The 209,734-nt window shown below is 35.3% G+C and overlaps 7 protein-coding genes and 3 long non-coding RNA genes across 15 annotated transcripts; 5 read left to right on the forward strand and 5 right to left on the reverse strand.

The window, feature by feature from the left end:
- The first annotated feature begins 11,751 nt into the window (after window positions 1-11,751).
- Window positions 11,752-21,749, forward strand: LOC104898572 (DEAD-box ATP-dependent RNA helicase 38). The gene is made up of 8 exons (XM_010685665.4): window positions 11,752-12,085; window positions 12,185-12,478; window positions 13,016-13,249; window positions 13,920-13,985; window positions 14,477-14,878; window positions 14,965-15,076; window positions 19,031-19,116; window positions 21,192-21,749. Exons 1-8 carry the CDS (start codon window positions 11,849-11,851, stop codon window positions 21,249-21,251), a joined length of 1,491 nt encoding a protein of 496 aa, XP_010683967.2. The 5' UTR covers window positions 11,752-11,848; the 3' UTR covers window positions 21,252-21,749.
- Window positions 21,750-29,874: 8,125 nt separating this feature from the next.
- Window positions 29,875-34,926, forward strand: LOC104898573 (uncharacterized). Its single transcript, XM_010685666.4, has 3 exons — window positions 29,875-30,238; window positions 33,892-34,222; window positions 34,324-34,926. Exons 1-3 carry the CDS (start codon window positions 29,994-29,996, stop codon window positions 34,411-34,413), a joined length of 666 nt encoding a protein of 221 aa, XP_010683968.2. The 5' UTR covers window positions 29,875-29,993; the 3' UTR covers window positions 34,414-34,926.
- A 12,818-nt stretch (window positions 34,927-47,744) lies between these two features.
- Window positions 47,745-96,668, forward strand: LOC104898576 (protein SHOOT GRAVITROPISM 6). 4 transcript variants are annotated; one of them, XM_010685669.4, is made up of 51 exons: window positions 47,745-47,903; window positions 48,027-48,117; window positions 48,209-48,263; window positions 48,365-48,496; window positions 48,908-48,979; window positions 50,885-50,975; window positions 51,083-51,178; window positions 52,410-52,485; window positions 52,573-52,636; window positions 53,487-53,590; window positions 53,854-53,959; window positions 55,931-56,020; window positions 57,525-57,602; window positions 57,846-57,913; window positions 57,999-58,098; window positions 58,188-58,343; window positions 60,131-60,220; window positions 60,319-60,384; window positions 65,058-65,156; window positions 65,228-65,302; window positions 65,981-66,040; window positions 67,563-67,652; window positions 68,163-68,284; window positions 69,235-69,364; window positions 69,467-69,546; window positions 70,364-70,499; window positions 72,036-72,117; window positions 73,551-73,696; window positions 73,815-73,895; window positions 74,324-74,424; window positions 82,575-82,813; window positions 83,494-83,603; window positions 83,705-83,833; window positions 83,925-83,999; window positions 85,782-85,915; window positions 86,010-86,082; window positions 86,187-86,318; window positions 88,505-88,686; window positions 88,773-88,895; window positions 88,972-89,032; window positions 89,139-89,234; window positions 90,681-90,781; window positions 92,457-92,562; window positions 93,449-93,562; window positions 93,655-93,729; window positions 94,336-94,434; window positions 94,549-94,620; window positions 94,816-94,901; window positions 94,984-95,077; window positions 95,666-95,773; window positions 96,064-96,668. In XM_010685669.4, the coding sequence occupies exons 1-51, from the start codon at window positions 47,864-47,866 to the stop codon at window positions 96,208-96,210; spliced, it is 5,133 nt and encodes a 1,710-aa protein (XP_010683971.2). In that variant the 5' UTR covers window positions 47,745-47,863; the 3' UTR covers window positions 96,211-96,668. The 4 variants fall into 4 exon arrangements, with proteins under 4 accessions (XP_010683971.2, XP_048503893.1, XP_010683972.2 ...); XM_048647936.2 differs by lacking the exons at window positions 85,782-85,915; window positions 86,010-86,082; window positions 86,187-86,318; XM_010685670.4 differs by lacking the exons at window positions 47,745-47,903; window positions 48,027-48,117; window positions 48,209-48,263; window positions 48,365-48,496 and having other exon boundaries at window positions 48,928-48,979; window positions 51,091-51,178.
- A 1,166-nt stretch (window positions 96,669-97,834) lies between these two features.
- On the reverse strand, window positions 97,835-100,055 carry LOC104898578 (UDP-glycosyltransferase 73C2). The gene has a single exon (XM_010685671.4). It carries the CDS (start codon window positions 99,490-99,492, stop codon window positions 97,993-97,995), a length of 1,500 nt encoding a protein of 499 aa, XP_010683973.2. The 5' UTR covers window positions 99,493-100,055; the 3' UTR covers window positions 97,835-97,992.
- Window positions 100,056-123,651: 23,596 nt separating this feature from the next.
- Window positions 123,652-127,367, reverse strand: LOC125499415 (uncharacterized). Its single transcript, XR_007276291.2, has 2 exons — window positions 125,461-127,367; window positions 123,652-124,701 (listed from the first exon to the last, which is right to left on the reverse strand). It is a non-coding gene; the product is annotated as an uncharacterized LOC125499415 (long non-coding RNA).
- Window positions 127,368-130,461: 3,094 nt separating this feature from the next.
- LOC104898579 (UDP-glycosyltransferase 73D1) lies at window positions 130,462-132,821 on the forward strand. The gene has a single exon (XM_010685672.4). The coding sequence runs from the start codon at window positions 131,216-131,218 to the stop codon at window positions 132,689-132,691; it is 1,476 nt and encodes a 491-aa protein (XP_010683974.2). The 5' UTR covers window positions 130,462-131,215; the 3' UTR covers window positions 132,692-132,821.
- A 1,206-nt stretch (window positions 132,822-134,027) lies between these two features.
- LOC109135583 (uncharacterized) lies at window positions 134,028-136,829 on the reverse strand. Its single transcript, XR_007276290.2, has 2 exons — window positions 136,094-136,829; window positions 134,028-134,853 (listed from the first exon to the last, which is right to left on the reverse strand). It is a non-coding gene; the product is annotated as an uncharacterized LOC109135583 (long non-coding RNA).
- Window positions 136,830-142,315: 5,486 nt separating this feature from the next.
- Window positions 142,316-154,441, reverse strand: LOC104898580 (probable pectinesterase 15). Of its 2 annotated transcripts, XM_010685673.3 has the most exons (5): window positions 153,781-154,438; window positions 149,440-149,611; window positions 145,566-145,772; window positions 144,091-144,341; window positions 142,316-142,663 (listed from the first exon to the last, which is right to left on the reverse strand). In XM_010685673.3, exons 1-5 carry the CDS (start codon window positions 154,188-154,190, stop codon window positions 142,450-142,452), a joined length of 1,254 nt encoding a protein of 417 aa, XP_010683975.2. In that variant the 5' UTR covers window positions 154,191-154,438; the 3' UTR covers window positions 142,316-142,449. The 2 variants fall into 2 exon arrangements, with proteins under 2 accessions (XP_010683975.2, XP_048504660.1); XM_048648703.2 differs by lacking the exon at window positions 145,566-145,772 and having other exon boundaries at window positions 153,781-154,441.
- A 4,006-nt stretch (window positions 154,442-158,447) lies between these two features.
- On the reverse strand, window positions 158,448-183,899 carry LOC104898581 (hypothetical protein). Of its 2 annotated transcripts, XM_010685676.4 has the most exons (23): window positions 182,362-183,892; window positions 182,095-182,166; window positions 181,795-181,999; window positions 181,578-181,686; window positions 178,976-179,059; window positions 178,674-178,772; window positions 178,390-178,482; window positions 176,616-176,708; window positions 176,320-176,412; window positions 176,075-176,167; window positions 173,642-173,723; window positions 173,500-173,559; window positions 173,367-173,419; window positions 173,110-173,276; window positions 171,977-172,187; window positions 169,904-169,961; window positions 168,168-168,224; window positions 167,806-168,051; window positions 166,893-166,957; window positions 166,741-166,797; window positions 166,559-166,652; window positions 158,912-159,052; window positions 158,448-158,828 (listed from the first exon to the last, which is right to left on the reverse strand). In XM_010685676.4, exons 1-23 carry the CDS (start codon window positions 183,373-183,375, stop codon window positions 158,721-158,723), a joined length of 3,354 nt encoding a protein of 1,117 aa, XP_010683978.2. In that variant the 5' UTR covers window positions 183,376-183,892; the 3' UTR covers window positions 158,448-158,720. The 2 variants fall into 2 exon arrangements, 1 of the variants encoding a protein (XP_010683978.2); XR_007276397.2 differs by lacking the exons at window positions 158,448-158,828; window positions 158,912-159,052; window positions 166,559-166,652; window positions 166,741-166,797 and having other exon boundaries at window positions 167,806-168,071; window positions 182,362-183,899.
- Window positions 183,900-189,373: 5,474 nt separating this feature from the next.
- On the forward strand, window positions 189,374-191,292 carry LOC130592221 (uncharacterized). The gene is made up of 3 exons (XR_008970476.1): window positions 189,374-189,586; window positions 190,033-190,089; window positions 190,982-191,292. It is a non-coding gene; the product is annotated as an uncharacterized LOC130592221 (long non-coding RNA).
- The last annotated feature ends 18,442 nt before the right edge of the window (window positions 191,293-209,734 follow it).

Consider the following 209,734-nt stretch of genomic DNA (forward strand, 5'->3'; position numbering starts at 1 on the left):
TTAATAAACTCTTGGGCTTTTAGTTTCCTCATAAAAGTAGGGTAAAACTTTTCTCTTAAAGCAGCAATAAAGGATTCCCAAATAAACTCTTTCATAATACCGAGTCTAGTCTCATTCTCTTTCTACTATAAGTCAGTCTCATCTTTCAAATACAGTATAACTTGACCTACTTTCACACTCTCAGGACAGTTCACAGCCCAAAAATCTTTTCAAACGCCCTAATCCGACTCTCTAAGAGGATAGGGTCAGCTTACCCCTTAAGGTACATCAGTTTATTCTTAGCTAGTCTCTCCAACATGTCCCAGCAGAATCGGGACACTCAACTTTTTTCGAGTCGAAATCTCTGCCAATGGGCGAATAGCAGAAGCTAAGGCATCATTATTGTTTGACACTCTACTTCGCAATTGAAACTTAACGTAACTCTACTTTAGGTTCCAGCACACTTACATGTCCATCTAATAAGGCAACATTTGATTTGATCATTAAAGATCGCATCAACAAACAATTCCACTAAGTTCCAACATGAAGTGTTCTCTAATAGTCACGTAATCATCCATGTAAAATCTATTCGCATCAACGTGCAAATAGAAACAAGCAAGCAAGAATATAATCACATAATGAAAAATAATTAAATAATAAAAAATTTCCCATCACGTGCGTAGAATAAATTCTTACTCACTCATATAAATAAATAATAGATTTCATTCCTCAATCGATAATAAGAATATTCTCCCAATCCAAAATAACCAACTTATTCCTCAACAATATCAGAATAAGGAAATTTAAACCATTATAGCTTGACTACTTTTCAACAACTAATCTCAAACCATAAATAGATACTCTATGGAATTACACCATCATTCTCATCCTTATTTCCTTTATATGAAGTAACATTTCATCTTCAAGGTCTCCATAGTCTTCACTATAATAATATTAACGGTTTTTTCACCATATACCCCTGACAAATTTTTTTTTGCACCATATACCCTTTCGACTTTTGAAATTCACCATATACCCCTCACTTTTGAAAAAATACATCCAGTTACCCTTAATGACTAACGGCGTTAAACTCCGTTAGTCATTAACCCCTAATCACCCTCTAATCCTACTTAACTAACCCTAATCCTAACCCTAATCCTAACCCTAACCCTAACCCTAACCCTAACCCTAACCCTAATACCCTCTCCCTAATACCTTAACCCTAACCCTAACCCCATCCCCCACCCCATCCCCCACCCCAACCCCAACCCCAACCCCACCCCTGCAGTCCCTATCCACACCACCCCCGAAGCCCCTCCTCCGCCACCCACAGCGCCGCAACCCCCTCCCCTTTCTGCCGCCCGCAGCACCCCAAACCCCACCGCAACCCCCTCCACCTTCTAACACCCCACAGCACCGAAAAAGTCTCCCTCACCTCCCTCACAAACTCGCGCAACCCCCCCTCCCCTGCAAAATTGCGCAACTCCCTCCCCGCAGCGAGGATGGTGTGACATTTTTCAGTGAGGTGCGAGGATGGTGCGAGGGTTTAGGGGTTTTTGGGTGGTGCGAACGGTTTTTGGGGTAGTGTGAAGGGTTTTCAGGTGGTGCAAACGGTTTTTGGGGTGGTGCGAACGGTTTCTGGGGTGGTGCAAACGGTTTCCGGGTGGTGCGAATGGTTTCTTGGGTGGTGCGAACGGTTTCTGGGGTGGTGCGAATGGTTTCTGGGTGGTGCGAACGGTTTCTGGGGTGGTGTAACATTCTCAAGGTGGTGCGAGGGTAGTCCGAGTATTTTTAAGGGGTGGTGGTGGTGGGTGGGCTTCGAAAAATTGAGTGGTGGAGTTCACAATGCAAAAATCCGGTGGGGTGGGGGTCACAGGTGCGAAATTTCGGTGGGTGGGGTGGGCGAGGTTGCGGCTGGGTGGTGGGGTGGTCGTCTGGTGGGGGTAGGCGAGCTTGCGGCTGGGGTGGTGGGGGTGGTGGTTTGGTGGTGGTGGGCGAGGTTGCGGCTGGGGTGGTGGGGGTGGTGGTCTGGTGGGACTGGGGGTGGTGGATGGGCTGGGGGTGGGCTGGGGGGTGGGCTGGTGGGCTTTAGGGTTAGTTAGGTTTTTAGGGTTTCTTATTGTTATTAGGGTTATTTAGGGTTTAGGGTTTATGATAGTTAATTAGGATTAGGAGAGGATTAGGGCCTAATGACTAACGGAAGTCTAACACCGTTAGTCAAAAGGGTAAGTTGATGTATTTTCGAAAAGTGAGGGTATATGATGAATTTGAAAACTTGAAAGGGTATACGGTGCAAAAAAAAATTTGTCAGGGGTATATGGTGAAAAAACCGTAATATTAATAACAATAATAACTTGAGTTCCTAGATCTAGTAGATCTTCAAATACTTTTGGATTGATGTCCATTTCATCCATCTCTAAAACACTCACATCGCTCAGAAAGTCTCCAAATAACATTGTAGATGTCCTTTAAGTTTGCACTCTAGTACAATCAAACTTTTGAATTACTTCTATATCGCTAACAGGATACCTACTTTTACCCATAATGCATAATGATCTCCAGGCTAATATAACTATAACTTCGAGGCTCATGACATCGAACATTCTCATCATCACTCAATATAATTGGGTTATGATAGCTTCCTAATCTATTAACTTTGCCTGACAATTCTATTAACACTTCTGGCAGACATGGTTAGGGATCTACAACAAATAAACCATAATGGTCTAGCACTCTCTCTAACGTGTTCCCACCAATAATCAAAGGGTAAACAAAAACAAAGGCATGAAAAATATAACACCTTAGCAGGCAAGAAAAATAAACAGTTAGCAGGGAAGAAAAACATTCATGCATTATTAGCAGGGAAGTAAAATAATAATGCACTTATTTGCAGGGAAGAAAATAATGATGATGCTGAACTAACTTTTCAATGCAGGCATATAATATTTCTATCCTATATGCCCTTCTTATACTACCCATTCTCACAATGCCATTCTATAAACCTCAAAGGCATGAAAATAATGCAGACAATTTTTACAAATAACATTATTTTTGTGCCTAAAATAATTTTTTTCGAAATAATAATAAAAAAATTTCGGACCCCAAGGTTACACGAAAAAAAAATTCCACTTCGAATTTTTTTTTTTTTTTTTCGGACTCAACCAATTTTCGAAAAAAAATTTCGAACTCGTAAAATTTTCAGGAAAAAAATTTCAAACCTCGAATTTCCGTGAAAAGAAATTTTCGGTGCCTATCAAGAAAATTTTGGTTCTCAAAAAAAAAAATATTTTATGAAACATAGGAGCAATACTAAGGTTTCTTCAAATAACCAAAGCTAGGTAACTTAAGAAGCTAAAGTCACTTAATAAGCTAGTTAGTTAGGCGCCTATAAGTCTTAAACTAACCTAAAGCTCCCAGATACCACTTTGTAACACCCGATAATTCTCTCTTTCTAGAAAATACTTTTATAACAAATCTAGAGAATTACCCAGGCATTATCGCCCGTGTGATAACGTTTCGGCTTACTCAGAATTTTGCAGCGGAAAACAATTTACTAAAACCAACTTTATTGAAACTCATTAAATAAATGACAAGTGTTTGAAAACTAAAAACACACCAACTAAATAAACCTCAAACTTAAGTAAAGATGTCCCTACGAAAACAACTTAAACTATGCTAAGTATAAGCCTCTCCATTCCAGATTCCAATGTGATGCATCTGCGAACCTGTAATGTCAATGCAATACTGACTCTGCTCACCAGAAGGATCATCACAGGATCAATAGGCAAAGCCATGATCACACACACAAACAAGCACGTAATCAGCAAAGCTGAGTACTACATATCAGACATAAACAATCCTAAGCATGATACTACAAACATAACTTGCAGGAATAAATAATAACATAAGTAAACAATACTCTACAGACAACTTTTACTGAACTACATTGACCCAACTTTTATTACTTTAATGGAATAGTTATTGGACGAGTTGACCAACCAAAAATAGGAAATACGGTCATGACTCCGTAAACCAGAATGACCTACGATATCGAGGAACCTTTGAACTAAAGAGGAACGGTGATCAATCCAACCCTCGAAAATACATATCACGGCGGACTATGTATCCCAACCCTTAGTGTCTAACTCTAGACGTGCACCAGTCTAAAGTCTATAACTTATTCTCGTTTCACTTTACGTTAAATATATTTTATTACTTGTGTTGACACCCAAACCCAAATAACACACAATTCAATAATCACACAATCATAACAACATTCTTTTTATCTTTGGATTAACAAGTGTTCACAACTTATCAATCAAGACTCCTTTTATTTCTTTTTATCCTTTGTTGAACCTAGCCAACAGAAATCCGTACCTTTATATAGGTATAATCCATACTTACCAAATAAGATCCACGGTTCTTATAAGATAAATGAATAATCTCCAAGAAATCTATGTAACACATGATTCCAACTCACTTACATTTATTCACTCACGAATTAATACCAAAAACTGAACTTATCTGCTTGCATCAAACTTCCATACAAATAGTTATACTCATACATATTCTTAGTTCACATGTAGCACACAGGCAAGTAACATGTAAAGCAATTTCAGTAAATCATATATATGAACCAAGGTCCTATACATGATACTAATAAATAAAAACATCCCTAAGGCATGTTTCTAAACCATATAGCACGTAGACTATGTACGTACCTTGTGTAAACGAAACGGTAGGCCACTTTTTCGATCTAAAAGTCCCCTACTATGAATTCTCCGCCTAGAAAAATAAAATAACCAAGAAAATACTTAAACTAACTTTAAAAACGTCCCAAACCCTTTTAAACGTCTTTAAAATCGTTTTTATGTATTAAACCTTCGTTATTTTTAATCCCTAGTATAGTACGACTATTCTTGTGATTAAAAATCATTAAAAACCTTTAAAATACAAACTTTCTGAAATTCCAGCATTTATAAAAATTTATAAACCTTCTGAAAATATATTTATTGCATATAAAAATCATATTTTCATCAAAACTCATATTCATACTTTAAACATATAGTTTCTAGTGATTTAAAACCCTAAAAACCATATCTTTCATAATAAAAACTGAAAATAATAAATCTGAAATTATTATTTTTATACATATGAAAACCGAAAATATATTGTTCATATAAAATCATAATTAAAATCATAAACATGCTAATAACAATAAAATAATGTAAAAATTAATACTTTAATGGAATCTTAGAGAAGAAGAAAAGAAAACAACCACAACAAGGAGGAGGGAAGAGGCGCCGGCAGCGTGTGGCAGCAGCAAGGGTGGCGGCAGCAAGAATTTTTGGCTTCAAGAAAATATTTGTGACGTTTCTTGTTCAACAAGAAACGTTACTTAGCGAAGAAGAAACGATTTTTGAGAGGAATATGGAACTCACGGCACAAAGGAAGAGGAGAGAGAAAATGTCGAGTGAGAGGAGGAAGAAAAATATGAATGGCGTGATATCTATAAAATAATTGGGTGGGATAAAATAATTGGATTTTAGGATATTTACATAAAGGCTAATCCTTTTAGGTTTAGGAAAAGAGATAAGATTTAAAAAAGATTTGATGACTAATAAGATAATCATCTTAGGACTTTAATCATCAATAGGACTCTTTTCCTTTAGATCATTTTAGGAGTTTCGATTCCATTAAACTTCTTTTTCAATAAATACTTTTAATACTTAAAGCTTTTATTAAGACATGCTTAATTAAAACATTTTCAATTTTATTAAGCTATGAAAATATTTTTAGTTGACTTTTAAAAATAGTCAACCCTTTTAAAAGTCAAATCATTTTCCAAACTCATTTGAATTTAAATATAACTACATAAATACTTTAATATATTTATGAAAATCCTTTAAAAATGTGGGGGATTACACCAAAGCAGTAAATGGTTGTCATTAGAGATCATCAGCCTTAATCATTCATCTGCAAATCATCATCGTTTATCATCCGCTGCACCACCGCACCGAACCGCTACGTCGCCGCGCTACACCTGTATATACATAAAAAAACCCAATTAATCCAAAACATTAAATCAAAAATAAAGAAAAATCGAAAAAACAACGAAAAAACATCTACCCAGAAAATTAAACCGAAAATCCCCATAAAAAACCCCTAATTTTCGACCATATTTTCCCAAAAAATCGAACCCATTTTTCCCAAAAAAATTCAAACCAATTTTTCCCAAAAAACTCGAACCAATTTTTGTGAAAAAATCGAACCTTTTTTCCCCAAATTTTGAAACCAGAAAAGCCCCCAAAATCAACCCAAAAAACACCAAATTCAACCCAACACAAACCCTAAATTCGACCCAAGCAAAACAAATCCTAAATTCAACCAAGTTCCGGATAAATTCGAACCAATTTTCCCAAAAAACAAAGAGAGATGAGAGATGAAGGAGATGAGAGAGAATCAACATAAATTATATATCCACACATGTTCATATATAAATCAGAAATTTCATAAAATTGTAAGCGAAAATGACAAGCAAACCATAAAACTGAATAGAACCGAGAAATTGAAAAAGGAGAATGCAAGAACAAACATAAACGAACCCCAAACAATTGAAAAAAACAGAAAAATTGAAAAACGCAATAAAAAATGAAAGAACAAACATAAACGCACCTGAATAATAGGGTTTCATAACTGAGGGGGAGGCGAATCAACGACACTAAGAGAGAAAAAGATCGGAACCAATCTCGCCGGAAAGTTTTCAAGCACCGGAGAAATATGGCAAAGAGCAGAGGAGGAGAGATAATGATCGAAAAAACCGCAGAAGAGAGTGGTGTCAATTCACTTAACCAGTTCAGTTCTGGTTTAAACCAAACAGTTCAGTTGACTTCAGTTCAGTTAATTCAGTTTATTTTTCCGAACTTAATTGATTCAGTTTAAACTTTTTCGGTTTCAGTTTCAATCCATACAATTAATTCAATTTTCAGTTAAGTTCAGTTCAGTTTACAGTTATCTTTTGGTTTGACCCGTACAATTTTGGTTTAAACAATTGGCTTTTTACGGATTACTATCAGTTAAACAGTTATTTTCGGTTCGGATTCAATAATAATAATAATAATAATAATAATAATAATAATAATAATAATAATAATAATAATAATAATAATAATAATAATAATAATAATAAGGGCATGTTCTCTTCGGCATAAAACAGCTGAACTGAACTGAACTGATTTGATCTGAACTGAATTGAACTGAACTGAACTGAATTGAACTGAAATGAATAGTGATATGTGAGAGTAAAAGTATTGTCAAGAGCTGAACTGAACTGGTCTGAATTGAACTGAATTGAGCTGAACTGAACTTTTCTGAATTGAACTGAACTAAACTGAAAATAAGCTGGGGAGAACAGGCCCTAAGAGTAATTAGTAAAATAAATTATACTAACATAATAATAATATTTAACAAAATGGTTATAAAAGAATGGAGCTGAACTGAACTGAATGGAGCTGAATTGAACTGAACTGATGGGAGCTGAACTGAACTGAAAATAAGCCGGGGAGAACAGACCCTTATTTTCATAAAATTTTTTTAAAAAAATCCTTACTACATAATGCTCATATGATGCTCAATCAAGATATAAGGATTTCACAAAAAAAAAAACCCAGAGAACACCAACGATAATTCAGCAGCGATATAGTGGTGGTCCAAACTCGAAACAACACGCAATAGCCCGCAACAGGTAGCATATAATTTTTTCGACTGGTGGCAGGACCAAACCCAACAGCAAATTTAATCAATGGAGTTTTTGAGTGAGCAAAAATCAATGAACCCCAAAGAATTGAAGATAAGGTCTCAAAACTTCCATCCAATTTCCTATCAAATCAAATCCCAAAACAAAGTCCCTTCAAGAAAAAAATCCCAAAACCAAGTGAAGATAAATTTCTTATAACTCACATATCTCGTCTATATTGTTAGGAGGTAAGATAAGATATGTATCTTCCTTCAAAAAAAAAAAAAAAAATAAGATATGTATCTTATAATTAGGGTAATTAGTTATCTAGTTTCCTAATTCATATGGGAGTCGAAGATTCATTGCTTGTATATATAGATGCTTTGTACGCAGTTTCAAGATTAGTATAAAACACAATCTTCTCAAATTACTATTTCTTTATTATCAATGGCGGACACCACAGAAGCCACCATCACCGCACCATCAACCGAGCCGGAAACTTCGTCGGCAACTTTAACTTCACCGTAACTCAATCCGCCGGAAATCAAACGGTCTTGGGGAGACGAAGTAGATGATGAAGAACTCACCATCGATTAACTCTCAATCAAAGAACGCAAAGATTTGGACGAACATGAGGATTCCATCATTCGAGCGGTATTTCACTCTGAATTCGATCATTAACATCGATTTTGGTCGATTTTCGGTTGTTTTTTTAGGGTTTATGATTTTAATTTGTATAATTTTGTGAGTAATTAATATTAAAAAAACGAAGTAAAGTAATATTACTTCTACTGTATCTTTTAGTTATTACATAAAATAAAAATACATAAGTAATAAAAGAGGAATTAAAAAAAAAAACGAAAACCGCAACAACGGCCAATGGTCGACGGCGATGGCGCCGGTTAGGTGAAATACGAGAAAAACAAAAAGAAAACCAGATCTAAGAAGAAGGATGACGAAGGCTTCGTCGAACCCTCTGGTCGCGTCGAACACGAGAGGCGAAGGTTGAGAGTGGCTTCGTCGCGTCGCTGCTCCGCTCGAAAGATTACGGGCTTCGTCGCTCCTCCGTTCGAAGGCTTACGGGCTTCGTCGCTGCTCCGTTCGAAGGCTGACGGGATTCGTTGCGTCGCTGCTCCGTTCGAAGGCTGACGGTATTCGTTGCGTCGCTGCTTCGTTCGAATGATGACGGGCTTCGTCGATGCTCCGTTCGAAGGATGACGGGAAGCTGAGAGATGAAGAGAGATGAAGAGAGATGAGGCATTGAGAGGGTGAGAGAGAAGTAGGTTGAGAGGCTGAGAAGTAGGCGCTGAGAGGGTGAGAGAGAACGAAGTAGGCGCTGAGTTTATTGGAGGAAAAACCCTAATGGTTGTGATTTATATTTTTTTAAAATAATATTGCTGCGGTTTCTGACAAGAACCGCAGCAATATGTTAAAATATTATTTTTTAATTTTATTTTAATATATTTCTGCGGTTCTTTATATAAACCGCAGCAATATATCTGGTCAAATAATCGATTTTTTCAAAATTTTTTTATGTTGATACAATATTGCTGCGGTTTTAGGTAGAAACCGCAGCAATATCTTTATTTTATATTTTATGTTTATTTTTACGTGATATATTGCTGCGTATGGGTAAAACCGCAGCAATATCACCGCAGCAAATAGCAATTATTCTACTAGTGTAGTTTGGATTCCCAAACCGCTAAATTAAAAGTTGAATCTTTGACGACAGATTATGCTATAAGATTTTATATTATACAAAAAAGTATTAAAACTAATATGCAAAAGAATTTATCAAGGGCCAGACCCTTGACAACACAAACTAGGATTTTCTAATGTCTTTAAGTAAAGAAATTTATTTGTTGGTGGTAATGATTACCATTTCGTATCGATTTCAAGGCTTGAACCAAATACTAATGAAAGTAACCATTTTTCTACCCTTTCACTCCTCAATTTGATGATTTTCCTTTTCATTTCTTGATTTGAACCAAACATGCTCTTAAAAACCGAGGAAATATGATCATAGGCTAAGAGAAAACCACAAACTAATCTAATCTATGATCTATCTTTTCTCTATGTTCTCCCCCAAAATCCTAGTTTCTTTATTAGCCTAGAGATTGTCACCTATTTTTTGGTTGATGGTAAGCCTTAACTCTCTTAATTTTTCCCCCGGCCCGAATATGTTTTATGTCAATTATAAATTTCCATACATATACTTATTGGAAAGTTACACTACCCAAATATTAGGTTAATACTATCCACCTATTGGGTTTTACAAAGAGAGTTTGGCGTCATGTTCTTACTTTCGTTTGCAAAAAAAATTTAATACGTTGATGAAGATTTCAGTGATGATGCAATAGCTATATAATTTACATCTGGGTGAGTGATCTTGTCCGAGGGCAGGTTAGAGGAAATTCATCTTAGTATCTTACCACGGGATTTCCGAAAGGGGCCCCAAAAAAATTAAAAATAAAAGATAGTTGTTACTTTTATATTGATGACATATTTTATTTTTTTTTGATTGGGAAATTAAGTCAGCCCAAGGGCTAACCCCTACCAAGGCTACTAGCCTTGTAGGAACTACCAGCACATTGGTAGGTAAAGCATGCAAAGCATGCTAAGGAAATACCCCAACATAATGCTGGGAGTAAGGATCGAACCCCTGACCTCAAGGATCAGAGGGGAGTGCTCTACCACATGAGCTAGCTCCTCATCCTTATATTGATGACATATTTAGATTTAACTAACAACATGTTCTTTGTTATATCAATAAATTGTTCTTTTTAATTATAAATAAACCTATAGATATATATAATCATATCATCTTGAACAAAATGGTTAAATATTATTCTAATATCGTTGTCTTGTTATATACTTCCTTCGTTCCATAATAAGTGAACCACTTCGATCTCTATTTGATGTGAGAGCTTTTTTAGAGAAGTGTTTCATTTATTATGGAATGAAAGAAGTATAAATTTTGTATTTAAAGATAAGTTGAAATTCTTTGTACGGGAAATTTTAAACGTGATGCCAACACCATTAAGTTATCTCATGCTATTCATGTATTATATAAACTAATAACATATAATTTATATTATTCTACCAAAATTATTTTGAAAAATAAACATCATATACTATTGTCATGTTCGTTACATGTACAACATAAAAAAGAACATAACATATCAAAATTATTAATTAGAACAAATACATAAAAAAAACATTCTTCTTCTTGAACACAAATAGCTTCAAATAGTGATATCAATGACATTTATAATAAAACCAATGACATTAATAATAATTACCAATATTAATAATTAATAAGTACAACACCGAAAATAATAATAATCTTTTTGAATAAATATAGTAGTAAATAGTAATATTAATAGCAATAATAATTGTATAAAGTAATATTAATAGTAACAGTAATAATAATAATAATACTAACAACAACAACAACAACAATAATAATAATAATAATAATAATAACGATAATAATTATTAATATTAGCATTAGTAATCATAATATTCATGATAATAATAACAATAATAGTAAGTTTTTTAATATAAGCATAATATGAACTTATCTGATCTGAACATATTTTTTTTTTTATTTGATTTGGTTTGATCTGATATGATATGGTCTGGTTTAATCTGATTTGATATGATTTAATCTGAAATAAGTAAAAATAAGACGAACTGAATATAGTCAAAACAACGATGTGATGAAATAGATTATATAAAAGTGTCAAATCTCATATACAACGATTTAAATTTTGCCAGTTTAGAATTTGATTGAATTATAATTATTATATATTTTATTAAATTTTTATTTTTATTGTAGATTCTATACGACTCTTTCATTAATGAATTTATTTTACATCTAAGAAAAACACAGAGGTAATATTACCTTTCATTTTGAGTACAAAATTGCAATTAAATCTCGGAGATAAAACGTAAACCCCATCATTTCCGCCTTTTAGCGTCAGAAAGCAGCAGCTAAATTGAGGCGGCAAATACGTTTTTTTATAAACATAAAAAATCCTACTGCTTTATTATTTTTCACATTCATTCTACTCTCTCTTTCTCTCTCTTTTCAACTCATTTTCTCTCTCCTCTGCTACTACATACTCATCAATGGCGGACACCACAGAAGCCACTATCACCATACCCTCTACCGAGCCGGAAACTTCGTCGACAACTTCAACTTCACTGGAAATCAGTCTGCCGGAGATCAAATCGCCGGAAATCAAACCGCCGGAAATCAAACGGTCTTGGGGAGACGAAGTAGATGATGAAGAATTCACCATCGATCAACTCTCAATCAAAGAACGTAAAGATTTGGACGAACCTGAGGATTCCAACATTCAAGCGGTATTTCACTCTGAATTCGATCATTAACATCGATTTTGGTCGATTTTCGGTTGTTTTTTTAGGGTTTATGATTTTAATTTGTATAATTTTGTGAGTTAGGTTACGACGGGCGATACGCCGTATACATCGGCGAAGAAATTCGAAGATTTGAACTTGTCTGAGGAATTACTCAAGGGATTGTATGTAGAGATGCGTTTTGAGAGACCTAGTAAGATTCAAGCTGTTACTTTGCCTATGATTTTGACACCTCCTTATAAGAATTTGATTGCGCAAGCTCATAATGGATCTGGAAAAACTACTTGCTTTAATTTGGGGATGTTGAGTCGTGTTGATCCCAAACAACGAGTTCCTCAAGCTATTTGTATCTGCCCTACCAGAGAACTCGCTATTCAGGTCGGTTTCGATTTCGCGGCTCGGTTTACTTCTTGTAGATATTAAGTTCATTTTAAGTGTGCACATTGCAATGTAGGAAACTGGTATGAGACTGTCGGTTTTTTGTGAACTGTCTGCTTGCAGTTATGTGAAGATATAAGATTTCTTCTCACTAGTAGTTGAAGTATAAGTGTATAACCTTCACATGTTTAGAGTGAATTAGCTTTTAGAATTATACAATATTTATAAGAACGGTATAGTAGCTATATTCGCTAGGTACTGTGCCAAGCCGCCATTGCCTTTCGACTATCAGAATCGGGATTAAATTTCAAGATTGCTCAATAATTCTACAGTTCATTTAAATGTAGTTTGCAATTATGTTATTTTTTTTTCCTGGTCCAAATGAAATTAGCAATGTACTGCAATATATGCAGGACAGAAATAAGTTAAGGGAAAGTTTATGTGAGAAGTAGCATTTAGACTACATTGCTGAAACTGAGGCAATATATTATTTTTATTTTTGATTTAGTTGAAAATGACATAATAGTTGGATGACAGAACTTGGAGGTGCTGATGAAGATGGGGAAGTTTACTGGGATAACTGCAGAGAGAGCAGTGGCAGAAAACCTGGACAATCCAGCTCATATATCCATATATAAGCGGCCTCCTATTACATCTCAAGTGATAATTGGGACTCCTGGTACAATTAAGAAGTGGGTTTCTACAAAGAAGTTGTCTTTGGTTCATATGAAGATCCTTGTTTTTGATGAAGCAGATCACATGTTAGCTGAGGTAATTCAGATACTCTATTTCACTATTCGTCTGTTGAATTTGTTTCGTTTCCTGGCCGATTTTTCTCAGAAATATTGAAATACTGGAACTAGTTCTAGGGATTGGATGATAACCTGCTGACCATAGAAAACCAAGTGTACCACTTATATGGAAATGGAGGAAGTATATGATGGTTATAAGATAAAGTAGGATTCTAGTAATGATCTTTTCAGTTAACTCTGAGCTGCTAAGAGAACATGGAGATCTTGATGGTTGATACACAATATTGTATAAACTGGTTCATGAGTCATGACCATGACCATCAGACGTGTATAAGGGATTTCTCTTATTGCATTTGTTTTTTATTGATTTAGATTCTTTGGACTTTCAAGGGCCTGTGTAAATTGTTCTCCATCCATATTTGGGATCATGTCTATATTTCTCCGGTCCATATCTCATATTTTGGCTCTGCTGTTGTATAAACTTGAAATTGATGGATAGAAATAAAAAAATTTGACAGTTTGTTTTAGTCCTGCTTTCTGAGTTGTTTTTGTTGCTGGGGATCACATCATGTTGATTACATTTATGATAAGTTGTTAATGCAGTTGAGGTGTTCTGATGAGACCTTAAGATGTATGTGACCTTCATACTTTCACTTGGTGGAGATTTATGATATTTTCTGCCTTTTCAGGATGGATTCAGGGATGATTCTCTTAAAATCATGAACGACATCAAGAGAAGTGCTCCTAAATGCCAGGTTCGTTATCTTTACTGGGTATTGGCTTGCTCCTGATGTTTCTCTCTGGCACATTTTTTGGGTGATGTAGTATTATAAGTTAATGAAAGTGTTGTAAGTTAATGGAAGTGTAGTCTGAAAAAAAAAAATTAAATATGATTGCTGCACTTTGCATTAAGTTGTTAACAGAAAGGGCGAGATGAGGTTGGGGAACTGGAAATGCCACAGGCTATATTTTGCTTGTTTGAGATTAGCAAATAGTTTTTGTGGGTGAAAACTGGAAATGCTCCTTTCCTTTGCACACTCTTTTTCTTTTTAAAATTTTTGGATTAGCCAACTGTCTCTGAGTTCATTGCAAGTTCTGTAATCATTCTATTGTGTATCGGCTTGTGCAAAATATGTAGCTTTTGCTCGATCTAGTTGGCTTTTTCAGGGAAAAATTTCATGTAGTAATTTTATGGACCCATGTGCTTAATATTTTTTTTTTCGGTTGGTGATGTAACTTTTTTCAGGTGTTACTATTTTCTGCCACTTTTAGTGAGAGGGTGAAGAATTTTATTACAAGGACAATTACTGATTACAATCAGCTTTTTGTCAAGAAGGAAGAGCTATCGTTGGATTCTGTGAAGCAGTATAAGGTTCGCTGTCCTGATGAGTTGGCAAAAGTTACAGTTGTCAAAGAAAAAGTTCTGGAGTTGGGTCAAAAGTTGGGCCAGTCAATAATATTTGTACGCTCGAAAAATAGTGCAAGTTATCTCCATAGGGCGCTTGTTGATATGGGTTATGAAGTAACCACCATTCAAGGCGCTCTTACGCATGACGACAGAGACAAAATAGTGAAAGAGTTCAAAGATGGGTTAACGAAAGTGCTTATATCAACTGATCTTCTTGCTAGGGGCTTCGACCAGTCACAGGTGAGCAATCTTCTATACATATTCTTTTGTGTTTTCTCTTATCTACGCACAATGTGATGTAGTTGCTTACTTATTGCATCATGTAGGTCAACTTGGTGGTTAACTATGATCTTCCAGTGAAACATGATGCTCGGACAGAGCCTGACTGTGAGGTATATTTGCATAGAGTTGGGCGAGCTGGACGTTTTGGCCGTAAAGGTAAGTTCTTGATCTGTATTCCTCATGATTCTTCATTGTTGTGAAAATGAATGCATTGTTTAGTGCTCTTTCTGGAAGTTCTGCGTATGAGCTTTTTCTTCTTTAATATGCAGTTATGCACTATGCACTCTGATGTCTTAATGGTGTTCAATTAGTTGTGGCATCCCAAGTAATTATTATGGTTGCGTAATGTGTTTTTGAAGCCATAGTTATTCTTAATCAGTCACTAACTCACTATAGTGTCTCATACCTTTTGACCAAATCCCTACTCGAGGAAGTGGTTTTTGGTTTAATTTAGAATATCCGAGTGGAGTTCCACTTGAAAATATTTTCTGACTAGATCTGTAGCACGCGTATGTGGCAGAATTTGCTCTTCTGGTCTGAATAGTTGGAATCTTGAGAATTTTGTTGATTATATGATATCATATCATTCTCAAATTTCCCATGTCTTATTTTTGATTGATATGCATGTGATCCTGGTGAAATTTTTGTAGAAAGCTTGACATCCATGGTGATGTTTTTATCAATTCTGAAACTTTTGAGTATGAATAGCATATTGAAGAGTGAGACTCGTATTTATAGACTAGTGACCATCTTTTTTTTACTACTTTCGGGGGGGTGGGGGTGGGGGAGGAAAACAGAGAGGCTTCCTTTGTGCATGTTGGCTGTTGTGCTGTAGAACTTGTGCACTTATTGAGACATCAAAGCATTGGAATTAAGCCTTCATGATGTAAGATTGAGTCCATCTGCTCATGGTGCTATCCCTGGGTGATCCTTCATTTTGGAGGCATGAGAAAGCATGTTCATGGATAACTGGATGTTTACAAGTAAATGTAAGGTGAAGTTTCTCCTTTTTCTATTTCTTGCTTCATGCAGAAACTTGACAGCCGAGTGGTAGAATTTATAAAACACAAAAGGTCCTAATCTCTTATGTGGTACTAGTTTCAGCCTGGAACATGCTACTTGAACACGGGGATATGGTTCAGATCCATGTTACTTAGATGCGGATTAAGTGTCTACTCGAATATGGGTGTCTAAGCGTCTGACTCGGCTGAGGGGATAACTCAGCAGAAGATCATTCTGCAGGAAATGCAAATTTCTGGCTATTTTGTTGAAAAAAGTGAGTTTAGAAGACCACGACTGATCCTGAAAGGAAATGAATGGAAAAAAGAGCATGTCGTAGCAATATAAATTTCGGAGAATATTTCATTCTTACCAAATTGGTACAAAATTCTATTTGAATTCTTGAAAGGGAACGAGAGCTTTTAGTTTAAATTGATTATCCAAGTAAAGTATCCGACACCCTGTTTTTGAGGTAAATGAAGGTGTCGGAGTAAAATAGCTTTACCTTTGGATTGCAAACTCTAGGATATGGATTATGGAGAGTTGGAGACTTGGTTAGAAAGATCCAAGTGATCACTCCTGAAAGAAATGTTAAGAGAGAAGGAAGATTCTAGAATATGGTTAGAAATTCTAAATTATACATGGAAAATAAATTGTTATTTGGAGTATGCAAGAAGTTGCCGCTATCTGGGTTATCTCAGTCAGGGTCATTATTTAGCTATGTTTCTGGATATCTTATCAGGAAATTCAATATATCTAACTGTGTAGCCCATTGATTTATGAGGTCCAGATGGAAGGTTGGTCGTCTAAAAATGAGGATCTAGATGATCAATTATATCTATGACTAATCTTTTTGGGTAATCCCAAAATTTACTCTTTTGAATTAACTCCTACCTTGTTCGCTTATTCGTCCCTTCTCTCTATCCCCTCCACATTCATCTGTCCGAGGGTGCCCTTTGTGAACCATCCTAATTCCAGCCACTGCGCATCTTGGCAACAATGAAACCAGTTAGGGTTTTTTCCTATGAGTTGAAGTAAAGGTCTTACTGGGGCTTTTTCGTTGTCAACTATATCTGCAGTTTTATATCCAAGGCTTTTGGAGAATATGCAATGCATCAAGGCATTGGCCGCAAATCTGATTTTCAAGTGCAGAAGAGGGTATCCTAGAGTTGCCTCTTCCCGTCAAAAAAAAGAAAAAGAAAAAAGACGAGTTGCCTCATGATACCATATGTCGTGTGTGTTGGAGCGGGTTGCCAGGCTGACACTCATCACACTGAACATACCTTGCAAGATGATTCAGAGTTCAAATGTTCCATGGATCGATAATTTTTTTTGTGTATGAGAAACAGGGCATTTCAACATGCTTAAATGACAAATAACTAGATCTTCTGATGGTTACTATAAGCTGCTGGTGCTTTTTTATTCCAAGAATACCTCCATCATGATCATATTCTCAATAACTTTACAACTTGTTTATTCCTTTTCCTCTTATGTAGGGAACTACTTGCATTGTAGCTCCATTTTAGATGTCCCATATATTTACATTGCTTGACCTGTCAAATAATTAGTGTCCACTTCAATCATGGGAAGATATTTTCTAAAATTGCTAATTGAATTGATTTTTTTGGTCCTATATATGAATATGCCCCAGTGAAAAGCTGAATCATATTAGTAGTAACATTATTATACTGGTCAATTCGGACAATCGTAATCAAATGGATGATATTGCTTTGCAGCCCATAATACTTGTGCCTCAGTCGTTAGAATGTATGCTATAGTCAAGATTGAGTGGATTAGAGCTGTAGAGAATACTTACATACGAGTTACAGCTTTTGACAGTTAATATAACTATTGAGTAATTTTTCCAAGTCAAAATAAAGTAGTTTACAGTTGGATTATTAGTAGTCTCAAGCTAAGAAGATGAAATGGAGTTACCATTGGTCTAGTCCTTTGTGGAAAAATGTAGTTATAAAAGGATGTCAACAAGAAACAATTACTTCTTTGGCCCCAATTTTATCTCCCACAAAAGCTCTGGCACACTTGTTAAGTAAGATGATCGTTTGGTGATTATACAAATATGATCATGGAAATCTAGCGGTTTAGAATGATATGTGATTAGTTTGGACCATTAGATTTACCATGTTTGTATTATTATGGTCAACTAGAAATTTCCATGTAGGTATGATTGAATAAAACATTTGAAAGTGGAGTTGTGAAAGAGATAATAAGAATGATGACAAAAATAGAGTTGATGTGATGGGGAGAAAAAATAGCAAGAGAGAGAAGGGTTGGGGCCCAGGTTTTGATTTGGACAAATGAGGGTTTCCATCCATAAGAGGAAGATTAAAATGCGGTGGACCAAAATGGTTAGATTGAAGATAAATTTGGGACGGAACACAGAAGCCGGAAGGGGTAGCGTTAGTCAAAAAGCATAGGACTAATGTTAACATTTCTGATTTTTTTTTATAAAAATATTAATGAAACAACGGTTCTTGTTGACCCTATCCTATTTTTGGGCTCTTTTTAACTGAATTTTCATATTAACTTTAAGTTTCCAATATGTTAGACTCTATAATCGATACCCAAGTTGGATTCTTGTAATGTTTGAATCCAAGCATCATGTTCATGTGTTTTTCGGTTTGTATGGGTATATGGTGTTAAATTTTGATTCTTAAAGAAGCGTCAAAGTAGGGAAGGCATAAATGGTGTTCTAAAACTACCGCTTGTGCTCCTCTGCTGTTGCTCCTTTTCCTTTCTAGATTTCATTGTGTGGTTTAGCATACATTTATAATAAAAGATGGTTATAATGGACTATAGGTCGAAACAAATGAATAATGATAGTGCCTTTTGTTTTGGTCATTTGTGTGTTTGTGTGAGATGCTGAAGTTTTTGTGGTTTTCATTGGTTGGAGATTCCTTTTATTTGTTGGTGGCCGTTAAGAAACGGTTAGGAGTCAATCTACGTAGTTGCTGTTCCCGATGCTTTTACAGGTTCCGGATGTGCTGTTCCTAAATGATTTGAATCTTTTGGGTGGATGTTGATAAAAACTTCTTTACTAACTTGATTGGCCTTTCTTTGAAGCATATAGCTGATATCTTTTGTATATTGCAGGGGCTGTGTTCAATTTGATCTGTGATGAGAGAGAAAATATGGTTATGGAGAAGATTGAGAATCATTTTGGAACCAAAGTAGTTGAGGTAATGATAATGTCAAAAAAAAATTCTTCTCTTTCTGTTAGATCTAGAATTTTAGGCGAAATTTATTTCCACTAAGTTTTCATTGGTATGGGATAAGGACATGGAAGAAACATTGATCACTGGATATCTGTTTATATCCCAGAGAAAATACCTGTGGTGTTTATCTAGTGTGAAGAGAATGGTTGATAACCAGTTTTCATGAATAATTTAAATAAGGGTTAGGTGGGGAAAAGGATACTCTCCAGTGTCCAGTCTATGTATTTACTGGAAATTCAAGTTCCTAGAATGTAAACCAAGCATGTAGCCTTTCTTCAAATCCAAGGCTTAGATTAGTTTTTTCTATTATAGGCCAACAAAGAGCCTCCGTTTCTCCGTATTTATCTTTTCTTGTTGAACTGCCATGGCTATATGCACCTTCATGCTTCCATCTTCCATCAACAATGATCTCGTCATCTGCAGATTTCAATTAAAGAATTGGAGGTTCTGGGCTGTGGTATTTTAATGAAAATCTCAAAGTTTTGGTGTTTCCATCTCTATCTTGCTAATTGGGCTACTGTGTCATGATCTTATGCTCAAGAGTAAAACTTTTTTTGAACAATCCATCATGGCTCTTTTCAATTCCACAAAGTTTTACCGCTTTTCCAAAAGGGTTGACAAAATACCTTCTTTCACCCTTTTACTTAGGATTTTCTAATGATCCCCGTGGCGAACCGCTGAATTACTATCTAATCAACTTTTTTAAAGGCTGATTGAGTTTGGAAGGTGGTGCCTACTGCCTAGTTATGGTGATTGCAAGAAGATAATAATGCAACGAAAACTTCACTCAGAGAGGTGAGCCTAGGTGTGAGATATGGACTAAAAAGAATGAGATCTTAGCCAATAATTCCTTCCTATGGCATGTAGTGGTTCTTTATTGGATCTGGATCTTTCCATCCTGAAGGGAGCCTGAGAGAAACTGGTTTCACTTGGTTGGGGGGGGGGGGTTGGCAGTGGAGAGTTCTTTTTTGGTGGAACTAAAATTATCGTAGTTCAGATGAACTAGAAGTTGGATGTTCAGTTCTTTTATGTATACTGTTTATGTACTGATAAATTTTTTTAGTGTCGTAGCTGACTTCAATAATAAGGTGTTTCTATGATGAATATGAGTGGGGATTGGTTATCAGAATTTCACTTGTATTTTCCCCTAGGGAATAAATGAAGGTTTAGATTGTGAATAACTAACTAATTTAACAGCAATACAGCCAACCTTGGTAAGAATGGTCTTGGTTGGTGCCTTTTAAATTCCCAATCCCACCCGTCCCATATATTTTTGGATTCCATAATACAAATACGGTATTCCTGGGATTTGTCTCCTTGTCTCAAATTTATCAAAATAAACATCCTCTTAGGCTCTGTTTGGTTAGGATGGAAAAATGATTCTTGAGAACAAAAATATTCCTAGGGAAAATGGAACTGTAAAGATAATGGTCGTTGGTAGGGGTCGTTGTTGGGGGCCTTCTCAATCCCCAATTCCATCTGTTCTATATATGTTGAATTCCGTAATACAAACATGATTGTCTCCTTACTCCGAATGTATCAAAATAAACACCCTCAGTTTGGTTAAAACATAATGTAAAATGTTTTTTCTTAGTTTTCCTTTGGTTGATTCATTCCAAAAAAAAAGAAGTCAAGAGAGTGAAAAGTGGAAACAAACAAGAGGGGATGGATGGGGAGGCTGTAAAGAGGAACATCAGAATCAGAAAGAAAATTGTTTTCTACCCTTGAGATAATTATTATCTGTCCGTGGGAAAACTATATTCCACTCTTTACAAATCATAGAAAAAAAAAAGGCGGGTTGGCTTTGCGAACCACCATTCGTTTTTCTATATCCCCTCAAGTAGCTTTACAGTACAGTAGTAGTTCTATCATGTCGAAGCTTTTATTTATGGAAAGGATTGTATGTAAGAAGCGGAAAATGGGAGAAATGAACAAGTATTAATAACGCCAAGGCGTGGTTTTGTCATAAATTATTGTAACCTTTATATATTAAAACTGTTTATTATATTAAATATATAAAAAATGTGTATCCCTTGCAGGTGCCTTCGTTGAGCGATGAAGACTTCGAGGCTGCTCTCAGAGAAGCTGGTCTTTTGTGAGGCTTGAGAGGGAGTGATGAAGAGTGTAGGACACGAAAACTGAATGATGATTTTATTTATTTATTTTGTTTTATTGTTCTCCCCTTTGTGTGGGTATTATCAATGCCCCGTCTCATCCCCGCGTCCCTGTCTCGCTGTTATTGTATTTTTTGATGGTGTTTTTGTTTGAGGCATTTTGTAGCTTTTTTTGGTTGATTATCGATCTATTGGTTATTGGTGGTTTTGGCCGCAAACTGTATCGAGGTGTTTTAGTTTCAAAGCATGCATAGAGAGGCTAGTCTACAACGAGTTAAAAACTTGGATTGCTGCGAAGTACTGTTGGAATGGTAGTTCTTTGTGGAATACATTTGAGAATAGCGTATCCATAAAGAAGCAAATTCGAAGGAACTTAATGTGATTGTCTGTTGGAGCTATAGGCATCAGGTCAAGATTGTAAATATAATACTGGTTAAGTCCATATGTATTTATTTCTCTTCAATCTACCTGTATTATTACTAAGTTTCTTTCCTTTTTCTGCCCTTCATTTACCCGAAGTTTGTTGCAACAAAATTGCATGTTATACATTGTTCTTCTAATTATCTGTTTATTGAACACCACCATAAGAGAATTTGACTGGTTTATTATATTAACAGAGTCAAAAGGTCTAATTTGGTATAATATCCCGTTTAAGAAACGGGGCTGAACCTTTTCTTTTTCATTGGCAATTTTTTTTAAGAGTATAAAAGGACTAAAGTTATTTTTTGAATATAACGATTAGTTAAAAAATGGTGCACATGTTCGGATGACAAGTACTTGCTAGTTGTTGTGTGGGCCTATCTAATTAAGGCGGCATTTGGTTCGCACAATATAAGTATGAGGTATGGGTTTGAAATGTGTAAACTCATACCAAGTATTTGGTTAGTAAAATTTCTTTATCAAACCAGTATCTTAAACCTATCAAGTATGTGGTTTAGAAACCCTTGGGTCATGGGTGGAGTTGAGTTTAGCTTATACTAATTTCTAGGTATCGATTTGTTTAAAAAAAAAACAAGAGAATATATTGTCGGAACGAAAAAAAAAACAATGTTGTTAGCTTCTCTATCCATTCGAGCATTTTGAAAAGCACACATAATCCTTCTTTATCGGTTTTTTCATTAATTACCTCCGAGTTTTCACAAAATCTACGAGATAGTCCCAACTTTTCAAAAATACACGGGGTACCCCTAAGTTTCATACTAATACACCAAAATTTCCTTAATGACTAACGACTGTTAACTACGTTAGTCTTAACCTTAATTAAATCCTAATTAACCCAATTAAATCCTAAAACATAACTCCTAACTGATCCTAACCTCTAACTTCTAAACCTAACCCTAACCTCCCTCCCCCACACTCCCACCACCCCAGCAGACCCCCCCACACCACGTCGAATTCTCCCCTCCCCCCACAACCTCGACGAATTTCCCCTCCGTTAACCCCCCATCGAAATCCTCCTCCGCTAACCCCCGTCGAATTCAGCCCCCCCTTCCCCTAACCCTCGTCGAATTCCCCCCTCCCCCACCCTCATCAATTTTTTTCTTGGAAGTGGAACAACCCAGTCGATGGGGTAGGGGGGCGGGGCCGGAATTCGACGGGGGTTATGTAACACCCCGATAATTCTCTCTTTTCAGAAATACCTTTATAATATAAAACTTAGATAATTACCCAGGCATTATCGCCCGTGTGATAACGTATTGGCTTATTCAGAATTTTGCAGCGGAAAACAATTAACTAAAAACCAACTTTATTAAAATTCACTAAGTAAATGACAAATGTTTGGAACTTAAACAAACCAACTTAAATAATCAACCAACTGAAATAAAACATATTCCTACGAAAGCAGAAATTAAACTATGCTAGATACAGTCTCTCCACTCCAGATTCCCAATTAGATGCACATCTGCGAACCTGTAATGTCAATGCTATATCGACTCTGCTCACCAGAAGGATCATCACAGGATCAATAGGCAAAGCCATGATCACACACACAAATAAAGCACGTAATCAGCAAAGCTGAGTACTACATATCAAACATAAACATTCCTAAACATGATACTACATAACTAATATGCAAGGATAAATAATAATATAAACATTTAATATTCTGCAGACAACTTTTACTGATCTAGACTCTAAACATCATTTCTTCCTTTAAATGGAATAGTTATTGGAACGAGTTGTCTTGCCTACTAATGTGAAATACGGGCGCGACTCCGCATTTCAGAGTGACCTGCGATATCGAGGAACCTTTGAAATAAAAGAGGGATGATGATCAATCCATTCCTAGAAAAGCTATGGCACGCTCACCATAACCCTAACCCTTAATGTCCAACTCTAGACGTGCACCAGTCTAAAGTCTATAACTATTCTCGTTACACTTTACGTTATTTACATATTATTACTTGTGTTGCCACACACATACAAATAACACATAAATAATAATCAACCAGTCACAACTGAACTTCTTTTATCTTTGGATTTCACAAGTGATCACAACTCACAATCCAAGACTACTTTAATTCCTTTTTACCCTTAACTTTCTTTACTTGTTGAACCTAGCCAACAATAATCTTACCTTTATATAGGTATAACTTGTAAACTTACCAAATAAGGTCCATAGTCCTCATAAGATAATAAAAATAATACTTCTCAAAGAATACATGAATAACATGATTCACTTTATAATATATACTAATTCTTATGCGAATTAATAAATAGACTTTCTTGACATGCTTGCATCAATTATTCCATACAAACATATAATTCTATATTCATAATAACTTCCAAGTCACATGTTGCACATAGGCATAAAACATGTAAAATACTTCCAGAAATCACATATATGAACAAAGTAGGTTCCTATATATGATACAAAAATTTAAATCTTCCTTAGAACATGATACTAAGCCACATAGCACATAATTATGTACGTACCTCGTGTATACTAGCCTGTAGGCCACTTCTAATCCTTTAAAATTCTCCTACGATATTCTCCGCCTAGAAAACAAGGTAACTAAAATTAATAACTTAAAATAAAAATTACAGCAGCTTTAAATAATTTAAAACCCCTTAAAACACGTTTAAAAAATCGATTTTAGGTGTCAAATTCGAATTATTTTTAATTCCTAGCATAGTACTACTATTCTAGCAATTAAAAACTCTATAAATAACCCTTTTATGAAATTACAACATCTTTAAAATTTAATAACCCTCCTTAAAACATGTATAACATATTTAAAATCACGTACTAAGTAAATCTCATAGTACATAATATACTACTTTAGTTTTCTAGCAATTTAAAACCCTAAAAACTCATGTTTTCATGATAAAAAGTAAAATATAATCATAATAACAAATCTGAATTTTTCTTTATTATATAAACTATAGATGAATCGAAATTACTTAATAAAACAGTAATTAAAACTAATAAACATGATTAATAATAATAGAAACAACATAAAAATCTAGTCTTTAATGGAATCTTAAGAAGGAAGAAAAGAAAACAACCAACAAAAGAGGAGGAGGAAAGGCGCCGGCAGCAACAAACACCCACAGCAGCACGGCGGCAGAGAAATCAGTTTTTTAGGAAGGCTTGTGACGTTTCTTATTGAGGAAGAAATGTTACTTGAAGAAGAAGAAAAGTGATTTGAGAGAAAAACCAAGAACGACGGACGAAGAGGAGAGAGAAAACCGAGGGGAAGAGGGAAGAACGTGAATGGCGTGAATGTGGAGAAAATAATTGTGTGGGATAAAATAATCAGGTATTAGGATATTTATATACAGGCTTCCCTTTTGGGCTTAGGAAAAGAGAAGGTTTTAATGAATATTGATGATCAATAAGATGAATAATTTAAGACTTTAATCATCAACATGACTCTTTTCCTTTTTATCCTTTTAGGATTTAAGATTCCATTAGACTTCTTTTTCAATATACTTTAATATTTAAAACTTTTATTAAAACATGCTTAATTAAAATATTTTGAATTGTATTAAGCCATGAAAAAATAATTTCATTTGACTTTTAAAATAGTCAACCTTTTTAAATAGTCAAATCATTTTCCAAACTCATTTGGGTTTAAATATAACTATATAAATACTTAAATATATTTATAAAATCCTTTAAAATTATGGGGGATTACAGGTTAGTGAAGGGGGCGAAGTTCGACGGGGGTTAGGGGAGGGGATTTTCGACAGGGGTAAGGGAGGGGGTTTTGACAGGGGTTAGGGAGGGGGAATTCGATGGGGTGGTGGGGAGGGGTGCAAGGGTGGGGGAGGGGCTGCTGGGTGGTGGAGGGTGGGGGAGGGGGCTGCTGGGGTGGTGGGAGGGTGGGGGAGGGGGGGGTTAGGGTTAGGTTCATGGTTTAGGGTTAGGATTAATGGTTATTTAGAGCTTAAAAAAGAAAATTAGAGTTGATGACTAATGTCGTTAGTCATTAAGAGTATTTAGGTGTATTATTATGAAACTTAAGGGTACCCCGTGTATTTTGGAAAGTTGGGGTAGCTCGTGAATTTTCTGAAAAATCAGGGAGTATTTAGTGAAAAAATCGTTCTTTTATTCCATCATCTTAAGCATCTATTATTCGCATTGTTTTCTCTAGCATCATTTAGCATACAACTGTTTTCTTTTCTATTTCTTCCAAAATAATTTTGTATATGTTTTTAAATTATTGTACTCATTGACCATTGTTGTATTGATGTTTGCAACTCCATTTCTTCCAAAATAATTTTGTATATGTTTTTAAATTATTGTACTCATTGACCATTGTTGTATTGATGTTTGCAACTCCATGTTATCCAATTTTTTCTCCAGCATTGTTTAGCAGACAATTTTCTTTTTCTATTTTTTCTACAATTTTTTTTTATATATATGTTTAATTCATTGTATTTGTACTCAATGATCATAGTTGTGTTGATCTATGCAGTTCTATCTTCTTCATAGTTTCCTTCAGTATCGGTTTCTTTTTGCGATTCTATTTTTGTATCTTTTTTTAAAAAAATTGTTATACTTGCACTTGTATGCGTGATTAATTATAATTATTGTTATACTTGATTCCAAAAAAAAATTAACAATAGAGTAACATTACGATATTATATGTGATTTGCTAAAAAAAAACATAGTAACTTTGATTTGATTTCGAATTCCAACAAGATTCAACCAAGACATTAGGTGTTAGGAGTCAAGTTTTAACCCTATACATAGGGGTGTGCAGTTTTGGACTGGACCGGTGGCTGCAGGTCCGATTCTCGGTCCTCAAAAAGTTTGAAATCCAATTTTTCTATCTGGTATGAAAAATCGTTTATTTTAAAAAATGTTTTTTTTATATACAAAAGCTTCATTGAACTTTCAACCAGCTTATACTAAAATTATGAAATTATATTAGAATTATTATAAAAATGAAAGTATCATGAAATGAGGTTGAAATAGTTCATGAATGAGTATTAGGAAGAAGAATAAGATTATACTCCCTCAAGTCTTCATTAGTTTACCCGTATTCCTTTTTGGGATGTCCCTTATTAGTTTACCCCTTTTTTTGTTTCTATTTTTTGATTGGGACCACTAACTTTTCATCACACATACATTCAACTTTAATATAAAATAATAGTTTCTCTTTCTTTTGATGACCCACAACATTATTTCTCCTAAAACTCTGTGCAAAAGAAAGGGGTAAACTAATAAAGACCGGAAGGAGTACAAGAGAAGGAAAAAACCGAAAATTTGCAAAAATCACAAAATCTGGTCCAAAATTGGGAGAGGACTGGACCTGGCAGGTCTGAACCAGAATCGAACCAGATAATTCCGGTCCAGAAAAAACTGTGTTTCTGGTTTCGATCCAGATCGGTTCCTGTCCGGTCTGCTTTTGGACCGGGACACAACCCTGGCCTACCTATACCACCTTGGTTCTAAACCTAGTTCCAAAATCATACCAAATTGAGAACCAGACACCCTCTAATGAGAATCAAGGTTGAATTGGCTCATTTGGTGCAGATTCCACCTTATGACCTCAAGGTCAGGGGTTTGAATCCAACTAAGTGGAGGGGGGGGGCAGTTAGAGTACGATTCCCTTATATATTTTTCCATCCTTCCAAGTGTCTAGACCTCTGGGTTGGGCGTACCATGCTTTGTAAAAAAATCATCAATGAGCAAACTTCAAATAATTTTGGGAAAATTTCTCAGGTACCCTGGAGGTTTGGCGTAATTCCCAAATTACCACTCACATTTGAGGAATTTCTCAGATACCCTTGAGGGTTGTGTTTGTGCTCAAAATACCCTTACTCTTGACTAAATTCTAACACCGTTAACTTTTTCTCTCCCTCTCTTCAGTTTTATCTCTTTCCTCCCACCATCCACCGTTGATTAACCTGCAAACCTCTGAGTGTTCTCTCTCCTCCTACCTCCATGCCTTTCTCCCTCCTCTCAATCTTTATCTTCCTTTGTCCTTCGATTTGTTGATGATTCGATATACTTTGCGAACCACCAACACACGACCACCACTAGAGGTGGCACCACCACCAACGAATCAGCAGGGGAAAGAGAGTACAAAACGCAACAATAACACCGGTGGTAGAAGCAGCAGCATGGGCGAGAGACACACGCGAACAGAGGAGAAAGAATCCGAGTAGCAAACGCAATTTCAACGGTGGCTACAACAGCGGCGAGAGAAGAGGAGAGAGCAGCGACGCTAAGGGAGCAACGACGTGGAAGAGGAAGAATCTCCGGCGAGCTCAGTGGTCAGCAAAAATGGTAGCAAAGGGAGGAGAAAAGAGAGCTGCGAGGGAAGATGGTTTTAAATTAATTTTACAAACTAAATATGGTTTTATTTTGTTAATTTAACAAACTACTCGAAAATTCAAGAAAGATAATAATGGAGAGACTATGCAAACTAGGCATAATAATATCTATCTCTAATATATTAGGAATAAGAGTCCTAATAGGTGTGGTGTGGGGTGGGAAGGAGGGAGAAAGTGGTTGGGTGGTGGTGGTGGTGGTTTTGGGGAAGGGAGAAAAAGAAATATTTTTTTAAAAAATAATTATGATTAATTAATGTCAATTAGTTAGGGTTAGTTATAGGGTTAAAAAGATAATTAATAGAATTACCCTTAATGACTAACATAGTAACTTCCGCTAGTTATTAAGGGTATTCTGTACATTTTTTAAAAGTCGGGGGTACATGGTGAATTTTTGAAACAATGGGGTATATGATGAAGTAATCGAATTTGTCAAGGGTATAAGGCGAAAAAACCGTAAATTCAATATTTATTTTTCAAAGGCTTATACAGAAAAAGAAGTATACGACCTTTTAACTATTCAAAGAAATGTATAAATTTAAAACAATATTTGACCCTCAAATTTTTTTATTAACTATCTTAACTAAAATACTTGTGGAATTTGGAGTATAATATAAAATATTAGTTATATTTTCTCTGCAAAATATATATTTAAATCAAATCCCTACTACTATAAATAAAAACAATTAATTGCCATAAATACAACAATTCAAAAATTGAAAAAGGAAATAAGAAATTAAAAACATTGGTTTACTATTTTATCTTATGCTGTCTCTATTATATAAGCCAAGGGGAGCTATGGTGTCCTCCAATGAAATGTCTTTTCTTATCCTTAGCTAATTACTCCCTCCGTTTCCTAAAGATCTCTCCTCTTTCTATTTAAGGGTGTTTCCAAAAGATCTCCCCTCTTTTGCTTTATTCCTTATTTGGCAAAACAAATTTCCCTATTTACCCTCTCATGTCACTATCATATGGTCCACCATTACATTATTAATTCAATTTACTCCATTTCTCTCTCCTACTTTAACCCCTTTTTATTTGTTTATTTATCTCAACCCTTTTCTCTCTCCTACTTTACTCACACCATGCCCCACACAACTTGATTTTCCTTGGTATCTGTAGGAACAGTAAGTGGGAAGATCTTTAGGAAACGGATGGAGTATATGACTTAATTGGATATTCAGATTTTGTACAATTATATCCTTTCCTATTTTAAAGAGTGGTAAAAAATCACAATAATAAACTAAATAAGCATTAACAAAGTAGTTTGATTACATCTAAATGTTAATTTGACTATAATACTTTTCATCTAAATGTTTATATCAAATTCTAAAAACTTTATAGATTACCGTAGTTTGTATAACAATAATTATAAATCACACTTCTATAATTATATTTTGATGAAATTTATTAAGAATAGACCCAAACAATCGACGCACGCATCGCGTGTATAGAAGACTAGTTATTATATATACTCCACTTAGTCTTTATTTGCTAGATCGCCACATATAAATCTCAAATGTTATTTGTAGTAACGTTTTACAATATTCACCTATAATATACTCTTTACTCCTATTCTCGAGGTTTCCCTCCTATATTTTGAATCGAAAAAATAATCTACTCTAACCACTACCCACTACTCGTTACTACAATCAATATCATGCCAAATACTCGTAACTTTTCAAACTAGTGTTTTGATCTTGTCTAATAGCTATCCGTTACTTAAAAAAGCTATTATTATATAGGAGCGATAAGTAAATATGGGTGACAAATAGCGTGACGGTAAGAGTGGGGCGGTATTATAAGCGAACCCCCGAGAGCCGCGTGTATTCGACCACTGCCTCAATTAGAAGAAAGAAAGGTCTCAATTGTCAGTCGAAGAGAGTGAAAGAGAGCGAGATCAACTTGGAGTAGCTCTGGTGTTGCAGCTAGGCAGCCATGGCATTTGCGACTCGCACCGCCAAGACAGCCGCTTCATCTCTCGCACCATATCATCGAATTGCTATTTTTAACCCTAATTGCAGACGACTCTCATCATCATCATCATCTTCGGCTGATTATCTATCATCAACAAATCAGAAGATGAAGAAGAATAATTCAACTGAACGATTATCCGCAGTAATTGACGCTGCTAATGATCGCAAACTCCCTCCTCAACTTCGTGGCCAACGCAACAATGTCAGGTTTTTGTTTCTCTCTCTTTAATCAGATAAACTTCGCTTGAATTTATATTCCGATGACGAATTACTACTATCTTTATTGTGATAATTGTTGATGTTTTATGAATTGAGTTCCAATCTTTCTTGGAGGTGTTTTGCATGTTTTGTCACCGACGAAATTCTGTACTACTGTAACAGGAGGAGGGTTAACAACTGGTAAAGTAGTTAGTTAGTTAAATTGCCTTTAAAAATGTGAAAGTTTGTTGTAAAATTCTGTTAGTTCAGTTTGTCTGATTTTCCTGAACAGCTTTTCTTAGGCTTTTTCCTATAAATACAGAACTAATCCTCAATGTAATTCATTCAGAAAATTGATACAAATTCAGCTACACTTCTCCCTAAATTCTTAGAGGTTGCCTCTATTGTACCTTGTTTGTTAAGGAGGTTGCCTCCCTTTTAACCTTGCAATGCTATTATAAGCTTACTGTTACAACTACTGCCTCCGTCCATATTATAGTGCCTGATTCTATTATTGCACGGGTATTAAGGTTAATATAATCTAAGAGGAAGGTAAAGAGTGTTTATGTACTGGAAATAAATTTTATGGGAAAAAAAAGCTGATTTAAGGAGAGAGATTGACAATAAGTGGTGAAAGAGCATCAAATGTATGACTAATTCAACCCTGTTTTAAAGCAAAAAACAATTTCCAATAAGCAAATAAAAAATGGTGGCATAACTTTTCTAGGAAAATCATGGAAAGGTGTAGACTCAATAAAGGAAGCAAGAATCATATTTTAGGACACTTTAAAAGAAAAGAAGCACTATATGGGACGGAGGGAGTTTTTTTTTATTTTCTCCTTGGTAGCTTGCAATTTTGGCTAGGCTTTGAGGTATTGATATCATAGTTAATCTGAACTCCTGAATTTTTACTGACTCGTTGGCGAATGCGCGAAAATTATGGCTTAGGTATACCCGGGAACATAATGGACATGCTGAAGGGTGAAATTAGAACCAAGCTCTTTAGTTTGGTGTTGGATGTCCAACTATATCTCTTTCTTTATAATAATGATATATCTAGCAAATTGCTTATTTCACTTATTTCAGAATGGAGGATGTATCTAGCAAATTGTTTGTGCTATCTTAAAAGCTACGTATAAGCTATGAGAATTGATTTACAAAGAAGGGATGCAATGACACGATTTTCTTATCCTATCAAAGGACGTTGCAAATTGTCTGGCTGTCTAAGTTGTTCATTCATCCTAAATGACCAACATCTCTATAACAATGGGCTTTATCTGTTTCATGATGTTCAGTGAGAGTCGAATTACAGTGAGCCACTAACCAAGAGCGGAATTGATATAAAAACATTTAAAATTATTAGGGAGATATTACTAGTAGGAGAATTTGTATTACCTTCTCCATTCTATGCTAGATCTTGTTTAACAATTAAGATTGTGTACAAGGTTTTAGGTAATTTAGTTATTGCATTAGTGTTATACCAGAATTGACAAGTAATTAGGTGAGAGTGAATTATCTTTTGTTAATTTAAGTTTGGTATCTATGTTGTATTAGTGGCTTACATCTTTTGTAGTAGTGTAAACAACATTTGGAACTTTGAAGTAGGTGTCTCAAACTCTGAACAATGACAGTATAGGTGACGTTCAGAAAGTTTTGAATGATGTTGTATAGAAAAATTGGTGGTGCTATACAATGCTTGTTAAAGGTCTCAAAAATGTTGTGTGGTGGATGAACTTCGTACTTGTTAAAGTTGTAGCCATCCATTCAGTCTATAGGTGAAGTTAAATCATTATATCTTGAAAGATTTCAACTAATCTCTTTGATATCTGCATAGCTCTCTGATGTTTCCTTTTCTACTTGGCCTTCTAGCTTATGTTATTTTTCATCTCTTTATTTCATGATAGCCATCAAACTTCACACCTTTAAGGAGGCTGTCGTTGAACTCCTATTTCTGGTTTATAATTTCCTGTTCACTTTTACTCGCTTGTATGCTACTCAAGCTCTGGAATTTTCAATTCCTTTTTTCGCTTTGTATTTTTGTACATACGAATGTTTTATCTGGAACCTCAGGGGTAGGGTTTGGTTTATGAATGTATTGATCTGCTTCTTTTTTGTTGGTTGTTGCTTGACTTGCTTCATAAGTAACATACTTTTTAACCTAGTTTTATTCCCGTAACAATATCTGTCTTCTCAGCATCTATTTGATAAGGAGATCACTGTGGAAACGAAAATTTCTTTACTACCTTGTCTTTGTTGAATTATTATACCAGGGAAGCACATGATAGCTTTCACCTTTCATAGTGGTAAAGGATGTGTGGGTTTGGCCTTTGGTCTTGATTACATTTTTACAACCAACTTCCATCTGAACCTTGATAATGACCTTTTTCCTTTCAACTTCATACACACTCAATATTGATATGCTAGGTTGAGTTGTATGAACAATTTAAGGTATTTCAAACCAACTTTTTGTTTTACGGTCACCCTTGACAAATTTTTTTTTGCACCATATACCCTTTCAAGTTTCCAAATTCACCATATACCCTCCACTTTTCAAAAAATACATCCACTTGCCCTTAATGACTAACGACATTAATGTCCGTTAATCATTAACTCCAAATCCCCTCCTAACCCTAATTAACTAATTTAAACCCTGACCCCCTCTAGCCTAATTAACCCTGAACCTTAACCCCCTCTATGCTAATTAACCCTAAACCCTACCCTAATCTCCCCTCTAACCCTAACATACCCTAACCACCTATCACCCATCACCCCTCCCCCACTCACCCCTTCCCCCCCCCCACATCGTAGCCCCCCTCCCCTTTCCCTGACCCGCCACATCCTGAACCCAACGCCACCTCACCAACGAAACCCGATGCCAACACACCAACAAAACTCAGCAACATTGACACCTCTACCACTATGCGATAGTCACCAGCACCGAAACTCTCCTCATCATCGCCTTCAACATCTCTCTCTCTCCACCTTGAAATTTTCACGATCTTCATATTTCTCTCATAAATGTCATCGAGCAAGCAAGTCGTAGGAGAATCGCTTGAATCCTTGAACTCGGGTGCGGAATAGAACTCAGCAGTTGCTTGAATCCTCGAACTCAGGTGCATGGAAGGGGAGGGAGGGTTGTGGGACTGCTGGGGTGGGGTGATTGAATCCTTGAACTCAGGTGCGGGGGGAAGGGGAGGGAGGGTTGTGGGTCACGGGGGAAGGGGATTGCAGGTGGGGAAGGGAATTGCAGGTGGGGAGGGGGGAAAGTGGGGTGGTGGTGGTGAGGGAGTGGTGGGGCAGTGGAGGAAAAGGATGGGGTGGGGGAAGGGTGGTGGTTGGGTTAGGGTTTAGGTTAATTAATCAAGGTTAGGAGGGGATTAGGAGTTAATAACAAACAGACGTTAACGCCGTTAGTCATTAAAGGCAAGTGTATGTATTTTCTTGAAAGTGGAGAGTATATGGTGAATTCGAAAACTTGAAAGGGTATATGGTGCAAAAAAAATTGTCACGGGGTATATGGTGAAAAAAAAGTTTGTTTTATGTCACTCTTTGCTTGTCCCTATCAGTGTGATATGCATGTGCATTGGTGGAAGCTAATATCTCCGACGGTCTTTGAATAAACCCATGCATGTTACATGACACACCTTCTTTCACTTGAGCAGGTCAGAAACTGACATAATCAACATTGTTGAGAAAAGAATATGGCAGTCCATGGAAGAAGGCCATTTCGAGAACCTACCTGGCAAGGGAAAACCTCTGGATCTTAGTACCAATCCTCATGCAGACCCTGATGAAGACACACTATATCGAATTCTCTCAAGGAATGGGTGTGCTCCAGAGTGGGTTGAACTCAACAAACAGATTAGGAGTGAAGCTGCTGAATGGCGGTCAGCATTAAAGAAAGCTTGGGCGTACAATCTCAATGGAAATAATGCCAAATGGACGGAGTGCTCAGAGGCTCTGAAAGTTCAAATGAGAGCTATTAATAACAAGGTTAACTTTTGGGGTCCTGAGCATTCTGTATTCTTGTTTAGCTCAAACTGCTTCTATTTTTACTTGTGTTCTGACAAGTACTTTGTTTGTGGAATATACAGGTATTTCGCTATAACCTAGTTGTACCGTTTGGTCGCCAGATGTGTGGTATCAAGTGGGAGAAAGAATTGGATCGCCTAAGAGAATCATGACATGCAACTTTCCAGCGTTTACAATGCAGTTGACTAATGAAATTGTCATCCTAGGGAAAAAAAAGGCAGGTTTTAAGAAAGTTGCATATATTAAGTGGAAATTAGAAGAGCTATGAAACTTATATAGAGTGATTAGTGGGAGCTGAATTATACAATAGATTGTGTTCGACTTTCGTGCCTTCACTTCAAAATGTATCTCTCTCTTGATTTCTTTTTCACTTGCAATAGTATAATCTGTGGTCATCATACATTTTTATAACCATTAGAGGAGTTAGTTATTAGATAAATGGGTTATGGAAATTCTTGAGCAAAGTTATACACAGGTTTAACTTGGTGTGTTAAATAAAGTGGGAGTGATAACAACTATGAGAACTACTTAGATAATACACTTTTACTATATTGTACATAGTTCGCATAATACTTATTTAGACGTGGAAGTTCTTTTCATGGATTTATCTTCATCTTCCTAATTTGTAATCTAGCATTTATATGATAACCATGAATTTTCTTTTATATTTTTGTCGCCTTTTCATGGGGGGAGTTTGAACTGGGATTTGTGGGGATTGGGCGTTGCTTGGTTTGTATGTGCTGAAAATGGATTTGCGAGGCTTAGGCGTTGCTTGGTTTGTATGTGCTGAAAATGGCAATGAGGCGCGTTACAATATACCACTACTAGAATTTTTTGCACGCGGTGCGTGCTTGAATTGTTTTCGAAACAGAAACTCGACTTTCTACGGCATAAGAGTCAAAATTTGAACAATAGACATTCGAAGTATAATTGCTTTTACTTGCAAAAATTGATTGGTTTAGTTTCTGTCACTTCAGTCTCTCACCAATTTTTTTTTTTTTTTTTTACTTTTCAAAGTTAAATTCTATGAACAAAATAGAAATTTCTTTGAATTTATTTATGATTTCTGATATTATAATTTTTTAATTGATTTTTGAATTAAGTATAATACTTCATAAATTGTAAAGAAAGTGTACACTTTGATTTCAAGTCAATTTTTTCATAGGTTGTAGTTTGTAATTGAATTTTTAAGTTTTTGTAAAGTTTCCTCATTTTAGTGATTTGCATAACGTAAATTATGCAATTTTATGATTTTAGTTGTCTTGTGAGTGATTGTTATAATTATATTTTTGGTATTTTTGTTTGAAGCCCCCATTGATTTCTAAGTGAATTTGTAATTTAGAATGGGAAGGGGGCAAAATAGGCATTTCAAAAGAGGAGACCATTGCTCCTCCTTCCCTTATATAAAAGAGATATACTGTTTGACACAATGACACTCATCTTCTACGCCCCAATATTCAGCTATGTGCACTATATGTCTATATTTATAAGGGAACTATTTAGTCTCGGCCTCTTGGGATTGCATTATATCTTACGCCTAAATGAGAACATCAGTAGCAAGGACTCACGAGTGAAACTGCAACTCTTCCTCATTTTCCGAAACTTCCAGGAAAAAATAAGTATGAACATAACTTTTTACTCATTTTCTTTCCTTCCCAGACGCAAAAATAGGTAATAACCATGAATAATATGAAAGCCACAAAATACTAGCCTCCCCTGACCCCTACCCTAGCCTCCCCTCTCTTTTTCTCTCTCTCAAACCCTAGCCTCCCCCACCCTTTCTTCATCAATTAGGGGCTGTCATGGATGTTTTCATCCATGGTAAGCCCCTTTCCCCTTTTTATTTCCAGTTTTTAATTCATTTTCTTGTTTTGTTCAATAAATTAGTCTCTCTTCATGAGAGTTTCTCAAACCCTTTTATGGGGTTTTTAGTTTCTGTTTTGTAAATCTCCTTCTCCCCTATGGGAGTTGTGAGTATGATTTTTTTGTTTTTAGGTATGAGAAATTATTCCCATTGGTTGAAGTTCGAGACTCAACATGAAGGTATTGGAATATCGGATGCGGTTAACCTGACTCGATCAAGAATGTTCTTCCCAAACTATATCAGAATGATAGACTTCCTCATCAATAGCTGCTTGATTCAGCAAATACAAGAGGGCAGTGTTGTATTGTTCGATCTGGTTCATTGTAGTTTCTTCGAAGACGACTTTGGTTTAGTCTTGTTTAATTGTATCTTGTTTTACTTTAATACCTATTGTAGATGTCGTTTGGCCTTCAATTAATGAAATTTCTCTTTCAAAAATAAAAATGAAAGCCACAAATTATATAAAAAAATCTGATTATTATAATTTTATTTTTTAGAATTTTATAATTATAAAATCTTGTTATAACAAAATCAACTAAATAAAAATAGTTATAAAAATTTGAGATATTACAGTGCCTAGTTTTTATAAGTATATTTTCGCATATTAGAAAGTATCAGGCCCGTCTCGAACTATATAGAGGCCCTGTGCGATCTCGTATTTGAAAAATTCAATAATGTAATAGCTCATTCATACTTCACATAGTCATATTAGGGAAAAAAAATAGTCCAAATAAGTAGATAAATTTTTCTTTTTACTACTTGAACTTTCTCTATTTTGGGGCCCTCATAATTAAAGAGCCCTGTTCCATGGAACATGTTGAACATGCTAAAAGCCGCCCCTGGAAAGTATAATTTCATATTTTATAAGGTTTATATTTCATATATCGTGTATTTTTTGTACTGTATATTTCGTTGTATAAATTTCGTATATAATTTTGTTTAAGAAAAAGAATTAACAATATCAGTATAAACATAAATTAAGAATAATTTCATTTTTAATATTAGTCGATGTATATATAAGTAAAATAAAGAGCAGCTGACATGACACAATTCGTGACTCACATTTATTTATTACGGTAATCTTTCTTATGAGAAATCCATCACAAAAACATCATATATACGCCTCTTAATTCTTAAAACTAGTTAGTTATTAGGTACGGGCTATATCCCAGGTAAGAAAAAATGAAATTTATTAATGTAATTCTTTATGATAATAATATGAAATACAACTTAGTCTAGTGGTTAAGACTTTAGTATATGTACTTGAGGTCTCGGGATCACACCTTGTACTATGCAATTTCTAATTTTTTTTTTATTGTTCATGGATTACATGAACTAAAACTCCCTAGGGAGAACGCCACGTGTAACACCCCCAAATTTCCCTCTTTTGGAAAACTTATTTTAATATAAAACTCCTTGAGAAACTTGAGAGTATTACTGCCACGTGATAACGTTAAAGGCTTTAATACTAACTACTAACTAAACTTTAAACTAATGCAGCGGAAATAACTTAAATAACTTCTCTTTATTAATATAAACTTTATTGTACAACTATATAACAATACAAATAAAGACAATAAAATAACAACTTCTTGACTAATTATGATTCCTCACTAGCTCCCCCATATGAAGTATGCATCAATCAACCTGTAAATTCTGCTCACCAAAAGGGTCATCACAGGGACAAAGCCATAAAACAAAACAAAACGCGTGTCAGTAAAAATACTGAGTACATGTATAATATTAAACTCTTTATTTAATTAAACTTTTGAAATATTTAATTTCAAAAAAAACCTTTCTTGGATACTTGATAATTCTTATATAATATAAATATAACCTTGATAAAAATCCTTTTTCCTTGCCTAGGTACCTTGCCTAAAGTGTGCACACCCCCCAAGTTTAGTATTCCTTACTGAGTCTATTACGAGGGGAACTACCTTGTCCACATGACTTATACAAAAAGTACATGGGTAAATAATATAATAGCTACCGTTCTTGCTAATAAATAACAAGCCGTGGCCTCTTTATAAATGTGATCATAAAAGATCATATAACTAATAAAAATCCTTCGGAAATAATCCTCCTTTAAAAAGAATAATAATTCTTATATAAAACTTTAGCCATATAAAGGCATAAATAAAATAACTTGCTTAAGGGTTAGCCTTTGAAAAATAATAATAGTTGAAAAACACTCCTTTTTAAATATGAATCAAAAGATCAAACTCCTTCTAAAATATTTGAATATAAATTCAAAGATCAAACTTTATAAATATATTATACGAAAGACATAATTCAAAGTTCATAAATAAAATTTATAAACATTCAAACATGTTCATATAAAACAGATGCAGTTCATAATAAAACTCATAAAAACATATATTTCAATCCAAAGTATTTTACTAAAAACATGATACTACACTTGTAAAACAATTATTAAAGATCTACAAATACACGCACCTTGAATAATTAATAACTACTAGGGAGAAAAGAAAAGGTAGGCTAAGAGGGAGAGAGAGTTTAAACTTGAAAAAAAAGATTTATTTCTCAAATTTGGTGTGAAAAATATGATGGGTGGAGAGTGGAGACCCCTATTTATACTAGTTGGAAAAGTAGAATCGGAATAGGATTAGGAAACTAGAAGATAGATTTAGGAAAAAGATAAACTAATCTAGTTAAGATATAACTAATATTTACGCTTATCCAACTAAGATTAGGAAAAGATATAAATTATCCCATAATACATAATTATCTAAGATAAAATAACTAAAAAGATAAGTTAAAAGGAAAATTAATAAAAACAAAGTAAACAAAGCTTCATCAGATAAGGCGTGAGAATGCGCTGAAATTTTTTCTTTCTTTTTTTCTTTTTCTTTTTATAAATCCTTTTTCTTTAAATCTTTTGAAAACCTTTTTTTTTTCTTTTCTAAACCTTTTTAAATTTTCTTTAAAATATTTTTAATTTTATTTTTAACAAACTACTTGAATATAAAACAAGAAAAGTTAGGCCCAAAATACATTTGGGGTAAAATTTATTTAAAATACCCAAAACCTTTCTTATAAAAGCCTTTCTAATAAATAATAAGCCTTTTTAGTAAATAAAACCTTTTTCAAAAACTAAAACTTTTATAAAAATATAAATAATAACTTACTAAAAATACGGAGTATTACACCACGGGACTGATCGGGACTCCTTTTAATATATTTGTATAGATAGATATGATCTGAGTTATTGGTTAATTACTTTGCTATGCACCATGCGTTTCATTTCTTATGCCAGTGTTGTCTGTTTTACAAAGTCATGTAGTGAGAAGCTAGCTTGTGTGCATGCAGGTTACTAGGTCCTACTAGCTACTCATGTCTATTCAGAACAATCAGATAAGTTGCTACTACTAGTTGAGCTGATATATAAACAACCCATGAGACATGCTTCTTTAGTTTGATTGATGTTATAAAGAGGTTTTACTTGTCTTTGCTGAGTTGTCTTGGTATGCAATTCTGCTTCTGTTATGTGTTGAAGCTGTTGGAGCCTTGTAGATCGACTTATCCTTTTTTTTTTTTTTTGTTCTAGGGGTGTCCCATAACTTTTTTGACGATTAGTTTCAAATGTTACCATAACTTTTCCTTACTAATTAAATTAATACTTGTGGTATTTTGAAAGGATTTGTCTAGAGAACAAGCATAATTTGTTCGGCTAGCATTGGAGTGATTTAAGTTTGTGGGATAACAACTAACTTCTCTTTCATAATAATTTTATATATTCACAGGATCAAATCTCATCAAGGTAATTGTAATAGGTTCATTAGGTCATATGAAAAAAAGAAATGTTGAAATTTACTGTATTGTTTTTTTCTTCTTAAAATAGAATCACAATTCACAGCACACTTATTTTTACCATTTCCTTTTCTATCTGTCATGCTATATTAACTTTAGAATAATAATTTAAAAAAAATCATGTCCATTATTGAAAAGCCTTCATATATACTCTTATACAATGTATTTCGTCAAATTTGACTATATAAACTTAGGCTCGGTTATGATAGAGTCCATTTATGGTACACCCGGGTGTACCACATGCTCATGGTACACCCAGGGGCATTTATGTAATTAATTGCAAGTTAAGGGGCACACTGGTAATTTCGGGAAAATAAATGACAAAAAGCAAAAATCTGAATCCAATTCTTCTTTCTCGCTCATTTCTCTCAATTCTTATTTCAGGAAAATAAGAGAAGACAACGTATACATGTTAGAGAACACAATACATTAGAATATAAGTTCAAATAAAATAAAAAAGAATAAAATAAGATAAGATGATAAGATAAGATATGATCAGATAAGACCTCCGTTTCATTTTATTCTACACACTTACACTTTTCACGCATGCATGTCAATGCAAAACTTTAAGACATATATCTTCAGTTTTGTATTTGTAAAAATTATAAAAAGTACATATTAATAAAATACATACTAAGACGAATCTAACAAGATCTCACGTGACTATGTTTTTATTTACGTATAAATCACAAACGAGGATCAAAGTGCAATTTGTGAATAGTGTAAAATGTCAAAGTGTAACAATTAAAATGAAACGGATGAGAGTATAAAATAAGATAAGATATGATAAGATAATATAATATCTGAACTTCTATTTATCGCCCCCAAAACTACTTAAAATCGCCCAAAAATTATTTTTTAGACAATTTTACCCTTTTTTTTCACACCACCCACCATCCCCACCACCACCTGCGACCCCGGCTAGCCGCTGCCATCCCCGCCACCCCTGCCATCCCCTACCTCCCCAACACCACCACCTTCGCGTCACCCACCACCACCACCAACCGAAATTTTTTTAGAAAGGGCAAACGTCCGGCCAGGACGATCGCCCATGGCACGAACGTCCGGCCAGGACGTTCCGGCCATGGGGCGATCGTCCGACCAGGACGTTCCACCCATGGCCGGAACGTCCTGGCCGGACGTTTGTGCCATGGGGCGATCGTCCTGGCCGGACGTTCGCCCTTTCTAAAAAAATTTCGCCTCTTCGAAGACACCACTGGCTCATACGTTTCACCAAATAATCCTATGGCAGTCAACAAATTACTCCGCAAACAACTGAAAGACACCACGATGGCTGCCCTAGTCGTCACGCCTGAGTAAAAATATGATCTCCAACTCTTGAAGTTGAGGAGCGTCATTGATCCGAAAAGACATTATAAGAAGAATGATAATAAATCAAAGACGACATTGCCCAATATCCTCTAACAGTGGCGGTACGCTGAAGGAGAGGTAATTCTAATGGAGGTGAAGGGTGGTGGTGGTGGCATATGTGAAGGGTGGTGGTTTAGGGAAAAAGAAGATGAGAGAGTGGATGAGAGAGAAGAGGGTAAAAAATCAGAAAATATAAATAAGGGTATTATGGTATATTCATGTGAAATTTTGGGCGATTTTAAGTATTTTATAGGCGATGTTTAACAATCCTCTATAATATAAACAAAATAAGTCGAATCAAATGGATCCTAGACAAGTCTTAAGCAATTCATTACCAGCATAAATATTTTTTTATTGAAATCATAAAAAAGTACTACATCTAACCGATAAATTAGTAAATATATTGGAACCAAAAACATCATGTGATAATATACCTATAATCAGGCTATAGGTTGGATTTCAATATACTTCTTTTTTCTCTAAATTTACTTCAACTTTTTTGTAATAAATATACTATTTTATTTTTTGTTGAATATATATCACCAAAAAAATGTTTTGAACAAAAAATGATAAATACAGTTCAGATTTAAACATTTCTCAACTTAACCTTCACCATTTTCCCATTTGTTTATATAGGTCATCAACATGAATTTTACATACATATATATGGTTGTTATTGTTGTTTCTCTTCTAATAATGCAAGCTTAAATTTGGATTGGCAGCTTTTCTTTCCTAGAAGACCAGAATGTCTAACAATACTCCTTAATTCCAGATGCGAAGGAGGGTATTTTTACTATGATATTTGATAAGGGCCATCATATCAGAGAATTTCTTTTTTGTACATAAGAACAATAAGAAGGCAGCCTAATATTTGTCTACAAAGCGGAAATAATAAGCAAGATATTTAGCTGTATAACTTTTGATCCCAATCATTGATCAATCGTCAAATTGAGTGCATGGTGTTTTGTATATACTACTTTCTCTAGGACAAGCATCCTCTTGTCCAGAATAATATATTGTGAGATAGTTGTACTGGAAGATTTTCTAGATTTGGGTGAGAATATTGGGAGTCTTAAGAGTAGTCTTGAGGGGGAGTCTTACGGCAAGATTTAACAAGACTCAGCTATATTTGAGTAAAGTCTTGGATAGAGTCTTGAGTTGGGTTTTGATATTCAATACTCCTCTCAAGACTTTTGCCATGCAAATGATATATTTTTTGGCCAGTAAATGAATGCCATGTGTCTTTTTTTTGTGGAGTGAGTCTGTATAGAGTCTGAAGAATAAATTATAAAGTTGAAATGAGTCTGAAGTGAGTATATAGAATTAAAAATTAGTGGAAAGCTGATGTGGTATAGTCTGAAGTTTGGAGTTGAGTCCGAGGGATATACTCACCCTAAGGATGGGAAATGAATAAAAAATCTCACTTTATATGTTAATTACAAACTTCATTATCTCCCCTAAAAAAACACTTAGTGCAGAAGAAGTGCGGATCTATCTCATTGTATTAAACGATTCCAATTATTTTATTTCTGCTCCCCCCCCTTCTCGTACTAGTTATCCCAAATGACGGGTTCTATTGATAAAAAAAATAGATTTCCTAAGTCCTATATCCATTGTAGTATGAACTGACATATTTTTAAAAATTGTGTACTTTTCACAAATTTCACGAATCAAACAAATAATTGCAGTTTATAATCACGGCTTAGGTGGATACTTTAGGTAGCGGCTAATTTTCAAAATCTAAAACAATCGCAAATTAAGGTTCTCTCAATATTATAAGAAAATAACTAGGAAAATAAGTTTCTGAATGCTGCATGGTAAAATTAAAAAATCTTTTTATATCATTGAAGAAAATCATTCACAATTTGAATATAAAGCATATCCGAATTTTTTCCTTGGATAATGCAAAATTGGGTTTTAATTCCCAAAATATGCCCAAAAAAACTAAAATTCCCTGCGTATCGTCCACGTAGGACGGCACGCGAAATTTAATTTTTTTTTAGTAAAACCGCAGTAGCGGTTTTACAAGTGCCGAGAATTTTTTTTTTTTTCAACTTAGGTAAAACCGCTACTCGGAGTAGCGGTTTATTATGAAAACTGATATCTGCTTACCATATTTTGCGCAGGTAAACCGCTACTCAGAGTAGCGGTTTATATTTATAAACCGCTACTCCGAGTAGCGGTTTATTTTTAAATTAAACCGCTACTTTGAGTAGCGGTTTCCATGGGTCAAAATAAAAAAAAAAAATTTTCTCGCGTGCCGTCCTACGTGGACGGTACGCAGGGAATTTTAATTTTTTTGGGCATATTTTGGGAATTAAAACCCACTTTTGCATTATTCAAGGAAAAAATTCAAGCATATCCCAATAGCCTTTTTAAAATTTTTGTTTTCATATATCTAGGAGTCTTTTGAAAATTCCCCAAAATCCAAGACTACTAGTACTAAGAATTGGATCTAAATCGAATCAGAGATACATACAATCAACAATCTTAATCGTTGGAAGGCCTTTCTCATTTATAACAACGTACAATTCAACATCACACAAAAGGGCCTATTCACCACACTTGAATTTCGTTGAACTTTTTTTCACTAATCAAAACCGATTTAGATTGATTAAAACTATAATTTTCTTATTCAATTTCGTTCAACGCTGCGTTTTGACTGGAGGAAAAAGTGATTTCGCAAAATTAGACGGTGGGTCCCACTCCCACGTCTGATCATCTTTTCAATTGTCGGATACATTTTTCACAAATTCTTATAAAAGATTGCCTCACATTAGTGTTAACATGAGACGAACTGATGTGATGCTGACATCACGCGTGTGCATCATACCAGCAGTGGTATTAGTTAAGCGCTTGAACCTATTAGTTATGCTAACCTTAAATTGTTTCTGGATGATATAGTTAAGCGCTGAAGTATATTAGTTAAGCACTTGGACCTATTAGTTATGCTAGTAAAACCATCTCATTTCCCCTCAATTTATATTTTATCTCTCCTCTGCCAACTCTAATTTCTATCTCTTATGTCTTCTCTTATACCAACTCGCGTTTCTCTCTCCTCTACCCCTTTTTCTCTCCCCTGCACTGCCATTTCCCTCTCCTCCACCAAACTTCCATTTCTTTCTGAACCTACATCTCTTTCTTTTTCTTTCTTTTCTTTTTTGAACATATGAAACTTTCAACTATATAACGTGCTTTTTCTGCGACTTCTTCAATCTTGATGATGAGAATTTCTCAAAGCTCTTTGTTTCTCTCTATCAACGGGTCTTAACTCTAATGAATCTCTTATCATGAGTTACAACTTTTAGGTAGAAAGTTACATTTTTTTTCAAGCCAATTGTTATGGTTTTCTGGTGATTAGTTATCGTTTGTAGTTAAATAGTTAATCAATTGGGTAAATATTTATATTTGTAAGGTAATAGTTATGATTTTTAGTTATTAGTAATTGTTTATAGGTTATTAGTCATAACTTTCATGTTATTAGTTATAGTTATGAATTTGGATAAATTGTAATATTTGTAAGGTTAATAGTTATATTATTTAGTTATTAGTAATTGTTTACACGTTATTAGCTATAGTTTTCATATTATTAGTTATAGTTATGATTTTGGACAAATGAAAATATTTGTAAGGTTAATAGTTATGGTTTTTTGTTATTAGTAAAATGCGTATAATCTAGTTTCTATGATATAACTAATATACTTTAACACTTAACTAATATAATCTTCGGTTAACTAATTCATCCAGAAGCAATTTAAGGTTAGTGTAACTAATATGTCCGATTGCTTAACTAATTTCGCTGCTAGTTTGATGTACGCGCGTATATCAGCATGCATGACAAGCTGGTCTCACATTAACAATAACGTGAGACTGTCTCTTCAAAAACGGACTATATTTTTTTCTTCCCAATTAATACTCAATCTTATTCTCACTCATGATTAAGGGAATTTTTTTAGGATTATGTACATGATCTTATTTTAAGACCATGATTAGTGTTGCTTTAATATACTAATAATATACTAAAGACAAATGTTAAAGTTGCTCTTCTAACCACTAATTTTATCGCTATTTTTTTAAATTTATTTTAAAGAATATGCTTAAAATTTCATATTCTCTTTTTGTAGACAATAACTTCTTAACTATTGTGATTTTTTTCTTTCAAAAAAAAAAAAAAAAACTATTGTGATTTTTACATAGATGTCTAAAGTACATAAACAATAGTAGAAATCAACCAAGAATGCTACCTAAACTTCATACTTTATTATCTGACTACAATATCATTCCAATTCACATGGGAACATTTAGCTTTTTTTTAATCAACATCCAAGGAATCCTCTTTCTCTACAATGTCTTTCACTGAATGCTGATTGTCAACATTGTTGTGATATCTTATTTTGGACTGCAATTTTTCGTCAAACATGTTATAATTTGCTCTAGTATCAACATTTGCAATTGTTTGTGAAATTAGTTTTTCTAACTCGAATAAGAGAATAAGATAGTGAAGAACGAAGGTGCGTTTTCTATCCTTAATTGGGGTACTTGATTATCAAAGTCACTTGTACTCAGATTACTGACGTAAACATGATTGCAAAGAAATGTCTTTCCGCTCTCGTCTTTTTTAGTACTATTTGAAATTTGTTTCATCCAGTGTCAAAAAAAATAAAATTCTGAGCTTACTTAAACTAAATTCATTGATAGTTTTGAGTTAAGTGAAACATTTTTGTAAAATTTCTTATTGCGTCTTTACATTGCCATTTTTTTAATGTAGTATGTAATAACAAATAATAATCATAAAACGCTGAAGCGTTTCCTCGAGGATAAGAACCATTATGAAACTCTGTTATACGTTCTCTTGTCTCTTTGTCTCTAATTGAACTTATGTATTCAAGTGTTTTTGGATAACTTGAAACAACTAAAAAATAGGTGGTCTACAAAAAATCATCATACCACACTATTTGAGTTAAAAGGGTCGTTTAGATATTGGTGCAAAACACAAATTGATGCTTTTAAGATGTATAGTGAGATGGTCACATGGTGACACTGTTTTGATTTAATTTATTTGGGAATTTTCCACCAAATAACATTTACTTACTAATTCAATGTTGTATTATTGCTCAGTTGAAAATTCGTGCAACACTTGTATCTTTAAGGTCAAACATTTCGAACTTTGACTCCGAAGTCCAAGCACCTTTCATGGAGGAGAAAATTTTCATGTGTAATTATACAAAAACGACCTATGTATTGATTTTTGCTGTAGTATATTAGTTAAATCATGATATGGACAAACTATATCACCTTAAAATACAATTAGCCCTTACAATAAATTTCTATGCATATCATAAACAATAACTCGGAGCATCAACTATCAAAATACAAGTTATTTCATAGATAAACACATGTGAGAATAACTACAATGAAAATATAGTTTGTTTAGGAATTAACTAGTTCTTGTTCCGGGCTATGCGCCTGAATTATTTACTGGTGTGCATTTGAAGTCTTCAAAAACAGAAATATTTGTCTTTAAATGATTTTTTCCCCAACAAAGACCAACATGAGCATTGTAATGTAATTGATTAGTCCATTAGCATATCAAATGAGAGGCCATGGGTTCGAGTCTTGAAACACACATTTTTATTGTTTAATGTCTCATTTGATTGTGTGGGGGGGAGGGAAGAATACATGTGACATCAAGGTATTTATTTGTCTTGAATTTTAGATATATATATATAAAAATTTCCTCCACTAAAAGTATGATATCTTCTTTGCAATAACATAAGTCTAATATCTTCACCTAGACTTCAAATACGATTGGTCACAATTTCACTTAACCTTCATTATGAAGAAAACACATCTTAATTTACAAAAATAATTTCATATAAAAACTATGTTGGATTTTTTCCAATAAATATTTTCATAATATCATTATTTTTTTGATTTTTACCAGTATAAAATTAGAAATATTAATGATTAAATTGTGGGTCAAAAACAAAAATTTTATCATACACCTAAATTGTGTATTGTGAGCATGATACATCTAAGTCTTTTTCTTTTGCTCAGTATTCATTTGAAATCATCTAAATGAGCAAAATATACTTTAAAAAAAAAGAGAATTTCAAATGAGCAAATAAGCAAAATTTTCTTTTTTTGAAAGAGAAATTTCATTAATTGAAGGTCAAACGACATCTACAATAGATATTAAAGAAACACAAGATACAATTCGTCTTCGAAGAAACAACTATTGATGAGGAAGTCTATCATTTTGACATAGTTTGGAAAGAGCATTCTTAATCAAACCATGTTAACCGCATCCGATACACATTTTTATCAATCGAAGTATATTTTTATTTCTCATATACTTTATATTTTAAAATAGGAAAATGTACTATGATCCAGCTTAGCTGGCTACGAAGACCAAAATCATGAAACGAAGAGCATATGCTCCCAAATTCGAGTAACTATAAACATTTTACACGCCAGCCTAAAAGCCTTCTTCTCCTTCCACCTCATTCTCTCTCTCTCTCTCTCTTCTATGTCAAATGGCTTCTTCAACCTCCGGCAGTTCAATTCCCGCACCTGGTACTTCCATTTTTGTTTTTCTTCATTTTCAATCACTTCATTCCTTCAAATCTCAATCGAATTTTGCAATTTCTCTTATCAATTTCATTTTTTTTTTGTTGTTGAACTCTGCATGATCTTCAGAGGCCGTACAAGTTCTAGTTTCATCGCTTGCAGATGAATCTTCCGTGGTTCGAGAAGCTTCCATGGCTTCTCTCAAAGACATTTCCGCACTGTAACTTTCTCTCTCTCTCGTACTATATAAACATTCAACTGATTTCACTCTGTTGTATTTGCTGCTTAATTTCGTACCTCACTTGTTGCAGGAACCCTCTTTTGGTGCTTGATTGTTGTGCTGCTGTTTCACGTGGTGGTCGCCGGGTAGAATTTTATGCAATTTGTGTTGTTGGAGTTGTGTTTGATGAATTGTGATTGTATAATGTGTGTGTGTGTCTTCTTTTTTGGGGGTTGAAATGGTGCAGAGATTTGGCAATATGGCTGGGTTATTCCAAGTGATGGCATTTGGTGTTAGAGCTCTTAATAAAGGAAATGCTGATCATACATTTATGTCCAAGCTCGCGAAGATTGCCACTTCTGAAATGATCTCATCTAAGGTTGATTTCACATTCTCAACTTTTATCTGTTTATTATGTAATTCCCTAATTAAAGGCTTGTTTGTTATTGATTTTTTTCCAGTTTTCAATTTTTTTCAGAAACCACAATAAAAAAAATGAAAACCAGAAAAAAGTATTATGTAGTTAGTTTTCGAAATTGACATGTTTAGTATAACTATGATTGATTTTAAGTTTTATATACCCCTTATATCGTATGACTTTTATATTCTTGAAATCAAGAATTGGAAAATGACAGTGATGCTGAACGGGCCCTAAATTGATGATGCTTAATTTAGTACGCCAAAACTTCAGTGAGCACTTACTAATAGCTTTTCCATTTTGTTGTGCATCATGTCATATCATGTCTAAATTCAAATTGAAGGATTAGAAATGGAGTTTCATTTGTTGTAGGAACTCAATGCTGATTGGCAGAGAGCTGCTTCAGGGTTGCTTGTTTCTATAGGTTCGCATTTCCCTGATCTGGTAAGTTTCTTGATTTGAATTCTGCTGTCAAATGATGGCTTAACCATTGTTATTTTGAGAAACATTCACTTTTGCCCGAAACTTTTGCTTTCAGTGTAGGGAGTTTGATAAGGAAGGTTGAGAATGTGTAACGGTTGCTAGTTTTGTTCTAGATGTGTAAAACTTGTTTAGTGGCCTCACTCTTTCCTTGATATAGTGTTGTGTAATAGGAAATGGAAGTCCATTGGTACTATAATCTGTTCTTTTGCCGATTGAAGTATTCAAGATATAATTAATTAGTGAAGGGTCTTCGAGTTCCTTAACGTACGCTTAAAAACACTTAGTTTGAACTATAATTTTTTGCTTTAGACCAGTATAGATTTTTTTTCTTGTTTATATCTGCGCTACTTGTAGAGTTTTGAGCTGACAGCTATGCTACATCAGTTTCTTGACCCTATGCGTAGCAGCATATGGTTGACTTAAGCATCATGCTCTGATAATAAAACCTGAACTAATACTAATTGAACTTAGAACTGATGAGGTTCTTTATTGGACTATGTTTGGGCTAGGTTGAACATCCTTGTTTTCCAGAGGTATATTCTTTCTGTTTGCTCTTTTATATTTTTTAGAAAATCTCATACTGCCTCCCTATCTTTATTTTATTTTCATTGTCTGACATGTACTAGTCTCAACTCTCACCGAAATATGTGAGTCCCTTCCAAGCCCATTTTTCTGAACACTGCCAAAGTGGGAAGATGGCCATAGTTTCCTTAGAAAGAATGGCAGGGTTGAGCTTTTTGAATGTGGGAAGATCGCTGTAGTTTCCTTAGAAAGAATGGTAGGGGTTGAGCTTTTTGAATGTGGAAGATTGCCGTAGTTTCCTTAGAAAGAATGGTAGGGGTTGATCTTTTTGAAGGCTTTACAACTCTTCACTTAGGATGTAATGCATATGGATGAAGCTCGTGGTTGTGAATATTCCTACTAGTGTATACTCTTCATCTAGGGTATAATGCAGATGTGTGAAGCACGTGGTTGTGAATACTCCTACTAGTTGGTTCACCTTCATAATTTTTGCTAGAGAGGTAAAGTGAAATATTAGAAGCTCCCCTACTGCCAAAGTTCTACTCAAGCAGTCTAAAATTTCATTTCTTCACAACCGAAAGGGAGGATGAAAACGGGACAGGATGAGGAAAACATTTGTTTCTATTTTTTCTGTCTTCAAAGGTGCTATGAGTGTATTCCACTCACTCTTGTACATTAGACCAATTGTACCCAACCCAGCAGTTTTGAGTGCTGTTTATATGCTTGCCTTCTTCTTTTTGGTGCGAGTGATGGAGGTAAAAGTTAGAATCTTGAGGGTTTAGGCTAAGTCGGAGTAATATGGAGTACATGGGGTGCAATATTTAGTAAAAGAGGGAGCCAATAGAGGATGCAGTAAGCCAGTAACATCAGATGGAAGGGAGGTGCCCATTAATAAATGTTTTAAGTACCTTTGGTCGATCTTCCCTAGGAATGGATGGAGACTTTCCCCAGATTTACACATATGATATGGTCAGGGTGGTACAGAGGGACAACTGGGCTTTTATAGGACCGTATTGTACCTTTAAGGTTAAAAGGGAAAATTCTATAGGATAACTATTGGACCAGTAACCAACTTTATTATATGGGTCTCTGTGCATTTTGGAAGGATCATATTAGGTAGATGGTGGTAAATTTTTAAGCTTTCTATGCTTATTTTCCATTTTGGTTCATTTTCTATTCGTTGCTTGCATGGAAAGAGAGTCGAGGATGCTTCAGAAATCATAGCTGAAGTGAGCTAGTGATGCTCCTTTGATGTCATACGTCTATAACAATATGAGTTTGTTTTTTTAATTGTTTTTTTTTTTTTTTCAATGTTTGTTGCTTATTTTGAGTTCTGGCTGACAGATGATGGAGGAAATATTTGTTCATCTAACTGGAGCTAGTTCAGCATTACCAGCTATGGTTCAGATACTTGCTGATTTTGCCTCTGCTGATGGTTGGTTATTCTTATTTCCCAATTGATTTGTTTTAATCAAATAATTTCTGGATGTCTTTGGTTATGTTAAGCCATCTTGAAGCTCATGCATTGTTGTTTGATTGAAGCTTTGCAGTTCGCACCACGCTTGAAAGAGGTACTTTCACGAGTTCTTCCCATTCTTGGAAGTGTAAGGGACGTTCATAGGTCAATCTTTGCTAATGGTATTGTTTAAACTCTATCTTCATAATGTAATGTCCATCTCAGATTTTAGTTTGATAATCTTGTCTTATTTGCTTTGATTCTGCTTGTTCTTAGTTATGAAGGCTGGGGAACTATGGAGTATAGACCACCCTAATTGGAACTTGTAATTTATCTGTGATGCTGGGGTTTGCATTTACCCCTTTCATATCAGTCAAAATGGTTACAATGTTCACTTAGAAGCATTTGGTTGTAGATGGTTGCAAATGGGGACCCAGAAGAATGGGTAGGGTGGATAAAGAAGCATTGGCTGAATGTAATTTTAAGCCCACCTTCAATGAATCAGCTCCATGGCCTTATCCAGTGATTCTTGTTCCATGCTAAGTGGTTTGTAGCTGGAGCTTTATCACTAGAAAACTGACAGTGACCTATAGGAGCACTCATTAGGTGGTGATGATGATGATAAATTTGGAACCTAGGCTATTTGCTAGTGAAAAAAAAGGCAAGTGCAATGCAGCTTGTCTGGGCCTATAGTTGCTCGGTTATTTGGCCACTGGCGAGCTTTATCGCTGGCAGCCAGATCATTTCAGTCTCAACTCTCATCTTTGTTTGAGGGGAGGTCTAATGGGAAGTGGAACGGGGAAAGTCTGTTCAGAATACTGGCAAGCTTTGTCGCTGGCAGCCAGAATGCCAGATCCTTTCAGTTCTCTTTCTGTTTCTTTATTCTTTTGCATCTTTATCTTCACGGTCTTTATCTGAATAAAAAGCAAGCAATCAATCTTCTGAAAAAGAGATAATAGGTACTAGTTAGAGATGAAGATGCTAAATTTAATAGATATTTATTATGAAACTTAACTGTGCTTATCTCCACATCAGAGATCAAGTACCACATCTTTAAGTGAGAATTGTGGTAATTATCTAACTAAGATTGAATCTGTCGTTCCCGGGGTTAAAAATTAATGAGCAAGAGCTGTGATTTTATCTGTGTTTCTCTGTCATTTTCACATGAAACCTAATATTGCATTGGTCTAACATCAACTACTTTATTAGACCCCTGGTCCTCTACTTTTGTGTGGTTCAATGTAATTTCTCTTTTTATGAAAAACTAGCCCAACCTAATCTACTCAATTGAAATAGAAAGAGATATTCTGCTGATTTCCTGTGAATGATGATATTTCCTGTATCTGTTTGTTGCACACAAAATACATAGATGGAAACAACTGGCTTTAATGAAATTTTATGTGTTCTTTCCAGCCTTCAAGTGCTGGTGTCAGGCTACGTCGCTATACAGTACTGAGTTCCCTTCTCATGTGCTTGATGCAGATGTCATGTAAGACGAAATTGTTCATATTCAGTTTTCATTCTTATGATATGCTAGTTGTTCATCTGATTGATTTGTTATTCTTTTGTAGTGCAGGTCATTTTTGAATTCTGCGTTTGAACTTTTCTTAAGAGTTTGGGCGTCTTCGAGGGACTTAAAGGTTCATACGCTAAGCGTTTTATCTCTTTTTCATTCTTCTCCCCTTAACTAATACTTCCTCCACCTCACCTAACATCCTACCTTTGATTGTGTGACTCGCAAATTGTATGTCGTGTTTTTTTTATATGACCATTTTAAGTGGATGGAGGGATTAATCTGTTTAATTCCTTAAATTGGAGCATAGCTTATAGTTGTTGAGTTAAATTGATTGAGTTTCATGCTTCCTTCTCTTTTCATTTTGGTTAGATGAAAAGAGATGGAGTGAGAAACCATGTTATAACATTTTGGGTTATCTGTTTCCACGTTCAAAATCAAAGAAGAATCTCATTATCTGGAGCTGGAAATTATGTTTTTGTGGTTGCAAAAATAGCCTTCATCCCTAATTAAATGTCATTAGTTTCAAGTTGGATACAAAACTTTACAGGCCAAGCTCTTTCATTGGCCTTACAGTTGAAAAAAGTGACTGCCTTGGCCCCTGGGACAGTTCGGGCTTGATTCTATTGTCTATTTCCAGGTCTTCTACTTTCAGTTGAGGATATGAAGGCTCTTGTGTTTAAAATTTGGTGTGTTTACTTTCTATTTCTGTCTTGGAAAGAACATCTTGTCCCATTCATTGTCATTTCTATTCTGTTCCAGTCTGATCCTTTTGTTGTGAGCAAGCATGGGGGTAGATGGGAGAGTATTTTCAATGTCCACTTGCTTCTGTTGCCTATGTTATTTCAATTTTTTGCTGCGATATATTGAGTGCAGGAAACTTGTGTCTGACATTCATGTCACTGTCGTGTGATTGATTCTGTTTGGGAAGAAATGAGTAGACTACTAGAGTTTTTAACTTATAGCTTTTTCTGTAGGTACGAATGTCCACTGTGGAAGCTCTGGGTCAGATGGTTGGTCTAAGTACGAGGCTACAACTGAAAACAGCCTTACCTCGACTTATTCCAACTATGTTGGAGCTGTAAGTTCTATACATCCTTCTGTTTCATTCAACTTGTGCAAGTGTTATAATTGGTCACGGCTCATGAAAATTGATCTTAATAATTACTCGGTACATATACTGCTTTCATGAAGTTTGTGGAATCTTTTTCACATATAGACTCATAAATGTTGCAAACAGTTTGCAACTTGATTGGCGAGCCTTTAATATATCTTCTATGTGCTCAGCCTTGCCCATGAACCAGAGTGGTTAGTAATATGGCTCAATTCTTGCCCTTCTTTCAGGTACAAAAATAATCAAGATATTGCTTATGTTGCTACATGTAGTCTCCATCATGTCCTAAATGCCTCTTTATTATCGGAGACTGGCCCTCCGTTGCTTGAATTTGAGGTGAGACCTCCACATCCTGTTATTCAAGAATTATATTTATATCACTAAAGTACTGCAAACAATGAAAATGGGGAAGCAGAAAATCTCCAGAAAAAGGAAAAGGGAAAAATGTACTGAAAGTGGAAAAAGTTCCAAAAACATCATCTAAGCTAAATATGTTTGAATTTATCTTACAATATAGTTAGCAATGGGAAACCTAAAGCACAATATGAAACAATAATACAATCATCATCATCATTATCACCTATACTCAATCACCTCAACCCCGTCAAAGAAAAAGGAAAGCACAGGACAATAAACAAAAATGCGCAAATTTCATGTTTCATTTCAAATTTAAGTTCGGAATTTTGAAGAGATTGCCGCCATTTTGCTGAAGGAAGGTGAGAATGTCAAGTTGTCATGCCCCTTATGCCATGGGCAATACGCACACTAAATCACTGGGACGAACGCTTGCAATTGCATAAGTTTGAGCTTACTCCAGAATCCTGTCCTCAGTTCTGATTACAGTTTTCCAGCATGAAGCGGCAGTCGCTAGTCAGCCGTACGAAATGGCTTTTGTTGACGGGACTTGTACACAGGCCATTTAATTTTTCGAGTAGTGGTTTAGTTTGTCAATGGATTTCTCATTCTCTACAAGAAAAGATATTCGTTAACTATTATACAGTAATTATTTTTCCTCTTATCCAAAGAAAGAGGATCATTGGTCCTTTGTAATTTTTTTTTTTCTGAAAATAAACATAAGGTAATTGATTAATAGCCTATGCAGATGAACAGATCTATAAAATTACAATAAAATATCACAACAAAAAAAAATTCAATAGCATATCTAACATAAAAAAATAAAGGTCACTCCCAAGAAAACTAGTTTTGAACACATCTGCATGCCCGTCATTGTCTTGTTTCTAGATGCGGCCTTATTTTTGAAGGGGGTCCAAAAATCTCATATGATTTTCTTGGATGAAGATTTATCTGATTTCTTAAATAGCATTCTTGAATTTGATACTCGTCGCAAAGCGATAAGAGATTCATTAGTGATATAATCCTGCCAGATGATAAGGTGAACAACTAGGATAAATAAAAGTCTCCTGCAGGGAGAGATTATCACCCATCAACAGATTGAATAAATGACTTTTACATATGAAAAATTACTATTAGAAAACAACAAACTTTAAGATTTTCCATGTTTCTATAATTCTATGATTTTACGAAACAAATCTCTATATTAAGATAATATGTAAAATAGGAATAGGAGTGACGGTTTCTGAATGATTCAGGGGCCAGAATTTGTAAACTAAACTTGTTGTCAAACTTGAATACTTTATTATCCTTCTTAATTAAATGTTATTTCTAAATACACCTTGTCAAAAAATAGTTTATTTCTAAATACATGCTTCCTCCAATCTAAAATAAATGCAGCTTGAGGGGGAGGCGCACAAGAACTAAGAAGAGGAGAGAGATAGAGAGAAATAAAAAGAGGGACCCACGAGAGTGAGTGAGAGAGAGAGAGAGAGGGGGGGGAGGGAGGGAGATAGCTAGAGAGAGATAGAGGAAGTATATAATTATATTCTGTACTACCTTTAATTCATTTTATTTTTTATATTGTTAAGTTATAGTGCTTCATGTGAATTCGGTCACAGCCTATGCAAACTATAATTCTGAGGTGCATGCATGGCATTTGGCATATTAATAGAAGTAACTTACCTCATAATTGAAATAAAGTTTATAAAGGAAACACCTTGTGTAAGACCTCGGTAGTACCCATGTACTTGATGTTTCTAATTGGTTGGGGAAAAATGCGATGTGAGTCAAAATCCAATTTGAACCTCAAATAAATGGATAATGGATTCGACCAAAAGCAACCCAACCTATGGTGGAGTTGTTGGGGTTTAGCTTAACTGGTGGATAGTGCCATATTGCCTAATCTGTTCTTGTCTGAGCTCTCTTCTCTAATTAATTATTTCATGTCTGCAGGACATTACTGTTGTCCTATCCACGCTTCTTCCAGTTGTGCTCATGCACAACGACGTTAAAGAGCAGCCTAAATTTTCTGTTGGTTTAAAGGTTGTGCCCCTTTTCTTCTACATTTCCGTGTTCTCATTGTATCATTGATCTATCAACTGTCACTATGAAATATCTCTGAAATCCTACATGGACTGTTTTCTTTGCTTTGTGAGTATCTATCTGTGAACTTTTGCAAATTACCTGTTTTTTTGGTGGGACTCCTGGGGGGTTATTGTCTTGCCCTCTTTTTTTTTTTTAAGGGACAACCTTTGCAGGATTTAGTAATTTGAGATGTATGCATATCTAGTCTGTTCTATATTTTTTTCTTTGCAATCATTTTCTTTCTTTGTTTAGTGTGCCCGAAGCCCCAAACAACTTATTTAGACAAGCTTAATGCATCTCGCATGCACATCTTTAGGTATTTCTGGATCTTATCACTCGATTGATGTTTGGTTGTTATGTACTTGACATTCTCTTAACTTTTAGTAATTTCCTCTTTTATGGTTTCTGTTTCCTTTTCAAATGTGAAGTTTTAACTTTCAAAACATTCCCCTCCCCCCAAATCTTTAAACTCATTTGCAGATTCATCACATGAAATTTGGTAGGCGGAAGGGGCATAGGATTCTGCGGGGCAGGAAGCTCTTTATATTTTATGTTTTTCTTTTGTGGGTGATTTCACTGGAGAGGAATGACAGGATTTTCTGTGATAGGGACTCTCTTCAACTTCTTTATGGGGGCGAGTGCTGTATGTAGCTTGTTTTTGGGCTTATGCTCATGGGGCTTTCCCAAATGTGTCCCTTTGTGATACTTTGTGAGATCCAAGCTCCTTTTTTTTTTCATTGATTATCGAGGGACTTCTGGTTCCCGACTTTTGTATTTCCACTTTCCCTGTGGAACGAAAAGTTTTTGCTTGTCAAAAACTTCAGAAACCGTCACTTTCCACTCCTTCTGATAGCTGTTGAGGTCTCACTCAGTAGGGGGTGTTGATATGTCACCCCGTAGTGACCCTAAGATTCGAGTACCCGCATTTTCTGATTCCTTGTCTAGATTTTTTTTTATCTTGTCTGCTTTCTGGTAAAATATATCATGATCTGTTTGTTAATTTTTCCAGGTCTGCATTTGGATGCCAATTACTACCTTTGTTTTTAAATAGATGCTCCATTTTGACTTTTACACTATTTTTTTTTGGTGAAGGACACTTTTACACTATTCATGAACTTTACTTTGACCATATTTTTCTACATATGTATAAACTCAATGTTAGCATACAAGATATTGTTGAATTTGTCTCGACATATGTCTTCATAATATCAACTTTTTTTTATAGTTTTATTATAGAGAATTAGAAATATTAATAGTCAAAGTTGTGCATTGGCAATGTGCAAGTCATAATGGAGCATCTAAATTGATTCTGTTGCTATCAAGCAACAAGTTGCTGTCTGATGTTAAAAGCTTGTTAGATTTATAATTCTGTTCTGTTACTCTCTTTTGTCTGTAGTCTATGTACGTCTATTCTAACATTGTTGGGCATTATATAATGTTGTTAAGGTTTTTGGTTTGGCAGACTTACAATGAAGTTCAACGTTGCTTCCTCACAGTTGGCATGGTGTACCCCGAAGATATTTTTGTGTTTCTTTTAAATGTGAGTAGTAACTTCCACTCTATTAGGGAGCATCAAGTTGTTGTAAGACTGTGTATTGGAAGATGTTATCTGCTGTTACTTTCAAAGCTCCATAAAATGATAACTCATTGAAGCTTGTTGATTTTATTGGTTCTGCTGGTGCTTTTTTTTTTGGGTTATTGTTTCTGTTGTTTGGCTCACTATAGTTCTTTCCTTGAAGTGAATTATTTTCCTTAGCTTCTGATGGTGATATTTTGTTATCAGAAATGCAGATTAAAGGAAGAAGCTTTAACTTTTGGTGCACTCTGTGTCTTGAAACATCTATTACCCAGGTTCTTATTCTGGCAATGATCTACACCAGTTCTACAACCACCTGTTTCCACGATTTTTGACGTCCTTTTGTGTTTTATTATACAGATTGTCTGAGGCTTGGCATAATAACAGGCCGATGCTTGTTGACGTTGTAAATTCGCTGCTTGATGAACAAAATCTAGGAGTTAGGAAGGCACTTTCAGAGGTTTGTTGATGACATGCTCTTGTAACTGGACCTTTTCATGTTGCAACAGTGTGAGATTTATGTTTACTAACTGCAGTTTTTGATGGCAGTTAATTGTGGTTATGGCTTCACACTGTTATTTGATTGGTTCTTCTGGGGAGCTGTTTGTGGAATACCTAGTACGCCATTGTGCTCTGCCAGACCGGGAAGAACATCAGCTAGAGTCAAGCAGCAGTTTTCATGCTTTAACTTACAGGAGATTTGAGGTGTGAATTTGGTTTCTTGATTGCAAATAACTTTGACACACCAATCATATTTTCTTGGAGATATGTCATGTGCATAGCCTTTGATAGTGTTATACTCAATGGTATAGATGTCTTCGTGAAAACATTTTACTTCAAATCTATGTTGCTTTTGTCTTTTTCAGAGTGTGCTTTTCTTTCCCCTTCTCGTGGGAGGAAAATTCTAGTAAATAAGGCACCTATGAGTTGTCACCCAATGATTGGAGCATCCTTCCTGCACTTCTCTCCTTTTCCCTTTTCTGGGTCTTGTGAAACCAAATCAAAAGCCTTTTCTTACTAGGGAGGGTTGCCTGCCCCAGTTCTTCAGCACAATGTGACCGTTTTGATGTGATGTGCATTATAAAACCTCGTTCTGTAGCTTATCAAATATTTCCGCCTCTTGTTTAGTGACAGCTTCCACTGAAGCTTTCTGTCCTGTAAAGATCTTCCAAATTCTTACATGTCTTCTCATGTATCCTGTGATTAATACTTTTCAATCCTATCACCGATGTGTCTTTCAAGGTATTGTGACAGTAATTTGTTTTTTCAATCGCCTTTTTCTTAAAGTACAGGATTCTAGTTTCATCTGCAGGAGTTCTTACTTTGCTGAAGTGGTTTGATTATAGACAGTCTCTCAATTTGTTTGCACCTGAGATGTTGGATCATTCCCTTTACAGCACATTGGTGGCCAGTAATAAATAGTAGTGATGGTAACTAAGTTGTGAACGTTATGTCAAGGAAGTCTCATGTCACTGTGTACCGCCCTGTCCCAAATATTAAAAGCATGACGTGAAAAAGCTGTCAAAGATATGCTGCTTCTTTGCTTCCTTGTATAGCACCTTAGTGCGAGAGAAACTAGCTTTCATACTTCAGTGATCCAATCTGCCTTTTCATCCTCCATTCCAAGGCTAACCACACTTTTGGCCTTCCAAGATTAAATTTAAACCCAATTCATTCCAAGCATTGATAAGCTAAGAGTTTCCAAAGAAAGAGAACCTAAATACGTAGTAGGAGGTGATATTAAAGGTAATGGAAATTAATGAAGAAAATACATGTTTGGGGATGGAGTTCCATCACTGTGGAGAATGAAATGAGATGTTCTTTACAAAATCATGTATACAGTGATTGCCATTGCAAGCATTTAATACCACCCATCAGACACGCCTAAGGTTTAGATCATGGCAATTGTACCATACATTTTCATCTAAATGCTCTCCCCTATCTTTGGATAATTAATAGTGAATTATATGAAGAGGACGCCTACTGCCGAGGGGCATCACTCATGTGTAAAAGGATGTTTAGATTAAATGCTAACATGTCCTCAGCCTGTCATGTTAAGTTATGCCCGGAGTCAAGGGTAGACAAGTGCCTCCCTGAATGCAACACTTGGTCCTTACTACTAAGAGACCTCAAAAGTTCGAAGCTTGAAGTGATTAAGTTTCGTCAAAGATGTGCTGCTTCTTCGCATACGGCCAAAGGTTCTAGCTTCAATACTTGAGTGAATGCAATCAACCTTTTTATCCTTCATTCCAAGGTACAAACAACTTTTGCCTTATGAGGCTAAACCCAATTCATCCCAAGCATTGATAAGCTCAGTGCCATAGAGAGAGAGAGCCTAAAGACGTAGGAGATGGTGATCAACAATTTCTTCCTCCCTTTGAGACAAGCTAAATTAAAAACTTGTTACCTCTATGTAAATTTTAATTTTCCCTACTGTCCTTTGTAACAAGGTTTAGTTTTGTTATAATATTATTGCTGTGGGTGTGTGTCAGGCGAAGGTTGGAAAGGTCAGTGTGGCGGAATTGAGATCAGTATGTGAAAAAGGTTTACTTCTATTAACGATTACAATCCCTGAAATGGAGGTATATAGGTTTTTATTTGTCAATCAAAGGTTTATTGCTTATTTTTTCGAGAATATTACGTTTGAAAATGACTGCTACTTTATAATGTACTTCTGCAGCATGTATTGTGGCCATTTTTGTTAAAGATGATTGTTCCTCGAGCATATACTGGTGCAGTTTCCACGGTATACTCCGTATATAACTCCTTTCGTACCTTTCTCCATCTTTTATGATTGTTTCATGGACCAATTTCACTTGTTTATTTTCCCTTTTTTTTCTGTTTGTTAGCTACTAGGTGGTGGAAGCTATTAGATCTATGTGGTCACACGCAAGCTAGATTTAACTAAACTTTGGTACCATGGATTTCTCTTGACCATGATTTGAGTCAACTATTTATCCACAATCAATAGTTTCTTGCATTTTGAAAGTCCTAGTATTTTGGTCAAAAGTGATACCTTTCATTTTGTATTTGTAAAACCCCCAGTTTACAGAACTCTTTATAGATGTATAGCGGAAGTTAACTAACACCCCCAATTCACAACACTGTCATAGATGTGTAGTAGAAGCATAAAATACTAAATTAGGAGTTTTGCTGTCAGACTTAGGTTACAAACCTGAATTTAAGGCTAAATGAATCCACCATTAACTCCAATATATTTAAAGAACTGGCATAGACTCATAGTCATAATAGAGAAACATAAATCCAACTCCAAGATAGTTATTAAGACTTAACCAAATTTGAATCTCCAAACTAGTTGTCTTTATATCTAATCTATTTTAATGACTTTCTAGTACTAGACTTTGACATGAAACGGTCTCCCAGTACATGCCATGTACACCTTTACATCATGAAAATTATATGCAACGAGGAAAAACCAAGAACTCAATGGAAATTGAGTAAGCGCTACTTCACCGTGTAAAAACATCAAAAATCATTTCCTTATATTCAGATACCATTTTACTTTTGAAATCTTCATACACAAGTAGCATACAGAAGCACAACACACCATTCACTAATTAAGATTTAATTAATTACTTAGAGGTAAGTGAACAAAGATATTATAATTTTACCAGTGAAATGTGGATTTGAGTCTACCACCCAAATGGGAGTAACCAGTAACCACCATATACATGTGGATTATAGTAAAAAATTGAATAGGGTGAGGCGGTGAGCAGAACCCTTTGTGAGTGTTTATACTCAAATGAGTAGAATAAGGTTAAGGTCTTGCTACATGGCTCTGGTCTTCGACAAAAATAATAAAGAACATTGTGGTATTCCACCAATATATTCAACACTTTAGGGGATCATGCCTAAGGTGACTTACCATCTAAGCGCCTTCCACTTTAAATGATTTATATCATTAGGATTGAGGTGACAACCCAATGATAAAATAATGTTAACTAAAACATATAGTTCCAGTAAATGCATAGGGTTGTTCATCTTAAATTATTGTTGTACAAAATTATGTTAAGCTTTACCTACATCATAAATTCTTAAAGTCCACATCAAATTTTTAATTCCACCATACTTAATAATTATAAATTGTACATTAGGAACAACTAATTAATGCCAATAATCACCACCATTAAATATCAAAAATCATGTTATCTCCAAATGATGTTTCATGGTTGTAAAACCAATAATACCACTTAAGAAAGCAACAAGTCATATTTTCCTCCCAAAGCATGGTGAACACAATAGTTTACCTCATCAAGTTTAGTTTCACAAACCCCAAACACAAGGTACTAACAGGCACCTTCACCTTTTACAATCTCTACAATAGGTATGTAACCCAAATTAATACCTAATAATAATTTATGTTACAGACACTGTACTTAATTTTTTTCAAGCATAGACATAATATTATAGATTATACTTCCTCCATTTTGCAGCGTTTTCCTCTTTAGGATGTTCTCAATTAGTTGCAATATTGATATTTTTGGCAATATATTCTCTCTCTCCCCTAGCACTTGGGTTTTTTTTTCCTTTATCTCTCTGTCTCTCTTCTCACCTTGGTGCTTGTACACATTTTAATGTTGCAAGTATCAAGAAACGGAGGAAGTATATAGCATTAAAATTCTTGCAATAGTATTCCACTATAAACTAGTTTGCAAGTAGCAAGGTAGACAGTTTTTAATAAGAGTTGTAATAAAATTTATTTTGATTATTTTAAACATAATAAAAAAAACAGTAATTGGAACATATAAGGCATACTATACTTTATACTATAGTTCGCATGGTTAAAATGGAAGCATAATTGCCACATCCACATGACAAGTAAATGCTTCTTTTCTATTACTTTATTATTAGAAAGCAAAGTTTGCTGCAACACTTTTCATCACATTGATCTTTTAATATCAAAGGAACGAAATGTGAATATGTGAGAAAACATTTGGTTGGCAACTTTAGTCTCATTGTTTGGTCTTGTGTGATTAGATTTCAACTAAAAGATCGTATGATTAGAGGGGTATGGGGGCTGCATGGAGGTTATTCTCATGGTGGATTCCATCGTGGTTTCAGGTTGTTCGCAAATAGTTGAAGTCGAGCAGTTGGTAACGCTGGCACGCCAGGGTTGATTGGTTTTTGTCACAAAGTGCTGGAAATGGCGAAGATTAGGATTAGGGTGTTAAACTCATATTTATAAGCAAGAAATTTGATGCGATTAGGGTGTTAAACTTATATTTATAAGCAAGAAATTTGATGCGATTAGGGTGAGTTGAGCTAGTTAGTTATTGTGATAAATATGATGTCTATAACTTAAAAATTTGCACAGAAGATAAGATAAGTTCGAGATGAATATAGTTGTTAGATGATAATTATCTCTATTATATAAGTGAAGGGAGGAGCATGGTGTCCCCTATGAAATGACATTCCCAACCTTTTGGCCTTCTCCATAAAGAAAATTACAAATTCAATTTCAAAGTACTGCACATAATAGGCATAAAGTTGCCAAAAAAATAAATAAAACTCCAATCAGCCTAAATTAACACCACAAACAACTCAAATTGTAAAGCTATCTTTGACCATACAAATAAAACCAAAAACTTGCCATAATAAAGTAGGACACCAAGATAAAGATATACACAATAATGTTAAATTGCACAATACAGAATCAAAGGTGCTTCTTCCAAATAAAAATATCAATTACAAACAAACTCAAAAAATATGTGTTCTCAATTAAATTGGTTTAAAACATCACAACAATCTCAAATTGTGGATACTACACTTCGAATCAGGTTCACAATTTGTTTATTTATCTTCTTTATAACACATGCTTTCCCCTCTATATTTAGAAGAAAAAATGAATCGTTAGATGAGAATAATGGTCCTCAGAAATGTTACAACTATGAATAGCAGTATAGCACTTAGAAATATTACAACTATGAATAGCACTTAGAAATGTTACAACTACGAATAGCACTTAGAAATGTTACAACTATGAATAGCACTTAGAAATATTACAAGAAAGCCATGAATAAAACTACTCACCATGACCATTCTTAGCACATAAAAAATAAAACTCATAGTTATGCAACAAAATTTATACCCCAAATTTTCAAATTTTATACCATATATATATAGAAGTGAGTTCATATGAGAATGCATACTTACATGAGAAATGAGAATGAATTTTACGTGCTATAACTCTTATGAATAAGTGATGTAACTCTAATGAAAAAGTGATGTAACTCCAAAAAAAGAATATTAGAGAAAAAAACTTTTTTAATTTTTTTTTTTTGGCTCAAATTTTTTTAGGGGGGTATAAGTTTAATGAACAAATGTTGTAACTCTAATCCAATCGTTTGGTTGAGATTCATTCTCATTTCTCATGTAAGGAGCATTCTCATGTGATCTTGCCCCTATATATATATATATATATATATATATATATATAATATATATATAATATATATATATATATATATATATATATATATATATATATATAATACACCCATCGAATTGAGAACAGACTATAGAGGTCTGCAATCCCACTAATAATGTTTAAAAAATCTTACACCCATCGAATTGCAAACAAATGATAGGTCGGCAATTTCATTAATATTTTTTTTATATTTTCAGATCTAAAGAAGAATTTACAAGAAATGTGACAAAGAGTTGTAATAAGAGGACACCAAAATGCAAAGAAGAGGGCTTGTACAAATATATACTCTCTTCGTCCTCAAGTTATTATCTTCTTAGGCTTGGGCATGCATATTAAGAGTAAATAGTAGGAAAGTGTATGTTTAAGGTAGATAAAGTAGAATAAGTATAAAAAAATTGATTGAGAAAGAGAGAGTTAGTGGAGGGTTCCACATCATATGAATATTAAGAGATAGAGTGGGATAGTAGTAAAAATGCAGCGACCCACATCTCATCGGTTGAGTAGGTTTGGCGGAGTAAATCTTCTAATTAAGGTAACAGGACCATTATTTATGGACTAACCAAAATAGTATAGAGGACAATCATTTGAGGACGAAGGGAGTAGTTTAAATGCTTAAATTATTAAATTTTTTCCTCAAGAATTGCTGATTCTTCCAGTCAAAGAACTAGGCTACATAATTCAACAATTTGGTTGTCCTTCAACCTCTTTTGCCTAGCTATTCGAACATCTTTCACTTACCAGGGTGGTCTTAACTTATTGGAGACAAATAAATACATAATATCTATGAATCTAACTGTCAAAGTTGGTCTTTAAGACTGCAAGAGCTTCTAAAAAAGTGAAAAGTGATACATAGGGACTATCACTTTGATCCTTTTCTCAATTTGTCCTCCTGCTTTTATGTCTGGCTGTCTGGATTGTCATTGTGCCACATGCTGAACTTCTCTGATTTTTTTACATATTATTTTCTTCAGGTTTGTAGATGCATTGCAGAATTGTGTAGGCATAGATCTGGTAGTGGAAGTATGATGCTGAGTGAGTGTAAAGCTCGAACTGACATTCCAAGTTCTGAGGTAGCTTTCGTATTGTTATAGCTTTTCTAAGTTCTATTCATGTACTTATGTATGGTCATGTTTATTATCAGGAACTCTTTGTCCGATTGGTTGTACTTTTGCATGATCCTCTAGCAAGGGAGCACCGGGCAACTCATATTCTTTCTGTAAGGGCTCTAAATTCTCGGCCTCGTCTTTCAATTGTGACTCTGTCCTGAAAAAGTGGGTTTGATTTGGAAATAACAATTGTTCAGGTTTTAGATTTCAATTTCGTATTCTGAATGCTTTTTTGGGGTTTTAACTTTGCCATATCACCGAACAGTCATGAAGTTTTGATACTATTAGAAAGTGGTTTTCTGGATAGATGACAGTTCTTCTACGATGCAGATCAAATTAGGAAAGGAAAAATGGACACTTTCAGAAAAATAAAGCATGTAAAGAGGGAAATTTTATGATGTTGGGGAAAGATTTGATTAAGGCTTTTAGTTTTATATGCACAATTGGATGGATCTTACGCAAAAAGTAAGATTGGTTCATTCATCATCTCCCTTAATGTCGAATGCACAGTAAGTTTATCACTTGTGTGTTGTTGCCTCTAGGATTCTTAATGTGTTGTAAATTGATCACTTGTAAAATCTAGGTTCACTACAAATACATTGTAGGTTATCAATTAATTATAAGCCAAAACCACGAAGTACAATGCAGAATTTTCTGACATTGTTTTTCTTTTTTTCTTTTGTCAAATGGATTATTTTATTTCATGGGCCTTGATGCCATGTAATCATCCTTACAGAATAAGACACAAAAGATTAAACTAAATTTTCCTTCATCTTTTCTATGTTCAGGTGCTTAATTTCTTGGGACCTCTCTTTCCAAAGAACATCAGTTTGTTTTGGCAAGACGAGGTATGTTCATTGATATTTAGAAAGTGTTTAAAGAATGCCACTCAACGTTCCCTCCTGTCCCTTAATGTAGATACTATGTTCCTTTCGGAAACGTCCAAAGAATTTGTGTATCACTACATATAAAGTTTATTCAACGATATAATTATTTCCTTTTATGCCCTTCACAAATTTGGGTATCAATCAGTGAGCTTACTTGTAGAAGTAATGGAGAAGATGTGGAGAGAACTTGCATTTACAGTTCCAAGGTTCTCATCACTAAAATAACAAACACTTGTAAAATAACGATAACCTTGTCCATTTTATCTCTTACATTACTTCTTAATTGCATTTTTTTGTCAATATATGCAAACATGAAGGAACAACCAGGGGAGGTGGGTTGGGTAACTTTTATGAGGGTGTGCCAGAATCACTGGTGAGCATCAGTGGAAAATCTGGAAATATTATTTGAATACTTGTTGGCATTTCCATGAGGCATAGACTATAAGATTGTGGCTTTGTAAAGAGATAAACAAGAATATGAGATCCTTGGAGTCCAATATTCCATAGGTTCTTGAGTACTACCAGGGAATTAAAACTCTTCCGTTCCGTTACAGAACGGCCGTTCTGTAACGGATTTTGGATTTGCCGTTCCGCGAAATCCCGTTACGGAACGCCATATTAAAATTCACATACTTCTCGCCGCGTTGTCCGTTCCGTAACGCGAACTCGCCGCGTTAGAACGCTTTTATCTCCGTTACATCCGTTCTTTTCAAACATTGGCCAAATTCTTTTTAGGATTTAATGTAGTTGAGGAAACATGATATTCTATTAGATTTGATTATATTATGTTGTAATAATGCTTTATAAACTAAAAAAATGCAAATAAGGTTAAAAAATATTAATGTGAATTTTTTTAAAAAATTCACGCCACGTCGGCCGCGAAACGTTCTATTTCCCCGTTACAAGCCGTTCCCGCGACAACGCGACCGTTCCCGCAAACGCGACCGCGACCGTGTTTTTTTTCTCTGAGTACTACACTAAATCATCCATTTATAGGTTTTGTTATTTGTGGAATCAATCTACTAGTCTATAAGCAAGATTCCCTTGCGTCTTTTGCAGTTCTTGGTCTTTGATCTTCTTTCTGCATCCTTCTACTGGATGTCTATTATGTCATATTCTGGTGCATGGCATTTTGTCATATAGTGGAATGCTTTGATCCGTTGAATAAAATTTAGCTAGGTGGGACAAAATCTGTAAATTCAACGTAAAATGAAGGCACTAGCAACCAGCAAGTGACATGATGTCCAATAATTGATGCATGAATTTAATGCTAATAAAACAGTCTTATTGGTGTATCTCAGACTTGTATTTTTATGTGGTAGTTTTTGATCCAAGATAAACCTAGGTCAGCATTTACTATTGAGTCAAATGCCTGTTGAGTAATTGGCAGATATGAATTTTATGTGTTTGCAATCCTTCTCTCAAGTATGAGCTTTTGCAGTAACAGTTATGTTCAGTCTTTGACTTCGTTCGTGAACTGTAGATTCCAAAAATGAAGGCATATGTCAGTGATACAGAAGACTTGAAGCAGGATCCGTCATGCCGAGAAACGTGGGATGACATGATCATTAATGTGAGTAGACTTATTAGCCTTAGTTTAGTAATCGTTTGTCACTAGTTGTTTGATTGGGATTATTGATATTCATCAGACCACTATTGATTGCTAATGGAGGCATGACATACTTTTCATATTAATGAGTTCTGTGCTTTTTACCTACCTAATTTTAATTTTTTCAGTTACTCTTGCTTCCAAACGAGTGGTTAGCATGAGTGGGTCGTGATGATTTTTACTTCTAATGATGACAATTGTTTGAACTTGAACTGACATTTTACTTTTGCCTCTATTGGAGCACTGCTGAAAAATATATTATTGAGACAATAGAGAGGGTTTCTTGTCCAGGCAGTGCCCTGCTGATTGTGGGCTACACTTGACTCTAATTTGTGATCTTAGACCTTTAAAAGTTATGATTATTACTGCAATCCCTGTCCTTAATTCTCCAACTGTAAATGATTCCACCAGAAAAGAAAGACATATGTTATCTGGTATCTGCACATTTATACTCCTTCCACTTTTGCTTGGTAGTTTCTTGCAGAATCTCTGGATGTCGGGCAGGATGTTGATTGGGTAATCGGTCTCGGAGATGTTTTTGCCAAACAATATGAACTGTATACATCCGTGGATGAGCATTCTGCACTACTTCATCGGTAAAATATGCTTGGTATTGGTAAATTTGAACTCATCTTCATCAGATAAAGCCAATGGATGCTATTAACATGCTAATAATGAACTCATCTGCACTGTTTTTTTTTTGTAAGTTTTTTGAGGATAAGACGACCTGATTAGTGAAATAATGAAATATAAGATTTACAACCAGCTAAGGTTTGTTAATACTATATTGCATTTGTGTTGACTTAGAAAGATGTAAGCATTTGTGCTGACTTAGAAAGATGTAAGCATTTGTGCTGACTATGATGGGATGAGTATTAGTTGTGAATGTCATTAGTATATATATGTGTACTAACTTGATGTTATAGTGGCCTATAACTGAAGTCTGAGGGTGATCTTAAAACACATGTTATGGAACATGTGTGGGCAGAACATCTGGTTAAAAATACTTTGTAGTTCGGCCATTACTAATTGACCACTGACTATGTCAATAATGTGAGGGCAGTAGAGGCCTAGTTCTGCTGTTTTAGGGGCACTTCTGAATTTTTGTATTAAATTTTACATGAAGGTCTCTGGATAAGATGATATTATGTTATATGCCCTCCTTGTGTACATTGTTAACACCCCAATGATCTCTGTTAGAACTAATCTTCTTTATTTATTAACAAACGGAACCTCTCACCACTGGTGCTCTCCAATTTAACATAAAGAAATTAAGAAAGTAAGAAACTAAAGCAAAAGAAGATGCCAATAGGAAGAAATTGTTTCTCGCTGTTCTAGGACATTTCCAAAGTCTTATAGCTTGATTTATTCATGACACAAAATATTGTTGAACCGATTGACTGCAAGTCTTTCCATTGTAGCTGCCCATCAAAAGAGTATGCTTCAGGAGACTCAACTATTTTAAAGGCTTGGCAGAATTGTAGAAAAAACAGCAAAAGCTTCAATGATTCTGATCTTCGTTTCTCTTTTCTCCTTGTGTCTGCAGGTGCCTTGGCATGTTGCTTCAGAAAGTTGATGACAAAGTTTATGTTCGTGATAAGATTGACTTGATGTATAAACAGGCTAATATAGCAATTCCTACTAATAGAATTGGCTTGGCGAAGGGCATGGGATTGGTATCTCACAGAGTTTATATATAATTTGTTAGCTTACTAACAAATTCCAGCACGTCAGCTTGTTTTGTTTGTATAGTTTCTTATTCAAAAAATGTCTTTCAGGTTGCAGCTTCTCACTTGGATATGGTCTTAGAAAAGCTAAAAGAGATTCTTGATAATGTTGGGCAGAGTCTATTCCAGAGGTTTTGCCTCCTCTCATTCATAGCCATGCTGCCTTGTCACATGCTTGTGGACACTTGATCTTACATATTTATGCAGGATATGGTTTTCCTCTTGATCAATGGCAAATAAGTATGCTGGGGTAGGAAAGAGAGTGAAAGTAGATTTGGGTATTGGATAAATACAGTGATTTGATGCTAGTCTTTCCTGTTTTCTTTTGAACCCTGATGTCAATTTTCAGCACGACCTTTATCGACACAGTGAGTGTCCTATGGAGCAGTAAAGTTCTCACCTTTCCTTTACAGATATATAATGTTTCAAAATGGCCTAAGACCGGGATGACACCCTAAAAAATGTCTAGAAAGCAACCGAAATGATGTCCTTTTGAAATATCAACAAGTGCAACAGAAGTAGTCTCTCAAAAGTAATTCAAGCAAACATTTTAAATATCTAGAGAAAAGAGGAAAAATATTTATATGGATGTTTTAAAAAACCTGATGAAGCCTGAGATAGCTTGATACACAACAGGTTGGGACTTGGGAAGTACAGAAGAAATCTGTTTGGATTTTGTTATGTGCATCTGTCAGCATATTTGTCTTGGAACTTTGTGTTTCAACTCTGAAATTCGCTGTAGTGCATTATGTCATATTCTGAAGATGCTGCATCATCTTCTTACTGCTGGTGTAAAATGTGGACTTGAGGAAGCAATATCTTTGCCTTTTATGAAGCCCTTATTTGTATCCTCACTTTCCTGTAGTTTAATTTGGTTTTAGTATTACTTCCTAGTCTGATTGATGTGGAGATTTTTTAGGGTAAACTAGCTGCGCCTTGATGTATCAGGTTTCTCTCGTTCTTTATTGATAAAGCTAGAGTTGAAGAATCAGATGATATACATGCTGGTTTGGCTTTAATGTATGGATATGCTGCAAGATATGCTCCTTCGAATGTTATTGAGGCACGAATAGATGCTCTTGTGGTATGTTTTTCGGTTTTGACTAACCTCATTATGCGAAAGTGAAGCTACTTGTAGCTTAGTTATTTTTCACTTTTAAGTATCTTTGCGTAATCTGTTTCAGACGAAAAAGCCAATAGACACAAAATTCAAGACAGGAAATATAAAGTTTGTGGCATTGAAATGTCATATAATGGAAACTCTAACTACTTTCACTTAGATGAACGTCTGATGCTTTAAATTTTTTCATCACTCCACATGTATGGAAACCTCATTGATTTAGTTTTCAAATGATGTAGTGTGCATCTAATACAATAAAGACTAGAAAATATGGACTTTTGCCAAAAATATCACCCCTCTACTCTTTTATCCTTTAATTTTATTCATCATTGAAAAGAAAATGGGATCTCATCAAATAAGCTTTTAAATGACATAGTTTGCACCTAATTCAACAAGAAATGAAGAAGATATGAGCTGTAGCCAAAATCATGCTAAATTTGACACCTCTCAATTCTAATAGCCTTAGTCCTTATGTCTGTTGATATCCCTCAATATAAAGCGAGACCAGCACCATTTAGGAGTATACTCTTTAAGCTTTATGATACATATAGATGCTTGCTTCCCTATCAAAATAGGTAAAATATATAAAAAAACTAAATCCTTGATCTGTTTTAGATTTCTGGATTTATTTTGAGTTTTTTCTTTTCAAGGATTAATAACAAAAAGTCAAAAACCCACCCTTATATAGGTCTTTTATTCTTACAACCATACCTACCTAATTAAAATACTCAAATCCATCCTTAAGTACAATAGAATAACCCCCACTGAAAGTTTACTGTGACTACTAGTTAGTATCTATTTGTTTATTTCATTTTAACGTTTTTCAAACAACCTTCTAAACATAAAAATTTTGATTTTTTTTTTAAGCTCCCCATGTTGCCCATTTCTTTTGGATACAAGAATTAAGGAAAGTTGTTCTCGTTGGACCTTGGTCGAGTTAACTATCAATATAGTAGAGGAGAATGTCATATTGACAAAATTACATCAGAAACAGAGGGTAAAGATAATATCATTTTAATTAGTGTATCCAATTCATAAAAGGAAATAGGCAACTTGGTTGGGGTGAAGAAGTATAGTAAAATAGGCTTTGGGGACAGAGACAATAATATTTGATGGATGGTAAAATGGGAAAATTACATTTTTTACTTGGACTTCACAGGAATTGTTAAAAGGCTGATAGTACTTAACTACTTGTATGTGGTCTTTCACAATGTATAATCAAGGTGGTTTTGAGAATTATAATCCTATGATGTTTAAATTAGAGAGATCCCTTCCATGGTCATGTTAAGTGTGCAGTGTGCACACATGATTGAAGTTGGAAACCTGTATCTGGTCTTAAGCGTCGTATTAAGAACTGCATTAGAGTGGATTCAGTACCTGAGCCTCCTATCGGGAAAAGGACTATTGACTTAGTATTTATTGCTATAAAGATACGAGCTTATTGTAAGTCTATATTGTTCATTCTTAGGTATTGCTAATTTGCTTTTGCCTTACTTTCAGGGAACGAATATGCTGTCACGCCTTCTCCATGTTTACCACCCTGTTGCGAAGCAGGCTGTTATAACAGCTATCGATTTACTGGGTATGTGATGCTGAAGACTCTAGCTGTATTTTGAGAACACTTAAGTATACATATTTTAAGAATGTCTCGGTGTAAGCTGTTTTCATTTTGGATTGGAAAATTAATGAGGAACCACTTTCAACTAAATTTCTTATATATATATATCACCTTTAGGCCTTAGGTACCATTTTGCATTTAAATGACCACCCTTTGAGTTTCTTTCAAATTCTAGTTGGCTTTAATGTTTTTTCCCTTCTACCTTTATCCAAAAGCTAAAAATTACGGCTCTATTCTTATCAACTTACTTTTTCTGAACTTAAATTTTTTGCTTAACTTAAACTTATCTTCGCTCAACTTATCTTATTTCCGTTGAACTTACTTTTGCTGAACTTATCTTATATTTTTTTTTCTGAATTGCTTAGCTTAACTTGTCATTGCATAAACTTATTCTGATAAGTTAACTAGAACAGGGCCTAAATGGTACGTATTCCGTGCACAAACTTTTTATGTAACTTTGCATTTACCGCTTCTTTAATGGTCTTCCACAACCTAATGTAATATTGAACAAGTATATGATATCTAAATGAGGGTAAGATGGGAAAAATTTACTAAAACTATGTTAAAGCTGTTTCAACTTAGTAGTATTATTTTTAGTTAAAGTTGGTTATCCTTTCCTGTCAAAAAAAAAGTTGGTTATCAAATAAGGGAGCCACTCAAGCGTGGGAGAACCTTCCATTAAAGTTTGTTTTACACGTGCTCCAGTTATTATGTGATGGTACTCAAGTCTTTTGAATAGATTATGGTCCACTCAAGCTTTGGCTCCCTTGCAGTTCCTCTTTGGGCCACAATATCACAAATTGTACCTTCAAGGTTCAATATTTATAGCTTTCTCTCCTATCCACCTTGTTTCTCAAATACACATGATCTTAATCCTTTTTCTTTTCATCACTTTTACCAATTATAAGATTATATTTAAAAAAGTATAATCGTTCCCGTTCCCACGTCTTTTCTTACCATGACTTACACACAGGCGTCCTCCTTTTGTTCACCTTTTTCTATAAAGGAACTGAAAATTTAGATGTGCGTGTTAACTTGTATAGAAAATGGAGCTACTTATACAGCTGGTATATCATATTTAGCCCTTAATTTTCACCTGTGAGTAGTAGAATTAATAAAATTGAGAAAAAAGACCGTAAGAGACTTAAAGAAAGCTGAAAAACTATTACTAAATTGAATAAATATTCAGTATACTTACTCCTGTCAACCACACAGCAAGCTATCTAGTGAACTACTTTCCCCAAGCTGCTTTATACTTTCATTTATCAAATAACATTCAACAAATCTCTTGAATGCCTGTGGTGCATGCACATGGTGCAATATTCTTAATGCTATTGTACTTGAGCTTTTTTAATTATAAATGTTTGTAAGATGATCTCAGCTTGTATGCACTGCAGGTAAAGCTGTTATCCAGGCTGGAGATAATGGTGCCCCATTTCCGCTTAAGAGAAGAGACCAATTGCTTGACTATATTTTGACACTGATGGGTCATGATAATGATGATGAATTCATTGACACCAGTGTTGAGATTCTACGGACTCAGGTCATAGCGTTTACTTCATATTTAATTATTTTCTGTAGTGTGTAGTTTTTCTTGCGTCTTTCTCCTTTAATCAGTTTTGTCCATCCTCACCATTTACTTATTTCTTTTGTCAATGCAGGCTCTTGCTCTAAGTGCTTGCACTACGCTGGTTTCAGTGGAGCCGAAGTTAACCATGGAAACCAGAAATTATATTATGAAGGTACTGAGGCTATGTTTAGTTCACCTGAAATTTTCTGATCTGAACTTATCTGATCTGATCTGAACTTATTTTTTCTGATCTGATCTGAACTGATCTGATTACAAGATCTTATCTTTTGGATTTTTCTCAATATATAAGAAAAAATATAGTCATGTGGGGTCTTGTTTGATTCGTCTCAATGAGTACTTTATTAATATTTAATTATTATAATTTTTACTAATATGTAATGAAAGATATAATGATTTTTAAATATAAGCATGATCTGAACTGATCTGATCTGAACTTATTTTTTCTGATCTGATCTGATCTAATCTGATTAGATCTGAAATAAGCAAAAATAAGGTGAACTGAACAGAGCCTGATTCCAGCATATTGAGTCATTGAACTCCAGCTAAGTCTACTGATAAACATAATTCCAAATTTTTCAGGCTGTCCTGGGATTTTTTGCTTTACCTAGTGAACCAGCAGAGGTCGTCAATCCCCTCATAGACAACCTCATCACACTTTTGTGTACAATCTTACTTACAAGGTATTCCCAGTTCATTTCAGTTTTTGTTCTGATAGTTTAAGTGTATCTATCGGTGTGTATCTCTGTGAGTATATGTGTATATATTATATTTATATCAATAAAATTTGGAAATTCTCAATGATAAACCTCTATTTTTAAGTTTTATAAATGGTAACCAAAAAATATATACTTCTGGCTCTGACAACCAGTTTTGTAACACCCAAAAAATCCATACACGTCTAAACTACACCGCATCAACTTTGGGAGTGTTACCGCCGCGGTGAAACGCAAACTTATTGAAATGAAAACATTAACTTAAAACATTATTATGAAAACTAAACTGCAGCGAAAATAAAATGTTAACTATAACTCTGAAATCATCATTGACCCCTTTTTATTCAAAATACAAACTTAAATATAAATGTATCTACTATAAAACAATAAATATGTCAATATGTTTCACAATCTTTCCATTTTTGAAACCCCATGATGCATCATCTGCACACATAGATGTCAATGCACTAGATAATTTGCTCACCAAAAATCACATGATCAACAAGGCAAAGCCATGATTAACACATAAAAACAAAGTACGTAGTCAACAAAGTTGAATACTACATAATAATGAATAATCATTCCTAACATGATACTAACAATATTAAGCAGGGATCAATAATGACATAACAATTCGCAGATAACTTTTACTGAACTAAATTTTAACATTTTTTTTATTACTTTCATGGAATAGTCATTGGACCGGGTTGTCTCATCTAAAAATCAGCCTTCACATAGGAAGACGAAGCACATGCACGACTACCATAATGACCTACGATATCGATGAACCTTTTAAATAAAAATAGGAACGGTGATCAATCCAATTCTCAGAAAAAAGCCATGGCACGACTACCATGTACATCAACTCCTGATTGTCCAATTTCAGACGTGCACCACTCTAAAGTTCATCACTATCCAAGTTCACTTTACATGATTTACCAATTATTACTTGTCATGACACACAAGCAATGGAGATAATATATAATCAAATATTCACAATTTTATTTCTTTTATCTTGGAATCAAATAAGTGATCATATAACTTACAATCCAAGATTAATTCCTTCTTTATTTCAATCTTTCTTATTTGTTAAACCTAGAAAACAACCAACTTACCTTTCAAAGACATAAATTATCAACTTACCAAATAAGGCCCACAATCCTCATAGAATAGTGAAAATAATAATATACGGGAACACATGATTCAATCATGATCCAACTAATAAATATATTAATTCCCCCATACAAACATGATATAAATCTCATACTTAACATGTTCGCACATAGGCATAAAACATGTAAAATCCAACATAATAGTAATCATATATGAATTCACAAAGTTCCTATACATGATACTACATAACTTTTCTTCCTAAAATCATGATACTACATCAAACAACACATAGGTATGTACGTACCTTGTGTAGATAAATTAATAGGCCACTTAAACAACTTTAGAAGTCGCCTATACAGATTTCTCCGCCTAAAACAACTAATAGAATTTATACTCAATACTCCAAATAAATACTCCAAGTAAATTCCAGCAACTTTAAAATACTTTAAATTCCCTTTAAAAATATTTAAAAGTTGTTTTTATCATCAAAACTTCAATTACCGATATTTCCTAGCATAGTACTACCATACTAATCATGAAAACCCATAAAACTGCATTAATAACAACTTTTCTAAAATTCCAACAACTTATAAATTATTAAAACTCCCTTTAAACATACTTAAACATGCTTAAATTCATAAATTAAATCAATTTAATAGTTTATAACATGCTACTATTATTTTTCAATCTTTAACATCCTAAAAATCCATTCTTTGATAATTAAAATCCCAATTTAAACATAATAATCAAATCTGAATTTTTATTCTTTTAATACATAATTTATGTAATCATAGATTCATTATTAAAACAGTAAATTAAAGCTTCTAGTCATAATTAGTATTAAACTAACTCATAAAAACATAATCTTTAATGAAAACTCGAGGAAGAAGAAAAGTAATCAAACCAACACAAGAAAGTGAACAAGGATGAGGACGCCGGCCAAGGACCGGCAGCAGCGGCGCCGACACCTTAGTGACGGTGATCGACGGTGAATAGTGGCGGTGGTGGAGTTGTTGTGTTTCTTGGTGAAGAAGAAAATGTTTCTTGAAAGAGAAGAAAGAAAGAAGAATGGAAATACGTGAAAGGAGAGGAACTTAAGGGTTGACCGGTTTTCTTGAGTGGGAGGGAGGAGAGAGAAAATTTGTGTGGGTAAAATATTTGGGTTTAGTGTATTTATAAGTAAGTTTTCCTTTTGCGCTTAGGAAAAGACAATTGAGTTTCAAGTAGGATTGAATGATGAATAAACTCTTAACATTACTAAAAGTTCTTTTTCGGTTTTTCCTAATCCAATTATTATTTGGGTTCCTCAAGCCCATTTAAACTCATTTTTCAAATCCAAATAGTATTTCAAATATTTTTCAAAGCATGTCTTAACAAAATATTTTAACTTTCTTAAATCCTTAAAATAATTCCTTTGACTTTCAAAATAGTAAAACCTTTAAATAAATAGTCAAACTTTTAACTAAATAAATTATTTTAAATTAAATTATATTACATATAAATATATATATACTAAAATATATTTACAAAATTCATAAATTTAAGGAGGATTAGATGCAACTTAATCCTTAATAGACAACTTGGTCTATTAGATGGAATATAAATACGGTTTCGTTCCGTCCCACATCCATCACCTTAGTGTGCATACCCCTAAGATTGTATGGAACTTTATGCCTACTTGAGTTATCAAAATTTATAAGGACACTACTGTCGTCACAATAGGCCTGTGTAGGAGTGTAGAACAAGTCCCACACTCCCCCCATTGTTCATTGGTGGTAGGGATTCCGACTACAAGTTTATTGCCAAATATGCTTTCTTAGTATTATCCATTCACATAACATTAAACATGTAATCATTTAATGTTCTTTCTTAGATACTGGTAGGGATTCCGACTACAAGTTTATTGCCAATTATCCTTTTTTAGTATTATCCATTCACATAACATTAAACATGTAATCGTTTTGTCCCACATCCATCACCTTAGGATGCACACCTCCAAGATCGTACGAAACTTTCTGCCTACTTGAGTTATCAAAATTATAAGGAGCTTAGGAGTGTAGAACAAGTCCCACACTCCCCCCACTGTTCATTACTGGTAGGGATTCAGACTACAAGTTTATTGCCAAATATCATCTCTTAGTATTATCCATTCACATAACATTAAACATGTAATTATTTAATGATCTTTCTTAGATACATTGCTCAATTTGTTAGTTCTTGTAACCTATGATACCCCGACACGCATACGGGTGTCATATCCAAGTAGGGATCGGAGGATCCGACACTCTACTCCAAATGTATGGCCGATACGGTGATACGGTCAAAAGAGTGTCTTGACGAGTTTTATAGACACGAGTATCGTATAAGTGTCGAAAAAAAAATCCACACCTTTTTTCTGTAAAAAGAAAAGTTGTAAAATTGTTAAAAAGTAGGTAGAATTTAAAATTGTACCTTGAAAATTATTATAATTAAAGAATAGCAGACATTTATTTTTTATGTTGGTTTAATAAATAAGAGTAAATGAGGGCCATGTTCCAATACACACTAGTTCCAATAGTCAACTGTCAATGCAGACATTTAATAAGTATTTATTTTGCTTTTATTTATAACATTTCAAGCTTTTAGTAGTATTTGTTTTTTTTTTTCCAGAACCCACGTTTCTGACCTCCCACTCTCCCAGGCTCCCACCCTTTCACCTTCTATCTCTTTCTTTCATCTTCTTCACTTCTCTTCGTTCTCCCTCTCTATGTCAATCACATCATAGCATCGGATAACAATGGAGTCCTCCTTCCAGTTTGAAATTGATCGAAAAGCAAAACCCATGGTAATTTTCCTAATCTTGGTCTCCTCTCTTTCCAATTTCACATCTAGGGTTTGTCATCCAAGCCCTAAATCTGTAATTTCTCCTTTGTAATTTCAATGGGCTCTTCTTTATTCTCTTTTTCTCTTCTGATTGGGTGATTTCGACACCTCTCTTCAACACTTTTCTGATACCCGACTCCGACACTTCTTCCAGGAGTGTCGAGCGTCGTGTCGCATGTCGTGTCGCATGTCGTGTCGAGTAGATACGCGACACCCAAGGTGAAAGAGGGTGTCGAAGTAACACAACTTGTAACATCTTTGCTACACAATAAATCAAAGGATTCCAATCCAATACATTTCATGCTTGTGACACGATAGAATTACGCATTTCAATAATAATGTTATCCAATTCACAAGTCATCTAATCAGGAAATACATATAGATTTCCAATCCATTTCATGCTACCAAACAATCTCATCAATCATAATCATACAATTGTTTGCTATCATGATTCTAGGTTCCAATGAAAAAATTCATAACCTCACATGATACTAACATATCCAACTGAAGTAGTACGCGTACGTACCTTGTAAAGAAGACTCTTCGCTGACTATTTGAACGCTCCGCTTATGAAATTGAGACCTAATCAAATAATAAAATATTTGAGTGCTAAGTCCTTGATATTATTAAAATAAAAATCAGCTTAACTAACTATGTGAAACTCAGTGTCTCGAAATATAAAAATAACCAATCTTGTTGTTTAAACTTCCTTCTCATAAACTTTATTGAAACTAACATCTTTTAAGAACTAATAACAATATGCAAATCTGATTTTAGTTAGCTTATAATATACTTATTCATAATAACAAAATTTAAACCAATATACATAGGTATAATTTAAATCAGAATTGAGAATTAAAATCCTAAGAACTAATAGTATAATCAAGAATATGATTTCCTTAACTTTTACTATATTTCATTTACAAACCCAACTTAAACCATTATACCCAAGTATTACCAAAAATCATATGTGAATAACCCAATTATTATAAGAATTACAACGATAACTAAAAATCTGATTTCTTTTACTTATTTTATACTTTACTCATAATTACAAAACTTAATCAAAGATAAATTAGAATTACAAAATTAGATTATATATAATTAAATTAAAGAAGAAAAGAAAAGAATGACCACCGAAGACCATCGACGACCAACGCAACCAGACTGCGCTACACACGCGCGCTCGACCGCTACTCGACAAACCCCGCCACAAAACCTCGTGCGCAACCCAACGCACGCTTGAACCACCCTTCGCAAACTCCAAAACCATAATGCAATGTGCGAACCACAATTCGCGTACCCCTCGATTCGACCCACGAACCGTCCTCGCGACGCGCAACACTCGACTCACGAACCGTTCTCGCGACGCACAATGCTCGACTCACGACGCTCCGTCCTTGCGCGACCACAGGAACCTCGCGTGAACAACCCGCTGCCTCGTACTTCGCTCGCGACCTCCGACGCGTCGAGTCCGGCAAAGCAAACGGTGGTAGGGTAGTAGGGAGAGAAGAAGAGAAAGGAGGATAGAATAAGGGAGGAGAGAGAAAAATAATCTTGGGGTTTGAACGGGTGAAGTTAGGGCTTTGCTGATTTTTTTATTGTTTTTTCTTCTTCTCTCCTATTTATAGGATGGTAAACCTAGGTTTAATAGTATTTGTTCCCAAATCAAATTCCTATTTCTTATTCTATTTTTTTTCGAAAATAAAATAAACCTAAAACATAATATAATTAGGTATAAAAGGTAGGTTGTTTATTTAAGTTATAAGTGTAGGCTTGCCCAAATTGTATTTTTTTGTAAATAATATTAAAATATTTTCGTTTTATTCTTTGTATTTATTTATTTATAAAAGAATAACTCCCAAAAATTCGGAGTATTACATATATAATGTTTCAAATAACCTTGTGCTTTTGTATATCTTATTTAGGCATTCAAAAACTGATTTTACAAGTATTGTGTTTTCTATGGTTAATCATGGTCATCAGTAGATCAAACTACTGATCTAGCCTCTCATTTAATTTTGACCACCCACTAACCCTCACGCCCTCTCTGGTTTTCTCTTTCTGATGGAACCAATTCAACCACCATACTATGACCTACATTGACAATCACACACCGATTGTTCATCAATATTTACAAGTAAATTACTTTTGAGTTATACAAAAGCAAGTAAAGAAATTCGACCCAAAAATAAGAGCTACATCTCCTTACTTTGCACCATATGCCCTGCCACCGCGGCTCTGCACTCTTTTAACAACCATAAGCACTAGCATGTCCTGCTAACCTCTAGTTAACTGCAAACCAACCAAGCCACGACACCACCGCCAGCTACTCTGTTCCCCGACGCCAACCCAACCACCAGCGGAGAACCTCTCAGATCCGCACCTCTTTCCTCGCCTAATGCAATCAAGCAGACAAGCACAACCCCTGTTTACTCTTTGCCTCTTATCTATCATATCATTTTCTTGAACAAAGAGAAATTGACTTGGTAGATTGACACAGGCAGCATAACTAATAACCATAGAAACCAAAATGATTTTTTAAGGCCTAAACCTTCATTAAGTTCACATTTAAGGATATATAAAAGCACAGGGTTATTTGTCAATTTTGTTTTTGGTTACCATTGAGAAAACATAAAAAAAAGGGTTCACGATGAGAGATTACCAGAAAATTTAAACTCATAAGGATCCTCTTTTTCATTCTATATCTACTATCAGCCTTTGGATGCATCATTCCTCATAGGCATAGCCTTGTGTGCAGAATGTGTTGTGGATTCACAGTTACAACTTACCAAGTAGCTAAACGTTTACAGTGGCAGCTTTAATTCAAGTAGCTACAATTTATGAAGTAGGGAAATGCCTAATTCCCAATAAGGCTTTCCAGCATTTCTAAATCATTATGCAATGAAGCTTATGAAAACAGCAACGTCTAGGGCCTTTCCATACTGTTTTGTCAAACACATTTGAGGCAACATGTTTTGAATGCCTCAACATATGCTTGTGGATCAAACACGCTTATTGTCAATAATGTTAATATAATAATTTTTTTTGAATCTTTTTACTTACCTGAAGCTCTTTTTCTGAAACAGAGTACCTGACCCATCAAGCAGCTGGCCTCTTTCCTATAGCCTCTGTCCTCTCACCCTACTTATTTTCTCTTTTTGCAGTTTTACATTTTTCCCTCCACCTCACTAAAGCTCTACCCACCAGGCCACCATTTGTCTAGCTGAGTTTTGCTATATATTTGTGTGTTTGGTGCTCATCTCTCAGTTCCTTACTCCCTGCTATTCAATATCTCTTTCTCTTGTTCAACTTTGGTGCCTCCCCTTTGTTTCTTAGCTGATCTGCTGTCACATGACATTTATTTCTGTTATTGTCTACCACGCTGATTTCTAGATCTGTAATTACCATGGCAACTATAGTTTAATCTGTGGGCTGATATAGACGAATAAGAGATATGTGAGATATGTGTCATTCTGACCCAAGGAGAAAGCAGGGGATAGTTCAAAAGTGAATCTAATTTTCGAAGCTAAGAGAGTATTTATGTCATTCTTTTGAAAAGTAAAAGTATACTTTAAATATGTGTTTGTAGAACTTAAATTTGTTTCTTCATCCACCACATTAGAATTTGTCCTAAATCCATTTAAAACCTTCTGAACTTCTTTGACTTTGACAAGTGTGGTAAGCCGATCATGGAGCTGCATTCATCCGTAAAGCCAAAATTGCCAGCAGAAATTGAAAACTTCTATTCATTGATCTAGAAAGATTGCCCTTTATTAGCTTTGCAAAGGATATGTAGACTCCATTAATATTCTTTTTTATGAAGACGCTTTCAAGTGCTAACTACTAAAACCAGCTATATTAGAACTTGATTATGTATCATATGGAAGTATGGTGAACACAAGAATGCATGTCTTTATATATTTTATTATATGTAATGGTTTGTCTCTTCATGTACTCTTTATTAATGCAGCTATCTCTTCAGATGTAATTTCCTATGTGTGAATTTCCTGTAACACAAAATTTTGATTCGACAAAGAGTGTTGTTGTTATTATGCTTATCCGCTGTAATTTGTATCTGCATTTGAAGACTCATATTTTATTCTTAGCTTCTGTAACAACCTTAATTTTTTGTTGATCAGTGGGGAAGATGGAAGAAGTAGAACAGAGCAGCTGTTGCATATTCTGAGACAAATTGATCCATATGTTTCCTCAGCGCTAGAACATCAAAGGACAAGAGGCTGCCAAGCTGCACATGAGATGCTTGTTAAGTTCCATAAGCTGTGCACGAGTGGGTTCTGTCCATTAGGCTGCCATGGAAGTTGTGTACACGGCAAGCATATTGACCGTAATCTGCTAGGCAACTTCCAAAACTTTCCAAGTAATCATGGTTCTTGACTTGTCTCAACTGATTAAAACTTGAAGATGACATGTTTTGCAAATATCATTTATTACAATTTTTATGTTTGCATTTTCAAGAGAAGTAGTTAATGGGACCAAGGAAAGAATTGCAGAACCAAGTCGCTTTGTTGTGGAAGCGGCTTGTAGCGAATATACAGAATGGATCACAGCCAAAGTGGCGGTTTTGAGCTCAGTTGTGTTGATATTTTAGTTTGAAAAGTATTCTTTCAACATAATATGACCAAACCTATCATAATATGAGTGGGTTTAGACTTTGGATATTTGGTGATTGATTTATTATCTGAAATAATATGTTTCACTGACTAACTAATGAATTAGCAAAATGTTTTTGGTAATGTTTTGAGTCAACATTGCATAACAGATGACGTGGAAAGAGAATGACATGATATCAGTTGTGATGTTCTTCAATGGGGCACTACACTCATTGGAGGCTGGTTGAATTTTATGATTGATGTGATCTCTTTTAGTTTCTGGGCCTTTTGAGATAGAAAAGATTGTATATTTAGCGTCTGAAGATGTTTCTTTTTCATTGACAACTATCTTTGGAGGGAACAAATGTACAGAAATAATTACACTTTCTAATTTTTTTCTTTTTCTGAATCCACTGACATTAATGCATTTTCCTTGGTTTGATTTCAGCTGTTTTTGTATTGCCTAGTCGCGAGGCCTTATCTCTTGGAGATAGGGTCATTGTCTATCTTCCACGCTGTGCTGATACTAATGCTGAAGTCAGAAAATTCTCATCGCAGGTTGTTAGGATCTTGATGAATCATTTTGTATATCTTTGTTTTGAAGGTGACACTTACATGACACATTAATCTGATTGACGGGCTTTCTGATTCCCGAACAGATTCTCGATCTCTTCTTCAGCATAGCCCTTTCACTTCCAAGGCCAACAAATTCCAATTTAAATGCAAATGTGGAAATTTATTATGGAGCCTTGTCGTCTCTGGAGGATGTTATTGCTATGTTGAAAAGTGTGAGTTTATTTCTAGTTTACTCTTACGCTGACACTTGTATGATTCATGATCCTATGAAAGTGTATTCCCTTAATCCAAATCTTTCTACAGGATGCTTCCATTGATCCATCTGAAGTTTTTAACAGGGTGGTTTCATCTATTTGCATATTACTCACAAAGGATGAGGCAAGTTCTTCTCTTTGTCTTTGTTTTTTCTACTTTTCCTTCCTCATTTTTAGATATTAAATTGTATGAATAAGCATGCAGCTAATGGGAAAAATGCATGCCAATGGATACATTAGTCAAAGAGATAATAGGATAGCACCAAAGCGCTAAGCTATTCGGACTCTAAGCTAACCCCAAACCATATTGCCCATACGGCCATACCTACGTTGATGACTTAGGTGCAGACATGGGTATATGGGTTGGATTACTCAAGTTGCAGATGAAGAAATCAAATAGGGATGAAAAGCAAAAGTCCCCATGTTATGGTCAAAGAAATTTAGATTTTAAAACTGAGGCATCAAATCGAGAGGAAGAATATGAAAATTTGGGGGCTATGGTCTCTGGTGAGATTGTTTTGGTTACATTCTTGGGATATTCGTCTGATGGCCAGCGTATGTAGGCTAGAGAGAGACAGAATTCCCAGCCACGTGTAGAAAGAGAGGCTGTTTCATTGTTGTTTTTGTTTTTGTCCTCTTTGCTATCTTCTCTCTCGAAAAACGATAGCAGATGCCTACAGCCTACAGGGCTAAGATTTTTGTTTGTGAGAATTAGTAAGTGAATAAGTTTTGGGCCCAGAAGAGTAAAAATACGTACTTTTTTCTTCTTCTTTTTTGTGTGCAAATTGGGCCTTAGCACTCAGCTTTAGTTATACAAGCAATAGTGTTCAAGTGGATTTATAAACTGGGTCAATATTCAAGATATTTTCTTTTAGGGACTTTTCCTTATAAATATCAAACTCTTTTCTTATAGAGTTTGTCTTGTAAGAGACCGTCTACTTTTAAATTAAAATTAGGCAATGGTAAGTCCAATATTAAAAAGAGAATTAGCTCAATAATGACTAGGTTAATTTCTTTCGGTGACTAGTTGAGTCCATTTAGTGAATAAGTCTAATTTTATGTTAAAATTAAACCGTCCTTTTAATAATTTTTGTTTCTTATATAAGACTAGTTTCATGTTTTCTTAAATGAAAAAGAAGCATAATTTAAAAAAGGATACGGAATCGTAGATAAATTATTAACCTAAAGATTTAATATTGAGGAGATTAAATTTTTGTTTCTACGAGTCGCTTGATATTAAGTTGTTTGTTTCTACGAGTCGATATCCCACATTTTAGACACCTCGTGTCACCGTGTCCTTGATTCAGAATCTTCTACGTCGGACTCTAGGATCCGACACTTGTATCTGAATCCAAGCATCATAGTAAAAGAGAAAGGAAGACGTCCCACAAAATCTAATAACCAGAGGGGCCTACCTTAGAAAATATTGCCATTTCTCTTTAATTACAAGGCATGGGATAACGAACCACCATGACTGTTGCTGGAAAGTTATGATGTACTAGGATAAAGGAAGCTCATATAACTAATCAAAGATGTGTTACTTTTACAGCTCCTTTGCTTCAAAGCACTTCTTTTGTGTTTCTGGGACTGAAATATGATCCAGCCAAGTAAAGAATAACTGTTTTACTCGAGGCTGTCCATACATGGATGTGGTTCATGTATGTGTTAAGCCTCTTAGAGTTGACTCTGAAACAGCTTGTGATTGAGTGATTGGAAATAGTTCTAGACTTTGATTGCTGAGTTTGTATCTCATGGGTTTTTTTATGCTAAGAAGGGTGGGCTGCATAGATGTGTTTGTGTTAAGTTAATCTTCGAACAAGTAGCTTATTGTTACAGGAAAATTGCAATTTAATGTCAAAATCAATAGTTGTGGCTTGCAAGTTCTGAAATTTGAATTTACTCTCAGCTTGTTGCTGTATTGCATGGTTGTACAACTGCTATATGTGACAAAATCAAGCAATCAGCAGAAGGTTGTATCCAAGCCGTGATTGAATTTGTGATGAAGAGGAAGAGTGAGCTGAATGAATCTGATGTTTCAAGGTTTTCATGCATATTTTGATCTTCAAACTTTCCTATTATTTCTTATGGTGGAGAAGACGTCTCTTATCTGTGTGTCGCATTTTTCCTCCTACAGGACAACACAATCCCTTCTCTCTGCTGTAAGTCACGTGACTGAAAAATATTTGCGGCAGGAAACTCTTAGTGCTGTATCCTTTTTTTTTTGACTCATTAAGATGTCCGTTGCAGTCGCATAGTCATATGAAAATGTGACATCTAATATTTTGAGATGCAATTCCTTAATCGTACATAGATATGTGCTCTAGCCGAAAATACTAGTTCAGAAATTGTTTTCGATGAAGTCTTGGCTACAGCTGGAAGGGATATTGTTACAAAAGACATATCTAGACTACGTGGTGGCTGGCCAATGCAAGATGCATTCTGTGTGAGTCCATAAGGGTGCTCATTTGATTATGCAATGATGTGCTTGTGCATCACCTTGATTTTCCTTTAGTATGTTATATCTTGCCTCTAACCATAAACAAAACAAGTGTAAATGGGTATATGATTTGGTTGGAGTGATTCTTTGGATGTCAAAGGATGAATTTGCATCAGATATGAGTTGTCTTTTACAAGAGCTTTCCATCAAAGAACAAGGAAAGAACCATATCACCCAATGTATGCTGATGATTTTCTTTGATTCTGTATTTGTGCTTTGTACATAAGCTTGCATTAGTCTCAATGATATGTATGCCACCTACAAATTGTCTTCTTTATGTATGATGTTTGGATCCTGCAATTTAGTTGGTAATATTATGCAGGTTTAGTTGCAGCTCTTTGCTTTCCTATTTACATCCTTTTTCGCTGGTGGACTTTGCATCAAAGACTTTTAACACTATCCATAATTTGTCAATATGGCAATTTTTTTTTTTCTTTTTAAAACTATTGGCAGCATTAAGTTTCGGTGCATGATATGGATTCTTTTTCCTTATCCATATTGGTTACATCTTCTTTTTCTCTTTATAAAATACACAGTTCTTCTGAAAATGTTAAGACCTAACTTATACTGGTGCAAAGAGGAGTTAGGAAACCCTTGAGAGTTGAGACACTGGTTGGAATACTTCTACATTAATCTAATATCAAATGGGGGCATCTGCTCCTTTCAATGAGCCACTCTAGCTATTCATGTGAAATAGAGGTCTAAGTTTATAAGCTCACTATAATATCTGCTGACTTTACTTTCAACCTTCACCTATGCCACCTTCCGGAGGGCCATAGGATTTCTTTGCTAAAGGTTGGCCGCACGAAGGGATATGTCCCACTCCCCTGCTTTGGACATATTCTATGTTTTACGCTGGTATTATGTGGGTGTTTTATGCTGCTTATGGAACCCTACACCATTTCCAGTGATGGCCATGGTTTTGCTGCCGGCTGCTGCAACCATAGGTCGAATGACTTCAAGGATACTTCACTTGTGCTCCTCTCTTTCACACATGCACACAGAGTGTGTGTGGATGTGTGTGTGTATATGTGTATTTGTGCGTGTATGGTGTGTCTATGATTGCTGATTTGCTGCTGTCTTTTCTCCTTTATTCAGCATGTTCCCTTCGATGCACAATTCTATGCTGAATTCAGAATAAGTGAGAACTTGTCAGTGGCAGTGAGGGTTTATAGCTCCCTTTGCTATGGGAACACTCATAGGTGCTTCAATGTTGTTCTTGTCTATGCTGCTTGTGGAGGACTGAAGAGAGAGTACATAGAATGATAGAACTATGTTATGTGGTTTGACAAAGGCAATTATTAACATATGAGGATGGGAAAAGGCAGGCGGTCATCAGGCGCATGCATCGCTTGTGGCCCGGATTCTGACTTAGAGGCATTCAGTCATAATCCAACGCATGGTAGCTTCGTGCCACTGGCTTTTCAACCAAGCGCGATTACCAATTGTGCGAATCAACGGTCCCTCTCGTACTAGGTTGAATTAGCATTGTGACACTATCATCAGTAGGGTAAAACTAACCTGTCTCATGACGGTCTAAACCCATGTCACTGTTAGTCGGCGAACCCTGACTATGGAACTGGAAGGGGGCGAACCCTGACTATGGAACTGGAAGGGGGTTGTGAGAGTATGGAATGGCCTATATTGCGGAAATAAGGTTTGGGGATGGCAGGGGAGAAGTGAGGCTTGTAGGACAGAAGGGAGGTGGCACCATTGTAGTGGTGGATCCACTTTAGAGATTTTGGTGTCCCGGAAGATCAGATCCCCAGGTTTATTTTTATATTTTTAATTTTCATAATATTTAAAATTTAATTCTAAAATTGAATATTTAAGAGGACATCTAAAATTGAAGAGAGACCCCAATTTTTCGTCTGTATCCGATACTTGTTGGAGGTAGAAGAAGAGGGCTTGAACATGGAAGAGTAGGTAGGTTGTGGCCACTACTTGTGTTTGTTATTCTATTTTAGCTGATGATGAAATTCAGGATATTATGTTTCTGACAAGTGGTTGCTGATAAGCTCATTCTTTTAAGCAGGTTCAATGACATGTGTATATTATTTAATAGGTTGCTAGAATCTATATTTTGTTATCCTATTCAAAGGTTTGTAATTTCTCTAGTTTGAATATTGCAGGCTTTTTCTCAGCACAGTGTACTTTCAATTTTGTTCTTAGAGCATGTGATATCAGTCCCTACCCACACTCCTGTGAATAGAAATATAGCCGAAAAAGGAGATGGTTCAAGTCATGGTGTTAACAAATTCTGTGAGAATGAAATATTGCAGGCGTCTATATTTGCTCTCACAGCCTTCTTCAGGTCTATATGTAGCTTAACAAATCAATTATTGTCTATGTGGTGTAATATATTATAGTGACTATAATAGCAATAGAATATTGTTGCAGGGGTGGTGGAAAAGTTGGAAAGAAGGCTGTTCAACAAAGTTATGCTTCTGTCCTTGCAGCACTTACTCTGCAACTTGGTAGCTGTCATGGTCTAGCTAGTTCGGGTCAACCTGAACCTCTACGGTTAGTTCTGCATTAGAATTAAAGTTCTTGTGCTGGCAAGCCATCTTGCTTAGTTCCCCTCTAAACAATTTTGCAGAGCTCTGTTAATTGCATTTCAAGCATTCTGTGAGTGCGTGGGAGATCTTGAAATGGGAAAGGTTTGTGGATTTAAATTCTCATTGGTGGTCTTTTTTTCTTGAGAACTTTACATTTTCAATTTGTGGAAGCTGCAGCTTGATAAATAACTGTATTGCTTTTTATAAGATTTTGGCAAGAGACGGGGAGCAGAGTCAAATTGAGAAGTGGGTGAATCTTATTGGAGATATAGCGGGTTGTGTGTCTATAAAGAGACCAAAGGAGGTAATATGACAGACTGGGCACTAGATATATTTTCTGCTCTGCATCTTTTCTCCAACATGTCAGTCTAAAGGAATGTAACAGTTGTAATACATGAAACTTTTTCATCATTTCTTGTGAAGTCATCTTTGAGTGGCTTTGAATTTCCTTTATATCTGGATGGTGGTTCCTGGCAAAGCAGCTTTGTGAAAGAAGCCTGAGTACTGAGGAGCATTTTTTGTCTCTTTCCTCTTTTTTGCCCTCTCTTTTACCCAGACCCGTCTAGAATTGTGCCGACCTAAAACTCCAATCTTTTATCCGATTCAAGATTTTAAGTCTTGAACAAAGATATTGAACCGCAGCCTTGGAATTGAGTGGATCTTTTAGCTGCAATTTGAACTAAAAGGTGCAAATATTGATTTTATCAGATGTTCAGAATGCGTCAGATCCTAACTTCTCAATATCTACCATCTAGAGTACAATTACAACACCAGTTTACTGGTTCTTGCTGTTTTAAAACATAAAAAAGTTTTCTATCTGTGACAAAGTAAAGAATAATTTGTTACTCCTGACTCTTGAGTTACTCGCTATTTACTTAATTTGTGCTATCATTACTGAGGTCGAAGTTCTTCCTTTTCCATTTTTACCTAATTATTGTAAAGTATCATATATCAGGACAAATATACTTTCAGTCATATATTTGCCTAAAATAAAAAGCTTTCAGTCATATATAACTGTTCAGATTTTTCATCCGGTACCCCTGAGTTTTGCTTAAATTTAGTGGGTGTCCTCTTAATTTGAAAAATGCACAAGGTACCCCTGAGGTTTTTAATATTCATCAAAATCCCTTAATGACTAAGGCTATGTTTAGTTCACCTGAAATTTTCTGATCTGAACTTATTTGATCTGAACTTATTTTTTCTGATCTGAACTGATCTGATCTGATTTACAAGATCTTATCTTTTAGATTTTTCTCAATATATAAGAAAAAATAGTCATGTGGGGTCTTGTTTGATTCGTCTCAATGAGTACTTTATTAATATTTAATTATTATAATTTTTACTAATATGTAATGAAAGATTTTTAATAGTAATAATGATTTTTAAATATAAGCATGATCTGAACTGATCTGATCTGAACTTATTTTTTCTGATCTGATCTGATTTGATTAGATCTGAAATAAGCAAAAATAAGGTGAACTGAACATAGCCTAAAGGTCGTCAACTCCGTTAGTCATTAAGCCCAAATCAACATAATTAACCCAAATAATCCCTAATTAACCTAATTAATGCTAATTAAATCTTAATTAGCTCTAGTTAGACCCTAATAGTTAACTAATCCCCTGAGATAAAATCAGTGGGTGTGAAGCATGGTATTACGATCCTTGTAGTGCTACCATGCTACTAACTTATTACCCTAGTGGGGTCATTTTGCAACTGTAAATTTATATTTTCTGCCCAACTGCCACAGGTTCCTGCGATCTGTTTAATTCTAAGCAAGTCCCTAGATGAACACCAAAATTTTCAAAGGGAGGCTGCAGCTGCTGCTTTGTCTGAGTTTGTTCGCTATAGGTATGCCTGCATTAACATCCTTCTCTTTTTATTTGTAATCGGGAATTTATTTTGGAAGGTATATTAATATATAATTTTTCTGTCTTGCTTGTCTCTGACATTTAGAATAATGTATTAGCCAGAAAACACTACTGTACTGTAATATCATCTATTTGTCTCAATTATTTATGGAAAACTTACATATCCTTTATTTGAATGTAATGAACCTATCCTCTCTTCTCTGTTTATACTCGACAAAAAATGAAAACGGATCATTAGTCAAGACTCGGGTATTCGGAGGACTCTTCTGACCCAAACGGAAAAGATAGAAATATACATTATTATGAAAAAATTGTTGGCAATAGAGTAATATCCACCATGTGGCAGTCTCCCTCTTTCAATAGCTCTTAATCCTCATACAATTAGAAAAAAGAAATTCAAACATTGTCAATATAAAGGATCCAGCCCGCGACTTCAAGTATGAAACTTTAGAGACTTATTCACAAATTCCCTACAATATTATTGCTTCTTTTATCAAAAATAAAGATTATGTTATTGGTCTTTAATGTTGATCAAGTGTAAAATTCAGGGAATTAAAACTCTCCCGTTCCGTTACAAAACGGCAGTTCTGTAACGGATTTTGGATTTGCCGTTCCGCGAAATCCCGTTACGGAACGCCATAATAAAATTGACATACTTCTCGCCGCGTTGTCCGTTCCGTAACGCGGACTCGCCGCGTTAGAACGATTTTATCCCCGTTACATCCGTTCTTTTCAAACATTGGCCAATTTTTTTATATGATTTAATTATATAGTTGAGGAAACATGATATTCTATTATTTGATTATATTATGTTGTAATAATGCTTCATAAACTAAAAAAATGCAAATAAGGTTAAAACATATTAATGTGAATTTTTTAAAAAAATTCATGCCGCATCGGCCGCGAAACGTTCTATTTTGCCGTTACAAGCCGTTCCCGCGACAACGCGACCGTTCCCGCGACTGCGACCGCGAGCGAGTTTGTTAATTTTTTTATTGTTGTGGATTACATGATGTAAAACTCCCTTAAGGAGAGCGCCATGTGGCAACGTTTCTGACTTAGGCACGCCTTTTAATATATTAATATAGATGATGTTAGTAAAAAGAAGAATACGTGACATTCTATTCATATATAGTTGGGAATGGATCTTGACTTAAATTTGTGGTGTTCTGATCTCATTGTTTCTTGTATTCTGAATTAGCATCCCATACTTCGATTTCTAACATTATAATAATGATACAGATTTGGGAATTCCCACATAACTTAGATAATTCTCATCTGACTTCAATTGTGGGGGGAAAATACAAACTTTTATCAGATAATAGAGCTTATTCTAAGGAAGGACTATCCCTGATACCCAGAAAGAATTTCCTATCTCAGCATTGAGCTCGTTTCAGTTATAGAGTTGTCAATTCTTTATACTAAATATATGCTACACCGATTCACTGACACTTGTAATAGCTGCCAAATATTGATTATACATGAGGTGAAAGGATTTTATTAATGCAAAGCTGTGGTTGAGCATTGGCATGATATTATATATCTGATGCAACAAGTTTATGTTTGATCTTTCCCCACTCCTAATCTCAGGAAGTGCATGCTGTATGTGCTCTTCATTGATGCTCATTAATGAATTTTTTTCTCTAATGCTGCAGTGACGGATACGATTGCTTGTTAGAGCAGATGGTAGAAGCATTGTGCCGCCATGTGTCCGATGACTTGGCTTCTGTTAGACGGCTTTGTCTTAGAGGACTTGTTCAGGTAAGAAATAATATCTTATTGGAACTTATTTTGGAATGGCATTGCTGTTTGTACCTAGCCAAACAATCCCAGAACCGATTACTGGCACCAAACCCGAGTTTCACTAAAAGACAATAATCACATCTAGACTTGAAGCTGGAATAAATCGAGCACAACATGAACCGAAATTTTATAGTTTTGTCTAAGTTACCTTTCTATATAACTATATTATACTATGACAACTAAGCCTTGAATGTTATACAGCATTAGTACTAACCTGAAATAGCGCAAACCCAGTTCATATTGAACCCAGAAAAACCTGACGATCTAGATTTTGACACAACCTGATGCCAATCAGATCCAACATTGACCTGATCTGATATTGACCCAATCTTTGACATTGATGAACCCATACCCAATCCCATCGAAATATCACAACCTTTATCAATAAATTGAACTGAATTGACGCATAATTGAAAAGTTAAAAACCGATAAGTCAATCAGATTAATTTCGAACAACAATTAAACTGAAACCAACCAAATGCAAATCGCAAAGTAGGCTTAATTTGAACCCGACTTTGAACATACCAAAGTGATCTGGCTGAATTCTGCGTATATTACTGGCTATTTAGGTTACTTATTCTCTTTACTATGCTATTGATGCATATGTAATCGGATGGTTGGATGCAACCAGCAGAGTTCCTTAGTCTGTTGCATCATTGCATGTAATCCTTTGTTGATTTTAGTAAAATGTTTGACGTATTGATCCACCTGTCGCCAGAATTTGATATAAATACTGCGTGTAGCCGTGTAGGTAGTAGATATGCCTTAGATATGCCTTTTCTTGTTTGTCACTGTTTTTCTTCACTTCCGGGGGTCTCAAAAGTATCTCAACTTAATTATGCAGATACCTTCTATTCATATACATCAGTATGCAGCTCAAGTGCTTGGCGTGATACTAGCTTTACTTGAGGATTCAGATGAATCGGTGCAACAAACCGCTGCGTCGAGTCTAATTATGGTAATTCCATGAATTCTTTTCATGTAGCTTCCATGAGTTCACATGTGATCTGGCTCCACCCTGATAATTGTTTGTGTATATAAATACTATAGGTACTTGACTCATCACCCGGTGAATCAGTAGAACCAGTTCTTCTTAACCTTGCTGTACGAGTTCGCAATCTTCAAGTGAGTTTCTCCCTTCGTGCTTCTTTGTTTTGTCTATATGGCCGTGTGAATGTGAACTTTGGCAAATTGTCATGAAGCTTAATCCCTTTTCTAGACAACGTTTTTGTACCATCTCTAGATATTCTTAAGGGCACAAAATTTAGGAGTTATGCCTACTTTTTCTAAAGAAAAGGAAATTTTAATTGATAGATAAAGAACGAAAGCACTAATTAGTAATTACAGCAGAAGTAGTCTTCAGAAAAGATCCTGAAGGAAATAGAACAAGATATTTTAACTCCTTGGGCATGGTTATTTAGGAAATGGACTTCTACTTCCTGTTTTCAAATTTTTATCCTCACTTGATTCTTTTGCCCTCTTATCTACGAGTTCAGGAAATTAGAGCATGGTACAAAATTGTTTGTTCTCTGCATGCCCCCTAAATAAAGCAACAACAAAAAGGCATAAGATTTCTCCCTTGACCTACTGCATTTGCTATGAAAAATATTCTTGACACCCCCTCCCCTGGTTTGTGCTGGTTTGCCCAACATAATCCAAACATTAATAATCCATAGCCCCATAGTATCTCTTGAGTACCACCTACTCACACATATCAATACCCTGGAATAGGTTAGCATGAATACAAAGATCAGAGCTACATCTATTGCAGCTTTTGGAGCACTGAGCAACTTTGCAGATGGCGCACAGCATGACGCCTTCTTAGAGCAGGTGCTTTATTCCTGGTCCAGCTTTTTACTTTCATTTACATTCTGCTCACTGAATGAAGGTACTAAGCTAGCATAGCTTTATTCTTTAAATTCTGATGTTGGTCATTTGTCCCAGGTGCATGCTGTACTACCGCGTCTGGTTTTGCATCTTCATGATGATGATATCCGCATTCGTGAGGCTTGCAGGGTATATTATGACTGACCTTGTTTCTACTCAACCTGCTCCTCCTTTATGTCTGGTCCTCTCCCCCAAAACACCCCCTTCCCCTCTTTTGCTGTGGGGGGCATATAGGAATATGTGTTTATGTGTATGCTATCTACAGCCTACAGGGCTACAACATACTCTTTGGAAGAAGATAACACATTTTTGTTCATTTGGCAGAAAACACTCAAGCAAATAGCCTCATTTGTGGACGTGCAAGGAACTTCACCACTTCTTACTACCCATTATTTTCTTTCTGATCATCGGTATGATTGTGTTTCCAATAGCTTTAGTTGTCGATGACCCTTTTGCTATGTTTCACTCCAAATGTTTCTTCTGATTTTTCAGAAGTGACTATGAAGATTTTGTAAGGAACTTGACAAGGCATTTCACTCAACATTTGGCTTCTAGGATTGGAAGTTACATGGCTACAGCTATTCAGGTGCTATCTTGCTCGGCAATAGTCTCATACCTACTTTTAACTATGTCGTGTTTTTAAGGAGTTAGCTTCTCTGCACTTTCAATTATTAATGATGAATTGATTGTATTATTAACAATTTCACATAAGCAAGACTGCTCCCGGTTTCTTTTGTTTGATCGTATGTTCTTAGTAGTATTCACTACTTGATCTTTAATATATATTGCCAATGTTTAAATTCATCATCTATACAACATTCAAAATCTTGATTCCGGTGTGTTGTGTTGTGTGTGTGTGTGTTGTGTGTGTGTGTGTGTGTGTGTGTGTGTGTTGTGTGTGGTGTGTTGTGTGTGTGTGTGTATGTGTGTGAGAGAGCGAGCAAAGGAGGCAGACCTCAGTTGGTTGTGGCATGATGCATCTTATATAGCCATGTCTGAGGGAGTTTGCCAAGTAGGCCAGTTAATTCTCATGCTTTTGTGCTGATATTTCGATTTTCATCAGTCACAGATCTGCTCTCAGATTTTCTGTGTGCAGAAAGTTTTGTTGATCACTTTTTTGCTTGGTAAGAGCTTCTGTACAATGATCTCTAATGCTAACTGCTGAATAATGCAGGCATTTGATGCTCCTTGGCCAATTATTCAGGCGAATGCCATGTACTTCTGCAGTAGAATGCTCTCACAAACAGATGATCAACGCATATTGGCTCTGTACTACTCACAGGTTTTTTCTCACCTAAGGCTGGGAACCAAGATTCTCTACAAATCCTCAATTATTCCGATTCTTTTAGTATTAGTAATTTGGGATTGCTTATCTATGATTTGACTATCAAATTTACCTTGCTCTTAAGGTAATATTAAGTTCGAAATCTTACGTAGTAACGACTGCATTTTGTGGCTATAATACCTTGTCCACACATCCAGTTCACGCATCTTCTCGGAAATATATCTGTGAAAACCTTTGCTGCATGATTTTGAAAGCATCCTAAGTTACCCAGTTGGGAAATTGTGCAGGTATTTGGCATGCTGGTCAGCAAATTGAGTCATTCAACTGATGCACTTGTCCGAGCGGCATGCTCTTTGTCATTGGGAATCTTACTGAAGTCTAGCTATTCACATTCTTGGACATCAGCTCGCCTTGACCAAGCAGAGTTGAACTGACAATGCCCTTGAGAATGTTGTAATATCTAAACATCGGAATGAGCTTGCAAGATTTGGACTTTGTGTCTTGGAATATAAGCTATGTTTCATAGCTGCTCACATGAGGAATTATTGAACTTCTTTTGTTGGTGAAACTATTGTCTACCTGGCCAGCTAGAACAAATTGCTCAGACAAGTTGTTCCGTCCTATAGTCGGCAGAATGTACAGGAAGTGATCTCGTACTAACCACTGAGAAAGGTGTACTCAAGCATGTAATTTTGTAAAAAGACCATGTGTACAGTTTTTGGTTATAGGCAGAGATTATGGGATGTAAATGTTGCTTGCTGTGTTCAATTGAATATAAAGTCAGAGTATCACAAACAAATATCAGGAGATTTTGTTGAACCAGTTGTATTAGTTTCATCTACCCTTGTACGCTAATTTCAAGGAAAATCTTGGGAACTTTTTTTTCTTTGTACTGGTACACCGTACAATTCTCTGTTTCTTTGCAGTACGATTTTTGCTTCATGTCCTCTCTTATTGTTGCTTGGTATTGCTGACTGCCAGGGTGTCTCATTCATTGATCTTCAACCTTTCGGTGCTTGTACAATTTGTTCCTAGAACTGTTTTCTCGATTGCAGAGTATGCAGACAGTCTGTAACATCTGTAACAGAGGGACGTAGCGTATTTTGAAAGAACTTATTGTCAACCTGTTTCCTATATGAATCTATCTGATTCAGAACTTGATCATGTTTTACACTTTTTCTTTACAGGTGAACTATGTTATTAGTAGGTCACTGCATGGTCGTGCAGAAGCAGTAAATGTAGTGATCGGCAGACTGGTTATGTTCACCTCCAGGCTCCAATGTACAACTGGCGACACGTCTGCTAGAGGTATCTGTGGGCCTGAAGTGACCAGTGGCAAGATAACTTTGTAATATGCATGTGCAAATAGTTGGTTTTTTGTATATCTAGCGCATAGTATACAGGTAGTCCATCACACAAAGAGAAAACTTCGTACATTGTGATCTTTTTTGTAATTTGTGGTGACTGCACCCTGTTTTATAAACTCTATTGTGTACAAGTAGTGATGAGCAAAAGCAATGAAACTTCTTTACTGGCATATCTACATTCTTCTTTGATCTAACTTTTTAAACTAGGTTCAATATGTGCAAGTGCATGCATGACATTTACTTGGTTGTCCGTAATTATATGTCATGATTGTTGGACAGAGAGTGGCAGATAGGTAATAGTAACTCCTCATAGAGCCTTGAAGTGGGATTTGGTTGAAGGTATATTAGCCACCATGGATGAAAGTGGGATTTTGCTGAAGGTATAGTAGCCACCATGAATAGGCATGTGAAGACTAAAGAGAAACAATCAACTCGTGGTAAAAAATACTGGAGCGCGTAATGGCAGCTCAATTCCTTTAAATCTGGGCCCTTCCCACGCCTCTGTTACCATGACGACCATAATCATAGTCATATGGACCTATACCCAGACTCCTAGTGATGGAAGCTTACAGAATTTGCACAGTTCTAATTTCATGTCAGTTTTAGTACATTTCTCATTCCACACATCCATTCAGATGCAGGCTATTTGTGTTGTTGCCTTCTGTACACCTTAGCAAAATGAACAGCAAGGTTAAGAATATATAAGAGTCGTGCATGTAACATTTGACATATAGGTATCAAACAAAATTAAACAGGTTGAGATATAGGAATCAAACAAAATTAAACAGGTTGATATACAGGACAAACAGTAGAACTCTAAATCAACACAACTTCGACGTATTGTGATCCTCAACTAACTTCTGCTCTTCCTTTCTCTATCTGTTGGATGACTTCTTGAATCATGGCCTTTAAACTTCTGTCAGAAGATCCGCCCTCTTCGACTGCTTCTTTTGCCCTTTCTGCTAGCGACTCAGCTCTTTCTCTCATCTCTTTTCCTCCTTTTCCGTCATCCATCACCAAGTTAACCGCACATTTGACATGCTCTTTCTTTAAAACAATCCCTCTTATCTCTTCACCTGGTTTCATCGTTGGGTTTTCAACTCTGACACTGATACCAATCCTCAATACTTGCACCACAAATTTTTCATTTAAAAATTGCTCTGAAAACAGAGGGCATGTAACCAGAGGCAAACCATTAGATATCCCTTCAAGAGTAGAATTCCAACCACAATGCGTCAAGAATCCACCGACTGATGAATGAGACAGTATAAGCACCTGTGGTGCCCAACCCAGTATAAGTAAACCTCTGTCTTTAATCCTTTTCCTGATACCATCTTCTTCTATCAACCTTTCCACCTCTTCTAAGTTTTGCTCCTCTCTCAAAGCTAAAACAAAAGGCTTCTTCGATGCTTCCAACCCTAGAGCAAGCTCCATAAAAAGTGATGGCACAACGTTACATAGACTTCCAAGACAAGCATAAATTACTGATTTAGGCTCATGTAAATCAAGCCATTTTATGCATTGGTTAACAGTAAGTGCAGCTTTGTTGCCTCTTTCTCCTTTATCCAATTCATCCTGATTGCAGAGTGAAACAGGGCCAACACACCATACTGTATCCTTCCCTTTTGCCTCCTTATACCTCTTCAAATACTCTGATTCGAGCTCATCGAAAGAATTCACTACCACACCAAACGCGTTTCTCTCCGCTTCTCTCATTTCCACTCTCAATGATTTGCCTGCTTGGTGTACTGCATTAGGCACCTGAGTTCTTGTGAGCTCAATTCTATCAGGCAAACCCGGCACCACAAACGATTCAGTGTCCGAGTTTACAGCTCCAACCACGCTTTGGGTGATGAGATTGTGCAAACTTAGGAGAGAAAAACAACAAGTTCCATGAAAAACTATCCTTGGAATGTTGAATTTCCTAGCAACTTCAGTAGTCCAAGTGAATCCCAAGTCAGAGATTAAGCAACTTGGCTTGGGTTGTAACTCTGACAGCAAATTTTCCACAGGTTCTTGTAGCTTTGTAGCAGCTTCAATGAATTGTATTGCATAACTTAGTGAAGGAAGTAAGTCTACATTTTCACATCCTTCAGGTAATCCAGACTCTTGCCAAGGGAATTTAAGCTGAGATACTCTTATATTAAGGCCCTGTTTGGTAGCACGGTCTATAGTTGATTTGAAACGGGTGGCATTCACTGGGGTTGTGATAATGGTAATTGTTATACCATGTTTTGCTATCAGCTTAGCCATGTCTATCATTGGGATCATGTGGCCTGGTGCCATTAATGGAAGCATCACAAAATGTAGATTTTGGTTGTTTCTCAAAGCCATGGCTGATTTTTGCATGACAGGTTGATTAGTTTGTATATTTTGAGGGTATAATGAAGGTTGTCTGCTAAGGGTGACTTGTGACGGTTAAATTATTGATGAATTCTGTGACATGACATGTGAACCTTAAACCTTTAGTGCTTTGACATAAGCAGCTACATAAGCAAAAGGTATACATGTGGCGTATTATGGTCAAAAAATTATAAGCGATCAAGGTTTGAAATTGTAACCTCTTATTACTAAGATTTAACTTGTACAATTAATAATTAAAAAAAAAAAAAAAAAATCAAGGCTAGGCTCTGATTGACAGGCCTCTCTAGTTGAGTACTTTCATTAAGTCTTTGTTGAAGAATCTGGTTTGACAGTTGCAGCTTCCATCGGAATCCCTCGGACTAGGTCCTACTACTCATGCTTGAAGGGATATTGCTAAAAGGGGCCAACTAGCAATCCTGTTACAGGCGGAGGAACGCTCGCGAATCAGGATTACATAGATGAGGTTTTTTGGCAAAGCCAAGTCAATTTCGAGTGCGTTAGGAATTCCTTTTCGAACTGGAATTCCCCCTTAAGTAGATATTTCGTTTGTCTCAATTTATAGTTTTTGTTTCTTCTTTTGCACGAAAATTTAGGAATTTATCATTCGTTTTACATATCTATAGTACCTATATTGGAAAGATAAGAGTTCACGTGGAAGTATAAATATTACATGTAACCACAACTTTTCATTAAAAAGAGGATAAATCATTAAAAAAAACTAATATGAACCCGGTGCACACTAATTAGTATGCACCCGATCCATATCACGTGAGTTTATGATAGTGTATATTGATATGATATAGTGTATGTTAAAATGATATAGTGTATATTAAAATGATATAGTGTATATTAAAATGATATAGTGTATGTTAAAATGATATAGTGTATATTAAAATGATATAATGTATGTTACAGTGATATAGTGTATGTTAAAGTGATATAGTGTATGTTATAATGATATAGTGTATGTTAAAGTGATATAATGTATGTTAAAGTGATATAGTGTGTGTTAAAATGATATAGTGTGTGTTACAATGATATAGTGTATGTTAAAGTGATATAGTATATGTTAAAGTGATATAGGGTGTGTTAAAGTGATATAGTGTGTGTTAAAATGATATAGTGTATGTTACAATGATATAGTGTATGTTAAAGTGATATAGTGTATGTTAAAGTGATATAGTGTATGTTATAATGATATAGTGTATGTTAAAATGATATAGTGTATGTTAAAGTGATATAACGGGTCACGTGTCTGGGCCTGGTCCACACTATTTTTAGTGTGAACCGGGTCCTCGCAAGCCGGATTGTAAATCATATAAGTGTCGAAAAGTCATGTGATTATAAGCAACTAATATTTCAAAAAATTACAATTTTTGTATCATTGAAAAGTATTTTTAAAAAAACACTTTAAAACAACATCCAAGTATGATATATCTCAAATTTTGTGAAAACTAGCAATTTCTCTAAAATTCCCTAATATAAGTAAGATGCATGTTATAAATCCCGTCATTTGTTTTGTACATAAATAATAAACAATCAAGAGTCAACTAAAATAATCAATAAAAGAAAAACAAAGCGTTATATGACCACACATAATGATAACAGTATAGCCGGTTTACATATAAGGCATTATTGTATCTTGAGTTACTAATTAATATACTAAGAGCTGGTTTGGTTCACTATTTCTAGGGTACAAGAAACGGAATCAATTATTGATACCTTTTCTTCATGTTTGGTTCAACTCCTTACCAATTCATTACCATTACTTGGTGGTAATGGACTCCCCCAATTTGTTACCTCCCCTCCCTCTCAAGTAACAAAATCCATTAGTCCCGTCAAAAAAAAAGTAACAAAATCCATTAGTTGGTGGTAATGGTTACCATTTCACTTCCATTCCATGGCTTGAACCAAACACCCAACAAATGTAATCATTTTTATTACCATTTCCCTTCTTTATTTGTTTCCATTCCCTTTCCATTCCATATCTTGAACCAAACGACCCCTAAGAGTGGTTTATCATCGTCCAAAAACAAATGAGGTAAATTTAAAAATAAATCTTTTGGTCTGAACGCTCCAGCCATGGAGAAAACATCTGCCCAATACGTTTTCTCCATGGCTGGAACGTCCAGGGCTCCAGGCCAGACGTTCCTGCCATGGTTGGATTATATAGGCCAGGCGTTCCTTAATCACCGCCCCCAATAAACAATTTCACCTCTCTACCAGATAACATTGCGTATACAATCGGCGATATGGTGAGGTTAGTGGTAGGGTTGGTGGTGAGCGACTTAAGTGTAGTAAAATGGCATGGCTGAAGTAAAAACAAAGGTATGAGTATAGTCTATACATAAATATACTGAAAGGCGTTCTTAAACAAGGACTGTGCCACGTGGCGCTCCCCCTAGAGAGTTTTAGTTTATGTAATTCATGTATAATAAAAAAAAGAGTTCGTATTGTGTCGGACTTGTCCGACACAATCAGCCCGTCGGACCACTTCACTTGAGTTTCAGGTAATTTTCATTTTTTTTCAGGTAGTCTTCATTTTTTTTCAATTAGTCTTCATTTTTTTCAGTTAGTCTAAATGAAAGTAAGTTACCTCTAAATGAAAGTAAATTAGGTCTAACTGAAAGTAACTTAGGTCTAACTGAAAGTAACTTAGGTCATTTTTTTTCAGGTAGTCTTCATTTTTTTTCAAGTAGTCTTCATTTTTTTTCAGGTAGTTTTCATTTTTTTCAGGTAGTCTTCATTTTTTTTTCAGGTAGTCTTCATTTTTTTTCAGTTAGTCTTTTTTTTTTCAGTTGGTTTCAAGTATTTTTAAACACCAACTGAAACATATAAAACACCAACTGAAAGAAATAAAGAACTAACTGAAAGAAATAAAGAACTAACTGAAAGAATAAAAAACCAACTGAAAGAAATAAAAACGAACTGAAAGAATACAAAAACTAACTGAAACAATACAAAAACCAACTAACCTTGCTTTATTTCTCGTCTCTGATGTTTATGAGGTGTAGAACAACAAAGCCCGAATCATTGTTAGTAGTACATAAGCAGTACATACCCTAACATTACTCTTAATTTTGTACAGTATTAATTAAGAACAATGGATGTGATATTAGCGACGAGAAATATGCGGTGTACAGTAATGCCTTCAATGGATGTGATATTAGCTATAGTCAGGAATCATCATTTGTAAGGCTAACCTGCCTACTTGGTTCTGCAATTTTTTTGGCAATATGTGCGTGAGAGTGCCAGTAAGAGGTTAAGAATAGGGGTTGGGAAATTTGCGTAGAGCATGACAAAAAAAATTCATAATCATCTTACTGTGTTACTGCCACCTCCGTAGGTAGTGGTGTAACTGAGGTAGGTTTTTCCGGCGACATTTTCTCTCTCCTCAGTCCTCAATATGGGTGCGTAAATGGTGTTTGTGGGATGCGACGGAGTTAATGGTGGTTGAGTGAGAAGGAGGGAGGGGTAAAGGGAAAGAAGGGCGGCGAAGTCAGCATTCTCTTACTAAGGCCATTTGAGTATTGGGCTCAGCCCGTCTGACAGTAAGTATTGGTTCTGACAGTAAGTATTGGTCAGACGGTCTGACCCAATACTTTCACTAATAAAAATTATAAATTGCATTGCATAGGTTTTGTTCCCGTGACTTCAAGTTCATATATTAAAGTTGTAACCACTAGACCCAAGTTGTATTTAGTGTTATCATTTAAAGTACAATAATAATAAATGAAAATTTTTTCTTATCCGGGACAAACCCGAGCCTGCCTAATAATTAATTTGTACTTTCAAATGTGTTTTGGGGCGATTTTAATAAGTTTGAGGTGACGTTTAATATTCTAAAAAAAAAGTATCAACTATGCTAAGTTGAATTCCACTAATTATTCAGGTCCATCTTTACATGAATGCATTACCCAATACCCATTGCGGCATTGCTTTTTTCCCTAATCTACGCCCTGATGTAACCTTCTTACAATTCCGATATAGCGAAATTTGGGACGGTAGTCCGTAGATATAGAAACATTGAATGTGCATAGTGTTGGTGGGGCAAAAGAAAACAAACTTTTCAGTTTGTAACGGTAGTCCGTAGATATAGAAACATGAAATACCATGGTGGTGGACCTGGTGGTACTGGTTCCATTCCATGAATATCGTCAGTAAATTTTGCATGAGAAGTTTGACTTCGGGAGTTGGTTTATAGCGGAAGAGAGAGGAGGAATGATAAAACTATATCAGATATAGGCAACTTCTCCCATATCACCAATATAAAATTGAAAAAGTAATATTGTGAAAAGGTTGAAGTACAAAAATAATGTATTAAATTCAGAAAACATATATTATTCAACTTTTTGAATGTGAGAAAGGGAATAGAAGGGGAATGGAAAGGAATGGAAAAAAGTGACATCCCCTCTCTCTCCTCTCCTACAATTGATCTGACCAAACAGAAAGTCATTCTCCAAAACTCCAAAATTCTTACAGTTAACTTTATTTTTATTATGGAGAGAAATAAAAACTAAATTAAGTGGGAAATTAAATGTTGTTGAATTGTGGAAAAAAGGCCTCGTCAATTTAGTTGTTTTGAAGATATTGTGGAAAATTTGGAGAAGAAAATTGGGCTTTCATGGAGGTCGAGAGCTGGGAGAAGAATCAAAAATCAGATAATTCAGAGATGAACAATGCAATACAAAAATCAGATAATTCAAAGATGAACAAAGCATGCGTAGAAACACAATATGTATCTGCATTGTACATAAAAGACATGACCATCACATATGTTGTTCAGAATATAGCCTAACTGATAAACAAATACCATGTCTTTATTTTCATTAGTTAATAAATTGATAATAATAACATTAAGCTACTAAACATTTATATTAAAAAAATTGTTTTTATTTTTTTAAACAACAAAACCATCATATTTTTAAGAAAACAATACTAGTGTATAATCTTAATTTGTGTGAGTTATCATCCAATAAAATCATTTATATACAAATAAACCTTATAACATGTATAAATTAACCAAAACGAATATTACATTGAACGTTAATGGAAAAAAAGTTGTTGCATATTAGTTCGTTTTTCACATCTGAATGATTGACTACTAATAACACTATTTTAATGTGACTCTAATAATTTACGATGGGATTTATTAAGAAAAAAGGCATGCGTGGAAAATGTTCACATGAACACCATATCTATCATATTTGACAATATATGGCAACGCAGAAACACAATACGTTGTAATTATAACACCATTTCTATCTACTAGTGTATAATCTTAATTTTTGTGACTTATCATATATATATACTAATAAACCTTTTAACAATAAATTACCCAAAACCAATATTATATTGAACGTTAATGGAAAAAAGTTTACGCATTTCATTTTTCAATATGAGGGATTGACTACTAATAACACTAGTTTAATGTCACAAACATAAGTAATTTACGATGTGGTTTATTAAGAAAAAAAAGGCATGCGTGGAAAAATGTTCACAAGAACACCATATCTATCATATTTGACAATATATGGCAACGCAGAAACACAACACGTTGCAATTATAACACCATTTCTATCTACTAGTGTATAATCTTAATTTTTGTGACTTATCATAATATATATATATATATATATATATATATATATATATATATATATACAATAAACCTTTAACAACAACCCAAAACCAATATTATATTGAACGTTAATGGAAAAAAAGTTTACGCATTTCATTTTTCAATATGAGGGATTGACTACTAATAACACTAGTTTAATGTCACAAAATAAGAAACGATGTGGTTTATTAAGAAAAAAAAGGCATGCGTGGAAAAATGTTCACAAGAACACCATATCTATCATATTTGACAATATATGGCAATGCAGAAACACAATACGTTGCAATTATAACACCATTTCTATCTATTAGTATAATCTTAATTTTTGTGACTTATCATATATATATACTAATAAACCTTTTAACAATAAATTACCCAAAACCAATATTATATTGAACGTTAATGGAAAAAAAGTTTACGCATCTCATTTTCAATATGAGGGATTGACTACTAATAACACTAGTTTAATGTCACAAACATAAATAATTTACGATGTGGTTTATTAAAAAAAAAAAAGGCATGCGTGGAAAAATGTTCACAAAAACACCATATCTATCATATTTGACAATATATGGCAACGCAAAAACACAATACGTTGCAATTATAACACCATTTCTATTACTAGTATAATCTTAATTTTTGTGACTTATCATATATATATACTAATAAACCTTTTAACAATAAATTACCCAAAACCAATATTATATTGAACGTTAATGGAAAAAAAGTTTACGCATTTCATTTTTCAATATGAGGGATTGACTACTAATAATACTAGTTTAATGTCACAAACATAAGTAATTTACGATGTGATTTATTAAGAAAAAAAAGGCATGCGTGGAAGTTCACAACAAGAACACCATATCTATCATATTTGACGATATATGCAACGCATAACACATACGTTGCAATTAAACACCATTTCTATCTATTAGTGTATAATCTTAATTTATTTGACTTATCATCCAATAAAATCATATCTAGATAAACCTTTTAACAATAAATTACCCAAAACCAAATTATATGAACGTTAATGATAAAAAAGTTTACGCATTTCATTTTTCAATCTGGGATTGACTACTAATAACACTATTTATGTCACATATGTAAGTAATTTACGATGTGGTTTATTAAGAAAAAAAAGGCATGCGTGGAAAATGTTCACATGAACACCTATCAATCATATTTGACAATATATGGCAACGCAGAAACACAATACATTGCAATTATAACACTATTTCTCTCTATTACTATATCAATTTCGACAGTACATAACAATGGAGAAACAAAATATGATGCAATTTTAACACCATATCTATCATATTTGACAATATATGGCAACGCAGAAACACAATACATTGCAATTATAACACTATTTCTCTCTATTATTATATCAATTTCGACAGTACATAACAATGGAGAAACAAAATATGTTGCAATTTTAACACCATATCTATCATATTTGACAATATATGGCAACGTAGAAACACATTACATTGCAATTATAACACTATTTCTCTCTATTATTATATCAATTTCGACAGTACATAACAATGGAGAAACAAAATATGTTGCAATTTTGACACCATTAGATATGTTGTTGACAATATAGCGGAAATGATAAACACAATATGATGCTTCATTTAAATACAAAATGATAAGTTCACATATTCATAAACCATAATCATACAAAGTACTTAACTTTATCCATACAACCATTAGAATGCTAAGTGAGGTACTTAAAATTACACTTGCATTAGATCGTTACAAAAGAAAGCAATCCGACGCGCAAAATACAACGAACATGTCATTGTTATCTATCCATTTCGCTGTGAAATCTTCCTCCACCACCCCTGACTTGCATTAAACTATCGGCTACAATTATGAACAAAAATTGTTAGAATTAAAATGTAACTCATAAACTTAAAAGTAAAGACCCAATAACCAAATAACCATATACTTACACCCATCGAAGTATAACATATGCTATTGGGTGTATCATCTCCATCGATTTATTTATGAAATATGTTCAGATTGACTATGCCATGCCACAATTTCTTAAATCAAACACTTTGAAGAAGCTTCGCATCATAAAGTAAAACAACTAAGCATACCAACCGAAAACTTTATTCCTGGCACTATTAAAACAACTGATGCACTGCCCATCTTAAATCAGTTACGAGGCACTCAAGAATTTTTTACCAAAAACTATTAAGGGACTTCATACAAGACTTAATATCTCTGCTCAACACACTCTAACACCTGAAATAATTTTTTTAAAAAATTTCACACTTACCGCTCAACACACTCAACAGCAAAGTTCTATAACTTTTGTTCCTACATACTTCATGAGCTCATGTCATAGGTTCATGAGATGTTGCTTCCAACTATCAAAGGCATGTGCAGAACGAATGTAGATTAGTCACAAGGACCTAGAAATTTAGAATAATTTACGAAGTTCTATAACGTTTTGTAATGTTTTTAGGTGAACTGCTAAAAGTTCTATAATACAAAGTAATATAAATTACCGGAAAATAAGCAATTTCAAGAAGTAAAAAGTCAAATTTCAGAACAAAAATCACCATCAAATAACTCGTATCAAATTTCAGAGCATAAAACCCACTCAATTTGCTCTAACACCACCATAAAACAAACCCACGAATGGAAAAAACATGAAATTTGCTACTTATAATACACGAAATTAAGACATGTTTAGAACTTTAACATGCAATTTTCATGAATTAAACCCACGAAATTTAAAAAATCCAAGAAATTTCATGATTTAAACCACACAATTTTCAAGTAATTAAACATACCTTCAATTCACGAAAAAACACAGTTACGCCTCTTTCCGGCGAATGCCGGCTTCAAACCTTCCGGTTCCGGTGGGTGGGTCTCCGTGGGTGGGATGATGACTGAGGTTGAGGAGTGAGGTTGAGGAGTAGGTTGAGGAGAGAGATTGAACTAACTTATGGAATGAGGGGAATACCCCATTCCCTTGCTTTTGCATTCCATATTACTAAATTATTTGAAATGACAAAATTGCCCATGATATAGGCAAAGCTGCCTATATCTGATATAGTTTTATCATACCTCAAGAGAGAGAGTCTCTACACTTTAAAGTTTAAACTAACAAAATGAACATAAAATTCACATATATTTATATACTGATTTTATTTTTTTAGTTGCAATAAATATTTTTTTTATCTCTATTATATAAGCCAAGAGAGGAGGTGTGGTGTCCTTTTTTGAAGTGACTAAAATACCCTTAATGATTTAATTAATGGAATGAAAAAAATTACAAAAGCAAATCATTTAAAAATTCTCATTCCAACTTGCCATTTAAAATATGCATCAAATACTTCAATCAAAAATTAAATGGACAAAATATTTATACCTTATATAAAAAGATGGCATACATAACGTGCACATGAAAAGTCTGAACATTCACTACCTTTGATACTCTTTAATCCAGTTAAACCAATTCATTATTTTTGTTCTTTCTGTTCAATATTCACTCACAAAAAATTAATGTTAACAATCACTCACAACTTTTTTTTTTTTTTACATTAGCGAATTAATATATTTAAATTCATCTAACTGTTGAATTTTTCACATTTAAGTTTAATCATAAATAAAGTACGAATGGAGTATCTAATAGAATAACAAATTTTGAAATTAACGCACGCATCGCGTGCATATGAAGGCTAGTACAAATATTGAGAAAAGAGGGGGGGGGGGATTTTGATCAAATTGTCCATTCTTTTTGCATGTAGGGTAGGTAAAGTGAGGATAAAATGTTCAAACTACTCCAAACCTTTACCTAGAAAGAAAATGTTGCAACTAAATAAAAACACCTATAAATGAAAATTGTTGCAACTAACAAAAAACACAGGAACTATATTATTAAGATACACGGGATATATCACTCCTCTTGAATAACACGGCGTTCCGGTATCGAACAGAAGGATACCTGACATGTCACTCCGCTTGTAAGATAGATGGAATCCAAGCATGGAATAGGGTCCTCATAGTCGAGCCTTTGAGTCACAAGTTAGTACCTAAAGAAGAATAAAAATGAGAGAAAAAGTAGGGTATTTGGGAGAGAGTAGAGAAATCCCCTTATCTTGATTCTTGATCCTTAGTCGAGTATTTATAAGGACATATCAAGTTAAACAAAATAAATGAGTCGCCTAGCACCTATGGGCCATATCACGAGTTATTCCCAGTAGATGAATGATCAGACTTGTATTAGGTCGGTATGGTATTGTCCCTTAATAGTGAATAGACTACTTATAACATAACTCATGATCGACACCATATTGATATTGAGCGTCTATAGTATTTATGATTATTTGGGATGGTAAACCTGATATCAATGTAGGCTTCCGATATTGTTAATGTAATCGAGAATACATACACCGTTATACCCATACACATGGCATTTCATAAAATATTCGTTTGTTACGACTAGATCTATGGATACTGGTGGTGGATCAACATGGGATCGGTGGAATTTACTAGATAGATGACAAATCATCTATACATATGCGAAATCTCCTCGGGTACCTCTAAGGTTTGACGTAATTCTCAAATTACCTCTCATATTTAGGAATTTCTCATATACCCCTGAATTTTGGGTTTGGGCTCGAAATATCATTATTAATGACAGAACTCTAACGCTGTTAGTTTTTATTGTCTCCCCTCTCCAACTTTATCTTTTACATCTATCCTATCACCATCCTTTATTAATGACACTCTAAACCTTCAATTGTTTCTCTCTCGTTCCCATCTACATCTTCCCAAAATTTTAAAATTAAAATTCATCTTCTTCCGCCCTTCTTTTCTTTCCACATTCTCTTTCCTCATCTACTGAATTTTTGGTGAATAAAAGGGGCAAAAACCCCAAATAAGAAGAAAAGAAAAACAAGAACAAACTAACACAAAGAAGCTATAAGATTTCCTTTTATATATACGATTTTTTTGAGAGAGGCTCTGCCTTTTCTCTACAAAATCCCCTTAGTTTCCCTCAAAAGCTAACCCTAAAGACTCTAGCCTCTAATCAATTTCTTTAGAAATTGATACCCTATCCTCTCTTCTCTTCATCTCTTCCTAGATCTAGCCATTGTTATGGCTTAGTTCTTATCAATTTAGTCTAAATTTTCTTATCGCAGTCGGACTTGTTCTCTATACCCCTTTGTCTAGTCTTCGGAGTTCCTCTTTTTCAGTTCTTTCTCGCGATGGTTCGGTAGTCGCGATGGTGCGTTTTTCATTGTCCGTGGTTTGTTTCGCGGTGGGTCAATGTTCATCGGCATCGAATGACGGTTCGCTGCTGGGCTGCGGGTGTTGGGTTCCGGGGCTAAGGGATTCATGCTCCTCTCCTGATTTCCTTCCCTTAGCCGGTTTCTTGTTAGTAAATTGGGTTTGTTTCATTGGAAGTTTAAGGTGCCAATTCAGTGGAGTTTGTTTTGCCCTCGAGACGGGTTCAAGAAGGTGTCTTCGGTTGAGCCTGGGGAGAAGTCTCCTTTGTCGCGGCGGAGCTTCCACTTGTGTTATTTGCTCCTTTCTCTTCCTTCTGGTTACTTGTAATTTGTAACTTGTAACATCCTCCGGGATGTTTTAGGTGGTGTTTCATTGTAGAGACACCTCCTAATTTTCTTTCCTGATAAAAAAAAAACACACACACACACAAAGAAGCTATACAAGATGAAAAGGAAAAAAACCTAACTACATAACTAGAACCATTAAATAGTAATTAATTGTAGCAGGAACCCATCGAGTTCAAGTGAAAATTAATCTAAAGAAATTGAGCCCAATAACATGCAATTTTCGTCTTCGCAACACATGATTTGTAATTAAAGTTGGTCTCCTTTCTCCCCAGCTCCCCAGAGCTTCGCCTCACTTCTGCGTGTGTTCGTAGGTTGTTGGAGGTGTTGCTACAACATTGCTGTTGTCATTGCCGACACTGTTGCTGATACATGTTAGACCATTATTGCATTACGCCGAAGATCCTCGTGTTCGATGTTGCTGCCGGAGCAGTCATTATTGCTGTCGTAAGTTGGTGGTGTTTGCTTCCTAATTGGAGTGGAAATAGGGGACTTGAAGCAACGGACGAGAGAGAATAGAGGGGGGAAAATAGAGGAGGGAGAAAAATATCCATAATGTTGTGAAAATTTTCTGAGATACTCTTAAGATTTGATGTAATTCTCAAATTAACCCTCATATTTGAGGAATTTCTCATATACTCCTTAATTTGGTATTTCAACTCAAGATACCGTTACTAATGACGGAACTCTAACTCCGTTACCTTTTTTTTCTCTCTCCTCTCCATCTTTATCTTCTTTATCTCTTCTCCCACCATCCTCCATCAATGACATTCTAAACCTTCAATTTCTCTCTCTCCTCCCCATCTTCATTTTCCCAAATTCTAATTTAATTAAAATCCATATTCATGTTCTTTCGCCTTTTTTTCTTTCCACTTCTTCTCTCTCATCATCTAAAACACATGTTGTTTTTTCACCCATTTTTTTCGTTCCATTTTATCATATTTTAGAAAATATTGAAGAAAGCTTCTCAATATATTCAAAAAAGCAATGTTAAAATAGAAAGAAAAATTTCCTCAGGTACCCCTAAAGTTTGACGTAATTTTTAAATTACCGCTCACGTTTGGAGAAATTAACCGACTGAACTACGAATTTTTTTCCCTACATATCGTCAAAGGGAGTTTTAATTTCCTTTATGCACTAAAGTTGGATTCAATTCCATGTATACCGTCCACGTCAACATGGATTCAGATAATTTTTTTATTTTCTTCAGACAAAACCGCTACTGGAAGTTGCGTTTTACCAAACATTATCCTGCCAAATTATATAGGGAAAACCACCATTTAGAATAGTGGTTCAACAAGTAGAACCACTACTCTTAGTAGCGATTTTAGATGAAAGACACAAAAAATTATCAAACGCCTTAGTCGTCACCATCACAAACATGGAATTAGCGTCATCCACAACCAACCTTTCATTTCGCAATTATTACTCCAATTGGTAATACAGTTTCTCCAATTGGTACGGTAATTACTCTAATTGGTACGGTTATTACTCTAATTGGTATTGCAATTACTCCAATCGGTACTACAATTACTCCAATCAACCTTTTGCAAGTTCGAGTATAAACCAAAGAAAAACAATGAAAATGGGAAGATTAAAATGAAGGGATAGATCCTAAAATTTGAAGGAAATGAAGTGAATTAAAAGTTCAAGAATTTAGTTGCACAACATTTGTATTGACCCCGATAATTATTTCCTTTTCAAAAATACTTTTCAAATATAAAACTAATTAAAGAATCATCAAAGCATTATCGTCCGTGTGATAATGTGTATCGGCTTATTTAGAATTTTGCAGCGGAAAACATATATCTAACTTTATAAATGGAAATTTAATAAATAACAAAGTCAACTTTAAAACCAACCAACAACGTTCATGTTAACTTCAAACTAAACTTAAATATAAATGTATCAACTAAAGTACGATAAATCAATCAACATGCTACACAAGCTCTCCATTCCCGAACCCCATGATGCATCATCTTCACACCTGTAGATGACAATGCACTAGAAAATCTGCCTAACAAGGATATAATGGATCATCACAGGATCAATAAGGCAAAGCCAGGATCAACACATATAAAAAAAAGCACTTAATCAACAGAGTTGAGTACGACATAATAAAATAAATTAACATTCTTAACATGATACTAATGAATAGTAAGCAGAGATAAATAACATGACAATCTGCAGATAACTTTTACTGAACAAAACTTTAACAACACTTCTATTATTTTAAAGAAATAGTCATTGGACCGAGTTTCCTAACTAAAAATAGCCTTTCCTTTGGAAGACGGAATACGGGTGTGACTCCGTATTCCCATGACCTACGATATCGAGAAACCTTTTTAAATAAAATTGTAACAGTGATCAATCCGAACCCAGAAAAAGTGATGACCCGCTCACCGTGTACCCAACTCCTGATTGTCCAACTTTAGGGCTCCGTTTGTTAGGGCGTAAAACATTTTCAGTGTAAAATGATTTCCATGGAAAACAATTTACAATGGAAAACACAATTCCAAAATTAGTTTTCCGTTGTTTGGTTCGATGTAAGAAAAATGATGAAATGAAAGGAAAATGAAAGGAAAATGAAAGGGAAAGTAAGGAGGTAGTGAGAGGAGTGTACAACAAGAGATAAGGAAAATAATTTTCCCTTCATTTTGAAAGGAAAATGGTTTTCCATCATTGGGAGAGTAATTTTACCCCAAGGGAAAATGGTTTTACACTCTTTTGCCAACCAAACAATGTAAAACTGAAAATAGAGGAGAACAGTTTTCCGGGAAAACGTTTTACGCCCTACCAAACGGAGCCTAGAGTGCACCATTTTAAATTTATCACTATCCAAGTTCCACTTTACATGATTTATCATTTATTACTTGTTATGACACACAAGCAACAAAGATAATATATATCAAACATTCACAACTTTACTTTTATCTTAGGATTAAATAAGTGATCAAACAACTTACAACCCATGATGAATTCATTCTTTAATCCAATCTTTCGTATTTGTTGAACCTAGCCAACAATCAACTTACCTTTCAAAGGTATGAAAATATCAACTACCAAATAAGACCATCGGTCCCCATAGAGTAGTGAAAAAAAAAAGGGGGAACAACATGATTCAATCATGATCAACCAATAAATATATAAGTTCTCCCATGTGAATTAATAAAATAAAGTTCTCAACCAACATGCTTGCATCAACCTTCCATATAACCATGATATAAATCTCATAATTAAATCTCATACTTAACATGTTCACACACAGGCATAAAATATGCAAAATCCAACATGATAGCAATCATATATGAACTCATAAAGTTCCTATACATGATACTACATAACTTTCCTTCCTAACATCATGATACTACATCAAACAACACATAGGCATCTACGTACCTTGTGTAGACAAATTGATAGGTCACTTTAACAACTTTAGAAGTCGCGTAGAGAGAATTCTCCACGTAAAACAACCAATAAAGTTTATAATCAATACTCCAAATAAATTCCAGCAACTTTAAAATACTTTAAGCCTCCTTTATAAATATTTAAAAGTTATTGTCTCCATCATTAAAACTTTAATTACTAATACTTCCTAGCATAATACTACTATGCTAGTCATTAAAATCCATAAAACTCCATTAATAACATCCTTTTTAAAATTTCAGCAACATATAATTTATTAAAACTCCCTTCAAACGTACTTAAACTCACAAGTATAACAAGTTCATAGTTTATAACATACTATTATGATTTTCCAATCTATAACACTCTAAAAATCCATGCTTTGATAATTAAAAATCCAATTTAAACTTAATAATTAAATCTTAATTTTTATTTCTTCAATACATAAATTATATAATCATAGATTATTCATAATCAAATCATTAAATTAAAGCTTCTAAACATAATTAACACTAAAACAAATCATAAAAACATAATCTTTAAATAAAACTTGAGGAGGAAGAAAGGTAATCAAACCAACACAAAGGAAGAAGAGGACAAAGGCGAAAATTCACTGTGGTCGGCGGTGATGTAAAGTGAAGGAGGAAGATTTCTTGTTGAGGAAGAAATTATTTCTTGGAAGAGAAGAAAGGAAGCGAGAGAAAAAAAGTGAAAGAGAAAAAGAGAGAAAGGTTGCCGGTTTTGGTGAGAGGGAGGAGCGAGAAAGTTATGTGTGTGGGTAAAATTTAGGTCTAATGTATTTATATGTGTTCTTTTCTTTTGGGCTTAGAAAAAGACAATTGAGCTTTAAATAAAGTTTAATGATGAACAGGATTGATGATTGAACTGCTAATATCACTAGAATTTCTTTTCCTAATCTAATTAATACTTGGTTTCCATAAGCCCATTTAAACTCCTTTTTCAAATCCAAAAGTATTTTAAATGTTTTTCAAAGCATGCCTTAACAAAATATTTTAACTTTCTTAAATCCTTAAAATAATTCATTTGACTTTCAAATAGTCAACTTTTAAAGAAATAAATTATTTTTAAAGTAACCTATATATATATATATATATATATATATATATATATATATATATATATATATATAATCCATAAATTTTCAGGAGATTACAATTTGGGTAGGCATGGACATCATCATCAGCAAAAGAACGCGATACCGACGAGGATTTAGGAACACTGGGTGCTGGAGGGGGGAAATAGATAACAGGGGTGTGGGTTCAACCCATCTTGAAATTTTTGATTTTGCATGCTTCTACTGCTGCAATACTTGTGTCGGAGGGGTAAATAGGAAACATGGGGGGGGGGGGGGGGGAGGGGATGGGTTCTACTGTTGCTGAAATTTTTGATCTTGAGTTTAATGATAAAGGTAGGTGTAAGTAGGACTTATGGAGGAGGGTGATAAGAGGAGGAGAGCTAAATTATGGCATGGGAAGTTGGGAATGACAAAATCATAAATACAAGAGCTAAACCGCTACTGATGGTAGCGGTATTCCATGTCCAACCGCTAATAGAATAAGCAGTCCACCAAAACTACATCGTTAGTTCGATTCGCGGTTTACCTTAGGTAAACGCTAATTCAATTAGCGGTTTTGCTTAAAACTTAAAAGAAAAACAAAACCTACTTACAGTCCTATGTAGATGGTATATAAGAAATTAAATCCAACTTTGACGCACAGAGGTAATTAAAACTCCCTTTGACAATATGTAGGGAATAAATTCTACTAATATATGAGTAAACACTTCACTCTCAACTATGAATTCGTCGATATAGAGACACTAACTACCAACTTCACTAAGTACACTCTTACCTTCTACCAAATTATCATGAGTCAAATCAACGCATTTCTCCTCCAAAGGATAATTCTCAACACAAAAATCAATATTATCAAGTATAAATTGTTAGTTAGTAGATTGTTGCACAACAAGTAATTCAATAGATTTCGCCACGTGTTTGGTAATCATGAGCCAATTCATTTAAATCATCATGTTGTTTAACAATATACTTTTTCATCATGTCAAAAATTTCGTAACGCTCTGATGTTTCGAGTTGAAAATAATTGTTCACTTCAAGTTGATAACAGTGGCTATAATCAGACACATAATTAGGGTAATGAGAATATTCAAAGGAATGTACATACACAGATTTTTTGAATTTTGATAATCATACGATGCATCATAAACATAATCATTCGCATTATAATACCCAGTCTAATCATATTGTCCTTGATAACTAGAAGAAACATTTCCCTCTTAAATATAATTATTCCACTCCATGACAACACACTAAAACAGACGAGAAGAACAAAGGAAAGCTATTCACAAAATGAAACCAATATCGTCACCCCGGCGACGGAGCCAAAATTTGATAAGATGTCGTACACCTGTCAAAAGATAATTCATGTAAAACTTTTTAGCATTGCACTAGGGTAAATATGGTCGAAACCGCAGAGAGATGGTCGTTTTAATCTAGCTTCTAAAATATGGGAAAATTAAACAAGATAAGATATATTTAAATAAGATTCTAAACTAATAAATAAAGAAAATCATACTAAAAAGATCTAGGGCAATGGTTCAACATGTTTATACCAATTCAATCAATACAATATAATTCAACAATACTTGGATTGAGGGTCGAGTAATTAGAATATTTTGTTAATCCTATATGGTCGGGTCTAAACATTCTTAGATCCACATATGCTAGTACGGTTGCTCAAAACACTAGTAGAAAAAAGCCCATCCGATCCGATCAAAACTAGACTTACCGATCCGGTTTTGGTCTGAATCGGGTGGGCTCGCAACAGTTTGTAAAGATTAACTGATCTGGTCCTAAACCGGATCAATTAATCATTTACTGATTCGATTTTAAAGGAAAATCGGATCAGTTGACCCCCTCAAATTAAAGAACCAAATTTTTTATTTTTTTTGCATTTTTTCATTATTAATCAATACAAAATCAATAGTTTATATCAATACTTATTTTATTAAGCATATCATGCTTAATTGAAGCATAAACATAAATATTTAGATGCATAAAAAATATTAACTATAATGTTAACATCATAATCCTTCTTATAATAATTAATCTCTTGGATTATATGGTGATCCAATGTGTTGAAAGATCATTGGAACACAATCTGAGCGAAGTAGGGAAAGCTACTACCCACTAAAGTCATATTTCTCCTGTTGATTTCTGATAAGAGAAATTCATCATCTTTACCAAATTGAGGGACAAGATTCAAACTTTCAGCGGACGAAATGAAATAACATCATAACGTATAAAATCTGACATTCATAACCATTAAAAATAGATCATACAAATATGCATAAACTGATGACCAAATATATATGAACTGAAATGACAAAAACTTGTTTAATCTAAACGCTTTTCATATTTTAATAACTTAAATACCAAGTAAAACATAAATCTAATCCAATATCCTACTCGAAGTGGAATAATTATGTATTAAGTCCAGATTAGAACAAGCATCTTGGTTGTATTTATTTTGTAATTATGGGAAATATGGGCTACGTGACTAACAATTAACTAGGAAAGTTTGAAATTATCCTAATGACTCTACTAAAACAAGATTAGCAAGAGAAATCAGAAACCAAGTAGACTCCTAATAAGAGCATTATAGCATCGAATACACGTTAAGCTGAAGCCAATTTCATAATTCGAGTCCTAATACGTTTATGTGTTTAATTCGGATTAGATTACCTCATCATATATAAATAGGCAAACCCCACTAATAGTTTTTCACTTTTCTCCATCCTAAGTCCTAACCAAATCATATTATTCAGTAACCGTCGTAAATCCTACCAAAGTTTTCACGTACGAACTCGAAGCATGAAGATGAATACCCAAACAGCTTCCGTGGAACCAAACGAGCCAATCCTGTGCGCCAATGGATGCGACTTCTTTGGAACAGCAGCGACGATGAATCTATGCTCAAAGTGTTACAAAGACCACGTCGTGAACGTGAAGGAGGAGGCAGAATTAGCATCATCATATGAATCTGATTCTGACATAGATAAGTTGGAGGAGGAGGTGAGCTTAATGTCATTAGAAGGGAGAGAAAAACAGATATACTTCCTCCGTTCCATAATAAGTGAATTACTTCTGTCTTCTATGTGAAAGCTTTTCTAGAGAAGTGTTTCACTTATTATGGAACGCGGAAAGTATATTATGGACTATATTGAGGCTGAAAAGAAGGAGAGTGCAATACCCAAGTGTTGTTCTGTAGGAAGAAGCTTGGATTGGTGTCATTTAGCTGTAAATGTGGGAGAAATTTCTGTAAGTATCATAGGTACCCTGAACATCATCTGTGCAACTATAATTATAAGGTTCTTGGAAGACTTGCAATTGCTAAGAATAACCCTCGTGTTGTACCTGAGAAGTTGCACAAGATCTGATGCTTTTGTTTTTGAGACTCAAAATTTACAGATTTTTTCTTTTTTTGTGTAATTTTTAGTTTATTTTTATTTTTTAAAAAAAGATGTGATTTTTCTTTGAGTTCTTTTGTTATTATCTATGGAAATTAGTAATATCAATTCATGCTTCCTACGTATCAATGGCTAAAGAGTAATTTTTATTATAAATATCTGTTTAATATTAATATTTTTAATTATACATTGATAAAAATCACACAAAGTTATTCAAAAAATATCTACTTCGTATTGAGATTAACTAATTAATAATATTGTACGTACGTAATAACATTCTTTATATATTACCAAAAAGAAAATCGGTGTGTCTTATAAAGTGCAGATATGTACTTAGCTCTATATATATACACCAAGCTAAGCTTGGCCTAATGAATAATGATTATGATAGTGCCTTCCAACCTTTGAGGTTGGGGTTCGATTTCCACTAGGAACACTTTTAGGGTAGGATTTCCCTTACCCTCCCCCGTACTCTTAGAGTGTCTAGCCCGCTAATCGGGTTGGGTTGAACTGTGAGATTCTGATCCTATAGGACAATGTATTTTACCAATCCAAAAAAAACTTAACTCTACATATACCTTGATATATGTACCATATAGGGTGCATAGAGTTTACGTTATGCTGGAGTTGTTCATGATCTGCTTATAGTTCCTTGTTTTTTTTTTTCTTTGTTTTTCTTGGTTTTTTTTTGATAAGATATGTTTCTTTTCTTTTTGTGTATATTTCGGGGCTTTCGATAAGAAAGTTGCTTCGTGTGTCAAAATTCATAAATGGGCTACTGTGTAGAAGTTGAGTTGAACACTCCTCAGGAGTGCTCCCGATATATTAGTCACGCCTCTGCAATACCAATTCTGTGTTTTCCTACTATGTTTTGTGTCACAGTTGCATTTCTATTATACTGATCATGCTATCAATTTGGAGCGAAGACATGGCTATATATGGAGTATAATGCTTACTTTGGATTGGTGACATTATTGGACTACATTTTCTGGGATAATAACTTATTGTGTTGCATACTTGCATGTGAATATATGGTTACCAAGGCCTACTACCGTTGTTGTATGTAACTACTAAGATAGAAAACAAAGTATATTACCTCTTTGTAATGCCCCGACCTCTAAACATCTTTATTAGCTAAATTAATCTTGATTATTAGCAGCGGGAGACCTAGCCTTTGGTCGGTGCATTACTGTCGTCAGGGCCGTTTTGAAAATTTTGGGGCCCCGGTTCTAATATGAAAATTGGGCCCCTAAATTTATAAATAATAATGATAGAAGGTTAGAGTTCTAAAAATGAAAAGTTGAAAATCTAAAGATAAATCATTGACAAATTTATTAAGGGTAGGAAACAAGGATGATTTCTTCAAATATGAAGTAAAATTTTCAAAATAATATATTTGGTGGCCTTTATAATTTTGGGGGTCCTGTGCTGTTGGGCTCATTGCACACCCTCATCTACCCCTCTGACTGTCGTACTTTCCATTAGGAAAATACAAGGCAACATACTTAAATAAACTTATAATAACGTGAAAACTTAAACGTACTAGATTATATCAAAGTAAAACAATGTTAGTGTTAATTAAACTAACTAACTACTTAAATTACAAAAGCTATAGACGTTTGAGTTATTTTTAATAACATTTCCTCACTGCTAAGCCATTGGTCATCCCCATCGGTACCTAAAACAGAAAAACAAAACATTATAAGTCGAGGCTCAGTAACATACTACTCTATCAACGTAAATTATTCATTTCAACTCATTTTATTTGAAAACAGGGAGAAGAGAATATCGCAAACATTATTTCATAAAAATATAACTTGATAATAGAAATCCAACCATTATGAGATATTATCCTTTATAATCTTACATCATTCTTAGGCTATGTTTAGTTCACCTGAACTTATCTGATCTGAACTTTTTTTTTTTATCTGATCTATAAGATTTTATCTTTTATAAAATATATTATTACTATTATATTATTACTTTATAATTCATTATTATGCAATACATTATAGTGAAAGTATTGTGTCAGACCGTCTGACCCAATATGTTTCGTCGGACGAAGCTGCGAGAATGGTGTCGCTGCTCCTTCTTCATCTTCTTCCTCCGCCGCCGCCGCTGGACAGCACTTGAAAACATTCTAGAGGTAAAAACGATGGCTTTCAAGCAAAAAGAGTAATGAACACTGAGTATAACTACCTTTGAGAGGCCATGGAGATGTTGTCAACAAGGGAGAAGAAAACCTTAGCATTAGAAAGAGATCGAGCCATTGAATGTATATAGTTTTGTTATATTTTTTTTATTGATCTAACAAAGAAGAAAGAAATCAGCTAAGAGGAATGAAGAAGAAGGAGAAAGTGAGAGGAAAGCAGAGGTTAGTGTTTATTTTTTTTTAATATTAGTTAGTTGTTAAATGAAAGAATAATAAAACTAAGAATCCAAGTTACTTTCATTTAGAGGTAATTTACTTTTATTTGGAGGTAACTTACTTTCATTTAGAGGTAAGTTACTTTCATTTAGAGGTAAGTTACTTTCATTTAGACCTAACTTACTTTCATTTAGACCTAAGTTACTTTCATTTAGACCTAAGTTACTTTCATTTACACCTAAGTTACTTTCATTTAGACTAACTGAAAAAAATGAAGACTAACTGAAAAAAAATTAGGACTAACTGAAAAAAAATGAAGACTAACCGAAAAAAAATTAAGAATAACTGAAAAAAATTTGAAGACTACCTGAAAAAAACTGAAGACTAACTGAAAAAAAATTGAAACCAACTGAAAAAAAAAAGAAGACTACTTGAAAAAAAATGAAGACTACCTGAAAAAAAAATAAAGACTACCTGAAAAAAAAATAAAGACCAACTGAAACCTAAGTGCGTCTAACTGAAGCACAAGTGCTTCTAACTGAAGTGGTCCGACGAGAATAGTGTGTCGGACTCGTCCGACACAATACGAACTCTACATTATAATATCTTATTTATAGTATTACTATTATTATTATTTTATTTCTATCACAACTTTTACACAACTTTTATTAACGGTTATTTCATGAGGTACCCCTGAGTACTTAAAAAATTCACACGGTACCCACAAAACTTTTGAAATTCACATGGTACCCCTCAGTTTACCAAAAATGCACCAGATGCCCTTAATGACTAACGGACGTTAACACCATTAGTCATTAAGGGCTAATATGCCACGCTGCAACTTCCTATTGGCTCCCTAAAAGATTATTTAGTTAATTAAAAAAAAAACTAATTAATTAATAAAAAACTTTTTTAAAAAAAACCAAACCCAGCCACCACTGCCCCCACCCCCGCCACCCTTTCGCCGGCAGTACCCCCACCCCCGCAACCCCCCTACGCCAGCGACCTTCCCCGCCCCCACCCCTTCCCCGGCAGCCCTCCTCTTCCCTGCCCCCACCCCTTCCCGGCAGCCCTCCTCTTCCCTCGAGACCACCTTCACCCCTCGAAACCCCCCTCCTAACCCCTTGAAACACCCCCTTTGCACCCCAGCCGGCGCCAAAACTCCCTCCACGGCGCCGGCGAAGTTTCGTCTCCCTGCCATCCCCACCCTCTTTCCCCCCTTAAACAACCACCTACAAACCTTAAAACCCCCAAATCGAAACCCTACTTTTTGATTTGGGGGTTTTCGATTTGGGGGTTTTATGTGGTGTTTTAAGGAGTGAAATGGGTTGAGGATGGTCGAGAAATGTTCGCCGGCACCGGAGATGTGTTTTAAGCGCCGACCGTGGGGTGGAGGGAGGTTTTTCGAGGAGGTGGGTTGGGGTTTTGGCATCAGGATGGTGGTTATGCGGGGAGGGGAAGGCTACCGGCGAGGGTATGACACCAACGGTCCTCCTCGCCGGCGCAGGAGGGTGACGGAGGCGGTAAAGGCGGTGGGATTACCGCCGGCAGGTGGTGGCAAGGTGGTGGCAAGGTGGTGGCAGTGGTGGGCTGGTGGCTAGGGGTTGAGATTTTTTTTAAAATTTTTAATTTTTTTAAAGTTTTTTTATTAATTTTGTTTAATTATTAACAAAATATTTTTTAGAGAGCCAATACGAAGTTGTCACGTGGCTTAATGACTAACGAAACTTAATGCCGTTAGTCATTAAGGGCATCTGGTGCATTTTTAGTAAAGTCAAGGGTACCTGGTGAATTTAAAAAAAAAAATGGGTACCACGTGAATTTTCAAAGAACTCAGGGGTACCTCATGAAATAACCGTTTTATTAATAATAATCATTATTATTATCATTATTATAATAACAACAATAGTTCTTAGTATCATAATAATAATAATAATTACTAAAAATAACTATATAACCCGAGCTATTAATTTATAAGAGCACTTATAAAATGTTTCACACTTTCCCTTTAAATAAAAAATGTTTCACACTTGAGAAGTCGACAGACTCAACTCTTTTTTTTCATATGAAATAAAATAAGATATACAACCAACTATGACTTGTGCAAGAAAGAAATGGGTAGCGTGCAACTTCAAATAGCTAGAAAGATTTGAAATCGGTAGGAAGAGGTATACCGGATCTAAATTTGTAATTTGTATCTCGCACTTAGCTTATTTTGAAATGTAATCCGAACTTAGTAGTTTCGTTGTCATGAATTTGAGCTATCATATTTTACATATTTCTTATTTTTGCGCCAATCTTATGTTCTTAACACGTGGCTTTTAATTTTCTATTATTTTAAAATAACTTAAAATAATGATAACAATGACATTTAAAATGATAACAACAAGATTAATAATAATTACCAATATTAATAATTAATAAGTACAACAGCAACAATAATAATCCTTTTGAACAAATGTAATAGTAAATAATAGTATTAATAGTAATAATGAGTTTAACTTTTTTTTTTATCTGATCTGATTAAATCTAAAATAAGCAAAAACAAGGTGAACTGAACATAGCCTTACTGGTAACTTGGCAAGTACAACATTATACCATTATCATAATCATTAAACTGAAAGGCGGCCACAACAATGTTGACACTTGCGGCGCCCATAACATTAATCCAAAAGGCGGCCACAACAAAATTGTTACTTCCCGAAGATTTACATAACCTTAATCGTCAGCGGAAACATAACTTAATCCCGTGTGTTATGGCCCACAAATAAAATAATAGCCTAAAATTGAATATTCACTATACAATTATTCGTCGTAAAATAATACTTGTTTATCCATCATACAAAATATCCTAAAACCTCGGTCATAGAACTATACATAATCTCCATAACGCAGTATAATAGTGATCCACGACCGTTCTTCCATACTTAAAACATAAAACAAAACGTCATGAGCCGAAGCTTAGCAACATACAACAATAACATCGTAAAAGCATTTCAATTCATTTTGTTAGCAGACAGGGAGGAGAGAAACAGTAAAACCATTTCGTAAACATAAGCATTAAATTATAATCATAAAACATTGTCATCATTCGTTATCTTCATCATCATCATATATCTTTTACTTTGGTAACTTGGCTGGTACAACAGAAGGGACGTCTCCCCACAACATACAGAAAGGCGGCCACAACATAGGTGACACATTCGGTGCCCATATCGTTGACATCCATAAGGGCGGTCACAACATAGGTGATACGTGCGGTGCCCACGGAAAGGCGATCACAACAAAGGTGACACTTTCGGTGCCCAATCATTAACTAGAAGGGCGGCCACAACAAAGGTCACTTGCGGTACCCACTGGATAGTGCCAAGAACCTTCTTTCACTTGAACTTTATCATGTTTCGTTTCTTTTAATATTACATAATCATAACGTAATCATCACCATATTTTCATAACATCAAAGTCGTCATACTTCATAAAACATCAAATCATTTAATAAACATTATTTAGATAGGAAACATTTCATATCCCGCACACCTTAAAAACATCGCATAAACATTTCATAAAAACATCGTATGAAACATAGTTGGAAAGGGAGTGTAGGTGCTAGCAATAGACGTTACCTGAATTCCTGCTTACCAATCTTGATAGCCGGGGGAGGCTTGTAATATCCTTCTATCTTCTTTAATCTAATCAAGAATAGTTTTATTAATGAATGTTTCGTTATTTAGCTTTTAAGCCTAAATATTAGCTAGTGCGTATTAACATCACAACGTTCCTTATAACGTCGTAAAGGTCTCATTAAAGATCATTATTTCTTATTCGTTAATAACTTCTTGAAGTGACTCTTTAATCAACTAAATAGGTGTATAACTCCTTTAGTTATATTTTTTTAGAATTATAGAAACATTATTAAAGTTATATTATTACATATTATACTACCATTCGAAAGTATATTATTGTATGAGTTCATAGTTAATCATCAATTAATCGTCTATTATTAAACTAATTAAGTTTAAAGCTATAATAGAACCATTAACATTATTTTAATATTAATTAATCACTTAAAACTAATAGGTCGAGCTATATTGTTATTATATGTGAACTTAAGGATAACTTAAACTCATATTATAAATTAGAAGCTTATTGAATTAGTTTTTAAACAACTCAACTAGTTTAGAAATCATGAAATATAGTCCGTTAATAGTTTTTAGAAATTAAGTTAAGTGGTCTAATTTAACTAACTAAATCAGTCTATAAATATAAACATAACAAGTCCAAACATCTTTTATCCCAATCATAATAAAATTCAGGTTATAAACACTTGAGTTTAGTCCAAAGGTATTCTCCTAGGTCCAAACTAAAATAACTAACAAAAGAATTTAAACGTGGGCTTGGATTTATTAAACTTAAGAAAATCAGAATTTTAAGAGGGAAGGGGTCATTACCTCTACTACTAGGAGCAGGGACGATGAAGGGAGGGGGACTTACGGCTCCGGTAGACGGCAGCGAAGAGCAGCGGTGACGGCGAGAACAACGGCGGCGCGACGGAGGTCGTTGGTGGTGTGGCGCGGGTCGTAGGTGGTGTGGTACAACAACGCGCGACGAAGAGGAGAGGAGCGAGACAGAGGAGTGCGAGGAAGAGAGAGAGAACACGAGGTGCAGGCTGGCGGATCTCCAGCGAGTCGTGCAGGCTGGCGGATCTCCAGCGAGTCATACAGGTGGCCGGAGAGTGACGACCGAGGATTGGGCGAGGGCGCGCGACTGCGCGAACCGGTAGTGGTGATGGTGGAAGGTCCGAAATAGAGGAGAGATAGAGAAAATTGGGGTTTTCTTTTTAGGTTTCTTTGGTCACATTTTCCGGCGAAGTTTTAACTGAAATTGTGATGTTTGAAAGGTGGTTCGTAGGTGGTGGTGAAGTAAGAGGTGAGGGGATGAAGTTTGTTGAATTGTTGTGTTCTTGGTGATGGATTTCATGGATATTTATAGTGAAATTAAGAACACAAAATCAGTGGTTGGGAGGAAGGAAATTGAAGTAACTATTCTGAATTTTTGATTTGAAGAAGCTAAGAAGATGGATTGGTGACAGGTTTTTGGCAGAGGAAAAGCAAGGAGTGTGGTGGCATGCTTGCCAAGTGGCCATGGAGGAGTAAAGAAGGAGGCAAAGTTATGAAGTGTTGACCATGAAAGCTTTTCTCTTTTGTAATCTAAAAAAATCAGAAAATTTGCTCTACTCTACACCAATCTTCACGTGGCTTTGTAGAACTTTAATTTAGTGAAAAATTGGAAATTTTTGTGCCTTAGTAAATTAACAACATAAACTAACCTTCTTGTTTAACTCATGAAATCATAAAATATAAATTATCATGACATAGATACTAACATTTTTAAGTTGGCAAACTTTATGTTGAAATTCTATAGTCGTTTTATTATACGTTGCTTAATTAGTGAAACAATAAAATAAAATATAATTTAACTACTCATTAAAATTAATTATTTACTTAAATACGTTTAAGTTTTTAGGATATTACAAAAGGTGACACTTGCGGTGTCCAGAACATATACATATAAAAAAAATAAAGAAAAAAGGGAAAATATCATTAGATCTTGAAACCAATATAAACAACTCGCCGGTGGTGGAGACGAACGGAATGCAAACGAGCCACCACGTTGATGCGAACGATCGGTAGAGAGACCACGTTGATGGAGATGAACAGACCACGTACAGAGACCACGTTCGAACGCCGGAGATGAATGATGGAGAGATGCGAACGAATGCGAACAACGTTGATGAAGAGATGCGACCGACCTTACACGCTGCTTCGGAGAAATCGTAAGTTCGTCAGTCATAAGACCGACCTTCCTCGCTACGAAGACATATTCGCGGCTGAAATTCGAGGCGACGCATGATCTGACAGACAACAATGATGGGAAGTAGGATGAGAATAGAAAAATTGCGGTGGTTTGGTTTTAGGGTTTAGGTCGATGAGGAGGAGATGAGAGAGAGTGAGGAGAACGTAATATTTGTTTTTACTGATGAGGAGGAAATGAGAGGGAGAGAGAGGGTTTAAAAAACGACTAGGAGTTATTACAAGGAAGAAGGAATAAAACCCTAATTGGGCCGTAGATTTTATTTTAAAACATCCTATTGCTGCGGTTTTTTGTAGAAACCGCAGCAATAGGTTCAAATATTAATAAAAAAAATTAATATTTTAATATATTGTTGCGGTTCTGACTGAAAACCACAGCAATACAGTTGGTTAGAAAGTCAACTTAAGTTTGAAAATTTTCACGTTGACATCTATTGATGCGGTTTCTAGCCGAAACCGCGGCAATATGTCTATTTTATATTTTCCTTTTCTTTTTACGTAATATATTGTTGCGTATGGGTAAAATCGCAGCAATACTACCACAACAATAAGCAATTATTCCACTAGTGTAAATTAGTGGAAGACCTTTATTCTTATCCATATTGGTGATTGTGTGAATGTGAATGATTGGAAAGAACCCCTTGGTCTATATTTTGTGAAAAGGAATAGGGCACCATCGAAGCTTGCAGCTCCGAGAGTGTCTAAATTGTCTCTGTCCCTGACAGCCAAGCAAAAGAAGAAGAATAGTTTACCTATTTTCTTGATTGAGATTTCATCATTGGTAATCCATTTGAGGTAGATCCAATCTTGTATGTCTATTTCCTTGAAGTCTCGAACATCCTTTGCCTTGCCCACTATTGCATTTAGGAGTAGACTGTCTTCAGGTAGGATGTCTCCTTCCAGTGGCCTGATTATATGTCCCATTCTTCTCATTGTCATTGTCGTTTGTTAGATTAATGGTAGGTGAAGAAGGATTTATTTGGTTTAGATTTTTTGGGTTCTTGAAATGGTAGTGCTTGGTGATTATGCTAGAGGGGTGTAGTGTTTTCTTATAATTAAGTTGCACTTTCTCAGTTTTAAGTGAGAGAAGCTCTCTGCTAGTGAGAGAAGTATAAAGAGAAAAGTAACTATGTATGTGCTCTTACTATATGCTTTTTTAAGATTTTGTATGAAGGATATTGACAAGAAAATAATTACGATTCAAAATCAACATGTTCTTTTAATTCAGTATATCCAAAAACAACATAACTCAATATGACAAAAACATGATAGCAAGAATATAATTCAATTCTTTCTAAGATTAGGTTCTTTTTAAAAAAAAAAAAAAAAACAAAGTATGTTCCTTTATAATATGCTCTTTTCATATTACCTACTAGTCTTACATGCACGCAATGCGTGCGATAATGTGTGATAACAAATGAAGTAAAAATAAAATTAATTGGGTAAAAAACTGTTTTTATATTTTTCTTTCTCAAAAAACTAATGTTCAATTTAAATATCTTACTTCCCCCCTTTTCCATTCAAATGAAACAGTTAGTTATCTTCTTTTCTTCTTCTTTTATTCCTTTTTTTTATTATTTTTTGGTGTCCCCCATGTGTTGCCTTATATAATAGAGATGTTCAAAACGAATGAAGATTAACATGTTCTTTGAGAACTCTGAGTTTTTTGCCTTAAAAAAGGTTGCTAATATATGTTTGCGGTTTTTCACCAAGTACCTCGAGTTTTCAGTTTATTCAACAGGTACCATCGCACTTTTCAAAATACACCTCAATTTTTAGTATTACATCAACATACCCTTAATGACTAACGATGGTTAACTTCGTTAATCTTAACTCTAATTAACCTAACTAAACTAACCCTAACCCACCACCATCCAACCCCACCACCTCCCCTTACCCCTGCAGCCCCCCACAATCGACGGGGATGGGGGAGGGGGCTGTTGTGGAACTATGGGGGTGCAAGGAGGGGCTGTGGGGAAGGGATGGGATGGGGTGGAGGCTACGAGAATGGGGTGGTGTGCTGGGGGTGGAGCAAGGGGGCGGTGGGCGTAGGGTGGTCGTGGGTTAGGATTAGTGTTAGAAGTTAGGATTAGGAGTTAGGGTTATGGTTTAGAATTTAGTTAGATTAATTAGGTTTTAATTTCGGTTAATACTAACGGAGTTAACCACCGTTAGTCATTAAGGGCATGTTAATGTATTACCAAGAAACTGAGGAGTACTTGGTATATTTTGAAAAGTACGATGGTACCTGATGAATAAATCGAAAATTCAAGGTTACTTGGTGAAAAAACCAATATGTTTATCATCTTTTGAATAAAAAAATATGATGTTCTCAAGTAAACAACTGATGAGCATTATGCACCGTAAACCGTACTGCATAAACCAAGCCTTATAGGCAGGGCCATCAAAATCAAGCTTTGATAGACCAAGTGAATATGAAGTTAGAGATGCAGCGCCGGTTCAAAACTTTCTTTTTTTTTTGTCTCAAGACTTGGTCTACTACGCCGCAGCGTCAAATCAAGGCAACCAATTCAATCGTTAGCAATGTGTTTTGGACTTTTGGTGTAACTTCCAAATATGACATGACTTAGATTGATCAAAGTAACAAATCCAAATTTGCGGCAGTAAACTACAAAAGGGTGAAATGAATTAACATGAATACATGATGCTAAGAGAAAAAAATACTGCGTGCGACAACAATAAAAAAAAATAACCAAGTCAATGCAAGACAAGACGTCAGCCGAACCTTCACATTCCCAATCTAATTTTCCGACCACGAGTATTCGAGAACTTATAAATACATTGCACTTTCTGCATCACATGTGTGACAAATAATGCATTTGAGAAAAGTTGGAGAGTTATCAAACGTAGCAACGTCAAAATCACCGAAATCTGTTGAAACTAATCTAGACCTTGAAGAAGTCAGCACTCAGCAGTTGTTTGTCGATGACCATTGGGCCAATCATGACTAAATACAGAATGATTGTGATCTATGTTACTCGTACTCGGGTATTTGTTCGACGAAGCTAGTTTGCAATAAAATTCCATGATTTTGGCCCAACATAAAAAGTCTAAGTCCTCAAATATCTAGCACGATACTAGAGGTGGAATGATGAGATTGATCAAGTACTTGAGTAACATAGTCCATAATTAGATAGAATTTCATCCTTAAATCAGCAAATTCCTGTAAGACTTACAAGCAATTATCTCCATGCGATATATCAATAATTTTTTGAGTTCCAATAATATAAGTGGTCATTTGGTTGTAATTAAGAATACAACTTTCTAGGAAGTTTCCCTGCCAAAGGAAGTTTAAGTTTATGAAGAGTACGAACAAGTTGTTTTGTAGAGTATGGGAAGTAGAATTCTCATGGGAATTTCCATGGACATGAAGGGCTAGGTAAGTAATTTTTCTATTTTGTGAGAAGCAGAAATTCTCATGAAGTCACTTCCAATGTTTACATCAATCCAGCAACTCAACTATTTTAGTTTCTACTTCCATGAATTTTCACTTTCTAGTTTTTTCACACACTAAAAACTTCAACCATCATTTGTAAAGGGAGGATTGAATCTCCACAGCACCAGTCTTTATTTATTTTGTCAGAAACCTGTGCATTAAAAAGTGAAGCACAGACTGTAATAAATTGGCCGGCAACACATTTTGACATCAAATCAAACTGTAATTAGAAACATGAAATTGGAACTGTGATGTGTCACATTAAAATAGAGCTAACTACCATTAAATTACCTCAATAGTACCACTCATATCTGATTAGGTTAAAAGGACTGCATGTAACTGCATGATATAGTACAGAAATTAGGCAGACTATCATCCGTTTCCTAGTTTACTCTTCGGTTGGGAGGTCGAGAGAAGGATGGAATGTCGGGAAAGGAAAACATTTTCGTAATCTCTCTCGCGTAGGGAAAGAAGGAAAATATTACCTCACATACCTTACACACACCCATATAACCTGCCATCCGCAAACACAGCAAGAAAAAAAGATGTTTTAATGCAGTAGCTTACAGCCCATTAGTTTACATAATGGTTATGGTTTCTTCCTAGACTCCACCCTCGAAATCGATGCATAGACTTGATCTACTGATGATAGGAAATTTTAAATTTTTGACAAAGTCACCACTTAATACTCCACAATTAACCAAATCATTTTTAAAGTCAGCCTATTATAAGATGTGTCACTTAAGAACTGCACATGAATGAGTCAAAGTCAAGCTAACCATGTAAGACCTGGCCATCCAGGCACTGGATACAACTATACAATTCATATCTGAATGAATTAACAATCCAACTAATCCAAACACAACTCTCCTAGCAATGGGTTCAAACTCTAACCAGCTTCACTTTATCCTTATCCCTCTATTAGCACAAGGTCATATGATCCCTATGATAGACATAGCATCACTCCTAGCAGAGCAGGGTGTGATGGTAAGTCTGGTTACCACCCCTCTCAATGCCTCTAGAAATGCCGCAAGTATCCAACGAGCAGCAGAATCTGGCTTGCAAATTAGGATTCTGCAAATCCCTTTTGTATGCCAGAAAGTTGGGCTTCCTGAAGGTTGTGAAAATCTCGACATGATTCCTTCACGTGACCTGATCAAGAACTTCTACAAAGCAATGGATGAAATGCAAGAGCCATTGGAAGAAAATCTACAACAGTTAAAGCCCCCAGCAAGTTGCATAATTTCTGATAAATGCCTCTCCTGGACATCAAAAACAGCTGAAAAATTCAAAATCCCAAGGATTGTTTTTCATGGCATGAGCTGCTTCTCACTCTTAGCCTCACACAACATAAAACTCCATAACACTCACCTATCAGTTTCTTCCTCTTCACAACCTTTTTTAGTGCCTGGCATGCCCTACAGAATTCAGATTACAAAAGCACAGCTACCAGGATCATTCATAGCTTTCCCAGAGTTGGAAGATATTAGGGACCAGATGCGAGAGGCTGAATCAAGAGCATTTGGGGTCATAGTTAACAGCTTCAGTGATTTGGAGCATCAATGCATTGAAAATTACCAGAAAGTAATCAATAAGAGGGTGTGGTGTATTGGACCTGTTTCTCTATGCAACAAGAAAACTGAAGATAAGTTCGCAAGAGGCAACAAAGCCTCAATCAGTGACAGTGAAATCTTAGAGTGGATGAACAGCGTAAAACCAAGATCTGTTATTTATGTGTGCCTGGGTAGCCAGTGCCGCTTAGTTCCATCACAGTTGATAGAACTTGGCTTAGGCCTGGAAGCTTCTAATTATCCTTTCATTTGGGCTGTAAAAACAGGAGAGAAGTGGACAGAGCTTGAGAACTGGCTCGCACAAAGCAAATTTGAAGACAGGGTCAAAGGAAGGGGACTTCTTATCAAAGGTTGGGCTCCACAAGTGCTTATATTATCCCACCCATCAGTAAGAGGATTCTTGACGCATTGTGGATGGAATTCAACAATAGAAGGCATTTGTAGTGGAATACCGATGATAACGTGGCCTCAGTTTGCAGAGCAATTTCTCAATGAGAAGCTAACGGTAGAAATTCTAAAAATTGGTGTCCGTGTAGGAGTTGATAGCCCCGTTAGATTTGGAGATGAAGAGAAGGCTGGGGTTTTAGTGAATAGACATGAAATTTCACGTGCAATTAGCATCTTGATGGACAGGGGAGAGGACGGAGAAAAGAGAAGAGCGAGAGCAAAACAGCTTGCAGAAATGGCAAGGCAGGCTGTCACAGAAGGAGGGTCCTCTAAAACTGATCTCTCTCTTTTGATACACGAAATTAGGAAGCAGTCAATTTTATCTATAGTTTAAGGTATAAAGCTGTTGTGTAATTTCCATATTTTACAAATTCTGTAACCCTTTCACTCAAGTATTTCCCAGTTGCTTATAGAGTTGTGATTTGTTAATACTACAGAACAATCTGAACAAAAATTTCAAGGAACTTGGAGTTCCTAACAGCTATAACTCGTAAATACCTAAAATACACCTAAAATCTTTTACACTCTTCCCAAAAAACCTCGCTATTTTCCCCATGGTTCCCCAAAACTCCCATGTTATATAAGTATAACAGTTACGAATTGGGAAGAGCTCCAACAATTTCTTCACCAGGCATAAAACGAACAAAAATAGAAATGACGTTGGAGTATTCTCATCTACATTGATTTCATGAATATGCAGATATCCAGCATATAAAAGACAAACAGATGCCCCACCCATGCATCTTTTGATTCTTCTAATAATTAGAAGGGGGTGTAGACAACCTATGAAAGTAAAAGCAAAGTTTCTGTAATCCTTGCTACATTTGATGATATGTGGTAAAAAGCTTCAGGAACTAATTGCTATTTACAGATAAGTTCCAGGAACCCAGTAAGGCATTGGTGTCTAATGTGTGTGTTTTTCGTTAAGCTAGCAAAGACAAGCTGTTACTTGATCTTGCATCCTAAGATGGCTTCTTTCCTATTGAACAAGTTTTCCAGGTACAGGTGCATTTGGCATGTAATCAACCATTTTGGAGGAGTTGTGAACTTCAATTTGTCATCGTCAGAATCAGGAGGATAGGATGCTCTGGCAATCTCACTTGCTGTAGATAATTCGATATGAGAAGAATGATAAATTGTTTCAAGATCGGGGTCTCTAGGCATTTCTCTGTGGGAAAGGGTAGTGTGTATTAATTGTCCACTCAAACACATGCTCAAGCGGCTGTCTCCGAAATTCCGTTATCACAGAGATTTGAGTGCACTAGTTCTCCCGTATTGCAGTACGATCTATTTGATCAGTTCAAAATTTCCTTACCTGAAATATATTAACACATACGCTAACACACTAACACCTAAAATGGTAAAAAAGCTGAGGCTGCAGGAACGACTAGCTCTGAGGTTATAGCATTGAAGTTATAAAAATTCGAACATAGAAGGAACATAACAGCTACCCAAAGCACTGGAGGAGAGAGCTTTAACGTTTTTTCCCTCTAAGATAACCAGCTTTTGGTATTCATTGTACAAGGTAAAGAAGCAAGAACGCAAATGCACAAAATTCAGTGCACAAGTTAAGACTAACAAGTTGGACTATTGGAGTACTCCAGTAGCTTTATCGATAAGCAAGCTGAAAGAACAACTTCACAGAACGCATTTCAACATATTGGGTGGTGTAAAACCAAATAAAATCTTTTATCTTTTGATATAGAGAAATTTCATCAATGAGAAATTACAAAGCGAGCACCAAGACTCCTCTACAAACTCTTGGCTAAGTTATGTGCGCCAACCACATAATAAACATTCCATCACTATCTAGGGAAGGTCCCCACAAAGTAACACCAGATAGAAACACGGTAAACAACGCTTTTCAGCTACCCCAAAAAAAAATCATAAAAAGATGTACAAATGCAAGGCTGAAAACGAGTGCCACTCACGCTGTATATTCTGATCCAATGATGTCCAAGGAAGGCTCTCAAATAAATAAGACTAAAGAAAAGCAAAAAAAAACAACTTTTTCCCTCTAACCAAACAAAAATAACAACACCTTGGAATACTATGTTGTGAAGATAGACCGATCTAAAAGTGGCACTACCCAAAGATCTGTTTTAAGATCATTAACTTCTCAATCCATACGTGTCATGGCATGCCAGTGATGTCTTACTATCGTATGCTGCAATTTAATTTCATTTAACTAAATAATAAGCATAGAAAATGCAATCAAATGCCAATGTAACTTATCCTGGGTACAGATTCTTAAGCTTGAACTCGACATAAACCGATGTCAAGCCACATATTGAGACATATACCTCGCCTAGAACTCGAGCGTGTTGGACCCTTGTGTCAGACTGATTTTGATCACATCTGCAATGTCGGAAATGAACCTTTGGACTTAAACTCCATGTTTTGCAATTTTGAGAACATAGTGGATCAATGGTACAACCAAAAGAAACGAAGTGACAACCTCTTTTGTTACAGCACCACTATCAAGTTGCGGATCACCTAATTTAAAATTACATAAATATATATTTAGGCATTTGTCTTTAAACATATTGTCTAATCTATTAGTAATCACTTCTCAAAACCATCTAAAGTAGAAACCTCAGCCACTAACGAAGCTGTAAAACCAAGAGTGCATACTGCATTGCACTTCCATAGAATTTTCACTACAAACTTTTTCTTCAGAAATCAGGTATCGATTCACTGAACCCTAAATATGGAAAGCAACCAACTAATTAACGTATCGTCTAACATATGGAGCTAAGCTTCAGATGATGTCTTCAAAGCTCATAACAGGATCAACAGATTGGGGAAATAAAATATAACTCCTAAAGGCATGCTTAGATTGGAGGGTAACGTAAACACAAGAAAAAATTAAGAAAATTAAAGTGGACAGAGGTGGTGGACTGGTGGTAGATGTGATGAGGTATTGATCCTATGAAAAAGTGTGAATTTTTATTCTCATTTTGAGGGTAATAGCTACTCATTCACCCACCCCCTAGAGTAATGCATTACCCCCAAAAATGAGGGTAATCTTTTTCCTTCTATATCTCCCTCCTTGCATTATGTATATCATCCCTTACAATACCACCCAAACTCGTCTTCCTTTGTCTCCATTATCCACCTTATTAATGCGTTATAGCCAATCCAAGCATACCCTAAAAGTTTAAAACTATTTATCGAACGATGATAATTAACTATAGGTGATTCACAAGATAAGCCAATCTCAGGAGTGTCACAAGATTTTCCTGACTTTAAGGGGGAACTTTTAAAATTTCATTGACTAGTAAAGAGGATCTTTTGGGCAATTTGGGACCGAGTTGACGGATTTCATGCATCTAGGATATGCAATACTACTTCCTCTGTCTACTACAAATAAGCATAAGTTTCTGCTAGAATGCAAAACCCACTGATTTCAAATCTGAAAAAGAAATATCATTTAAAATTACAACCAACTCAAAGATTTAATCAAGATTCAAGCATATTGCAAGTATTAATCAGTCAATTTTTGCATAAAACAACTAACTGGGCTTCAATCTTTCAAGAATATGAAATTGCATCAAATTAGGAGCTAATGCACAGTATAAAATACGGGAAATCAACATTAAGTTAGGGTTTCAGGAATCGCAAACAACGCAAATTGATAAACGTTTTTAGTAATATAAATTGATGATGAAAAACTAATAATTAATGATGTAAATTAGAAATTTAAATTAAGGTTTTGTTAATTCTTAGTTCTTACCTTTAGGTTGAGAATGCCGGAAGCGAAAACATCATTTGTGCAACGAGAACAACTTGCTTCTGAAAACAGAAGGGTGATTATCGCAAATTGGAAGGTGCACAAGTGCACAACTGCACACGGTTGCACCTTCAATTAGGTGCGCACGGTATAAAAACTGTATCGTTTTGTTATGTTTTGAAGAACCAGTTCAATTTATCTTCGGGAAATTCAATCTAGTACCATCTTAGGGTTCGTTTCATTAAAGTTGGAAAGTACTTATCCGTTTCATAATAAATGAAACACTTCTGTAGAAAAGCTCTCACATCAAAGAGATAAGTATTTCACCTATTATGGAACGGAGGAAGTATAACTTTTCTGAGAAAGTATAACTTTTCATGAATTTGCATTGTTTATGAAATTTTATTTTTTATAAAGTATATTTTTTTTATTTGGTTGAACATGGAAATTTCCACTTACCTAGGGGGACCTAGGTAGATTATTTGCTCCATTTTGTAGGAAATGAAAATGAATTAAAATTTGCTATTGAGAATTTCAATGTTGTTGGGAAGATTGATGATGCTATGTATTTGGTGTTGCTATTTATAGTTCTGAAGTAAAATAGGACATATGTATTTGATAGATATGGAACATATATGGAGGTTGTGTCGACATCATCAAATGCCAAACAAATGTTTCTAGAACTTCAAGCAATTGTTGTTCTGGAAAAAGAAAAAGGAGAAGGGGAAAGAAAAAGAGAAGGGAAAAGAAGAGGAGGATGATAAAAGATTTGATAAATTTTATTTGATAGATATTATGTTCAATATGAAAGTGGAGAGTGAGAGAGATCGTCAAACTTTTCGAAAGCTATTTCGCTTACGTCCTTCCATCGACGGAAAATGCAGAATGAAGAACTTGAAGTTTGTTACTGACTTAGATGTGTTTGAAGCACTTAAGTTTAAGGGTATTGTATAGAATTTTAAAAAGGTTGAGGTATAATGTAGAAACTGAAAAAACAATAGGGTATAATGTAGAAAAACCAAAGTCGGTAACTAACTTTGAATTAACAACTTAATAATCTAACACTCTTGTGGTCGAATTTCACTAAAAAAACCTAGCGAATGGTGAGGAGAATACAGTGGGATGTGTTCATCAGAATATAGTGTTGGTGGTATTAGTTCGTTGAATATAGTGGCAAAGCTACGTGGTTGTATGGGATAGCACATGCTACTACTAAATTTTGAACAATTGTAATTTCCTTATATTAAAATACGTTGAGTTTGTATTTGTATTTTGTAACATTTATTTTGAATTTAGTATGCCATGGCATTTTTTTATTCGATACTATCACCAAAATCATGACATCGTCATCCGAAATCCTCGCTCTACCCCCAATACAGTATTATAATGGCGGTTGTTAGTCCACTAAAGAAGATGGTGTAGGAAAGTTGAGAAGAGAGAACCATTGTGGGGGGGGGGGGGGATTGTGGCAGTGGGTAATGGGTATTACTCTTGGATTGGGGGGGGAACTGGTATTATAATGGTGGTGTCAGTCATGGAAGAGACGAAAGGTGAAGGATAGGGTAATAGTCTTTTTGACATAATAACAAACTTACCTAAAAGAGAAATGGTGCAACTATTAAAAATTTAAGATATGTCCAACAAGGAATATTGTGCAACTATTTTGAAACATAGTAAGTATATATTAGGCAATAGGTTTACCCTTGCTATAATAACTTATTCCTTGCATGGAAACCCAAACTAAAACTCCTTAAAATATGTATGTGTATTCTTTATGGTATCACCCACAAAACGTTACCAACTAAATTAGATTACATCCACACTTAAAATATGTTTGTAGTGCAAACAATAATATCTATACATATATGTTAAAAGACATTCCTATCAAAGGAATGGTGACATATGACACTCTTCTCAAACTTCTAATACACATGTTTATAATTTCATTTAAAAATATTAACAATATATAGTTACTAGGATTCGAACACATGACCTTTTAAATATTATGTAAGAGTTTAACCACTAATCCACTACAATTTGAATGATTAATGTTTCAAGGTAAATGTAATACTCCGTATTTTTGGAGTTAACTCTTTATAATTAAGAAAATATAAAGAGTATAATTAAAAGGTATTTTAGTATTATCTACAAAAAAGTAATAATAATAGAATAATAATAATATAGTTCGATTTAGTTAATTTCGGAATTTAAAAGATTAAATCGAGTCCTACTAACCTAGATATGCCACACTATAAATAGAGAGAATAAGAATAAAAAAATCAGAAAAAAAAACCCTAACTCTCTCTCTTCTCTCTCAGTCGTTTTTTTCCCTTCTCTCTCAAACTCTCTCTCAGTTTCTCTCTCCTCTCTCAGATTTCCTCTCTCCCTTCCTCTCTTTCACCTTGGTAGCGTTGAAGCATCGGTGCGAGCGCTGGGTCGAAGCATCGGTGCAAGCGAGTGTGGAGTTTGGTGGTCGTGTTCGAGTGTTGCGACGAGGTCGCGTTCGAAGGTCAGTTCGAGGGTGCGAAGTGTGGTGCGCGCTGTGCGAGTCGGGCTCGAGTGCTTTGTGCGAGCGATTGGTGACGAGGGTTGTGCTAGTGATTCTGTCGAGAGTTGTGCGAGCGATTAGTGACGAGGATTGTACGAGTGATTCTGTCGAGGGCTGTGCGAGCAAGGGTTCGAGTTCGAGCGTTGTTGGGCGGTGCGAAGCGCGTGCTGTGCGAAGTTGTTTGTGCAAGGCTGGTTGTGTGAGGCTTGTGCGAAGGTTTGCGCGACGAGTGGTTGCGCGTTGTGCGAGAGGGTTGTGCGCGGCCTGTGGCCCGTTACTCGAGGGTGTGCGTCGGTTGCCGGCGAGATTCAGTGGTATAAAACCTAATATGTATAATATATATTATATTAGTTTTAATATGTATTATTCTGTTTTTATAATTAATTTAAGTTGTAAGTAATTAATTTCAAATTTGAGTAAATTAGTAACTAATTAAGTTTTATAATTAATTTAAGTATTAATCTGATTTAAGTTGTAAATCTGATTTTGAGGTGTTGTAATCAAATAAGGTGAGAAGTGATGAGTCATATTAATATAGGCATTTCATGATGCATTTAGGTTGCATTTTAAGATCATTTAGTTGCATTCTTAGTCCATAATTGCATATAGTTACTTAAGTTGAGAAGATATTACTCTTGTGTGTGTTTTCGGTGTTTTTGATAGTTTTCAGGTATTGAGAACACAATTGGAGTATTATTGGACAAGCTTAAGCATGAGAAGCATCTAGGAAGGAGCTAAGTCAAATGAGAAGTCCAAAGGGCATCTTCAAGTCGGATTGCAACTCAAACATAGCGGAAACGTATTAAAAGAAGTATGGAAATTGAGTCATGTGCACTCTTTTGATCAGAACTCATTATCCAGAGATCGGAATTTAGTGATTCCAGTGGGGTTGGAAAATATACTTGAAGAGCTTTCGAACGGTATATTACACGCCCCGATATGACTTCTAGTTTGCGAGATATGGTCTTTACAAGTTGACGCTGTTTTGCAGGCCGAAAACCCGCGGCCGCGGGTTATTCCGGGTTTCCTAGTCGAATAAGGCTTTATCTTTTGACGAATTAGACTCTATTTTCTAGTTGTTTTAGGAAATAGAAAGGTATAAAGACTCAAGGGAATATTATTATTTCCTACTTATTTTCTATTTTGTTTTTTCGATATTAATTCATTAAAGATTAGAACTCTTTTTCTCTCAATTATTGAAGAACCCTAGTTTTGCTTTTTCCCCAATTACATTGAATTTTCAATAGAAGCTTTGATTTTTGCAAGATTGGTTCTACAATTGGTATTATTTCTTTTCTCTTCTTATTCCTATTCAATCCTATTATTAATTCATGTTTGCTTATTTAATTATGAATATGTTTTCCCAATTATGATTGAGTAGTCTATTTCTAGGGTTTAGGGGGATCCATGATCAATTAGGAAGGGATGTTTATTAAAGTATTGATTTTTATTGATGCATGTTGATTCCTATTGAATGTTTTTATGTCTTTTCAATCCAATTTGGCCAGATTTGATTGTTATAGTGTTGCAATATTAGGTTATGCGCCGAGAGGTATAAACTTGATATTAAGGCTAGTTTCAATAGGTAGAATTGGTATTAATAAATTGCGAGAGCCTGTTAATACCGTTCTATGGTTGATTTAGACTTGAGAGAGCGAATCAATTCATTTAACTGCATTATTAATTGTTGACTTTTGTATTTTATCCCGAAATATTGATCATTGGTGAACCTATGCCCTAGACCTTTATTCTGATAATTCTTGATATAGTTATAGTCTAGTTTAGTATAATTACTCACAAACACTCGTTCCTATACTCTAGATTTGACTGACAATTAGGAAAAGAACACTGTTTCTCTGTGGATTCGACCCAACTTCCCTGACTACTATTTGTTAGAGGACTTTAGGATTACTTTTGATAAGGTGATACGACTTTAGCCTGTCAAGAAGTAAAGAGAGTAGATTATTGTTCATTAGTTGGAGTTATAACCTTGCTATTCGAACCTAATTGTGGAGTATTGGACATAAGACTTGATTGGACATATGACTTGAATGGACTTGGTAAATGTATTAGGTTATTAAACAAACTAAAATAAGTTTGGCTCACTAACATTGACTTTTAAAAGACGCTAAACTCCATAGAATAGAAAAGAAAAAGAAGTTATTAAACAATGAGATTACCTATCGTTTATACTTCGAATTACTAAGTCGTTATAGTTAGTTACGAATTAGTTGATAATATTATCAAGGACGTAGCACTGAAGTACTTATTTAATCGTTTAGATCCCAATTTCATAAGCGGCCCGTTTGGTTAATACAGCAAAAATTCTCCGTTATAAGGTACGTACGCGTACCAGTTTAGTTGCAAGTACTAGTATCATGATTAGGTTGTGATTTATCCTATCGGAACCTAGAATCATGATAGGGAACGTTTAATTGTTGAGATTGTTTGGTAACATGTTTATGATTGGAAATCGATATGTGCCATTGGAATGCGTAATTTTATCGTATTATGAACATGAGTATTGTATTCGTATTATCTGATCCATGGTGTAACAAGAGTGTTACAAGAGAAAAGATTTGAAAACTGTAACTAAGAGAACATGTTAAACGATTCTATGTTATTGTGATATGAATGGACAGTATTAAGAATGAACTATGGCAATAAGTTTGTAGTTGGACTCCTTACAAGTAATGAACAATGGGGGGAGTGTGGGACTTGTTCTACACTCCTACACAGGCCTACTGTGAACGACAGTAGTGTCCTTATAAATTTTGATAACTCAAGTAGGCGGAAGGTTCTGTACGATCTTGGGAGTATGCATACTAAGGTGATGGGTGTGAGACGGAACGAAACCGTATTTGCATTTCATCTAATAGACCATGTTGTCTATTAAGGATTAAGTAGCCCGTATGATTCTATAAGATGACGGTGCCCGTTCGCTGCCAATTAAATAAAGAGTAAAGGATGTAACGTTATTGTAGTATCATGTTTAGGATTGTTCATTATTGCTTTGTTTATGTTTATATGCATGTAATGGTTTATTATGTACTCAGCATAGCTGACTGTGTATTATTATGTGTTTGTTGACTTGTGATGAACCATTGATGCTACAATGGGGAGAAGACTAGGTGTATTGGTGCTGCTGCATGATACCGAGCATACGGGGGATAGTCATTCGTCTTTGAACATTAAAGCATTTTAAGTTTATTATGATTTACTTAATTGGTTTGTGGTTTGAATAAAAGGGGTCGTTGATGATTCCTGAGTTGTAGTTACATTTTTATTTCCGTTGCATTTCAGTTTTCGAGACAATGATTTGAGTTAACGTGCGTTCTTACTTATTATGCCTTGCGTTTCATCGCGCGGCGGTAACACTACTAAAGTCGATGCGACGTAATTGTAGACGTGTATAGATTTTGGGAGTGTTACAGTAAAACATAATAAAGTCTTATAATTATATGTAATTATAAAGACATAGACAAGCCTCTTGATCTCCACACTTTTATTAAGTAATACGATTCTCTTACCCCAATCCCATTGAAATTGTTACTTTTATCCTCAATTTCATTGAAATTGTTATTTTTATCTCCAATTCCTTAGAAGTTTTTTAAACAATTCCATAACGTTCATTTTCCAATTTTGAACAGAATATTACGAAAAGCTAATAAAATCAATTATCAAATTTATGAATAATAATATATTTGATAATTGTAATTGACTCGGACATCCCCAAGGTCAAAATACTAGTTTAGAATTAAAAAATAGTATGGGAAATTTTGTGCATTAATGCAAAATTAAATAGCAATTATTAAATAGAACTCGATAGGTATACATCTTGTTGATTTGTGTTTATAGAATACAATGAAAGACTTGGATCAGGAAGAAGCCACTCGTTTCCATCAATGTAGGAAATATTTATGTATGGGGCGACTTCATATTCCTTTAGATGCTTACTATACGAGACCCTATTTTCGTAATTTGCTCCTGGACCTGTGCATTCATACTCTCCAAAGAAAATAGTCCTGTTAAAATACCATAATTCATGTTAGAAGAAACATTTTTAAGTGGAAGATGGAGGGCATGCAAAAGCTAAACATAATGTCAAACCGTCCACAAATAAACACTTTTACCACCCCTCAAAAAAAAAATAAAAAATAAACACTTTTACCATTTTTAAATATCAAAATAAAACACCATATTTTAGTTCTTACATGATTTGAAACACATACATGCATGCATAGTAGTCTTGTATACATGTGATGCATGTTAAAATAAATAAAAAAGCAAAATTGTATTATTACATTTAATAACCTCAATAATAAATATGAAGGTCGTTTACCAAGTTCTTCTAAATAAAAAATTGACATCAATTATTCTATTTAGCAAACATTAATAAAGCATGTGCGTACGTAGCGAAATCTATTGATTAATAATATTTGCATTATTTTTTAAATTAATTTAATTATTATTGTGTTAATGGGGGTATGTTAGTAAATTTCACACAAATATCAAACTCTACAAGAGTTGGCGCGTATTATTTAATCTATATTTATAAGCCAATTATTGAGAAATTTGGTGTCAACGTACGTAAAAAGACAAATACAATTAGTTAGGGTTAGTAAAAAATGAGCAATTAATGACAAACTGAGTTAACGACCTTAGTCATTAAGGCATTTTGATATATTTCTAAGAAATTGAGGAGTATATGATAAATTTAACAAAGTGCAAGCTACATATATCATGAGTAAAAATATTACCAGAAGTATATGGTAAAAAATCTGTAAAATTTATAATTAATGTTTATTAAATGCATTACTTTTACAAGTTTTCGTGCAATATTTTATTTGAATATTTCACTCACAAGCCACGATAATCCTCATATTACTTTGCACAATTAATAATAAAGTTCATATTATCCATAGCGCTAAATACTCCAAGTTTGTATATTTTGCACATATCAATAATAATAGTTCAATATATTTTTTTAGCGAATTTTCCTTCTAATTTTTGTATGCTCTATCATTCAAAAAAAACATTGTCAATAATTATGGGGTTAGTTATTATTTCTCTGATCCCAAGCCTTTCATAAGCCATGCAAGTAATAATATTAACTGGTATTTGGATCCGGGTGTTGCCCGGGATTGATATTGTATTTTCGACTTGATATACATTTTTTCCATTCCTATTAAAATATATTAAAGAAAATTCAATATTTAAAAAGTACAAATATAATAATGAGGATACTTAAAGCATGATTAAAAGTTAGTTGAGATGATAATTGTATCATGTATAATAGCAAGAGGTCACCGGTTCATATTTTGTTGCAAGCTAATTTTACTTTTGTTAATTGACATGACTTATGTACACATTGGACAATTCTAGTAGAATTACAAAGATGTCACGTGACGTGTATACATTATCACACAACGAGGAAATTAAGAGCACTTACGAGTCTCTAGAAGGATCTTTCCAATCATTCCAACCATCAGGAGATACAACCTCAGACATATATGTTTTGGCAAAGATCACTGTTGAATACACTCCCCAAGCTCTGCCAAGCCAAATTCTACCACTTCCACTAATGTTGCAATTTAAAAAGGAGAATCCTGTATTTTCATCCTTTGATTGCCTACCATGTGCCGTTATTGATCCATCCACCCCTTGAGGATTCCCTTGAGCTATTGACTTTATGGTGCAATTCTACAACCACAACAATACACATGCATATACCATTTTTAGTTAAGGTATAAAAATAGAGAATGTAATAATCTTTAAATCTTGCAAATTTGTACCTTTCGTGAGAACAAAAACATAAAAAAAAAAGAGTATTTCGTGTTATTGTGGGTTATCAAAAAATATGGAAGCTAGAAGCCTAGAACTCAATAGTAGTAAAATTTACAATTTAACAAGCCACTCTGACGTAATATAAAAAAATTGTAAATCCTCAATAATTAACTAGAGGTGGCTGAGTGAGCAACTACATGAGAATTTCAAAAATATAAGAATTTAATTTTATTAGTTTTTCGCCTAAAGAAAAAAAAAAAATCTAATTAGAGACTAATCCTTTCCAATTTTATCGAGTGTAATGTTGGATGTAAATTTAAATAGATTAATTTCTGTTTGGTATTTTTTTTCTGCTCTTCCTATCCTTCAAAAAAAAAAAAAACACCCCATAATAACTCTTCTTTCTTTTTCTTTTCACCAAAAATAGAGATATATACTCTAAGCTTTTTTTCTACACATTTGTCACATACTTTGTTCTATCGTGCAAAATGTAAAATATGCAAAAAATGTGAGAGATACCACCTAGTTTTAGGTGTCTCTGAAACCACGACTTTTCAGAGTTAAACTAGTTACTAAGCCCGGGCTATGCCCCGGGAAAGAAATAATTTCATTTATTAATATAATACTTTATGATAAGAACACTATATACAACTTAGCCTAGTGATTAAAACTTTAGTATATGTACTTGAGGACTTGGGATCAAACCCTATACTATGCAATTTCTTAAATTTTTTTCTTTTAATATACTCCCTCCGTCCCATAATATAAGTCTTGTTTCCTTATAAGGTGTCCCAAAATATAAGTCTTATTTCTATTTTCAATCAATAATTATTCCCAAAATACCCTCATGAAAATAGTTTAATTCCCAAAATGTCATCATAATTTCAGCTTCCAATGCACCATTATTAATGACAAATGGAATCTTTTACCCTATTGAACTCCTCTACCCATTAAACCATGCGACATTAAATGACAGTTTTTATTTTTTGTTAAAAAGAAAAAAATAATGCATGTGTTTCTCAATAAAAATTATTTTTATATTCAAATAAAACAAGATTCCATTTAACCTTAATTCCCGCGTAAAAACAGAATCAGGACTTATATTATGGGACGGAGGGAGTATTTGTATAGATATATTACCTCATAAAAGGATCTAGCTTCTCCAAAAATGAAATCAATAGAGCCTTGAATGAAGCAATCCTTAAAGTAATGTCTCCCGCGATCATCATTAAGCGTGTCTTGAGCCCCATAAAATGCACAACTATAAAAGGCAGCTCGATCACTTGATATTTTTAGTGCCACTGCTTGCCCTCCTTCGTCTCCTGGTGATGGTTGAGGAGCTGTATTCTTTCATCAAACACACACAATCAAATCATGCTTTTTGTTTAAGGTTTGTTTTCGAAAACAAAAAATACTACTATTATATAAGATGGTTTTTTTACAAATTTCATGTTTTATTAAATGGTTTTTAACAAAAAAAATTCTTATTTTTATGGTCCTGTTTGACAATAGTGTTTTAGGTGACGGGTAGCGGTTAAACAAGGTCAAAACACTACTTAAGTAAATGAGGAGTGTCTGGTGAGTTAGTGGTTGTATTTGTTATAACGGATGTGAGAGAGAAACAAATAATGAATGCAAAAAACAATAAAAACAGACAACAGATTTACGTGGTTCACCAATTTGGCTACATCCACGGCAGAGAGGGAGAGAATATTTTATTATGTGAGGAAAACCAGATTACAGAGAGAATTTAGGCTAATTCAGCGTTTAAAACCTAGGTACAAATAACCTATTTATACTTAGCGCTCAAAAACGCGTTTCCGCGTTATCCGCCGACCCGCCCGGGCGAAATCCGCCTGACCGGGCGGTCCCCAACTCTTCCAGAACAGCTTGCGCGCCCGACCGGGCGAGATCCGCCCGACCGGGCGAGGCGAAAACAGTTTCATCAGTTCTTCGTAAAACTGACATAACTTTCTCGTTTCTCATCGGAATTGGGCATATGACCTATCGTTGGAAAGCTCTCGGAACAAGCTATCACCTCCACTTTGAATCACCTCAAAATCATTTATAGATTGAGAGATATGTCCATTCAAAGTCAGCCTTATGTCATTCCTTCTTCACGCATTCTACCAAACACCTTCAAGGCACCATTCAAGTCACTATTCTTACAAATCTCCACCTTGACTTGAATCCTCTCACACTAAACCAGAAAACCAGATGCATTGATCACAACGCCCAGAATCTCCCAACACCAGATTTGTCCCAAAAGACAACCAGACCAGATTAGTCCCTAAGGACCCCAGAATTGCCCCCAAGAGGGCAACTAACAATCACGATCAGCTTGTAAGTCCAAGCAACCTTGGAACTTACCCTGTGGAATCAGATTCGAACAGATGTGTTCCTTATACTCTTTCCTAGCACAAGTAACACCTTCCTTGGACGGCCCAAAAATATTCACCTCTCCGACATACAGTGCAAAACCCACCATGTCTTCACAACCGTCCCTTTGGGAGAGTTCCCAAAGATTTCATGCTGACTAGGAGCCAAGTTTGACTGACCCTTTGATGACGAAGAACACGGAATTTCAGATTCAGATCGTAAGTGTTGACAGATTTCTCCCTGACGTGAACCACCACTCAACCTAGAGTGCCTCTGTGCTCCACCTGTTTCTCAACACTATCACAAACAGCCAATGTAGCAACCCCAGACTCAAATAACGTAGACCCTTGTAACACATACAATGTCTCCCGTTTAACCCTTTTAGAATCATCTTCGAACCCCTGTAGACATACAACCCTCCACCCTCACCTTTGAAACTGAACCCTTTCTTGTCTAACAGACTAAGTGAAATCAGATTCTTTGTGACCTGTGGAACATGCCTAACATCATTCAAAGTACAGACTTTTCCATCACATGTCCTAATTCTGATGGACCCTATACCAACTGTCTTACAGACCTCACTGTTGGCCATAGTAACACTTCCATCAACCTGTTTATAGTTCATAAACCATTCCCTGCGCGAACACATATGACAAGACGCTCCAGAATCTAAAACCCACACATCACTGCAATGTGTTTGTTCATTAGCAACTAAAGCAATATCATCATCAGAACTGAAATTTTCTGCTGCAACAGCAGCAAACCAGACCAGATTCATAGACCCAGATTTATTTTTCCTTTTAGGACACTCCCTTTTCCAATGCCCCGTTTCCTTACAGTAATTACAGACATCACTAGATTTAGGACCTCTAGAAGACGGTTTCCTGGATTTTTTCCCCGAATTCTCCTGTCCATTACTACTGGCTACTAATCCAGCAGCCTGATCGACTGTACCTGTACCAGACGCTTATGACGAATCTCTCTAGTGTGCAGAGATATCTTACTTCTTCTAACGACAAACTATCTTTACAACAATAAAGGAATCACAAAATTCTCATATGATATAGGCAAAGATACCAACAATATTAAAGCAGGCATCCTCATCACTACTAACATCAATATTTCTCAGATCTAGCAAGATAGTATTCAGTTTATCTAGATGATCCCTTAGAGACTTACCTTCCTGCATACGCAGGCTGAACAGACGTTGCTTCATCATCAACTTGTTGGTTAGAGATTTTGTCATATACAAACTCTCTAATTTCAACCACAGACCAGATGCGGTTTCCTCCTCCGCGACTTCAGTGATTATGTCATCTTCCAGACACAACATAATCGTTGAATGAGCCTTCTCCTCCAGAACGGCCATCTCAGCGGTGACTGAATCCGTTGCTTTCTTTGCCAACGGTGCCCACAATCCCTGTTGCTTCAGTAAAGCCCGCATCTTGATCTGCCACAGACTAAAACTATTCCTCCCAGAAAATTTATCGATTTTGACATTCACCCCAGACATCTTTCTCACACAGATCGAACACCAAAGCTCTTGATACCAGTTTGTTATAAGGGATGTGAGAGAGAAACAAATAATGAATGCAAAAAACAATAAAAACAGACAACATATTTACGTGGTTCACCAATTTGGCTACATCCACGGCAGAGAGGGAGAGAATATTTTATTATGTGAGGAAAACCAGATTACAGAGAGAATTTAGGCTAATTCAGCGTTTAAAACCTAGGTACAAATAACCTATTTATACTTAGCGCTCAAAAACGCGTTTCCGCGTTATCCGCCGACTCGCCCGGGCGAAATCCGCCTGACCGGGCAGTCCCCAGCTCTTCCAGAACAGCTTGCGCGCCCGACCGGGCGAGATCCGCCCGAACGGGCGAGATCCGCCCGACCGGGCGAGATCCGCCCGACCGGGCGAGGCGAAAACAGTTTCGTCAGTTCTTCGTAAAACTGACATAACTTTCTCGTTTCTCATCGGAATTGGGCATATGACCTATCGTTGGAAAGCTCTCGGAACAAGCTATCACCTCCACTTTGAATCACCTCAAAATCATTTATAGATTGAGAGATATGTCCATTCAAAGTCAGCCTTATGTCATTCCTTCTTCACGCATTCTACCAAACACCTTCAAGGCACCATTCAAGTCACTATTCTTACAGTATTAGCAGCTAACGGTTAGAGTAGATTATGAGTAGCGGTTGTACAACGTTAATACAAGTAACGTTTGAGATTTATAGGTAGCGTTAGCGAATAAACACTATATAATGAATGTTATTTATTGTATTTTACAATCTTAGCATCTACTTTGTCAAACACTCCTAATCAAACATTTACTTTAAACGCTAATTTCTAACAGCTACTAGTAAACAACTACAAGCTATTCCAACAGCTACAACTACTGCAACAACTAACAATTATTGAACTGCTAATTTTATCAAACAGGCCCTATAACTTTGTTCCCCCCCCCCCCTCGATGTCTTAGCAAATTAAATTATTGCTCCAAACATATTGAATTCATGATCCAAGTGGGAGAAAATTAATTAGGCTTTTGTAGGAACTAGGAAGTCTCCTATTTTATCTAAAAATAACAATCAAAAATTGAAGAATATAGCAATATTATTAATTACCTGAAAGCTAATGTTGTAAGCTATAAACCCAGGCGCAAAAATGGTGACTGAGGCACTGTAAATTGTGCCTCCAGTAGAATTAGAAGTGTCATTCCAGGATAATATTGTGTTTTCATACCCTTGGCCTTCGATTATCAAGTTGGTTTTGTTTTCGTTGATCATCACTTTCTCCCTGCCATTAGTGAATGGAACTCATTAAACTCTGAGCTTATTTGCATAAAAAAAAAAAAAAATTACTCCGAGCCTCAAACTATAAAATACAGGAAATTCTATTTAATTGTAAATATTGTCAAGATTTTAATAAAGAAATATAAAAAAAAATACAAAGGGATTACCCCACTTTTCAAATTATGTGTATTCTTAGTTGATTAATTCATTTCTATTAGGCTATGTTTAGTTCACTGAAATTTTCTGATCTGAACTTATTTGATCTGATCTGACCTGAACTTATTTTTTCTGATCTGATCTGAACTTATTTTTACTGATCTGATCTGAACTTATTTTTACTGATCTGATATGATCTGATTTACAAGATCTTATCTTTTATAAAATATATTATTACTTTGTAATTCATAATTATGCAATACATTATAAGATCTTCTTTATAGTATTACTATTATTATCATTTTATTTCTATTACAACTTTTGCACAATTTTTATTAATAATAATTATTATTATTACCATTATTATAAGAACAACAATAATAATTATAATCATAATAATAATTATTATTACTAAAAATAATTATATAACTCAAGTCATTAATTTATAAGAGCACTTATACAATGTTTCACACTTTCCCTTAAAAAAAATGTTTCACACTTGAGAAGTCCGCAGACTCAACTTTTTTTTTCATATAAAATAAAATAAGATATACAAACAACTATGACTTGCGCATAAAAGAAATAAATAGCGTGCAACTTCAAATAACTAGAGAGATTTGGAATTCGGTTGGAAGAGGTGTACCGAATCTAAATTTATAATTTGTATCTCACACTTAGCTTATTTTGAAATGTAATCCGAACTTAGTAGTTTCGTTGTCATGGATTTGAGCTATCATATTATATATTTCTTATTTTTGCGTCAATCTTATGTTCTTAACGCGTGGCTTTTAATTTTCTATTATTAAATAACAACAAAATAACTTAATATAATGATAACAATGACATTTATAATGGTAACAACAAGATTAATAATAATTACCAATATTAATAATTAATAAGTACTCCCTCTGTTTTTTTTTTTATCTTTCTCACTTAGAATCTTGGCACTATTCATACTTAGAGAGAATCTTCTAATTGTTTCATAATTTATAAGAAAAAACATAGTCATGTGGGGTCTTGTTTGATTCGTCTCAATTAGTACATTATTAATATTCAATCGTTATAATTTTTACTAATATATAATGAAAGATATTTAAGCTCAAAGAGGTGTATTGGGAGACGCGCATAGGAAAGTGAGAATGATAAAAAAAAACAGAGGGAGTACAACAACAACAATAATAATCCTTTTGAACAAATGTACTACACTAGGGGAAAAAAAATGAAGGGCTGCGCAGGAAGGGCTGCGCTTTTCCTAAAAGCGCAGCCCTACAAGTGAAGGGCTGCGCTTTTTAAAAAAAGCGCAGCCCTTCACTTAGTAGCGCTGCGCTTTTAAGAAAAACGCAGCCCTTTTTACACTCAGAAGGGCTGCGCTTGTAGAAAGCGCAACCCTACTAAATGAAGGGCTGCGTTTTTTGGGACAGGCGCAGCCCTTCTTGGGCTTTTTTTTTTAATTTTGAAACAAACCGCTTGGGCTTAAAAGACAAAGTGATTATTAGTAGGGTTTACTACTTTACTCCAATGTGAGCCGTTCCCTCCCATCTTTCTCTCTCTTCCCCGTTCACGTTTTCTCTCAGTCTCTCACAAATTTTCTCTCCTCTCATCTTTCTCTCTCCTCCCCGTTCAGACTCATACTTCGTCGGATCATCAATCATCTCTCGCCGTTCGTCAATCTCACAACCGTCGTTCGTCGGATCATCAATCAACAACAACAACGTGAGTCGTTCCGTTCGTTTTCTCCGTTCGTCTTCAACCACCGTTCGTTTCCTCACCACCGTTCGTCTCCGTTCGTCAACAACCACCTCCGTTCGTCAACAACCACATCCGATAAGAGTTTTTTTATTTTTGCTTATTTTTCTCATTTTTTGATCATTTTCGTACATTTTTTAGGGTTTTTTTTTCATTTTTTCGTTCATTTTTGTTCGCACTTAATTAGCAACTTCAGATCTATAATTTTAGGGTTTTTTTTCATTTTTTTCATTTTTGTTTATTTTCGTTTATTTTTTGTTATTTTTTTCGTTTCTTGACAACCCCATCTTCTGATTTTGTAATTCTTTGGTAATTCTTTTGTAGTTTTTTGGGATATTTTTCATTTGGGATTTTGTTGAATATTTCGTTGCGGCTAGACCAGTAGTGAGTAATATTTTGTTGGCAGCAACTTCTGTAATGTTATTACTTTTCTTTTTTTTGTTGTATTTTTCTGTTTTATTTTGATGTTTATGTCAAATTTTGCGCAAATGGTGATGGCAGATAACGAATTGTGTTTGTATTTGATGTTTAATGTCAATTTTATGTTGTTTTTAGTAATATTTCTCCATATAAAAAATGCAAAAAATTTTATTTTTTTTTATTTTTTTTTTGGTCAGAAGGGCTGCGTTTTTTTACTAAAAGCGCAGCCCTTCACTTGTAGAAGGGCTGCGCTTTTTTGGTAAAAGCGCAGCGCTTCCAAGCTTGAAGGGCTGCGCTTTTACCTAAAAAGCGCAGCCCTACTTAAAAAGTGAAGGGCTGCTATTGAAAGGGCTGCTGTCAAAAAGCGCAGCCCTACAGGCCTTTTTCAGCGCAGCCCTTCTTCATTTTTCCACTAGTGCTAGTAAATAATAATACTCCCTTTGTATTCTTTTTATCTTTCTCACTTGGAATCTTGACACTATTCACAATTAGAGAGAATCTTTTAGATTTTTCTGAATATATAAGAAAAAAAATATAGTCATGTGGGGTCTTGTTTGATTCGTCTCAATGAGTATTTTATTAATATTCAATTAGTATAATTTTTACTAATATGTAATGAAAGATATTTAATTGTAATAATGAGTTTTTAAATATAAGCATGATCTGACCTGAACTAATCTGATCTGGTCTTATCTGATCTGAACTTATTTTTTCTGATCTGATCTGATCTGATCTGATTTGATTAGATCTGAAATAAGCAAAAATAAGGTGAACTGAACATAGCCTTAGTCTCAACTCTTTGACTGTTATGCTTGTCAGTGGACAATTTTAAACATAAATATCTTCGATTACTTCAAAGTAGTGAAAATTATAGAAGATTGATATTTTGGCATGTTACATCAAGAAAACAAACATTCTACATGGTGAAATTTGTTTTATATATTAAAAAACCCGATTAAGATTAGTACTCCCTCCGGAATTTTTGTTGTTGTTATATTGTCTTATTAACAAGAGTTTAGGCAATGTCAGTTTCAAGCTTTTTGGAGAGTATTTTTTGACCTATTTAATGTACAAGAATTAGAAAAAGGGAAGAAGTAGTACTTTTTGGTAGAAAAAGAGAAAAACAAATACTCCTTCCGTCCCAAAATATAGTTCCTATTTCTTTTTGAACGGTCTCCGAGACGTATCTTTGACCTATTATATCTTCTATTTCGTATTAGTAAAAAATATAATAAATTGATAGTATGAATGTAGACGTTGAGACGAATTCAACAAGACCCCACATGAATATGTTTTCTTGTATACATTAATGAAAATATTTGGTCAAAGATTTTGACTCTCAAAATAAAAATGAGAACTATATTTTGGGACGGAGGGAGTATGTTATTACTTTTTGGTGGGCCAAATAACCCAAATAAAAAAAATTGTACGATGTCTCAATTAAAAAGAAACAACCATTAAAAAAAAAAATGGATTAATAAGAAAACAAAGTGGCTATAATTAGTATAAAAGTCAAGAATTTGCAATTAGTGAAAACTCGAGCTAGTATAAATTTATTTTTGAGCAACATGGGTTAGTGAAGGGGGAATCATTATTTGTGAATTAGTATTAAATATATTCCTAAAAAAGTAGATTTTTTTTTTTTTGACAAAGTTAGTACAAATAAAGACGGTCTAATCTTAATATAAAAGTAGACTAATTTATTAAATGGATTAAACTAGTCATCCAAAAAAAATTAACCTAGTCACTATTTGGTTTATTCTCTTTTTAATATTGCGTCTATCATTATCTAATTTTAATTTTAAAGTAGGCGATCTCTTATAAGAAAACCTCGGTAAGCTTTATACTAACCTGTAGAGACCTGAGTTTATAATAATGAGGGTGGAAGAAGAGCTTAAATCTGGTACAGCATCAACCGCTTTTTGTACACTAGTAAAGTTTCCGCAACCATGCAAATCAACAGTTAAAGTTTGAGAAACGCGGTATAAAGATGGCAAAGTAGATCTCCACATTGACTGATCAGCACACATCTCATGTGTGCTTCCATTGCCATGGTGGTGGTGGTGGTGGTGGTGGTGATGTTTACTCCAAAAGCGGCCGCCGCGGATATCCTTAAGAACCCCTAGGAAGTCATGGAAAGTGACTTGTTTTACAACATCTAAGTTTGAAGAGGAAGAGTTTATAAAAATGGCGAATGTAATGGAAAGAAGTGCAATAACAAAGGCAAAGAGCCCAAAAAAAGTAATGCTTTTGAGTTTCATTATTGAAGTTCTATTTGTTTTAGGTTAAAGATGATGAGATGAGTGATGAGTAATTCTTATACTACGTGATGAATGTTAGAAGTAGGGTGATTAATTAGCGTAAAAGAAATGAATTCAAAAAGGGTGAGATTTGGTTTGTGTATTTATTATATTGTCATGCAATGGTGAAGAATGGAAAAGAAAATTTAGTGTATTCTTGCTTGAAAGTAAAGAGGGTAGGGGAAAAGGGGTTATGGGGCAGCAAAGAAGATTGGAAGGTGAATACGCTAAACAACGGAAAGAGATAGTAATGACTGATGATGATCATCATAAAAGAAAATGAGTAGCTACTAGAAGCAAGTGCTAGTGGGTGTCATTTTCAACGAGTACATTTTCATGACTTCAAATTTTTGTTAGATTTACTATTAACAAGAGAAATGAATATATCACTTTAAGGCATGAAAATTACGCTTTTTTATTAGTTTAATTTTGCGCCTCGAGGATCAGTGCGTTAACACGAAATAACCAATAAGATACAATGGAGAGAACAATCCACAAATATGATCTTCTATGTGAATTAACAAGAACTATGCGTTTAACCAATGATGTCTTGGCCTAGTGGTTAAGATTGAGGTGCTGTGAATGATAGGTCACAGGTTCGAATCCCCCCTCTCCTTCTTTGTATATTTCTTACTGCCTTCGTGGCTCATATGGATTAAAAAAAACAAGAACTATGCGTTTGATGTTTGTGAAGAATACTCCAGAGAAATAGTAAAAGATTTTCTCTCAAAAGAAGCAAGTTTGTTTTGTGAAAATAAAAACTGATTTCTTAAATTCACCCCATTATTTGGAAAGAAGTTAATCTTCTTATATTAGCTTAGCGAGGTTTTCGATGATGTGTCACCATCCTAAGTGAGTGAAAAGATTCTCTTTCAATCACTTAAAACCGGACAAAAACGAACCATCGCAAAGCAACAGATTGAAACCGTCAAAATCAAACCTCTTGGGATCCCTTCCTCAACACGAAGATGGGTTCCTAATTGCTCCATGGACATATCTTCCTTCCTATGTTTCAAGGAATGCTTAGTGTCTTTCCAAGAATGTGGTAATTTTTCAATGATTGAGGCCACGGCAATAGCCTCATCCATCACCATACCATGTGATCTTATTTGGTACAAAGTATGTTGAATTTCATGAAATCGCTCTATAATAGGAGTATCATTAGTTATTTTAAAGGAATTAAAATTACTAACAAAATATTTCTTACTTGAAGAATCTTCCGAAATATACTTGGCCTCAACAACATCTCAAAGTTCCTTTGCACTTTTCACATTTTGGTAAAGATCGAACAAAGTGTCGATTAAGAGTTGAGGATGTGACCCTGACAAATGTAGCCATCATTCTCCCACTTCATTCTCTTCTTTGTAATCTCCAAGGTCCTTTCCTCTCCATCTTGTGGGAATGGTGGCATGGGTGTCGTAAGAATGTACACAACAGATCCAATAGGGTTTTTTCTACTAGCGCTAGAAAGTCAAATAAGCAGAGTTACTGAATAGTGTCAAAAGTCAATATGGTACAACTAAAATAATAAAACGGAGGAAGTAATGTACTACTTGTACTAACAAGATGCATCTTTCTTCAAGGAAACTCATTTCCTAAGTTACTTCAAAGTTAAGCATGCTTGGTTGGGAATAGTCTTGGGATGAGTGACCTGTTGGGAAGTTTCTGGGCATGAATGAGGATAAAATACATTGGAAGAACTTGGATTTGTTTTTGAGAACATAAGATTACTTCGATTGGGGTCGGGGTATTACAAATGGTATTAAAGCGATCCTACGACGGTATGTTGATTATGTGGATATATATAAGAACCCATATCAATAGCATAGTGGAGAAAGATTTGGGGGCTATATCATAGGTTGCTGCCGAATATGTGATTGGTTTCTAGGCTAGAGCTACCCACATGCTATTAGGCCAAATATGTAGAGTCTCCAGGGACAACGAGGTCGTTGATGTTCTCAAGTGGAGTGTATAAGACTCCCCGTGATTACTTTAATATGATTTAATGTACTACTATGCGAACAAGATGAATCTTTCTTTTAGGGAACTCGTTTCCTAAGTTACTCCACAGTTAAGCGTGTTTAGCTGGAAGTAATATTGGAATGGATGACCTCTCCTGAAAACATTCTCAATTTTATATGATTTTTTAGTGCATTTAAGTTACATTTAAGGCACTTATATACTCATAATGTATTGTACAAGTTATGTTATTTTATTCCTATTTGGTATATATTTTTTCAGTGTTTTTGATGAATTTCATGTATGAAGAACATATTCGAAGTATGGTTGGCAAAACTTCAACATCAAGGGCATTTGGAATGAAGATACATTGCATAAGGATCGTCATACACTTTTTAGTACGAGTTTGAGCTAAAATGAATCAAATTACCATAAAAAATGTGTAAAAGAAGTCATGCCTAATCTTTTGAGCATAACTTTTGATATCTTCTCATAATTGAATAACTCTAATAGATCTGGAATATAGACTTAAAGAGCTTTCTTTTGATATGCGGCACTGCCCAAAATGGTTGAGATCTATGACGTTCGAAAGTTCGCACTGTTTTGCTGGAATTTGCTATGCATACGCGCGTATCACTAAATTTGTCTAATAATTATTGGATCGAATTTTCTTACATCGTCCCTTACTTTCCTAATTATGTAACTTATGCTCATATATTTTCTCCGTTTTAGAATATGGATTAGAAGGAACTAATTGATTTCTAAACAGAAAGATTTAAAAATCGATCACTTTTTACAGCACACTATATTTGTTGCAGTGGAATTCTCTAACTCAAGACCTGGAGCCATGCTAATTCCTCCAAACCCTCAAACCTTTGAGCCTTCCCAAAACCATTCTTTTACTATCGAGGTAAATGCCTCTTTCTAGCATGCTTCCCTTCATGCAGGACTGGGAGCCATATGCAAGAATCGATCTCAATTATGGATTGAAGGCCAATGTGGATATATGTTAATAATGATCCAACACTACTTGAAATGCTAGCAATCCAGGAATCTTTGGATTGGGCCAAAAGGAGGAAATGGAAGACTATTATTTTGTAGACTCCATGATAGCTGCGGATAATATTAAAGTTAACGCTCAAACACAAGACAAATATACTAATATAACAACTATTTGCACAGAGTCATTGCAGGAGGGATGAGTGAAGCTAGTCCAAAAAACTAAAAGGAAGGAAACAAGGAATGTTGATATTTTATCAAAAGCAGTCGCCAATTTTCAAAGTCACCTTCAGAGGAATTAAACGTTACTCGTGAAAATATTAGTTTTGAATACTTATAAGGCCTCTAAGCCCCAAAGCATGGATTATGCAATAGGGTGCACAATGCTCATTGTGCACCAAAAAGAACATATCATTTATATAAAAGAAACACGAACTTTTTTCAACAACTTTTCTACTTAAAAAAAAGAACACACAACTTAAAATTAAAGAACGTGTAAATTTATATTTGTGAAAGAAAAAAAAATTATAATGAAAAGAACATATAGTAAATGAACATCTACACTTAAGTTAAAAGAACATACCTTTTAAATTTAAATTTGAAAAAGGAACTTTTTGTTGCAAAATTTAAGGAGGCAAATAACAATAATTTTTCAAAATTATAGACTGTAAAAATGATAAAATGACGTAGTTTAGAAAAGGGTGCACCATGCTCTACATGCACTTGGGTGCATGTACTTATTTGACTACTACTATCCCTTAATCTGTACTAACTCTATTAGCAATCTTTAATATATTGCTCCAGCTGAAAAAAAAAAAAAAAAAAAACCACAATGATGTAGACCTCTGCAAAAATCAAGGCATTTGAATTCGTATAAAGGAAAAGAGTTTTTAGAGCAATATTATACATAAATGAAAGCTGAACATACTATTCAAAGATGATACAGGATATAAAATCCTTGTTTCATGCAACCAACCCCATCTGTTGAGATTACGACTTTGATATAGTAGTTATTGTTGCTCTTAACTTTTTTGCAATAAACCAAACAAATAATATCTAATTAACAATCGCATTTTTGCCATGAAAAAAGAATTCATTGAACATACCATCTGGCCAATATGCCCAATTTAAGATGTTTTATATTCGCAGAATCCAGAGGATTAAACGATAATACACCCCAAGTCCCCAAGCATCGGTTCTTTCTCCCTAGCTGTAAATACCAATCTCGCCTGTCAAAAGCTAAAGACATGCTAGCAAAACTAATTACAGAACATAATTCCCCATTAATGAAAAAATATACAATAACATGCACGTCGATTAACCACGCCATATTAATTTAAGGGGGAAGTATTAGCAAAAATAGCAAAAACAAAAAATATATAAAACATATCCTAAAACTGAAATCTACCCTATAATCAACTAATTGCACCCTGTGTATGGGTTAATTGGACTCCCCAAAATGTTGTCCTCTCCTCTCCGCCAGAAACACATGACACTACCAAGTTCTATTCATTTACATGGCTAACTGCCTAACTATTGAGCTAAGCATTCAAAATCACGGCACTCTGGAACCGACTTGTGTAGCATAGATGTTCCCTGGAACCGCACTATTGACCAAAAGTTTCTCTTCAATTCACGAAGCTGCAGCATATAATGCAGTATTTTTAGAATGTCAAAAAGTACAACATACAGGATAGAAATAGTAGATATGCAGAAAGTTCCACCTCCTCAAGTGTCATCTTCTCAAAACCAAAACGATCTGTCCAGATGGACCCCGCCTCCTCAGCTGCTGGAAGCACTATGGTCTTAATTTTGAGGAATGCCAAGAGCCTCTCAATGCATACAAATAATGTCTGAAAGTAACCCTACAAGAAGAATTGGTAACCATTTCAGAACACCTTTTTATCAATTATCAGGCAACACAGCTTTATAAGGTGCAACATCAGCTTTATAATGGCTACTTCTGCCTATAGTGAAAGCAACTAGAAAGTTCCTGGAGCTACTAATGAACAAAGGTCACTACAACGTCCATAAATGATAGGTAGGAGTAGGACATAGCAAAGACGAGGATGATGTTCATTAGATGTGCAACCTTATTGGAAGAGAAAAGGTTTCTCAATGGCTAGCAAGAAATTGTAGCCACTGCCCAGAGACCAGAGCCCACTGTAATGGTTGAAAATCTCAGCCTATCAATTCTAAGGAATAATCTGTCCATCCATTTGATTGACCATAACTTAAAATAGAAACACTTGCACAAAAAACAAAATATTAGTCTCACTTTGAATATTCACGAGTTTTACGTTGACCATAATTTTTAACTAAAGTGTATAAAAAATTAAAGTTATTATAAAGATGTTTTACAATTATCTCAATACTTTCTCCGTACTTTTTTAATTGCAACGTTTTTCTTATTTGGAAGTTACATATTAATTGCAATTTTTCCTCCTCTGGTAATATCTTTTCTCTATCTCTCCCCTATCACATGGCCCCCCTTTTTTTTATCTATCTCTCTCCTCTTCACATGGGTTTCTTAAAAAAATGGGCCAATAGTGCGTGTTGCAATAATTATAAAACGAAGAAAGTATATTTTTTAACATATTGACTTTACATGTTTGTACTCGTAGATAATGAAAGATATTAATGGTCAAAGATTTGCATTTGCAAGTGTTCGGTCAAACTGTTGTGATTTAAACAGTATAGAGAATACCCATATAGTTTTTAGGGCAAAATATAGAATGGCTTTTGCCTTCGCCCATGGAATATTGCAAATCAATAAAATATGCAAAAGGATTCACCTTTCTTTTTTTTCCCTTTACTTTTTTTCACTTTGATCCCTCCATTGCATTATTTATGGTAGTGGTGAAGGATTCCTTAATTCATCTGTAAACCTAATATACCTACACTAGTAAAGAAAAGTCTCTCTCTATGCGAAACTAGGGTTTGAGTTATAGTCTTGGTAGTTCATTGTTTCTTCTCGATTTTTTGAGGTTTTGATCCCTTCTTGGGATTGAAGCTTGCCATTATGGCGGAAGAAATCTTGTCTAAAGTACATAATCTCAAAATAGCTGATGCTGAAAACCAATCAATAGCCTTTGACAATGCTGCGGATGACGACAATACTCCTGATATTGAATTACCCTTGGTAGGGAAGGTATTGACTATGCGTGCGTATAACTTCGAACCCCTAAAACGAAAGATGAACCAGATTTGGTCCATCTCCCATGGTGCTTTCATTCGACCTATTGAGAACGAACTCTTTGTGTTCCAGTTCACGAATCATCAAGATAAAGCAAAGGTCCTGGTAGGGACGCCCTGGACCTTTCATCAAAATCTTCTTCTATTGAACGAAATTGAGGGAGACGCTCAACCCTCATAAATCTATTTGAAAATGTGCCCTTTTTGGGTGCGCCTGTACAGTATGCGATGGCGTATCGAACCGATAGACATGTGACATTAATTGGAGGAAGATTGGGGGATGTCTTGCGGACGACATACGTTGGGATAAATATGCTAGAATTCGCATACGGTTGGACGTTTGCAATCCCTTGCGTACGGTTCAACGTATTTCCCTAAAGAATGGAGGTTCGACCATGGTTGAAATCAAATATGAGAGGCTGCCTACTTTTTGTTACGTATGCGGATCGGATATATTGAACGAGATTGTTTAAAGAGCCATGATGATGAGAAAGAAATTGAGAAACAATGGGGCTCATGGCTCTGTGCTTCACCAAGAAGGCGGAGGCAGAAGCCATAAGCTAGAAGAGGAGACCAAACTATTCCTCAATAGGCTGGATTTCGGGAGTCCCAATGCTGCTTTGGAGGAGGAGATTTTCGGAGCTGTCATAGAACCCTTCCACAAGCTGCCACTGCAGCCGTAATTCTACCTCCACCCGTAGCTGCTGCTACTGCCAATGCTTCGAAGGGAGAAGTAGGCTCGAGTGATAAGTCAGGTATGAGTCATGATTTACTCAATCCCCAAGATTTTGTATTTAATGCTAGCCCCAAGTCTGCTACAGTTGAAGCCTGAAAACAAAAAAAATGAAGGCTAGAGTAGTCCCTATGGAAATTAATGATCGTGCTTGACATGATAATGAGGGTGCTCCTAATCACTCTCTGGGTGAAAAAACGAAAAAATGCTATGGTGGTTAATGATGACATGGATGATGAGTTGATGACATTGTGAATATGAACAAACAAAAGATGGTTATAACTTGTGTTCATGGCAGTGGTTTGGAAACTGTCGAGGCGGAGGTTGTTTCAACCCAACCCCGCCCGGCGTTATGAATATTATAAGTTGCTGGACAGTTCGTCAGTTGAGAAGGTGGTTCACATCTCTTGCTCCTGATATACTCTTTTTATTGGAAACAAAAATCAAAAAAGTTGCTGCTGAAAAATTAAAAGAAATGATTGGTTTCACAAATGCTATTGGTGTGTCGAATATTGGTTTGACAGGGGGTCTTTGCTTGATGTGGAATGATGCTGCAGTGTCTTTTACCATGACTTCATATTCGCAAAATCATATTTGTGGTGAAGTTGTTAGCAAGGGAGATGTGAAGCGGAGATTTATTGGTGTTTATGGGTGGTCGGCGAAAGCTAATAAACATAAGATGATAAGACATGGTCTCTCTTGCGTTTTCTATGTGGGAACTCTGTGGTTGGACGGCACTTTGACGAGATTTTAGATTATGGAGAAAGGGGAGGGGGTGACTAGATATAGGAGGGAGATGGCGGGTTTTCGAGAAGTGGTGGAGCAGTGTGGTCTTGCTGAATTAAGGGTTGTGGGGCAATGGTACACTTGGGAAAGTGGCAATAGTCCGGAGACAAGGGTGAAGGAATGTCTTGATCGCTATCTAGTCACTTGGGATTGGCATCAAAAATTCCCGGGAATTTTATCGAACATCTTGTGCGATATAAATCTGATCATGTTGCCATTATTCTTATGAGTCTCATTCAAGTAGGAAAAGGGGGAGGATAAAGTTCATATTCGAAACTGGATGGCTGCTTAATGAGGGGTGTGAAGGAGTTGTGCGAAAGGCATGGGAGGGGGCAGCAAGTATATCGATCCAGTCGCGTTTAGAGGCCATTGGGAGGGAGTTATTGGTGTGGAGTAAGGAGGGTTTTGGTGATTTGCCGAAGTAAATCGAGAAGGTGGAAAAAGCTATTCAGGCAGCACAAATGGCCCCGATTTCTCCTTTAAGTTGTGATATGTGCAGTGCTCTTGAAATACAGCTTGATGATTTAAATGCAAAACAAGAAGCTCGTTGGTACCTTAGATCGCGAGTAGCGGATACTAAAGATGGTGACCGTAACACAAAATATTTCACCACAAGGCCTCTCAACAAAAGCAACGCAACTGTATCAAAGGTATTAATAATGATGATGGTGTGTGTGAGACAAAGGAAGAGATGATTGAAAAAGTAGTTGGAAATTATTCCAAAAAGTTCACTTTAGATAACCTTTCATGTGAACAATATAATGAGGTGCTTAGACATGTGCGCTCTACTATTTCAGCTCGATTCAATGAAGATCTTATGCGTCCTTATACTAAGGATGAAATATATTCTGCTTTGAGTCAAATGCATCCTTGCAAAGCTCGAGGTCCAACTGGCATGCATGCAATCTTCTATCAGAAATTCTAGCATATTATTGGAGATGAGGTATTTGAATGTGAGTAATACTTTACATGGTACATTCTTCCCCGATGATGTAAATTGTACTAATTTTGCTCTAATTCCTAAAGTTTAAGTCTCCAATTGCTGAATTTAGGCCTATAAGTCTATGTAATATCTTGTATAATTACTTCTAAAGCTCTTGTAATTCGACATAAAAATATTCTCCTTGCTGTTGTCACGGAGAATCAGAGAGCCACAGAATGATTACCGACAATTCTCTAATAGCACTGGAAATCTTCCGTTCTATGAAGCAACGTAATAAAAGCAAAACAGGCATCATGGCAATATAGCTTGATATGACCAACTATGATCGTGTTGAGTGGGGTTTTATGAGAAAGCATCTTTTAACTATGGGCTTTGATGGCATATTGGTGAACTTGGTTATGCAATGTGTGACAACAATTTCTTATTCTTTCATGATCAAAAGAAGAGTATGTGTTACAGTATCTCCTACTCTGGGTTGAGACAAGGAGACCTTTTTCTCCCTTTTTATCATCTTAGTAGCTGATGCTTTTTCACATATGATACTGCAAAAAGTTGATGCTCGAATCCTTCATAGTGCAAAAACTAGCAGAAATGGTCCAGAGGTATCTCATCTTTTTTCGCACATGACAACTTACTGTTTACTAGAGCCACCCGACAGGAATGCTTAACAATCGTTGAAATTCTCAAACGGTATGAAAAAGCATCAAAAAGCATCAGGGTAGAAAATTAACTATGAAAAGTCAGAGGTGTCTTTTAGTATAGGGGTTTGCAAAGAGCGAAAAGAGGAATTAACCAATCTTCTCAAGATGAAGCAAGTTAAGGAACATCTGTGAGTGGAAATTCGAAGAAAGTAATGTTTCTTAGCATCATTGATCGAGTGTGAAAGAAATTGAGGGGGTGGAAGGAGATATTGTCAAGGGAAGGAAGTGTTGATCAAGGCAATCATCCAAGCTATTCCCAAATCTCTGATGGGGTCTATAAGTTTCCTGTGGCTATTATTCATGAGATAAGTTCAGCCATAGCTCGGATCTGGTGGGGTGGCCAGGGTGAAACTCGGGGTACGCATTGGTTGAGTTGTGATAAATTGTGCAAACCAAAATGTATAGGAGGCATGGGATTCAAAGATCTTGCAGTCTTTAATGATGCTTTGCTAGGGAGACAAGTTTGGCGGCTTCTTCATTATCCAAACTCTCTTCTTAGCCGTGTTTTGCAAGCAAAATACTACCCCAAACATCGATGGTCTCAGTTTAGGTCACTTGAATAGCTACTCTTTGGAGGAGTATTTGGAGTGCTAAGAGCTTGCTCAAAGAAGGTATAATGTATAGAGTGGGGAATGGGAGAACCATTGACATTTGGAGGGATCCTTGGGTTGGTGATGAGGGAGGGAGATACATAGAGATTGAGGCGGTTGACGGGCTGAATGTTAGTGGGAGATTTAATTGATTTTGAGAGGATGGAGTGGCGTGCTGATTCGCTTGATCACCATTTCAATAAGAGAGACAAGAGGTGTATCCTAGCTATCCCTCTTAGTTCACTCGGAGGTAGTGATGAGTTTATGTGGGCGTACTCGAGAGATGGGTGTTAACGGTCAAAACTGCTTACATGATCAGGAAAGGCGGCAACTTAGATGATTATCATGAAGCTTGGGTAGAGTTGTGGAGGGTGGATGTCTCCCCCAAGGCTCAAAATTTTTTCTTGTGGCGTGTGTCACCAGCACTCCTCCTGTTCGTGATGTCCTTAAAAAGCGCCACATCACTGAAGATGCCCAATGCCTGTGGTGTCCCAACAGAAACGTTGTACCACGCTCTAATGGGGTGTGAGTGAATTCAAGGAGTCGAGACTATGGATTGTTTGTGGTTGTGGCGAAATGGTTGAAGGGTTTGATGAGATGGCTTTCATTGATCTATTTATGTTGTGGATTAAGCTGGGTTCAAAGACTGTCCAACGTGGTTGTTTTCTAGATTGAAATATGTGGATCAAAAGAAATAAATATGTGTTTGAAAATAACTGAGTGCTTATGGAAGTGCTGGCCCAGCATGTATGTCTACCACCAAGTTGAGGAATTTAACTCCTACACAGCGCATATACGCTGGTTCATGTCGGCAAATAGCTCCAAGCTCAAAGTGGTGATGCCCACCAGGAGAGATGGTGAAAATCAATACCGACATGTCACTGAACGAAGAAGGTTGGGTGGGGTCGAGTGTTGTGGTGAAGGCAAAGTGTTAATCTCGTTGGTTAGACACGTACAAGAGCTTGGTGGCCGCCTGACATAGTAGAGGTGAAAGCCATCCACATGGCTGTGTGTTGGGCTAAGAAGCGAGTCTTGTCGAAGGTGATCATTGAATCGGACTCTCAAGTTATTATTTCCTGCCTCTCAAAAGCTGCTCTCTATTTCTCGGATCTAGATGCTATCCTTGGAGATATTATCTTTCTTTGTTCTGATTTCCACACTATAAATTTTTCTCATGTTAAAAAAGATGGTAATTATGATGCTCACCATCTTGCTAAAGTAGTGCCCTTTGGCTATGAGCAATGCTGATTTAGTGTCCAAGCAGTGTTGCTCCTTATGTACTTATGGACATGTTGTCCCTAAATTAATGCATTACAATTTTCCCCTAAAAAAAAAAGTGGGGAAGGCTTTGAACCTGGTAAAAGCTTGAATTATACATGAGAAGAAATCGGCAAGGGGAAAAAAGAAAACGAGGGATTAGAGGGAAAAAAAGGGGAGAATAAGAAAAAAAACCTACATTTATCTAATACTCCTCTGAATTTTTTTTTTTTGTGGTCTTACCATTATTATATAAGTACTCCCTCCATTTTTTTAATTGTTACGCTAATCTTATTTGACCGTTTTTGTTAATTATTACGGTTTCACTTTTTCCTTATATGGTAACCTATCACATCAAATTTTTACACTTTCCTACATCATTTACCCCACCACCCATTTTAATAATTTATCCAAAACCTTCCCACCTACCCTATTTTTCACTCTCATATAATATTTTAATCCTTCTTTTACATTTCCAAAGCTAAATATGCTTTTTTTGTACTTCTTCCGTGTTTTTTGCACAATTTTGTGAATCGATCCGTATTTGCTAGTTTATCTTAAAACCCATCCGTCACCAAGCACTTGCAATAATATCTTAGCAACAGATACCGAACACTTGCGGTACTATCTTAAAACCCATCAAGGTTCTTCAAAAAATTTCAAACACCTTTTTTGGCCCAATACCTTGTGTTACATCTATTTTTCAATTTAAAAAAATAACGTTGAAAAATGCTTAGTCAATGTCGAAAATGGGTCGAGGTTATTCCTCCCAAAATATTTTCTTCTTAAGGTCTTCTTTTGCTAGATTTGTTCTAAAATGTTGTTTCACGCAAAAACTTGTATTTAAAATGTTGTTTCTGACAAATTTTCCCAAAAAATTAACGAATAATAATAATAGACAAAACTCCCATATCTTTCTTGTAGAGTTGTAGTTTCTCCAGACTATAAGGCTTTCACTACACACTCCCCTCCCATCACCCCTTATTTACTTTACCTTTTACTTTCACTATTTTAGACAATGTTTCTCTAGAGTCCCCCCTCCCTTAAAAATAACATTTCTACTAGCAAAACTAGTAAGCCAAAGCTGCATAGGTCTTTGCTGGAGGTACCACTGCCATATATAGGGCCCACAAAATTTAATAAATAGCTGCTTATGAACTACTTACCTTGCCATGATTGCCGCTGCTCGTTGCGACCAATGGGAGTTCCGCAATTTCTGGCCCAAATATACGAAATATTCCAGCTGAAACAACCACTGAGCTGCACGTTGTGAGAAAGAAAAGATCATGTCTGTAAGCACTCAAAATTATACAATGTACGGATAAGGAATATAGAGAAAATTATTTACTTGACTGTTAATACAGCACAGTACATCCCTCCATATTCTTGACCACCCACATTCCTCCTATCAAAGAAAACAATCCAAAAAAACAAAGCCAGAATTAGGTAAAGTTACACCAACACGATCCAGGAACACATGTACAAGGATAGAGAGCCTACCCATAAACCATTGCAGGAATAAGGTCATGTCCAGACACCACATCAATTATTGGGGAAAAGGATTCCTGAGGCATGAAGACAAGAGCATAAGAAGTAAAGTTTAAGCCAGAATGCTACAGATTATCAAAGACATCACAAATGCTTTTGCCACCTTAAGATAATGAGTAATCTAAAAACTAAGAGAAGCAAATTACAAGCCCCATTTGTTTTTATAGATGGCAAAAACCTGTGATACACAACCACCCAACTTGTACTATTGTACAATCATATAACGTAAAACAACGTAAGTGTCACAATAATAAATGCATAACAAAGGGTGAGGGCCAATTGCACTATAAGGTTTTAAATTACAAATTATGTAAGCTTGAATTTTGGTGTACATCTGATGCAATCATGTTTGGCATACATTTCAAAGAAGTAGCTGGAATATTTTACGAATGTCTCCTCCCTTGGTTTGAATGGTGGCCTGTTCGCACCCTTCCAAAGGGTTGGGCATGAGGTTAATAGCCTAATATGGAACTCTTATTATTCAGTATTTGTCAGTAATACCTAACCACCTCATATTAAAACTGCTTTCAGTTTTCGTATAATCAGAAATAGCACCAGCTGAATCAGAATTGACATTTCACTCAAAGGTTGCGTTGTCATCCACTAGTTTTTCCTTCTAATTCTGCAACCAAGTGAAGCATCGAGCAAAGATAAACCACTGTAGGACAGGTTCACCAAGCAATGATAATTAGCTACTTCTGCCAGACGAAAATGGTAATATATAATAAAAAAGTTGGCTACAAAAAATTTCCAAGGTCAGCAATAATGTGTTTCCAAGATAGCTACAGGACACATAAAGTCTGACGTACAGCAGAAAAATGGAAACCAACGAAGATATTCTAGAGAAAGCATTTAAAAACCCTACATGGAAGATGGCTACAGCCTGCGAGAGCAAAGGTCTTGTTTCGGGAGACGCAATTTTTCCACTAAGTAGTCTCCAGCTTACATCCAAACCAGTTTCACTATCAGAACCAATTTGCATGTTCTTTTTCCGGATAGTATCCACAAGGGATTCAGGAAGATTCTCCACACCTCTAACCAGAAGATTCTGCAAAGAAGCGTCAATCTTTCCACAGTCCAAGCTACAAAACCATTTGCCATCAGGCAATTCCTGTAACATTGCACCATCATCTAAGGAATCAAATTAAACTGCAAATAACATGAAAAGAAAGAAAATAATTCAAAAATGTGCCCAAGCACATATGATATTATTGCATGCATGCATACCGTAAGGTCTGCCATACTATGATCCTTTAAGCAGCCAACATGATACTCCTTCTCACACTGACAGGAGACAAACAGCTCAACATTAGCTTAATTCAAGCAAACAGCTTGATCTTAGACTAGCAGAAAACACAAGATACTGGAAAAGTCTGGCCTCTGCTTGAGCCCATTCTATTTCCACTCATCTTTAACTTCTTTTAGGTGCTAGTTCTTCAATAACTCACTTCAATTGTGAAACTAAAGTTCAATGCCAGATCAAAAAGCAGGCACATAAACAAGCATATACATAGACATACACGCCTGCAGGCTCCAAGCACCCTCATCTATATTCTCAATAATTGCTACCCACCTGAAGTTTGAGCACCCTCAAGGTTCCCAACTTAACTCCCCCTCCCAACATAACCTTTGTATTTACCAACCTCAATCCCTTTCTTCTTCATTTGATCCTGCTATTTACAATCAACTTCAGTAAATCCATGTCTCTAAAATTGTCTATTCCTGTCTCATCAATGTTGCAACTCTAGGCATACATCATTCTCTCTCGGAAAACAGCAACAAGGAGAAGCGGTATGCTCAAAGATATCAAGTTAGACTGACTTCATTGATTCAGGACTTACTCCAGAAAATCCAAGGTTAGCTATACCTAGAAGGGGAAAGAGGTTTGAGCTAATTGCTTGTTTCCCATTTATAGGAGGGTTTGGTGCTTCCCCTTCAGTTACAACAGAAACAAAAAACAATAAATAAAAGGAGAGAAGATAGAAACCGAGCAGGGAATGGAAGAAGGCAGGATAAAGAAAGGAGGGTGCAAACAGTAGATGTGGAAGTTTCCTTCTTCACTTTACACTTCCAGGTGTTCTACGCTCAAAGAAAAAGTAAATAAAAAGAAGAGCAAATTAAAGGAATAGAGAGAGTAAATAAAACGTTGAGTAAAGACAGCATGCCACTAAGCCTTGTCCCTTTATAACATAATATACAGTAAAATCAGTTTTGATTAGCAAACATCACTTTTCATTAGTGATGATCAGTTTAGAACTGTAAACATCACTTTCATTCAGTAGATATAAGTCTTACTTGGTAAAACTCACTGACCAACACACAAGAAAAAAACAACTAGACAATCAGCAAAGAATAGTTTCAATCTACGAAAATAGGTTTCATCGCTTAACATTGTATTGTAAAAAACGAGAACAGGGACTGAGCCCAAAAGACCATTTTTAACAAACTCTGGGCCAAAAGATCGCTCTTATAGCCCGTTTGGTTAGTGGTCATAAATGGTGGTAATGGTAATGTAATTTAGTGTAAATTTGTAAAAAAGTTCTCATGTCAATGACCATGGTAATGAAACTTCATCACAAAATATGGGTTATCCTATATAAATTTCCATTACCAAATACCACCTTCCCAAGTGGTAACGGATAGTAATGAGATTTAAGGAAGAAAATGGATGTTTTGGAATCAAGTAGCATTACCATGGGTAACGATGGGGGATTTCCTTTACATATTTACACTATAATACATTAACATTACCACCATTTATGACATCTAACCAAACGGTCCATAAGGGTACTTCATTTATCTCACAGAAAACTTACTATTTAAGAAAAAAAAAAAAAACAATGTGCACCAAATTGAACAGACTATGCCAGGAATGAAAACATTCCTCAAATAAGAATGCCTGGACCACCAGGTCAACAGCCTCAGCGTGAGCACATGATAAAATGTCAAAATGAGAAGAATACCTGATCACATAGTATAATTGTGCGAGGTCCGAATCCTGATTTGCAAAAGTCATACTCTCTGCAGATAAAACAGTTGACACAGATTGAAATTAAATTGATCACAACACATGGAAAAAATTCTTGAGAGAAAAAAAAGCTGGAGACATCCATGAATATCAAAAGTACCACGAACATAAACAGAATGCAGGAGCATACAACTCTATGCACGAATACTTACTGGCAATTGTCTACTCATCCCACATAACCCAGAAACAATCGAAATACGATCCAAATAACATTTGCGGTACGAGAAGGATTAAATAATCCCAGAAACGCAATGCATTACCTAGTTTTCACTAAATAAGCCCAAAAGTGTACCACGCACATAACGATTTACATGTTTCAAATCGCAGTTCACAGGGGGATTAGCCAATCCATAGGAGTGGAAACATACTTGAGAAAATAATTAGATCCAGGGTTCAAGAAGTAAGAGTCAGTCTCAACGTGTATTACACTAAATTAAGAGTTGAATTACTGGGCCTTTTCGTCTACATGTTAGGGTTTATCTGCAGGTGCGCTTCACGAGGTCCCACAATACTCGGGGTACCTTCGCTGGCAACCGCTGCTGGACTGAATTCCCCCTTCATATCGTTTTCTTTTTCTCTCCTGATTTGCTAAATTGTCTTGTCTTTGCTCTTTACCTCTCTCCTCCTGCCTTTGTCTCTCCAGTCTCCACCTAGTAAATTTGGGCCGAGTAATGTTAAATCAAAACAATTTTAGTGCTTTAACTTTTTAATTGCTTGGGACTTTTTGCATTTCCGGGTACAACCATTACTCTCTTTTCTTCAAAGAATTTACTAGTCCTAATAGTGTACTTCCTATACACACTTCGTTAGGAGATCCTGTATAAGCAAAAATCATAACAAAATAATTTTCGCGCCTCCAAGTCCATAAACAAGTTTTCCAGCCTTTTAGAACGTCAAAACACTGAAGAGCCCATGTGAGTTGACTTTACCGGCTTACCCAACCGTCCACTCACAATTTAGCAGGAGAGAGAAAGGCCAAAACAAAGAAATAAAGAGTGAAGATTGAAAACACGGCAGGTAAAAGCAAGACAGACTAGAAACGCGATAACCAGCCAGAATTCCAGCAGCGATCACCCAGAAATACCAGAAGGCCGGAACACTGGTGGTCTTTGTAAACCAAACCTGCTGATGTTCCGACAAGTAACATTAAAAGAATAATTGTCAACTACTACCTTTTAAATGGGTCACTTTGTGATCAGAGCCTTCTCCGACAAATAATCGAAATTAATAAATCTTCAAAGAGCTTTAGTTATTATTGTTACCTTTGCCAACTTCCAATAGGTTTTTTGGGCTAAGACTGCAACTTGGGGCAAAAATTGCCGGTGTGACAGATTAATTATATACATTATGAAATCATTTTGGGAAAAAAGATTCACCGAAAATCTGGCAAATGGTATCAATAACACCGTAAAGGTGTAGAGTGTTCTAAAAGGTAATGATTCAAAGTGAAAATATAGTAGGACAAAATTTTCTAGGATAAAAGCCCCAATTATTCAAATTTTAATTTACTGTATTACTCTTTGAGCTTGAGATCTAAGGCCTACAATTGAGCCCTAGATCTGATGATTTAATCTATCATCTTCTTTCCCTGTCATGGATCGTCCAATTGCTGCGTCCATTTTCATCTTGCTGGATCTAACCCGTATTTCGTGTCCACCCTCCCATCGGGTCGGGTCGACACATGTATGGCAGGGAAAAGTGACAAGTCTGAGCATCAGAGCTGTAATGAAAATAACCAACTTATCCACACATGACCCTCCCCCCATTTCCGGAATTGCGTATTTGTATCTAATTACATTCACCATCACATCATGAATGGCCTCCAGCCCTCAACAACTTGGATGATCAAGTAAGACAAGCACTCTTGTTTAGGTTCCATATATGAAAGAGCATATGATTAGGATAAATAAACACAGGGTTTAACAGCTACTAAAAAATGCTTCCCAAATAAGTCCATCCACACTTGCAAGCAGAAGAACTTTAATGCAAACAGGGAAAATGGAAGTACCTGCATAATATGCAAGCACTAACTTCAGAAGCTAAGTTGTTGACAATTCGAATTGACCGTTTTGTTATCTGCTCTATGGGATCAACTCCAGATACTCTTCCAGCAGCAAGCGCATTAGCATTATGTGAAACGAATTTCTCCCTTTCAAACATGTTCTCGCAGTATTTACAATACCATTTACCCTGAGGTATGCTGGGCAACGAAGCACATACTGCATTGAACCAAAAAATATAAGACACACAGACACTCATTGTATAGCCAATGTCAAGATGTAAACTACATCTGCTTGACAATTTGGAATAAAAATTACGCAAATGTACCAGTAGAACTCATATGAAACAAACACATCTTCAACTAGTGGACTAAAGACAGAAATCGGGGGAGGGGTGAAAATAGAGACAAGTTGAGCAACAACCCAAATCACTATTGTATTTATTTTTTGAGAGGGGGGGACACAATCTAAGGTAAGTCACAAAAACAATCAGAGGGAGCTTTCAAAGAAGATACAATAATCAAAAGTGTTACTTCATAAGAAGCTTTCCACATTCTTGCACCTAGCAAACTCCCATCTTATTATCCCTCCAGACTCACCCAATAAGAACAGGAGAACAAGACCGTCCATATATTCTCTTCTGAAACAGCCTCGCTACCAGCTTTCTTACAACATCATATACTATCAACATAAGCACCCCAAATTTCACAGCTAATGTAAATAATTTAGAAGCATATATCATTGAACCAGTGAGCAGCTGACCCCTGAAACAAAGTTATCTGGAAAAAGACAGAATCATAGAAAAGCTGGCATTGGAATTATATTTTTTCATTCTCCAGCAGATTCTAGAAGCCATACATCCCAAAATCAAACGAAAAAGTCTCAATCTATATAATTAGTATGAAAACAGACTCCAGCAACTATAGTATTATTGTGTAATACCGACTTCCTTCACAGAGCCAATACACTATTCACGCAATCACTTGATAAACAAATGATCCTGTACTTAAATCCTCACCTTAACACAATTTTAAATAGACCAACAAGCTTCATTACATGAAGAAGTGAAGAACACATATCATAGAACACTCAAACGAATCCATTACCCTTCTATCCCCCAAGGTATAAGAAATAACTTTACCCTTGTGAAAGGCTCTCGGACATCCATCACAAAGAAGAAGATTCCCGCCATCAGCACAAATTGAGCACAGGTCATCATTGTACTTGGCAGATTGCAGACGATCTTTTATCAGAGTTACTGATAACTCATGCAATGAGACTCCATTAGAAGTGTATATATAGCAATACCTGCCAGATCATTGACAATGATAAACGCTCGAGCAAAAACAAAAGACAGCTCTAAGATGGTATGCTGAAAAATGGTCCAAAGAAACATACGGTTTTCTCCGTGAAGCACAGCCAGCATGTGCCTCGAACTGTGAAGCACTGACCTGAATGATATTTTTATGTGAATTACACACTTGAAAGAAGATGATAAAACCGGGGTCAAAGTAAAAACAGAGAAACGCACCACCATGTCACAGCAATTACAAAATATTCCAGAACCCTTTTTAAAGCCATCCAGTAATTTCTACACAAAAGAATATCAGCTTTAGAAAGATTAGATTGCACATATATTTCCGTAGTCAAAACTGATCCTTATATACACCAACCTGTCCCCTTGCATAATAGCCAAGTTCCGTTCCATCAGGCAATACATCATCTTCAAAAACCAACTTATGCAGCCGGAGATCTCTGAATGAAACAGTCACCCACACAAGATACTATTCAGTAGAAACATACAAGAATTACAAATTTAGAAAAGTAATATTTGCTAGCCAATACCATGTTGGTGACCAAAAGCTTGTGTTTCACAATGAATTTGGACTGGCTCACACGCAACTAACAGGCAGGTTGTACAGAATCATATATAAGGGCAAGGGAAATTCAGAATCAGCATCGCAATATAAAAAATACAGCTGCATACTGCAGTATTTAGTCTGAAACATTCTACTTGTCTTCAAAAACAACGAAGTGATTTCAGTGGTCCGTATAAGTTCTAAAGCTAAACTTTGTAGGAAAAATGTCATAAATAACCTTTTAGATATTTCCTCCGTTCCATAATAAGTGAAACACTTCTCTCTTTTATGTGAGAGCTTTTTTAAAGAAGTCCTCACTTATTATGGAACGGAGGAAGTACAAGATTTTGCGAGACACAATATTTTAAAAAATCTGGCAAAAGAAAACGTTAAAATAGATCTTTTCACCACAAACAATCTTGACCTATTTTCCGGCATTAATCAAGTATTTTCCGGTGTTGACTCATAAATATTAAACATGTGCAAGGCAACGTGACCCACATCTCTTATGTTTCAACCCCATTTTCCGGCATTAGTGTTGATTCCACGAGTGTATGTTGGGATCATGGAGTGATATGGGATTGAAACATAAGAGATGTAGATCACGTGCGCTGCACATATTTGGTTTTAATGAGCCAACATCGCAAAATACTCGGCCAATGCCGGAAAATGGGTCAAGATTGTTCCTCGCAAAAAAATGTTTTTAAGGTCCTATTTTGCCAGTTTTTTCAAAAGGTTGTTTCTCGCAAAAACTTGTAATTAAAAGATTGTTTCCGACAATTTTTTCAACTTTGTGTTTAACATTTATAAGACACCAAAGTGGGTAAAATGGCTTTTTAATACACCAAAACTAAACATGGTTTTACCAAAACACCAAACTGACACAAGTTGATCCCAAAACCATTGAACTCTCTTTAATTATTATTTGATGCTCAACTGTCCACCTAGATTCTTCATAAAATTTTAAGATGGTTATCCAAGGGGTATCCCATTGATACCGGGAACGTGGTACGTGGCCACGTTCCACGGGATACGTCCCGGAACATGGTACGTGGTCTAGGAGTCCATCTAGTTTACTCTAGAGATTGCGTTTCGCGTTTCCATTTCCATAATGTTCCGGAACGTTCTACGTTCCATGTAACAATGAGGTAAGCCATAAAGAAGGAAAAATAAAAAGCCTACTAATGTGGTACATTTTCTCCCCAAAGCTTTCCTATACTTTCATACAAGTGGTCAATAAAATGATAGCTGGTCGAAAGATGTTGAACTAATATATTTTCCCACTTGTCCACATAATTCTTTTTTTCCGCCTTACAACAGGTTTAATATTTAATGTGACCATCTGATGAATCATGAAACGGAGCTCCAGACTGCATTTTCAAGATTACAGTCAGAGAAAAGAGGATTTGATAAAAGACAAAAGTGGCGGGACCAAATATAGAGTGTGAGTAGCTTGTATAACAAAGAAGTATCTCTGCATACTTGAGATAACACCATCGAATCCCATATTTCATAATGTCTCAACTAATAAAATTTCTAGTATCATTTTAAATTCTGCTATTAATAACAACTGCTTCACAACTGACTTTTATTCTAATAGAGTGGAATATTCAGTTGATAATATGTAAAGTCGGATTCGGAAAATGGAGTAGAAGAGAAAAGGAACCTTAAATCTGATGAGCAAAGGATTTGGTGACTGAGTACATAAATTAATTTATAATTAACATAAATAAGGATGACATAAGCTTTTTGTTTTATAGTTGTGATAGTAGTCATAGTACAATGTTATCATATAAATTGTGTTGTGTTCCAAGAGTAGTTTTTTTTTTTTAATACCAAATGAAACATTTTCGTCCACTTTAGTGTTTTATAAATACCTTGACAAGTTCTGGTGCTTTCTAGTTTTCAGAGTTTCACAAGTTCACATTAAAGGTTGGAAAATACTTTGTTGCGACAAAAACTATTTTGACGGGCTTATATAGCCATGTCCATTTAAAATTATCCTAGTGGCGGCATGATAACTGAGATCAAAAAATTATGCATCACAAGTGCAAATTTCCCACATGCAAGAAATACTATACAAGAACTGGGATCAATAGTAAGGGAGGGTTATAAAAGCTTGCGATATAGAACAGCAACCAGGCAACAATATAACAAATGCTTACATTACCCAATGAACTGATTCAAGCAAACAGATCAGACTCAAAAGGTCAGACATATTGGTAAGGCAAAGGAAAGGGAACAAACTTTCTCGTAATTTTTCCGCTGGTCGTCTTCTCTGATGATTTAAGAGCTGAAGGAGTCTTAGGAACCTTGGGTGTCAAAAGTTCCTTTCTTGACCTAAACAAACATGATTAAAATATATTCACATTAAAAAGTTGATAAATTATGAAAAACCATGCAACAGAGATCGCCGCATCAACCATAATATCAACACCAGAACCAGCAAATATCATTTCCAGGAAGGGTGTCAATTCTGTCAAAGCATTTACCTTTTCAAGGCTTTTGCAGAATCATTTCCAAGTGACGATTTTCCCCCCCGAGCCGATCTGAAAGACTTTGGAGATGAAGCTGCTTTAAATGACCTGTGTTAACAAATTAGATGAGATCCATGCTAATATAGACAAGAAATCATATCACACATCGTCCTTTACTTGCTCGAAAAGCAAATCAATTACCTAATGGGTAAATCACACAGGTAACAAAATGAATCCCTAAAGATTCAGATCCAATTGTTAATGAAAATGTGGCAATCTATTCTCACAGTCCCTGAACATATGATCCATACCTTTTCTTCAATTTCTTGCGACAACTTGATCCTGCAGATTTTTCCATCACAGGACTGTCACAAATCTTTGGGACAAAAGATGCTTCTTGTGAGCTGCAATGACAAAAGATACAAAAATTTATGTAACTTCCAATTTTTTTGGGGGGTAAACATTTGATGTTATGTTAAAAACTTTTTCGCTAGCCATGAATAAAACAAGTTGACAGCTGATTACTTACTCAGGCATGATGTAAATCAAGAGTCAAGACTGACAATGATGTTTAAGGAGTTTTAAGTCTAGGTTAATATCATCAAGGAGTGAGGATACTATATGCTTATTGCAAAATCACAATTAAGAAAAAAGGGACCGATAAGAGTCGAAACACAAATAAATTTCAGCCCATTGATATAGAAAAGGGGTATCTAAACCGGGGTCAAAAAAAAAAGATATACAGGTCAGGCCCAAGTAGAGGTTTATTACCAAGGTGATGTGACCATATTGGGACAGAACCTCAGTCACAGAGCCCATTTCTGTAAAAAGTCAAAAGACTCCACTTATAGCAAATGCAATTAGTATTAACTCTCTTTCCTCCTTTCTCCCGAAACCCGACATATAAGTACCAAACTTGTGGCTAGGATACTAGGAGAATTTAAAGATATCAATATATAAATGGACACGAGTAATTCTCTTTTTCGCATCACAGACTCGAAAATGAAGATCCATAGGTTCCACTGTTCCGATGGCGCAAAGCACCTCAATTCTCACGGGAAAGGTGCACTAATTTGGGAAAATTTTACAACCCAAATCACAAGATGACTAAGCGTATGTTACATCCAACTTATTTTATTCTCACTGATTCTTAATTTTTCTGAACTTCTTTATTCTTGACTTTTTCTGAACTTAGTTAAAATCTTTAGAGCTTCCCTAAACTTTTCAAAGTAAAAATCAAGTTGAATAGAAGAGCCAAACAGCATAAGCAATAACTTATCATCCTTCCCAATCACTACCTCTGACCCTGCTGATCTTTTAACTTTGCCACTTACATTTGTGCCAATTACATTGCCATTACCTTTTATGGACAATGTTCGCCAATAAATTTAAGTACTATCTTTCCCCCTTGATTACTTTTTTATCATTTCTTTCTCTCCACCGTAAACTTTAAAAGCCACTTGCACAATAGGAGTATTTAGTTTACATTTTACTCACATGGGTCCCTATTTTATTTCACTCTTATGATCTTATCTCTTTCTTCACCACATGGGCTCCTTAAACATTATGTCTTCACCCCAGGGGCCCAGTTGCAATTATCTTCGAACAAAGAAAGTATTACTGCGGATGAAGAACAAGGAAACAATATTAATCTAGATATTTCAAAGTGCAGAATCCGAAATTTGGCAGAAACTCTATTTGTATCTGATATTACCCAAACCTAAGGATTAATAGGGAACTTGAAACCTATAACAAACACGCGTCTATAATAAAGATAAAAAGTAACACGAAATTCATAAACGCGTGCACGTGCGCACACGCACGCACCAAACACAATAATCGACTGTAATTTACTTTCAGCACTTTCGAAATTCCATTGACTACTCTTTCAAAAAACAATATTCTCCATATGTGTCTTTCAGAAGGCCTTGATCAGACAAGGGTAAGGCCAGATAAATATAGACTTCTCTAAACACCCGTCCAAGGCATATAAGATCCATGTTTGTAGTTGTTAGTGTTGTCTCATCGCCAAAGGTTACCATCTAAGTTAGCGAGCCCAAAAGCAATTCAGAATGCAGCACTTACTTGTTTACCATTTCTTCATGCGTCATTGTTCCCGAAATTGTTCTAATCCTCGGACTGCTACGTAATTTTGGTGTAAGAAAGGTATCTGCAGATCTGTATCCAACAAATACAAAATCAAATGCTTATATTGGAAATCTTGGTAACGTATGCACATGCTTTATATGGCATCAGACTATGGCACCCACTGGTAAAATTTTGTAAGCAAAAGAAGGCAAATAATGCATAAATGTACTTATGTTGGACGAAGCAAGATCGTACAGAACCAGAATTCACAAAATACTAACCTTTTAACTCGTAATGATTGGCTTCTTTTTTGAAGCGCGTCCAAAAGCATATCAGATTGAGAAGTGTGCGACTTTGGTGTAAGAAATGCTTCTGCTGACCTGAAATCACCATAGAAGTATGAAGTGTCAGTAATGACAATTATATGTACCTGACTAATGGGGAAAATCGACAGCAAAACAATGCAAATCACTTGCAATCCTTCACTACCAGATAGTAACATATAGGGACTGGGAAGAAGGGGTATAAGTATAAGCTGATTTACAGGAAAAAGTTTACAAAAGATTCGACTAGGGACACTAACTTTTCAGCAGTATTTCGCTCACTATTATCTTGAAGGTCGCCACATTCTGAAGCAGCTTGAGAAGGAAAGACAAACTTCGAAGACCTGAAAAGGCCAGTACATGTTATAGTAGACACCAATTCAAAGCAATCTTTCATGCTCTAAAAGCTCATAATTCATTCACCAAATTGACACAAAAGCTGTCCAATTAAACTACATGATTCAAGGAAAAAAAAAACAATAATAGACTACTTTATCCATAATACACTATATTCACAACAACTTCCAACGTGGATCCTGCTAAAGAACAAATAATCTATAGATCAGATTGTATTACCAAAAAGAAGACAAATAGCCAAAAAAAAAAATGGTATAATGGAGAGATCACCTTCCCGAAAACGACAAGTATATAGACAACATACAACTGATAAACTGGACATTCTTGCGACCCCCTTAAGAACAGCATTTATGATGCACTAGCAATTTACAGTCTCCCATATGCAAGTCTTCTAGAATTCAAAAAGCACTAATGCAATCAAAGTGTATTTCATACATACTTGACAGAATTATTACAGACTTACAGTCAAAAATCAACAGCAGTATCTCTTGCACAAAAGAAAATTTAAAAGCATGTTGGAAGATATGTGCTTCTAAAAATAATATCAGCCTGAGAAAATCCAAACAAAAGTATGATAAATGCTTCCCTTAAAGAAGAAAGTTTCAGCCCACTTGAAGACATTTCCACAAGAAGATCAGATAGTCCGAAAATTTTCCTAATTTATTTAAAATCTACTCCCTCCATCGCAAAATAATTTCACAGCCATTTTGGCACAAATTTCTATAAAAGTGAAAAAGTAAAGAAAGATGTGGGTGGGCAGGTGTAGGGCCGCATGCGCTGAAGCTGGTAGGAATAGATAACATCATAAATAAGTCTGCAATGATACAGATGCTGGAAGAGATCTTGCAAGCCTGTTGCTACATAGTTTTACGGTTTTACCCTTATATTTGCTGATTTCTTTACTAATATATGTACAAGAATTCATAACAGGGATATGAAATAACTCTCTGGGCTTCAAAATCCGCTAGTCATTTCATGTTCTTTTCCATGGTACTAACAGATCTTTGAGCTTACTCGGCTAAATCCAACTAACCCCAAAACAAAACAGATTCAAATTGCACTGGCTCGGAGAAAGCGTCAATGGACAAAGAGCTTGGAGAGATAAATCATATACTTGCGAAAATGAATTGTCTTCTTCTATGTACATCCTTATTAAGAATGTTTGAGAGTCCTCCCCCCCCCCCTCTTCTTTAAAAGTGTTCTTGGACTTCGACCTCAAAATGGTCTTAAGAGGGAGGCAGGAGTCGATCCATCTCTCCAAGCATGTTACCAAGATTTCTAAGCAAAAATAATTGCATCCTTATAACCAGACCATTCAAAACCTCCTTTCTGGCTTCAATATGATTTTTCAATACACAGAAGACAAATTTCTCTAACCAATCATTAGATAACCTAGAATAAGGATAAGCCACAATGCTTTTCTTATCTAGTCCACCATACAACTTAATGCACCATAGCTTCCTCTAGAGTGATTTGAAGACTGAATTCCACAGGACATACACCACATAAAACATCAGGCCGAAAGAGTACTTAGAACTGCTATCTACTCAAACTCTTGTCTAGAAAATATCACTACAGCATCTTATAGCGAGGCTCTATGTGAAGTAAATTAGCCATTCGAACACATTAATTAACCCTAAACTAATATTAAAAAGGGAAAGGGACAGAATGATTTAGCCTAAACTTAATACTAATCCCACTTTCCAAAATCTCCAAATACAAAAGTCACATTTTTATATAATAAGCTGAAGCATAAAATGCAATTAAAAACAATAAAGAGAGGAAAATGAGGAAAAAAGACAAGGAGAAAGAAGAAAACAATAAGGACACAAAAAGGAATGTCAGTGCACAGCGACACAGCCCTTTTCTAGGGGGTCAAAAGTAGGAATCAAAACGGACAAGGACCATGGCCCAATTACAACGACAATCCACCATGGCACCAAGTCAAAAAGATTAGATTAAAAGAGACTTAGATAAGGTTGGAGAACTACCGGAGCAGGATGTACACACTCGTACTCCCCTCACTTGCTAGAAATAGAGCCTAAGTTTGATACTCAATATGCCCAAGATTTAATTAGTGCTATTCATACATTCAAACCAGCCCATCTTAAGAACAAGCTATACATCTACAAGTGTTACGACTAACCAGGTCTTCTGATGTATATTATGACCTGACAGCATGTAAACAAGCATTGTAATGGAGAAGCAGCGTGACGTACAAGCATAACCCTTTTGGAATCATAAAACCTATAAATCGGTTCATCTACTAGTTCGGACTTTAAGGACTTTGAGTTTGCTCATGCTCTGCACAGCTTCAGATAACTCTAAATCATGCAACATCTCATTTTACTGACATCAATTTAATCTAGCTTCAAGGTTTAAGCCTATAAAAGAAATATCTACACCATACGAAAACGACCGCCAACGTAAAAGTTAAGGAACAAAATTTTGAGTAATGAGCCAATAAGAACAGAATAAAGTTGTCGAGCTCAAAAAAAATCAGACCTACACCGTTTACGAGTTGAGTACACTGGACCAATAGGGGACAAATTTGACATAACACATTTACTGCACACTGGCTCGGGAGTTTCTGCGTCCATGGAGGAATATGGCTCTAGAATCAAACAAAGACCGTGGTCAAAGGACAGAGCATTATAAGATAGGCAATTCAAATTTGACCATTCGTGCATCTTAATAAAGTAACAAAAGGGTTGTAACTCACCTTTGCAATTCTCACATATAATAAACTTCTTTTCAGGCAAAGGACCAATAGCGTTTTGAACAGTGGCTTCTAATGTATCAAGACGAGTACTCTTGCATGCTTTTAGTATCTGAATTAAACTCCTTCCATTCTCAAGGTATATGTATTGTGCCGCCCGTTTGTACTTGTTACAAGCATGAATCTCAAACAGAGAAGGGGGGATAACCTACGAGGTAGATATAACCACGAGCTAAGAATTGATAAATATGTTACCTAATTAAAATCTCATAATGGACAATTGCCTTAAATGCCAATACTCACTTTGCATCCTTTGCACAAGCCACAAGAACAAAGTATGCCAATACCTCTGATTCTTCCATTAAGCTTCAGACCCTAAAATGAAACAGTACGTATGTATAAGCATAAATTACGTAAAAACGTTAGGAAAGAGCCAAAAACAAAGGGAACCAGACAATTTCCACTAGATGGAACATAAATTCAATCATTCTACTTGCATGAAAGATATATACTCTATGTCTCTACGTAACAAATTGCGAAAATGGTAAGTTAATGTTATACAAAAGATACCTTGCCGCCATCATAATAAACCGGACACCCCTCCAACAAACCCGTCGCAAGAAGCTCCTGAACATTGCTTGGGATTTTTGCATGGGATATCTGTTTTGACATTTTCATCTCTAATTTCCTCCTGGGAGTTGCTGAACTAGGTTCTTCTCTAGCTTTGTCAACATCACATTCTCCATTCTCATTACTCGTCCCACGTACCGCCTTTTCTGTATCTAGAATGACAGTTCCTACAGAACACAACTCACTGTCGTCTGATTTAGGCTTCGAAACTGACCGAGTAAATCTTCTTGTATGTTTCTCAGGTGATAAATTATCTACTTCCCCTTTATTCACACTCATTGAGGTTTCTACAACTACTATTTCCTTACAAACTTCTCCATTATCCTCATTCATTACTACCTTGCTATTTTCGACTGTTCCGTCTACAGAATCATTCCCTGTTGCCACTGTATCAACCTTAGCTTTCAATGCTGATCGAGTAAACCGCCTCGGATAACTATCAACAGACGACTTCTTGGCATCACCATTAACAGCATTCAACGGCGATTTCGTCAAAACTTCTTCCACCAATTTATCTTTATCATCTTCAATACTACCACTATTAATATCATCCACTTCAGTAACAACCGCATTCTCCCCAGCAACCACCAAACCTTGTTCCTCTACATTATTCAAATCCAATCCATCCTTCACTTCAACCACCATTGAAGAAGGCTCATCCACATTCTCAACTGCCACAACATTCTCCCGCTCCTCCACCTCTTTAGAATCGTCACGAATCGCATTCCGACATCCTACAACTTCTTCATCACTTGTCCTTGAAACCTCAACAACTCCATGAACACCATTACTCAACAACTCAGCTTTCGCCACTTGAACAGACTTCTTCACTCTCTTATACACTAAACTCTCGGTAACTCCAACACCAGAAGACCGCTTACTCGACCGAGTTGCTCTCAAACTTGAATCCAGCACCGGTGACTTACTCACCAATGCCGCTAACTCACGCTTCATTTCTCACAAAATCAAAAACATCAAGCACAAACACAACAATCTCTTCTCCTTTAATCGTCAACTTCAATCAAACCTCCACAATCAAAACAACAACAAATCGCGAAAACAAAACCCTAAATTTCCGCTTTTTTTCCGGCGAATGCGTATCGAAATTCGATTCTTCGAAAACAAAATTTGAAAATGAGCAGATTAAAAACAGGTTGAATTAGGTAAAAGAAGATCGGAAATCAGAGGAGAGAGAAAAAGAGATCTCGATTAATTTAGGAGAAGAAAGTGATTAGATTTTGATTTTTTTTGAAGATGAAGGAGAAAGCAAAGAGGGTAGAGATAGAGAGAGAAAATATATATTTTCTGGGAGAAGGAGAAGGACCAATGGCTGGTTTTCAGGAAATGTTTTTTTAAAAAAAATTAAAAGGGGAAGAAGGAGGAACCACCGCACCGCTTTAAAAATATTTCGGCGTTTTCCCACTCTGGTGTAAAATAAAATCCTACTTGGTTTGTTTAGATTTTTTTGATGTAACCAAAATGGTAAGATGACTGATGAAGTTTTGATTCCTTTTTTTGAAGTGAAGAAAAGGTGGAGAAATTAGTTGAAAAGGAATGGAGGGAAAGTTTTTTTTATTCATATTAGTTGATGATAGTGCTTTTTGGGCCTTGGGCATAATGTTGTTTATGTTTTTTTTTTTCAACAAGTACACAAAGCCATATAGGAAAACAAACCTAACCCATTATTCATGATCAAAGGTCATTTTGTGAGATACAAAGACCATTGTAAGAATAGGAGTTAGCTTAAGTGGGTAGAGCGTTCCCTCTTGGCTCCTGAGGTCAGGGATTTGATCTTTACTCCCGCATTATGTTGGGGTATTTCCTTTGCATGCTATGCATGCCTTACCAGCCAATGTGTTGGTGTTTCCTACAGGCTAGTAGCCTTGTAGGGATTAGCCTTTAGGCTGACTTAATTTCCTAATAAAAAAAAAGACCATTTCTGTTATATAAGTCAAGAGGGAGGAAGATGGTGTCCTCTCATAAAAAGTCTAATATACCCTTAATGAAAGTAAATTGTCATATAAATCTTTTATTCTTACTTGCCATATATATTGAACAAGTTAATAATGGAATTGAATTTGAAATTTCAATTGAATATTAAATTAAGGAGAATGATTTCCTTTATTACCTACGTGTGAAAAAAAATTATTCACAAATTAAATTAATAATATAACTTTATCGACACGATTAGAAGAAAAAATTAAAACTTGAATTTCATATTAATAAATATACTCATAATATTTTAAAACCTAAATGTTGATTATTTTTCGGTAACCTCTATTACATAAATCAAACTCTTTTCGATAATTGAACCTGATACATAAATTCTTCCACTTTATTTGAGCATAGACTTTTCTATTGTATCTTTCTCTCAATAATATATTTGAATAATGATGAACAAATAACTAATAAAACCAATGAAACATTGATTTAAGAAAAAAAAAGTAAAAAGTTAACATTAATTCTAAATGTATTTTTGAATCAAATTTTTTATACAACTGATGTATAACTAATTGAGAAAAACAAAAAATATTAATAGTTTACGCACGCATAGTGAGCAAAAAATGCTAGTTACAAATATGACAACCATTATTTAACTGACGCTTTTTCCTTGGGACATAGTAGATATTTGATGAGTGGATAAAATCCTTCCTTTTCTTGTCGCTGACAAACTTGTACTTAGAAGCACAATTAGATGTTGAAGAAACAATATTCTTATTCCTGGAACTTGTCCTTCTGCCGCCATTTTTGGTTGTTCGAGGGCAAGTCTTCATTATTCTTATTGTAATTGAAAGTCTTGAACGTTGCTTCCCTCTTGAGCTTCGAGCATATCCAGAGACTATTTTAATATTTTTCGTGATCCTAAAATCATTACAAAGGTAACCTATAATGTTGCTCCTTACCCTGTTAACCTCATCATTATTCGTGAGTGCATGCAAAGCCTCCAATGTTGGGACTTCTTTGCTTTGAGCTTTCGGTTCCATATTGCAATAACATATCACTTGATTTCGTTCCAAGTCATCAGACATGGGCGACTTAACCACACCCTGTGAGTATAGGTGATGAACAGTACTTGATTTTATTATGTTACAACTCTTTATTGTCTTCCTCCTAATACTATTGGTGCGCATTGTGGATACCCATTAGATTAGTGAGGGGTGTGCACACTAGGGACGTTCTGCAAAACGATATTGGTCATTACTCTTAATTATCTGGGTGACGACCCATGTTGAAGTAGGTGGTTACTGGGATTAGTCCCGGCCTACTGACGTTCAATTCCCTTCTAATAAATAAAATTGTTGTGTATGACTCATATAAACTTGAATAATTGAAATGGTTAATCATATTATATACTTGTCTGTATTATGTTATACTTGTCTGCATTGTATTATATTTGTATGTATGTTATAAAAATTATTTTTAAAATATAACTATTATTACTATTATTTTACGGGATGGAGTTGTAATTACTTAGCTTTCGCTAATTTTTGTGTTTTTGTTTTTCTTTGCTCTTTTTCTATTTATATTGTGCAGGTTGGTGAAAGGGACTACGTTGCAGGAATGAGTGAATTTATAGTTTTTAAGTTCACCTAGTTTAATAAACACTACAGTACTGCCATTTGAGATTGTTTAGTTTTGTTTGGTATAAAGTAGACAACTTAGTTTGGTTTATTTTGATACTTTGGTTTGTGAGTAAAATTTTTATTTCTAATAATTAGCCTTGCATTTATTTTGAACAATAGATGCGGCGGTAACACCCTAAAGGTTTGGTCAGATATTTTAATGAAAAGTGAATATTTTATAAAGTTTTAGAACCAAAGTTTTGGGGTGTTACAAATTGGTATTCAGAGCTTAGGTTATAATTAATAAATATAAATTAGGAGTTAATAAAATTTGATAAATAATTACGAGTCTAAGGTTAAATTAAGTAATAAACATTAAAATAAATTGTGAGAGTGGGATCGAAAAGGGTTTATGTGCCTTAATGTGAAAGCACTTATTTCAGGTGCTTATTAATTGTTTCTTTTCGTTCTTGTATGTTTAGATGTTGTAACTACAAGAAAATGTTGTGCTCGGATGACCGACCATAGGATTTAGAGATTTTATATTAAGGTCGTATACGAAGTTATTTAGTAGTATTGAAAATTCTCTAAGTTCCTATTTATGTGTTTTAATTATGAATCTTATTACTTGACTATTTGAGTTGATTAGAGTTTAAGTTCTTGTTATAATTATTGCTTACTTGTCAAATTGATGTTATGTGGAAGCATGCAAAGGTTGTCTTGAAATGTTATGATGAAATATAGTTTGGTTGAGTCATGAAATTTTCTTATGATGAAAGTTTGTATTGAGTAAATAAAACGATGTGCAAGACCATGTATGGGTGAATAGATGTAGTAATACCAATGCGATGTGCAGGAATTGTATGCAAACCTATCAAGTATACACTAGATCTCGTAGGAGGACTTTTGAACAAATGGCTGAAACCCCTGAACAACTGCTTGAGAGACTGAGATCTCTTGAACAACTTTCGCAACGTATGGGTTTAGTGTTACAAAACCAATTAGGGAATAATGGTGGAGAGGACCCACAAGCTGCTATGGCAAAGAAGTTAGCAACCCTTAAACCTCCAATCTTTGTAGGAAAGGAAGACTCCTTTCTCTTAGAGAACTGGCTAAGAGACTTTGATAAGTTATTCACTGCTCAGGGACACCTGAAGCTCAAAAAGTAGACCAAGCTACCTTTTATTGAGGGAGGATGCAGACACTTGGTGGGAGAGTCAAGGACCTATTGTTAGAGCTCAGGAAAACTTTAATTGGAATGATTTTAAGTTGCTATTAAGGATAGGTTTTTCCCTGAACATATTAGGAGGCAGAAATACAATGAGTTCACTAGATTTAACCAGGGAGGTACTATGTCTGTGCAGGAGTATGCCCAAAAGTTTAATGAGTTAGCTAGATTTTGTCCTAATGTTGTGCCAGATGAGAGAGCCAAGGCTCAAAAGTTTGAGGATGGATTAGCATTTAGAATTCAGACCAGACTTGGAGGAGCAACTTCTGCAACTTTTCAGGAGGCTTATGCTAAGGCTTCTAATATGAGAGGATTTTGAGGCGTGAAGAGGAAGTTATGGGGAGGAATAAGAGAAAAGACCCACCTAACAACCAAAATGACCATGGAAATGACAAGAAACCTCGATATGGGGGTAACAATAATAATGGGGGCAATAATCTGACTAATGGTGGTGGTAATTATCAAGGGAATCGTAGCAACTACCAAGGTCAGGGGAGATCAAACCAGCAAGGATCCCGTACCCAGAACCCTACTTGTAGAAAGTGTAACAAAAGCCACCCAGGATTTACCTGTCAAGGAGACCCAATAACTTGTTATGCTTGTGGAGAGAAAGGGCATAAGGCTAATCAGTGTCCCAAGCGTCAGAATAATGGACAAAATGGGAACAATGGGGGAAATAGGAATGGTCATGGGCCTAATCAGAACCAGAATAACAATAACCGTCCCTACAACAACAACAACTCACAGGGTCAGACTTCGAATGCTCAAGGGGGGAACAATACTCAGCATAATGGTCAGAATAACAATCGAGCAAATGGAGGAAACAACAATCAGAACGGCAATGGAAATGGTGCTCGAGGCAACAATGGAAGAATCTATGTTATGAGCCAGAATGAAGCAGACACCAACGCCAATGTTGTGACGGGTACTTTCCTCGTAAACTCTAACCCTGCTTACTTGCTTTTTGATTCTGGGGCGTCTCATTCTTTCATAGCTCGTTCATTTGTTGAAAAGTTAGATCTAAAACCCTCAATCTTGTGTCAAACTTTCATTACAATACCTTCAGGAGAAGTAGTTCCTTGTAGTTCTCTATACCAAGACATACCCATTACCATATTAGGATCTGATTTGCCGGCTGATCTTATTCAGTTTGACCTACCCGACTTTGATGTAATATTGGGGATGGATTGGCTTGCTAAGTATAGAGCTAGGATAGAGTGTCATACTCAAAAGGTGTCTCTTAGGGGGCCAAAGGGAAATAGAATATCCTATCAAGGAATTGTTTCTAAACCTGGAGTCAGTATTGTGTCAGCCATGTCATTCAAAACCTATATTAGGAAGGGCTATCCCATATATTTGTGCCATGTGAAGGATGTGAGTGTGGAGGATGGAGAGATATCTCAAATACTTGTGGTGAGTGAGTTCCAAGATGTTTTTCCAGAAGAAATTCCAGGGATGCCGCCAGTGAGAGAAATGGATTTTAAGATTGACCTAGTGCCTGGAACTGGAGCTATTTCTAAGGCACCATATAGGATGGCACCTGCAGAGATGCAAGAGTTGAAAGTGCAATTGGAGGAATTATTGGAGAAAGGGTACATTAGGCCAAGTGTGTAATACTCCGTATTTTGAGAATTTATTTGTATTAATTAAGGAAATATAAAGAAGTTAATAAAAAGGATTTAGTATTATTTACAGAATAATAAGAATATAATATTATTAATACGAGTCGGTTGTGTTAATTTCGGATTTATAAAAGTTAAACCGAGTTACCCGATCTAGAGTTACCACTTTTAGAAGGTTATAAAAAGGAAATAAGATGAGGAAGTTGAGAAACCCTAAATTTTCCTTTCTCCCTCAGCCGTCATCTGCCTTCCTTCTCTCTCTCTCTCTCTCTCTCGCTGTTCTTTCCTTCCCTCTCGCTGCTCTTCATCTTCTCTCTCTCTCTCTCGCCAATCGTTCCTCACTTCGTCTCCTTCACCAGGTCCCTTCGCGGGTCATCGTCGAGGTGTGCGAGTGAGTGACGCTGTGCGGTGTTCGAGACGAGCGACGAAGCTCGAGGGTGCGAGCGACGTGCGAGTATTGTGCAGTGAGTGAAGTCGAGGGTGCGAGCGAGGGCGAGCAAGTTGCGACGCTGTGCGCGACGAGTAAGGCTAAGGGCGTGTGTGTGTGCGGTGTTCGAGACGAGCGACGAAGCTCGAGTGCTGTGCGAAGACGTGCGAGCGACAAGGTTCGCGTTGGAGTGGGTGCGAAGGCTGCGCGACGAGCACTAGAGTGGTGTGCGAGCGGTCCGGGCCGTGAGGCTGCTGTGGTGGTGCGCAGCTAGTGGGTCGCCGGAGTTGCCCCGCCGGCGAGTCTAGTGGTTCAAAACCAATAGGTATATATTGTATTAAATAATTAATAAATTCTGTTTTCATAATTATGTTAAGTATAATTAGTTAATTAATAATTCAAGTTAATGAGTTTATTTTATTATTCTGACTAAAGTTGTGAATCTGACTTTTGGACATAATACTGGATCGGACCTAAGAGTTTTGGACATAAGTTTGGACATAAGATTTGGACATAAAACATGGTTGGACTTATAAGTTAACTAGTTTGGTAAAGATAGTGGACTAATGACACTAACTAATATGAGTATGTTCACTAGCTTTGACTCCTTAAAAGACGTTAAACACTCTATGAGAGAAAAGTAACGAAAATTCTTAAACAAGGGGTTTATTAATCGTTTACTTCGAATTATTAAACCGTATAGTCTTAGTTACGTAGTAGTTGTTAATATTACCAACGACGTAGCACTAAAGCTTTTATTTAACGGTTTAGGTCCCAATTTCATAAGCGGAACGTTCGATTAAGACAGCGAAAATTCTCCGTTACAAGGTACGTACGCGTACCAGTTTAATCCCAAGTATTAGTATCATGATTAGGTTACAATCTATGTTATTGGAACCTAGAAGCATGATAGGGAATGTTTGATTGATTGAGATTGTCTGGTTAGACATTTGTAATTGAAATTGATATGTTGCATGGGAATGCGTAATTCTATCGTAGTATTTCAAAGAGCATTTTTAATCTATCCATAGTGTAACAAGGTTGTTACAAGAGATATGATTTGAGCATAAGAGGACAGGTAAATGATTCTATGTATCCATAGTGTAACAAGGTTGTTACAAGAGATACGATTTGAGCATTTTAATGAAGAGAACAGGTAATTGATTCTATGTATCCATAGTGTAACAAGAGTGTTACAAGAGATACGATATGTGGTTATGAAATGAATGGTTAATATTAAAATGAATTATGGCAATATCTTGTAGCTGGACTCCCTACAAGTGATGAACAATGGGGGGAGTGTGGGACTTGTCCTACGCTCCTACGCAGGCCTACTGTGACGACAGTAGTGTCCTTATATTTTTGACACTCAAGTAGGCGGAAGGTTCCGTTCGATCTTGGGGGTATGCATACTAAGGTGATGGGTGTGAGACGGCTCGAAACCGTATTTGCATTTCATCTAACAGACCTAGTGTCTGTTAAGGATTCAGTAGCCCGTATGATTCTAGTAAGATGACGGTGCCCGTTCGATGCCAATTAAAGATTAAAGGTTAAAGGATAAAGGATGTAACATAGTGTAGCATCATGCTTAAGATTGTTCAGTGTGCATCATTTATGTTTACATGTATTCAATGGTTCATTACGTACTCAGCATAGCTGATTGTGTGTTATTATGTGTTTGATGAACTGCGATGAACCATTGATGCTACAATGGGAGCAGACTAGGTGTGCTGGTGCTGCTGCATAATCTCGAGCATACGGGGACTAGGCTTGGGTATTTACATTTAAAGCATTTTGAAATAAGTATTATTGGTTTTTCCAAGACTTATATATGGTTTGTGGTTTGAATGAAAGGGGTCATTGATGATTCCCGAGTTGTATTTATATTTTAATTCCGCTGCATTTTAGTTTTCAAGTTAATGTTTTAAGTTATCGTTAACCGTTATTATGCCTTGCGTTCCATCGCGGCGGTAACGCGCCCAAAGTCAACGCGACGCAGCAGTGGTAGGCGCGCGTGGGTTTTGGGGGTGTTACAAAGTGTTTCACCTTGGGGAGCACCAGTGTTATTTGTTCGAAAGAAGGATGGAACATTGAGGTTGTGTATCGATTACAGAGAGTTGAATAATGTCACAATAAAGAATAAGTACCCATTGCCTAGGATTGAGGATTTATTTGATCAACTTAAGGGTGCTGGAATTTTCTCTAAGATTGATTTGAGGTCTGGGTATCACCAATTGAGAATTTTGGAGGAAGATATACCAAAAACAGCGTTTCGTACAAGGTATGGGCATTATGAGTTCACAGTGATGCCATTTGGACTTACTAATGCACCTGCAGCATTTATGGATCTTATGAATAGAACATTTCAGCCGTATTTAGATAGATTTGTGGTGGTGTTCATAGATGATATATTGGTGTATTCGAAGGACAAAGAAGAGCATGAAGGTCATTTAAGGAAAGTTTTGGAGATACTTCGAGAGAAAAGGTTGTGTGCTAAGTTATCAAAATGTGAGTTTTGGCTTGAGAAAGTTGCATTTTTAGGTCATGTGATTTCGAAGGAAGGTGTTGTTGTAGATCCATCAAAGATACAAGCAGTAACAGAATGGGTGAGACCTAGTAATGTGACTGAGATTAGAAGTTTCTTAGGACTTGCTGGCTACTATAGGAGGTTTGTGCAAGATTTCTCAAAAGTAGCTCAACCTTTGACAAATTTGATGAAGAAAACAACTCGATTTCAGTGGGATGAGAGGTGTGAGAAAGCTTTTCAGGAATTGAAGCAAAGACTTACTTCAGCACCAGTTTTGACGTTACCATCTGGATTAGAAGGTTTTGAGGTGTATAGTGACGCTTCTAAGAATGGGTTAGGATGTGTATTGATGCAACATGGTAAGTGGTAGCATATGCTTCGAGACAACTTAAGCCTTATGAACAGAATTACCCTACTCATGATTTAGAATTAGCTGCTGTAGTATTCGCATTGAAGATTTGGAGACATTATTTGTATGGTGTGTCATGTAAGATTTTCACCGATCATAAAAGTCTGAAATATATATTTACTCAGAAGGAGTTGAACATGAGACAGAGGAGATGGCTTGAACTCATTAAGGATTATGATTTAGAGATTTTGTATCATGAGGGTAAAGTGAATAAAGTTGCTGATGCATTGAGTAGGAAGACTAGTCATTCGATGAACATGATGGTGTTATCAGAGAGATTGTGTGAAGATTTCAGGAGAATGAGTTTAGAAGTCATGGAGCAAGGGCAAGTGGAAGCTCAATTGAATGCATTATGCGTGCAACCCACCTTATTCGATGAGATTCGAGAGAAGCAAAGTAGTGATGAGTGGATGGTGAAGATAAAGAAAATGAAAGAAGATGGAGTTGTCATCGAGTTTGACATTGATGAAAATGGTGTTGTGAAGTACAAGGGAAGATGGTGTGTTCCTAAGGATGAGGAGTTAAAAAGAAAGATTTTGGAAGAAGCTCATAATACGCCATATTCTGTGCATCCTGGAGGAGATAAACTTTATAAGGATTTGAAGCAGCATTTTTGGTGGAAAAACATGAAACGTGAAGTGGCAGAGTTTGTTGCAAAGTGTTTGACGTGTCAGAAAGTGAAGATTCAGCATATGAGACCTGGTGGAATGATGCAACCTTTAGAAGTCCGAGTTGGAAATGGGAGTCTATTTCAATGGATTTTGTGATGGGATTACCACTTACTAAGTCAGCTAAGAATGCCATATGGGTTATAGTGGATCGATTGACAAAGTCGCCCAGATTTATAGCAATGAAGGATACATGGAGTATGCAACAGTTGGCTAGTGCATATGTGCGAGAGGTTGTTAGACTGCATGGAGTACCAAAGGATATCGTTTCAGATAGAGACTCGAGATTTTTGTCCAAGTTTTGGGAGAGGTTACAACAAGCCTTTGGGACATTGCTCAAATTTAGTACAGCTTTCCACCCTGCAACAGATGGACAGACAGAGAGAACAATTCAAACATTGGAGGATATGTTGAGAGCATGTGTGATAGACTTTGGAGGATCTTGGGATGATTATTTGCCAACTATAGAGTTTTCGTATAACAACAGTTATCACTCAAGCATAAAGATGGCACCGTATGAAGCATTGTATGGGCGAAAATGTAGGAGTCCTTTGTGTTGGAGTGACATAAGTGAGACGATGACTTTAGGGCCTGAGATGATTGAAGAAACAACGAAACAAGTTAGGCTTATTCAGGAGCACATGAGGGCAGCTCAAGATAGACAAAAGGCTTACGCAGATCAGAATAGAAGGGAGATGGAATTTGAGGTTGGGGAGAAGGCTTTGCTAAAAGTGTCACCAACAAAGGGGGTCATGAGATTTGGTAGGAAAGGAAAGTTGAGTCCACGTTACATTGGACCATATGAGATCTTGGAACGAATTGGGGAAGTAGCCTATAGATTAGCCTTACCAATGGAGTTAGCTAATGTCCATAACGTCTTTCATGTGTCTCAACTTCGAAAATATGTCCATGATCCTACCCATATCATTCAACCTGAAACCATTGAACTAGATGAAACCTTATCCTTTGAGCAACGCCCAGTTAGGATCCTTGATACCAAAACGAGAAGTACCCGGAACAAGGCGGTAAAATTGGTCAAGGTGTTATGGTCAAGTCAAACTTCTGAAGAGGCTACTTGGGAAGCCGAAGATGATATGAAAAATCGATATCCCGAACTTTTTCAGCAGGTACGCTTGAGTTTCGGGGACGAAACTCTTTAAGGGGGTAGAATGTGATACTAACTTTTTGTTTGCATATTAGTAGCGAACGATAACGTTAAAGTTCGAGGACGAACTTTCTTTTAAGGGAGAGTAGATGTAATATCCCAAATTTTTGTAACTATTTTATAAAATTTATTTTGTTATAATAAGATTTTATAAATATAAAATTCTGAAAAATAAAGTAAAATCATAACAAATTAGATTTTTATGAAACTATTTTATTTATTAAATCAGATTTTTATGTTTTTAAAAAAAAAATTCGAAATGAGATTTTTTTTTAAAATCAGATTTTTTTTTTCGTTCAAAGAGAAAGATAGAGAGAAAAGAAAATTCTGAAATTTTTTAAAATACTTATCTTTTAGTGAAACCCTAGATTTACATACATATATATATCCCCAAACACCCAGAAATTCTCACATAATTCACTTTCTTCATCTCTTTGGTAAGTTCTAAATTTCAGATCTAGAATTACCATTGTAATTTTCGAAGGTTTTAAACAGAAAAATGATGTAAATTTTTAAAACCCGACGTGACTCCGGCGACTTGACCGGAGTCCGCGACCGATCTTCTTCTTCTCTTCTTCCTTCTTCCGTCTTCTTTATTCTTTCTTCTGTTCTTCTGGTTTTTGGTGGAATAATGGCTAAATAGGAACAAAGGTTCCTTTATAGGCTTGATGTTTTGAAAAAAAAAAAAAAACAAATTAATGAGTGTGGACATCAAGTTCACGGAGAGTTGTGACTTGCTGCCACAACTCACAGGGTGTTATATATATTGAATTTTGTGCACCTGTTGCACCTGTCACGCTTTTCCTCAATTTTTTTTTTTTTTTTTTTTCTTCTTTCTTTCCTTTTGTTAATTATTTATCTTGTAAACTGTGGTTTATTTTCGAGATATTACATTAAGTGACTAACTTTAGGTAATATTATTTGTTGTAGACGGAAACTTCGTAGAAGACGACTTTTAGTTGATATTGCTATATTTGGGACGCGTTTGAGGTAATTCACAATGTCCATCAACAACTAGAATCCCGTTAGGAATTGTATGTGCTATGTGTAATGCATGTGGTTATGTGATTCTATGTTTATGTTAGATGTATATTATGTGACAGGAATCGCATAGTACTTTCTATGACTAAAATTATTATTATTATTATTACTATAGTACTATTATCCCTGCGTATAATATATATGTATCTACTGGTATTGTTGTTATGGAAGTGGATTTTTTTTTATGTACCTAATTATACCATCGTATTAACATTATGCTAATATTGACAATGTACTTAATGGGTATAACTAGTGTGTTAATGATGTAGCGAACGGTATTATAAGTTGACATATATTGTAACTCTATGAGGCTCTAATGATGGATATATTGGTTACTACGAATTATGGACGTTGATTAGTATTATTTTTTTTATTAAGTGGCTAAGTTGTGAAAAATATTATTTGAACTAAAGATGTTCCTGCTAATGTTAATGTGATGTTTGATGTGTCACAACTTTTAAAAATCTATTAATCACGTAAAGTGGAAATTGAGGGAATTATCCTGTGGATTTGGATCCTCCATAGGTGATGAACAGTACTTGATTTTATTATGTTACAACTCTTTATTGTCTTCCTCCTAATACTATTGGTGCGCATTGCGGATACCCATTAGATTAGTGAGGGGTGTGCACACTAGGACGTTCTGCAAAACGATATTGGTCATTACTCTTAATTATCTGGGTGACGACCCATGTTGAAGTAGGTGGTTACTGGGATTAGTCCCGGCCTACTGACGTTCAATTCCCTTCTAATAAATAAAATTGTTGTGTATGACTCATATAAACTTGAATAATTGAAATGGTTAATCATATTATATACTTGTCTGTATTATGTTATACTTGTCTGCATTGTATTATATTGTATGTATGTTATAAAAATTATTTTTAAAATATAACTATTATTACTATTATTTTACGGGATGGAGTTGTAATTACTTAGCTTTCGCTAATTTTTGTGTTTTTGTTTTTCTTTGCTCTTTTCCTATTTATATTGTGCAGGTTGGTGAAAGGGACTACGTTGCAGGAATGAGTGAATTTATAGTTTTTAAGTTCACCTAGTTTAATAAACACTACAGTACTGCCATTTGAGATTGTTTAGTTTTGTTTTGGTATAAAGTAGACAACTTAGTTTGGTTTATTTTGATACTTTGGTTTGTGAGTAAAATTTTTATTTCTAATAATTAGCCTTGCATTTATTTTGAACAATAGATGCGGCGGTAACACCCTAAAGGTTTGGTCAGATATTTTAATGAAAAGTGAATATTTTATAAAGTTTTAGAATTTTCTTTTCTCTCTATCTTTCTCTTTGAACGAAAAAAAAAAATCTGATTTTTAAAAAAAATCTCATTTCGAATTTTTTTTTTAAAACATAAAAATCTGATTTAATAAATAAAATAGTTTCATAAAAATCTAATTTGTTATGATTTTACTTTATTTTTCAGAATTTTATATTTATAAAATCTTATTATAACAAAATAAATTTATAAAATAGTTACAAAAATTTGGGATATTACAATCATCCTGATAACGCATTTTTTATTTCTTATTGTATGGAGAGCTTTTGATATCCTCGAGTATCATAAATACTTCTCAGTTTTCGGGATCCAACTTCATAGCCATCAACAGGTCCTAATAAGTCCAATCTCTTTATCCTAGGTCTATTGCGGCCATGGCTCTTCTAAACAAAAATTTAACATTGTTTGGTTTGAAATTTAAAATGATTGAACAAATCCGTCCCACATGTTCAAACTCATGTTTCCTGCTAAAACAAGCTACAAAATCTAAGAAAATACAAATAGCCAGCTCAAAACATTCAACTTTATCCTTTTCTTTCGAAATTCGTAGTAAGCTAGAATGAGTCCTGCATAGCCATATCTTTCTAATGCATCATCAGTTTCCTTTTGCTTAAACAGTAAATTACCTTCTTCCTTTAACTATTTTGCAAGCCAAGAACACTCAAGATCGAATTCTCGCCAACGATTGGATGGGAGTAGCGTGAGACCTGCCGCCGGCGAGTGTCGATGGTTATTGTTGGGTTGTGGTGGAGGGAATTGGGGGGTTGTTGTTTATGTTATTGACTAGAGAATTTGATTTAAAATAGTCATAGTTTTTTTCAAAAAGGAAAAATTGATAGAAACAATCACAATTATTGGTGTTTCGTCATTTTTTGTCTCGTCTTTAAATTATTTCTGAGTGATCTCAACTATCGCTCCTTGTTTACAGTGTTGGTCCCAGTTTACCATTTATCTGTTTTACGAGTTAAATTTCTTTGCTTTCTTTAATTAGCTAAATACCAATAATTAACTATAAATAACCCCCTTTTTTCTTTTCAATTAGCTCAAATCCCCTAATTAACCCTTTTTAAAAAATAAAACAAATTTTATTAAAAAGTTGCGACCATATTCTCGTGATTTGTATTCCTAAGGATGATTAATCAGTGCAATACTTTTTCGCAATAACATCTTTTTCAAAGACAAAAATACTTTTTTGTTCAGCTTAGGACGCTTACCATGAAAAGTGGCATATTAGTACTTGTTTCGACCTCGCTCTTATCATTCATAACTCCATAAGACGGTCAACATAGCCCCTTTTTTTACAAAAATGAACTTTGTCAATCACTCTTATAAGACACAAATCACGAGAATGCGGTCGAAACAAGTACCAATATATCAACTTTCACGATATGCAAGCGTCTCGAGGCAAACACAAAGGTGTTTTTGATCTAGAAAGCGACTTTTTTTTTGAAATTATAACTCTACCTTTTTTAATCTATTGATTAACCCATACTTATTATGTAAATCTTTTCCATTGACCAAGAATTATTTTTATTAAATTTATTTATTTAAAAAGGGGTTATTAGAATCAATTAGGATATTTAGCTAACTAAATCTTATTTGATCTAGTGGCTATGACTTCAGTATATGTTCTTGAGGTCTTGACATCAAACCATATGCTAAGCAATTTCTAAATTTTTTTATTGTTGTGGCTTACATAGAGTAAACTTCCTTAGGCAGAGCGTCACATGGCACCGTTCCTTGTTTAGACACGCCTTTTAATATATTAGTATAGAAGTATAGATATTAAGTTGGTGAGAGAGTTCACCATTTATTTCAACTCTCTAATTACAATTGTGATAGAAGCAAGGGGTCAATATGTGTAATTAAAATTAAAATTCAAAGATATAGTGAAAGACATACATGTTTTTTTTTAAAACAAATTTAGTAATCAATTCCTTCGTAAAGAATAACTAAATAACAATATTACATTTAAGTTGGACAGTCTCATATAATTTGTTACCAAACCTCACAATGAGCCTATAAAAAAAAATTCATAGGACCTAAACCTAGACCAATAAGGATTAGAAACATAACAACCTCTATAGAACTATTATCAAATTCCTTCAGATTTTTTTTTCATTACTTTCAATCAACTTATGAACTGGTAAGTAAGATATGAATTAGATCTAGGAAACTCATAAGTCATAACAAAAGGAAGACTAAAAAAATATCTATACAAAATACAATCTGTCATTATTGGGCTTGGTATCCTTACCACAAGAACCCAACGGCCACTTCGACTCAAACAAAGAATCCAACGGCCTTTGAGACTCAAGCAAAGCACAAAGGCCAAGTTAGGCCCAAGAACTTCACTGCCCTTTTATACAGTACAACTTTTTTTTTTTTCAGTGCCTTTCAAGAACTTCATGATAAGAAAATTTTCCTTTGTACTGCTCTCGAACAGGTTACTCACCCAAAACTCAACAAACACTCAACCCCTCCCCCTCACAAGTAGAGGTGTGCACCGGTTCGGAACCAGAACCGGCTGAACTGATGGACTGAAATCCGAATTTGGACCGGTAGACCGAAATCTTGATATTCGACGGACCAGGAATCAGACGAAATCTCTATTCCAAATTTGAATCCCGACCGGTTTGTGCAGATCCCTACTCACAAGTCACAACATTGAAATTATAGAGTACAACTTGTTATTTGAATAATTGAATGTCCTGAATGAATACCACTAAGTTACAACCACAAGACTCAAATGTACATAAAACTGCAATTTGTCAGTCTCCTATTGGTCCAAGAAGCAAAAGAAAATGTAGTGTTGTTAACCTAGACTCAGCATTTTAATGCATGGCATTTAAGGGACATTACAATTGACACATCATAAACATGTGGGATTAAGATCATTCTACTTAAAGTACCCATTCCAAAAACATGAAAAATGAAAATTTAAAAAATCTGTTAATTTTTTTTCATAAAAATAGAGACAATCAACTATATAAAGCAGCAAACTAACAATCCCTAGCAATTACATCCTTAATAGTCCAAGAGCATGCACCCACCCATACTGCTCTAGTGGTCTTAGATACACCATTATAGTATAAGTCGCTTCGTTAGCCTCCCTAAACACATGATAAATCCTGACAACATAAAACATTGATAACATACTTAAGCAAAATACTAACCTTCAAAAACTAAATCATATAGCTTTAATGCTACATTATGATGATGAATATACTGCTGGAAAAAAAGTATGTCGTACAACATTAGGGAATGATATGAGAGTAATTAATCAGTAATATTCAATGTTGAAATGTATAAGCATATATGCTTGATGCTTATATATTTCTATTTCTTTTACATTTTTGTTCATGTCAATCGTCTAATAACAAAAAGACGATATCAACTCATAATAAACAAACAATCAAACAGAAAAGAAAATTAATTAAATGGAAAGGCAACAAAGAATTGTTATGCTGAAGCAATATTTTGACCAATTAAAACACACAAAAGCAAAAACACTTGATTAATTTATAATAATCTTGTTCTAAGAATTACATCGCATAGTCACAAACAATAACTTATTCGTACGATATGAGTAGCTAAAAATAAAAGGGAAATTCCACGCTAAATAATCATGATTGTTTGACCATGATTAAAACCACTACATTTATATAGTTTTTAAGAATTACAACAATAATACATATATAGAAGGTATAGCAGAGGAATACACATAATCTGCTTTGCCCTTTCGAAAAATTCCTCGAGGCCCACTTCATTTTGTAGCATGAAGATCAGATGATAAGTAGTAGTAAATAATTTTTTTACCGTACCGATTGTTGGAGGAAGCGAAAAATGCCAAAGGATCCAAGTTGCCCTATATAAAGAGTAGGACAAAAAACCGCGCTTCTTAATTAATAAGAAGCGCGGTTTTTTAGAACATTCCAACTCAATTTTCTCCTTGTCGTAATGACTAGGAGAGGACAAAACACGAGCACCGCCGCCACCACCATCGCCTCCACATACGCATCCCACCCCAGCCTCCACGATTTATGACCCGAGGAGGCTGGGGTGGAGGCCGGGGAGGCTGAAGTGTGTTTTAGTTTACGTGGTGGGGAGCGAGGTGGGTGTTAGAGGGTTTGTTCATGGAGGTATGCACACTTGATATATAAGGGGTCTGCATCCCCTACTTGGTACTTAGGTCATGAGATGAGAGTAATGGAAAAGAAGGGAAAGAAGGTGACTTATGTAGTGGTGTGTAGTCACTTTTTGGTTTAAAGTAATCCCTGAAAAGCAAAGTGTTGATAGAAGTGGGGTTTGCTACTTAGCATCTTCCCAAGCATATGCCATGGGTTATGACAACACCATTCTCCCCCTCACCTTAGCATGTGTACTTTATTGTATTATTATCTTCTGTTTTATTTCCTCTTTCTTTAATTTTGCCATCACTTCCAATTTTAACCACCATTTCATTTTAATTATTAAGAATGAGGGAAATCTAGTACGAATAAGTTAATCACCCACACTAGTTAGCTCTATTTGGTAATTAGCAGATGATTGATATATGATTGTGTTAGTTGATAGCTTATTGTATTAGTTGGTTGGGCTAGTTAATTGTGTTAGTTAGTTGTACGAAATTATTTTGTAGATTCACTCCGTTTTATAATCACGATACATCATTGTGCACAAAGTTTTAAGAAGTAGAAAAATGAGACATGAGTATCATTATTTTATTGTTAAAGTCAATTTGATAAATCGTGGTTCATTTAATTGGGGGTGGATGTATATTTATAGTGGGTATTGGGTATGATATTGTTGTTTCGTCATTTTCAATAAAGGTGTGTGAGTATAGTTGTAAACTGAAAGTTGATAAAAAGAATAATGAGTCCATGCTTAAAATGAAAGCATTGCTAAAGTTGCAACTAATATAGGATGACCACATGTGAAAAAGTTTTGCAATTAATATGGGACGAAAGGACATAATTGATTGTATGCTAGCATATATTATTTATCATTTCACCTCATGAACATGCTCAATCCTCTCTCACAATAGTACCCACAGTTTTCTCAAATTAGTGTTTTTTTAGAGTTCAAACAACTCCTCTAACCATTTGTTTACCAAACACATATTTCTGTAATTTGACTAGTCAATCCTGTAAAATAGGCTAAAAGATCTAATTTTCGTCCAAACTTTTGTTTACCAAACTAGGCCACCATTAATTTATATTCATTTCTAGACTACTACACAACAAATAGTGTAATCTTTAGTACCATTATGACATTTAAGCTAACTGCATTATTACCTAAAAAAAAGCTAACTATATGGTTAGAGATTCATTTGGGCTTAGTTACTCGATTATTTGATTTCATGTGGAGTCATTTTTATTAATTTTTGGGTCGGAATTGATGAAAATTGGCTACATGATCGATTTTAGGTATTATTTAAGTTTAGGTCATCGTATTTTTAGTCATATAACTTAAGATAGACGTCAATTTTATCAGACCTAGGTTCCCTTATCTGTTCATGACCAATCAAGAAAGCCAACACGAAGCTCAACTGATATATATTTCAAAGTTCAGTGATGTGGGGACTAGAAACTAGAAAGCGAAGATGTGGTCCTAATGTAGCACCACTCCATGTCTATAAATCATCAAATCAGCTGAAGGTTTCCAAAAAGAAACAAATTTTCAATAATATTGTTCAAAAAATTTCTAACCAAATTTAATTAACATTGTTTTTAGTCCCTTTTCAATCAACAAGTAGTTCTTTTTTTTGTCACTTAACATTCTTCTTGAAACTCTTTATACTATAATCAGTATTATGAGAGTATATCCTGTGAACATTTGGTGCTTTTTATTGATTACGTAAAGTCATAAACAGAAAGGGCTTGAGTTTTAGACAGTCAGTCCATGTGAAACTGCAGCTTTCTGCAAAGAATTTTATGGCAGCAGGAAACAAGTAATCTTTGCTGCGATGGCAAATCCTAAATGAATTTATAATTTCAATCTATCTTATAATTTAATCATATAGTAGTACCTATGTGTTCGGACTCTTCATTTCATCTCAAGTATCCGTGTTGGATCCTCGACACTCAGACATAGGTGGGACACTTGGACACTTTGTTTTGGGCTAAAAAATAGAAAAAATTTCAAAAAATAGCCGAGTCGGACACTTGGACACGTACCCGTGTCGGACATGGGTACTCGAGTATGAGTAACGTAGAGTAGTACTTTGTTTTTAAGGTATTGTTTTGTCAACAAATTAGGCAATCTTCTAAGTTCTAACCACTCTGACCCTTGGTTAATGCCATAGGTCACCGTCCAGATGAAGCATCATCATTCCCTAACAGTTTGAATTTGTAAGTTTTAATTGCATATTATTATAAGTTAGATCTGCCATATTTGATGACCTTATGTTTCATGACCTATTTTTTTTTTTTTAATGTATACTCTCCTAGGAATAAACTAGCTAGCCATAGGTCATCTCATTAGGTCAATTGTATCATATCATGTTTTGATAATCATTATTTCATCTAGTATTAATAGTAATATATACTGTTACTTTATAATGTTTGGAAACAAATAGATATAGAACACATGATGGAAAAAGTCTAAGGGTAGTGGGCCTGATGGTTGAAGATTTGTTGAGGTGGCCTAAGGTGTGGGAACTGGGAACTGTGCTGGTGGCGAAATGGGATGTCTAAAGAGAAAAGGGATTGTCGATTGTAGCTGGTTATTGTATTAGTGATGGTGTACTTAGTTTAGAGGTGGTTATTGGACGGCCTAACCGGACTTAGCACTGAACCGACCTACAAGAAAATCGGACCGGCCTGGTCTGCCAGATGACGACCGGACATGAACCGCCACGTAAACGCACAAATATGAGTGTTCTCATTGGTCCAATTAATGGGGAAGAAATCGGTCCAATGGTGTATCCAGCGTGGGTTCAACTGAAACACACGCGAATCCGGAGAAAAAACTATAAAATAAAGGAAAATTAAAAAGGTTATGTAATAAATAAGCGTTATATATCACTGCATAGCATTGTGCATCAGAGGTAAAGTGCAGGTGCTAGTTTGAGATATTGCATTTCAAGGTCGCATGTTGTACTCCTTGGGAGAGCTTATTTTAATGTTGTTTTATACCCGCAAGTTTTTTTTTCTTCTTTCCTTATCTTTTCTTACTAATTTAAGGTCTACAACTTGTTTCATTATTTTTTGGTCTTCTATTTCCATTTTATGATTCTCCCTTTAGTCATTAAGTCTCCTATATATCTATAAATCTCACCCTCCCACCAAGTTTTAATACATTAAAAGGTAATGAATTTAGGTTATTTTTCATTCTCTTTCCATTTTCCTTGCTTAAGCAATCAATTAATCATGCACTAAATGAAACTGGTCATTACAACTATGTTAATTTCTTGATTCATTGCTCAAATACTTATACGATATGCAATGAAAAGTGTGCTAATTAAAAGGAGAAGGATTAATCTATATATATTTTAAATTTTTATATGTGCATTTTATAAACTAACTAATGTGCAAATAATAATTTTTGATTGACATGGAAGAATATAATTTTATACATAATCACTTCTGAAAAAAAGAAGAGAAAGCTCATTATCACCCAAACTAAAATACAAAGAGCATATTAGTGTTTATTTGTTGTTAGTTACTTATTTTAGATTTCATATTTTCTGCTATAGTTGCTAATATTTCTTATATTTTTTCATCGTTTCAAATGATAGATATATAACTTTCAACACTTAATTGATTGTTTGATTTAATGAAAACTTTCTTAATAATTGATACTCAACCCGTAGTTCATTTTATAACTCTATATTTGTTTTATAAGATATTGATAATCTTTTGGTAGTACAAATTTTTATTTTTAATTTTTTGTTATAATGTAATCAATAATGAAAACTCAGCTAGATACAATTATTGAAAGTTTCCCTTTTCACAAAAAAATTGTAATCGTAGATAGTAAAATGTAATTTGGAACTTATGTTTATTCGAACCCACGTGGCTCAAAACCTGGATCCGCCAGTGTCCATGCATGACATGTCATCATTTTAGAAAAACCTGAGACATTGCTCGGACCTAGTAACTATCAATTGTTATATAAACTGTGTGTAATGAATAATTGGCACACTCTAGAAAAACAAAAAAAAATGAATTACTCCTTCTGATGGTCAAAGAATTGATTATTATCTATAAACTTGACACTATTCATAAGTAAAGAAAATCTTCTAAAAATTTTCCAATATACTTCCTCCGTTCTTAATCTGACTGCCCTTTAACTATCAATTGTTATATATTTGCAACAATGAGATTTTTACACTATTCACTGACTGCCCTTTAACTATATATTGGTGATTTTTAAGTAAGCAAAAATATAGTCATGTGGGATCTTGTTAGATTCGTCTCGATGTATATACTTCCAAAATATCAATTGTGTATCATTTCTACTAAAAATTAATTAAAGATATTAATAGTTAAGTTGTGCATTGACAAGCGTGAAAATTTAATTATTGCTATACAAAAAGAACGGAGGAAGTATAAGACAAAAAAATAATCATGTGAGGTCTTGTTTAATTCGTCTCAATTAGTAATCGCATCCCATAATTGCATAGTGTGAAGAAGAGTCGTCCATGAACCTGAAGTCTTTACATGAACTCGAGGAGTTTTTGCCGCTTAGTGGACAAATAATTGTAATTGCCACAACCTAGTCCGCTAGTCGGGCCATTGATAGAAAACGGGGTTAGCTGAATAAGTGCAATCAAGGTGCTACGTGCTCTCGACTCCCATATAATCGGCGTTGTTCTCGAGTCAAAAAAGACACTCGAGATATCTTAAATTAAATGAAGAAGAGCGTCAACATGTGCTGGAAAATTGAATAGATGGAACTTTGTGGGTCCAATCTGATCGAGATCGATGTAACATAGCGTTTTAATAAGGAAGGAAATGAAAAAAAAAAGAACTAATTTTTTTTTGTTTCATTAGAGAATTAAGGCGAATTCAGGATTGTTAATTTGGAGGGATACCAAAATTAACTGGCTCAATAACATACCAAAATTTTAAAAAATCCAACAATCACAAATTACCCTAGAAAAGTTATTTGATTTCTAATTAATTTATGTGCATTTTTTAATTACTTTTAGCTAAATCCGTGATTTGTTGCTCCAAAGGTCTTGAAGCCTTTAAGGAAACTCATGAAGTTATATTATAGTTATCATCAATAATCTATTGTATTAACAATTCTATTACTTCCTCCGTTTTTTTAGATGTTACACTTTCTATTTTAGGAAGTTTTAAATTAGATGTTATACTTTTGTTTTAGGTAATAACTTCTCTCTATCTCTCTCCTATCACATGTTCACATGGGACCATTTTGTTTTTCATTCTCTCTATCTCTCTCCTCTCCAAAAATTACCTAGAAGTCCGTGATTTGAAAAGTGTAACATCTAATAAAAAAAGGAGGAAGTATATGAATTTTCAATTTACACATATTTTTTTCCTCTCTCTAGTCAGATTCAAAGCATTTTTTTTTTTTGAGTTTTATAAGACAATATTTTTTAGGTTTTAGTACAGGTTCTAATCTAATTAAGAGTCAAAAGAAGGAGATTAAATAGCTTAATGTTACACATGTGCACCTTGTGCCTTTTTATTTTATTTTTTCCTTTCCCCACAAAATAATCAATGTTTTTAAAAAAATCATGAGGTATGTGCCACCACCCAAACCCCCACATAGGTCTCCCTCTTTTTTTTTGTTTTGTTTTTGTTTTTGTTTTTTAATACCTCTTCTTATTTTGCAGTGAGAGGGGCTATGCATGTTGTGAGTATATCTTAAATACAACTTATTAAATCAAATAACTATTATAATCTGTTGACAACAACTAATAATATCAAATTACTAGTTTTGAATCCCGTGCGTTGCACGGGTTATTGTCTGTTTTATTTTTTGCAATTTTTTGTTAACATTGTTGGTTTTTTTTTGTTGTTGTGAAATGAGATTTTCAACTCCATTACATTTACATACTTTCTTTAATCTTTGTCTTTACTTTATATGTTAATAAAACCATCATTAATTACTCAAAGTGAAAGAAGCATAAAATAAGAACCTTACACCAATGTTATCAGGATCGGGATCCTACTTTGGATCGTAGGGGTTGGTAGAATCGAATCGGTGGGATCGGATTGTAGGATCGTATGATCCTACAATTCGGTGAAATAGAGATAATTATACTAGAATAGGGTGAGAATCTCATGTGAAAAATGTACACATATTAATAATGAATTTTTTAATTAGCAAATGATGATAGTTTTTCAATACTATAAGATTGGAGTAACATGCGACCAAAATCTAATAGGAGAAATATAATATGTGAAATTACTTTATTATTTTTATATGGTAGGATCGGATCGTAGAGTCGTATAATCGTAGAATCGTGTTAAGATCCTACCATATGATTTTTTGTGGTTGGACAGGATCGAAAGATCCTACAAAATTGAGATCCTACGTAGGATCGGGATCGGTGAGGTATTTCATGATCGTAAAATCGTAGAACCGTAAGATCCGGATCGGGATTTTAACAACAATCCCTTAAACCCTTAATAAAAATTAATACAAATGTACCTAAACCGAAAAAAAAAACATTGACTTGAGAATATAAATAAACGGTTTTTTCACCATATACCCCTGACAAATTTTTTTTTTGCACCGTATACCCTTTCAACTTTCCAAATTCACCATATACCCCTCACTTTTCGAAAAATACATTCACTTACCCTTAATGACTAACGGCGTTAAACTCCGTTAGTCATTAACCCTTAAACTCCCCCCTTTATTCCTAATTAACTAACTTAAATCTAACCCTAATACTAACCCTAACCCCTAATCTAATATCCTAACTCTAAACACCCTAACCCACCCTAACCCTAACCAACCTTCTCCAGCGCCACCCTAACCCCACCACCACCTGACCCCCACCAGCCCTCCCTAACGCCACCACCTAACCCCACCACCACCTGACCCCCACCAGCCCCCTCCCCTAAACCCGCCTCCCCTCCCCTTCCTCTCCCCCTGTCCCTACGCACAAAACACACACTCTCTCTCCTCTGTTTTTTCCGGAAAAACACACACTAGGGTCTCGCCTCTCTCTCCTCTATTTCGTCGGTCTGTTTTTTGAAGGGGAGGGTCTCGCCTCTTTTTCCTCTGTTTCGCCGGTCTGTTTTTCGAAGGGAGGGGTCTCGCCTCTCTCTCCTCTGTTTCGCCGGTTCTTTGTTTAAAGGGGAGGGGGGTTTTGCCGGTTCTTTGTTCGAAGGGGAGGGGGGTTTCCCCGATTCTTTGTTCGAAGGGGAGGGGGGGTCTCGCCGGTCCTTTGTTCGAAGGGGAGGGGGGGTCTTGCCGGTCCTTTGTTCGAAGGGGAGGGGGATGTGGGAAGGGGGGATGTGGGAAGGTGGTGGAAAGGGGGATGCAGGTTGGGGGTGTGGGAAGGGGCAGGCTGGGCGTTGTGGGGAGGGGGATGTGCGGCAGCCTGGGGGGTGGGGAGGGGGAGGTGCGGCAGGTAGGCTGGTGGTGGGGTCAGGTGGTGGTGGCGCTAGGGAGGGTCAGGTGGTGGTGGCGCTAGGGAGGGTCAGGTGGTAAAGGGTGGGGAGGGTGGTGGCCGGGGGTAAGGGGCTGCTGCCTGCTAGGGTAAGGGGTGGGGGGAGTGGGGGCTGGGTAAGGGGTGGTTAGGGTTAGGGACTTAGGGTATTAGGGTTAGGGTTAGGGTTAGGGTTTGGTTTAGATTTAGGGTAGCTAATTAGGGTTAAAAGGGAGGATTAGGGTTAAATGACTAACGACGTTAGCCTGTCGTTAGTCAAAAGGGTAAGTTAATGTATTTTTTGAAAAGTGAGAATTTGAAAAGTTGAAAGGGTATACGGTGCAAAAAAAAATTTGTCAGGGGTATATGGTGAAAAAACCGATAAATAAAGTATCAAATATTAACTTGTACATTTAATTTAAAAAACATGCATTTTGTTTTCATTCAATTTTACAATTTCTAAAAGGGCGCAAATTGCTAAATTACCCGTTGTTAAGCTTTGGCTTATGCTAGAGCCTAGAAGTCATATACATAATTCATACGTTAGCTTATTCCTTATAGGCGAAGTGGCGACATCTTGTAAGATGCGTAAGCGAAAATGACCTTCTCGACTTGGCGGTCCCAGATAATCTTGATTAAGATTTGCCGTGTTAGATTATTCTAACATTTAGACCTTGCTAAATAGTTTTATAATAGTTAATTTTTGGTTAAAAAGCACACATAAAGGAATAACCAAAGAGGTTCCTCTGGTATCTAAGTAATATGCTGTTTTGGGGTTCTAAGGTATATCTCATCTAACTTTATAGAGATGCTTTCTATCTTCTGTGAGAAATTTCGAATTTTGTGTCTTTCTCTGATTTTGTTCACTTTTCCCCCTTTAATTATTTCCTCTCTACTAAAAACTTTCTTTCTTGCTTGCTGCTTGCCTTGATTGTTAATAAATTTGGATGTGCAAGAAAATTCTGTTTTTTTCCTACAAGTGCCACAACTGTCAGTAATGCACTAGTTTTGTACTACAAAAAGAAATTCCCACTTACCTACTTTTACTGCCTAGCTACATTCTGATTCTACGTGTGAAATTCGTGTTTCAAAATTTCAGTAATTACTCTCTTGGGACATAGTAAGATGGTTTGAGCACCACATGTGATATAGTATGAGGTTTTGAGTTCGAGACTTATCATCATAGTAATGTATCTATGTGGTAGTTGTTCCCTCCTTGCCCTCCAGACTGACCTGGTTACATGGAGTGTGGGTTTCACCCATGTATCTCGGGGTTTACCATTCACTAAGTGGATGAGTTCTCGTCACTGAAAAAAATCATTGAAAAAAGAAGTACATTGAAATATAGACACAGTCAAAATAGACAACCTAAAAAAAATATAGAGGGAGTATGTTTTTGAAGATAATAAAAAAGAATTGCTAAAAATTGGTAGATAAGTACTGCAAAAGTTAAAGTGTTGCATTTGTTTAGTAACAAAAGAAATAGAAGATGGTCAAAATAAAATACATCAATAGTGTCAAAAGTCAAAATGATAAATTACCCCTCTCCTCCCCCCAAAAAACCCCACACGTGCAATTCACTCTCCTTCCATTCACCTACCCAACACCCAAACCTCTCCTATTTTTGAAGAAAAAAAATCAAAAAATGGGTATTGCACGCGTGGGTTTAGGGGAGAGAGGGGAGTTAAAACTTAAATGTAAGTATTGGCCGGAAAGTTGACTTTAATGTCAGAAAATGGGTTTTTGGTCCTAAGTAACATATGTATACAAATATATTAAAAGGTGTTCCTA

This window comes from Beta vulgaris, chromosome 7 (genome assembly GCF_026745355.1).
Source record: "Beta vulgaris subsp. vulgaris cultivar EL10 chromosome 7, EL10.2, whole genome shotgun sequence".
NCBI classification, from domain to species: domain Eukaryota; kingdom Viridiplantae; phylum Streptophyta; class Magnoliopsida; order Caryophyllales; family Amaranthaceae; genus Beta; species Beta vulgaris.

What these genes read in the sequence shown, in the direction of transcription:
- LOC104898572 (XM_010685665.4), top strand. Translation starts at nt 11,849, where the DNA reads ATGGCGGACACCACAGAAGCCACTATCACCATACCCTCTACCGAGCCG. An exon ending in TGGACGTTTTGGCCGTAAAG is followed by an intron (nt 15,077 to 19,030) that starts GTAAGTTCTTGA and finishes TGTATATTGCAG; the next exon opens with GGGCTGTGTTCAATTTGATC. An exon ending in TTGGAACCAAAGTAGTTGAG is followed by an intron (nt 19,117 to 21,191) that starts GTAATGATAATG and finishes TATCCCTTGCAG; the next exon opens with GTGCCTTCGTTGAGCGATGA.
- LOC104898573 (XM_010685666.4), top strand. Translation starts at nt 29,994, where the DNA reads ATGGCATTTGCGACTCGCACCGCCAAGACAGCCGCTTCATCTCTCGCA. An exon ending in GGCCAACGCAACAATGTCAG is followed by an intron (nt 30,239 to 33,891) that starts GTTTTTGTTTCT and finishes TCACTTGAGCAG; the next exon opens with GTCAGAAACTGACATAATCA. An exon ending in TGAGAGCTATTAATAACAAG is followed by an intron (nt 34,223 to 34,323) that starts GTTAACTTTTGG and finishes TGGAATATACAG; the next exon opens with GTATTTCGCTATAACCTAGT.
- LOC104898576 (XM_010685669.4), top strand. Translation starts at nt 47,864, where the DNA reads ATGGCTTCTTCAACCTCCGGCAGTTCAATTCCCGCACCTG. An exon ending in TAACTTACAGGAGATTTGAG is followed by an intron (nt 58,344 to 60,130) that starts GTGTGAATTTGG and finishes GGTGTGTGTCAG; the next exon opens with GCGAAGGTTGGAAAGGTCAG. An exon ending in TGTACAATCTTACTTACAAG is followed by an intron (nt 74,425 to 82,574) that starts GTATTCCCAGTT and finishes TTTGTTGATCAG; the next exon opens with TGGGGAAGATGGAAGAAGTA.
- LOC104898578 (XM_010685671.4), bottom strand. Translation starts at nt 99,492, where the DNA reads ATGCAAAAATCAGCCATGGCTTTGAGAAACAACCAAAATCTACATTTT.
- LOC104898579 (XM_010685672.4), top strand. Translation starts at nt 131,216, where the DNA reads ATGGGTTCAAACTCTAACCAGCTTCACTTTATCCTTATCCCTCTATTA.
- LOC104898580 (XM_010685673.3), bottom strand. Translation starts at nt 154,190, where the DNA reads ATGAAACTCAAAAGCATTACTTTTTTTGGGCTCTTTGCCTTTGTTATT. An exon ending in AAGCTAGATCCTTTTATGAG is followed by an intron (nt 144,342 to 145,565) that starts GTAATATATCTA and finishes TTGTGGTTGTAG; the next exon opens with AATTGCACCATAAAGTCAAT. An exon ending in AAAGATCCTTCTAGAGACTC is followed by an intron (nt 142,664 to 144,090) that starts GTAAGTGCTCTT and finishes GTATTTTAACAG; the next exon opens with GACTATTTTCTTTGGAGAGT.
- LOC104898581 (XM_010685676.4), bottom strand. Translation starts at nt 183,375, where the DNA reads ATGAAGCGTGAGTTAGCGGCATTGGTGAGTAAGTCACCGGTGCTGGAT. An exon ending in TATATGTGAGAATTGCAAAG is followed by an intron (nt 181,687 to 181,794) that starts GTGAGTTACAAC and finishes GTTTGATTCTAG; the next exon opens with AGCCATATTCCTCCATGGAC. An exon ending in CAATTATACTATGTGATCAG is followed by an intron (nt 168,225 to 169,903) that starts GTATTCTTCTCA and finishes GTCTCCTGTCAG; the next exon opens with TGTGAGAAGGAGTATCATGT.